This window comes from Drosophila ananassae, chromosome 3L (assembly GCF_017639315.1).
Source record: "Drosophila ananassae strain 14024-0371.13 chromosome 3L, ASM1763931v2, whole genome shotgun sequence".
Classification (NCBI taxonomy): domain Eukaryota; kingdom Metazoa; phylum Arthropoda; class Insecta; order Diptera; family Drosophilidae; genus Drosophila; species Drosophila ananassae.
The window spans coordinates 8955-263269 of NC_057929.1; the positions used below are offsets into that span (position 1 = coordinate 8955).

At 45.6% G+C, this 254315-nt stretch overlaps 28 protein-coding genes and 3 long non-coding RNA genes across 45 annotated transcripts in view; 15 read left to right on the forward strand and 16 right to left on the reverse strand.

The window, feature by feature from the left end:
• LOC26514394 overlaps nt 1–6142 on the reverse strand; it is a 14975-nt gene extending 8833 nt beyond the window's left edge. The window contains exons 1-16 of the mRNA XM_044715799.1: nt 6062–6142; nt 5880–6004; nt 5583–5765; nt 5455–5521; nt 5253–5380; nt 5092–5188; nt 3352–3432; nt 3170–3294; nt 2886–3056; nt 2758–2824; nt 2555–2682; nt 2394–2490; nt 656–736; nt 474–598; nt 178–360; nt 50–116 (exon numbers count right to left, since the gene is read on the reverse strand). Of these exons, the coding sequence (XP_044571734.1) occupies nt 50–116; nt 178–360; nt 474–598; nt 656–736; nt 2394–2490; nt 2555–2682; nt 2758–2824; nt 2886–3056; nt 3170–3294; nt 3352–3432; nt 5092–5188; nt 5253–5380; nt 5455–5521; nt 5583–5765; nt 5880–5988 (1709 nt within the window). The 5' untranslated portion in view covers nt 5989–6004; nt 6062–6142. The remainder of the gene's footprint in view (nt 1–49; nt 117–177; nt 361–473; nt 599–655; nt 737–2393; nt 2491–2554; nt 2683–2757; nt 2825–2885; nt 3057–3169; nt 3295–3351; nt 3433–5091; nt 5189–5252; nt 5381–5454; nt 5522–5582; nt 5766–5879; nt 6005–6061) is intronic.
• A 223-nt stretch (nt 6143–6365) lies between these two features.
• On the reverse strand, nt 6366–8698 carry LOC116654742. The gene is made up of 10 exons (XR_006507307.1): nt 8449–8698; nt 8295–8390; nt 8160–8225; nt 8006–8073; nt 7769–7855; nt 7567–7705; nt 7131–7506; nt 6842–6987; nt 6562–6791; nt 6366–6497 (listed from the first exon to the last, which is right to left on the reverse strand). It is a non-coding gene; the product is annotated as an uncharacterized LOC116654742 (long non-coding RNA).
• A 4064-nt stretch (nt 8699–12762) lies between these two features.
• On the forward strand, nt 12763–22133 carry LOC123257282 (uncharacterized protein DDB_G0283357-like). Its single transcript, XM_044715803.1, has 2 exons — nt 12763–17847; nt 18308–22133. Exon 2 carries the CDS (start codon nt 18501–18503, stop codon nt 19926–19928), a length of 1428 nt encoding a protein of 475 aa, XP_044571738.1. The 5' UTR covers nt 12763–17847; nt 18308–18500; the 3' UTR covers nt 19929–22133.
• A 6338-nt stretch (nt 22134–28471) lies between these two features.
• On the forward strand, nt 28472–29941 carry LOC123257202 (putative uncharacterized protein DDB_G0291608). Its single transcript, XM_044715280.1, has 3 exons — nt 28472–28755; nt 29074–29640; nt 29917–29941. The coding sequence occupies exons 1-3, from the start codon at nt 28472–28474 to the stop codon at nt 29939–29941; spliced, it is 876 nt and encodes a 291-aa protein (XP_044571215.1).
• A 3034-nt stretch (nt 29942–32975) lies between these two features.
• Nucleotides 32976–73570, forward strand: LOC123257281 (transcription factor stalky-like). 2 transcript variants are annotated; one of them, XM_044715802.1, is made up of 5 exons: nt 32976–42414; nt 51497–51704; nt 61036–61243; nt 70687–70887; nt 71451–73570. In XM_044715802.1, exon 1 carries the CDS (start codon nt 37379–37381, stop codon nt 39464–39466), a length of 2088 nt encoding a protein of 695 aa, XP_044571737.1. In that variant the 5' UTR covers nt 32976–37378; the 3' UTR covers nt 39467–42414; nt 51497–51704; nt 61036–61243; nt 70687–70887; nt 71451–73570. The 2 variants fall into 2 exon arrangements, with proteins under 2 accessions (XP_044571737.1, XP_044571736.1); XM_044715801.1 differs by lacking the exon at nt 32976–42414 and having other exon boundaries at nt 45995–51704.
• On the forward strand, nt 56901–74139 carry LOC123257203 (putative uncharacterized protein DDB_G0291608). The gene is made up of 5 exons (XM_044715281.1): nt 56901–57184; nt 57503–58069; nt 66200–66514; nt 66833–67399; nt 73872–74139. Exons 1-5 carry the CDS (start codon nt 56901–56903, stop codon nt 74137–74139), a joined length of 2001 nt encoding a protein of 666 aa, XP_044571216.1.
• A 3225-nt stretch (nt 74140–77364) lies between these two features.
• LOC123257204 (putative uncharacterized protein DDB_G0291608) lies at nt 77365–106891 on the forward strand. The gene is made up of 9 exons (XM_044715282.1): nt 77365–77648; nt 77967–78533; nt 86674–86988; nt 87307–87873; nt 96050–96364; nt 96683–97249; nt 105391–105705; nt 106024–106590; nt 106867–106891. Exons 1-9 carry the CDS (start codon nt 77365–77367, stop codon nt 106889–106891), a joined length of 3522 nt encoding a protein of 1173 aa, XP_044571217.1.
• Nucleotides 106892–119940: 13049 nt separating this feature from the next.
• On the forward strand, nt 119941–133339 carry LOC123257280. The gene is made up of 3 exons (XM_044715800.1): nt 119941–122175; nt 122786–123153; nt 132137–133339. The coding sequence occupies exons 1-3, from the start codon at nt 120394–120396 to the stop codon at nt 133317–133319; spliced, it is 3333 nt and encodes a 1110-aa protein (XP_044571735.1). The 5' UTR covers nt 119941–120393; the 3' UTR covers nt 133320–133339.
• Nucleotides 133340–166278: 32939 nt separating this feature from the next.
• On the reverse strand, nt 166279–167207 carry LOC26513993. Its single transcript, XR_001408142.2, has 4 exons — nt 167117–167207; nt 166840–167060; nt 166480–166745; nt 166279–166417 (listed from the first exon to the last, which is right to left on the reverse strand). It is a non-coding gene; the product is annotated as an uncharacterized LOC26513993 (long non-coding RNA).
• Nucleotides 167208–173492: 6285 nt separating this feature from the next.
• Nucleotides 173493–175750, forward strand: LOC6495339 (retinol-binding protein pinta). 3 transcript variants are annotated; one of them, XM_014907779.3, is made up of 4 exons: nt 173493–173681; nt 174560–174901; nt 174966–175338; nt 175402–175750. In XM_014907779.3, exons 2-4 carry the CDS (start codon nt 174594–174596, stop codon nt 175654–175656), a joined length of 936 nt encoding a protein of 311 aa, XP_014763265.1. In that variant the 5' UTR covers nt 173493–173681; nt 174560–174593; the 3' UTR covers nt 175657–175750. The 3 variants fall into 3 exon arrangements, with proteins under 3 accessions (XP_014763265.1, XP_032306761.1, XP_001958609.1); XM_032450870.2 differs by lacking the exon at nt 173493–173681 and adding an exon at nt 173683–173811; XM_001958573.4 differs by lacking the exon at nt 173493–173681 and adding an exon at nt 173694–173841.
• On the reverse strand, nt 175661–176641 carry LOC6495336 (glutathione S-transferase theta-1). Its single transcript, XM_001958574.4, has 4 exons — nt 176488–176641; nt 176331–176433; nt 175956–176272; nt 175661–175894 (listed from the first exon to the last, which is right to left on the reverse strand). The coding sequence occupies exons 1-4, from the start codon at nt 176603–176605 to the stop codon at nt 175752–175754; spliced, it is 681 nt and encodes a 226-aa protein (XP_001958610.1). The 5' UTR covers nt 176606–176641; the 3' UTR covers nt 175661–175751.
• Nucleotides 176642–176742: 101 nt separating this feature from the next.
• Nucleotides 176743–178906, reverse strand: LOC6495335 (glutathione S-transferase theta-3). The gene is made up of 4 exons (XM_001958575.4): nt 178718–178906; nt 178557–178659; nt 178188–178504; nt 176743–176965 (listed from the first exon to the last, which is right to left on the reverse strand). Exons 1-4 carry the CDS (start codon nt 178833–178835, stop codon nt 176817–176819), a joined length of 687 nt encoding a protein of 228 aa, XP_001958611.1. The 5' UTR covers nt 178836–178906; the 3' UTR covers nt 176743–176816.
• Nucleotides 178907–179058: 152 nt separating this feature from the next.
• LOC6495334 (glutathione S-transferase theta-1) lies at nt 179059–180157 on the reverse strand. The gene is made up of 4 exons (XM_001958576.4): nt 179956–180157; nt 179787–179889; nt 179408–179724; nt 179059–179343 (listed from the first exon to the last, which is right to left on the reverse strand). Exons 1-4 carry the CDS (start codon nt 180071–180073, stop codon nt 179195–179197), a joined length of 687 nt encoding a protein of 228 aa, XP_001958612.1. The 5' UTR covers nt 180074–180157; the 3' UTR covers nt 179059–179194.
• A 710-nt stretch (nt 180158–180867) lies between these two features.
• LOC6495333 lies at nt 180868–192174 on the reverse strand. The gene is made up of 4 exons (XM_014907778.3): nt 192035–192174; nt 181927–182238; nt 181500–181866; nt 180868–181438 (listed from the first exon to the last, which is right to left on the reverse strand). The coding sequence occupies exons 2-4, from the start codon at nt 182223–182225 to the stop codon at nt 181166–181168; spliced, it is 939 nt and encodes a 312-aa protein (XP_014763264.1). The 5' UTR covers nt 182226–182238; nt 192035–192174; the 3' UTR covers nt 180868–181165.
• On the forward strand, nt 183156–184676 carry LOC6495340 (alpha-tocopherol transfer protein-like). The gene is made up of 3 exons (XM_001958578.4): nt 183156–183538; nt 183600–183972; nt 184349–184676. Exons 1-3 carry the CDS (start codon nt 183240–183242, stop codon nt 184601–184603), a joined length of 927 nt encoding a protein of 308 aa, XP_001958614.1. The 5' UTR covers nt 183156–183239; the 3' UTR covers nt 184604–184676.
• Nucleotides 184813–186299, forward strand: LOC6495341 (neuropeptide FF receptor 2). The gene is made up of 3 exons (XM_032450868.2): nt 184813–184890; nt 184949–185578; nt 185635–186299. The coding sequence occupies exons 1-3, from the start codon at nt 184864–184866 to the stop codon at nt 186187–186189; spliced, it is 1212 nt and encodes a 403-aa protein (XP_032306759.1). The 5' UTR covers nt 184813–184863; the 3' UTR covers nt 186190–186299.
• Nucleotides 186333–200300, forward strand: LOC6495342. The gene is made up of 13 exons (XM_001958581.4): nt 186333–186596; nt 187676–188544; nt 188598–188772; nt 188823–188989; nt 189043–189108; nt 189161–189895; nt 189952–191041; nt 191116–191498; nt 191562–191770; nt 192592–193343; nt 193398–193574; nt 199446–199866; nt 199920–200300. Exons 1-13 carry the CDS (start codon nt 186434–186436, stop codon nt 200236–200238), a joined length of 5526 nt encoding a protein of 1841 aa, XP_001958617.2. The 5' UTR covers nt 186333–186433; the 3' UTR covers nt 200239–200300.
• Nucleotides 186602–192302, reverse strand: LOC6495332 (RWD domain-containing protein 2A). 2 transcript variants are annotated; one of them, XM_014907777.2, is made up of 2 exons: nt 192260–192302; nt 186602–187560 (listed from the first exon to the last, which is right to left on the reverse strand). In XM_014907777.2, the coding sequence occupies exon 2, from the start codon at nt 187556–187558 to the stop codon at nt 186692–186694; it is 867 nt and encodes a 288-aa protein (XP_014763263.1). In that variant the 5' UTR covers nt 187559–187560; nt 192260–192302; the 3' UTR covers nt 186602–186691. The 2 variants fall into 2 exon arrangements, with proteins under 2 accessions (XP_014763263.1, XP_001958616.1); XM_001958580.4 differs by lacking the exon at nt 192260–192302 and adding an exon at nt 192035–192174.
• Nucleotides 193570–195327, reverse strand: LOC6495331. Its single transcript, XM_001958582.4, has 2 exons — nt 195056–195327; nt 193570–195001 (listed from the first exon to the last, which is right to left on the reverse strand). The coding sequence occupies exons 1-2, from the start codon at nt 195325–195327 to the stop codon at nt 193927–193929; spliced, it is 1347 nt and encodes a 448-aa protein (XP_001958618.1). The 3' UTR covers nt 193570–193926.
• Nucleotides 195245–196895, reverse strand: LOC6495330 (putative N(4)-(beta-N-acetylglucosaminyl)-L-asparaginase GD10667). The gene is given in 2 exon segments (XM_032450869.2): nt 195245–196569; nt 196572–196895. Coding segments are annotated over 2 exon segments (1035 nt in total). The 5' UTR covers nt 196891–196895; the 3' UTR covers nt 195245–195853.
• On the reverse strand, nt 197669–199154 carry LOC6495328 (putative N(4)-(beta-N-acetylglucosaminyl)-L-asparaginase GD10667). The gene is made up of 2 exons (XM_001958585.4): nt 198939–199154; nt 197669–198878 (listed from the first exon to the last, which is right to left on the reverse strand). Exons 1-2 carry the CDS (start codon nt 199046–199048, stop codon nt 197783–197785), a joined length of 1206 nt encoding a protein of 401 aa, XP_001958621.2. The 5' UTR covers nt 199049–199154; the 3' UTR covers nt 197669–197782.
• Nucleotides 200265–201077, reverse strand: LOC6495327 (60S ribosomal protein L31). 2 transcript variants are annotated; one of them, XM_001958587.4, is made up of 3 exons: nt 200981–201077; nt 200548–200807; nt 200265–200479 (listed from the first exon to the last, which is right to left on the reverse strand). In XM_001958587.4, exons 2-3 carry the CDS (start codon nt 200769–200771, stop codon nt 200329–200331), a joined length of 375 nt encoding a protein of 124 aa, XP_001958623.1. In that variant the 5' UTR covers nt 200772–200807; nt 200981–201077; the 3' UTR covers nt 200265–200328. The 2 variants fall into 2 exon arrangements, with proteins under 2 accessions (XP_001958623.1, XP_044571740.1); XM_044715805.1 differs by lacking the exon at nt 200981–201077 and having other exon boundaries at nt 200548–200811.
• A 181-nt stretch (nt 201078–201258) lies between these two features.
• On the forward strand, nt 201259–201913 carry LOC6495344 (transmembrane protein 234 homolog). Its single transcript, XM_001958588.4, has 3 exons — nt 201259–201375; nt 201426–201731; nt 201790–201913. The coding sequence occupies exons 1-3, from the start codon at nt 201363–201365 to the stop codon at nt 201894–201896; spliced, it is 426 nt and encodes a 141-aa protein (XP_001958624.1). The 5' UTR covers nt 201259–201362; the 3' UTR covers nt 201897–201913.
• LOC6495326 (uroporphyrinogen decarboxylase) lies at nt 201894–203428 on the reverse strand. 2 transcript variants are annotated; one of them, XM_044715804.1, is made up of 3 exons: nt 203253–203428; nt 202358–203191; nt 201894–202291 (listed from the first exon to the last, which is right to left on the reverse strand). In XM_044715804.1, exons 1-3 carry the CDS (start codon nt 203265–203267, stop codon nt 201980–201982), a joined length of 1161 nt encoding a protein of 386 aa, XP_044571739.1. In that variant the 5' UTR covers nt 203268–203428; the 3' UTR covers nt 201894–201979. The 2 variants fall into 2 exon arrangements, with proteins under 2 accessions (XP_044571739.1, XP_001958625.1); XM_001958589.4 differs by having other exon boundaries at nt 202358–203101; nt 203253–203427.
• A 136-nt stretch (nt 203429–203564) lies between these two features.
• LOC6495345 (protein telomere ends associated) lies at nt 203565–210057 on the forward strand. Of its 6 annotated transcripts, none has more exons than XM_032450867.2 (14): nt 203565–203720; nt 203774–204367; nt 204430–204696; nt 204757–205773; nt 205831–205869; nt 205928–206893; nt 206952–207225; nt 207289–207814; nt 207876–207998; nt 208059–208145; nt 208211–208276; nt 208332–208421; nt 208481–209232; nt 209926–210057. In XM_032450867.2, exons 1-14 carry the CDS (start codon nt 203680–203682, stop codon nt 209947–209949), a joined length of 4866 nt encoding a protein of 1621 aa, XP_032306758.1. In that variant the 5' UTR covers nt 203565–203679; the 3' UTR covers nt 209950–210057. The 6 variants fall into 6 exon arrangements, with proteins under 6 accessions (XP_032306758.1, XP_044571732.1, XP_044571733.1 ...); XM_044715797.1 differs by having other exon boundaries at nt 208484–209232; XM_044715798.1 differs by having other exon boundaries at nt 208062–208145; nt 208484–209232.
• Nucleotides 210033–213407, forward strand: LOC6495346 (SET and MYND domain-containing protein 4). Its single transcript, XM_001958591.4, has 4 exons — nt 210033–210753; nt 210816–211836; nt 211896–212211; nt 212266–213407. Exons 1-4 carry the CDS (start codon nt 210104–210106, stop codon nt 212532–212534), a joined length of 2256 nt encoding a protein of 751 aa, XP_001958627.1. The 5' UTR covers nt 210033–210103; the 3' UTR covers nt 212535–213407.
• Nucleotides 212867–224741, forward strand: LOC6495348 (CCR4-NOT transcription complex subunit 1). Of its 3 annotated transcripts, none has more exons than XM_014907783.3 (9): nt 212867–213790; nt 215034–215243; nt 215302–215844; nt 215903–216401; nt 216467–218464; nt 218527–221102; nt 221189–222360; nt 222424–222783; nt 223206–224741. In XM_014907783.3, the coding sequence occupies exons 1-9, from the start codon at nt 213686–213688 to the stop codon at nt 223315–223317; spliced, it is 7575 nt and encodes a 2524-aa protein (XP_014763269.1). In that variant the 5' UTR covers nt 212867–213685; the 3' UTR covers nt 223318–224741. The 3 variants fall into 3 exon arrangements, with proteins under 3 accessions (XP_014763269.1, XP_014763267.1, XP_001958629.2); XM_014907781.3 differs by lacking the exon at nt 223206–224741 and adding an exon at nt 222921–223183; XM_001958593.4 differs by having other exon boundaries at nt 212868–213790; nt 218527–221096.
• A 3321-nt stretch (nt 224742–228062) lies between these two features.
• On the reverse strand, nt 228063–231074 carry LOC6495325 (membrane-bound alkaline phosphatase). The gene is made up of 3 exons (XM_001958594.4): nt 230919–231074; nt 228514–229673; nt 228063–228455 (listed from the first exon to the last, which is right to left on the reverse strand). Exons 1-3 carry the CDS (start codon nt 230986–230988, stop codon nt 228135–228137), a joined length of 1551 nt encoding a protein of 516 aa, XP_001958630.1. The 5' UTR covers nt 230989–231074; the 3' UTR covers nt 228063–228134.
• A 113-nt stretch (nt 231075–231187) lies between these two features.
• On the reverse strand, nt 231188–235224 carry LOC6495324 (odorant receptor 45b). The gene is made up of 6 exons (XM_001958595.3): nt 232628–235224; nt 232388–232575; nt 232165–232340; nt 232018–232116; nt 231805–231957; nt 231188–231746 (listed from the first exon to the last, which is right to left on the reverse strand). Exons 1-6 carry the CDS (start codon nt 233149–233151, stop codon nt 231696–231698), a joined length of 1191 nt encoding a protein of 396 aa, XP_001958631.1. The 5' UTR covers nt 233152–235224; the 3' UTR covers nt 231188–231695.
• An 828-nt stretch (nt 235225–236052) lies between these two features.
• Nucleotides 236053–243627, reverse strand: LOC123257283. Of its 2 annotated transcripts, XR_006507309.1 has the most exons (3): nt 243115–243622; nt 236956–241957; nt 236053–236782 (listed from the first exon to the last, which is right to left on the reverse strand). It is a non-coding gene; the product is annotated as an uncharacterized LOC123257283 (long non-coding RNA). The 2 variants fall into 2 exon arrangements; XR_006507308.1 differs by having other exon boundaries at nt 236956–243627.
• Nucleotides 243628–245350: 1723 nt separating this feature from the next.
• On the forward strand, nt 245351–247814 carry LOC6495349. Its single transcript, XM_001958596.4, has 2 exons — nt 245351–245922; nt 246700–247814. Exons 1-2 carry the CDS (start codon nt 245706–245708, stop codon nt 247590–247592), a joined length of 1110 nt encoding a protein of 369 aa, XP_001958632.1. The 5' UTR covers nt 245351–245705; the 3' UTR covers nt 247593–247814.
• Nucleotides 247815–254315: the final 6501 nt, after the last annotated feature.

The window sequence follows — 254315 nt, forward strand, 5'->3', positions numbered from 1 at the left end:
ACCTGTGATATTTTTGACGAACGCACTGCATGATGCAATCTAGACTTACCCGCAATGACGATGATTCCTCTCCTGACCTCCCCCCTTATGGGACACAACATGATAATGGAGATGACCTGAAAACACAAGCGACACTGTGATACACATTCTGACGACGAGCTTCCAAATTGCTCTTACCTGACGCCACTCCAGCCAAGATGTGCAGCACGCCGTCGCTGGAATTCGTAGTAATCCATGGCGCGCCACTGCCTACGTGCGCCGACAATGCCTGCATACACCTCCAGACGGCGCTGCTGCCGACGCTGCTGCCGACGCCGACGCCGATGTCGCAGCCGATGCCATGCCGAATTTCACCAGAAGCTGAAATTAAAAAATGACCATTAATGATGAAATTCGACGAAATTTATTGACCCCTCCTCTTCTTAATAAGCAGCGAGAAGAAGAGCAGCCACTTGACCAGGAAAAAAACTCACCTGCAGATCCACGACGCCAAGCTCCAGTTCCAACGATGACGCCGGCCTCTTCCTCCAATGACGCCTCCACGAAGGGTGATGACGCCGCCTCCAGATGGCCAGTATGCATGGCTGACGTCCTTTTCCTGCAATGAAATGTTAATCATTAATGTATTTTTCATGTTTTTTAATTGTTAACTTACCATTTTCCTTTGTTAAAAGTCCAATTGTTGCTCCCACGCCGCTTCACGTGCGTTGCTATGTAGTAGAGATGGTAATCGTATCTAGAGATGGGAGACTCGAGTTATCGATCGTGCAATATTGTTTTTAGTATTTTTTCTTTGTTAGTATTTTTTCTGTTAATTGTAATGTGGCCGTGCTGCCAACCAGCTATGAGCGGGAAAAGTGTGGCAAAAAAGTTGCCTTTAGGGTAATACGCCACACTTCTCCCCTTCCCGCACAGAAAAAAGCGCGCGCCTCCTCCTCCTTTTTTAAAAAGACAATACAATGTTAAAATAGTTATTTATTAATTTACACAACACATACACTGTTAAAACAGACAATGTAAAGCCACATAACACAAACATGCAATGTTAAATAAAACACATAAATAAAAAAGGTTAAAAAACTGTGCGCATCTTTTACAAATTTTGGCGGCACCCACGCAATATTTTGACCTGACAATAGAGACACCTGTAAGGCAACGTGGAGAGGAGATATGGAGATTGAAAAGCCACTGACGTCTACTGCTGCCCCATCCTGCTTCATCAAGGGCAATTTCACCACCATGAAAGGTGAGTGCAATGTTCCCAAAACACCCTTCTATGAGAGCCTTGCCGAGCTCAACCAGTCTATCCATCCCCCCTCACCTACGGGACGTAGAATTAATGCGGAGGAGTTTAACTTCTCATGCTACCTGGATGACAGGAACAGGGAGAGAATGAAGGCCAGTAAACGTCCCCTTTCGCCGCCTAACGTATCTCATAGTGAGGCTGCTAAACGCACTAATAAAAATAAATCTCCAATACATATACAATCAGTTGAGATTTTGGCGCCAATTGTGGAAAATGGGAGAAAGTCTGTCGCTAGCTCTCTAGATGAAGGCCCTATCACAGTGCAAACAAAGGCACAAATACATAATCCCCCCCTGAATGGCTTAAGAGAGACTTTTCTAGCGACAGATGTATGGCAGGGAACTATGGGGAGCTATGATGAAAACTTTCCCCCTCTCCCCTCCCTTTCACCATCCCTGAAAACTCCTGCTTTCAAAAGCGCAGTCGCAATGAAGTGCCTTGACTCCAGACGCATCTCAATAGAGACAGAGAAGAGCGCTGCTATGCCCCAAGATCCCAAGAAAAAACCTACAGGCAAGGAGGGGGATACAAAAGGGATGGCTTTCCCCAACGGACAAAGCTGGACGCGGATGCTGCTCCAGTGCTACAGATGCCAGCAGTTTGGTCACACCAAGGACTGGTGTAGGAGGGGGCCAAACTGCATGAAGTGTGCAGGGAAGCATCCAACTTATTCATGCACGAAGACACGGGACAGCCCTGCTCGTTGTTGCAACTGCAACGGGGGGCACATCAGTGCTTATAAAGGATGCCCCGCCTACCAAGAGGCGAAACGAAGGTGGGCGGATATGAGAGAAGCGCAGTGCGAGGGGCCGGCGCGGTGGCCAATGAATAAATGGAGGCATCCTAGTCTCAGCCATGGTCAGCGTCGTCCTCCTCCATCTCATCCTCGCCTGGATAGGCATATGTTCCATGAAAGGTCCCATGGTCAGCGTCGTCCTCCTGCATCTCATCCTCGCCTGGATAGGCATATGTCCCATGAAAGGTCCCGCCCCCTGAAAAGGCCCTACTTTCCCCGCGCCCCCCCTGGCCAGCAGCAGCGGCCCGATATTGTATTTCAAATGAATAACAAAAATTCTAAAGAAATTACAAAAACAAAAGAAGCAGCTCCAGAAATTCTCCCTCGTGAACCGGGGCGACGGGAGGAGGGGGGAATCCAGACCATGTTGATGGACAAATTGATCCAACTTGAAAAAGAAATTGGACAAATTAAAGAAATGCTCGGAAAACTGACGAAATCCTTAGACTTACCCGGAAATACAATAGACAGCGACGATCCTGACGACCTGAATCCTGACGAGGGGTCCTTTATGGGCTCGGACTCCCTAATGGATCTCCTGATGGCTGGGGATTTGATCCGAGCATAGTTCCTCCATGAGCTGAAACAAAAACAATGTGATAAAGAACCTGTGATATTTTTGACGAACGCACTGCATGATGCAATCTAGACTTACCCGCAATGACGATGATTCCTCTCCTGACCTCCCCCCTTATGGGACACAACATGATAATGGAGTTGACCTGAAAACACAAGCGACACTGTGATACACATTCTGACGACGAGCTTCTAAATTACTCTTACCTGACGCCACTCCAGCCAAGATGTGCAGCACGCCGTCGCTGGAATTCGTAGTAATCCATGGCGCGCCACTGCCTACGTGCGCCGACAATGCCTGCATATACTTCCAGACGACGCTGCCGCCGACGCCGACGCCGATGTCGCAGCCGATGCCATGCCGAATTTCACCAGAAGCTGAAATTAAAAAATGACCATTAATGATGAAATTCGACGAAATTTATTGACCCCTCCTCTTCTTAATAAGCAGCGAGAAGAAGAGCAGCCACTTGACCAGGAAAAAAACTCACCTGCAGATCCACGACGCCAAGCTCCAGTTCCAACGATGACGCCGGCCTCTTCCTCCAATGACGCCTCCACGAAGGGTGATGACGCCGCCTCCAGATGGCCAGTATGCATGGCTGACGTCCTTTTCCTGCAATGAAATGTTAATCATTAATGTATTTTTCATGTTTTTTAATTGTTAACTTACCATTTTCCTTTGTTAAAAGTCCAATTGTTGCTCCCACGCCGCTTCACGTGCGTTGCTATGTAGTAGAGATGGTAATCGTATCTAGAGATGGGAGACTCGAGTTATCGATCGTGCAATATTGTTTTTAGTATTTTTTTTCTTTGTTAGTATTTTTTCTGTTAATTGTAAGGTGGCCGTGCTGCCAACCAGCTATGAGCGGGAAAAGTGTGGCAAAAAAGTTGCCTTTAGGGTAATACGCCACACTCTTCCCCTTCCCGCACAGAAAACAGCGCGCGCCTCCTCCTCCTTTTTTAAAAAGACAATACAATGTTAAAATAGTTATTTATTAATTTACACAACACATACACTGTTAAAACAGACAATGTAAAGCCACATAACACAAACATGCAATGTTAAATAAAACACATAAATAAAAAAGGTTAAAAAACTGTGCGCATCTTTTACAAATTTTGGCGGCACCCACGCAATATTTTGACCTGACAATAGAGACACCTGTAAGGCAACGTGGAGAGGAGATATGGAGATTGAAAAGCCACTGACGTCTACTGCTGCCCCATCCTGCTTCATCAAGGGCAATTTCACCACCATGAAAGGTGAGTGCAATGTTCCCAAAACACCCTTCTATGAGAGCCTTGCCGAGCTCAACCAGTCTATCCATCCCCCCTCACCTACGGGACGTAGAATTAATGCGGAGGAGTTTAACTTCTCATGCTACCTGGATGACAGGAACAGGGAGAGAATGAAGGCCAGTAAACGTCCCCTTTCGCCGCCTAACGTATCTCATAGTGAGGCTGCTAAACGCACTAATAAAAATAAATCTCCAATACATATACAATCAGTTGAGATTTTGGCGCCAATTGTGGAAAATGGGAGAAAGTCTGTCGCTAGCTCTCTAGATGAAGGCCCTATCACAGTGCAAACAAAGGCACAAATACATAATCCCCCCCTGAATGGCTTAAGAGAGACTTTTCTAGCGACAGATGTATGGCAGGGAACTATGGGGAGCTATGATGAAAACTTTCCCCCTCTCCCCTCCCTTTCACCATCCCTGAAAACTCCTGCTTTCAAAAGCGCAGTCGCAATGAAGTGCCTTGACTCCAGACGCATCTCAATAGAGACAGAGAAGAGCGCTGCTATGCCCCAAGATCCCAAGAAAAAACCTACAGGCAAGGAGGGGGATACAAAAGGGATGGCATTCCCCAACGGACAAAGCTGGACGCGGATGTTGCTCCAGTGCTACAGATGCCAGCAGTTTGGTCACACCAAGGACTGGTGTAGGAGGGGGCCAAACTGCATGAAGTGTGCAGGGAAGCATCCAACTTATTCATGCACGAAGACACGGGACAGCCCTGCTCGTTGTTGCAACTGCAACGGGGGGCACATCAGTGCTTATAAAGGATGCCCCGCCTACCAAGAGGCGAAACGAAGGTGGGCGGCAATGAGAGAAGCGCAGTGCGAGGGGCCGGCGCGGTGGCCAATGAATAAATGGAGGCATCCTAGTCTCAGCCATGGTCAGCGTCGTCCTCCTGCAGCTCATCCTCGCCTGGATAGGCATATGTTCCATGAAAGGTCCCATGGTCAGCGTCGTCCTCCTGCATCTCATCCTCGCCTGGATAGGCATATGTTCCATGAAAGGTCCCGCCCCCTGAAAAGGCCCTACTTTCCCCGCGCCCCCCCTGGCCAGCAGCAGCGGCCCGATATTGTATTTCAAATGAATAACAAAAATTCTAAAGAAATTACAAAAACAAAAGAAGCAGCTCCAGAAATTCTCCCTCGTGAACCGGGGCGACGGGAGGAGGGGGGAATCCAGACCATGTTGATGGACAAATTGATCCAACTTGAAAAAGAAATTGGACAAATTAAAGAAATGCTCGGAAAACTGACGAAATCCTTAGACTTACCCGGAAATACAATAGACAGCGACGATCCTGACGACCTGAATCCTGACGAGGGGTCCTTTATGGGCTCGGACTCCCTAATGGATCTCCTGATGGCTGGGGATTTGATCCGAGCATAGTTCCTCCATGAGCTGAAACAAAAACAATGTGATAAAGAACCTGTGATATTTTGACGAACGCACTGCATGATGCAATCTAGACTTACCCGCAATGACGATGATTCCTCTCCTGACCTCCCCCCTTATGGGACACAACATGATAATGGAGATGACCTGAAAACACAAGCGACACTGTGATACACATTCTGACGACGAGCTTCTAAATTACTCTTACCTGACGCCACTCCAGCCAAGATGTGCAGCACGCCGTCGCTGGAATTCGTAGTAATCCATGGCGCGCCACTGCCTACGTGCGCCGACAATGCCTGCATATACTTCCAGACGGCGCTGCTGCCGACGCTGCTGCCGACGCCGACGCCGATGTCGCAGCCGATGCCATGCCGAATTTCACCAGAAGCTGAAATTAAAAAATGACCATTAATGATGAAATTCGACGAAATTTATTGACCCCTCCTCTTCTTAATAAGCAGCGAGAAGAAGAGCAGCCACTTGACCAGGAAAAAAAACTCACCTGCAGATCCACGACGCCAAGCTCCAGTTCCAACGATGACGCCGGCCTCTTCCTCCAATGACGCCTCCACGAAGGGTGATGACGCCGCCTCCAGATGGCCAGTATGCATGGCTGACGTCCTTTTCCTGCAATGAAATGTTAATTATTAATGTATTTTTCATGTTTTTAAATTGTTAACTTACCATTTTCCTTTGTTAAAAGTCCAATTGTTGCTCCCACGCCGCTTCACGTGCGTTGCTATGTAGTAGAGATGGTAATCGTACCTAGAGATGGGAGACTCGAGTTATCGATCGTGCAATATTGTTTTTTAGTATTTTTTCTTTGTTAGTATTTTTTCTGTTAATTGTAATGTGGCCGTGCTGCCAACCAGCTATGAGCGGGAAAAGTGTGGCAAAAAAGTTGCCTTTAGGGTAATACGCCACACTTCTCCCCTTCCCGCACAGAAAACAGCGCGCGCCTCCTCCTCCTTTTTTAAAAAAGACAATACAATGTTAAAATAGTTATTTATTAATTTACACAACACAGACACTGTTAAAACAGACAATGTAAAGCCACATAATACAAACATGCAATGTTAAAAAATACACATAAATAAAAAAGGTTAAAAAAAAAAAAAACCTGGAAAATTTTACAAAACTAATATTAGGAAAACTCAATAAAATCATTATCTGCTTGGACTTACCTCTAGAAGAATCGGTTGACAAGGAAAAGGGTGCCTCTTCTCTTGGCAGTAGCGTATCCCTAATGGACATGCTAATGGCCGGCGACCTGATCCAAATTTAGTCCATCCTAGGGGCGAATAAATTGGACATCCCCTGACTGCGCTGCAACCCACGCTACATTTCTACTCATCCAGACACTCAGACAAAAAAATTCTTTCCTTGATGACGCTCACTTATATCGGAAAAAAACCTGAAAATCGAAAATTTTAAACACTGACCCTGCTGAGCTATGAAACTCACCTGTTGACTCTACATGAACACGTTACTAGCCCGACGAACCCCTCTACGAACGTGCTGAACCCGTAAGGAGAAAGGGCAAATAAACTCAGGACCATGGAACAACACCCAGCCGTCAAACGCCTTCCCCTGCCACTGACACTGAGGACCTGAAATTAAAAAAAAAGGAAAATTGAAATCATAATTTTCTAAAATATCTCCATAAAGAGAAAGATGCCAGTAGAAGCTTGCTGCACCTCCAACGATGGCACCCGCTCCAAGACCTCCAGTCTTACTTTTTGTTTTCACTCACCTGCTCAATGCTGTTTTTTAATATGTCTAAAATCCCGTCTAGAAATCTTCTTTGTTTATATGTCTTCCTTTATACATGCACTCCATGCAATTGAACCTAAAACTGACTGATCTAATTATCTGTGATATTCACCTGGGACAAATTTTACCCAACCTGACGACATCCACTGGACTCACATGTATCCGTACCTGACTAGACCAAATTAGATAAATTCCTGCATGTTTACCCTCTCCATAATGAATGCTGCAAACCGCCTCCTCCACGACACAAGGAGGAACCGCGCTCCCAGCAAAAGATGCCAATAGGAAAGCCCACGCTCCTACACCATGCATACGGACATCTCTGGCACGATCTCTGGGCTCTCTCCTACAAGTACCTGAAAACAAATTGGATAAATAACACGACGACGCTATGGCGAAATCACCACTCTACTCACCTGACGACTTTCTTCCTGACTCACAGATGGACACGGAAAATACGTAAATCCTTACTCACATGATCCACTGCTCTCCATGCGAAAATAAAGATGACGCGACCTGCTCCCACTCGAAAATATAACTCTCTGCACTTCGTACCTGAAATAGAAGGGATATTTCATATTCAATTTTGACACCGTTAATAAAGTTTAACTAACTCACACACCACTCGACGAACTTCTTCTCGAACGCGCAGACCATGTAAGGACACATGCGAAAAGGCCATCCATCGCCATCAACACCTGGGACCTGAAATGAAAAAAGGAAAATTGAAATTATAAATCTCTTAAAATCTCCACAATGAGAACGATGCCAGTTGTAGCTTACTGCACTACCAATGATGGCACCTGCTCCAAGACCTCCAGTCCTCTCTTTTCTTTCTCTTTTTGTCTCACTCACCTGTTCAATCTGTGATATGCTCCTAAATCCTGTCCAGAAATCTTCTTTGTTTACATGTCTTCTTCTTCCTGCATCTCATGCAATTGAATATATAAATAATATCTTCCCACGACAAAGCCGACTACCGACTGATCTAACCAACTGTGATACTCACCTGTGATATATTTTACCCATCCTGACGACATCCTTTGGACTCACCTGCACCTGTACCTGATTAGACCTAAATATAAAATAAAAACTACATTGACAACCGGAAGAAGAAGAAGAAACCAAAACAAAATATACTCACACGAAGACGCCACACTATGCCCACCCACACGACGATGCTTCTCACTTGCCTCACGCCAAATCCACTGCCCTCCAATGTTGTCCTCAAGTCGACGTCCTAAATGTTTTAAATATGCATAAAATCTTATAATTTGTCAAATTTATTGCATGTTTACCTTTTTTCCCAACGAGTGCTGCCACCCGCCTCCAACCCGACACAAGGAGTTGCCACCTGATGGGAAATAATACCAACTCACCCGCCAAGACGACCATGGGACAAATCGGCCATCCAAAGACGAATTAAAAGAGAAAGTTTCTCTCACCAGGAGCCCGCCACTTTCGGATTTCGAATGGGAGAGTCCCTCAGAGGAAAAGTTGCCTTCGGGGTAATATTCTGAGGGTCTCCCCCCCCATCTTCATCTCCATTACAATTCTTGGACCTGGTGGGAGCGGACCTGCCGCCAAATTAATTTATAAAAAGTGTAAAGCAATTATTGTTAAAAAAAATAAGAAAGAATTTTATTAAAAAAAAAAGCTAATAAAATTAAAAACAAAGAACTCTATTTAATAAAAAACAATTACAAATCTAAAATACAACACACACACACCTGCGCGCGCCCTTTACATATTCTTTGGCGAAATCAACTATTCACAGGAAAGGAGGTAATTTAGTATCGACACACATACACGCAAATCATGGAAACTCCAACCAAATCTCCTGCAAATAGCTGCATCATTCCTGACATGGCTACTCGCAAGCCTTGTGGCCTACAACAACCTGTTAAAAATGTGTCTCTCCATGAAGAAGATATGCTAAATAAATCGATCTTTCCTCCCTCCCCTGCACCTTTTAAACCAATAACCGAATTCAGTCTCTCACAATATCTAATGGACAGGGAGAAGAAGAAGAGCTCGCATAAACGTCAACTGTCCCCAACCAGCACTACTCCTCCAATAATGACCAAACGCCGTAACCACCAAAGCTCCCCTATTGAAATCCAAAGCGTTGAAATTCTGCCGAATATCCTCCTCCAACCTAACAACAGCTCTGCTGACGAAGGCCCTTCAACCCTGCAAACAATAGCACAGGTGCACGCCCCTCCGAGTTGTGCTAATGAGAGTCCCAAGCTTTCTTGTTTCACGCGGGAAAATATATTGGGGGGTATAGATAAGGCGAGCCATTTAAACAGCACAGTAAAACCACGAACCTTAACAGCAGCCAAAGCGCTGGTTCTGCCACCCACTTCGCCCAACACTCAGCCCACTTTCGCTGACAAATTGAGGGAGAACCTTGGCAATTACGGTGCAAATTTTTCTGCACTCCCCAGCCCATCATTAAAGACGCCCGCTTTTAAGAGCGATTTTGCCAAGGGTTACGCATTAGACAGGCACCTCAACAAAGAAACAAAAAGAAAAACCCCCTCGATTAAACCTTCTTCCCCCATAACGCATGATAAGTCACAAAAATCACGTAGGCCAGCAGCATATCCAACTCCTGCTAGTCGACGCTTTTTTATCCAGTGCTACTGTTGCCAGCACTTCGGCCATGGGAAGAATGAGTGTAGACGCGGTCCTCGTTGCCTCAAATGCGCTGAAAACCACCTAACATCGGCTTGCTCCAAGCCTCGGAATAGCCCTGCCAAATGCTGCAACTGCGGTGGCGCACACATCAGCGCTTATAAAGGCTGTCCAGCCTACCAAAAGGCAAAAAAGGTTTGGTCTGCACAATGGGCTCCCCAACGATGGGGACAACCACACTCACGCCATCAATATCAGCGCTTCCAACAGCACCCACGCCAACACACTGAGCGTTCCTTTCCGGTGTCTGGGCATCGGACCCGTTCTATCCATGGTCGTTTAAACCCCTACCTGCCTCGACACCCAAAGAATACCCTCGAGCCCCAAAACCAATCAGTTGGTCAACAATGGCCCACAATGGCCTCTTATTCTGATAACAATTTGCACAAAGTCATGCAGAATATTACTAATATCTCTGAAAACATAAAGTTGCAGCAACAGCAAGTAGGCGAACGTCTAAAACAGGATACAAGTTTCCAAGCGAAGTTGTGGGAGAAGTTGGGTAACCTGGAAAATTTTACAAAACTAATATTAGGAAAACTCAATAAAATCATTATCTGCTTGGACTTACCTCTAGAAGAATCGGTTGACAAGGAAAAGGGTGCCTCTTCTCTTGGCAGTAGCGTATCCCTAATGGACATGCTAATGGCCGGCGACCTGATCCAAATTTAGTCCATCCTAGGGGCGAATAAATTGGACATCCCCTGACTGCGCTGCAACCCACGCTACATTTCTACTCATCCAGACACTCAGACAAAAAAATTCTTTCCTTGATGACGCTCACTTATATCGGAAAAAAACCTGAAAATCGAAAATTTTAAACACTGACCCTGCTGAGCTATGAAACTCACCTGTTGACTCTACATGAACACGTTACTAGCCCGACGAACCCCTCTACGAACGTGCTGAACCCGTAAGGAGAAAGGGCAAATAAACTCAGGACCATGGAACAACACCCAGCCGTCAAACGCCTTCCCCTGCCACTGACACTGAGGACCTGAAATTAAAAAAAAAGGAAAATTGAAATCATAATTTTCTAAAATATCTCCATAAAGAGAAAGATGCCAGTAGAAGCTTGCTGCACCTCCAACGATGGCACCCGCTCCAAGACCTCCAGTCTTACTTTTTGTTTTCACTCACCTGCTCAATGCTGTTTTTTAATATGTCTAAAATCCCGTCTAGAAATCTTCTTTGTTTATATGTCTTCCTTTATACATGCACTCCATGCAATTGAACCTAAAACTGACTGATCTAATTATCTGTGATATTCACCTGGGACAAATTTTACCCAACCTGACGACATCCACTGGACTCACATGTATCCGTACCTGACTAGACCAAATTAGATAAATTCCTGCATGTTTACCCTCTCCATAATGAATGCTGCAAACCGCCTCCTCCACGACACAAGGAGGAACCGCGCTCCCAGCAAAAGATGCCAATAGGAAAGCCCACGCTCCTACACCATGCATACGGACATCTCTGGCACGATCTCTGGGCTCTCTCCTACAAGTACCTGAAAACAAATTGGATAAATAACACGACGACGCTATGGCGAAATCACCACTCTACTCACCTGACGACTTTCTTCCTGACTCACAGATGGACACGGAAAATACGTAAATCCTTACTCACATGATCCACTGCTCTCCATGCGAAAATAAAGATGACGCGACCTGCTCCCACTCGAAAATATAACTCTCTGCACTTCGTACCTGAAATAGAAGGGATATTTCATATTCAATTTTGACACCGTTAATAAAGTTTAACTAACTCACACACCACTCGACGAACTTCTTCTCGAACGCGCAGACCATGTAAGGACACATGCGAAAAGGCCATCCATCGCCATCAACACCTGGGACCTGAAATGAAAAAAGGAAAATTGAAATTATAAATCTCTTAAAATCTCCACAATGAGAACGATGCCAGTTGTAGCTTACTGCACTACCAATGATGGCACCTGCTCCAAGACCTCCAGTCCTCTCTTTTCTTTCTCTTTTTGTCTCACTCACCTGTTCAATCTGTGATATGCTCCTAAATCCTGTCCAGAAATCTTCTTTGTTTACATGTCTTCTTCTTCCTGCATCTCATGCAATTGAATATATAAATAATATCTTCCCACGACAAAGCCGACTACCGACTGATCTAACCAACTGTGATACTCACCTGTGATATATTTTACCCATCCTGACGACATCCTTTGGACTCACCTGCACCTGTACCTGATTAGACCTAAATATAAAATAAAAACTACATTGACAACCGGAAGAAGAAGAAGAAACCAAAACAAAATATACTCACACGAAGACGCCACACTATGCCCACCCACACGACGATGCTTCTCACTTGCCTCACGCCAAATCCACTGCCCTCCAATGTTGTCCTCAAGTCGACGTCCTAAATGTTTTAAATATGCATAAAATCTTATAATTTGTCAAATTTATTGCATGTTTACCTTTTTTCCCAACGAGTGCTGCCACCCGCCTCCAACCCGACACAAGGAGTTGCCACCTGATGGGAAATAATACCAACTCACCCGCCAAGACGACCATGGGACAAATCGGCCATCCAAAGACGAATTAAAAGAGAAAGTTTCTCTCACCAGGAGCCCGCCACTTTCGGATTTCGAATGGGAGAGTCCCTCAGAGGAAAAGTTGCCTTCGGGGTAATATTCTGAGGGTCTCCCCCCCCATCTTCATCTCCATTACAATTCTTGGACCTGGTGGGAGCGGACCTGCCGCCAAATTAATTTATAAAAAGTGTAAAGCAATTATTGTTAAAAAAAATAAGAAAGAATTTTATTAAAAAAAAAAAGCTAATAAAATTAAAAACAAAGAACTCTATTTAATAAAAAACAATTACAAATCTAAAATACAAAAAAAATAAAAAAAAAAAAATAAAAAAAAAAAAAAAAAAAAAAAAACACTCTGGATGCCCCCTATTGGGGCAATTTTATATGATAATTTATTTCCTGACGACATCTCCAGCCATGGTGGATGCCCCCTAGTGGGTCATTATAATTATAATATTAATTTAGGGAAAATTATTCCCCCACCAGATGTTATATCTGTCGCCAGATCCTGGCGGCACTATCGTCCTGATTTTTGTCAACCTTGTCAGATCTAGCCAATGTCTTTCCGTTAATTCAAAGGACTCATAATCACACACATAAGCAACTTCACACAATGAGCCTGAAATTATCCATGTCCAAGGAACCAGTAAATCTCAAGTCAGGGAGATTTCTCAAATATTTTCTTTATTTAAATAATTGCCAATCGCCTAATAAATATCGTTACATTTAAAATGCAAATATTCATATATATATTGAGCCATAAAAATTTTCCAAAATCTAATAAGTATGATAATAAAACCCTCTGAGTCAGGGAAATACTCCATTCATGTTAATAATTTGCCAATTGCCAAGTAAACAAATTCTCATTTGATTTATTTTAAATAATTGGAAAAAGTTGCTATATATGTACATATGCACGTTCTGATTCCATCGTTCCCATGCAAGTAAATGTTCGTACTTTATTTTATTCTGCCATGTATGATCAGTCTCCGTGTGTTGATGCGAGCGAACGCAACCATTTTTTCCACGTGCTTTCTATGTGTTAAATTAATGCCGATTTAAGGCCAAAATCGTTAAAATTTAATATGAAATATTGGCCAACAGCCAAGGGCTGATAAACTAAAAGAAAAATTGAATATTTGTGCAATTTCCCCATTTACAAACATACATCTAAAGTGCAATATTTCCGTTTTCTTTTCTAGGGGAAAGAGAAGAAACCATAAAACATCGGCTGTGCAATTTTATTATTTTAATCTATTTTATTTTATTTTATTTTGTGTCATAGTGCAATTTTCGGGATTTAATTTTGCCAATTAAATCCCGCAATACATTTATGTCACACATACATATGCATGCTATTTATTTCCCCAACTTAAAACGTGATGGCCAGCTTAAGAGAGGATATAAAGATTGGTGAGTTTAAGAACAAAACCTTTTTTACTCACACATATTGATTTAACGCATCGCATCAATGGGTTTTAAGGGAGGGAATTTGAAACTCTGGGAAATACATACACATAGATCTACCCAAGTCACAAACCATAAAGTATTCACATACTTGGGATTTTGTTGCTAGCATACACATGTTGCTGCCAAAGTTATGCACATATATGTTGCTGCAACAAAACTATTTCCCCTTCCCCCCCCTGCCCTAATTGCACACACTAAATATTATAAATTGCACACTATTTTACTAATTGCACGCCATTACCTAATATTGCACAATTATTAACACGCACTAAACGAATCATTTGAGTCTAATATTTTATGATAACAAATGGGAAATTAATTCAACATTAAAACACCTATTAATTATTAACATGCCCCGAAGCGATTTTTATTCTTTATTTTCCTCATTTTGTTATCATTTACTAATTAATAAAATATCTGACACATTTTTTATGAATTTATGACCCGACTCTTTTTTATTTTATGAACTAATGAATGAACTCTTGAAACAACTTTTCCCAGCTCTCGTCTTGGCAAACCCAAGCTGGTGAACTTGACCAATATTATTTAGCCTTGGCCTGGCAAGCCTTGGCAATTGAATTTTGATCCTGCAGATTTTGAATATTATTGAAGAATCCTAAATATTTTCTTGAATTCCAGATGTCCCTGCTCTCGGCCTGGCAAGCCGAAGCAAACAATTTTATTTTGATCCTTTTTTGTGGTTTTTCTAGATTTTTCTTGTTTAGTAGTCTCTCTGCCTCTTGGTCTGGCAAACCAAAGCAGATGAGCTGATCTTGTGAATGATAATGGATGAATTTGGCCAACGCTTGTGCTTGGCCAAAATCTGAATCTCAATATTTTTGCCTCGGTCTGGCAAACCATAGCAAATTTATTTCTTTATCCTTAAGATTTTTCTAGAATAACCCAGTGCAATAATTTTCTGTTTACGGCCTGGCAAACCTAAACAGCTGATAGGATCCTGCAAAGTACAACTTTTGAATCTGGCCAATATTTATTGGTCAAATTTGGAATTCTGAATTTATTTTTGTTTTTCTCCGGTCTGGCAAACCGAAATAATTTATTTTATTGTGTGATGATTTTCCTGCTTTCTGGTCTGGCAAACCAAAAGCAGTTGTGCGAATTCTGCAGTAGTGATATTTACACTAATTCCGATCAACGAAATGTCAAGTTTGAGTTCCAAGAAAATCTGCCAACCCCTTTATTCAGATTGCAGTATGAAACGAATCCTGGATATCCTTGCCTATGGACTGGCACTCCTAGGCAACAAGCCAGATGCTGCATTCTGTTATTTCACGCATTTGGCCAACTAGCTTGGCCAAATTAGAATTTTTGCCGCCGCCTGTCCCTGCCCTAGATGGCCCATTCTGGGCAAAACAAGATGAAAGAAGGAAGTCCTGTTGACAGTCAATCCTGCTGTCGCCCGCCAACGAGCCAGTCCCAGCCGCAAGTAGCGGCCAAGTCTGGCCAAAAATCATGGCCCAATACAAATGAAGGATGTCCTCCTGGCAGTCAATCCTGCTGTCGCCCGTCAACGAGCCAGTCCCAGCCGCAAGTAGCGGCCAAGTCTGGCCAATAATTATGGCCCAATGCAAATGAAGGATGTCCTGCTGACAGTCAATCCTGGCCGTCATCCGTCAATGAGCCAGTCCCAGCCGCAAATATGCGGCCAAGTCTGGCCAAAAATCTTGGCCCAATGCAAATGAAGGATGTCCTCTTGGCAGTCAATCCTGGCTGTCTCCCGTCAACGAGCCAGTCTTAGCTGCAAGTAGCGGCTAACTCTGGCCATAAATCATGGCCCAATGCAAATGAAGGACGTCCTATTGGCAGTCAATCCTGGCTGTCTCCCGCAAGCAGCGGCCAAGTCCGGGCCATAATTTGGGCCCAATGCAAATGAAGGATGTCCTGAGGGCGACCAATCCTGGCCGCCCATTACCAATGAGCCCGACTCAGCCCCCAATTGTGGCCATGTCGGGCCATCCAGGCGTCCTCCATCCTCTGATGTCTTGGCCTGGAGGGCATCCACCGATCAGGATGCTGAAGATGTTTTGCACTCGCCCTGGATTGGAGATGACCCCCCCCCTGCCTGGATGAGGATGGCCTATTTGAAGGGCCCAACGCTGGACATCCTTCTCAATGGACTTTAGATAATTATTCTCATCTTGTTTGTCTCGCTAAAAGTCCTCCTCCAAATTCTTATCTTGACCAATCTTTGTTTAATATTTGTGTTCTCATCTCGTAAGAATCACACTGTTTTGTGATTCTTTTAATGTTAGACTTGACTCAAATTTTTCTGTTTTTTATTATTTTTGTTAATTTATGTTGTTTTTAGTTTCTTGTTTTTCATTATAAGATTCATGTAAATCAACTTGACAATAATAATTAACGTAGTTCTTGTTAGGCTAATGTCCTTGTCGGCCTGCTACAGCGGCAGCCACGGTGCAAAAATGTTGCTCAACAGAGTAATGGGACACCGTGGTCTGCCGCGCCAGCTGGCCGCCTTGGACCCAATTTGGAGGAGGTAGGGCAATAGGGACAACTAAATATTAGGCTAATGAAGGGCACTTCTCTGCTGTCCTGCCATTGCGGAACGTACGCTAAGGAGTGTGCAGCTAATTGTGTTGTGACGTTTCGCAATGGCAGGACCACTAGTTTAATGAATTTGCTAGAAATGTATTGCCCCGCTTTTAACGTCTTCTTAGTGTTGTGACTCTATTTTTTTTTTGCCCATGTTAAATTTTTTTTTTATAGAGCACAAAATGGACAAGCGGTGGCGCCAATTTACGAAGTGGAGAAGTGTCCTGTCTAGATGCATTAGTTAAGTTATGATAAGTATGCACTTGACAAATCCATGTTTCCATGTTTCCGTACCCTCAGGCCCGGTTGCTGCGTAGATATATACGGGCTGGTTAACCCATCTGTGAGTGAGTGTTCCTGGCAGTTGCTCAAAAAAGACGACCTTAGGGATAATGTTTATATTTAAATTGTTGAGTTTCTTGATTTTCCACTTTTTATTTTGTCCAAATTGTCCGTTTCACATTCTTGACAAGGAAAATCCATCCCCATTCATAACTATTCATCCCTCTGACCAACCCCAATTTTGCTCAGTGTAGCGCTTTTCTGACCAATCTTGGTCCTCTTTACTCTCCCTCTTCAAGAGAGAGTCTCACCAACACAGTCGTGTTGTGTAGTTGGTCGAGTGCGGACGTGCCTTGCGCCCCACTCTCAGTCACAGTCTCAGTCAGATCGTCGTGTTGTGTAGTTGGTCGAGTGCGGACGTGCCTTGCGCCCCACTCTCAGTCTCAGTCAGGCAGTCAGATCGTCGTGTTGATCAGTTGGTCGAGTGCGGACGTGCCTGCGCCCACTCTCAGTGTCAGCCCCAGTGTCAGTGTCAGTTTCAGTCCCAGTGTCAGTTGGCCGGTCGAGGGCTAACGTGCCCACGCCCCCGCCCAGTCCCGGCCGGAGCAGCCGCCAGGAGCGCAAGATCACTAGCCTCCAGAGCCTGATTTTCCGCCCGTGCTAGAGCCGCACACGCGCGCAGCAGCCGCGCCGAGGAGCCAGCCAGTAGGCCAGCAGGCCAGCGAGCCGTAAGCTAGCAAGTACCGCCACAGCCAATTGTACAAGCAGCCGTAAGAACAATCACATACACATACATATATATTTGGCGCCAATTATTGCGCACCTGTGTGTGTGCCTCATAACCGTTTATTCTGCAGCAACGGCATCATCACCAATTTTGGCGGCCAAGTACAGCCACGGCAAAGCATATTGCACAAAATTAGTCAATTTTTGGCAATTTTGGCGCAATTGGAAGCGTCGCACAAAAGGAGGAGCAGGAGAACCGCTATTCTATTGGGCATTTAAACGGCAGCCTATCTGGAGAGAGGACCCATCCCAGAGCAAAGAAAGGCGGAGCGAAGAAAACGAAAGATGGCAAAGAGAGGCTTAAATAAGGGTGAGTCTGACATTGCTACTCCCTTCAGCACTCTTTCTCCCTTTAGCACTCTCTTACTTAATATGCATAACGAAGACTCTCTTACTAAAGAGTCCTATCCTAAAGAGAATCCCATTAAAGAGAAAATTGCCAAAGAGAACGATATGCCTCTCTTAGACTCCCTTTCCTCTTGCTCTCCTCATCCCCACACACCAGCCAAAGATCCCGGTGCTCTCACTAATACTAAGAGCCAGAGCGCCAAGCGACAGCTCTCCACATCAACTTCGATCACTACCAGCGCATCCAAGCGGGCTCATGCTGATAACTCCTCCATTAAAATGCAAACAGTTATGGTGCTGCGCGATTTTTATACCAAATTAAAAGCTGCCTCTAATTCTAATGCTAATTTAAATAAAAATGCCTTTGCTGCGAAACGATCCCTACTTAATGACTTGTCTGCTAATGAAACTAATTGTGCTAGTTTGAACTCCAACAACAACAACAACAATAGCATCAACCTAGATGACATTTCTCCAACTGTTAGTGCTAGTTTGGATAGCCAGGATGCTCCTCATTTGGAGCCAGCCAGTATTGAGTGGGCGCGTATTCAGGCTCTGGTCCATTCTCCACCTTGGGTCACCATCAACAACAACAGCAACAGGAAGCCGAGCGCGATGAAGAAGAAGAAGGACTCACTTGGCAATCCTAAGCCATTTGTCCTTCTTAAGGATGGCGACTTTCCTCCGCTTCCCCCCCCAATGAAGACTCCGCTATTTAAAAGTAATTTTGCGCAGCAACTTTGTAGGGAAAAGGTGATGAACAGCAATAGCAACCAAAACAATAATAGTATTGGCAACAGTAACGGCAACAACAACAACCATGCCAATGGTAGCAGCGCTACGAGGAATAATAACAATTCAGCAAAGTTAGGTGCCGGTACTCCTAGGGTTAGATGGAAAGAGGCTCCGTCTAACAGTAACTCCAAATCGACGCCATCTTTCAGAGCCAAAACTACACCCATGCCAATTCCTAGGAGAACTTTCTCTAGGTCCTCTTCCACTTCTGCCAGTGTCTCTAGCCAGTTGACTCAGTGTCATCGGTGTCAAGCTTTCGGCCACTTCAAGAATGACTGCAGACGCAAATTCGTCTGCATGAAGTGTGCTGGCCTCCATCCTACAGTTGCCTGTCGAAAGCACAGGAATACGCCCCCTAAATGCTGTAACTGTGGCGGTCAGCATATCAGTGCGTATAAAGGTTGCCCCTTTTATTCCAATTTGAAACGCAAAGCGCTAGGGTATTCCAATGATAGGCAGTTGAAGGCCAGTCACCAACAATCTAGAAGACACTCTGACAGAAACAATCTTGCCAATTTGCAGCTGAAAAGTCGCCAATACCCAGTTCATCAGCAGAGTCACAACCAACAACAGAGACAGAATGCCAATTATTGGCAGCTATTGCAAGACAACACCCCATCAATTAGCAATAGAAGATCGTGGAATACTGAATCTAGGCCAAGGAAGAATCTTAACTACCGACAGAATTACAGACAGGACCGAAGGATCACCAATAGGAGAACCACTAGGCAACAGTCCGCCCCTAGTTATCCCATTTCCAGGTCAGCCAATAAGAATCCTGCTGAGGCTCACTTGGCTCGATTCCAGGCAAAACTCCTTGCAGAGCGCGCTAGGGAATCAGGTGAACCTAATGCTAGTGATAAACCTCTACACCTAGCTCTACAACCTGTTAATGAGGCCAATGCAACAAGTGCTATGAACATCAATACTAGGGGGCCTCAACACAAAGCTTCTTCTATCGCCAACAGTAATTGCTGCCACTTACAGCACCTAACGCAGTCCCTTGACGAGCTTAAGGCGCAACAGGACAAGACTCATGAAAGGCTGGACAAATTTGAGCGTCTTTTTAACAAACTCTTTAAATCACTTAAGAAAATTTCGGCCACGCTAGATTTAACAGGATTGTCCCTCAATTTGCACCTGGAAAGCGACCAAAGCGATCATTCCCTGCCTGGTGATCTCTTCGATACCACCGTTGGAGAATCTTACATGGAGATCAGCCTGGCCAATGACTCCAGGAGCGCCTGAGCCAGGATAATATGCGCCAGCCCCACCCGACTAGGCAGCAGACCATCATGGGTCTTTGGATTGGGCTCGGATTGCCGGTGGTGTTTTTGCTTTGCAGCTGATTGTTACTATAGTCCCAGGAAACACCGATTTCAAATTAACTACTGCCTTGCCACTCAGCTGCCGTCATGATTCTGTCCTCCAGTGGGGCCACTTTTCCTTCACCTGCAGGAAGTTGCCCAGTAGTAGGAATTGCCAATTGCAGAATTTTAGCTACGCCCTCCTAGCGCCACCTATGGGCGTACGTTTCGACCTCTTGTGAAAAAACCTCACCTGAGGGTCGAAATTTTTAAGGAGCACTGCCATTAAGTCTGGATGTCATCCAACACCAGCAGGATGATGCTGTGGACCAGAAAATGCCAATTGTTGAATTCTTGCCACGCCCCCTTAGCGCCACCATGGGCGTATGTATTGGGCACATATGAAAAATCTCATGTGTTGCCCACTACTTCTTGGGTATGGCAAAAATTTTATGGAACGCTGTTTTCCACCTCGGATGCTATTCAACACCTTCAGGAGGACCTTAAGGACTAGCCAACACCAATTATGGAATTTTTGCCACGCCCCCTTAGCGCCACCATGGGCGTATGTATTGGGCACATATGAAAAATCTCATGTGTCGCCCACTACTTCTTGGGTATGGCAAAAATTTTATGGAGCGCTGTTTTCCACCTCGGATGCTATTCAACACCTTCAGGAGGTCCCTTAGGACCAGGATACACCAACTCCGGAATTTTTGCCACGCCCCCTGAACGCCACCATGGGCGTATGTTTTGACCTCTTGTGAAAAAATTTCACCTGAGGGTCGAAATTTTGAAGGAGCACTGCCATTCAATTTAGATGTCATCCAATACCAGCAGGATGATGCTTAGGACTGGATTGGATCATTTGCAGAATTTTAGCCACGCCCTCCTAGCGCCACCATGGGCGCTTGTATTGGTCACATATGAAAAATCTCATGTGTTGCCCACTACTTCTTGGGTATGGCAAAAATTTTATGGAACGCTGTTTTCCACCTCGGATGCTATTCAACACCTTCAGGAGGTCCCTAAGGACCAGGATACACCCACTGCTGAATTTTTGCCACGCCCCCTTAGCGCCACCATGGGCGTATGTTTTGACCTCTTGTGAAAAAATTTCACCTGAGGGTCGAAATTTTGAAGGAGCACTGCCATTCAATTTAGATGTCATCCAATACCAGCAGGATGATGCTTAGGACTGGATTGGATCATTTGCAGAATTTTAGCCACGCCCTCCTAGCGCCACCATGGGCGCTTGTATTGGTCACATATGAAAAATCTCATATGTTGACCACTACTTCTTGGGTATGGTTAAAATTTTATGGCGCGCTGTTTTCCACCTCGGATGCTATTCAACACCTTCAGGAGGTCCCTAAGGACCAGGATACACCCACTGCTGAATTTTTGCCACGCCCCCTTAGCGCCACCATGGGCGTATGTTTTGACCTCTTGTGAAAAAATTTCACCTGAGGGTCGAAATTTTGAAGGAGCACTGCCATTCAATTTAGATGTCATCCAATACCAGCAGGATGATGCTTAGGACTGGATTGGATCATTTGCAGAATTTTAGCCACGCCCTCCTAGCGCCACCATGGGCGCTTGTATTGGTCACATATGAAAAATCTCATGTGTTGACCACTACTTCTTGGGTATGGTTAAAATTTTATGGCGCGCTGTTTTCCACCTCGGATGCTATTCAACACCTTCAGGAGGTCCCTAAGGACCAGGATACACCCACTGCTGAATTTTTGCCACGCCCCCTTAGCGCCATCATGGGCGCATGTTTTGACCTCTTGTGAAAAAAGTTCACCTGAGGGTCGAAATTTTGAAGGAGCACTGCCACTCAATTTAGATGTCATCCAATACCAGCATGATGATGCTTAGGACTGGATTGGACCATTTACAGAATTTTAGCCACGCCCTCCTAGTGCCACCACGGGCGTTTGTAATGGCCACACGTGAAAATTCACACTTGATGGTCATTTCCACTGGGTATGGCTGGAATGTTACGGGGCTCTATCATGCGTCCAGGATGACTACCATCGCCTGCAGGATGAAGCTAAGGACTGGTAAACATCAACTCCTGAATTTTAGCCACGCCCCCTTAGCGCCACCATGGGCGTATGTTTCGACCTCTTGTGAAAAATCTCACCCGATGGTCGAAATCTTGAAGGAGTACTGCTATTCACCCTGGATGACATCCAATACCAGCAGGATGATGCTTTGGACTGGATTGGACCAATTGCCGAATTTTGCCACGCCCCCTGACTGCCACTATGGGCGGCTACACTTGGCCATTTAAGGAATTTTTCCATTTTATAGCCACTTCTGTGGGGCTCTTCTGAAATTCTTTCCAGTCTCCCTCTGCTGACCTAATGCCACCCGACTCTCCTGTGATGATGCCATGGTCCTTTTAAGGACTCACAAAAATTCTTTTGCCGGCCACTATACAGCCCATTTTGGGCTGCTCACTGAATAAACTGTGATATTGTGTATACGTACATCCTTGACGACACCTAACATGGACGACAAGGCTAACTAACTCTAAGGACCTAAGGACTGACGAAGGTATTTACACTCTGGATGCCCCCTATTGGGGCAATTTTATATGATAATCTGTATCTTGACGACATCTCCTGCCATGGTGGATGCCCCCTAGTGGGTCATTATAATTATAATATTAATTTTAGGGAAAATTATTTCCCCCACCAAATGTCACATTTGTCGCCAGATCCTGGCGGCATTATCGTCTCGATTTTTGTCAACCTTGTCAGATCTAGCCAATGTCTTTCCGTTAATTCAAAGGACTCATAATCACACACATAAGCAATTTCACACAATGAGCCTGAAATTATCCATGTCCAAGGAACCAGTAAATCTCAAGTCAGGGAGATTTCTCAAATATTTTCTTTATTTAAATAACTGCCAATTGCCTAATAAATATCGTTACATTTAAAATGCAAATATTCACATATATATTGAGCCATAAAAATTCTCCAAATCTAATAAGTATGATAATAAAACCCTCTGAGTCAGGGAAAAACTCCATTCATGTTAATAATTTGCCAATTGCCAAGTGAACAAATTCTCATTTGAATTTATTCTAAATAATTGAAAAAGTTGCTATATATTTACATATGCACGTTCCGATTCCATTGTTCCCATAGCAAGTGAATGTTCGTACTTTATTTTACTCTGCCAGTCTCCGTGTGTTGATGCGAGTGAACGCAACTATTTTTTCACGTGCTTTATATGTGCTATAATTAATACCGATCCCATTGGCCAAAATCGTTAAAATTTAATATGAAATATTGGCCAACAGCCAAGGGCTGAAAACTAAAAGAAAAATTGAATATTTGTGCAATTTCCCCATCTACAAATTTATTTAAAGTGCAATATTTCCGTTTCTTTTAGGGGAAAGAGAAGAAACCATAAACATCGGCCGTGCAATTTTATTATTTATTTTTATTTTATTTTTATTTTATGTTATAGTGCAATTTTGGGATTTAATTTTGCCAATTAAATCCCGCAATATATGTATGTCACACATACATATGCATGCCATTTATTTCCCCAACTTAAAACGTGATGGCCAGCTTAAGAGAGGATTTAAAGATCGGTGAGTTTAAGAACAAAACCTTTTTTACTCACACATATTGATTTAACGCATTGCATCAATGGGTTTTAAGGGAGAGAAATTGTAACACTGGGAAATACATACACACAGATTTACCCAAGTCACAAACCATAAAGTATTCACATACTTGGGACTTTTGTTGCTAGCATTCACATGTTGCTGCCAAAGTTATGCACATATATGTTGCTGCAACAAAACTATTTCCCCTTCCCCCCCTGCCCTCAACTGCACACTCTGAATATTATAAATTGCACACTATTTTACTAATTGCACGCCATTACCTAATATTGCACAATTATTAACACACACTAAACGAATCAATCGAGTCTAATATTTAATGATAACAAAGGGGAAATTAACTCAACATTGAAACACCTACTAATTATTAACATGCCCCGAAGCGATTTTTTATTCACTATTTTCCTCATTTTGTTATCATTTACTAATTAATAAAATATCTGACACTTTTTTTATGAATTTATGACCCGACTCTTTTTATTTTATGAACTAATGAATGAACTCTTGAAACAACTCTTCCCAGCTCTCGTCTTGGCAAACCCAAGCTGGTGAACTTGACCAATACTATCCCGCCTTGGCCTGGCAAGCCTTGGCAATTGAATTTTCATCCTGCAGTTTTTGAATATTATTGAAGAATACTAAATATTTTCTTGAATTCCAGATGTCCCTGCTCTCGGCCTGGCAAGCCGAAGCAAACAATTTATTTTGATCCTTTGGTGGTGGTTTTCTAGATTTATCTTGTTTAATAGTCTCTCTGCCTCTTGGTCTGGCAAACCAAAGCAGATGAGCTGATCTTGTGAATGATAATGGATGAATTTGGCCAACGCTTGTGCCTGGCCAAAATCTGAATCTCAATATTTTTGCCTAGGTCTGGCAAACCATAGCAAATTTATTTCTTTATCCTTAAGATTTTTCTAGAATAACCCAGTGCAATATTTTTCTGTTTACGGCCTGGCAAACCTAAACAGTTGATAGGATCCTGCAAAGTACAACTATTGAATTTGGCCAATATTTATTGGTCAAATTTGGAATTCTGAATTTATTTTTGTTTTTCTCCGGTCTGGCAAACCGAAATAATTTATTTATCGTGTGATGATTTCCCTGCTTTTTGGTCTGGCAAACCAAAAGCAGCTGTGCTAATTCTGCAGTTGCGATATTTACACCAATTCCGATCAATGAAATGTCAAGTTTGAGTTCCAAGAAAATCTGCCACCTCCTTTATCCAGATTGCAGTATGAAACGAATCCTGGATATCCTTGCCTATGGACTGGCACTCCTAGGCAACAAGCCAGATGCTGCACTCTGTTATTTCACGCATTTGGCCAACTAGTTTGGCCAAATTAGAATTTTTCCGCCGCCTGTTCCTGCCCGAGATGGCCCATTCTGGGCAAAACAAGATGAAAGAAGGAAGTCCTGTTGACAGTCAATCTGGCTGTCATCCGTCAATGAGCCAGTCCCAGCCGCAAGTATGCGACCAAGTCTGGCCTTAATCATTTGGCCCAAAGCAAATGAAGGATGTCCTGTTGACAGTCAATCCTGGCTGTCTCCCGCCAACGAGCCAGTCCCAGCCGCAAGTAGCGGCCAAGTCTGGCTAGAAATCATGGCCCAATGCAAATGAAGGATGTCCTATTGGCAGTCAATTCCGGCTGTCACCCGTCAATGAGCCAGTCTTAGCCGCAAGTAGCGGCTAACTCTGGCCATAAATCATGGCCCAATGCAAATGAAGGACGTCCTATTGGCAGTCAATCCTGGCTGTCTCCCGCAAGCAGCCGCCAAGTCCGGGCCATAATTTGGGCCCAATGCAAATGAAGGATGTCCTGTGGGCGACCAATCCTGGCCGCCCACCACCAATGAGCCCGACTCAGCCCCCAATTGTGGCCATGTCGGGCCATCCAGGCGTCCTCCATCCTCTGATGTCTCGGCCTGGAGGGCATCCACCGATCAGGATGCTGAAGATGTTTTGCACTCGCCCTGGATTGGAGATGACCCCCCCCCTGCCTGGATGAGGATGGCCTGTTTTTGAGGGCCCAACGCTGGACATCCTTCTCAATGGACTTTAGATAATTATTCTCATCTTGTTTGTCTCGCTAAAAGTCCTCCTCCAAATTCTTATCTTGACCAATCTTTGTTTAATATTTGTGTTCTCATCTCGTAAGAATCACACTGTTTTGTGATTCTTTTAATGTTAGACTTGACTCAAATTTTTCTGTTCTTATTATTTTTGTTAATCTATGTTGTTTTTAGTTTCTTGTTTTTCATTATAAGATTCATGTAAATCAACTTGACAATAATAATTAACGTAGTTCTTGTTAGGCTAATTGTCCTTGTCGGCCTGCTACAGCGGCAGCCACGGTGCAAAAATGTTGCTCAACAGAGTAATGGGACACCGTGGTCTGCCGCGCCAGCTGGCCGCCTTGGACCCAATTTGGAGGAGGTAGGGCTATAGGGACAACTAAATGTTAGGCTAATGAAGGGCATTTCTCTGCTGTCCTGTCATTGCGGAACGTACGCTAAGGAGTGTGCAGCTAATTGTGTTGTGACGTTCCGCAATGACAGGACCACTAGTTTAAAAGAATTTGCTAGAAATGTATTACCCCGCTTTTTAACGTCTTCTTAGTGTTGTGACTCTATTTTTTTTTTGCCCATGTAAAATTTTTTTTTTATAGAGCACAAAATGGACGAGCGGAGGCGCCAAATTACGAAGCGGAGAAGTGTCCTGTCTAGATGCATTAGTTAAGTTATCATAAGTATGCACTTGACAAATCCATGTTTCCATGTTTCCGTATCCTCAGGCCCGGTTGCTGCGTAGATATATACGGGCTGGTTAACCCATCTGTGAGTGAGTGTTCCTGGCAACTGCTTAAAAAAGACGACCTTAGGGATAATGTTTATATTTAAATTGTTGAGTTTTTTTTGATTTTCCACTCTTATTTTGTCCAAATTGTCTGTTTACATTCTTGACAAGGAAAATCCATTCACATTTATCCCTCTGACCAACCCCAATTTTGCTCAGTGTAGCGTTTTCTGACCAATCTTGGTCCTCTTTACTCTCTCTCTTCAAGAGAGAGTCACACTAACACAGTCGTGTTGTGTAGTTGGTCGAGTGCGGACGTGCCTTGCGCCCCACTCCTAGTCACAGTCTCAGTCAGATCGTCGTGTTGATCAGTTGGTCGAGTGCGGACGTGCCTGCGCCCACTCCCAGTGTCAGCCCCAGTGCCAGTGTCAGTCTCAGTGTCAGATTTCGGTCGTGTCAGTTGGCCGGTCGAGGGCCAACTTCCCCACGCCCCCGCCCAGTCCCGGCCGGAGCAGCCGCCAGGAGCGCAAGATCACTAGCCTCCAGAGCCTGATTTTCCGCCCGTGCTAGAGCCGCACACGCGCGCAGCAGCCGCGCCGAGGAGCCAGCCAGTAGGCCAGCAGGCCAGCGAGCCGTAAGCTAGCAAGTACCGCCACAGCCAATTGTACACAGCAGCCATAAGAACATTGTACGAAACAGCCAATTACGTAAAGGAAACAAATAATAATTAGAACAAACAACTACAAAAAAAAAGAAAAAAGAGGTGTTTCTATTGACCTGAAATTGACCAAAAAATTGACCTAAATTGACCAAATATATACATGTAAAACCTACGAAACACGACATAAAAAAAAGCGAGACTCCTGACGACATATATATACACATAAAACGACACAAAAAAAAGGCACATTAAAAGACATATAAAAAGGCATATTTCACGACATATAAAAGGCAGATTAAATTACATATTAAACGACATATAAAAGGACATATAAAACGACATATAAAACGACACATATATATTTATATATATATTATTTAATTCCCGCCCAGCACATACACATACATATATATTTGGCGCCAATTATTGCGCACCTGTGTGTGTGCCTCATAACCGTTTATTCTGCAGCAACGGCATCATCACCAATTTTGGCGGCCAAGTACAGTCACGGCAAAGCATATTGCACAAAATTAGTCAATTTTTGGCAATTTTGGCGCAATTGGAAGCGTCGCACAAAAGGAGGAGCAGGAGAACCGCTATTCTATTGGGCATTTAAACGGCAGCCTATCTGGAGAGAGGTCCATTCCTGAGCTAAGAAAGGCGGAGCGAAGAAAACGGAAGATGGCAAAGAGAGGCTTAAATAAGGGTGAGTCTAAGATCATATCATTATGTAGTACTCCCCTCACAACTTCTCTCAGCTCTCTTAATAATGATGCTCTTACTAAAGAGAAAATTGCCAAAGAGAGCAACACTAAAGAGAGCTCTAATAGAAAGAGCACTACTAAAGAGAAGAGTAGGCTCCGCCTCTGTTCTTCCTCCTCCCCTTCTTCCGTCTCTCCCAATTCTAACGGATCTGATGCGCCCCCAACTCGTACTCTCAGAAGCTCTCTTAACAATCCTAAACGCAAGCATAGAAACACTTATGATTCGGTCACTATTAACGACACCAATTCTAATGCTACCTCGCGGCCGTCCTCTAGTAGTGACTCGGCACTCTCTCCCTATTCTAAAATGAAAAAGGTAGAGAAACGGAGAAAGAAAATCCTCATGGCCCTAATTAGATCGCGGGTTGAAAGGGCTAATGCAAAGAGATTACTCTCTGCCTCTGCTGCCCGTTTGATGAGCGACCCCAAGCGTCCCGTCCCTAATGATCCAGGACCAGCCAAGTCTCCTCTTCAACCCGGACCTTCTACTGCTGCTCCTTCTATTTCTACTGAAGGGGTCCCCCCTCCCCCCTCTGCTAATATTCAAGCGCCTGTCTTCAAGTGCAATTTCGCACAAAGCTACAACAGGGATAGAAAGTTTAATCTGGAAATGCAGCAGCTACAGCAACTTCAACAACAGCAACAACACCAGCAACCGCAGCTACAACAACAAACACCTAGTGTAGCCAATAATACCATTGTTGACGACCCGATGACTGGTGTTGATGGCCCCGTTGGCAATATAGATGGCGCCAATGTCAATCCCATCTCTGTGCCAACTCTCAACGCCACTCCTACTGTACCGTCACCCTCCTCTGCTGTAGCCCGTCCTGTTGCCCCCGCCGTTTCCTTGGCCATGGTTCCTTCCTCTACTTCGACCAATTCTACCAGCCAGTTAGCCCAATGCTACAAATGCCAAGGCTTTGGGCATTTCAAGTGGCAATGCAAGAACAACTTTTCTTGTATGAAATGCGCCGGCCCACATCCAACTCATGTTTGTAGAGGAAAGAGAATAGTCCCCGCCAAGTGCATCAACTGCAATGGGCCTCACATTAGCAGCTATAGAGGATGCCCCAAATACATGGAAATTAGGCAGCAGCTATTTGGGAGTCAGCCTTCCCATTCAGATGGCTCTTCTAGGCGCTTTCAGGGCAGATCTCAGAGGATTAGCAGTTCTCAGGCTTCTAATGCTAACTCAAGATCCACTCCTAGGACTAATGTTAGGCAGCAACGTAATCAGCACCAGCGCCAGCAACGTCATCAATGGCAACACCAGCACCAGCATCATCAGCGTCAGTACAGACGTCAGCCAGGGCGACATCAGCCCCCACAGAGGACAGGTAGCCTCAACTATTGGCAGCCGTTGCAGACTTATGACAGGAACTCTAATGGCCAGGCCAACTCTAGAAGTAGTCAGAACCCCAGCCAGCAGCAACAGGAACAGCCTCAAAATAGGATTGTCAGGAATCCCTTTAGAAGAAGTCAACCCAACAACTCCAATGCCTATGGCTCAGCTAGCCGAGCTAAAAACCCTGCTGAGGCTCACTTGACTCGATTCCAGGCTAAACTTAGGGCTGAGCGAACTGGAAACTTGGCTTACGTTCGTCAGCAGCGCTCTTCTACTCAGGTCACTCCTAATGCTAATCGTGGCCAGAGTCAGAGCCTTAGCCAGCAGAAGGGCAACTATGTGGAAGTCCAAAATAGCCAGGTGAACCAAATTCAGCAGAATTATGCCCAACTCCTGAAGCTGCACATTAGGACTCAGGCCAGACTAGATAAGTTAGAGAACTTATTTAATAAACTCTTTAATAAGCTGCTAACCTCTGCGGGCATTGCTTCGGCTAGGGAAGCTTCGCCTGACGTCCCCCTCGGGAATCGCGTCAAGAGGACTCGCTCTCATGCTAAGGATCATAGCGACTCTATGATTGCAGCAGGATTCTTCTCTGGCTCCATTAATGACTCAATAACGGAGGCGCTATTTGCTGATGGCCCACTTTATGTTTAATTTGCAGCTTGCCCAAATTTCTATCCCCTCACTTAAGGCTGTTTTTGAAGGGGCTCTGGATACGCTTCACCCTAGTTGGCAGCCAGCTGCATTTTATCCTTTTTCTTATTGGGCCGTATTTACTCCAAATATTACTAATCCTCCCGAAGTCCAACTCCTCTATTGTCCTCATTAATAACAGATTTGCTTCCTTCCGAGCGACTTTTGGACGAATTTGGTGATCCCGATTTTCACTTGGTATGGTTGAAAACGTATGGGACACTATTTTCCACTGTGGACGTCCTCCAACACCTTTAGGATGATGCTGTGGACCAGAAAATGCCAATTGTTGAATTCTTGCCACGCCCCCTTAGCGCCACCATGGGCGTTTGTATTGGTCACATATGAAAAATCTCATGTGTTGACCACTACTTCTTGGGTATGGCAAAAATTTTATGGAGCGCTGTTTTCCACCTCGGATGCTATTCAACACCGTCAGGAGGACCTTAAGGACTAGCCAACACCAATTATTGAATTTTTGCCACGCCCCCATAGCGCCACCATGGGCGTATGTATTGGGCACATATGAAAAATCTCATGTGTTGCCCACTACTTCTTGGGTATGGCAAAAATTTTATGGAGCGCTGTTTTCCACCTCGGATGCTATTCAACACCGTCAGGAGGACCTTAAGGACTAGCCAACACCAATTATTGAATTTTTGCCACGCCCCCTTAGCGCCACCATGGGCGTATGTATTGGGCACATATGAAAAATCTCATGTGTTGCCCACTACTTCTTGGGTATGGCAAAAATTTTATGGAGCGCTGTTTTCCACCTCGGATGCTATTCAACACCTTTAGGAGGTCCCTAAGGACCAGGATTCATCAACTCCTGAATTTTAGCCACGCCCCCTGAGCGCCACCATGGGCGTATGTTTCGACCTCTTGTGAAAGATTTCACCTGATGGTCGAAATTTTGAAGGAGCACTGACATTCAATCTGGATGTCATCCAATACCAGCAGGATGATGCTTAGGACTGGATTGGACCATTTGCAGAATTTTAGCCACGCCCTCCTAGCGCCACCATGGGCGCATGTAATGGCCACACGTGAAATTTCACATGTGATGGTCATTTCCATTGGGTATGGCTGGATTGTTACGGGGCTCTATCCTGCGCCCAGGATGTCTACCATCGCTTTCAGGATGAAGCTAAGGACTGGGAAACACCAACTCCGGAATTTTAGCCACGCCCCCTGAGCGCCACCATGGGCGTACGTTTTGACCTCTTGTGAAAAATTTCACCTGTTGGTCGAAATTTTTAAGGAGCACTGCTATTCACCCTGGATGACATCCAATACCAGCAGGATGATGCTTAGGACTGGATTGGACCATTTGCAGAATTTTAGCCACGCCCTCCTAGCGCCACCATGGGCGTATGTAATGGCCACACGTGAAAATTCACACTTGATGGTCACTTCCACTGGGTATGGCTGGAATGTTACGGGGCTCTATCATGCGTCCAGGATGACTACCATCGCCTGCAGGATGAAGCTAAGGACCGGGAAACACCAACTCTGGAATTTTAGCCACGCCCCCTTAGCGCCACCATGGGCGCACGTTTCGACCTCTGGAGAAAAATTTCACCTGTTGGTCGAAATTTTTAAGGAGCACTGCCATTCAAACTGGATGCCATCCAACACCACCAGGATGATGTTTAGGACTGGTTTGGACCATTTGCAGAATTTTGCCACGCCCCCTGACTGCCACTATGGGCGATTGCATCAGGCTATTTATGGAATTTTTCCATTTTATAGCCACTTCTGTGGGGCTCTTCTGAAATTTTTTCCAGTCTCCCTCTGCAGACCTAATGCCACTGTCTCTCCTGTGATGATGCCATGGTCCTTTTTAAGGACTCACAAAAATTCTTTTGCCTGCCACTATACAGCCCATTTTGGGCTGCTCATTGAACAAACTGTGATATTGTGTATACGTACATCCTTGACGACACCTAACATGGACGACAAGGCTAACTAACTCTAAGGATCTAAGGACTGACGAAGGTATTTACACCCTGGATGCCCCCTATTGGGGCAATTTTATACGATAATCTGTATCTTGACGACATCTCCTGCCATGGTGGATGCCCCCTAGTGGTTCATTATAATTATAATATTAATTTTAGGGAAAATTATTTCCCCCACCAAATGTCACATTTGTCGCCAGATCCTGGCGGCATTATCGTCTCGATTTTTGTCAACCTTGTCAGATCTAGCCAATGTCTTTCCGTTAATTCAAAGGACTCATAATCACACACATAAGCAATTCCACACAATGAGCCTGAAATTATCCATGTCCAAGGAACCAGTAAATCTCAAGTCAGGGAGATTTCTCAAATATTTTCTTTATTTAAATAATTGCCAATCGCCTAATAAATATCGTTACATTTAAAATGCAAATATTCATATATATATTGAGCCATAAAAATTTCCCAAAATCTAATAAGTATCACAATAAAACCCTCTGAGCCAGGGAAATACTCCATTCATGTTAATAATTTGCCAATTGCCAAGTAAACAAATTCTCATTTGAATTTATTCTAAATAATTGAAAAAGTTGCTATATATTTACATATGCACGTTCCGATTCCATTGTTCCCATAGCAAGTGAATGTTCGTACTTTATTTTACTCTGCCAGTCTCCGTGTGTTGATGCGAGCGAACGCAACTATTTTTTCACGTGCTTTATATGTGCTATAATTAATACCGATCCCATTGGCCAAAATCGTTAAAATTTAATATGAAATATTGGCCAACAGCCAAGGGCTGAAAACTAAAAGAAAAATTGAATATTTGTGCAATTTCCCCATCTACAAGTTTATTTAAAGTGCAATATTTCCGTTTCTTTTAGGGGAAAGAGAAGAAACCATAAACATCGGCCGTGCAATTTTATTATTTATTTTTATTTTATTTTTATTTTATGTTATAGTGCAATTTTGGGATTTAATTTTGCCAATTAAATCCCGCAATATATTTATGTCACACATACACATGCTGCTATTTATTTCCCCAATTAAAAACGTGATGGCCGGCATAAGAGAGGATTTAAAGATCGGTGAGTTTAAGAACAAACCTTTTTACTCACACATATTGATTTAACGCATTGCATCAATGGGTTTTAAGGGAGGGAAATTGAAACACTGGGAAATACATACACATAAATCTACCCAAGTCACAAACCATAAAGTATTCACATACTTGGGACTTTGTTGCTAGCATACACATGTTGCTGCCAAAGTTATGCACATATATGTTGCTGCAACAAAACTATTTCCCCTTCCCCCCCTGCCCTCAACTGCACACTCTAAATATTATAAATTGCACACTATTTTACTAATTGCACGCCATTACCTAATATTGCACAATTATTAACACACACTAAACGAATCAATTGAGTCTAATATTTAATGATAACAAAAGGGAAATTAATTCAACATTGAAACACCTACTAATTATTAACATGCCCCGAAGCGACTTTTTATTCATTATTTTTCCTCATTTTGTTATCATTTACTAATTGATAAAACATCTGACACATTTATATGAATTTATGACCCGACTCTTTTTTTTTATTTTATAAACCAATGAACGAACTCTTAAAACAACTTTTCCCAGCTCTCGTCTTGGCAAACCCAAGCTGGTGAACTTGACCAATACTATCCCGCCTTGGCCTGGCAAGCCTTGGCAATTGAATTTTTGATCCTGCAGTTTTTGAATATTATTGAAGAATACTAAATATTTTCTTGAATTCCAGATGTCCCTGCTTTCGGCCTGGCAAGCCGAAGCAAACAATTTATTTTGATCCTTTGGTGGTGGTTTTTCTAGATTTATCTTGTTTAATAGTCTCTCTGCCTCTTGGTCTGGCAAACCAAAGCAGATGAGCTGATCTTGTGAATGATAATGGATGAATTTGGCCATCGCTTGTGCTTGGCCAAAATCTAAATCTCAATATTTTTGCCTAGGTCTGGCAAACCATAGCAAATTTATTTCTTTATCCTTAAGATTTTTCTAGAATAACCCAGTGCAATAATTTTCTGTTTACGGCCTGGCAAACCTAAACAGTTGATAGGATCCTGCAAAGTACAACTATTGAATCTGGCCAGTATTTATTGGTCAAATTTGGAATCCTGAATTTATTTTTGTTTTTCTCCGGTCTGGCAAACCGAAATAATTTATTTTATTCTGTGATGATTTTCCTGCTTTCTGGTCTGGCAAACCAAAAGCAGCTGTGCGAATTCTGCAGTAGCGTTATTTACACTAATTCCGATCAATGAAATGTCAAGTTTGAGTTCCATGAAAATCTGCCAACCCCTTTATTCAGACTGCAGTATGAAACGAATCCTGGATATCCTTGCCTATGGACTGGCACTCCTAGGCAACAAGCCAGATGCTGCACTCTGTTATTTCACGCTTTTGGCCAACTAGTTTGGCCAAATCAGAATTCTTGCCGCCGCCTGTTCCTGCCCGAGATGGCCCTTTTTGGGCAAAACAAGATGAAAGAAGGAAGTCCTGTTGACAGTCAATCCTGCTGTCGCCCGTCAACGAGCCAGTCCCAGCCGCAATTAGCGGCCAAGTCTGGCCAATAATTATGGCCCAATGCAAATGAAGGATGTCCTGCTGACAGTCAATCCTGGCCGTCATCCGTCAATGAGCCAGTCCCAGCCGCAAGTATGCGGCCAAGTCTGGCCAAAAACCTTGGCCCAATGCAAATGAAGGATGTCCTCTTGGCAGTCAATCCTGGCTGTCTCCCGTCAACGAGCCAGTCTTAGCTGCAAGTAGTGGCTAATTCCGGCCATAAATCATGGCCCAATGCAAATGAAGGACGTCCTATTGGCAGTCAATCCTGGCTGTCTCCCGCAAGCAGCGGCCAAGTCCGGGCCATAATTTGGGCCCAATGCAAATGAAGGATGTCCTGAGGGCGACCAATCCTGGCCGCCCATTACCAATGAGCCCGACTCAGCCCCCAATTGTGGCCATGTCGGGCCATCCAGGCGTCCTCCATCCTCTGATGTCTTGGCCTGGAGGGCATCCACCGACCAGGATGCTGAAGATGTTTTGCACTCGCCCTGGATTGGAGATGACCCCCCCCCTGCCTGGATGAGGATGGCCTGTTCTTGAGGGCCCAACGCTGGACATCCTTCTCAATGGACTTTAGATAATTATTTTTCATCTTGTTTGTCTCGCTAAAAGTCCTCCTCCAAATTCTTATCTTGACCAATCTTTGTTTTTTTTTATTTGTGTTCTCATCTCGTAAGAATCACACTGTTTTGTGATTCTTTTAATGTTAGACTTGACTCAAATCTTTTTGTTTTTTATTATTTTTGTTAATTTATGTTGTTTTTAGTTTCTTGTTTTTCATTATAAGATTCATGTAAATCAACTTGACAATAATAATTAACGTAGTTCTTGTTAGGCTAATTGTCCTTGTCGGCCTGCTACAGCGGCAGCCACGGTGCAAAAATGTTGCTCAACAGAGTAATGGGACACCGTGGTCTGCCGCGCCAGCTGGCCGCCTTGGACCCAATTTGGAGGAGGTAGGGCAATAGGGACAACTAATTATTAGGCTAATGAAGGGCATTTCTCTGCTGTCCTGTCATTGCGGAACGTACGCTAAGGAGTGTGCAGCTAATTGTGTTGTGACGTTCCGCAATGACAGGACCACTAGTTTAATGAATTTGCTAGAAATGTATTGCCCCGCTTTTAACGTCTTCTTAGTGTTGTGACTCTATTTTTTTTTGCCCATGTTAAATTTTTTTTTTTATAGAGCACAAAATGGACGAGCGGTGGCGCCAATTTACGAAGTGGAGAAGTGTCCTGTCTAGATGCATTAGTTAAGTTATCATAAGTATGCACTTGACAAATCCATGTTTCCATGTTTCCGTATCCTCAGGCCCGGTTGCTGCGTAGATATATACGGGCTGGTTAACCCATCTGTGAGTGAGTGTTCCTGGCAACTGCTTAAAAAAGACGACCTTAGGGATAATGTTTATATTTAAATTAGGGATAATGCTTATATTTAAATTGTTGAGTTTCTTGATTTTCCACTTTTTATTTTGTCCAAATTGTCTGTTTACATTCTTGACAAGGAAAATCCATTCACATTTATCCCTCTGATCAACCCCAATTTTGCTCAGTGTAGCGTTATCTGACCAATCCTGATCCTCTTTACTCTCTCTCTTCAAGAGAGAGTCTCAGTCAGATCGTCGTGTTGTGTAGTTGGTCGAGTGCGGACGTGCTTTGCGCCCCACTCCTAGTCTCAGTCAGTCAGTCAGATCGTCGTGTTGTGTAGTTGGTCGAGTGCGGACGTGCCTTGCGCCCCACTCTCAGTCACAGTCTCAGTCAGATCGTCGTGTTGTGTAGTTGGTCGAGTGCGGACGTGCCTTGCGCCCCACTCTCAGTCTCAGTCAGGCAGTCAGATCGTCGTGTTGTGTAGTTGGTCGAGTGCGGACGTGCCTTGCGCCCCACTCTCAGTCACAGTCTCAGTCAGATCGTCGTGTTGATCAGTTGGTCGAGTGCGGACGTGCCTTCGCCCACTCCCAGTGTCAGCCCCAGTTTCAGTCCCAGTGTCAGTTGGCCGGTCGAGGGCTAACGTGCCCACGCCCCTTGCCCATTCCCGGCCGGAGCAGCCGCCAGGAGCGCAAGATCGCTATCCTCCGGAGCCTGATTTTCCGCCCGTGCTAGAGCCGCACACGCGCGCAGCAGCCGCGCCGAGGAGCCAGCCAGTAGGCCAGCAGGCCAGCGAGCCGTAAGCTAGCAAGTACCGCCACAGTCAATTGTACTCAGCAGCCATAAGAACATTGTACGAAACAGCCAATTACGTAAAGGAAACAAATAATAATTAGAACAAACAACTACAAAAAAAAAAAAAAAAAAAAAAAAAAAAAAAAAAGGTGTTTCTATTGACCTGAAATTGACCAAAAAATTGACCAAAATTGACCAAATATATATATGTAAAACCTACGAAACACGACTTAAAAAAAAGCGAGACTCTTGACGACATATATATACACATAAAACGACACATATAAAGGCACATAAAACGACATTAAAAAAAGGCATATATCACGACATATAAAAAAGGCAGATTAAATTACATATTAAACGACATATAAAAGGACATATAAAACGACATATAAAACGACACATATATATTTATATATATATACATATAATCTAATTCCCGCCCAGCACATACACATACATATATATTTGGCGCCAATTATTGCGCACCTGTGTGTGTGCCTTAACCGTTTATTCTGCAGCAACGGCATCATCACCAATTTTGGCGGCCAAGTACAGCCACGGCAAAGCATTTTGCACAAAATTAGTCAATTTTTGGCAATTTTGGCGCAATTGGAAGCGTCGCACAAAAGGAGAAGCAGGAGAACCGCTATTCTATTGGGCATTTAAACGGCAGCCTATCCGGAGAGAGGTCCCATTCCTGAGCTAAGAAAGGCGGAGCGAGGAAAACGAAAGATGGCAAAGAGAGGCTTAAATAAGGGTGAGTCAAAGATCATATCATTATGTAGTACTCCCCTCACAACTTCTCTCAGCTCTCTTAATAATGATGCTCTTACTAAAGAGAAAATTGCCAAAGAGAGCAACACTAAAGAGAGCTCTAATAGAAAGAGCACTACTAAAGAGAAGAGTAGGCTCCGCCTCTGTTCTTCCTCCTCCCCTTCTTCCGTCTCTCCCAATTCTAACGGATCTGATGCGCCTCCAATGCGTACTCTCAGAAGCTCTCTTAACAATCCTAAACGCAAGCATAGAAACACTTATGATTCGGTCACTATTAACGACACCAATTCTAATGCTACCTCGCGGCCGTCCTCTAGTAGTGACTCGGCACTCTCTCCCTATTCTAAAATGAAAAAGGTAGAGAAACGGAGAAAGAAAATCCTCATGGCTCTAATTAGATCGCGGGTTGAAAGGGCTAATGCAAAGAGATTACTCTCTGCCTCTGCTGCCCGTTTGATGAGCGACCCCAAGCGTCCCGTCCCTAATGATCCGGGACCAGCCAAGTCTCCTCTTCAACCCGGACCTTCTACTACTGCTCCTTTTATTTCTACTGAAGGGGTCCCCCCTCCCCCCTCTGCTAATATTCAAGCGCCTGTCTTCAAGTGCAATTTCGCACAAAGCTACAACAGGGATAGAAAGTTGAATCTGGAAATGCAGCAGCTACAGCAACTTCAACAACAGCATCAACACCAGCAACCGCAGCTACAACAACAAACACCTAGTGTAGCCAATAATACCATTGTTGACGACCCGATGACTGGTGTTGATGGCCCCGTTGGCAATATAGATGGCGCCAATGTCAATCCCATCTCTGTGCCAACTCTCAACGCCACTCCTACTGTACCGTCACCCTCCTCTGCTGTAGCCCGTCCTGTTGCCCCCGCCGTTTCCTTGGCCCTGGTTCCTTCCTCTACTTCGACCAATTCTACCAGCCAGTTAGCCCAATGCTACAAATGCCAAGGCTTTGGGCATTTCAAGTGGCAATGCAAGAACAACTTTTCTTGTATGAAATGCGCCGGCCCACACCCAACTCATGTTTGTAGAGGAAAGAGAATAGTCCCCGCCAAGTGCATCAACTGCAATGGGCCTCACATTAGCAGCTATAGAGGATGCCCCAAATACATGGAAATTAGGCAGCAGCTATTTGGGAGTCAGCCTTCCCACTCAGATGGCTCTTCTAGACGCTATCAGGGCAGATCTCAGAGGATTAGCAGTTCTCAGGCTTCTAATGCTAACTCAAGATCAACTCCTAGGACTAATGTTAGGCAGCAAAGTAAACAGCACCAGCGCCAGCAACGTCATCAATGGCAACACCAGCACCAGCATCATCAGCGTCAGTACAGACGTCAGCCAGGGCGACAGCAGCCCCCACAGAGGACAGGTAGCCTCAACTATTGGCAGCCACTGCAGACTTATGACAGGAACTCTAATGGCCAGGCCAACTCTAGAAGTAGTCAGAATCCCAGCCAGCAGCAACAGGAACAGCCTCAAAATAGGATTGTCAGGAATCCCTTTAGAAGAAATCAACCTAACAACTCCAATGCCTTTGGCTTAGCTAGCCGACCAAAAAACCCCGCTGAGGCTCACTTGTCCCGATTCCAGGCTAAACTTAGGGCCGAGCGAACCGGAAACTTGGCTTACGCTCGTCAGCAGCGCTCTCCTACTCAGGTCACTCCTAATGCTAATCGTGGCCAGAGCCAGAGCCTTAGCCAGCAGAAGGGCAATTATGTGGAAGTCCAAAACAGCCAGGTGAACAAAATTCAGCAGAATTATGCCCAGCTCCTGAAGCTGCACATTAGGACTCAGGCCAGACTAGATAAGTTAGAGAACTTATTTAATAAACTCTTTAATAAGCTGCTAACCTCTGCGGGCATTGCTACGGCTAGGGAAGCTTCGCCTGACGCCCCCCTTGGGAAACGCGTCAAGAGGACTCGCTCTCATGCAAAGGATCATAGCGACTCTATGATTGCAGCAGGATTCTTTTCTGGCTCCATCAATGATTCAATAACGGAGGCGCTATTTGCTGATGGCCCACTTTATGTTTAATCTGCAGCTTGCCCAAATTGCTATCCCCTCACTTAAGGCTGTTTTTGAAGGGGCTCTGGATACGCTACTCCCTAGTTGGCAGCCAGCTGCATTTATCCTTTTTCTTATTGGGCCGTATTTACTCCAAATATTACTAATCCTCCCGAAGTCCAACTCCTCCATTGTCCTCACTAATAACAGATATGCTTCCTTCCGAGCGACTTTTGGACGAATTTGGTGATCCCGATTTTCACTTGGTATGGTTGAAAACGTATGGGACACTATTTTCCACTGTGGACGTCCTCCAACACCTTTAGGATGATGCTGTGGACCAGAAAATGCCAATTGTTGAATTTTTGCCACGCCCCCTTAGCGCCACCATGGGCGTTTGTATTGGTCACATATGAAAAATCTCATGTGTTGGCCACTACTTCTTGGGTATGGCAAAAATTTTATGGAGCGCTGTTTTCCACCTCGGATGCTATTCAACACCTTCAGGAGGACCTTAAGGACTAGCCAACACCAATTATTGAATTTTTGCCACGCCCCCTTAGCGCCACCATGGGCGTATGTATTGGGCACATATGAAAAATCTCATGTGTTGCCCACTACTTCTTGGGTATGGCAAAAATTTTATGGAGCGCTGTTTTCCACCTCGGATACTATTCAACACCTTCAGGAGGACCTTAAGGACTAGCCAACACCAATTATGGAATTTTTGCCACGCCCCCTTAGCGCCACCATGGGCGTATGTATTGGTCACATATGAAAAATCTCATGTGTTGACCACTACTTCTTGGGTATGGCAAAAATTTTATGGAGCGCAGTTTTCCACCTCGGATGCTATTCAACACCTTCAGGAGGACCTTAAGGACTAGCCAACACCAATTATTGAATTTTTGCCACGCCCCCTTAGCGCCACCATGGGCGTACGTATTGGGCACATATGAAAAATCTCATGTGTTGACCACTACTTCTTGGGTATGGCAAAAATTTTATGGAGCGCTGTCTTCCACCTCGGATGCTATTCAACACCTTCAGGAGGTCCCTAAGGACCGGGAAACACCAACTCCGGAATTTTAGCCACGCCCCCTGAACGCCACCATGGGCGCACGCTTCGACCTCTTGTGAAAAATTTCACCTGACGGTCGAAATTTTGAAGGAACGCTGCCATTCAATCTGGAGGTCATTTAATACCAGCAGGATGTCACTTAGGACTGGATTGGACTAATTTCAGAATTTTAGCCACGCCCTCCTAGCGCCACCATGGGCGTATGTAATGGCCACACGTGAAAATTCACACTTGATGGTCATTTCCACTGGGTATGGCTGGAATGTTACGGGGCTCTATCATGCGTCCAGGATGACTACCATCGCCTGCAGGATGAACCTAAGGACCGGGAAACACCAACTCCGGAATTTTAGCCACGCCCCCTGAACGCCACCATGGGCGTTCGTTTTGACCTCTTGTGAAAAAATTTCACCTGTTGGACGAAATTTTTAAGGAGCACTGCTATTCACCCTGGATGACATCCAACACCAGCAGGATGATGCTTAGGACTGGATTGGACCAAATGCCGAATTTTGCCACGCCCCCTGCCTGCCATTATGGGCGATTGCATCAGGCTATTTATGGAATTTTTTTTCCATTTTATAGCCACTTCTGTGGGGCTCATCAGAAATCCTTTCCAGTCCCCCTCTGCTGACCTAATGCCACCCGTATCTCCTGTGATGATGCCATGGTCCTTTTTAAGGACTCACAAAAATTCTTTTGCCTGCCACTATACAGCCCATTTTGGGCTGCTCATTGAACAAACTGTGATATTGTGTATACACACATCCTTGACGACACCTAACATGGACGACAAGGCTAACTAATTCTAAGGATCTAAGGACTGACGAAGGTATTTACACTCTGGATGCCCCCTATTGGGGCAATTTTATATGATAATTTATTTCCTGACGACATCTCCAGCCATGGTGGATGCCCCCTAGTGGGTCATTATAATTATAATATTAATTTAGGGAAAATTATTCCCCCACCAAATGTTACATTTGTCGCCAGATCCTGGCGGCACTATCGTCTCGATTTTTGTCAACCTTGTCAGTTCTAGCCAATGTCTTTCCGTTAATTCAAAGGACTCATAATCACACACATAAGCAATTTCACACAATGAGCCTGAAATTATCCATGTCCAAGGAACCAGTAAATCTCAAGTCAATGAAATTTTTCTAATATTTTCTTTATTTAAATAACTGCCAATTGCCTAAAAATATCATCATATTTAAAATGCAAATATTCACATATATATTGAGCCAAAAAATTGTCCAAAATCTAACAAGCATGATAATTAAACCCTCTGAGTCAGTGAAATATTCCATTCATGTTAATAATTTGCCAATTGCCAAGTAAACAAATTCTCATTTGAATTTATTCTAAATAACTGGTAAAAACTGCTATATATTTATGTACATATGCACGTTCCGATTCCATTGTTCCCATAGCAAGTAAATGTTCGTACTTTATTTTATTCTGCCATGTATGATCAGTCTCTGTTTGTTGATGCGAGCGAACGCAACCATTTTTTCCACGTGCTTTCTATGTGTTAAATTAATGCCGATTGATGGCCAAAATCGTAAAACTTTTAATGTGAAATATTGGCCAACAGCCAAGGGCTGAAAACTAAAAGAAAAAATTGAATATTTGTGCAATTTCCCCAGTTAAAAACATATATCTAAAGTGCAATATTTTCTTTTCTAGGGGAATGAGAAGTAACCATAAACATCGGCTGTGCAATTTTATTATATTTATTTTATTTTATTTTATTCTGTGTCAAAGTGCAATTTTGGGATTTAATTTTGCCAATTAAATCCCACAATATATGTATGTCACACATACATACACATGCTGCTATTTATTTCCCCAATTAAAAACGTGATGGCCGGCTTAAGAGAGGATTTAAAGATCGGTGAGTTTAAGAACAAAACCTTTTTTACTCACACATATTGATTTAACGCATTGCATCAATGGGTTTTAAGGGAGGGAAATTGAAACACTGGGAAATACATACACACATAATTACCCAAGTCACAAACCATTAAGTATTCACATACTTGGGACTTTGTTGCTAGCATACACATGTTGCTGCCAAAGTTACGCACATATATGTTGCTGCAACAAAACTATTTCCCCTTCCCCCCCCCTGCCCTCAATTGCACACACTAAATATTATAAATTGCACACTATTTTACTAATTGCACGCCATTACCTAATATTGCACAATTATTAACACACACTAAACGAATCAACTGAGTCTAATATTTTATGATAACAAAAGGGAAATTAATTCAACATTGAAACACCTACTAATTATTAACATGCCCCGAAGCGATTTTTTATTCATTATTTTCCTCATTTTGTTATCATTCACTAATCAATAAAACATCTGACACATTTTTATGAATTTATGACCCGACTCTTTTTGTTTTATGAACCGATGAACGAACTCTTAAAACAACTTTTCCCAGCTCTCGTCTTGGCAAACCCAAGCTGGTGAACTTGACCAATATTATCCTGCCTTGGCCTGGCAAGCCATGGCAATTGAATTTTGATCCTGCAGTTTTTGAATATTATTGAAGAATACTAAATATTTTCTTGAATTCCAGATGTCCCTGCTTTCGGCCTGGCAAGCCGAAGCAAACAATTTATTTTGATCCTTTGGTGGTGGTTTTCTAGATTTATCCTGTTTAATAGTCTCTCTGCCTCTTGGTCTGGCAAACCAAAGCAGATGAGCTGTTCTTGTGAACGATAATGGATGAATTTGGCCAACGCTTGTGCTTGGCCAAAATCTGAATCTCAATATTTTTTGCTTATTGGGTCTGGCAAACCATAGCAAATTTATTCCTTTATCCTTAAGATTTTTCTAGAATAACCCAGTGCAATAATTTTCTGTTTACGGCCTGGCAAACCTAAACAGTTGATAGGATCCTGCAAAGTACAACTATTGAATTTGGCCAATATTTATTGGTCAAATTTGGAATCCTGAATTTATTTTTGTTTTTCTCCGGTCTGGCAAACCGAAATAATTTATTTATCGTGTGATGATTTTCCTGCTTTCTGGTCTGGCAAACCAAAAGCAGCTGTGCGAATTCTGCAGTAGCGTTATTTACACTAATTCCGATCAATGAAATGTCAAGTTTGAGTTCCAAGAAAATCTGCCAACCCCTTTATTCAGATTGCAGTATGAAACGAATCCTGGATATCCTTGCCTATGGACTGGCACTCCTAGGCAACAAGCCAGATGCTGCATTCTGTTATTTCACGCTTTTGGCCAACTAGTTTGGCCAAATCAGAATTCTTGCCGCCGCCTGTTCCTGCCCGAGATGGCCCTTTTTGGGCAAAACAAGATGAAAGAAGGAAGTCCTGTTGACAGTCAATCCTGGCTGTCTCCCGTCAACGAGCCAGTCCCAGCCGCAAGTATGCGGCCAAGTCTGGCCAAAAAATCATGGCCCAACGCAAATGAAGGATGTCCTGTTGACAGTCAATCCTGGCTGTCTCCCGTCAACGAGCCAGTCCCAGCCGCAAGTAGCGGCCAAGTCTGGCCAAAAAATCACGGCCCAATGCAAATGAAGGATGTCCTCTTGGCAGTCAATCCTGGCTGTCACCCGCCAATGAGCCAGTCTTAGCCGCAAGTAGCGGCTAATTCTGGCCATAAATCATGGCCTAATGCAAATGAAGGATGTCCTATTGGCAGTCAATCCTGGCTGTCACCTGCAAGTAGCGGCCATGTCCGGCCAAAAATCATGGCCCAATGCAAATGAAGGACGTCCTATTGGCAGTCAATCCTGGCTGTCTACCGCAAGCAGCGGCCAAGTCCGGGCCATAATTTGGGCCCAATGCAAATGAAGGATGTCCTGAGGGCGACCAATCCTGGCCGCCCATTACCAATGAGCCCGACTCAGCCCCCAATTGTGGCCATGTCGGGCCATCCAGGCGTCCTCCATCCTCTGATGTCTCGGCCTTGAGGGCATCCACCGATCAGGATGCTGAAGATGTTTTGCACTCGCCCTGGATTGGAGATGACCCCCCCCCTGCATGGATGAGGATGGCCTATTTGAAGGGCCCAACGCTGGACATCCTTCTCAATGGACTTTAAATAATTATTTTCATCTTGTTTGTCTTGCTAAAAGTCCTCCTCCAAATTCTTTTCTTGACCAATCTTTGTTTTTTATTTGTGTTCTCATCTCGTAAGAATCACACTGTTTTGTGATTCTTTTAATGTTAGACTTGACTCAAATCTTTTTGTTTTTTATTATTTTTGTTAATTTATGTTGTTTTTAGTTTCTTGTTTTCATTATAAGATTCATGTAAATCAACTTGACAATAATAATTAACGTAGTTCTTGTTAGGCTAATTGTCCTTGTCGGCCTGCTACAGCGGCAGCCACGGTGCAAAAATGTTGCTCAACAGAGTAATGGGACACCGTGGACTGCCGCGACAGCTGGCCGCCTTGGACCCAATTTGGAGGAGGCAGGGCATTAGGGACAACTAAATGTTAGGCTAACGAAGGGCATTTCTCTGCTGTCCTGTCATTGCGGAACGTACGCTAAGGAGTGTGCAGCTAATTGTGTTGTGACGTTTCGCAATGACAGGACCACTAGTTTAATGAATTTGCTAGAAATGTTTTACCCCGCTTTTTTTTACGTCTTCTTAGTGTTGTGACTCTATTTTTTTTTGCCCATGGTAAATTTTTTTTTTATAGAGCACAAAATGGACGAGCGGTGGTGCCAAATTACGAAGCGGAGAAGTGTCCTGTCTAGATGCATTAGTTAAGTTATGATAAGTATGCACTTGACAAATCCATGTTTCCATGTTTCCGTATCCTCAGGCCCGGTTGCTGCGTAGATATATACGGGCTGGTTAACCCATCTGTGAGTGAGTGTTCCTGGCAACTGCTTAAAAAAGACGACCTTAGGGATAATGTTTATATTTAAATTAGGGATAATATTTATATTTAAGTTGTTGAGCTTCTTGATTTTCCACTTTTCTATTTTGTCCAAATTGTCTGTTTCACATTCTTGACAAGGAAAATCCATTCACATTTATAACTATTCATCCCTCTGACCAACCCTAATTTTGCTCAGTGTAGCGTTTTCTGACCAATCTTGGTCCTCTTTACTCTCTCTCTTCAAGAGAGAGTCTCAGTCAGATCGTCGTGTTGTGTAGTTGGTCGAGTGCGGACGTGCCTTGCGCCCCACTCTCAGTCAGATTGACAGTCTCAGTCAGATCGTCGTGTTGATCAGTTGGTCGAGTGCGGACGTGCCTGCGCCCACTCTCAGTGTCAGCCCCAGTGTCAGTGTCAGTTTCAGTCCCAGTGTCAGTTGGCCGGTCGAGGGCCAGTGCCCACGCCCCTTGCCCATTCCCGGCCGGAGCAGCCGCCAGGAGCGCAAGATCACTAGCCTCCAGAGCCTGATTTTCCGCCCGTGCTAGAGCCGCACACGCGCGCAGCAGCCGCGCCGAGGAGCCAGCCAGTAGGCCAGCAGAAAAAAAAAAAAAAAAAAAAGAGGTGTTTCTATTGACCTGAAACTGACCAAAAAATTGACCTAAATTGACCAAATATATACATGTAAAACCTACGAAACACGACATAAAAAAAAGCGAGACTCCTGACGACATATATATACACATAAAACGACACAAAAAAAAAGGCACATTAAAAGACATATAAAAAGGCATATTTCACGACATATAAAAGGCAGATTAAATTACATATTAAACGACATATAAAAGGACATATAAAACGACATATAAAACGACACATATATATTTATATATATATTATTTAATTCCCGCCCAGCACATACACATACATATATATTTGGCGCCAATTATTGCGCACCTGTGTGTGTGCCTCATAACCGTTTATTCTGCAGCAACGGCATCATCACCAATTTTGGCGGCCAAGTACAGTCACGGCAAAGCATATTGCACAAAATTAGTCAATTTTTGGCAATTTTGGCGCAATTGGAAGCGTCGCACAAAAGGAGGAGCAGGAGAACCGCTATTCTATTGGGCATTTAAACGGCAGCCTATCTGGAGAGAGGACCCATCCCAGAGCAAAGAAAGGCGGAGCGAAGAAAACGAAAGATGGCAAAGAGAGGCTTAAATAAGGGTGAGTCTGACATTGCTACTCCCTTCAGCACTCTTTCTCCCTTTAGCACTCTCTTACTTAATATGCATAACGAAGACTCTCTTACTAAAGAGTCCTATCCTAAAGAGAATCCCATTAAAGAGAAAATTGCCAAAGAGAACGATATGCCTCTCTTAGACTCCCTTTCCTCTTGCTCTCCTCATCCCCACACACCAGCCAAAGATCCCGGTGCTCTCACTAATACTAAGAGCCAGAGCGCCAAGCGACAGCTCTCCACATCAACTTCGATCACTACCAGCGCATCCAAGCGGGCTCATGCTGATAACTCCTCCATTAAAATGCAAACAGTTATGGTGCTGCGCGATTTTTATACCAAATTAAAAGCTGCCTCTAATTCTAATGCTAATTTAAATAAAAATGCCTTTGCTGCGAAACGATCCCTACTTAATGACTTGTCTGCTAATGAAACTAATTGTGCTAGTTTGAACTCCAACAACAACAACAACAATAGCATCAACCTAGATGACATTTCTCCAACTGTTAGTGCTAGTTTGGATAGCCAGGATGCTCCTCATTTGGAGCCAGCCAGTATTGAGTGGGCGCGTATTCAGGCTCTGGTCCATTCTCCACCTTGGGTCACCATCAACAACAACAGCAACAGGAAGCCGAGCGCGATGAAGAAGAAGAAGGACTCACTTGGCAATCCTAAGCCATTTGTCCTTCTTAAGGATGGCGACTTTCCTCCGCTTCCCCCCCCAATGAAGACTCCGCTATTTAAAAGTAATTTTGCGCAGCAACTTTGTAGGGAAAAGGTGATGAACAGCAATAGCAACCAAAACAATAATAGTATTGGCAACAGTAACGGCAACAACAACAACCATGCCAATGGTAGCAGCGCTACGAGGAATAATAACAATTCAGCAAAGTTAGGTGCCGGTACTCCTAGGGTTAGATGGAAAGAGGCTCCGTCTAACAGTAACTCCAAATCGACGCCATCTTTCAGAGCCAAAACTACACCCATGCCAATTCCTAGGAGAACTTTCTCTAGGTCCTCTTCCACTTCTGCCAGTGTCTCTAGCCAGTTGACTCAGTGTCATCGGTGTCAAGCTTTCGGCCACTTCAAGAATGACTGCAGACGCAAATTCGTCTGCATGAAGTGTGCTGGCCTCCATCCTACAGTTGCCTGTCGAAAGCACAGGAATACGCCCCCTAAATGCTGTAACTGTGGCGGTCAGCATATCAGTGCGTATAAAGGTTGCCCCTTTTATTCCAATTTGAAACGCAAAGCGCTAGGGTATTCCAATGATAGGCAGTTGAAGGCCAGTCACCAACAATCTAGAAGACACTCTGACAGAAACAATCTTGCCAATTTGCAGCTGAAAAGTCGCCAATACCCAGTTCATCAGCAGAGTCACAACCAACAACAGAGACAGAATGCCAATTATTGGCAGCTATTGCAAGACAACACCCCATCAATTAGCAATAGAAGATCGTGGAATACTGAATCTAGGCCAAGGAAGAATCTTAACTACCGACAGAATTACAGACAGGACCGAAGGATCACCAATAGGAGAACCACTAGGCAACAGTCCGCCCCTAGTTATCCCATTTCCAGGTCAGCCAATAAGAATCCTGCTGAGGCTCACTTGGCTCGATTCCAGGCAAAACTCCTTGCAGAGCGCGCTAGGGAATCAGGTGAACCTAATGCTAGTGATAAACCTCTACACCTAGCTCTACAACCTGTTAATGAGGCCAATGCAACAAGTGCTATGAACATCAATACTAGGGGGCCTCAACACAAAGCTTCTTCTATCGCCAACAGTAATTGCTGCCACTTACAGCACCTAACGCAGTCCCTTGACGAGCTTAAGGCGCAACAGGACAAGACTCATGAAAGGCTGGACAAATTTGAGCGTCTTTTTAACAAACTCTTTAAATCACTTAAGAAAATTTCGGCCACGCTAGATTTAACAGGATTGTCCCTCAATTTGCACCTGGAAAGCGACCAAAGCGATCATTCCCTGCCTGGTGATCTCTTCGATACCACCGTTGGAGAATCTTACATGGAGATCAGCCTGGCCAATGACTCCAGGAGCGCCTGAGCCAGGATAATATGCGCCAGCCCCACCCGACTAGGCAGCAGACCATCATGGGTCTTTGGATTGGGCTCGGATTGCCGGTGGTGTTTTTGCTTTGCAGCTGATTGTTACTATAGTCCCAGGAAACACCGATTTCAAATTAACTACTGCCTTGCCACTCAGCTGCCGTCATGATTCTGTCCTCCAGTGGGGCCACTTTTCCTTCACCTGCAGGAAGTTGCCCAGTAGTAGGAATTGCCAATTGCAGAATTTTAGCTACGCCCTCCTAGCGCCACCTATGGGCGTACGTTTCGACCTCTTGTGAAAAAACCTCACCTGAGGGTCGAAATTTTTAAGGAGCACTGCCATTAAGTCTGGATGTCATCCAACACCAGCAGGATGATGCTGTGGACCAGAAAATGCCAATTGTTGAATTCTTGCCACGCCCCCTTAGCGCCACCATGGGCGTATGTATTGGGCACATATGAAAAATCTCATGTGTTGCCCACTACTTCTTGGGTATGGCAAAAATTTTATGGAACGCTGTTTTCCACCTCGGATGCTATTCAACACCTTCAGGAGGACCTTAAGGACTAGCCAACACCAATTATGGAATTTTTGCCACGCCCCCTTAGCGCCACCATGGGCGTATGTATTGGGCACATATGAAAAATCTCATGTGTCGCCCACTACTTCTTGGGTATGGCAAAAATTTTATGGAGCGCTGTTTTCCACCTCGGATGCTATTCAACACCTTCAGGAGGTCCCTAAGGACCAGGATTCATCAACTCCTGAATTTTAGCCACGCCCCCTTAGCGCCACCATGGGCGTATGTTTTGACCTCTTGTGAAAAAATTTCACCTGAGGGTCGAAATTTTGAAGGAGCACTGCCATTCAATTTAGATGTCATCCAATACCAGCAGGATGATGCTTAGGACTGGATTGGATCATTTGCAGAATTTTAGCCACGCCCTCCTAGCGCCACCATGGGCGCTTGTATTGGTCACATATGAAAAATCTCATGTGTTGACCACTACTTCTTGGGTATGGTTAAAATTTTATGGCGCGCTGTTTTCCACCTCGGATGCTATTCAACACCTTCAGGAGGTCCCTAAGGACCAGGATACACCCACTGCTGAATTTTTGCCACGCCCCCTTAGCGCCATCATGGGCGCATGTTTTGACCTCTTGTGAAAAAAGTTCACCTGAGGGTCGAAATTTTGAAGGAGCACTGCCACTCAATTTAGATGTCATCCAATACCAGCATGATGATGCTTAGGACTGGATTGGACCATTTACAGAATTTTAGCCACGCCCTCCTAGTGCCACCACGGGCGTTTGTAATGGCCACACGTGAAAATTCACACTTGATGGTCATTTCCACTGGGTATGGCTGGAATGTTACGGGGCTCTATCATGCGTCCAGGATGACTACCATCGCCTGCAGGATGAAGCTAAGGACTGGTAAACATCAACTCCTGAATTTTAGCCACGCCCCCTTAGCGCCACCATGGGCGTATGTTTCGACCTCTTGTGAAAAATCTCACCCGATGGTCGAAATCTTGAAGGAGTACTGCTATTCACCCTGGATGACATCCAATACCAGCAGGATGATGCTTTGGACTGGATTGGACCAATTGCCGAATTTTGCCACGCCCCCTGACTGCCACTATGGGCGGCTACACTTGGCCATTTAAGGAATTTTTCCATTTTATAGCCACTTCTGTGGGGCTCTTCTGAAATTCTTTCCAGTCTCCCTCTGCTGACCTAATGCCACCCGACTCTCCTGTGATGATGCCATGGTCCTTTTAAGGACTCACAAAAATTCTTTTGCCGGCCACTATACAGCCCATTTTGGGCTGCTCACTGAATAAACTGTGATATTGTGTATACGTACATCCTTGACGACACCTAACATGGACGACAAGGCTAACTAACTCTAAGGACCTAAGGACTGACGAAGGTATTTACACTCTGGATGCCCCCTATTGGGGCAATTTTATATGATAATCTGTATCTTGACGACATCTCCTGCCATGGTGGATGCCCCCTAGTGGGTCATTATAATTATAATATTAATTTTAGGGAAAATTATTTCCCCCACCAAATGTCACATTTGTCGCCAGATCCTGGCGGCATTATCGTCTCGATTTTTGTCAACCTTGTCAGATCTAGCCAATGTCTTTCCGTTAATTCAAAGGACTCATAATCACACACATAAGCAATTTCACACAATGAGCCTGAAATTATCCATGTCCAAGGAACCAGTAAATCTCAAGTCAATGAAATTTTTCTAATATTTTCTTTATTTAAATAACTGCCAATTGCCTAAAAATATCATCATATTTAAAATGCAAATATTCACATATATATTGAGCCAAAAAATTGTCCAAAATCTAACAAGCATGATAATTAAACCCTCTGAGTCAGTGAAATATTCCATTCATGTTAATAATTTGCCAATTGCCAAGTAAACAAATTCTCATTTGAATTTATTCTAAATAACTGGTAAAAACTGCTATATATTTATGTACATATGCACGTTCCGATTCCATTGTTCCCATAGCAAGTAAATGTTCGTACTTTATTTTATTCTGCCATGTATGATCAGTCTCTGTTTGTTGATGCGAGCGAACGCAACCATTTTTTCCACGTGCTTTCTATGTGTTAAATTAATGCCGATTGATGGCCAAAATCGTAAAACTTTTAATGTGAAATATTGGCCAACAGCCAAGGGCTGAAAACTAAAAGAAAAAATTGAATATTTGTGCAATTTCCCCAGTTAAAAACATATATCTAAAGTGCAATATTTTCTTTTCTAGGGGAATGAGAAGTAACCATAAACATCGGCTGTGCAATTTTATTATATTTATTTTATTTTATTTTATTCTGTGTCAAAGTGCAATTTTGGGATTTAATTTTGCCAATTAAATCCCACAATATATGTATGTCACACATACATACACATGCTGCTATTTATTTCCCCAATTAAAAACGTGATGGCCGGCTTAAGAGAGGATTTAAAGATCGGTGAGTTTAAGAACAAAACCTTTTTTACTCACACATATTGATTTAACGCATTGCATCAATGGGTTTTAAGGGAGGGAAATTGAAACACTGGGAAATACATACACACATAATTACCCAAGTCACAAACCATTAAGTATTCACATACTTGGGACTTTGTTGCTAGCATACACATGTTGCTGCCAAAGTTACGCACATATATGTTGCTGCAACAAAACTATTTCCCCTTCCCCCCCCCTGCCCTCAATTGCACACACTAAATATTATAAATTGCACACTATTTTACTAATTGCACGCCATTACCTAATATTGCACAATTATTAACACACACTAAACGAATCAACTGAGTCTAATATTTTATGATAACAAAAGGGAAATTAATTCAACATTGAAACACCTACTAATTATTAACATGCCCCGAAGCGATTTTTTATTCATTATTTTCCTCATTTTGTTATCATTCACTAATCAATAAAACATCTGACACATTTTTATGAATTTATGACCCGACTCTTTTTGTTTTATGAACCGATGAACGAACTCTTAAAACAACTTTTCCCAGCTCTCGTCTTGGCAAACCCAAGCTGGTGAACTTGACCAATATTATCCTGCCTTGGCCTGGCAAGCCATGGCAATTGAATTTTGATCCTGCAGTTTTTGAATATTATTGAAGAATACTAAATATTTTCTTGAATTCCAGATGTCCCTGCTTTCGGCCTGGCAAGCCGAAGCAAACAATTTATTTTGATCCTTTGGTGGTGGTTTTCTAGATTTATCCTGTTTAATAGTCTCTCTGCCTCTTGGTCTGGCAAACCAAAGCAGATGAGCTGTTCTTGTGAACGATAATGGATGAATTTGGCCAACGCTTGTGCTTGGCCAAAATCTGAATCTCAATATTTTTTGCTTATTGGGTCTGGCAAACCATAGCAAATTTATTCCTTTATCCTTAAGATTTTTCTAGAATAACCCAGTGCAATAATTTTCTGTTTACGGCCTGGCAAACCTAAACAGTTGATAGGATCCTGCAAAGTACAACTATTGAATTTGGCCAATATTTATTGGTCAAATTTGGAATCCTGAATTTATTTTTGTTTTTCTCCGGTCTGGCAAACCGAAATAATTTATTTATCGTGTGATGATTTTCCTGCTTTCTGGTCTGGCAAACCAAAAGCAGCTGTGCGAATTCTGCAGTAGCGTTATTTACACTAATTCCGATCAATGAAATGTCAAGTTTGAGTTCCAAGAAAATCTGCCAACCCCTTTATTCAGATTGCAGTATGAAACGAATCCTGGATATCCTTGCCTATGGACTGGCACTCCTAGGCAACAAGCCAGATGCTGCATTCTGTTATTTCACGCTTTTGGCCAACTAGTTTGGCCAAATCAGAATTCTTGCCGCCGCCTGTTCCTGCCCGAGATGGCCCTTTTTGGGCAAAACAAGATGAAAGAAGGAAGTCCTGTTGACAGTCAATCCTGGCTGTCTCCCGTCAACGAGCCAGTCCCAGCCGCAAGTATGCGGCCAAGTCTGGCCAAAAAATCATGGCCCAACGCAAATGAAGGATGTCCTGTTGACAGTCAATCCTGGCTGTCTCCCGTCAACGAGCCAGTCCCAGCCGCAAGTAGCGGCCAAGTCTGGCCAAAAAATCACGGCCCAATGCAAATGAAGGATGTCCTCTTGGCAGTCAATCCTGGCTGTCACCCGCCAATGAGCCAGTCTTAGCCGCAAGTAGCGGCTAATTCTGGCCATAAATCATGGCCTAATGCAAATGAAGGATGTCCTATTGGCAGTCAATCCTGGCTGTCACCTGCAAGTAGCGGCCATGTCCGGCCAAAAATCATGGCCCAATGCAAATGAAGGACGTCCTATTGGCAGTCAATCCTGGCTGTCTACCGCAAGCAGCGGCCAAGTCCGGGCCATAATTTGGGCCCAATGCAAATGAAGGATGTCCTGAGGGCGACCAATCCTGGCCGCCCATTACCAATGAGCCCGACTCAGCCCCCAATTGTGGCCATGTCGGGCCATCCAGGCGTCCTCCATCCTCTGATGTCTCGGCCTTGAGGGCATCCACCGATCAGGATGCTGAAGATGTTTTGCACTCGCCCTGGATTGGAGATGACCCCCCCCCTGCATGGATGAGGATGGCCTATTTGAAGGGCCCAACGCTGGACATCCTTCTCAATGGACTTTAAATAATTATTTTCATCTTGTTTGTCTTGCTAAAAGTCCTCCTCCAAATTCTTTTCTTGACCAATCTTTGTTTTTTATTTGTGTTCTCATCTCGTAAGAATCACACTGTTTTGTGATTCTTTTAATGTTAGACTTGACTCAAATCTTTTTGTTTTTTATTATTTTTGTTAATTTATGTTGTTTTTAGTTTCTTGTTTTCATTATAAGATTCATGTAAATCAACTTGACAATAATAATTAACGTAGTTCTTGTTAGGCTAATTGTCCTTGTCGGCCTGCTACAGCGGCAGCCACGGTGCAAAAATGTTGCTCAACAGAGTAATGGGACACCGTGGACTGCCGCGACAGCTGGCCGCCTTGGACCCAATTTGGAGGAGGCAGGGCATTAGGGACAACTAAATGTTAGGCTAACGAAGGGCATTTCTCTGCTGTCCTGTCATTGCGGAACGTACGCTAAGGAGTGTGCAGCTAATTGTGTTGTGACGTTTCGCAATGACAGGACCACTAGTTTAATGAATTTGCTAGAAATGTTTTACCCCGCTTTTTTTTACGTCTTCTTAGTGTTGTGACTCTATTTTTTTTTGCCCATGGTAAATTTTTTTTTATAGAGCACAAAATGGACGAGCGGTGGTGCCAAATTACGAAGCGGAGAAGTGTCCTGTCTAGATGCATTAGTTAAGTTATGATAAGTATGCACTTGACAAATCCATGTTTCCATGTTTCCGTATCCTCAGGCCCGGTTGCTGCGTAGATATATACGGGCTGGTTAACCCATCTGTGAGTGAGTGTTCCTGGCAACTGCTTAAAAAAGACGACCTTAGGGATAATGTTTATATTTAAATTAGGGATAATGCTTATATTTAAATTGTTGAGTTTCTTGATTTTCCACTTTTTATTTTGTCCAAATTGTCTGTTTACATTCTTGACAAGGAAAATCCATTCACATTTATCCCTCTGATCAACCCCAATTTTGCTCAGTGTAGCGTTATCTGACCAATCCTGATCCTCTTTACTCTCTCTCTTCAAGAGAGAGTCTCAGTCAGATCGTCGTGTTGTGTAGTTGGTCGAGTGCGGACGTGCTTTGCGCCCCACTCCTAGTCTCAGTCAGTCAGTCAGATCGTCGTGTTGTGTAGTTGGTCGAGTGCGGACGTGCCTTGCGCCCCACTCTCAGTCACAGTCTCAGTCAGATCGTCGTGTTGTGTAGTTGGTCGAGTGCGGACGTGCCTTGCGCCCCACTCTCAGTCTCAGTCAGGCAGTCAGATCGTCGTGTTGTGTAGTTGGTCGAGTGCGGACGTGCCTTGCGCCCCACTCTCAGTCACAGTCTCAGTCAGATCGTCGTGTTGATCAGTTGGTCGAGTGCGGACGTGCCTTCGCCCACTCCCAGTGTCAGCCCCAGTTTCAGTCCCAGTGTCAGTTGGCCGGTCGAGGGCTAACGTGCCCACGCCCCTTGCCCATTCCCGGCCGGAGCAGCCGCCAGGAGCGCAAGATCGCTATCCTCCGGAGCCTGATTTTCCGCCCGTGCTAGAGCCGCACACGCGCGCAGCAGCCGCGCCGAGGAGCCAGCCAGTAGGCCAGCAGGCCAGCGAGCCGTAAGCTAGCAAGTACCGCCACAGTCAATTGTACTCAGCAGCCATAAGAACATTGTACGAAACAGCCAATTACGTAAAGGAAACAAATAATAATTAGAACAAACAACTACAAAAAAAAAAAAAAAAAAAAAAAAAAAAAAAAAGGTGTTTCTATTGACCTGAAATTGACCAAAAAATTGACCAAAATTGACCAAATATATATATGTAAAACCTACGAAACACGACTTAAAAAAAAGCGAGACTCTTGACGACATATATATACACATAAAACGACACATATAAAGGCACATAAAACGACATTAAAAAAAGGCATATATCACGACATATAAAAAAGGCAGATTAAATTACATATTAAACGACATATAAAAGGACATATAAAACGACATATAAAACGACACATATATATTTATATATATATACATATAATCTAATTCCCGCCCAGCACATACACATACATATATATTTGGCGCCAATTATTGCGCACCTGTGTGTGTGCCTTAACCGTTTATTCTGCAGCAACGGCATCATCACCAATTTTGGCGGCCAAGTACAGCCACGGCAAAGCATTTTGCACAAAATTAGTCAATTTTTGGCAATTTTGGCGCAATTGGAAGCGTCGCACAAAAGGAGAAGCAGGAGAACCGCTATTCTATTGGGCATTTAAACGGCAGCCTATCCGGAGAGAGGTCCCATTCCTGAGCTAAGAAAGGCGGAGCGAGGAAAACGAAAGATGGCAAAGAGAGGCTTAAATAAGGGTGAGTCAAAGATCATATCATTATGTAGTACTCCCCTCACAACTTCTCTCAGCTCTCTTAATAATGATGCTCTTACTAAAGAGAAAATTGCCAAAGAGAGCAACACTAAAGAGAGCTCTAATAGAAAGAGCACTACTAAAGAGAAGAGTAGGCTCCGCCTCTGTTCTTCCTCCTCCCCTTCTTCCGTCTCTCCCAATTCTAACGGATCTGATGCGCCTCCAATGCGTACTCTCAGAAGCTCTCTTAACAATCCTAAACGCAAGCATAGAAACACTTATGATTCGGTCACTATTAACGACACCAATTCTAATGCTACCTCGCGGCCGTCCTCTAGTAGTGACTCGGCACTCTCTCCCTATTCTAAAATGAAAAAGGTAGAGAAACGGAGAAAGAAAATCCTCATGGCTCTAATTAGATCGCGGGTTGAAAGGGCTAATGCAAAGAGATTACTCTCTGCCTCTGCTGCCCGTTTGATGAGCGACCCCAAGCGTCCCGTCCCTAATGATCCGGGACCAGCCAAGTCTCCTCTTCAACCCGGACCTTCTACTACTGCTCCTTTTATTTCTACTGAAGGGGTCCCCCCTCCCCCCTCTGCTAATATTCAAGCGCCTGTCTTCAAGTGCAATTTCGCACAAAGCTACAACAGGGATAGAAAGTTGAATCTGGAAATGCAGCAGCTACAGCAACTTCAACAACAGCATCAACACCAGCAACCGCAGCTACAACAACAAACACCTAGTGTAGCCAATAATACCATTGTTGACGACCCGATGACTGGTGTTGATGGCCCCGTTGGCAATATAGATGGCGCCAATGTCAATCCCATCTCTGTGCCAACTCTCAACGCCACTCCTACTGTACCGTCACCCTCCTCTGCTGTAGCCCGTCCTGTTGCCCCCGCCGTTTCCTTGGCCCTGGTTCCTTCCTCTACTTCGACCAATTCTACCAGCCAGTTAGCCCAATGCTACAAATGCCAAGGCTTTGGGCATTTCAAGTGGCAATGCAAGAACAACTTTTCTTGTATGAAATGCGCCGGCCCACACCCAACTCATGTTTGTAGAGGAAAGAGAATAGTCCCCGCCAAGTGCATCAACTGCAATGGGCCTCACATTAGCAGCTATAGAGGATGCCCCAAATACATGGAAATTAGGCAGCAGCTATTTGGGAGTCAGCCTTCCCACTCAGATGGCTCTTCTAGACGCTATCAGGGCAGATCTCAGAGGATTAGCAGTTCTCAGGCTTCTAATGCTAACTCAAGATCAACTCCTAGGACTAATGTTAGGCAGCAAAGTAAACAGCACCAGCGCCAGCAACGTCATCAATGGCAACACCAGCACCAGCATCATCAGCGTCAGTACAGACGTCAGCCAGGGCGACAGCAGCCCCCACAGAGGACAGGTAGCCTCAACTATTGGCAGCCACTGCAGACTTATGACAGGAACTCTAATGGCCAGGCCAACTCTAGAAGTAGTCAGAATCCCAGCCAGCAGCAACAGGAACAGCCTCAAAATAGGATTGTCAGGAATCCCTTTAGAAGAAATCAACCTAACAACTCCAATGCCTTTGGCTTAGCTAGCCGACCAAAAAACCCCGCTGAGGCTCACTTGTCCCGATTCCAGGCTAAACTTAGGGCCGAGCGAACCGGAAACTTGGCTTACGCTCGTCAGCAGCGCTCTCCTACTCAGGTCACTCCTAATGCTAATCGTGGCCAGAGCCAGAGCCTTAGCCAGCAGAAGGGCAATTATGTGGAAGTCCAAAACAGCCAGGTGAACAAAATTCAGCAGAATTATGCCCAGCTCCTGAAGCTGCACATTAGGACTCAGGCCAGACTAGATAAGTTAGAGAACTTATTTAATAAACTCTTTAATAAGCTGCTAACCTCTGCGGGCATTGCTACGGCTAGGGAAGCTTCGCCTGACGCCCCCCTTGGGAAACGCGTCAAGAGGACTCGCTCTCATGCAAAGGATCATAGCGACTCTATGATTGCAGCAGGATTCTTTTCTGGCTCCATCAATGATTCAATAACGGAGGCGCTATTTGCTGATGGCCCACTTTATGTTTAATCTGCAGCTTGCCCAAATTGCTATCCCCTCACTTAAGGCTGTTTTTGAAGGGGCTCTGGATACGCTACTCCCTAGTTGGCAGCCAGCTGCATTTATCCTTTTTCTTATTGGGCCGTATTTACTCCAAATATTACTAATCCTCCCGAAGTCCAACTCCTCCATTGTCCTCACTAATAACAGATATGCTTCCTTCCGAGCGACTTTTGGACGAATTTGGTGATCCCGATTTTCACTTGGTATGGTTGAAAACGTATGGGACACTATTTTCCACTGTGGACGTCCTCCAACACCTTTAGGATGATGCTGTGGACCAGAAAATGCCAATTGTTGAATTTTTGCCACGCCCCCTTAGCGCCACCATGGGCGTTTGTATTGGTCACATATGAAAAATCTCATGTGTTGGCCACTACTTCTTGGGTATGGCAAAAATTTTATGGAGCGCTGTTTTCCACCTCGGATGCTATTCAACACCTTCAGGAGGACCTTAAGGACTAGCCAACACCAATTATTGAATTTTTGCCACGCCCCCTTAGCGCCACCATGGGCGTATGTATTGGGCACATATGAAAAATCTCATGTGTTGCCCACTACTTCTTGGGTATGGCAAAAATTTTATGGAGCGCTGTTTTCCACCTCGGATACTATTCAACACCTTCAGGAGGACCTTAAGGACTAGCCAACACCAATTATGGAATTTTTGCCACGCCCCCTTAGCGCCACCATGGGCGTATGTATTGGTCACATATGAAAAATCTCATGTGTTGACCACTACTTCTTGGGTATGGCAAAAATTTTATGGAGCGCAGTTTTCCACCTCGGATGCTATTCAACACCTTCAGGAGGACCTTAAGGACTAGCCAACACCAATTATTGAATTTTTGCCACGCCCCCTTAGCGCCACCATGGGCGTACGTATTGGGCACATATGAAAAATCTCATGTGTTGACCACTACTTCTTGGGTATGGCAAAAATTTTATGGAGCGCTGTCTTCCACCTCGGATGCTATTCAACACCTTCAGGAGGTCCCTAAGGACCGGGAAACACCAACTCCGGAATTTTAGCCACGCCCCCTGAACGCCACCATGGGCGCACGCTTCGACCTCTTGTGAAAAATTTCACCTGACGGTCGAAATTTTGAAGGAACGCTGCCATTCAATCTGGAGGTCATTTAATACCAGCAGGATGTCACTTAGGACTGGATTGGACTAATTTCAGAATTTTAGCCACGCCCTCCTAGCGCCACCATGGGCGTATGTAATGGCCACACGTGAAAATTCACACTTGATGGTCATTTCCACTGGGTATGGCTGGAATGTTACGGGGCTCTATCATGCGTCCAGGATGACTACCATCGCCTGCAGGATGAACCTAAGGACCGGGAAACACCAACTCCGGAATTTTAGCCACGCCCCCTGAACGCCACCATGGGCGTTCGTTTTGACCTCTTGTGAAAAAATTTCACCTGTTGGACGAAATTTTTAAGGAGCACTGCTATTCACCCTGGATGACATCCAACACCAGCAGGATGATGCTTAGGACTGGATTGGACCAAATGCCGAATTTTGCCACGCCCCCTGCCTGCCATTATGGGCGATTGCATCAGGCTATTTATGGAATTTTTTTTCCATTTTATAGCCACTTCTGTGGGGCTCATCAGAAATCCTTTCCAGTCCCCCTCTGCTGACCTAATGCCACCCGTATCTCCTGTGATGATGCCATGGTCCTTTTTAAGGACTCACAAAAATTCTTTTGCCTGCCACTATACAGCCCATTTTGGGCTGCTCATTGAACAAACTGTGATATTGTGTATACACACATCCTTGACGACACCTAACATGGACGACAAGGCTAACTAATTCTAAGGATCTAAGGACTGACGAAGGTATTTACACTCTGGATGCCCCCTATTGGGGCAATTTTATATGATAATTTATTTCCTGACGACATCTCCAGCCATGGTGGATGCCCCCTAGTGGGTCATTATAATTATAATATTAATTTAGGGAAAATTATTCCCCCACCAAATGTTACATTTGTCGCCAGATCCTGGCGGCACTATCGTCTCGATTTTTGTCAACCTTGTCAGTTCTAGCCAATGTCTTTCCGTTAATTCAAAGGACTCATAATCACACACATAAGCAATTTCACACAATGAGCCTGAAATTATCCATGTCCAAGGAACCAGTAAATCTCAAGTCAATGAAATTTTTCTAATATTTTCTTTATTTAAATAACTGCCAATTGCCTAAAAATATCATCATATTTAAAATGCAAATATTCACATATATATTGAGCCAAAAAATTGTCCAAAATCTAACAAGCATGATAATTAAACCCTCTGAGTCAGTGAAATATTCCATTCATGTTAATAATTTGCCAATTGCCAAGTAAACAAATTCTCATTTGAATTTATTCTAAATAACTGGTAAAAACTGCTATATATTTATGTACATATGCACGTTCCGATTCCATTGTTCCCATAGCAAGTAAATGTTCGTACTTTATTTTATTCTGCCATGTATGATCAGTCTCTGTTTGTTGATGCGAGCGAACGCAACCATTTTTTCCACGTGCTTTCTATGTGTTAAATTAATGCCGATTGATGGCCAAAATCGTAAAACTTTTAATGTGAAATATTGGCCAACAGCCAAGGGCTGAAAACTAAAAGAAAAAATTGAATATTTGTGCAATTTCCCCAGTTAAAAACATATATCTAAAGTGCAATATTTTCTTTTCTAGGGGAATGAGAAGTAACCATAAACATCGGCTGTGCAATTTTATTATATTTATTTTATTTTATTTTATTCTGTGTCAAAGTGCAATTTTGGGATTTAATTTTGCCAATTAAATCCCACAATATATGTATGTCACACATACATACACATGCTGCTATTTATTTCCCCAATTAAAAACGTGATGGCCGGCTTAAGAGAGGATTTAAAGATCGGTGAGTTTAAGAACAAAACCTTTTTTACTCACACATATTGATTTAACGCATTGCATCAATGGGTTTTAAGGGAGGGAAATTGAAACACTGGGAAATACATACACACATAATTACCCAAGTCACAAACCATTAAGTATTCACATACTTGGGACTTTGTTGCTAGCATACACATGTTGCTGCCAAAGTTACGCACATATATGTTGCTGCAACAAAACTATTTCCCCTTCCCCCCCCCCTGCCCTCAATTGCACACACTAAATATTATAAATTGCACACTATTTTACTAATTGCACGCCATTACCTAATATTGCACAATTATTAACACACACTAAACGAATCAACTGAGTCTAATATTTTATGATAACAAAAGGGAAATTAATTCAACATTGAAACACCTACTAATTATTAACATGCCCCGAAGCGATTTTTTATTCATTATTTTCCTCATTTTGTTATCATTCACTAATCAATAAAACATCTGACACATTTTTATGAATTTATGACCCGACTCTTTTTGTTTTATGAACCGATGAACGAACTCTTAAAACAACTTTTCCCAGCTCTCGTCTTGGCAAACCCAAGCTGGTGAACTTGACCAATATTATCCTGCCTTGGCCTGGCAAGCCATGGCAATTGAATTTTGATCCTGCAGTTTTTGAATATTATTGAAGAATACTAAATATTTTCTTGAATTCCAGATGTCCCTGCTTTCGGCCTGGCAAGCCGAAGCAAACAATTTATTTTGATCCTTTGGTGGTGGTTTTCTAGATTTATCCTGTTTAATAGTCTCTCTGCCTCTTGGTCTGGCAAACCAAAGCAGATGAGCTGTTCTTGTGAACGATAATGGATGAATTTGGCCAACGCTTGTGCTTGGCCAAAATCTGAATCTCAATATTTTTTGCTTATTGGGTCTGGCAAACCATAGCAAATTTATTCCTTTATCCTTAAGATTTTTCTAGAATAACCCAGTGCAATAATTTTCTGTTTACGGCCTGGCAAACCTAAACAGTTGATAGGATCCTGCAAAGTACAACTATTGAATTTGGCCAATATTTATTGGTCAAATTTGGAATCCTGAATTTATTTTTGTTTTTCTCCGGTCTGGCAAACCGAAATAATTTATTTATCGTGTGATGATTTTCCTGCTTTCTGGTCTGGCAAACCAAAAGCAGCTGTGCGAATTCTGCAGTAGCGTTATTTACACTAATTCCGATCAATGAAATGTCAAGTTTGAGTTCCAAGAAAATCTGCCAACCCCTTTATTCAGATTGCAGTATGAAACGAATCCTGGATATCCTTGCCTATGGACTGGCACTCCTAGGCAACAAGCCAGATGCTGCATTCTGTTATTTCACGCTTTTGGCCAACTAGTTTGGCCAAATCAGAATTCTTGCCGCCGCCTGTTCCTGCCCGAGATGGCCCTTTTTGGGCAAAACAAGATGAAAGAAGGAAGTCCTGTTGACAGTCAATCCTGGCTGTCTCCCGTCAACGAGCCAGTCCCAGCCGCAAGTATGCGGCCAAGTCTGGCCAAAAAATCATGGCCCAACGCAAATGAAGGATGTCCTGTTGACAGTCAATCCTGGCTGTCTCCCGTCAACGAGCCAGTCCCAGCCGCAAGTAGCGGCCAAGTCTGGCCAAAAAATCACGGCCCAATGCAAATGAAGGATGTCCTCTTGGCAGTCAATCCTGGCTGTCACCCGCCAATGAGCCAGTCTTAGCCGCAAGTAGCGGCTAATTCTGGCCATAAATCATGGCCTAATGCAAATGAAGGATGTCCTATTGGCAGTCAATCCTGGCTGTCACCTGCAAGTAGCGGCCATGTCCGGCCAAAAATCATGGCCCAATGCAAATGAAGGACGTCCTATTGGCAGTCAATCCTGGCTGTCTACCGCAAGCAGCGGCCAAGTCCGGGCCATAATTTGGGCCCAATGCAAATGAAGGATGTCCTGAGGGCGACCAATCCTGGCCGCCCATTACCAATGAGCCCGACTCAGCCCCCAATTGTGGCCATGTCGGGCCATCCAGGCGTCCTCCATCCTCTGATGTCTCGGCCTTGAGGGCATCCACCGATCAGGATGCTGAAGATGTTTTGCACTCGCCCTGGATTGGAGATGACCCCCCCCCTGCATGGATGAGGATGGCCTATTTGAAGGGCCCAACGCTGGACATCCTTCTCAATGGACTTTAAATAATTATTTTCATCTTGTTTGTCTTGCTAAAAGTCCTCCTCCAAATTCTTTTCTTGACCAATCTTTGTTTTTTATTTGTGTTCTCATCTCGTAAGAATCACACTGTTTTGTGATTCTTTTAATGTTAGACTTGACTCAAATCTTTTTTTTTTTTATTATTTTTGTTAATTTATGTTGTTTTTAGTTTCTTGTTTTCATTATAAGATTCATGTAAATCAACTTGACAATAATAATTAACGTAGTTCTTGTTAGGCTAATTGTCCTTGTCGGCCTGCTACAGCGGCAGCCACGGTGCAAAAATGTTGCTCAACAGAGTAATGGGACACCGTGGACTGCCGCGACAGCTGGCCGCCTTGGACCCAATTTGGAGGAGGCAGGGCATTAGGGACAACTAAATGTTAGGCTAACGAAGGGCATTTCTCTGCTGTCCTGTCATTGCGGAACGTACGCTAAGGAGTGTGCAGCTAATTGTGTTGTGACGTTTCGCAATGACAGGACCACTAGTTTAATGAATTTGCTAGAAATGTTTTACCCCGCTTTTTTTTACGTCTTCTTAGTGTTGTGACTCTATTTTTTTTTGCCCATGGTAAATTTTTTTTTTATAGAGCACAAAATGGACGAGCGGTGGTGCCAAATTACGAAGCGGAGAAGTGTCCTGTCTAGATGCATTAGTTAAGTTATGATAAGTATGCACTTGACAAATCCATGTTTCCATGTTTCCGTATCCTCAGGCCCGGTTGCTGCGTAGATATATACGGGCTGGTTAACCCATCTGTGAGTGAGTGTTCCTGGCAACTGCTTAAAAAAGACGACCTTAGGGATAATGTTTATATTTAAATTAGGGATAATATTTATATTTAAGTTGTTGAGCTTCTTGATTTTCCACTTTTCTATTTTGTCCAAATTGTCTGTTTCACATTCTTGACAAGGAAAATCCATTCACATTTATAACTATTCATCCCTCTGACCAACCCTAATTTTGCTCAGTGTAGCGTTTTCTGACCAATCTTGGTCCTCTTTACTCTCTCTCTTCAAGAGAGAGTCTCAGTCAGATCGTCGTGTTGTGTAGTTGGTCGAGTGCGGACGTGCCTTGCGCCCCACTCTCAGTCAGATTGACAGTCTCAGTCAGATCGTCGTGTTGATCAGTTGGTCGAGTGCGGACGTGCCTGCGCCCACTCTCAGTGTCAGCCCCAGTGTCAGTGTCAGTTTCAGTCCCAGTGTCAGTTGGCCGGTCGAGGGCCAGTGCCCACGCCCCTTGCCCATTCCCGGCCGGAGCAGCCGCCAGGAGCGCAAGATCACTAGCCTCCAGAGCCTGATTTTCCGCCCGTGCTAGAGCCGCACACGCGCGCAGCAGCCGCGCCGAGGAGCCAGCCAGTAGGCCAGCAGGCCAGCGAGCCGTAAGCTAGCAAGTACCGCCACAGCCAATTGTACACAGCAGCCATAAGAACATTGTACGAAACAGCCAATTACGTAAAGGAAACAAATAATAATTAAAACAATCAACAACAAAATAAAAAAAAAAAGAGGTGTTTCTATTGACCTGAAATTGACCAAAAAACTGACCTAAATTGACCAAATATATACATGTAAAACCTACGAAACACGACATAAAAAAAAGCGAGACTCCTGACGACATATATATACACATAAAACGACACAAAAAAAAGGCACATTAAAAGACATATAAAAAGGCATATTTCACGACATATAAAAGGCAGATTAAATTACATATTAAACGACATATAAAAGGACATATAAAACGACATATAAAACGACACATATATATTTATATATATATTATTTAATTCCCGCCCAGCACATACACATACATATATATTTGGCGCCAATTATTGCGCACCTGTGTGTGTGCCTCATAACCGTTTATTCTGCAGCAACGGCATCATCACCAATTTTGGCGGCCAAGTACAGTCACGGCAAAGCATATTGCACAAAATTAGTCAATTTTTGGCAATTTTGGCGCAATTGGAAGCGTCGCACAAAAGGAGGAGCAGGAGAACCGCTATTCTATTGGGCATTTAAACGGCAGCCTATCTGGAGAGAGGTCCATTCCTGAGCTAAGAAAGGCGGAGCGAAGAAAACGGAAGATGGCAAAGAGAGGCTTAAATAAGGGTGAGTCTAAGATCATATCATTATGTAGTACTCCCCTCACAACTTCTCTCAGCTCTCTTAATAATGATGCTCTTACTAAAGAGAAAATTGCCAAAGAGAGCAACACTAAAGAGAGCTCTAATAGAAAGAGCACTACTAAAGAGAAGAGTAGGCTCCGCCTCTGTTCTTCCTCCTCCCCTTCTTCCGTCTCTCCCAATTCTAACGGATCTGATGCGCCTCCAACTCGTACTCTCAGAAGCTCTCTTAACAATCCTAAACGCAAGCATAGAAACACTTATGATTCGGTCACTATTAACGACACCAATTCTAATGTTACCTCGCGGCCGTCCTCTGGTAGTGACTCGGCACTCTCTCCCTATTCTAAAATGAAAAAGATAGAGAAACGGAGAAAGAAAATCCTCATGGCCCTAATTAGATCGCGGGTTGAAAGGGCTAATGCAAAGAGATTACTCTCTGCCTCTGCTGCCCGTTTGATGAGCGACCCCAAGCGTCCCGTCCCTAATGATCCAGGACCAGCCAAGTCTCCTCTTCTACCCGGACCTTCTACTGCTGCTCCTTTTATTTCTACTGAAGGGGTCCCCCCTCCCCCCTCTGCTAATATTCAAGCGCCTGTCTTCAAGTGCAATTTCGCACAAAGCTACAACAGGGATAGAAAGTTGAATCTGGAAATGCAGCAGCTACAGCAACTTCAACAACAGCATCAACACCAGCAACCGCAGCTACAACAACAAACACCTAGTGTAGCCAATAATACCATTGTTGACGACCCGATGACTGGTGTTGATGGCCCCGTTGGCAATATAGATGGCGCCAATGTCAATCCCATCTCTGTGCCAACTCTCAACGCCACTCCTACTGTACCGTCACCCTCCTCTGCTGTAGCCCGTCCTGTTGCCCCCGCCGTTTCCTTGGCCATGGTTCCTTCCTCTACTTCGACCAATTCTACCAGCCAGTTAGCCCAATGCTACAAATGCCAAGGCTTTGGGCATTTCAAGTGGCAATGCAAGAACAACTTTTCTTGTATGAAATGCGCCGGCCCACATCCAACTCATGTTTGTAGAGGAAAGAGAATAGTCCCCGCCAAGTGCATCAACTGCAATGGGCCTCACATTAGCAGCTATAGAGGATGCCCCAAATACATGGAAATTAGGCAGCAGCTATTTGGGAGTCAGCCTTCCCATTCAGATGGCTCTTCTAGGCGCTTTCAGGGCAGATCTCAGAGGATTAGCAGTTCTCAGGCTTCTAATGCTAACTCAAGATCCACTCCTAGGACTAATGTTAGGCAGCAAAGTAAACAGCACCAGCGCCAGCAACGTCATCAATGGCAACACCAGCACCAGCAACATCAGCGTCAGCACAGACGTCAGCCAGGGCGACAACAGCCCCCACAGAGGACAGGCAGCCTCAACTATTGGCAGCCGCTGCAGACTTATGACAGGAACTCTAATGGCCAGGCCAACTCTAGAAGTAGTCAGAATCCCAGCCAGCAGCAACAGGAACAGCCTCAAAATAGGATTGTCAGGAATCCCTTTAGAAGAAGTCAACCTAACAACTCCAATGCCTATGGCTTAGCTAGCCGAGCAAAAAACCCTGCTGAGGCTCACTTGTCCCGATTCCAGGCTAAACTTAGGGCTGAGCGAACTGGAAACTTGGCTTACGTTCGTCAGCAGCGCTCTTCTACTCAGGTCACTCCTAATGCTAATCGTGGCCAGAGTCAGAGCCTCAGCCAGCAGAAGGGCAACTATGTGGAAGTCCAAAATAGCCAGGTGAACAAAATTCAGCAGAATTATGCGCAGCTCCTGAAGCTGCACATTAGGACTCAGGCCAGACTAGATAAGTTAGAAAACTTATTTAATAAACTCTTTAATAAGCTGCTAACCTCTGCGGGCATTGCTACGGCAAGGGAAGCTTCGCCTGACGTCCCCCTCGGGAATCGCGTCAAGAGGACTCGCTCTCATGCTAAGGATCATAGCGACTCTATGATTGCAGCAGGATTCTTCTCTGGCTCCATTAATGACTCAATAACGGAGGCGCTATTTGCTGATGGCCCACTTTATGTTTAATTTGCAGCTTGCCCAAATTTCTATCCCCTCACTTAAGGCTGTTTTTGAAGGGGCTCTGGATACGCTTCACCCTAGTTGGCAGCCAGCTGCATTTTATCCTTTTTCTTATTGGGCCGTATTTACTCCAAATATTACTAATCCTCCCGAAGTCCAACTCCTCTATTGTCCTCATTAATAACAGATTTGCTTCCTTCCGAGCGACTTTTGGACGAATTTGGTGATCCCGATTTTCACTTGGTATGGTTGAAAACGTATGGGACACTATTTTCCACTGTGGACGTCTTCCAACACCTTTAGGATGATGCTGTGGACCAGAAAATGCCAATTGTTGAATTTTTGCCACGCCCCCTTAGCGCCACCATGGGCGTATGTATTGGTCACATATGAAAAATCTCATGTGTTGACCACTACTTCTTGGGTATGGCAAAACTTTTATGGAGCGCTGTTTTCCACCTCGGATGCTATTCAACACCTTCAGGAGGACCTTAAGGACTAGCCAACACCAATTATGGAATTTTTGCCACGCCCCCTTAGCGCCACCATGGGCGTATGTATTGGTCACATATGAAAAATCTCATGTGTTGACCACCACTTCTTGGGTATGGAAAAAATTTTATGGAGCGCTGTTTTCCACCTCGGATGCTATTCAACACCATCAGGAGGTCCCTAAGGACCAGGATTCATCAACTCCTGAATTTTAGCCACGCCCCCTGAGCGCCACCATGGGCGTGTGTTTCGACCTCTTGTGAAAAATTTCACCTGATGGTCGAAATTTTGAAGGAGCACTGCCATTCAATTTAGATGTCATCCAATACCAGCAGGATGATGCTTAGGACTGGATTGGATCATTTGCAGAATTTTAGCCACGCCCTCCTAGCGCCACCATGGGCGTTTTTAATGGCCACACGTGAAAATTCACATGTGACGGTCATTTCCATTGGGTATGGCTGGATTGTTACGGGGCTCTATCCTGCGCCCAGGATGTCTACCATCGCTTTCAGGATGAAGCTAAGGACCTGGATACACCAACTCCGGAATTTTAGCCACGCCCCCTGAACGCCACCATGGGCGTATGTTTTGACCTCTTGTGAAAAAATTTCACCTGAGGGTCGAAATTTTGAAGGAGCACTGACATTCAATCTGGATGTCATCCAATACCAGCAGGATGATGCTTAGGACTGGATTGGACCATTTGCAGAATTTTAGCCACGCCCTCCTAGCGCCACCATGGGCGCATGTAATGGCCACACGTGAAATTTCACATGTGATGGTCATTTCCATTGGGTATGGCTGGATTGTTACGGGGCTCTATCCTGCGCCCAGGATGTCTACCATCGCTTTCAGGATGAAGCTAAGGACTGGGAAACACCAACTCCGGAATTTTAGCCACGCCCCCTGAGCGCCACCATGGGCGTACGTTTTGACCTCTTGTGAAAAATTTCACCTGTTGGTCGAAATTTTTAAGGAGCACTGCTATTCACCCTGGATGACATCCAATACCAGCAGGATGATGCTTAGGACTGGATTGGACCATTTGCAGAATTTTAGCCACGCCCTCCTAGCGCCACCATGGGCGTATGTAATGGCCACACGTGAAAATTCACACTTGATGGTCACTTCCACTGGGTATGGCTGGAATGTTACGGGGCTCTATCATGCGTCCAGGATGACTATCATCGCCTTCAGGATGAAGCTAAGGACCGGGAAACACCAACTCCGGAATTTTAGCCACGCCCCCTTAGCGCCACCATGGGCGTACGTTTTGACCTCTTGTGAAAAATTTCACCTGTTGGTCGAAATTTTTAAGGAGCACTGCTATTCACCCTGGATGACATCCAATACCAGCAGGATGATGCCTGGGACTGGATTGGACCTATTGCAGAATTTTGCCACGCCCCCTGCCTGCCACTATGGGCGGCTACACTTGGCTATTTATGGAATTTTTCCATTTTATAGCCACTTCTGTGGGGCTCATCTGAAATTCTTTCCAGTCTCCCTCTGCTGACCTGATGCCACCCGACTCTCCTGTGATGATGCCATGGTCCTTTTAAGGACTCACAAAAATTCTTTTGCCTGCCACTATACAGCCCATTTTGGGCTGCTCATTGAACAAACTGTGATATTGTGTATACATACATCCTTGACGACACCTAACATGGACGACAAGGCTAACTAACTCTAAGGATCTAAGGACTGACGAAGGTATTTACACTCTGGATGCCCCCTATTGGGGCAATTTTATACGATAATTTATTTCCTGACGACATCTCCTGCCATGGTGGATGCCCCCTAGTGGGTCATTATAATTATAATATTAATTTAGGGAAAATTATTCCCCCACCAAATGTTACATTTGTCGCCAGATCCTGGCGGCATTATCGTCTCGATTTTTTGTCAACCTTGTCAGATCCAGCCAATGTCTTTCCGTTAATTCAAAGGACTCATTATCACACACATAAGCAATCTCACACAATGAGCCTGAAATTATCCATGTCCAAGGAACCAGTAAATCTCAAGTCAGGGAGATTTCTCAAATATTCTCTTTATTTTAATAATTGCCAATTGCCTAATAAATATCGTTACATTTAAAATGCAAATATTCATATATATATTGAGCCATAAAAATTTTCCAAAATCTAATAAGTATGATAATAAAACCCTCTGAGTCAGGGAAATACTCCATTCATGTTAATAATTTGCCAATTGCCAAGTAAACAAATTCTTATTTGATTTATTTTAAATAATTGGAAAAAGTTGCTATATATGTACATATGCACGTTCTGATTCCATCGTTCCCATGCAAGTAAATGTTCGTACTTTATTTTATTCTGCCATGTATGATCAGTCTCCGTGTGTTGATGCGAGCGAACGCAACCATTTTTTCCACGTGCTTTCTATGTGTTAAATTAATGCCGATTTAAGGCCAAAATCGTTAAAATTTAATATGAAATATTGGCCAACAGCCAAGGGCTGATAAACTAAAAGAAAAATTGAATATTTGTGCAATTTCCCCATTTACAAACATACATCTAAAGTGCAATATTTCCGTTTTCTTTTCTAGGGGAAAGAGAAGAAACCATAAAACATCGGCTGTGCAATTTTATTATTTTAATCTATTTTATTTTGTGTCATAGTGCAATTTTCGGGATTTAATTTTGCCAATTAAATCCCGCAATACATTTATGTCACACATACATATGCATGCTATTTATTTCCCCAACTTAAAACGTGATGGCCAGCTTAAGAGAGGATTTAAAGATCGGTGAGTTTAAGAACAAACCTTTTTTACTCACACATATTGATTTAACGCATTGCATCAATGGGTTTTAAGGGAGAGAAATTGAAACACTGGGAAATACATACACACAGATTTACCCAAGTCACAAACCATAAAGTATTCACATACTTGGGACTTTTGTTGCTAGCATTCACATGTTGCTGCCAAAGTTATGCACATATATGTTGCTGCAACAAAACTATTTCCCCTTCCCCCCCTGCCCACAATTGCACACTCTAAATATTATAAATTGCACACTATTTTACTAATTGCACGCCATTACCTAATATTGCACAATTATTAACACACACTAAACGAATCAATTGAGTCTAATATTTAATGATAACAAAAGGGAAATTATTCAACATTGAAACACCTACTAATTATTAACATGCCCCGAAGCGATTTTTTTTTTTTTATTCATTATTTTCCTCATTTTGTTATCATTTACTAATCATAAAACATCTGACACATTTTTATGAATTTATGACCCGACTCTTTTTTATTTTATGAATTGATGAACGAACTCTTAAAACAACTTTACCCAGCTCTCGTCTTGGCAAACCCAAGCTGGTGAACTTGACCAATATTATTTAGCCTTGGCCTGGCAAGCCTTGGCAATTGAATTTTGATCCTGCAGATTTTGAATATTATTGAAGAATCCTAAATATTTTCTTGAATTCCAGATGTCCCTGCTCTCGGCCTGGCAAGCCGAAGCAAACAATTTTATTTTGATCCTTTTTTGTGGCTTTTCTAGATTTTTCTTGTTTAGTAGTCTCTCTGCCTCTTGGTCTGGCAAACCAAAGCAGATGAGCTGATCTTGTGAATGATAATGGATGAATTTGGCCAACGCTTGTGCTTGGCCAAAATCTGAATCTCAATATTTTTGCCTCGGTCTGGCAAACCATAGCAAATTTATTTCTTTATCCTTAAGATTTTTCTAGAATAACCCAGTGCAATAATTTTCTGTTTACGGCCTGGCAAACCTAAACAGCTGATAGGATCCTGCAAAGTACAACTTTTGAATTTGGCCAATATTTATTGGTCAAATTTGGAATTCTGAATTTATTTTTGTTTTTCTCCGGTCTGGCAAACCGAAATAATTTATTTTATTGTGTGATGATTTTCCTGCTTTCTGGTCTGGCAAACCAAAAGCAGTTGTGCAAATTCTGCAGTAGTGATATTTACACTAATTCTGGTCAATGAAATGTCAAGTTTGAGTTCCAAGAAAATCTGCCAACCCCTTTATTCAGATTGCAGTATGAAACGAATCCTGGATATCCTTGCCTATGGACTGGCACTCCTAGGCAACAAGCCAGATGCTGCATTCTGTTATTTCACGCTTTTGGCCAACTAGTTTGGCCAAATCAGAATTTTTGCCGTCGCCTGTTCCTGCCCGAGATGGCCCTTTTTGGGCAAAACAAGATGAAAGAAGGAAGTCCTGTTGACAGTCAATCCTGCTGTCGCCCGTCAACGAGCCAGTCCCAGCCGCAAGTATGCGGCCAAGTCTGGCCAAAAATTATGGCCCGATGCAAATGAAGGATGTCCTCTTGGCAGTCAATCCTGGCTGTCACCCGCAAGTATGCGGCCAAGCCTGGCCTCTTATCATGGCCCAATGCAAATGAAGGACGTCCTATTGGCAGTCAATCCTGGCTGTCTCCCGCAAGCAGCGGCCAAGTCCGGGCCATAATTTGGGCCCAATGCAAATGAAGGATGTCCTGAGGGCGACCAATCCTGGCCGCCCATTACCAATGAGCCCGACTCAGCCCCCAATTGTGGCCATGTCGGGCCATCCAGGCGTCCTCCATCCTCTGATGTCTTGGCCTGGAGGGCATCCACTGATCAGGATGCTGAAGATGTTTTGCACTCGCCCTGGATTGGAGATGACCCCCCCCTGCCTGGATGAGGATGGCCTATTTGAAGGGCCCAACGCTGGACATCCTTCTCAATGGACTTTAGATAATTATTTTCATCTTGTTTGTCTCGCTAAATGTCCTCCTCCAAATTCTTATCTTGACCAATCTTGTTTTTATTTGTGTTCTCATCTCGTAAGAATCACACTGTTTTGTGATTCTTTTAATGTTAGACTTGACTCAAATCTTTTTGTTTTTTATTATTTTTGTTAATTTATGTTGTTTTTTAGTTTCTTGTTTTTCATTATAAGATTCATGTAAATCAACTTGACAATAATAATTAACGTAGTTCTTGTTAGGCTAATTGTCCTTGTCGGCCTGCTACAGCGGCAGCCACGGTGCAAAAATGTTGCTCAACAGAGTAATGGGACACCGTGGTCTGCCGCGCCAGCCGGCCGACTTGGACCCAATTTGGAGGAGGTAGGGCAATAGGGACAACTAAATATTAGGCTAATGAAGGGCACTTCTCTGCTGTCCTGCCATTGCGGAACGTACGCTAAGGAGTGTGCAGCTAATTGTGTTGTGACGTTTCGCAATGGCAGGACCACTAGTTTAATGAATTTGCTAGAAATGTATTGCCCCGCTTTTAACGTCTTCTTAGTGTTGTGACTCTATTTTTTTTTGCCCATGTTAAATTTTTTTTTTATAGAGCACAAAATGGACAAGCGGTGGCGCCAATTTACGAAGTGGAGAAGTGTCCTGTCTAGATGCATTAGTTAAGTTATCATAAGTATGCACTTGACAAATCCATGTTTCCATGTTTCCGTATCCTCAGGCCCGGTTGCTGCGTAGATATATACGGGCTGGTTAACCCATCTGTGAGTGAGTGTTCCTGGCAACTGCTTAAAAAAGACGACCTTAGGGATAATGTTTATATTTAAATTGTTGAGTTTCTTGATTTTCCACTTTTTATTTTGTCCAAATTGTCCGTTTCACATTCTTGACAAGGAAAATCCATCCCCATTCATAACTATTCATCCCTCTGACCAACCCCAATTTTGCTCAGTGTAGCGCTTTTCTGACCAATCTTGGTCCTCTTTACTCTCTCTCTTCAAGAGAGAGTCTCACCAACACAGTCGTGTTGTGTAGTTGGTCGAGTGCGGACGTGCCTTGCGCCCCACTCTCAGTCTCAGTCAGTCAGTCAGATCGTCGTGTTGATCAGTTGGTCGAGTGCGGACGTGCCTGCGCCCACTCTCAGTCTCAGTCAGTCAGTCAGATCGTCGTGTTGATCAGTTGGTCGAGTGCGGACGTGCCTGCGCCCACTCTCAGTGTCAGCCTTAGTGTCAGTTTCAGTCCCAGTGTCAGTTGGCCGGTCGAGGGCTAACGTGCCCACGCACCTTGCCCATTCCCGGCCGGAGCAGCCGCCAGGAGCGCAAGATCACTAGCCTCCAGAGCCTGATTTTCCGCCCGTGCTAGAGCCGCACACGCGCGCAGCAGCCGCGCCGAGGAGCCAGCCAGTAGGCCAGCAGGCCAGCGAGCCGTAAGCTAGCAAGTACCGCCACAGTCAATTGTACACAGCAGCCATAAGAACATTGTACGAAACAGCCAATTACGCAAAGGAAACAAATAATAATTAAAACAAACTACAACAAAAAAAAAAAAAAAAAAAAAAAAAAAAAAAAGGTGTTTCTATTGACCTGAAATTGACCAAAAAATTGACCAAAATTGACCAAATATATATATGTAAAACCTACGAAACACGACTTAAAAAAAAGCGAGACTCTTGACGACATATATATACACATAAAACGACACATATAAAGGCACATAAAACGACATTAAAAAAAGGCATATATCACGACATATAAAAAAGGCAGATTAAATTACATATTAAACGACATATAAAAGGACATATAAAACGACATATAAAACGACACATATATATTTATATATATATACATATAATCTAATTCCCGCCCAGCACATACACATACATACACTGCCGCTCAACTGAATAGGTTTGACTTCTTTTTTAGACTTAGAACATAATATCTTCATAACGAGCACTCGGATTTAAACCAAATAATTTTTTTTAAGTAAAACGATCAATTCTTTATAAAATACAAAAGTTTTTTTTTTTTTGGTTTGGTTTTTATATTTTTTTTATTTTTTTTTCAAAAACATAGCTGAAAACCTACATTATTTTTGGCTCAAGTGAATAGGTTTGACCAACAAAACTATTAAAAAAAATTATTCACAGCAATATTTCATGGTACTTGGTAACTTAAAGAATAAAAGACATTATTTCTGAATTATTTAATATTTGGTATGACCCCCCCTATTCTTAATTATTCCAAACATTCGATTTGATAAGGAATCGTAATATTTTTCAATTTCACTCAGTGAAATAGTTGCCCAGGCTTTTTTAATCGCTTCAACCAGGGTTGCCGAGTCTTGAAATTGTCTTCCCCCTTCATACACTCTCCTGGATAAAAGTCCCCAAATGTTCTCGATAATATTTATGTCTGGGGAGTATGGCGGCCACTCGAGCAAGTTCACATTCTGGTCCTTAATCCACTGTTTTGTAACCCGGGCTGTATGGATGGGGGCGTTGTCTTGTTGGTACGTCCATTGAATAGGTCCAAAAATTTCGGAAAACTGGGGAAAAGCCTTTTGGAGCACAGTCTTGTAGACATTTGCATTCATCTTTGATGAAACAAACTGCAGCTCGCAAGTTCCATAAAACGATATGGCTCCCCAAACCATTACGCCTCCTGTACAGGAGTGATGACGACTCAAAAAGCATTCCTCTTTTCGCATATCGTGAAAATAATAGTTGTAGCCATCCGGTCCGTCGAGATTGAACTTTTTTTCATCGGAGAAGACCACAGCCTTCCACTCCTTGTTCCATGTCATGTGATCCCGCGCAAATCGAAGTCGCGCTTCCTTCCGTGCATCATTGAGAGGAGGTTTTTTTTTTATTTTTAATCTCTTTAAGTGTTTAGCACTCCGAATAACTCGTTTTACCGTTGCCAAACTAGCATTTACACCGCATTCATCCCTGATTTTACTGGCAGACAGGTGGGAATTCGAAGCAGTTCGAAGGATTAATCGCCTCTCTGATGCCGTCGTAGCATATTTTTTTCCTCCTATCATTTTTTTCCCGTAATCGGCTTCATTACGAAGAAAATTGCTTACCACGTTTTGACTTCGACCAATCTTCTTTGCTATTTCATTATGTTTTAGGCCAGATTCAATATAGCCTTTAATTTGACCTTTTTCAAAATCGGTTAAAGATTTTCCGCGACCCATATTAAAAAAAAATTGTAGCAATTACTTTAGATTTAAGTAAACAAAAGAAATTATATGTTTTCAATCACGCAGTCAGTCACAAAGTGAAGTCAAAGTTGTCCAACCTAATCAGATGAGCCAAAAATAGAACACACATTTAGCGAATTTCACGATGAAAGCAAAATTCTGATTTACCGTTGCATACAACCCGTTAAATTTTTGTTTTCATATTATGAGAAAACAAATGAATGTTCAAAACAAAAAAGAAAGAATGCACAAATGCCATAGGAACAAAGAGAGAAATAAAAATAGAAGAAATAATTTTCAAACCTATTCAGTTGAGCGGCACTGTATATATTTGGCGCCAATTATTGCGCACCTGTGTGTGTGCCTTAACCGTTTATTCTGCAGCAACGGCATCATCACCAATTTTGGCGGCCAAGTACAGCCACGGCAAAGCATTTTGCACAAAATTAGTCAATTTTTGGCAATTTTGGCGCAATTGGAAGCGTCGCACAAAAGGAGAAGCAGGAGAACCGCTATTCTATTGGGCATTTAAACGGCAGCCTATCCGGAGAGAGGTCCCATTCCTGAGCTAAGAAAGGCGGAGCGAGGAAAACGAAAGATGGCAAAGAGAGGCTTAAATAAGGGTGAGTCAAAGATCATATCATTATGTAGTACTCCCCTCACAACTTCTCTCAGCTCTCTTAATAATGATGCTCTTACTAAAGAGAAAATTGCCAAAGAGAGCAACACTAAAGAGAGCTCTAATAGAAAGAGCACTACTAAAGAGAAGAGTAGGCTCCGCCTCTGTTCTTCCTCCTCCCCTTCTTCCGTCTCTCCCAATTCTAACGGATCTGATGCGCCTCCAATGCGTACTCTCAGAAGCTCTCTTAACAATCCTAAACGCAAGCATAGAAACACTTATGATTCGGTCACTATTAACGACACCAATTCTAATGCTACCTCGCGGCCGTCCTCTAGTAGTGACTCGGCACTCTCTCCCTATTCTAAAATGAAAAAGGTAGAGAAACGGAGAAAGAAAATCCTCATGGCTCTAATTAGATCGCGGGTTGAAAGGGCTAATGCAAAGAGATTACTCTCTGCCTCTGCTGCCCGTTTGATGAGCGACCCCAAGCGTCCCGTCCCTAATGATCCGGGACCAGCCAAGTCTCCTCTTCAACCCGGACCTTCTACTACTGCTCCTTTTATTTCTACTGAAGGGGTCCCCCCTCCCCCCTCTGCTAATATTCAAGCGCCTGTCTTCAAGTGCAATTTCGCACAAAGCTACAACAGGGATAGAAAGTTGAATCTGGAAATGCAGCAGCTACAGCAACTTCAACAACAGCATCAACACCAGCAACCGCAGCTACAACAACAAACACCTAGTGTAGCCAATAATACCATTGTTGACGACCCGATGACTGGTGTTGATGGCCCCGTTGGCAATATAGATGGCGCCAATGTCAATCCCATCTCTGTGCCAACTCTCAACGCCACTCCTACTGTACCGTCACCCTCCTCTGCTGTAGCCCGTCCTGTTGCCCCCGCCGTTTCCTTGGCCCTGGTTCCTTCCTCTACTTCGACCAATTCTACCAGCCAGTTAGCCCAATGCTACAAATGCCAAGGCTTTGGGCATTTCAAGTGGCAATGCAAGAACAACTTTTCTTGTATGAAATGCGCCGGCCCACACCCAACTCATGTTTGTAGAGGAAAGAGAATAGTCCCCGCCAAGTGCATCAACTGCAATGGGCCTCACATTAGCAGCTATAGAGGATGCCCCAAATACATGGAAATTAGGCAGCAGCTATTTGGGAGTCAGCCTTCCCACTCAGATGGCTCTTCTAGACGCTATCAGGGCAGATCTCAGAGGATTAGCAGTTCTCAGGCTTCTAATGCTAACTCAAGATCAACTCCTAGGACTAATGTTAGGCAGCAAAGTAAACAGCACCAGCGCCAGCAACGTCATCAATGGCAACACCAGCACCAGCATCATCAGCGTCAGTACAGACGTCAGCCAGGGCGACAGCAGCCCCCACAGAGGACAGGTAGCCTCAACTATTGGCAGCCACTGCAGACTTATGACAGGAACTCTAATGGCCAGGCCAACTCTAGAAGTAGTCAGAATCCCAGCCAGCAGCAACAGGAACAGCCTCAAAATAGGATTGTCAGGAATCCCTTTAGAAGAAATCAACCTAACAACTCCAATGCCTTTGGCTTAGCTAGCCGACCAAAAAACCCCGCTGAGGCTCACTTGTCCCGATTCCAGGCTAAACTTAGGGCCGAGCGAACCGGAAACTTGGCTTACGCTCGTCAGCAGCGCTCTCCTACTCAGGTCACTCCTAATGCTAATCGTGGCCAGAGCCAGAGCCTTAGCCAGCAGAAGGGCAATTATGTGGAAGTCCAAAACAGCCAGGTGAACAAAATTCAGCAGAATTATGCCCAGCTCCTGAAGCTGCACATTAGGACTCAGGCCAGACTAGATAAGTTAGAGAACTTATTTAATAAACTCTTTAATAAGCTGCTAACCTCTGCGGGCATTGCTACGGCTAGGGAAGCTTCGCCTGACGCCCCCCTTGGGAAACGCGTCAAGAGGACTCGCTCTCATGCAAAGGATCATAGCGACTCTATGATTGCAGCAGGATTCTTTTCTGGCTCCATCAATGATTCAATAACGGAGGCGCTATTTGCTGATGGCCCACTTTATGTTTAATCTGCAGCTTGCCCAAATTGCTATCCCCTCACTTAAGGCTGTTTTTGAAGGGGCTCTGGATACGCTACTCCCTAGTTGGCAGCCAGCTGCATTTATCCTTTTTCTTATTGGGCCGTATTTACTCCAAATATTACTAATCCTCCCGAAGTCCAACTCCTCCATTGTCCTCACTAATAACAGATATGCTTCCTTCCGAGCGACTTTTGGACGAATTTGGTGATCCCGATTTTCACTTGGTATGGTTGAAAACGTATGGGACACTATTTTCCACTGTGGACGTCCTCCAACACCTTTAGGATGATGCTGTGGACCAGAAAATGCCAATTGTTGAATTTTTGCCACGCCCCCTTAGCGCCACCATGGGCGTTTGTATTGGTCACATATGAAAAATCTCATGTGTTGGCCACTACTTCTTGGGTATGGCAAAAATTTTATGGAGCGCTGTTTTCCACCTCGGATGCTATTCAACACCTTCAGGAGGACCTTAAGGACTAGCCAACACCAATTATTGAATTTTTGCCACGCCCCCTTAGCGCCACCATGGGCGTATGTATTGGGCACATATGAAAAATCTCATGTGTTGCCCACTACTTCTTGGGTATGGCAAAAATTTTATGGAGCGCTGTTTTCCACCTCGGATACTATTCAACACCTTCAGGAGGACCTTAAGGACTAGCCAACACCAATTATGGAATTTTTGCCACGCCCCCTTAGCGCCACCATGGGCGTATGTATTGGTCACATATGAAAAATCTCATGTGTTGACCACTACTTCTTGGGTATGGCAAAAATTTTATGGAGCGCAGTTTTCCACCTCGGATGCTATTCAACACCTTCAGGAGGACCTTAAGGACTAGCCAACACCAATTATTGAATTTTTGCCACGCCCCCTTAGCGCCACCATGGGCGTACGTATTGGGCACATATGAAAAATCTCATGTGTTGACCACTACTTCTTGGGTATGGCAAAAATTTTATGGAGCGCTGTCTTCCACCTCGGATGCTATTCAACACCTTCAGGAGGTCCCTAAGGACCGGGAAACACCAACTCCGGAATTTTAGCCACGCCCCCTGAACGCCACCATGGGCGCACGCTTCGACCTCTTGTGAAAAATTTCACCTGACGGTCGAAATTTTGAAGGAACGCTGCCATTCAATCTGGAGGTCATTTAATACCAGCAGGATGTCACTTAGGACTGGATTGGACTAATTTCAGAATTTTAGCCACGCCCTCCTAGCGCCACCATGGGCGTATGTAATGGCCACACGTGAAAATTCACACTTGATGGTCATTTCCACTGGGTATGGCTGGAATGTTACGGGGCTCTATCATGCGTCCAGGATGACTACCATCGCCTGCAGGATGAACCTAAGGACCGGGAAACACCAACTCCGGAATTTTAGCCACGCCCCCTGAACGCCACCATGGGCGTTCGTTTTGACCTCTTGTGAAAAAATTTCACCTGTTGGACGAAATTTTTAAGGAGCACTGCTATTCACCCTGGATGACATCCAACACCAGCAGGATGATGCTTAGGACTGGATTGGACCAAATGCCGAATTTTGCCACGCCCCCTGCCTGCCATTATGGGCGATTGCATCAGGCTATTTATGGAATTTTTTTTCCATTTTATAGCCACTTCTGTGGGGCTCATCAGAAATCCTTTCCAGTCCCCCTCTGCTGACCTAATGCCACCCGTATCTCCTGTGATGATGCCATGGTCCTTTTTAAGGACTCACAAAAATTCTTTTGCCTGCCACTATACAGCCCATTTTGGGCTGCTCATTGAACAAACTGTGATATTGTGTATACACACATCCTTGACGACACCTAACATGGACGACAAGGCTAACTAATTCTAAGGATCTAAGGACTGACGAAGGTATTTACACTCTGGATGCCCCCTATTGGGGCAATTTTATATGATAATTTATTTCCTGACGACATCTCCAGCCATGGTGGATGCCCCCTAGTGGGTCATTATAATTATAATATTAATTTAGGGAAAATTATTCCCCCACCAAATGTTACATTTGTCGCCAGATCCTGGCGGCACTATCGTCTCGATTTTTGTCAACCTTGTCAGTTCTAGCCAATGTCTTTCCGTTAATTCAAAGGACTCATAATCACACACATAAGCAATTTCACACAATGAGCCTGAAATTATCCATGTCCAAGGAACCAGTAAATCTCAAGTCAATGAAATTTTTCTAATATTTTCTTTATTTAAATAACTGCCAATTGCCTAAAAATATCATCATATTTAAAATGCAAATATTCACATATATATTGAGCCAAAAAATTGTCCAAAATCTAACAAGCATGATAATTAAACCCTCTGAGTCAGTGAAATATTCCATTCATGTTAATAATTTGCCAATTGCCAAGTAAACAAATTCTCATTTGAATTTATTCTAAATAACTGGTAAAAACTGCTATATATTTATGTACATATGCACGTTCCGATTCCATTGTTCCCATAGCAAGTAAATGTTCGTACTTTATTTTATTCTGCCATGTATGATCAGTCTCTGTTTGTTGATGCGAGCGAACGCAACCATTTTTTCCACGTGCTTTCTATGTGTTAAATTAATGCCGATTGATGGCCAAAATCGTAAAACTTTTAATGTGAAATATTGGCCAACAGCCAAGGGCTGAAAACTAAAAGAAAAAATTGAATATTTGTGCAATTTCCCCAGTTAAAAACATATATCTAAAGTGCAATATTTTCTTTTCTAGGGGAATGAGAAGTAACCATAAACATCGGCTGTGCAATTTTATTATATTTATTTTATTTTATTTTATTCTGTGTCAAAGTGCAATTTTGGGATTTAATTTTGCCAATTAAATCCCACAATATATGTATGTCACACATACATACACATGCTGCTATTTATTTCCCCAATTAAAAACGTGATGGCCGGCTTAAGAGAGGATTTAAAGATCGGTGAGTTTAAGAACAAAACCTTTTTTACTCACACATATTGATTTAACGCATTGCATCAATGGGTTTTAAGGGAGGGAAATTGAAACACTGGGAAATACATACACACATAATTACCCAAGTCACAAACCATTAAGTATTCACATACTTGGGACTTTGTTGCTAGCATACACATGTTGCTGCCAAAGTTACGCACATATATGTTGCTGCAACAAAACTATTTCCCCTTCCCCCCCCCTGCCCTCAATTGCACACACTAAATATTATAAATTGCACACTATTTTACTAATTGCACGCCATTACCTAATATTGCACAATTATTAACACACACTAAACGAATCAACTGAGTCTAATATTTTATGATAACAAAAGGGAAATTAATTCAACATTGAAACACCTACTAATTATTAACATGCCCCGAAGCGATTTTTTATTCATTATTTTCCTCATTTTGTTATCATTCACTAATCAATAAAACATCTGACACATTTTTATGAATTTATGACCCGACTCTTTTTGTTTTATGAACCGATGAACGAACTCTTAAAACAACTTTTCCCAGCTCTCGTCTTGGCAAACCCAAGCTGGTGAACTTGACCAATATTATCCTGCCTTGGCCTGGCAAGCCATGGCAATTGAATTTTGATCCTGCAGTTTTTGAATATTATTGAAGAATACTAAATATTTTCTTGAATTCCAGATGTCCCTGCTTTCGGCCTGGCAAGCCGAAGCAAACAATTTATTTTGATCCTTTGGTGGTGGTTTTCTAGATTTATCCTGTTTAATAGTCTCTCTGCCTCTTGGTCTGGCAAACCAAAGCAGATGAGCTGTTCTTGTGAACGATAATGGATGAATTTGGCCAACGCTTGTGCTTGGCCAAAATCTGAATCTCAATATTTTTTGCTTATTGGGTCTGGCAAACCATAGCAAATTTATTCCTTTATCCTTAAGATTTTTCTAGAATAACCCAGTGCAATAATTTTCTGTTTACGGCCTGGCAAACCTAAACAGTTGATAGGATCCTGCAAAGTACAACTATTGAATTTGGCCAATATTTATTGGTCAAATTTGGAATCCTGAATTTATTTTTGTTTTTCTCCGGTCTGGCAAACCGAAATAATTTATTTATCGTGTGATGATTTTCCTGCTTTCTGGTCTGGCAAACCAAAAGCAGCTGTGCGAATTCTGCAGTAGCGTTATTTACACTAATTCCGATCAATGAAATGTCAAGTTTGAGTTCCAAGAAAATCTGCCAACCCCTTTATTCAGATTGCAGTATGAAACGAATCCTGGATATCCTTGCCTATGGACTGGCACTCCTAGGCAACAAGCCAGATGCTGCATTCTGTTATTTCACGCTTTTGGCCAACTAGTTTGGCCAAATCAGAATTCTTGCCGCCGCCTGTTCCTGCCCGAGATGGCCCTTTTTGGGCAAAACAAGATGAAAGAAGGAAGTCCTGTTGACAGTCAATCCTGGCTGTCTCCCGTCAACGAGCCAGTCCCAGCCGCAAGTATGCGGCCAAGTCTGGCCAAAAAATCATGGCCCAACGCAAATGAAGGATGTCCTGTTGACAGTCAATCCTGGCTGTCTCCCGTCAACGAGCCAGTCCCAGCCGCAAGTAGCGGCCAAGTCTGGCCAAAAAATCACGGCCCAATGCAAATGAAGGATGTCCTCTTGGCAGTCAATCCTGGCTGTCACCCGCCAATGAGCCAGTCTTAGCCGCAAGTAGCGGCTAATTCTGGCCATAAATCATGGCCTAATGCAAATGAAGGATGTCCTATTGGCAGTCAATCCTGGCTGTCACCTGCAAGTAGCGGCCATGTCCGGCCAAAAATCATGGCCCAATGCAAATGAAGGACGTCCTATTGGCAGTCAATCCTGGCTGTCTACCGCAAGCAGCGGCCAAGTCCGGGCCATAATTTGGGCCCAATGCAAATGAAGGATGTCCTGAGGGCGACCAATCCTGGCCGCCCATTACCAATGAGCCCGACTCAGCCCCCAATTGTGGCCATGTCGGGCCATCCAGGCGTCCTCCATCCTCTGATGTCTCGGCCTTGAGGGCATCCACCGATCAGGATGCTGAAGATGTTTTGCACTCGCCCTGGATTGGAGATGACCCCCCCCCTGCATGGATGAGGATGGCCTATTTGAAGGGCCCAACGCTGGACATCCTTCTCAATGGACTTTAAATAATTATTTTCATCTTGTTTGTCTTGCTAAAAGTCCTCCTCCAAATTCTTTTCTTGACCAATCTTTGTTTTTTATTTGTGTTCTCATCTCGTAAGAATCACACTGTTTTGTGATTCTTTTAATGTTAGACTTGACTCAAATCTTTTTGTTTTTTATTATTTTTGTTAATTTATGTTGTTTTTAGTTTCTTGTTTTCATTATAAGATTCATGTAAATCAACTTGACAATAATAATTAACGTAGTTCTTGTTAGGCTAATTGTCCTTGTCGGCCTGCTACAGCGGCAGCCACGGTGCAAAAATGTTGCTCAACAGAGTAATGGGACACCGTGGACTGCCGCGACAGCTGGCCGCCTTGGACCCAATTTGGAGGAGGCAGGGCATTAGGGACAACTAAATGTTAGGCTAACGAAGGGCATTTCTCTGCTGTCCTGTCATTGCGGAACGTACGCTAAGGAGTGTGCAGCTAATTGTGTTGTGACGTTTCGCAATGACAGGACCACTAGTTTAATGAATTTGCTAGAAATGTTTTACCCCGCTTTTTTTTACGTCTTCTTAGTGTTGTGACTCTATTTTTTTTTGCCCATGGTAAATTTTTTTTTTATAGAGCACAAAATGGACGAGCGGTGGTGCCAAATTACGAAGCGGAGAAGTGTCCTGTCTAGATGCATTAGTTAAGTTATGATAAGTATGCACTTGACAAATCCATGTTTCCATGTTTCCGTATCCTCAGGCCCGGTTGCTGCGTAGATATATACGGGCTGGTTAACCCATCTGTGAGTGAGTGTTCCTGGCAACTGCTTAAAAAAGACGACCTTAGGGATAATGTTTATATTTAAATTAGGGATAATATTTATATTTAAGTTGTTGAGCTTCTTGATTTTCCACTTTTCTATTTTGTCCAAATTGTCTGTTTCACATTCTTGACAAGGAAAATCCATTCACATTTATAACTATTCATCCCTCTGACCAACCCTAATTTTGCTCAGTGTAGCGTTTTCTGACCAATCTTGGTCCTCTTTACTCTCTCTCTTCAAGAGAGAGTCTCAGTCAGATCGTCGTGTTGTGTAGTTGGTCGAGTGCGGACGTGCCTTGCGCCCCACTCTCAGTCAGATTGACAGTCTCAGTCAGATCGTCGTGTTGATCAGTTGGTCGAGTGCGGACGTGCCTGCGCCCACTCCCAGTGTCAGCCCCAGTGCCAGTGTCAGTCTCAGTGTCAGATTTCGGTCGTGTCAGTTGGCCGGTCGAGGGCCAACTTCCCCACGCCCCCGCCCAGTCCCGGCCGGAGCAGCCGCCAGGAGCGCAAGATCACTAGCCTCCAGAGCCTGATTTTCCGCCCGTGCTAGAGCCGCACACGCGCGCAGCAGCCGCGCCGAGGAGCCAGCCAGTAGGCCAGCAGGCCAGCGAGCCGTAAGCTAGCAAGTACCGCCACAGCCAATTGTACACAGCAGCCATAAGAACATTGTACGAAACAGCCAATTACGTAAAGGAAACAAATAATAATTAGAACAAACAACTACAAAAAAAAAGAAAAAAGAGGTGTTTCTATTGACCTGAAATTGACCAAAAAATTGACCTAAATTGACCAAATATATACATGTAAAACCTACGAAACACGACATAAAAAAAAGCGAGACTCCTGACGACATATATATACACATAAAACGACACAAAAAAAAGGCACATTAAAAGACATATAAAAAGGCATATTTCACGACATATAAAAGGCAGATTAAATTACATATTAAACGACATATAAAAGGACATATAAAACGACATATAAAACGACACATATATATTTATATATATATTATTTAATTCCCGCCCAGCACATACACATACATATATATTTGGCGCCAATTATTGCGCACCTGTGTGTGTGCCTCATAACCGTTTATTCTGCAGCAACGGCATCATCACCAATTTTGGCGGCCAAGTACAGTCACGGCAAAGCATATTGCACAAAATTAGTCAATTTTTGGCAATTTTGGCGCAATTGGAAGCGTCGCACAAAAGGAGGAGCAGGAGAACCGCTATTCTATTGGGCATTTAAACGGCAGCCTATCTGGAGAGAGGTCCATTCCTGAGCTAAGAAAGGCGGAGCGAAGAAAACGGAAGATGGCAAAGAGAGGCTTAAATAAGGGTGAGTCTAAGATCATATCATTATGTAGTACTCCCCTCACAACTTCTCTCAGCTCTCTTAATAATGATGCTCTTACTAAAGAGAAAATTGCCAAAGAGAGCAACACTAAAGAGAGCTCTAATAGAAAGAGCACTACTAAAGAGAAGAGTAGGCTCCGCCTCTGTTCTTCCTCCTCCCCTTCTTCCGTCTCTCCCAATTCTAACGGATCTGATGCGCCCCCAACTCGTACTCTCAGAAGCTCTCTTAACAATCCTAAACGCAAGCATAGAAACACTTATGATTCGGTCACTATTAACGACACCAATTCTAATGCTACCTCGCGGCCGTCCTCTAGTAGTGACTCGGCACTCTCTCCCTATTCTAAAATGAAAAAGGTAGAGAAACGGAGAAAGAAAATCCTCATGGCCCTAATTAGATCGCGGGTTGAAAGGGCTAATGCAAAGAGATTACTCTCTGCCTCTGCTGCCCGTTTGATGAGCGACCCCAAGCGTCCCGTCCCTAATGATCCAGGACCAGCCAAGTCTCCTCTTCAACCCGGACCTTCTACTGCTGCTCCTTCTATTTCTACTGAAGGGGTCCCCCCTCCCCCCTCTGCTAATATTCAAGCGCCTGTCTTCAAGTGCAATTTCGCACAAAGCTACAACAGGGATAGAAAGTTTAATCTGGAAATGCAGCAGCTACAGCAACTTCAACAACAGCAACAACACCAGCAACCGCAGCTACAACAACAAACACCTAGTGTAGCCAATAATACCATTGTTGACGACCCGATGACTGGTGTTGATGGCCCCGTTGGCAATATAGATGGCGCCAATGTCAATCCCATCTCTGTGCCAACTCTCAACGCCACTCCTACTGTACCGTCACCCTCCTCTGCTGTAGCCCGTCCTGTTGCCCCCGCCGTTTCCTTGGCCATGGTTCCTTCCTCTACTTCGACCAATTCTACCAGCCAGTTAGCCCAATGCTACAAATGCCAAGGCTTTGGGCATTTCAAGTGGCAATGCAAGAACAACTTTTCTTGTATGAAATGCGCCGGCCCACATCCAACTCATGTTTGTAGAGGAAAGAGAATAGTCCCCGCCAAGTGCATCAACTGCAATGGGCCTCACATTAGCAGCTATAGAGGATGCCCCAAATACATGGAAATTAGGCAGCAGCTATTTGGGAGTCAGCCTTCCCATTCAGATGGCTCTTCTAGGCGCTTTCAGGGCAGATCTCAGAGGATTAGCAGTTCTCAGGCTTCTAATGCTAACTCAAGATCCACTCCTAGGACTAATGTTAGGCAGCAACGTAATCAGCACCAGCGCCAGCAACGTCATCAATGGCAACACCAGCACCAGCATCATCAGCGTCAGTACAGACGTCAGCCAGGGCGACATCAGCCCCCACAGAGGACAGGTAGCCTCAACTATTGGCAGCCGTTGCAGACTTATGACAGGAACTCTAATGGCCAGGCCAACTCTAGAAGTAGTCAGAACCCCAGCCAGCAGCAACAGGAACAGCCTCAAAATAGGATTGTCAGGAATCCCTTTAGAAGAAGTCAACCCAACAACTCCAATGCCTATGGCTCAGCTAGCCGAGCTAAAAACCCTGCTGAGGCTCACTTGACTCGATTCCAGGCTAAACTTAGGGCTGAGCGAACTGGAAACTTGGCTTACGTTCGTCAGCAGCGCTCTTCTACTCAGGTCACTCCTAATGCTAATCGTGGCCAGAGTCAGAGCCTTAGCCAGCAGAAGGGCAACTATGTGGAAGTCCAAAATAGCCAGGTGAACCAAATTCAGCAGAATTATGCCCAACTCCTGAAGCTGCACATTAGGACTCAGGCCAGACTAGATAAGTTAGAGAACTTATTTAATAAACTCTTTAATAAGCTGCTAACCTCTGCGGGCATTGCTTCGGCTAGGGAAGCTTCGCCTGACGTCCCCCTCGGGAATCGCGTCAAGAGGACTCGCTCTCATGCTAAGGATCATAGCGACTCTATGATTGCAGCAGGATTCTTCTCTGGCTCCATTAATGACTCAATAACGGAGGCGCTATTTGCTGATGGCCCACTTTATGTTTAATTTGCAGCTTGCCCAAATTTCTATCCCCTCACTTAAGGCTGTTTTTGAAGGGGCTCTGGATACGCTTCACCCTAGTTGGCAGCCAGCTGCATTTTATCCTTTTTCTTATTGGGCCGTATTTACTCCAAATATTACTAATCCTCCCGAAGTCCAACTCCTCTATTGTCCTCATTAATAACAGATTTGCTTCCTTCCGAGCGACTTTTGGACGAATTTGGTGATCCCGATTTTCACTTGGTATGGTTGAAAACGTATGGGACACTATTTTCCACTGTGGACGTCCTCCAACACCTTTAGGATGATGCTGTGGACCAGAAAATGCCAATTGTTGAATTCTTGCCACGCCCCCTTAGCGCCACCATGGGCGTTTGTATTGGTCACATATGAAAAATCTCATGTGTTGACCACTACTTCTTGGGTATGGCAAAAATTTTATGGAGCGCTGTTTTCCACCTCGGATGCTATTCAACACCGTCAGGAGGACCTTAAGGACTAGCCAACACCAATTATTGAATTTTTGCCACGCCCCCATAGCGCCACCATGGGCGTATGTATTGGGCACATATGAAAAATCTCATGTGTTGCCCACTACTTCTTGGGTATGGCAAAAATTTTATGGAGCGCTGTTTTCCACCTCGGATGCTATTCAACACCGTCAGGAGGACCTTAAGGACTAGCCAACACCAATTATTGAATTTTTGCCACGCCCCCTTAGCGCCACCATGGGCGTATGTATTGGGCACATATGAAAAATCTCATGTGTTGCCCACTACTTCTTGGGTATGGCAAAAATTTTATGGAGCGCTGTTTTCCACCTCGGATGCTATTCAACACCTTTAGGAGGTCCCTAAGGACCAGGATTCATCAACTCCTGAATTTTAGCCACGCCCCCTGAGCGCCACCATGGGCGTATGTTTCGACCTCTTGTGAAAGATTTCACCTGATGGTCGAAATTTTGAAGGAGCACTGACATTCAATCTGGATGTCATCCAATACCAGCAGGATGATGCTTAGGACTGGATTGGACCATTTGCAGAATTTTAGCCACGCCCTCCTAGCGCCACCATGGGCGCATGTAATGGCCACACGTGAAATTTCACATGTGATGGTCATTTCCATTGGGTATGGCTGGATTGTTACGGGGCTCTATCCTGCGCCCAGGATGTCTACCATCGCTTTCAGGATGAAGCTAAGGACTGGGAAACACCAACTCCGGAATTTTAGCCACGCCCCCTGAGCGCCACCATGGGCGTACGTTTTGACCTCTTGTGAAAAATTTCACCTGTTGGTCGAAATTTTTAAGGAGCACTGCTATTCACCCTGGATGACATCCAATACCAGCAGGATGATGCTTAGGACTGGATTGGACCATTTGCAGAATTTTAGCCACGCCCTCCTAGCGCCACCATGGGCGTATGTAATGGCCACACGTGAAAATTCACACTTGATGGTCACTTCCACTGGGTATGGCTGGAATGTTACGGGGCTCTATCATGCGTCCAGGATGACTACCATCGCCTGCAGGATGAAGCTAAGGACCGGGAAACACCAACTCTGGAATTTTAGCCACGCCCCCTTAGCGCCACCATGGGCGCACGTTTCGACCTCTGGAGAAAAATTTCACCTGTTGGTCGAAATTTTTAAGGAGCACTGCCATTCAAACTGGATGCCATCCAACACCACCAGGATGATGTTTAGGACTGGTTTGGACCATTTGCAGAATTTTGCCACGCCCCCTGACTGCCACTATGGGCGATTGCATCAGGCTATTTATGGAATTTTTCCATTTTATAGCCACTTCTGTGGGGCTCTTCTGAAATTTTTTCCAGTCTCCCTCTGCAGACCTAATGCCACTGTCTCTCCTGTGATGATGCCATGGTCCTTTTTAAGGACTCACAAAAATTCTTTTGCCTGCCACTATACAGCCCATTTTGGGCTGCTCATTGAACAAACTGTGATATTGTGTATACGTACATCCTTGACGACACCTAACATGGACGACAAGGCTAACTAACTCTAAGGATCTAAGGACTGACGAAGGTATTTACACCCTGGATGCCCCCTATTGGGGCAATTTTATACGATAATCTGTATCTTGACGACATCTCCTGCCATGGTGGATGCCCCCTAGTGGTTCATTATAATTATAATATTAATTTTAGGGAAAATTATTTCCCCCACCAAATGTCACATTTGTCGCCAGATCCTGGCGGCATTATCGTCTCGATTTTTGTCAACCTTGTCAGATCTAGCCAATGTCTTTCCGTTAATTCAAAGGACTCATAATCACACACATAAGCAATTCCACACAATGAGCCTGAAATTATCCATGTCCAAGGAACCAGTAAATCTCAAGTCAGGGAGATTTCTCAAATATTTTCTTTATTTAAATAATTGCCAATCGCCTAATAAATATCGTTACATTTAAAATGCAAATATTCATATATATATTGAGCCATAAAAATTTCCCAAAATCTAATAAGTATCACAATAAAACCCTCTGAGTCAGGGAAATACTCCATTCATGTTAATAATTTGCCAATTGCCAAGTAAACAAATTCTCATTTGAATTTATTCTAAATAATTGAAAAAGTTGCTATATATTTACATATGCACGTTCCGATTCCATTGTTCCCATAGCAAGTGAATGTTCGTACTTTATTTTACTCTGCCAGTCTCCGTGTGTTGATGCGAGCGAACGCAACTATTTTTTCACGTGCTTTATATGTGCTATAATTAATACCGATCCCATTGGCCAAAATCGTTAAAATTTAATATGAAATATTGGCCAACAGCCAAGGGCTGAAAACTAAAAGAAAAATTGAATATTTGTGCAATTTCCCCATCTACAAGTTTATTTAAAGTGCAATATTTCCGTTTCTTTTAGGGGAAAGAGAAGAAACCATAAACATCGGCCGTGCAATTTTATTATTTATTTTTATTTTATTTTTATTTTATGTTATAGTGCAATTTTGGGATTTAATTTTGCCAATTAAATCCCGCAATATATTTATGTCACACATACACATGCTGCTATTTATTTCCCCAATTAAAAACGTGATGGCCGGCTTAAGAGAGGATTTAAAGATCGGTGAGTTTAAGAACAAACCTTTTTACTCACACATATTGATTTAACGCATTGCATCAATGGGTTTTAAGGGAGGGAAATTGAAACACTGGGAAATACATACACATAAATCTACCCAAGTCACAAACCATAAAGTATTCACATACTTGGGACTTTGTTGCTAGCATACACATGTTGCTGCCAAAGTTATGCACATATATGTTGCTGCAACAAAACTATTTCCCCTTCCCCCCCTGCCCTCAACTGCACACTCTAAATATTATAAATTGCACACTATTTTACTAATTGCACGCCATTACCTAATATTGCACAATTATTAACACACACTAAACGAATCAATTGAGTCTAATATTTAATGATAACAAAAGGGAAATTAATTCAACATTGAAACACCTACTAATTATTAACATGCCCCGAAGCGACTTTTTATTCATTATTTTTCCTCATTTTGTTATCATTTACTAATTGATAAAACATCTGACACATTTATATGAATTTATGACCCGACTCTTTTTTTTATTTTATAAACCAATGAACGAACTCTTAAAACAACTTTTCCCAGCTCTCGTCTTGGCAAACCCAAGCTGGTGAACTTGACCAATACTATCCCGCCTTGGCCTGGCAAGCCTTGGCAATTGAATTTTTGATCCTGCAGTTTTTGAATATTATTGAAGAATACTAAATATTTTCTTGAATTCCAGATGTCCCTGCTTTCGGCCTGGCAAGCCGAAGCAAACAATTTATTTTGATCCTTTGGTGGTGGTTTTTCTAGATTTATCTTGTTTAATAGTCTCTCTGCCTCTTGGTCTGGCAAACCAAAGCAGATGAGCTGATCTTGTGAATGATAATGGATGAATTTGGCCATCGCTTGTGCTTGGCCAAAATCTAAATCTCAATATTTTTGCCTAGGTCTGGCAAACCATAGCAAATTTATTTCTTTATCCTTAAGATTTTTCTAGAATAACCCAGTGCAATAATTTTCTGTTTACGGCCTGGCAAACCTAAACAGTTGATAGGATCCTGCAAAGTACAACTATTGAATCTGGCCAGTATTTATTGGTCAAATTTGGAATCCTGAATTTATTTTTGTTTTTCTCCGGTCTGGCAAACCGAAATAATTTATTTTATTCTGTGATGATTTTCCTGCTTTCTGGTCTGGCAAACCAAAAGCAGCTGTGCGAATTCTGCAGTAGCGTTATTTACACTAATTCCGATCAATGAAATGTCAAGTTTGAGTTCCATGAAAATCTGCCAACCCCTTTATTCAGACTGCAGTATGAAACGAATCCTGGATATCCTTGCCTATGGACTGGCACTCCTAGGCAACAAGCCAGATGCTGCACTCTGTTATTTCACGCTTTTGGCCAACTAGTTTGGCCAAATCAGAATTCTTGCCGCCGCCTGTTCCTGCCCGAGATGGCCCTTTTTGGGCAAAACAAGATGAAAGAAGGAAGTCCTGTTGACAGTCAATCCTGCTGTCGCCCGTCAACGAGCCAGTCCCAGCCGCAATTAGCGGCCAAGTCTGGCCAATAATTATGGCCCAATGCAAATGAAGGATGTCCTGCTGACAGTCAATCCTGGCCGTCATCCGTCAATGAGCCAGTCCCAGCCGCAAGTATGCGGCCAAGTCTGGCCAAAAACCTTGGCCCAATGCAAATGAAGGATGTCCTCTTGGCAGTCAATCCTGGCTGTCTCCCGTCAACGAGCCAGTCTTAGCTGCAAGTAGTGGCTAATTCCGGCCATAAATCATGGCCCAATGCAAATGAAGGACGTCCTATTGGCAGTCAATCCTGGCTGTCTCCCGCAAGCAGCGGCCAAGTCCGGGCCATAATTTGGGCCCAATGCAAATGAAGGATGTCCTGAGGGCGACCAATCCTGGCCGCCCATTACCAATGAGCCCGACTCAGCCCCCAATTGTGGCCATGTCGGGCCATCCAGGCGTCCTCCATCCTCTGATGTCTTGGCCTGGAGGGCATCCACCGACCAGGATGCTGAAGATGTTTTGCACTCGCCCTGGATTGGAGATGACCCCCCCCCTGCCTGGATGAGGATGGCCTGTTCTTGAGGGCCCAACGCTGGACATCCTTCTCAATGGACTTTAGATAATTATTTTTCATCTTGTTTGTCTCGCTAAAAGTCCTCCTCCAAATTCTTATCTTGACCAATCTTTGTTTTTTTTTATTTGTGTTCTCATCTCGTAAGAATCACACTGTTTTGTGATTCTTTTAATGTTAGACTTGACTCAAATCTTTTTGTTTTTTATTATTTTTGTTAATTTATGTTGTTTTTAGTTTCTTGTTTTTCATTATAAGATTCATGTAAATCAACTTGACAATAATAATTAACGTAGTTCTTGTTAGGCTAATTGTCCTTGTCGGCCTGCTACAGCGGCAGCCACGGTGCAAAAATGTTGCTCAACAGAGTAATGGGACACCGTGGTCTGCCGCGCCAGCTGGCCGCCTTGGACCCAATTTGGAGGAGGTAGGGCAATAGGGACAACTAATTATTAGGCTAATGAAGGGCATTTCTCTGCTGTCCTGTCATTGCGGAACGTACGCTAAGGAGTGTGCAGCTAATTGTGTTGTGACGTTCCGCAATGACAGGACCACTAGTTTAATGAATTTGCTAGAAATGTATTGCCCCGCTTTTAACGTCTTCTTAGTGTTGTGACTCTATTTTTTTTTGCCCATGTTAAATTTTTTTTTTATAGAGCACAAAATGGACGAGCGGTGGCGCCAATTTACGAAGTGGAGAAGTGTCCTGTCTAGATGCATTAGTTAAGTTATCATAAGTATGCACTTGACAAATCCATGTTTCCATGTTTCCGTATCCTCAGGCCCGGTTGCTGCGTAGATATATACGGGCTGGTTAACCCATCTGTGAGTGAGTGTTCCTGGCAACTGCTTAAAAAAGACGACCTTAGGGATAATGTTTATATTTAAATTAGGGATAATGCTTATATTTAAATTGTTGAGTTTCTTGATTTTCCACTTTTTATTTTGTCCAAATTGTCTGTTTACATTCTTGACAAGGAAAATCCATTCACATTTATCCCTCTGATCAACCCCAATTTTGCTCAGTGTAGCGTTATCTGACCAATCCTGATCCTCTTTACTCTCTCTCTTCAAGAGAGAGTCTCAGTCAGATCGTCGTGTTGTGTAGTTGGTCGAGTGCGGACGTGCTTTGCGCCCCACTCCTAGTCTCAGTCAGTCAGTCAGATCGTCGTGTTGATCAGTTGGTCGAGTGCGGACGTGCCTGCGCCCACTCTCAGTGTCAGCCTTAGTGTCAGTTTCAGTCCCAGTGTCAGTTGGCCGGTCGAGGGCTAACGTGCCCACGCACCTTGCCCATTCCCGGCCGGAGCAGCCGCCAGGAGCGCAAGATCACTAGCCTCCAGAGCCTGATTTTCCGCCCGTGCTAGAGCCGCACACGCGCGCAGCAGCCGCGCCGAGGAGCCAGCCAGTAGGCCAGCAGGCCAGCGAGCCGTAAGCTAGCAAGTACCGCCACAGTCAATTGTACACAGCAGCCATAAGAACATTGTACGAAACAGCCAATTACGCAAAGGAAACAAATAATAATTAAAACAAACTACAACAAAAAAAAAAAAAAAAAAAGAGGTGTTTCTATTGACCTGAAACTGACCAAAAAACTGACCTAAATTGACCAAATATATACATGTAAAACCTACGAAACACGACATAAAAAAAAGCGAGACTCTTGACGACATATATATACACATAAAACGACACATATAAAGGCACATAAAACGACATTAAAAAAAGGCATATATCACGACATATAAAAAAGGCAGATTAAATTACATATTAAACGACATATAAAAGGACATATAAAACGACATATAAAACGACACATATATATTTATATATATATACATATAATCTAATTCCCGCCCAGCACATACACATACATATATATTTGGCGCCAATTATTGCGCACCTGTGTGTGTGCCTTAACCGTTTATTCTGCAGCAACGGCATCATCACCAATTTTGGCGGCCAAGTACAGCCACGGCAAAGCATTTTGCACAAAATTAGTCAATTTTTGGCAATTTTGGCGCAATTGGAAGCGTCGCACAAAAGGAGAAGCAGGAGAACCGCTATTCTATTGGGCATTTAAACGGCAGCCTATCCGGAGAGAGGTCCCATTCCTGAGCTAAGAAAGGCGGAGCGAGGAAAACGAAAGATGGCAAAGAGAGGCTTAAATAAGGGTGAGTCAAAGATCATATCATTATGTAGTACTCCCCTCACAACTTCTCTCAGCTCTCTTAATAATGATGCTCTTACTAAAGAGAAAATTGCCAAAGAGAGCAACACTAAAGAGAGCTCTAATAGAAAGAGCACTACTAAAGAGAAGAGTAGGCTCCGCCTCTGTTCTTCCTCCTCCCCTTCTTCCGTCTCTCCCAATTCTAACGGATCTGATGCGCCTCCAATGCGTACTCTCAGAAGCTCTCTTAACAATCCTAAACGCAAGCATAGAAACACTTATGATTCGGTCACTATTAACGACACCAATTCTAATGCTACCTCGCGGCCGTCCTCTAGTAGTGACTCGGCACTCTCTCCCTATTCTAAAATGAAAAAGGTAGAGAAACGGAGAAAGAAAATCCTCATGGCTCTAATTAGATCGCGGGTTGAAAGGGCTAATGCAAAGAGATTACTCTCTGCCTCTGCTGCCCGTTTGATGAGCGACCCCAAGCGTCCCGTCCCTAATGATCCGGGACCAGCCAAGTCTCCTCTTCAACCCGGACCTTCTACTACTGCTCCTTTTATTTCTACTGAAGGGGTCCCCCCTCCCCCCTCTGCTAATATTCAAGCGCCTGTCTTCAAGTGCAATTTCGCACAAAGCTACAACAGGGATAGAAAGTTGAATCTGGAAATGCAGCAGCTACAGCAACTTCAACAACAGCATCAACACCAGCAACCGCAGCTACAACAACAAACACCTAGTGTAGCCAATAATACCATTGTTGACGACCCGATGACTGGTGTTGATGGCCCCGTTGGCAATATAGATGGCGCCAATGTCAATCCCATCTCTGTGCCAACTCTCAACGCCACTCCTACTGTACCGTCACCCTCCTCTGCTGTAGCCCGTCCTGTTGCCCCCGCCGTTTCCTTGGCCCTGGTTCCTTCCTCTACTTCGACCAATTCTACCAGCCAGTTAGCCCAATGCTACAAATGCCAAGGCTTTGGGCATTTCAAGTGGCAATGCAAGAACAACTTTTCTTGTATGAAATGCGCCGGCCCACACCCAACTCATGTTTGTAGAGGAAAGAGAATAGTCCCCGCCAAGTGCATCAACTGCAATGGGCCTCACATTAGCAGCTATAGAGGATGCCCCAAATACATGGAAATTAGGCAGCAGCTATTTGGGAGTCAGCCTTCCCACTCAGATGGCTCTTCTAGACGCTATCAGGGCAGATCTCAGAGGATTAGCAGTTCTCAGGCTTCTAATGCTAACTCAAGATCAACTCCTAGGACTAATGTTAGGCAGCAAAGTAAACAGCACCAGCGCCAGCAACGTCATCAATGGCAACACCAGCACCAGCATCATCAGCGTCAGTACAGACGTCAGCCAGGGCGACAGCAGCCCCCACAGAGGACAGGTAGCCTCAACTATTGGCAGCCACTGCAGACTTATGACAGGAACTCTAATGGCCAGGCCAACTCTAGAAGTAGTCAGAATCCCAGCCAGCAGCAACAGGAACAGCCTCAAAATAGGATTGTCAGGAATCCCTTTAGAAGAAATCAACCTAACAACTCCAATGCCTTTGGCTTAGCTAGCCGACCAAAAAACCCCGCTGAGGCTCACTTGTCCCGATTCCACGCTAAACTTAGGGCCGAGCGAACCGGAAACTTGGCTTACGCTCGTCAGCAGCGCTCTCCTACTCAGGTCACTCCTAATGCTAATCGTGGCCAGAGCCAGAGCCTTAGCCAGCAGAAGGGCAATTATGTGGAAGTCCAAAACAGCCAGGTGAACAAAATTCAGCAGAATTATGCCCAGCTCCTGAAGCTGCACATTAGGACTCAGGCCAGACTAGATAAGTTAGAGAACTTATTTAATAAACTCTTTAATAAGCTGCTAACCTCTGCGGGCATTGCTACGGCTAGGGAAGCTTCGCCTGACGCCCCCCTTGGGAAACGCGTCAAGAGGACTCGCTCTCATGCAAAGGATCATAGCGACTCTATGATTGCAGCAGGATTCTTTTCTGGCTCCATCAATGATTCAATAACGGAGGCGCTATTTGCTGATGGCCCACTTTATGTTTAATCTGCAGCTTGCCCAAATTGCTATCCCCTCACTTAAGGCTGTTTTTGAAGGGGCTCTGGATACGCTACTCCCTAGTTGGCAGCCAGCTGCATTTATCCTTTTTCTTATTGGGCCGTATTTACTCCAAATATTACTAATCCTCCCGAAGTCCAACTCCTCCATTGTCCTCACTAATAACAGATATGCTTCCTTCCGAGCGACTTTTGGACGAATTTGGTGATCCCGATTTTCACTTGGTATGGTTGAAAACGTATGGGACACTATTTTCCACTGTGGACGTCCTCCAACACCTTTAGGATGATGCTGTGGACCAGAAAATGCCAATTGTTGAATTTTTGCCACGCCCCCTTAGCGCCACCATGGGCGTTTGTATTGGTCACATATGAAAAATCTCATGTGTTGGCCACTACTTCTTGGGTATGGCAAAAATTTTATGGAGCGCTGTTTTCCACCTCGGATGCTATTCAACACCTTCAGGAGGACCTTAAGGACTAGCCAACACCAATTATTGAATTTTTGCCACGCCCCCTTAGCGCCACCATGGGCGTATGTATTGGGCACATATGAAAAATCTCATGTGTTGCCCACTACTTCTTGGGTATGGCAAAAATTTTATGGAGCGCTGTTTTCCACCTCGGATACTATTCAACACCTTCAGGAGGACCTTAAGGACTAGCCAACACCAATTATGGAATTTTTGCCACGCCCCCTTAGCGCCACCATGGGCGTATGTATTGGTCACATATGAAAAATCTCATGTGTTGACCACTACTTCTTGGGTATGGCAAAAATTTTATGGAGCGCAGTTTTCCACCTCGGATGCTATTCAACACCTTCAGGAGGACCTTAAGGACTAGCCAACACCAATTATTGAATTTTTGCCACGCCCCCTTAGCGCCACCATGGGCGTACGTATTGGGCACATATGAAAAATCTCATGTGTTGACCACTACTTCTTGGGTATGGCAAAAATTTTATGGAGCGCTGTCTTCCACCTCGGATGCTATTCAACACCTTCAGGAGGTCCCTAAGGACCGGGAAACACCAACTCCGGAATTTTAGCCACGCCCCCTGAACGCCACCATGGGCGCACGCTTCGACCTCTTGTGAAAAATTTCACCTGACGGTCGAAATTTTGAAGGAACGCTGCCATTCAATCTGGAGGTCATTTAATACCAGCAGGATGTCACTTAGGACTGGATTGGACTAATTTCAGAATTTTAGCCACGCCCTCCTAGCGCCACCATGGGCGTATGTAATGGCCACACGTGAAAATTCACACTTGATGGTCATTTCCACTGGGTATGGCTGGAATGTTACGGGGCTCTATCATGCGTCCAGGATGACTACCATCGCCTGCAGGATGAACCTAAGGACCGGGAAACACCAACTCCGGAATTTTAGCCACGCCCCCTGAACGCCACCATGGGCGTTCGTTTTGACCTCTTGTGAAAAAATTTCACCTGTTGGACGAAATTTTTAAGGAGCACTGCTATTCACCCTGGATGACATCCAACACCAGCAGGATGATGCTTAGGACTGGATTGGACCAAATGCCGAATTTTGCCACGCCCCCTGCCTGCCATTATGGGCGATTGCATCAGGCTATTTATGGAATTTTTTTTCCATTTTATAGCCACTTCTGTGGGGCTCATCAGAAATCCTTTCCAGTCCCCCTCTGCTGACCTAATGCCACCCGTATCTCCTGTGATGATGCCATGGTCCTTTTTAAGGACTCACAAAAATTCTTTTGCCTGCCACTATACAGCCCATTTTGGGCTGCTCATTGAACAAACTGTGATATTGTGTATACACACATCCTTGACGACACCTAACATGGACGACAAGGCTAACTAATTCTAAGGATCTAAGGACTGACGAAGGTATTTACACTCTGGATGCCCCCTATTGGGGCAATTTTATATGATAATTTATTTCCTGACGACATCTCCAGCCATGGTGGATGCCCCCTAGTGGGTCATTATAATTATAATATTAATTTAGGGAAAATTATTCCCCCACCAAATGTTACATTTGTCGCCAGATCCTGGCGGCACTATCGTCTCGATTTTTGTCAACCTTGTCAGTTCTAGCCAATGTCTTTCCGTTAATTCAAAGGACTCATAATCACACACATAAGCAATTTCACACAATGAGCCTGAAATTATCCATGTCCAAGGAACCAGTAAATCTCAAGTCAATGAAATTTTTCTAATATTTTCTTTATTTAAATAACTGCCAATTGCCTAAAAATATCATCATATTTAAAATGCAAATATTCACATATATATTGAGCCAAAAAATTGTCCAAAATCTAACAAGCATGATAATTAAACCCTCTGAGTCAGTGAAATATTCCATTCATGTTAATAATTTGCCAATTGCCAAGTAAACAAATTCTCATTTGAATTTATTCTAAATAACTGGTAAAAACTGCTATATATTTATGTACATATGCACGTTCCGATTCCATTGTTCCCATAGCAAGTAAATGTTCGTACTTTATTTTATTCTGCCATGTATGATCAGTCTCTGTTTGTTGATGCGAGCGAACGCAACCATTTTTTCCACGTGCTTTCTATGTGTTAAATTAATGCCGATTGATGGCCAAAATCGTAAAACTTTTAATGTGAAATATTGGCCAACAGCCAAGGGCTGAAAACTAAAAGAAAAAATTGAATATTTGTGCAATTTCCCCAGTTAAAAACATATATCTAAAGTGCAATATTTTCTTTTCTAGGGGAATGAGAAGTAACCATAAACATCGGCTGTGCAATTTTATTATATTTATTTTATTTTATTTTATTCTGTGTCAAAGTGCAATTTTGGGATTTAATTTTGCCAATTAAATCCCACAATATATGTATGTCACACATACATACACATGCTGCTATTTATTTCCCCAATTAAAAACGTGATGGCCGGCTTAAGAGAGGATTTAAAGATCGGTGAGTTTAAGAACAAAACCTTTTTTACTCACACATATTGATTTAACGCATTGCATCAATGGGTTTTAAGGGAGGGAAATTGAAACACTGGGAAATACATACACACATAATTACCCAAGTCACAAACCATTAAGTATTCACATACTTGGGACTTTGTTGCTAGCATACACATGTTGCTGCCAAAGTTACGCACATATATGTTGCTGCAACAAAACTATTTCCCCTTCCCCCCCCCTGCCCTCAATTGCACACACTAAATATTATAAATTGCACACTATTTTACTAATTGCACGCCATTACCTAATATTGCACAATTATTAACACACACTAAACGAATCAACTGAGTCTAATATTTTATGATAACAAAAGGGAAATTAATTCAACATTGAAACACCTACTAATTATTAACATGCCCCGAAGCGATTTTTTATTCATTATTTTCCTCATTTTGTTATCATTCACTAATCAATAAAACATCTGACACATTTTTATGAATTTATGACCCGACTCTTTTTGTTTTATGAACCGATGAACGAACTCTTAAAACAACTTTTCCCAGCTCTCGTCTTGGCAAACCCAAGCTGGTGAACTTGACCAATATTATCCTGCCTTGGCCTGGCAAGCCATGGCAATTGAATTTTGATCCTGCAGTTTTTGAATATTATTGAAGAATACTAAATATTTTCTTGAATTCCAGATGTCCCTGCTTTCGGCCTGGCAAGCCGAAGCAAACAATTTATTTTGATCCTTTGGTGGTGGTTTTCTAGATTTATCCTGTTTAATAGTCTCTCTGCCTCTTGGTCTGGCAAACCAAAGCAGATGAGCTGTTCTTGTGAACGATAATGGATGAATTTGGCCAACGCTTGTGCTTGGCCAAAATCTGAATCTCAATATTTTTTGCTTATTGGGTCTGGCAAACCATAGCAAATTTATTCCTTTATCCTTAAGATTTTTCTAGAATAACCCAGTGCAATAATTTTCTGTTTACGGCCTGGCAAACCTAAACAGTTGATAGGATCCTGCAAAGTACAACTATTGAATTTGGCCAATATTTATTGGTCAAATTTGGAATCCTGAATTTATTTTTGTTTTTCTCCGGTCTGGCAAACCGAAATAATTTATTTATCGTGTGATGATTTTCCTGCTTTCTGGTCTGGCAAACCAAAAGCAGCTGTGCGAATTCTGCAGTAGCGTTATTTACACTAATTCCGATCAATGAAATGTCAAGTTTGAGTTCCAAGAAAATCTGCCAACCCCTTTATTCAGATTGCAGTATGAAACGAATCCTGGATATCCTTGCCTATGGACTGGCACTCCTAGGCAACAAGCCAGATGCTGCATTCTGTTATTTCACGCTTTTGGCCAACTAGTTTGGCCAAATCAGAATTCTTGCCGCCGCCTGTTCCTGCCCGAGATGGCCCTTTTTGGGCAAAACAAGATGAAAGAAGGAAGTCCTGTTGACAGTCAATCCTGGCTGTCTCCCGTCAACGAGCCAGTCCCAGCCGCAAGTATGCGGCCAAGTCTGGCCAAAAAATCATGGCCCAACGCAAATGAAGGATGTCCTGTTGACAGTCAATCCTGGCTGTCTCCCGTCAACGAGCCAGTCCCAGCCGCAAGTAGCGGCCAAGTCTGGCCAAAAAATCACGGCCCAATGCAAATGAAGGATGTCCTCTTGGCAGTCAATCCTGGCTGTCACCCGCCAATGAGCCAGTCTTAGCCGCAAGTAGCGGCTAATTCTGGCCATAAATCATGGCCTAATGCAAATGAAGGATGTCCTATTGGCAGTCAATCCTGGCTGTCACCTGCAAGTAGCGGCCATGTCCGGCCAAAAATCATGGCCCAATGCAAATGAAGGACGTCCTATTGGCAGTCAATCCTGGCTGTCTACCGCAAGCAGCGGCCAAGTCCGGGCCATAATTTGGGCCCAATGCAAATGAAGGATGTCCTGAGGGCGACCAATCCTGGCCGCCCATTACCAATGAGCCCGACTCAGCCCCCAATTGTGGCCATGTCGGGCCATCCAGGCGTCCTCCATCCTCTGATGTCTCGGCCTTGAGGGCATCCACCGATCAGGATGCTGAAGATGTTTTGCACTCGCCCTGGATTGGAGATGACCCCCCCCCTGCATGGATGAGGATGGCCTATTTGAAGGGCCCAACGCTGGACATCCTTCTCAATGGACTTTAAATAATTATTTTCATCTTGTTTGTCTTGCTAAAAGTCCTCCTCCAAATTCTTTTCTTGACCAATCTTTGTTTTTTATTTGTGTTCTCATCTCGTAAGAATCACACTGTTTTGTGATTCTTTTAATGTTAGACTTGACTCAAATCTTTTTGTTTTTTATTATTTTTGTTAATTTATGTTGTTTTTAGTTTCTTGTTTTCATTATAAGATTCATGTAAATCAACTTGACAATAATAATTAACGTAGTTCTTGTTAGGCTAATTGTCCTTGTCGGCCTGCTACAGCGGCAGCCACGGTGCAAAAATGTTGCTCAACAGAGTAATGGGACACCGTGGACTGCCGCGACAGCTGGCCGCCTTGGACCCAATTTGGAGGAGGCAGGGCATTAGGGACAACTAAATGTTAGGCTAACGAAGGGCATTTCTCTGCTGTCCTGTCATTGCGGAACGTACGCTAAGGAGTGTGCAGCTAATTGTGTTGTGACGTTTCGCAATGACAGGACCACTAGTTTAATGAATTTGCTAGAAATGTTTTACCCCGCTTTTTTTTACGTCTTCTTAGTGTTGTGACTCTATTTTTTTTTGCCCATGGTAAATTTTTTTTTATAGAGCACAAAATGGACGAGCGGTGGTGCCAAATTACGAAGCGGAGAAGTGTCCTGTCTAGATGCATTAGTTAAGTTATGATAAGTATGCACTTGACAAATCCATGTTTCCATGTTTCCGTATCCTCAGGCCCGGTTGCTGCGTAGATATATACGGGCTGGTTAACCCATCTGTGAGTGAGTGTTCCTGGCAACTGCTTAAAAAAGACGACCTTAGGGATAATGTTTATATTTAAATTAGGGATAATATTTATATTTAAGTTGTTGAGCTTCTTGATTTTCCACTTTTCTATTTTGTCCAAATTGTCTGTTTCACATTCTTGACAAGGAAAATCCATTCACATTTATAACTATTCATCCCTCTGACCAACCCTAATTTTGCTCAGTGTAGCGTTTTCTGACCAATCTTGGTCCTCTTTACTCTCTCTCTTCAAGAGAGAGTCTCAGTCAGATCGTCGTGTTGTGTAGTTGGTCGAGTGCGGACGTGCCTTGCGCCCCACTCTCAGTCAGATTGACAGTCTCAGTCAGATCGTCGTGTTGATCAGTTGGTCGAGTGCGGACGTGCCTTCGCCCACTCCCAGTGTCAGCCCCAGTTTCAGTCCCAGTGTCAGTTGGCCGGTCGAGGGCTAACGTGCCCACGCCCCTTGCCCATTCCCGGCCGGAGCAGCCGCCAGGAGCGCAAGATCGCTATCCTCCGGAGCCTGATTTTCCGCCCGTGCTAGAGCCGCACACGCGCGCAGCAGCCGCGCCGAGGAGCCAGCCAGTAGGCCAGCAGGCCAGCGAGCCGTAAGCTAGCAAGTACCGCCACAGTCAATTGTACTCAGCAGCCATAAGAACATTGTACGAAACAGCCAATTACGTAAAGGAAACAAATAATAATTAGAACAAACAACTACAAAAAAAAAAAAAAAAAAAAAAAAAAAAAAAAAAGGTGTTTCTATTGACCTGAAATTGACCAAAAAATTGACCAAAATTGACCAAATATATATATGTAAAACCTACGAAACACGACTTAAAAAAAAGCGAGACTCTTGACGACATATATATACACATAAAACGACACATATAAAGGCACATAAAACGACATTAAAAAAAGGCATATATCACGACATATAAAAAAGGCAGATTAAATTACATATTAAACGACATATAAAAGGACATATAAAACGACATATAAAACGACACATATATATTTATATATATATACATATAATCTAATTCCCGCCCAGCACATACACATACATATATATTTGGCGCCAATTATTGCGCACCTGTGTGTGTGCCTTAACCGTTTATTCTGCAGCAACGGCATCATCACCAATTTTGGCGGCCAAGTACAGCCACGGCAAAGCATTTTGCACAAAATTAGTCAATTTTTGGCAATTTTGGCGCAATTGGAAGCGTCGCACAAAAGGAGAAGCAGGAGAACCGCTATTCTATTGGGCATTTAAACGGCAGCCTATCCGGAGAGAGGTCCCATTCCTGAGCTAAGAAAGGCGGAGCGAGGAAAACGAAAGATGGCAAAGAGAGGCTTAAATAAGGGTGAGTCAAAGATCATATCATTATGTAGTACTCCCCTCACAACTTCTCTCAGCTCTCTTAATAATGATGCTCTTACTAAAGAGAAAATTGCCAAAGAGAGCAACACTAAAGAGAGCTCTAATAGAAAGAGCACTACTAAAGAGAAGAGTAGGCTCCGCCTCTGTTCTTCCTCCTCCCCTTCTTCCGTCTCTCCCAATTCTAACGGATCTGATGCGCCTCCAATGCGTACTCTCAGAAGCTCTCTTAACAATCCTAAACGCAAGCATAGAAACACTTATGATTCGGTCACTATTAACGACACCAATTCTAATGCTACCTCGCGGCCGTCCTCTAGTAGTGACTCGGCACTCTCTCCCTATTCTAAAATGAAAAAGGTAGAGAAACGGAGAAAGAAAATCCTCATGGCTCTAATTAGATCGCGGGTTGAAAGGGCTAATGCAAAGAGATTACTCTCTGCCTCTGCTGCCCGTTTGATGAGCGACCCCAAGCGTCCCGTCCCTAATGATCCGGGACCAGCCAAGTCTCCTCTTCAACCCGGACCTTCTACTACTGCTCCTTTTATTTCTACTGAAGGGGTCCCCCCTCCCCCCTCTGCTAATATTCAAGCGCCTGTCTTCAAGTGCAATTTCGCACAAAGCTACAACAGGGATAGAAAGTTGAATCTGGAAATGCAGCAGCTACAGCAACTTCAACAACAGCATCAACACCAGCAACCGCAGCTACAACAACAAACACCTAGTGTAGCCAATAATACCATTGTTGACGACCCGATGACTGGTGTTGATGGCCCCGTTGGCAATATAGATGGCGCCAATGTCAATCCCATCTCTGTGCCAACTCTCAACGCCACTCCTACTGTACCGTCACCCTCCTCTGCTGTAGCCCGTCCTGTTGCCCCCGCCGTTTCCTTGGCCCTGGTTCCTTCCTCTACTTCGACCAATTCTACCAGCCAGTTAGCCCAATGCTACAAATGCCAAGGCTTTGGGCATTTCAAGTGGCAATGCAAGAACAACTTTTCTTGTATGAAATGCGCCGGCCCACACCCAACTCATGTTTGTAGAGGAAAGAGAATAGTCCCCGCCAAGTGCATCAACTGCAATGGGCCTCACATTAGCAGCTATAGAGGATGCCCCAAATACATGGAAATTAGGCAGCAGCTATTTGGGAGTCAGCCTTCCCACTCAGATGGCTCTTCTAGACGCTATCAGGGCAGATCTCAGAGGATTAGCAGTTCTCAGGCTTCTAATGCTAACTCAAGATCAACTCCTAGGACTAATGTTAGGCAGCAAAGTAAACAGCACCAGCGCCAGCAACGTCATCAATGGCAACACCAGCACCAGCATCATCAGCGTCAGTACAGACGTCAGCCAGGGCGACAGCAGCCCCCACAGAGGACAGGTAGCCTCAACTATTGGCAGCCACTGCAGACTTATGACAGGAACTCTAATGGCCAGGCCAACTCTAGAAGTAGTCAGAATCCCAGCCAGCAGCAACAGGAACAGCCTCAAAATAGGATTGTCAGGAATCCCTTTAGAAGAAATCAACCTAACAACTCCAATGCCTTTGGCTTAGCTAGCCGACCAAAAAACCCCGCTGAGGCTCACTTGTCCCGATTCCAGGCTAAACTTAGGGCCGAGCGAACCGGAAACTTGGCTTACGCTCGTCAGCAGCGCTCTCCTACTCAGGTCACTCCTAATGCTAATCGTGGCCAGAGCCAGAGCCTTAGCCAGCAGAAGGGCAATTATGTGGAAGTCCAAAACAGCCAGGTGAACAAAATTCAGCAGAATTATGCCCAGCTCCTGAAGCTGCACATTAGGACTCAGGCCAGACTAGATAAGTTAGAGAACTTATTTAATAAACTCTTTAATAAGCTGCTAACCTCTGCGGGCATTGCTACGGCTAGGGAAGCTTCGCCTGACGCCCCCCTTGGGAAACGCGTCAAGAGGACTCGCTCTCATGCAAAGGATCATAGCGACTCTATGATTGCAGCAGGATTCTTTTCTGGCTCCATCAATGATTCAATAACGGAGGCGCTATTTGCTGATGGCCCACTTTATGTTTAATCTGCAGCTTGCCCAAATTGCTATCCCCTCACTTAAGGCTGTTTTTGAAGGGGCTCTGGATACGCTACTCCCTAGTTGGCAGCCAGCTGCATTTATCCTTTTTCTTATTGGGCCGTATTTACTCCAAATATTACTAATCCTCCCGAAGTCCAACTCCTCCATTGTCCTCACTAATAACAGATATGCTTCCTTCCGAGCGACTTTTGGACGAATTTGGTGATCCCGATTTTCACTTGGTATGGTTGAAAACGTATGGGACACTATTTTCCACTGTGGACGTCCTCCAACACCTTTAGGATGATGCTGTGGACCAGAAAATGCCAATTGTTGAATTTTTGCCACGCCCCCTTAGCGCCACCATGGGCGTTTGTATTGGTCACATATGAAAAATCTCATGTGTTGGCCACTACTTCTTGGGTATGGCAAAAATTTTATGGAGCGCTGTTTTCCACCTCGGATGCTATTCAACACCTTCAGGAGGACCTTAAGGACTAGCCAACACCAATTATTGAATTTTTGCCACGCCCCCTTAGCGCCACCATGGGCGTATGTATTGGGCACATATGAAAAATCTCATGTGTTGCCCACTACTTCTTGGGTATGGCAAAAATTTTATGGAGCGCTGTTTTCCACCTCGGATACTATTCAACACCTTCAGGAGGACCTTAAGGACTAGCCAACACCAATTATGGAATTTTTGCCACGCCCCCTTAGCGCCACCATGGGCGTATGTATTGGTCACATATGAAAAATCTCATGTGTTGACCACTACTTCTTGGGTATGGCAAAAATTTTATGGAGCGCAGTTTTCCACCTCGGATGCTATTCAACACCTTCAGGAGGACCTTAAGGACTAGCCAACACCAATTATTGAATTTTTGCCACGCCCCCTTAGCGCCACCATGGGCGTACGTATTGGGCACATATGAAAAATCTCATGTGTTGACCACTACTTCTTGGGTATGGCAAAAATTTTATGGAGCGCTGTCTTCCACCTCGGATGCTATTCAACACCTTCAGGAGGTCCCTAAGGACCGGGAAACACCAACTCCGGAATTTTAGCCACGCCCCCTGAACGCCACCATGGGCGCACGCTTCGACCTCTTGTGAAAAATTTCACCTGACGGTCGAAATTTTGAAGGAACGCTGCCATTCAATCTGGAGGTCATTTAATACCAGCAGGATGTCACTTAGGACTGGATTGGACTAATTTCAGAATTTTAGCCACGCCCTCCTAGCGCCACCATGGGCGTATGTAATGGCCACACGTGAAAATTCACACTTGATGGTCATTTCCACTGGGTATGGCTGGAATGTTACGGGGCTCTATCATGCGTCCAGGATGACTACCATCGCCTGCAGGATGAACCTAAGGACCGGGAAACACCAACTCCGGAATTTTAGCCACGCCCCCTGAACGCCACCATGGGCGTTCGTTTTGACCTCTTGTGAAAAAATTTCACCTGTTGGACGAAATTTTTAAGGAGCACTGCTATTCACCCTGGATGACATCCAACACCAGCAGGATGATGCTTAGGACTGGATTGGACCAAATGCCGAATTTTGCCACGCCCCCTGCCTGCCATTATGGGCGATTGCATCAGGCTATTTATGGAATTTTTTTTCCATTTTATAGCCACTTCTGTGGGGCTCATCAGAAATCCTTTCCAGTCCCCCTCTGCTGACCTAATGCCACCCGTATCTCCTGTGATGATGCCATGGTCCTTTTTAAGGACTCACAAAAATTCTTTTGCCTGCCACTATACAGCCCATTTTGGGCTGCTCATTGAACAAACTGTGATATTGTGTATACACACATCCTTGACGACACCTAACATGGACGACAAGGCTAACTAATTCTAAGGATCTAAGGACTGACGAAGGTATTTACACTCTGGATGCCCCCTATTGGGGCAATTTTATATGATAATTTATTTCCTGACGACATCTCCAGCCATGGTGGATGCCCCCTAGTGGGTCATTATAATTATAATATTAATTTAGGGAAAATTATTCCCCCACCAAATGTTACATTTGTCGCCAGATCCTGGCGGCACTATCGTCTCGATTTTTGTCAACCTTGTCAGTTCTAGCCAATGTCTTTCCGTTAATTCAAAGGACTCATAATCACACACATAAGCAATTTCACACAATGAGCCTGAAATTATCCATGTCCAAGGAACCAGTAAATCTCAAGTCAATGAAATTTTTCTAATATTTTCTTTATTTAAATAACTGCCAATTGCCTAAAAATATCATCATATTTAAAATGCAAATATTCACATATATATTGAGCCAAAAAATTGTCCAAAATCTAACAAGCATGATAATTAAACCCTCTGAGTCAGTGAAATATTCCATTCATGTTAATAATTTGCCAATTGCCAAGTAAACAAATTCTCATTTGAATTTATTCTAAATAACTGGTAAAAACTGCTATATATTTATGTACATATGCACGTTCCGATTCCATTGTTCCCATAGCAAGTAAATGTTCGTACTTTATTTTATTCTGCCATGTATGATCAGTCTCTGTTTGTTGATGCGAGCGAACGCAACCATTTTTTCCACGTGCTTTCTATGTGTTAAATTAATGCCGATTGATGGCCAAAATCGTAAAACTTTTAATGTGAAATATTGGCCAACAGCCAAGGGCTGAAAACTAAAAGAAAAAATTGAATATTTGTGCAATTTCCCCAGTTAAAAACATATATCTAAAGTGCAATATTTTCTTTTCTAGGGGAATGAGAAGTAACCATAAACATCGGCTGTGCAATTTTATTATATTTATTTTATTTTATTTTATTCTGTGTCAAAGTGCAATTTTGGGATTTAATTTTGCCAATTAAATCCCACAATATATGTATGTCACACATACATACACATGCTGCTATTTATTTCCCCAATTAAAAACGTGATGGCCGGCTTAAGAGAGGATTTAAAGATCGGTGAGTTTAAGAACAAAACCTTTTTTACTCACACATATTGATTTAACGCATTGCATCAATGGGTTTTAAGGGAGGGAAATTGAAACACTGGGAAATACATACACACATAATTACCCAAGTCACAAACCATTAAGTATTCACATACTTGGGACTTTGTTGCTAGCATACACATGTTGCTGCCAAAGTTACGCACATATATGTTGCTGCAACAAAACTATTTCCCCTTCCCCCCCCCTGCCCTCAATTGCACACACTAAATATTATAAATTGCACACTATTTTACTAATTGCACGCCATCACCTAATATTGCACAATTATTAACACACACTAAACGAATCAACTGAGTCTAATATTTTATGATAACAAAAGGGAAATTAATTCAACATTGAAACACCTACTAATTATTAACATGCCCCGAAGCGATTTTTTATTCATTATTTTCCTCATTTTGTTATCATTCACTAATCAATAAAACATCTGACACATTTTTATGAATTTATGACCCGACTCTTTTTGTTTTATGAACCGATGAACGAACTCTTAAAACAACTTTTCCCAGCTCTCGTCTTGGCAAACCCAAGCTGGTGAACTTGACCAATATTATCCTGCCTTGGCCTGGCAAGCCATGGCAATTGAATTTTGATCCTGCAGTTTTTGAATATTATTGAAGAATACTAAATATTTTCTTGAATTCCAGATGTCCCTGCTTTCGGCCTGGCAAGCCGAAGCAAACAATTTATTTTGATCCTTTGGTGGTGGTTTTCTAGATTTATCCTGTTTAATAGTCTCTCTGCCTCTTGGTCTGGCAAACCAAAGCAGATGAGCTGTTCTTGTGAACGATAATGGATGAATTTGGCCAACGCTTGTGCTTGGCCAAAATCTGAATCTCAATATTTTTTGCTTATTGGGTCTGGCAAACCATAGCAAATTTATTCCTTTATCCTTAAGATTTTTCTAGAATAACCCAGTGCAATAATTTTCTGTTTACGGCCTGGCAAACCTAAACAGTTGATAGGATCCTGCAAAGTACAACTATTGAATTTGGCCAATATTTATTGGTCAAATTTGGAATCCTGAATTTATTTTTGTTTTTCTCCGGTCTGGCAAACCGAAATAATTTATTTATCGTGTGATGATTTTCCTGCTTTCTGGTCTGGCAAACCAAAAGCAGCTGTGCGAATTCTGCAGTAGCGTTATTTACACTAATTCCGATCAATGAAATGTCAAGTTTGAGTTCCAAGAAAATCTGCCAACCCCTTTATTCAGATTGCAGTATGAAACGAATCCTGGATATCCTTGCCTATGGACTGGCACTCCTAGGCAACAAGCCAGATGCTGCATTCTGTTATTTCACGCTTTTGGCCAACTAGTTTGGCCAAATCAGAATTCTTGCCGCCGCCTGTTCCTGCCCGAGATGGCCCTTTTTGGGCAAAACAAGATGAAAGAAGGAAGTCCTGTTGACAGTCAATCCTGGCTGTCTCCCGTCAACGAGCCAGTCCCAGCCGCAAGTATGCGGCCAAGTCTGGCCAAAAAATCATGGCCCAACGCAAATGAAGGATGTCCTGTTGACAGTCAATCCTGGCTGTCTCCCGTCAACGAGCCAGTCCCAGCCGCAAGTAGCGGCCAAGTCTGGCCAAAAAATCACGGCCCAATGCAAATGAAGGATGTCCTCTTGGCAGTCAATCCTGGCTGTCACCCGCCAATGAGCCAGTCTTAGCCGCAAGTAGCGGCTAATTCTGGCCATAAATCATGGCCTAATGCAAATGAAGGATGTCCTATTGGCAGTCAATCCTGGCTGTCACCTGCAAGTAGCGGCCATGTCCGGCCAAAAATCATGGCCCAATGCAAATGAAGGACGTCCTATTGGCAGTCAATCCTGGCTGTCTACCGCAAGCAGCGGCCAAGTCCGGGCCATAATTTGGGCCCAATGCAAATGAAGGATGTCCTGAGGGCGACCAATCCTGGCCGCCCATTACCAATGAGCCCGACTCAGCCCCCAATTGTGGCCATGTCGGGCCATCCAGGCGTCCTCCATCCTCTGATGTCTCGGCCTTGAGGGCATCCACCGATCAGGATGCTGAAGATGTTTTGCACTCGCCCTGGATTGGAGATGACCCCCCCCCTGCATGGATGAGGATGGCCTATTTGAAGGGCCCAACGCTGGACATCCTTCTCAATGGACTTTAAATAATTATTTTCATCTTGTTTGTCTTGCTAAAAGTCCTCCTCCAAATTCTTTTCTTGACCAATCTTTGTTTTTTATTTGTGTTCTCATCTCGTAAGAATCACACTGTTTTGTGATTCTTTTAATGTTAGACTTGACTCAAATCTTTTTGTTTTTTATTATTTTTGTTAATTTATGTTGTTTTTAGTTTCTTGTTTTCATTATAAGATTCATGTAAATCAACTTGACAATAATAATTAACGTAGTTCTTGTTAGGCTAATTGTCCTTGTCGGCCTGCTACAGCGGCAGCCACGGTGCAAAAATGTTGCTCAACAGAGTAATGGGACACCGTGGACTGCCGCGACAGCTGGCCGCCTTGGACCCAATTTGGAGGAGGCAGGGCATTAGGGACAACTAAATGTTAGGCTAACGAAGGGCATTTCTCTGCTGTCCTGTCATTGCGGAACGTACGCTAAGGAGTGTGCAGCTAATTGTGTTGTGACGTTTCGCAATGACAGGACCACTAGTTTAATGAATTTGCTAGAAATGTTTTACCCCGCTTTTTTTTACGTCTTCTTAGTGTTGTGACTCTATTTTTTTTTGCCCATGGTAAATTTTTTTTTTATAGAGCACAAAATGGACGAGCGGTGGTGCCAAATTACGAAGCGGAGAAGTGTCCTGTCTAGATGCATTAGTTAAGTTATGATAAGTATGCACTTGACAAATCCATGTTTCCATGTTTCCGTATCCTCAGGCCCGGTTGCTGCGTAGATATATACGGGCTGGTTAACCCATCTGTGAGTGAGTGTTCCTGGCAACTGCTTAAAAAAGACGACCTTAGGGATAAAAAAAGCAAGATATAGACGATGCAATAGAAATCTTCAACCGAAACATATACCACGCTGCCAAAATTGCCACCCGCCACATTAAAACGTCAAACCGAAACCCCACCGGGCAATTCCTGTTAGACCGAAAACTTCTAAACCTACAGGCTATTAAAAAATACACGAAACAAATAAAAATGGCCAGACAAACCCCTGAAGCGGCAAAAAATTACAAAGCTGCTAACGAGCGTTTCCTTAGAGCCATCAAAGAAGCTAAAACAAAGAGGACAAACAACATACTAAATAAAATAGACCCCCTCGACCGCTACAGAATGCAAAAACTCTGGAAAATCACGAACCACTTTAAACGGCAGCCGGAACCAAACTGGCCCCTAAAACTCTACACAGGGGATGGCACTAGCGCCAAGGACTGGTACTCATGGACCAAAAGCAGCGAAGAAAAAACAGAGGCCTTTACCAGACACTTGGAAGAGCGTTTCTCTCCCAAACTTACTAATTCTGAATCTTTTAGGGCGCACGTCATCTCCAAGAAGGAAGAAATCTGCACACAAAAATTATTGATGACCACACCGTGCTGGATGCATCGCGAGAATTACGGCCACAACTCTGATAAGACAAACCTCCCCTTCCTACCCATAACACCAAACGAAGTACTAGCGGAAGTTAAACTACTGCAAAACAAAAAGGCCCCAGGACCGGACCAAATAGATAACAAACTAATCAAGTTACTCCCACACAAAGCAACGCTGCATCTTACTCACATCTATAACTGCATGCTTCGCTACAGCTACTTCCCCAAACAATGGAAAAGAGCCGCCATCACAATGATCAAAAAACCGGGAAAAACCCCCCACGAGGTATCGTCCTACCGCCCAATTAGCCTCCTACCGGGCTTCTCAAAAATATTCGAAACGCTACTCATGCATAGAATGTTTAAAATTCAGGACTTTGAACGCGCTATTCCCTCACACCAATTTGGGTTCAGAAAGCAACACAGCACAGAACAGCAACTACTCCGAGTCACCCAACACATCCTTTCCGCCTACGAACAAAAAATGTACTGCTCTGCCGTATTTATCGACGTGAGTGAAGCATTCGACAGAGTTTGGCACGATGGCCTACTCCTCAAACTTGCCAAACTTCTCCCCCACTCGCTGTACAAAATCCTACAGAGCTACCTAACTGACAGATCCTTCACCATGAACAGCACAAACGGAATTCCATCTAGAACTGGGAAAATCAGCGCAGGTGTCCCCCAGGGAAGCGTCCTGGGACCCATCTTATATACTGTCTTCACCTCAGATATGCCTTTGCCTGAAGTCATAAGCAGCCAGCACACCTACAACCCCAGCTACTTCGAAAACATGATGCTCTCGACCTACGCGGACGATACCATAATACTATGTACCAAAAGAGAACCACAACTGGCAATACAAACTACTGAGAGCTTCCTAAAATACATCACTGACTGGGCAACTAGCTGGTGCATAACACTAAACCCCAACAAAACAATACATGTACTATTCACAAAACGCTCTGTTGCTAACCTGACCGGAAATAAATCTCCAAAAATGAAGGGCATTCTAATAAAAAACGAACCTAAACATCGATATCTCGGACTAATCCTGGACAGAAAGCTCCTACTACACCACCACATAAACCAGCTCCAAAACCGGATCCGCAACGTGGCTGCTGGGCTAAACTGGATCATTGGAACCAAGAGTAAACTCTCCCCACAAAGCAAAATACTGCTCTATAAACAAATTATTGCACCGATTTGGCAATATGCCCTACCCCTATGGGGAGCACTTACCTCAAACACCCAGTTCCAAAGAATTGAAGCCGCTCAAAGCAAACTCATTCGGAAAATCCTAAAAGCCGGCAGATACACCAGAAACCAAGTCCTACGCGACGCATACAATATCAAAAGTATTAACGAAATCTACTCCGAAGCCAGCAACAGACTTGCAACTTCCCTAGCCTCCCACCCAAACACGGAAGCGAGGAAAATCCTCATGGACCCAGTCACTCCAAACAGACTAGAAATGCCAAGATACTTGGACCAACTAAATCGTTTCTTTCTACCACTGCGCCAACAACTACAGCAGCAAAACCAGCTAAACACACATCAACCTGCGCTCCCAACATTAATCAGCTATGAACAGCAACTACTATCACAACAAGCCAGCATCAAAGCCAGGCAACAGGACGAAGAACGGGAACAAAATAAAAGGTTAAAAATAGAACAAGACCCACACTACAGACCCTCAATAGGCTGGGTCAACGCCATGTCATACAAACTCCGGCATGGAATCACCACGCGCTGGGAGATGGCAGACAAAATTAAGTACGAACCGGAGTATATACAGAGACTTATTATGTCTCCCCTCCTACCAAGCGAAATACCACCACCTACTCCAGACCAAGAATTAGATGCCAGACTGAGCACCCTAAAAACGCAAATTATCAACGACCTGGATCTAAACCTAAACTACGAAACAAACTTGGCAGAAGGAGACAGCAGAACAAGGTTTCTTCCAAACTCATCCTCACCTATTCTACAGGCTCCTCAAATCCCATGCATAAACTTAGTAGAGGACCACCCCCTCGGAAACCCAGCCATCGCGGATATCTGGAAATCCACCCCAGAAATTTGATACCACACCTGACCTAGTCTCCATTACTACCTCACAGATGGCCATAACTACAGAACCCGACGCCATGACACAGCAACGCCCCGCCAATAGCCGTGCAGCAACAGCCCACTAATACGACGCACAGACGCCCGATCCAGCCGCCACTGCTCCGATTACAAAAACAAGCGACTGCGTCCAGGCAGAAACCCCGCTACGCAGCAACGGCACATCAACACGACGCTCAGCCACCCGGACCAGCCGTCACCACTCTGGCCACCAGACCAAACCCCCGACGACGCCCAGCAGAAACTCCGCCGCGCAGCATCGCCTCATCAGTATGACGCACAACCACCTGCATCAGCCGTCACTACTCTGGCCTCCAGACCAAGCTACAGCAACCAGGCAGCAAACCCGCCACGCAGCAACGGCTTGCCAACACGCACACATGATCCTGGAACAGCCGCTGCCGATTTGGCCTCCAAAACCAACAACGGCGTCCAGGCAGCTACATCGCAGCGCTGCAGCAACGGCCAGCCAACACGTCGCACAAGAACCTAGAAAAGCAGCCACCATTCTGACCACCAGAACCAACAATGGCATCCAGGCAACCACCCCGCACAAAGCACAGGCCCACCAACCACTGAAGAAAACACCTGAAAGCGCCGCCAATGGATTGACCACCAAACTCCCGACGACGCCCAGCAGTAACCCCGCCGCGCAGCAACGGCTCACCAATACGACACACTGATACCTGGACCAACCGCCACTGCCCTGGCCAACAGACCAAACGACGGCATCCAGGCAGCAACTCCGCCACGCAGCAAAGGCTTGTCAAAGGCAGCTACAACGCATGAAAACACCGGCAAACCAGCCCCAGACAAAGACACCTGAATACGCCGATACCGAACTGGCCACAAAAACTCCTGGTGACGCAAAGGCAGCTACTCCACAATTCAGCAGTGGCTCACCAACACGACGCATATTCACCTGGATCAGCCACCACAGCCCCGGCCAGACCGCGACATCTAGGCAGCTACTCCGCACCGCAACAACTGCTGGCATTGCGTCACATAGACACCTGCATCAGTCATCACGCCCAGGCAGCAACTCCGCCGCGCAGAAACAACCCATTAACACGAAGCAGAACCACCTGGATGAGCCGCTGCTGCTCTGGTCATTAGACCAAGCGATGGCGTCCAGACAGCAACCCCGCCACACAGCAAAGGCTTGCCAACTCGCATACAAGATCCTGGAACAGCCGCCGCTGACTTGGCCTACAGAACAAACAACGGCGTCCAGGCAGCTACATAGCCGCATCACAGCAACGGCTCACCAACACAACGCACAGCCACCTGGAATAGCCACTGCCGTTTTGGCCACCGGAACCAACAGTGGCGACCAGGCAACTACATCGCCGCACGGCAGCAACGGCCAGCCAACACGCCGCGCAAGAACCTGGATCAGCCACCACCGCTCTGCCACAAGAACCATCAACGGCACCCAGGCAGCTACGCCGCGCAAAGCACTGGCCCTCCAACCCAGAAGAAAACACCAAAAAGCGCCGCCAATGGATTGGCCACCAAACCTCCGGCGACGCCCAGGCAGCAACATCGCAGCGCAGCAACAACCCATTAATACGACGCAGAACTACCTGGATCAGCCGCCACTGCTCTGGCCATCAGACCAAGGGACGGCGTCCAGGCAGCAACCCCGCCACACAGCAAAGGCTTGCCAACTCGCACACATGTTCCTGGAACAGCCGCTGCTGACTTGGCCTACAGAAAACAACGGCGTCCAGGCAGCTACATTGCCGCACTACAGCAACGGCTCACCAACACAACGCACAGCCACCTGGAATAGCCACTGCCGACTTGGCCACCGGAACCAACAGTGGCGACCAGGCAACCACATCGCCGCACGGCAGCAACAACCTGCAAACACGATGCACAAGAATCTGGACCAACCGCCACCGCTATGCCACAAGAACCATCAACGGCACCCAGGCAGCTACGCCGCATAAAGCTCCGGCCCACCAACCCAGAAGAAGACACCTGGATGCGCTGAAAACGAATTGGCCACCAAACCTCCGACGACGCCCAGGCAGCGACTCCGCCGCGCAGCAACGACCCGCTAATACGACGCAGAACCACCTGGACCCGCCGCCACTACTCTGGTCATTAGACCAAGCGACGGCGACCAGGCAGCAACCCCGCCACACAGCAAAGGCTTGCCAACTCGCATACATGATCCTGGAACAGCCGCTACTGACTTGGCCTACAGAACAAACAACGGCGTCCAGGCAGCTACATTACCGCACTACAGCAACGGCTCACCAACACAACGCACAGCTACCTGGAATAGCCACTGCCGTCTTGGCCACCGGAACCAACAGTGGCGACCAGGCAGCCACATCGCCGCGCAGCAGCAACAACCCGCAAACACGTCGCATAAAAACCTGGACCAGCCGCCACCGCTCTGCCACAAGAACCATCAACGGCATCCAAGCAGCTACGCCGCATAAAGCTCCGGCCCACCAACCCAGAAGAAGACACCTGGATGCGCTGAAAACGAATTGGCCACCAAACCTCCGACGACGCCCAGGCAGCGACTCCGCCGCGCAGCAACGACCCGCTAATACGACGCAGAACCACCTGGATCCGCCGCCACTGCTCTGGTCATTAGACCAAACGACGGCATCCAGGCAGCAACCCCGCCACGCAGCAAAGGCTTGCCAACTCGCACACATGATCCTGGAACAGCCGCTGCTGACTTGGCCTACAGAACAAACAACGGCATCCAGGCAGCTACATTGCCGCATTACAGCAAAGGCTTGCCAACTCGCATACATGATCCTGGAGCAGCTGCTGCTGACTTGGCCTCCAGAACAAACAACGGCGTCCAGGCAGCTACATTGCCGCATTACAGCAACGGCTCACCAACACAACGCACAGCCACCTGGAATAGCCACTGCCGTCTTGGCCACCGGAACCAACAGTGGCGACCAGGCAGCCACATCGCCACGCAGCAGCAACAACCCGCTAACACGTCGCATAAAAACCTGGACCAGCCGCCACCGCTATGCCACAAGAACCATCAACGGCATCCAGGCAGCTACGCCGCAAAAAGCTCCGGCCCACCAACCCAGAAGAAGACTCCTGGATGCGCTGAAAACGAATTGGCCACCAAACCTCCGACGACGCCCAGGCAGCGACTCCGCCGCGCAGCAACAACACATTAACACGAAGCAGAACCACCTGGATGAGCCGCCGCTGCTCTGGTCATTAGACCAAGCGATGGCGTCCAGACAGCAACCCCGCCACACAGCAAAGGCTTGCCAACTCGCACACATGACCCTGGAACAGCCGCTACTGACTTGGCCTACAGAACAAACAACGGCGTCCAGGCAGCTACATTGCCGCACTACAGCAACGGCTCACCAACACAACGCACAGCTACCTGGAATAGCCACTGCCGTCTTGGCCACCGGAACCAACAGTGGCGACCAGGCAGCCACATCGCCGCGCAGCAGCAACAACCCGCTAACACGTCGCATAAAAACCTGGACCAGCCGCCACCGCTATGCCACAAGAACCATCAACGGCATCCAGGCAGCTACGCCGCATAAAGCTCCGGCCCACCAACCCAGAAGAAGACTCCTGGATGCGCTGAAAACGAATTGGCCACCAAACCTCCGACGACGCCCAGGCAGCGACTCCGCCGCGCAGCAACGACCCGCTAATACGACGCAGAACCACCTGGATCCGCCGCCACTGCTCTGGTCATTAGACCAAGCGATGGCGTCCAGACAGCAACCCCGCCACACAGCAAAGGCTTGCCAACTCGCACACATGACCCTGGAACAGCCGCTGCTGACTTGGCCTACAGAACAAACAACGGCGTCCAGGCAGCTACATTGCCGCACTACAGCAACGGCTCACCAACACAACGCACAGCTACCTGGAATAGCCACTGCCGTCTTGGCCACCGGAACCAACAGTGGCGACCAGGCAGCCACATCGCCGCGCAGCAGCAACAACCCGCTAACACGATGCACAAAACCAGTAAACCTAAAGTTAAGCTAAAACACAAACCTAACATTCCTACTCCTAAACCTAACGTTAAAAACAACCAGCTGTCTGGCCCCTGCCGCAAGGCTCACTAGATATATTCGTATAAGACTCGGCAAACTGTAACTGTAAAGAATCAAACGAATAAAGAAAGCTGCTCTAGCAGTCTTAGTTATGCGACCACCGCTGGCGCAACAAAGAAAAAAAAAAGCTAATACTCTGAAAAGGAAAACTAAGACGTTAAACCAAGCAATTACCAACCAATTAAAAATAAAATAAAAACTATCCTATCCGCTAAACCAAAACATCAAATAAACTACCAGCAAGAAACTTAAAACGTGCGCAATACACTCAAACTGGCCCTACGTGCGTGTGAAGGCGCACGCATAGAAAAAAAAAACACCCCCAGTGTGACAGAAACATTAATATTTGGAATTTTGAGCCACCACCCACAAATTAAACCCAAAAATTCTACGCTAAATCCAAAATAAAAACTACAACTAAATAACCTAAAACCCATAAAACCCACGACGCGCGCATCTTAGTGCAAATAACTGTTATGTGTATGTGAGTGTACTCGGCAAGCAGGCCAACATATTAAGTACAGTAACGACGCAGACGCGCCACTTTTTAGCCTGCTACCCACAAAATATATGTAACATCAAACGCCGTGCCCAAAATTTTTAACCAAAAAAATTTTTGCAAACACGAGATTTTCTGACGCGCGCATACCAGCGCAACTGTTTGTTATGTGTATGTAAGTGCTTACACATAGGCAAGCACTCACTGTGCGGTAAACACACACAAGCAACACACGGGACCGCTACCTACGTACATACACAGAAATTAGCTTCCACATCTCAGCAAGTCACTGAACCCAACTTAACGAAACCAGTCCCTCTTTGTGCGTGTGAACATGGCAGCTACTCCCAGAAAAAACAGCCCAGAAAGCAAAATGGCTCCGGAAGAAAACACATCTAACCACAATACCAACGGCCCACCCATCTCCATCGGAAGCTCGATAGCCTCTCTGAACAACAACATCACCACCTCCCCGAGAGTCTCCTGGTTCTCCTCCGACTCGAACCCGGATACACCCCCCGGCCCATTCGAATTGAAGCACATCCCTGCAAATCCGGAAAACCACGACGACGTTGAAAGCGACAGCCCAGGGGAACGCGGTACGGACCCGCTATCTACTTCCACCCCGAAAGCCGCCCGTAAACCACCAACACTCGGGAGTAAACCTGGCCCAAGGTGCTCCAAAAGGAGGAAAACTTTTCCCCTATCCCTAAGCCGGCAAAAACGCGCCAAACCCACTAAAATGGCGAGCAATGACAACCCCATCAAGATGATACCAGAAAGCCAATCCATCCTAAGTGCCCCCACTCCTACAGCAAAAAACGATCACAACACTGATGCACCAACCACAAGCAAAAACGCGCAAAATCATGGCAGCCAGCCCACTCCCCCAAATGCGAGCGAAAAAATCCCAGCTATTTTCCTCCACAACGTGACCTCAATCCAGCCAATACTGGAGACAATAAATACCATCCCAGGAGTGTCAAACACCTACACCACTACTTCACTAAGCGGAAACCGCGTTAAATTGACCAGCAACAACTTCTTTACCTACCAACATATCCTAGAAAAACTCGAAACTGACAAACTGCAAACCCACACCCACCAACCTAAATCAGAACGGGGCTACAGGATTATTATCCGACAACTACACCACTCCACCCCTTGCGAAGACATACGCAGGCTACTCAGCGATCTGGGATACGCACCACGCTATATCAATAACATCAAACATCGCCGGAGCCGAAAGCCAATGGACCTCTTCGAAGCCGAGCTAGCTCCCGCCCAAAAAGACTACAACGAGAAGATCCTAGCCATCACCAAACTCGGGAACCAACGCGTCACCATAGAGCGACAACTCCGACGCCTAGAACCTCCCATGTGCCACCGCTGCCAACGATACGGCCATACAAAAAACTTCTGCCGCCGAGATTTCGTTTGCCTCAAGTGTGCAGGCAATCATCCCTCCACTGCTTGTGCGCAAACTAAGCTGACCAATCCCAAATGTGCCAACTGTGGCCTAGGCCATGTTGCCAGCTATAAGGGCTGCGCGGCTTTTAAACAAGCCCAAACCCGACTTACTGCTTACCGTGCCCACAAGGCCCTGGGCACCCATAGGGCTCAGCAACAACCACGGAAAGGTCCAACTACTCGCCCAAATTATTACGGACACGCACCGCACCCAAACTTACCTCACTTGAACCAGGAACTGGACATGAGCAGTTGGCAATCACCCAGCAATCACAGCCCAGAAAATTTGCCCACTAGCCAGACGACCACAGAAAGACGAAACCCCTTCCGCCAAAAACCCAAACCCGCGACTAAGCTGTTGTATAGCCAGGCTGTAAATAAATATTGTCAAAATACACCTGTGCGAAACCCAGCTGAAACACATCTCAGGAAGATAAAAAAGAAAATCCTACAAGAGCAGCGCACAAATTCCAACCATCTAAACCCAAATACACTAACCTCTACTCCCTCCAACAGAAACTACAACAAGGAAAATAACCTGCACCACGAGCAACCACCTCCGTTAGGAGAAGAGCAGAGGCCGCACATACAACCCCCTCAGGAAAACGCTGAGCTGAAGTGCATCGTGCAACAAAGCTTAACCTGTGTAAGTGAAATGGGAAAAAAGATGGACGCACTCATGGGGTTACTGCAATCATTCATCGCTGGCTCAATGCCACGCCCTAACACCAACGTGAACACCCATACAAATGCTAACTCACCATAAAATAACATCGATCAAATAACCTACACAAACTAACACGCAGTTGATCTGCGTACAAAAGATAGTTTCATTCGTAGGATCACTGCACACTTTCATTGCCGGCTCAATGCCACATTCTAACAAAAACACAAGGGACCACGCAAATGCTAACCCATCACAAATAAACCACCGCTCGCAACAACAAATGTAAACTCACACGCAGTCGACCTGCACACGCATATCACGCGATTTCGCTACTGCAACCCATAAGCCCTCCTATCGCAGAGACCAAAGGCAAACATTACACACCATAACCAAGCTACTAAAACTCTAGTTTGCCAAAGAAGAAGGAACAAAATAAAGCAGCAGACACTCAAGCCTAACACGTTTCATACACTGCTAACTCTACTATCGAAACTACTCAAACCAAGCGATAGATCCAAAACTCGCCTACTATAAGACTACTAAAACCCAAAACTCGAAATGAAATACATCCGAAATTACTATTTCACAGATAGTCACAACCGCAGACCTCAACGACTATGGCTTCAATCAACACCCACAACCAATCCGACAAAGGTACTGGCTTACCGTCACGCTACCTATCCTCAGAGATACCCCGCCATCAATGCGACGACCACCAAAACACTCCTGGCTTCCAGGAAACTACCATATAACGAGCAACGATCCAATAGCCCGCCGCTCAAACCCCAGACAACGCCCAAACTGGCAACGGAACCGCCATCACTGCCCTGGCCATCAAACCAAACGACGACGTTCAGCCAGCAACTTCGCAACGCAGCAACGGCTCATCAACATGTCACACAGGCACTGGGACAAACCACCAATGACTTCGCCGCTAGCACCAAAAACGGCACTCAGGCAGCTACAACGCATGAAAACACCGGCAAACCAGCCCCAGACAAAGACACCTAAATACGCTGATACCGAACTGTCCACAAAAATTCCTGGCGACGCAAAGGCAGCTACTCCACAATTCAGCAGTGGCTCACCAACACGACGCATATTCACCTGGATCAGCCACCACAGCCCCGGCCAAACCGCGACATCTAGGCAACTACTCCGCATCGCAACAACTGCTGGCATTGCGTCACATAGACACCTGCATCAGTCATCACGCCCAGGCAGCAACTCCGCCGCGCCGCAACAACCCATTAACACGAAGCAGAACCACCTGGATGAGCCGCCGCTGCTCTGGTCATTAGACCAAGCGATGGCGTCCAGACAGCAACCCCGCCACACAGCAAAGGCTCGCCAACTCGCATACATGATCCTGGAGCAGCTGCTGCTGACTTGGCCTTCAGAACAAACAACGGCGTCCAGGCAGCTACATTGCCGCATTACAGCAACGGCTCACCAACACAACGCACAGCCACCTGGAATAGCCACTGCCGTCCTGGCCACCGGAACCAACAGTGGCGACCAGGCAGCTACATCGCCGCGCAGCAGCAACGACCCGCCAACACGTCGCATAAAAACCTGGACCAGCCGCCACCGCTCTGCCACAAGAACCATCAACGGCATCCAGGCAGCTACGCCGCATAAAGCTCCGGCCCACCAACCCAGAAGAAGACACCTGGATGCGCTGAAAACGAATAGGCCACCAAACCTCCGACGACGCCCAGGCAGCGACTCCGCCACGCAGCAACGACCCGCTAATACAACGCAGAACCACCTGGATCCGCCGCCACTGCTCTGGTCACTAGACCAAGCGACGGCGCCCAGGCAGCAACCCCGCCACGCAGCAAAGGCTTGCCAACTCGCACACATGATCCTGGAACAGCCGCTGCTGACTTGGCCTACAGAACAAACAACGGCATCCAGGCAGCTACATTGCCGCATTACAGCAAAGGCTTGCCAACTCGCATACATGATCCTGGAGCAGCTGCTGCTGACTTGGCCTCCAGAACAAACAACGGCGTCCAGGCAGCTACATTGCCGCATTACAGCAACGGCTCACCAACACAACGCACAGCCACCTGGAATAGCCACTGCCGTCCTGGCCACCGGAACCAACAGTGGCGACCAGGCAGCTACATCGCCGCGCAGCAGCAACAACCCGCTAACACAATGCACAAAAATCTGGACCAGCCGCCACCGCTCTGCCACCAGAACCATCAACGGCACCCAGGCAGCCACACCGCATAAAGCTCTGGCCCACCAACCCAGAGGAAGACACCTGGATGCGCTGCCAATGGATTGGCCACCAAACCTCCGGCGACGCCCAGGCAGCAACTCCGCCGCGCAGCAACAACCCATTAACACGAAGCAGAACCACCTGGATGAGCCGCCGCTGCTCTGGTCATTAGACCAAGCGATGGCGTCCAGACAGCAACCCCGCCACACAGCAAAGGCTCGCCAACTCGCATACATGATCCTGGAGCAGCTGCTGCTGACTTGGCCTCCAGAACAAACAACGGCGTCCAGGCAGCTACATTGCCGCATTACAGCAACGGCTCACCAATACAACGCACAGACACCTGGAATAGCCACTGCCGTCCTGGCCACCGGAACCAACAGTGGCGACCAGGCAGCTACATCGCCGCGCAGCAGCAACAACCCGCTAACACAATGCACAAAAATCTGGACCAGCCGCCACCACTCTGCCACCAGAACCATCAACGGCACCCAGGCAGCCACAACGCATAAAGCTCTGGCCCACCAACCCAGAGGAAGACACCTGGATGCGCTGCCAATGGATTGGCCACCAAACCTCCGGCGACGCCCAGGCAGCAACTCCGCCGCGCAGCAACAACCCATTAACACGAAGCAGAACCACCTGGATGAGCCGCCGCTGCTCTGGTCATTAGACCAAGCGATGGCGTCCAGTCAGCAACCCCGCCACACAGCAAAGGCTCGCCAACTCGCATACATGATCCTGGAGCAGCTGCTGCTGACTTGGCCTCCAGAACAAACAACGGCGTCCAGGCAGCTACATTGCCGCATTACAGCAACGGCTCACCAATACAACGCACAGCCACCTGGAATAGCCACTGCCGTCCTGGCCACCGGAACCAACAGTGGCGACCAGGCAGCTACATCGCCGCGCAGCAGCAACAACCCGCAAACACAATGCACAAAAATCTGGACCAGCCGCCACCACTCTGCCACCAGAACCATCAACGGCACCCAGGCAGCCACAACGCATAAAGCTCTGGCCCACCAACCCAGAGGAAGACACCTGGAAGCGCTGCCAATGGATTGGCCACCAAACCTCCGGCGACGCCCAGGCAGCAACTCCGCCGCGCAGCAACAACCCATTAACACGAAGCAGAACCACCTGGATGAGCCGCCGCTGCTCCGGTCATTAGACCAAGCGATGGCGTCCAGACAGCAACCCCGCCACACAGCAAAGGCTTGCCAACTCGCACACATGACCCTGGAACAGCCGCTGCTGACTTGGCCTACGGAACAAACAACGGCGTCCAGGCAGCTACATTGCCGCACTACAGCAACGGCTCACCAACACAACGCACAGCTACCTGGAATAGCCACTGCCGTCTTGGCCACCGGAACCAACAGTGGCGACCAGGCAGCCACATCGCCGCGCAGCAGCAACAACCCGCTAACACGTCGCATAAAAACCTGGACCAGCCGCCACCGCTATGCCACAAGAACCATCAACGGCATCCAGGCAGCTACGCCGCATAAAGCTCCGGCCCACCAACCCAGAAGAAGACTCCTGGATGCGCTGAAAACGAATTGGCCACCAAACCTCCGACGACGCCCAGGCAGCGACTCCGCCACGCAGCAACGACCCGCTAATACAACGCAGAACCACCTGGATCCGCCGCCACTGCTCTGGCCATTAGACCAAGCGACGGCGTCCAGACAGCAACCCCGCCACACAGCAAAGGCTTGCCAACTCACACACATGATCCTGGAACAGCCGCTGCTGACTTGGCCTACAGAACAAACAACGGCGTCCAGGCAGCTACATTGCCGCACTACAGCAACGGCTCACCAACACAACGCACAGCTACCTGGAATAGCCACTGCCGTCTTGGCCACCGGAACCAACAGTGGCGACCAGGCAGCCACATCGCCGCGCAGCAGCAACAACCCGCTAACACGATGCACAAAAATCTGGACTAGCCGCCACCGCTCTGCCACCAGAACCATCAACGGCATCCAGGCAGCCACATCCTACAAATCACTGGCCCACCAACCACCGAAGACGACACCTGGATGCGCCGCCAATGGACTGGCCACCAAACCCTTCGGCGACGCCCAGGCTGAAACTACGCCGCACAGCAACGGCCCACCAATACGATGCATAAAATTAAGATTAAACAATAAAATAATAATAAAACCAGTAAACCTAAAGTTAAGCTAAAACACAAACCTAACATTCCTACTCCTAAACCTAACGATAAAAACAACCAGCTGTCTGGCCCCTGCCGCAAGGCTCACTAGATATATTCGTATAAGACTCGGCAAACTGTAACTGTAAAGAATCAAACGAATAAAGAAAGCTGCTCTAGCAGTCTTAGTTATGCGACCACCGCTGGCGCAACAAAGAAATTAGTTATGCGACCACCGCTGGCGCAACAAAGAAAAAAAAAGTTATGCGACCACCGCTGGCGCAACAAAGAAAAAAAAAAAAGCAACAAAGAAAAAAGCTAATACTCTGAAAAGGAAAACTAAGACGTTAAACCAAGCAATTACCAACCAATTAAAAATAAAATAAAAACTATCCTATCCGCTAAACCAAAACATCAAATAAACTACCAGCAAGAAACTTAAAACGTGCGCAATACACTCAAATTGGCCCTACATGCGTGTGCAGACGCACGCATAGAAAAAACACCCCCAGTGCGACAAAAACGCTAATATTTGGAATTTTGAGCCACTACCCACAAATTAAACCCAAAATTCTACGCTAAATCCAAAATAAAAACTACAACTAAATAACCTAAAACCCATAACACCCACGACGCGCGCATTTTAGTGCAAATAACTGTTATATGTATGTGAGTGTACCCGGCAAGCAGGCCAACATATTAAGTACAGAAACGACGCAGACGCGCCACTTTTTAGCCTGCTACCCACAAAATATATGTAACATCAAACGCCGTGCCCAAAATTTTTAACCAAAAAATTTTGCTAACACGTGATCTTCTGACGCGCGCATACCAGCGCAACTGTTTGTTATGTGTATGTAAGTGCTTACACATAGGCAAGCATTCACCGTGTTGTAAACACACACAAATAACACACGGGACCGCTACCTACGTACACACACAGAACTTAGCTTCCACATCTCAGCAAGCCACTGAACCCAACCTAACGTGAACCAAACTTAACGAAACCAGTCCCACTATGAGTGTGTGCACACGGCAGCCATCAACCATGAAATCACCAGACTAATGAGCAAAATGGCTATGAGCGACAACCCACCTAACCACATCCACCCCCATCAGAGATCCGAAAACTGGACCTACAAGCCTATTCATCGGCCAAAATGCCCCGCTAACAAATCCGGCACGAAATAAACAAAATGCCGAACGCTACACAAAGAAACCCTCGCAGGCCTGCAAATGCGCACAGAAACAACACCCTCAAAATGGCTTACTGGAATGCCTGCGGACTTCAAAATAAAACTACCGAACTCGAATTCTTCATGAAACAGCATGAAATCGACATCATGATGGTCACAGAAAGCCGATCACCAAGAAACTCAAACCCCCCTGCTACCACGACAAGCTCCCACAGTATTGAAGGATACGTAGCATACTCTGCCAATCATCCCTCAAACAGGAAAAAAGGAGGAGTTACCACTTTCGTTAAGGGAAACCTGCAGCACATCGGCCTTCAGCCCATCGAGGAAGATTTCCTCCAATCCTCACCAATCTTAATCAATACTAGTAAAACTGAGGAAATCGTTATTACTCCCATCTACTGCCCCCCAACCCTCTCTTGGTCTACGGAGCACTTCACAAAACTATTTAAACACTACAAGAAACTTTCGAAGCACTCTAAATTCATAATATGCGGAGACTGGAATGCAAAACACCCCTGGTGGGGAAATACTAGATCCTGCCCCAGAGGCAGATCTCTCCTAGAAGCAGTCCACTCCAGCCAGCTCCTCAATATCCTGGCCACAGGAGGGGCCACCCACTACCCTTTTGATAAAAGGAAACTCCCATCGGCAATTGACTTCGCCATCTACTCCGGCATCTGCGGCGATAGACTCCACACCTACTCCGAAACCGACCTACACTCAGACCATCTTCCGGTCCTTATAGAACTGTCAATATGTGGCCGCACAGAACACAAGCCCCACTCCCGCAAGCTACTCCCCCCGGGAGCAAACATCAAGAAATTCCAAGAAGTCCTAGCTGAAGCAACTTTACTCAACACTGAGATAAACAACCAGCAAGATATAGACGATGCAATAGAAATCTTCAACCGAAACATATACCACGCTGCCAAAATTGCCACCCGCCACATTAAAACGTCAAACCGAAACCCCACCGGGCAATTCCTGTTAGACCGAAAACTTCTAAACCTACAGGCTATTAAAAAATACACGAAACAAATAAAAATGGCCAGACAAACCCCTGAAGCGGCAAAAAATTACAAAGCTGCTAACGAGCGTTTCCTTAGAGCCATCAAAGAAGCTAAAACAAAGAGGACAAACAACATACTAAATAAAATAGACCCCCTCGACCGCTACAGAATGCAAAAACTCTGGAAAATCACGAACCACTTTAAACGGCAGCCGGAACCAAACTGGCCCCTAAAACTCTACACAGGGGATGGCACTAGCGCCAAGGACTGGTACTCATGGACCAAAAGCAGCGAAGAAAAAACAGAGGCCTTTACCAGACACTTGGAAGAGCGTTTCTCTCCCAAACTTACTAATTCTGAATCTTTTAGGGCGCACGTCATCTCCAAGAAGGAAGAAATCTGCACACAAAAATTATTGATGACCACACCGTGCTGGATGCATCGCGAGAATTACGGCCACAACTCTGATAAGACAAACCTCCCCTTCCTACCCATAACACCAAACGAAGTACTAGCGGAAGTTAAACTACTGCAAAACAAAAAGGCCCCAGGACCGGACCAAATAGATAACAAACTAATCAAGTTACTCCCACACAAAGCAACGCTGCATCTTACTCACATCTATAACTGCATGCTTCGCTACAGCTACTTCCCCAAACAATGGAAAAGAGCCGCCATCACAATGATCAAAAAACCGGGAAAAACCCCCCACGAGGTATCGTCCTACCGCCCAATTAGCCTCCTACCGGGCTTCTCAAAAATATTCGAAACGCTACTCATGCATAGAATGTTTAAAATTCAGGACTTTGAACGCGCTATTCCCTCACACCAATTTGGGTTCAGAAAGCAACACAGCACAGAACAGCAACTACTCCGAGTCACCCAACACATCCTTTCCGCCTACGAACAAAAAATGTACTGCTCTGCCGTATTTATCGACGTGAGTGAAGCATTCGACAGAGTTTGGCACGATGGCCTACTCCTCAAACTTGCCAAACTTCTCCCCCACTCGCTGTACAAAATCCTACAGAGCTACCTAACTGACAGATCCTTCACCATGAACAGCACAAACGGAATTCCATCTAGAACTGGGAAAATCAGCGCAGGTGTCCCCCAGGGAAGCGTCCTGGGACCCATCTTATATACTGTCTTCACCTCAGATATGCCTTTGCCTGAAGTCATAAGCAGCCAGCACACCTACAACCCCAGCTACTTCGAAAACATGATGCTCTCGACCTACGCGGACGATACCATAATACTATGTACCAAAAGAGAACCACAACTGGCAATACAAACTACTGAGAGCTTCCTAAAATACATCACTGACTGGGCAACTAGCTGGTGCATAACACTAAACCCCAACAAAACAATACATGTACTATTCACAAAACGCTCTGTTGCTAACCTGACCGGAAATAAATCTCCAAAAATGAAGGGCATTCTAATAAAAAACGAACCTAAACATCGATATCTCGGACTAATCCTGGACAGAAAGCTCCTACTACACCACCACATAAACCAGCTCCAAAACCGGATCCGCAACGTGGCTGCTGGGCTAAACTGGATCATTGGAACCAAGAGTAAACTCTCCCCACAAAGCAAAATACTGCTCTATAAACAAATTATTGCACCGATTTGGCAATATGCCCTACCCCTATGGGGAGCACTTACCTCAAACACCCAGTTCCAAAGAATTGAAGCCGCTCAAAGCAAACTCATTCGGAAAATCCTAAAAGCCGGCAGATACACCAGAAACCAAGTCCTACGCGACGCATACAATATCAAAAGTATTAACGAAATCTACTCCGAAGCCAGCAACAGACTTGCAACTTCCCTAGCCTCCCACCCAAACACGGAAGCGAGGAAAATCCTCATGGACCCAGTCACTCCAAACAGACTAGAAATGCCAAGATACTTGGACCAACTAAATCGTTTCTTTCTACCACTGCGCCAACAACTACAGCAGCAAAACCAGCTAAACACACATCAACCTGCGCTCCCAACATTAATCAGCTATGAACAGCAACTACTATCACAACAAGCCAGCATCAAAGCCAGGCAACAGGACGAAGAACGGGAACAAAATAAAAGGTTAAAAATAGAACAAGACCCACACTACAGACCCTCAATAGGCTGGGTCAACGCCATGTCATACAAACTCCGGCATGGAATCACCACGCGCTGGGAGATGGCAGACAAAATTAAGTACGAACCGGAGTATATACAGAGACTTATTATGTCTCCCCTCCTACCAAGCGAAATACCACCACCTACTCCAGACCAAGAATTAGATGCCAGACTGAGCACCCTAAAAACGCAAATTATCAACGACCTGGATCTAAACCTAAACTACGAAACAAACTTGGCAGAAGGAGACAGCAGAACAAGGTTTCTTCCAAACTCATCCTCACCTATTCTACAGGCTCCTCAAATCCCATGCATAAACTTAGTAGAGGACCACCCCCTCGGAAACCCAGCCATCGCGGATATCTGGAAATCCACCCCAGAAATTTGATACCACACCTGACCTAGTCTCCATTACTACCTCACAGATGGCCATAACTACAGAACCCGACGCCATGACACAGCAACGCCCCGCCAATAGCCGTGCAGCAACAGCCCACTAATACGACGCACAGACGCCCGATCCAGCCGCCACTGCTCCGATTACAAAAACAAGCGACTGCGTCCAGGCAGAAACCCCGCTACGCAGCAACGGCACATCAACACGACGCTCAGCCACCCGGACCAGCCGTCACCACTCTGGCCACCAGACCAAACCCCCGACGACGCCCAGCAGAAACTCCGCCGCGCAGCATCGCCTCATCAGTATGACGCACAACCACCTGCATCAGCCGTCACTACTCTGGCCTCCAGACCAAGCTACAGCAACCAGGCAGCAAACCCGCCACGCAGCAACGGCTTGCCAACACGCACACATGATCCTGGAACAGCCGCTGCCGACTTGGCCTCCAAAACCAACAACGGCGTCCAGGCAGCTACATCGCAGCGCTGCAGCAACGGCCAGCCAACACGTCGCACAAGAACCTAGAAAAGCAGCCACCATTCTGACCACCAGAACCAACAATGGCATCCAGGCAACCACCCCGCACAAAGCACAGGCCCACCAACCACTGAAGAAAACACCTGAAAGCGCCGCCAATGGATTGACCACCAAACTCCCGACGACGCCCAGCAGTAACCCCGCCGCGCAGCAACGGCTCACCAATACGACACACTGATACCTGGACCAACCGCCACTGCCCTGGCCAACAGACCAAACGACGGCATCCAGGCAGCAACTCCGCCACGCAGCAAAGGCTTGTCAAAGGCAGCTACAACGCATGAAAACACCGGCAAACCAGCCCCAGACAAAGACACCTGAATACGCCGATACCGAACTGGCCACAAAAACTCCTGGTGACGCAAAGGCAGCTACTCCACAATTCAGCAGTGGCTCACCAACACGACGCATATTCACCTGGATCAGCCACCACAGCCCCGGCCAGACCGCGACATCTAGGCAGCTACTCCGCATCGCAACAACTGCTGGCATTGCGTCACATAGACACCTGCATCAGTCATCACGCCCAGGCAGCAACTCCGCCGCGCAGAAACAACCCATTAACACGAAGCAGAACCACCTGGATGAGCCGCTGCTGCTCTGGTCATTAGACCAAGCGATGGCGTCCAGACAGCAACCCCGCCACACAGCAAAGGCTTGCCAACTCGCATACAAGATCCTGGAACAGCCGCCGCTGACTTGGCCTACAGAACAAACAACGGCGTCCAGGCAGCTACATAGCCGCATCACAGCAACGGCTCACCAACACAACGCACAGCCACCTGGAATAGCCACTGCCGTTTTGGCCACCGGAACCAACAGTGGCGACCAGGCAACTACATCGCCGCACGGCAGCAACGGCCAGCCAACACGCCGCGCAAGAACCTGGATCAGCCACCACCGCTCTGCCACAAGAACCATCAACAGCACCCAGGCAGCTACGCCGCGCAAAGCACTGGCCCTCCAACCCAGAAGAAAACACCAAAAAGCGCCGCCAATGGATTGGCCACCAAACCTCCGGCGACGCCCAGGCAGCAACATCGCAGCGCAGCAACAACCCATTAATACGACGCAGAACTACCTGGATCAGCCGCCACTGCTCTGGCCATCAGACCAAGGGACGGCGTCCAGGCAGCAACCCCGCCACACAGCAAAGGCTTGCCAACTCGCACACATGTTCCTGGAACAGCCGCTGCTGACTTGGCCTACAGAAAACAACGGCGTCCAGGCAGCTACATTGCCGCACTACAGCAACGGCTCACCAACACAACGCACAGCCACCTGGAATAGCCACTGCCGACTTGGCCACCGGAACCAACAGTGGCGACCAGGCAACCACATCGCCGCACGGCAGCAACAACCTGCAAACACGATGCACAAGAATCTGGACCAACCGCCACCGCTATGCCACAAGAACCATCAACGGCACCCAGGCAGCTACGCCGCATAAAGCTCCGGCCCACCAACCCAGAAGAAGACACCTGGATGCGCTGAAAACGAATTGGCCACCAAACCTCCGACGACGCCCAGGCAGCGACTCCGCCGCGCAGCAACGACCCGCTAATACGACGCAGAACCACCTGGACCCGCCGCCACTACTCTGGTCATTAGACCAAGCGACGGCGACCAGGCAGCAACCCCGCCACACAGCAAAGGCTTGCCAACTCGCATACATGATCCTGGAACAGCCGCTACTGACTTGGCCTACAGAACAAACAACGGCGTCCAGGCAGCTACATTACCGCACTACAGCAACGGCTCACCAACACAACGCACAGCTACCTGGAATAGCCACTGCCGTCTTGGCCACCGGAACCAACAGTGGCGACCAGGCAGCCACATCGCCGCGCAGCAGCAACAACCCGCAAACACGTCGCATAAAAACCTGGACCAGCCGCCACCGCTCTGCCACAAGAACCATCAACGGCATCCAAGCAGCTACGCCGCATAAAGCTCCGGCCCACCAACCCAGAAGAAGACACCTGGATGCGCTGAAAACGAATTGGCCACCAAACCTCCGACGACGCCCAGGCAGCGACTCCGCCGCGCAGCAACGACCCGCTAATACGACGCAGAACCACCTGGATCCGCCGCCACTGCTCTGGTCATTAGACCAAACGACGGCATCCAGGCAGCAACCCCGCCACGCAGCAAAGGCTTGCCAACTCGCACACATGATCCTGGAACAGCCGCTGCTGACTTGGCCTACAGAACAAACAACGGCATCCAGGCAGCTACATTGCCGCATTACAGCAAAGGCTTGCCAACTCGCATACATGATCCTGGAGCAGCTGCTGCTGACTTGGCCTCCAGAACAAACAACGGCGTCCAGGCAGCTACATTGCCGCATTACAGCAACGGCTCACCAACACAACGCACAGCCACCTGGAATAGCCACTGCCGTCTTGGCCACCGGAACCAACAGTGGCGACCAGGCAGCCACATCGCCACGCAGCAGCAACAACCCGCTAACACGTCGCATAAAAACCTGGACCAGCCGCCACCGCTATGCCACAAGAACCATCAACGGCATCCAGGCAGCTACGCCGCAAAAAGCTCCGGCCCACCAACCCAGAAGAAGACTCCTGGATGCGCTGAAAACGAATTGGCCACCAAACCTCCGACGACGCCCAGGCAGCGACTCCGCCGCGCAGCAACAACACATTAACACGAAGCAGAACCACCTGGATGAGCCGCCGCTGCTCTGGTCATTAGACCAAGCGATGGCGTCCAGACAGCAACCCCGCCACACAGCAAAGGCTTGCCAACTCGCACACATGACCCTGGAACAGCCGCTACTGACTTGGCCTACAGAACAAACAACGGCGTCCAGGCAGCTACATTGCCGCACTACAGCAACGGCTCACCAACACAACGCACAGCTACCTGGAATAGCCACTGCCGTCTTGGCCACCGGAACCAACAGTGGCGACCAGGCAGCCACATCGCCGCGCAGCAGCAACAACCCGCTAACACGTCGCATAAAAACCTGGACCAGCCGCCACCGCTATGCCACAAGAACCATCAACGGCATCCAGGCAGCTACGCCGCATAAAGCTCCGGCCCACCAACCCAGAAGAAGACTCCTGGATGCGCTGAAAACGAATTGGCCACCAAACCTCCGACGACGCCCAGGCAGCGACTCCGCCGCGCAGCAACGACCCGCTAATACGACGCAGAACCACCTGGATCCGCCGCCACTGCTCTGGTCATTAGACCAAGCGATGGCGTCCAGACAGCAACCCCGCCACACAGCAAAGGCTTGCCAACTCGCACACATGACCCTGGAACAGCCGCTGCTGACTTGGCCTACAGAACAAACAACGGCGTCCAGGCAGCTACATTGCCGCACTACAGCAACGGCTCACCAACACAACGCACAGCTACCTGGAATAGCCACTGCCGTCTTGGCCACCGGAACCAACAGTGGCGACCAGGCAGCCACATCGCCGCGCAGCAGCAACAACCCGCTAACACGATGCACAAAACCAGTAAACCTAAAGTTAAGCTAAAACACAAACCTAACATTCCTACTCCTAAACCTAACGTTAAAAACAACCAGCTGTCTGGCCCCTGCCGCAAGGCTCACTAGATATATTCGTATAAGACTCGGCAAACTGTAACTGTAAAGAATCAAACGAATAAAGAAAGCTGCTCTAGCAGTCTTAGTTATGCGACCACCGCTGGCGCAACAAAGAAAAAGAAAAAAAAAAAAAAAAAAGCTAATACTCTGAAAAGGAAAACTAAGACGTTAAACCAAGCAATTACCAACCAATTAAAAATAAAATAAAAACTATCCTATCCGCTAAACCAAAACATCAAATAAACTACCAGCAAGAAACTTAAAACGTGCGCAATACACTCAAACTGGCCCTACGTGCGTGTGAAGGCGCACGCATAGAAAAAACACCCCCAGTGTGACAGAAACATTAATATTTGGAATTTTGAGCCACCACCCACAAATTAAACCCAAAAATTCTACGCTAAATCCAAATAAAAGCTACAACTAAATAACCTAAAACCCATAAAACCCACGACGCGCGCATTTTAGTGCAAATAACTGTTATGTGTATGTGAGTGTATTCGGCAAGCAGGCCAACATATTAAGTACAGTAACGACGCAGACGCGCCACTTTTTAGCCTGCTACCCACAAAATATATGTAACGTCAAACGCCGTGCCCAAAATTTTTAACCAAAAAATTTTGCTAACACGAGATTTTCTGACGCGCGCATACCAGCGCAACTGTTTGTTATGTGTATGTAAGTGCTTACACATAGGCAAGCACTCACTGTGCGGTAAACACACACAAGCAACACACGGGACCGCTACCTACGTACATACACAGAAATTAGCTTCCACATCTCAGCAAGTCACTGAACCCAACTTAACGAAACCAGTCCCTCTTTGTGCGTGTGAACATGGCAGCTACTCCCAGAAAAAACAGCCCAGAAAGCAAAATGGCTCCGGAAGAAAACACATCTAACCACAATACCAACGGCCCACCCATCTCCATCGGAAGCTCGATAGCCTCTCTGAACAACAACATCACCACCTCCCCGAGAGTCTCCTGGTTCTCCTCCGACTCGAACCCGGATACACCCCCCGGCCCATTCGAATTGAAGCACATCCCTGCAAATCCGGAAAACCATGACGACGTTGAAAGCGACAGCCCAGGGGAACGCGGTACGGACCCGCTATCTACTTCCACCCCGAAAGCCGCCCGTAAACCACCAACACTCGGGAGTAAACCTGGCCCAAAGTGCGCCAAAAGGAGGAAAACTTTTCCCCTATCCCTAAGCCGGCAAAAACGCGCCAAACCCAATAAAATGGCGAGCAAGGTCAACCCCATCAAGATGATACCAGAAAGCCAATCCATCCTAAGTGCCCCCACTCCTACAACAAAAAACGATCACAACACTGATGCACCAACCACAAGCAAAAACGCGCAAAATCATGGCAGCCAGCCCACTCCCCCAAATGCGAGTGAAAAAATCCCAGCTATTTTCCTCCACAACGTGACCTCAATCCAGCCAATATTGGAGGCAATAAATACCATCCCAGGAGTGTCAAACACCTACACCACTACTGCACTAAGCGGAAACCGCGTTAAATTGACCAGCAACAACTTCTTTACCTACCAACATATCCTAGATAAACTCGAAACTGACAGACTGCAAACCCACACCCACCAACCTAAATCAGAACGGGGTTTCAGGATTATTATCCGACAACTACACCACTCCACCCCTTGCGAAGACATACGCAGGCTACTCAGCGATCTGGGATACGCACCACGCTACATCAATAACATCAAACATCACCGGAGCCGAAAGCCAATGGATCTCTTCGAAGCCGAGCTAGCTCCCGCCCAAAAAGACTACAACGAGAAGATCCTAGCCATCACCAAACTCGGGAACCAACGCGTCACCATAGAACGACAACTTCGACGCCTAGAACCTCCCATGTGCCACCGCTGCCAACGATACGGCCATACAAAAAACTTCTGCCGCCGGGACTTCGTTTGCCTCAAGTGTGCAGGCAATCATCCCTCCACCGCTTGTGCGCAAACTAGGCTGACCAATCCCAAATGTGCCAACTGTGGCCTAGGCCATGTTGCCAGCTACAAGGGCTGCGCGGTTTTTAAACAAGCCCAAACCCGACTTACTGCTTATCGTGCCCACATGGCCCTGGGCACCCATAGGGCTCAGCAACAACCACGGAAAGGCCCAACTACTCGCCCAAATTATTACGGATATGGACCGCATCCAAACTTACCTCGCTTGAACCAGGAACTGGACATGAGCAGTTGGCAATCACCCAGCAATCACAGCCCAGAAAATTTGCCCACTAGCCAGACGACCACAGAAAGACGAAACCCCTTCCGCCAAAAACCCAAACCCGCGACTAAGCTGTTGTATAGCCAGGCTGTAAATAAATTTTGTCAAAATACACCTGTGCGAAACCCAGCTGAAACACATCTCAGGAAGATAAAAAAGAAAATCCTACAAGAGCAGCGCACAAATTCCAACCATCTAAACCCAAATACACTAACCTCTACTCCCTCCAACAGAAACTACAACAAGGAAAATAACCTGCACCACGAGCAACCACCTCCGTTAGGAGAAGAGCAGAGGCCGCACATACAACCCCCTCAGGAAAACGCTGAGCTGAAGTGCATCGTGCAACAAAGCTTAACCTGTGTAAGTGAAATGGGAAAAAAGATGGACGCACTCATGGGGTTACTGCAATCATTCATCGCTGGCTCAATGCCACGCCCTAACACCAACGTGAACACCCATACAAATGCTAACTCATCATAAAATAACATCGATCAAATAACCTACACAAACTAACACGCAGTTGATCTGCGTACAAAAGATAGTTTCATTCGTAGGATCACTGCACACTTTCATTGCCGGCTCAATGCCACATTCTAACAAAAACACAAGGGACCACGCAAATGCTAACCCATCACAAATAAACCACCGCTCGCAACAACAAATGTAAACTCACACGCAGTTGACCTGCACACGCATATCACGCGATTTCGCTACTGCAACCCATAAGCCCTCCTATCGCAGAGACCAAAGGCAAACATTACACACCATAACCAAGCTACTAAAACTCTAGTTTGCCAAAGAAGAAGGAACAAAATAAAGCAGCAGACACTCAAGCCTAACACGTTTCATACACTGCTAACTCTACTATCGAAACTACTCAAACCAAGCGATAGATCCAAAACTCGCCTACTATAAGACTACTAAAACCCAAAACTCGAAATGAAATACATCCGAAATTACTATTTCACAGATAGTCACAACCGCAGACCTCAACGACTATGGCTTCAATCAACACCCACAACCAATCCGACAAAGGTACTGGCTTACCGTCACGCTACCTATCCTCAGAGATACCCCGCCATCAATGCGACGACCACCAAAACACTCCTGGCTTCCAGGAAACTACCATATAACGAGCAACGATCCAATAGCCCGCCGCTCAAACCCCAGACAACGCCCAAACTGGCAACGGAACCGCCATCACTGCCCTGGCCATCAAACCAAACGACGACGTTCAGCCAGCAACTTCGCAACGCAGCAACGGCTCATCAACATGTCACACAGGCACTGGGACAAACCACCAATGACTTCGCCGCTAGCACCAAAAACGGCACTCAGGCAGCTACAACGCATGAAAACACCGGCAAACCAGCCCCAGACAAAGACACCTAAATACGCTGATACCGAACTGTCCACAAAAATTCCTGGCGACGCAAAGGCAGCTACTCCACAATTCAGCAGTGGCTCACCAACACGACGCATATTCACCTGGATCAGCCACCACAGCCCCGGCCAAACCGCGACATCTAGGCAACTACTCCGCATCGCAACAACTGCTGGCATTGCGTCACATAGACACCTGCATCAGTCATCACGCCCAGGCAGCAACTCCGCCGCGCCGCAACAACCCATTAACACGAAGCAGAACCACCTGGATGAGCCGCCGCTGCTCTGGTCATTAGACCAAGCGATGGCGTCCAGACAGCAACCCCGCCACACAGCAAAGGCTCGCCAACTCGCATACATGATCCTGGAGCAGCTGCTGCTGACTTGGCCTTCAGAACAAACAACGGCGTCCAGGCAGCTACATTGCCGCATTACAGCAACGGCTCACCAACACAACGCACAGCCACCTGGAATAGCCACTGCCGTCCTGGCCACCGGAACCAACAGTGGCGACCAGGCAGCTACATCGCCGCGCAGCAGCAACGACCCGCCAACACGTCGCATAAAAACCTGGACCAGCCGCCACCGCTCTGCCACAAGAACCATCAACGGCATCCAGGCAGCTACGCCGCATAAAGCTCCGGCCCACCAACCCAGAAGAAGACACCTGGATGCGCTGAAAACGAATAGGCCACCAAACCTCCGACGACGCCCAGGCAGCGACTCCGCCACGCAGCAACGACCCGCTAATACAACGCAGAACCACCTGGATCCGCCGCCACTGCTCTGGTCATTAGACCAAGCGACGGCGCCCAGGCAGCAACCCCGCCACGCAGCAAAGGCTTGCCAACTCGCACACATGATCCTGGAACAGCCGCTGCTGACTTGGCCTACAGAACAAACAACGGCATCCAGGCAGCTACATTGCCGCATTACAGCAAAGGCTTGCCAACTCGCATACATGATCCTGGAGCAGCTGCTGCTGACTTGGCCTCCAGAACAAACAACGGCGTCCAGGCAGCTACATTGCCGCATTACAGCAACGGCTCACCAACACAACGCACAGCCACCTGGAATAGCCACTGCCGTCCTGGCCACCGGAACCAACAGTGGCGACCAGGCAGCTACATCGCCGCGCAGCAGCAACAACCCGCTAACACAATGCACAAAAATCTGGACCAGCCGCCACCGCTCTGCCACCAGAACCATCAACGGCACCCAGGCAGCCACACCGCATAAAGCTCTGGCCCACCAACCCAGAGGAAGACACCTGGATGCGCTGCCAATGGATTGGCCACCAAACCTCCGGCGACGCCCAGGCAGCAACTCCGCCGCGCAGCAACAACCCATTAACACGAAGCAGAACCACCTGGATGAGCCGCCGCTGCTCTGGTCATTAGACCAAGCGATGGCGTCCAGACAGCAACCCCGCCACACAGCAAAGGCTCGCCAACTCGCATACATGATCCTGGAGCAGCTGCTGCTGACTTGGCCTCCAGAACAAACAACGGCGTCCAGGCAGCTACATTGCCGCATTACAGCAACGGCTCACCAATACAACGCACAGACACCTGGAATAGCCACTGCCGTCCTGGCCACCGGAACCAACAGTGGCGACCAGGCAGCTACATCGCCGCGCAGCAGCAACAACCCGCTAACACAATGCACAAAAATCTGGACCAGCCGCCACCACTCTGCCACCAGAACCATCAACGGCACCCAGGCAGCCACAACGCATAAAGCTCTGGCCCACCAACCCAGAGGAAGACACCTGGATGCGCTGCCAATGGATTGGCCACCAAACCTCCGGCGACGCCCAGGCAGCAACTCCGCCGCGCAGCAACAACCCATTAACACGAAGCAGAACCACCTGGATGAGCCGCCGCTGCTCTGGTCATTAGACCAAGCGATGGCGTCCAGTCAGCAACCCCGCCACACAGCAAAGGCTCGCCAACTCGCATACATGATCCTGGAGCAGCTGCTGCTGACTTGGCCTCCAGAACAAACAACGGCGTCCAGGCAGCTACATTGCCGCATTACAGCAACGGCTCACCAATACAACGCACAGCCACCTGGAATAGCCACTGCCGTCCTGGCCACCGGAACCAACAGTGGCGACCAGGCAGCTACATCGCCGCGCAGCAGCAACAACCCGCAAACACAATGCACAAAAATCTGGACCAGCCGCCACCACTCTGCCACCAGAACCATCAACGGCACCCAGGCAGCCACAACGCATAAAGCTCTGGCCCACCAACCCAGAGGAAGACACCTGGAAGCGCTGCCAATGGATTGGCCACCAAACCTCCGGCGACGCCCAGGCAGCAACTCCGCCGCGCAGCAACAACCCATTAACACGAAGCAGAACCACCTGGATGAGCCGCCGCTGCTCTGGCCATTAGACCAAGCGACGGCGTCCAGACAGCAACCCCGCCACACAGCAAAGGCTTGCCAACTCACACACATGATCCTGGAACAGCCGCTGCTGACTTGGCCTACAGAACAAACAACGGCGTCCAGGCAGCTACATTGCCGCACTACAGCAACGGCTCACCAACACAACGCACAGCTACCTGGAATAGCCACTGCCGTCTTGGCCACCGGAACCAACAGTGGCGACCAGGCAGCCACATCGCCGCGCAGCAGCAACAACCCGCTAACACGATGCACAAAAATCTGGACTAGCCGCCACCGCTCTGCCACCAGAATCATCAACGGCATCCAGGCAGCCACATCCTACAAATCACTGGCCCACCAACCACCGAAGACGACACCTGGATGCGCCACCAATGGACTGGCCACCAAACCCTTCGGCGACGCCCAGGCTGAAACTACGCCGCACAGCAACGGCCCACCAATACGATGCATAAAATTAAGATTAAACAATAAAATAATAATAAAACCAGTAAACCTAAAGTTAAGCTAAAACACAAACCTAACATTCCTACTCCTAAACCTAACGATAAAAACAACCAGCTGTCTGGCCCCTGCCGCAAGGCTCACTAGATATATTCGTATAAGACTCGGCAAACTGTAACTGTAAAGAATCAAACGAATAAAGAAAGCTGCTCTAGCAGTCTTAGTTATGCGACCACCGCTGGCGCAACAAAGAAAAAAAGAAAAAAAAAAAAGAAAAGCTAATACTCTGAAAAGGAAAACTAAGACGTTAAACCAAGCAATTACCAACCAATTAAAAATAAAATAAAAACTATCCTATCCGCTAAACCAAAAACATCAAACAAACTATCAACAAGAAACTTAAAACGTGCGCAATACACTCAAATTGGCCCTACATGCGTGTGCAGACGCACGCATAAAAAAAACACCCCCAGTGCGACAGAAACGCTAATATTTGGAATTTTGAGCCACTACCCACAAATTAAACCCAAAATTCTACGCTAAATCCAAAATAAAAACTACAACTAAATAACCTAAAACCCATAAAACCCACGACGCGCGCATTTTAGTGCAAATAACTGTTATATGTATGTGAGTGTACCCGGCAAGCAGGCCAACATATTAAGTACAATAACGACGCAGACGCGCCACTTTTTAGCCTGCTACCCACAAAATATATGTAACATCAATCGCCGTGCCCAAAATTTTTAACCAAAAAATTTTGCTAACACGTGATTTTCTGACGCGCGCATACCAGCGCAACTGTTTGTTATGTGTATGTAAGTGCTTACACATAGGCAAGCACTCACTGTGCTGTAAACACACACAAACAACACACGGGACCGCTACCTAAGTACATACACAGAAGTTAGCTTCCACATCTCAGCAAGTTACTGAACCCAACTAAACGAAACCAGTCCCTCTTTGTGTGTGTGAACATGGCAGCTACTCCCAGAAAAAACAGCCCAGAAAGCAAAATGGCTCCGGAAGAAAACACATCTAACCACAATACCAACGGCCCACCCATCTCCATCGGAAGCTCGACAGCCTCTCTGAACAACAACATCACCACCTCCCCGAGAGTCTCCTGGTTCTCCTCCGACTCGAACCCGGATACACACCCCGGCCCATTCGAATTGAAGCACATCCCTGCAAATCCGGAAAACCACGACGACGTTGAAAGCGACAGCCCAGGGGAACGCGGTACGGACCCGCTATCTACTTCCACCCCGAAAGCCGCCCGTAAACCACCAACACTCGGGAGTAAACCTGGCCCAAAGTGCGCCAAAAGGAGGAAAACTTTTCCCCTATCCCTAAGCCGGCAAAAACGCGCCAAACCCAATAAAATGGCGAGCAAGGGCAACCCCATCAAGATGATACCAGAAAGCCAATCCATCCTAAGTGCCCCCACTCCTACAACAAAAAACGATCACAACACTGATGCACCAACCACAAGCAAAAACGCGCAAAATCATGGCAGCCAGCCCACTCCCCCAAATGCGAGTGAAAAAATCCCAGCTATTTTCCTCCACAACGTGACCTCAATCCAGCCAATATTGGAGGCAATAAATACCATCCCAGGAGTGTCAAACACCTACACCACTACTGCACTAAGCGGAAACCGCGTTAAATTGACCAGCAACAACTTCTTTACCTACCAACATATCCTAGATAAACTCGAAACTGACAGACTGCAAACCCACACCCACCAACCTAAATCAGAACGGGGTTTCAGGATTATTATCCGACAACTACACCACTCCACCCCTTGCGAAGACATACGCAGGCTACTCAGCGATCTGGGATACGCACCACGCTACATCAATAACATCAAACATCACCGGAGCCGAAAGCCAATGGATCTCTTCGAAGCCGAGCTAGCTCCCGCCCAAAAAGACTACAACGAGAAGATCCTAGCCATCACCAAACTCGGGAACCAACGCGTCACCATAGAACGACAACTTCGACGCCTAGAACCTCCCATGTGCCACCGCTGCCAACGATACGGCCATACAAAAAACTTCTGCCGCCGGGACTTCGTTTGCCTCAAGTGTGCAGGCAATCATCCCTCCACCGCTTGTGCGCAAACTAGGCTGACCAATCCCAAATGTGCCAACTGTGGCCTAGGCCATGTTGCCAGCTACAAGGGCTGCGCGGTTTTTAAACAAGCCCAAACCCGACTTACTGCTTATCGTGCCCACATGGCCCTGGGCACCCATAGGGCTCAGCAACAACCACGGAAAGGCCCAACTACTCGCCCAAATTATTACGGATATGGACCGCATCCAAACTTACCTCGCTTGAACCAGGAACTGGACATGAGCAGTTGGCAATCACCCAGCAATCACAGCCCAGAAAATTTGCCCACTAGCCAGACGACCACAGAAAGACGAAACCCCTTCCGCCAAAAACCCAAACCCGCGACTAAGCTGTTGTATAGCCAGGCTGTAAATAAATTTTGTCAAAATACACCTGTGCGAAACCCAGCTGAAACACATCTCAGGAAGATAAAAAAGAAAATCCTACAAGAGCAGCGCACAAATTCCAACCATCTAAACCCAAATACACTAACCTCTACTCCCTCCAACAGAAACTACAACAAGGAAAATAACCTGCACCACGAGCAACCACCTCCGTTAGGAGAAGAGCAGAGGCCGCACATACAACCCCCTCAGGAAAACGCTGAGCTGAAGTGCATCGTGCAACAAAGCTTAATCTGTGTAAGTGAAATGGGAAAAAAGATGGACGCACTCATGGGGTTACTGCAATCATTCATCGCTGGCTCAATGCCACGCCCTAACACCAACGTGAACACCCATACAAATGCTAACTCATCATAAAATAACATCGATCAAATAACCTACACAAACTAACACGCAGTTGATCTGCGTGCAAAAGATAGTTTCATTCGTAGGATCACTGCACACTTTCATTGCCGGCTCAATGCCACATTCTAACAAAAACACAAGGGACCACGCAAATGCTAACCCATCACAAATAAACCACCGCTCGCAACAACAAATGTAAACTCACACGCAGTTGACCTGCACACGCATATCACGCGATTTCGCTACTGCAACCCATAAGCCCTCCTATCGCAGAGACCAAAGGCAAACATTACACACCATAACCAAGCTACTAAAACTCTAGTTTGCCAAAGAAGAAGGAACAAAATAAAGCAGCAGACACTCAAGCCTAACACGTTTCATACACTGCTAACTCTACTATCGAAACTACTCAAACCAAGCGATAGATCCAAAACTCGCCTACTATAAGACTACTAAAACCCAAAACTCGAAATGAAATACATCCGAAATTACTATTTCACAGATAGTCACAACCGCAGACCTCAACGACTATGGCTTCAATCAACACCCACAACCAATCCGACAAAGGTACTGGCTTACCGTCACGCTACCTATCCTCAGAGATACCCCGCCATCAATGCGACGACCACCAAAACACTCCTGGCTTCCAGGAAACTACCATATAACGAGCAACGATCCAATAGCCCGCCGCTCAAACCCCAGACAACGCCCAAACTGGCAACGGAACCGCCATCACTGCCCTGGCCATCAAACCAAACGACGACGTTCAGCCAGCAACTTCGCAACGCAGCAACGGCTCATCAACATGTCACACAGGCACTGGGACAAACCACCAATGACTTCGCCGCTAGCACCAAAAACGGCACTCAGGCAGCTACAACGCATGAAAACACCGGCAAACCAGCCCCAGACAAAGACACCTAAATACGCTGATACCGAACTGTCCACAAAAATTCCTGGCGACGCAAAGGCAGCTACTCCACAATTCAGCAGTGGCTCACCAACACGACGCATATTCACCTGGATCAGCCACCACAGCCCCGGCCAGACCGCGACATCTAGGCAGCTACTCCGCATCGCAAAAACTGCTGGCATTGCGTCACATAGACACCTGCATCAGTCATCACGCCCAGGCAGCAACTCCGCCGCACAGAAACAACCCATTAACACGAAGCAGAACCACCTGGATGAGCCGCTGCTGCTCTGGTCATTAGACCAAGCGATGGCGTCCAGACAGCAACCCCGCCACACAGCAAAGGCTTGCCAACTCGCATACAAGATCCTGGAACAGCCGCTGCTGACTTGGCCTACAGAACAAACAACGGCGTCCAGGCAGCTACATTGCCGCACTACAGCAACGGCTCACCAACACAACGCACAGCTACCTGGAATAGCCACTGCCGTCTTGGCCACCGGAACCAACAGTGGCGACCAGGCAGCCACATCGCCGCGCAGCAGCAACAACCCGCCAACACGTCGCATAAAAACCTGGACCAGCCGCCACCGCTCTGCCACAAGAACCATCAACGGCATCCAAGCAGCTACGCCGCATAAAGCTCCGGCCCACCAACCCAGAAGAAGACACCTGGATGCGCTGAAAACGAATTGGCCACCAAACCTCCGACGACGCCCAGGCAGCGACTCCGCCGCGCAGCAACGACCCGCTAATACGACGCAGAACCACCTGGATCCGCCGCCACTGCTCTGGTCATTAGACCAAACGACGGCATCCAGGCAGCAACCCCGCCACGCAGCAAAGGCTTGCCAACTCGCACACATGATCCTGGAACAGCCGCTGCTGACTTGGCCTACAGAACAAACAACGGCATCCAGGCAGCTACATTACCGCATTACAGCAAAGGCTTGCCAACTCGCATACACGATCCTGGAGCAGCTGCTGCTGACTTGGCCTCCAGAACAAACAACGGCGTCCAGGCAGCTACATTGCCGCATTACAGCAACGGCTCACCAACACAACGCACAGCCACCTGGAATAGCCACTGCCGTCTTGGCCACCGGAACCAACAGTGGCGACCAGGCAGCCACATCGCCGCGCAGCAGCAACAACCCGCCAACACGTCGCATAAAAACCTGGACCAGCCGCCACCGCTCTGCCACAAGAACCATCAACGGCATCCAAGCAGCTACGCCGCATAAAGCTCCGGCCCACCAACCCAGAAGAAGACACCTGGATGCGCTGAAAACGAATTGGCCACCAAACCTCCGACGACGCCCAGGCAGCGACTCCGCCGCGCAGCAACGACCCGCTAATACGACGCAGAACCACCTGGATCCGCCGCCACTGCTCCGGTCATTAGACCAAACGACGGCATCCAGGCAGCAACCCCGCCACGCAGCAAAGGCTTGCCAACTCGCACACATGATCCTGGAACAGCCGCTGCTGACTTGGCCTACAGAACAAACAACGGCATCCAGGCAGCTACATTACCGCATTACAGCAAAGGCTTGCCAACTCGCATACATGATCCTGGAGCAGCTGCTGCTGACTTGGCCTCCAGAACAAACAACGGCGTCCAGGCAGCTACATTGCCGCATTACAGCAACGGCTCACCAACACAACGCACAGCCACCTGGAATAGCCACTGCCGTCTTGGCCACCGGAACCAACAGTGGCGACCAGGCAGCCACATCGCCGCGCAGCAGCAACAACCCGCCAACACGTCGCATAAAAACCTGGACCAGCCGCCACCGCTCTGCCACAAGAACCATCAACGGCATCCAGGCAGCTACGCCGCATAAAGCTCCGGCCCACCAACCCAGAAGAAGACACCTGGATGCGCTGAAAACGAATTGGCCACCAAACCTCCGACGACGCCCAGGCAGCGACTCCGCCGCGCAGCAACGACCCGCTAATACGACGCAGAACCACCTGGATCAGCCGCCGCTGCTCTGGTCATTAGACCAAACGACGGCATCCAGGCAGCAACCCCGCCACGCAGCAAAGGCTTGCCAACTCGCACACATGATCCTGGAACAGCCGCTGCTGACTTGGCCTACAGAACAAACAACGGCATCCAGGCAGCTACATTGCCGCACTACAGCAAAGGCTTGCCAACTCGCATACATGATCCTGGAGCAGCTGCTGCTGACTTGGCCTCCAGAACAAACAACGGCGTCCAGGCAGCTACATTGCCGCATTACAGCAACGGCTCACCAACACAACGCACAGCCACCTGGAATAGCCACTGCCGTCTTGGCCACCGGAACCAACAGTGGCGACCAGGCAGCCACATCGCCACGCAGCAGCAACAACCCGCTAACACGTCGCATAAAAACCTGGACCAGCCGCCACCGCTATGCCACAAGAACCATCAACGGCATCCAGGCAGCTACGCCGCATAAAGCTCCGGCCCACCAACCCAGAAGAAGACTCCTGGATGCGCTGAAAACGAATTGGCCACCAAACCTCCGACGACGCCCAGGCAGCGACTCCGCCGCGCAGCAACAACACATTAACACGAAGCAGAACCACCTGGATGAGCCGCCGCTGCTCTGGTCATTAGACCAAGCGATGGCGTCCAGACAGCAACCCCGCCACACAGCAAAGGCTTGCCAACTCGCACACATGACCCTGGAACAGCCGCTGCTGACTTGGCCTACAGAACAAACAACGGCGTCCAGGCAGCTACATTGCCGCACTACAGCAACGGCTCACCAACACAACGCACAGCCACCTGGAATAGCCACTGCCGTCTTGGCCACCGGAACCAACAGTGGCGACCAGGCAGCCACATCGCCACGCAGCAGCAACAACCCGCTAACACGTCGCATAAAAACCTGGACCAGCCGCCACCGCTACGCCACAAGAACCATCAACGGCATCCAGGCAGCTACGCCGCATAAAGCTCCGGCCCACCAACCCAGAAGAAGACTCCTGGATGCGCTGAAAACGAATTGGCCACCAAACCTCCGACGACGCCCAGGCAGCGACTCCGCCGCGCAGCAACAACACATTAACACGAAGCAGAACCACCTGGATGAGCCGCCGCTGCTCTGGTCATTAGACCAAGCGATGGCGTCCAGACAGCAACCCCGCCACACAGCAAAGGCTTGCCAACTCGCACACATGACCCTGGAACAGCCGCTGCTGACTTGGCCTACAGAACAAACAACGGCGTCCAGGCAGCTACATTGCCGCACTACAGCAACGGCTCACCAACACAACGCACAGCTACCTGGAATAGCCACTGCCGTCTTGGCCACCGGAACCAACAGTGGCGACCAGGCAGCCACATCGCCGCGCAGCAGCAACAACCCGCTAACACGATGCACAAAAATCTGGACTAGCCGCCACCGCTCTGCCACCAGAATCATCAACGGCATCCAGGCAGCCACATCCTACAAATCACTGGCCCACCAACCACCGAAGAAGACACCTGGATGCGCCGCCAATGGACTGGCCACCAAACCCTTCGGCGACGCCCAGGCTGAAACTACGCCGCACAGCAACGGCCCACCATTACGATGCATAAAATTAAGATTAAACAATAAAATAATAATAAAACCAGTAAACTTAAAGTTAAGCTAAAACACAAACCTAACATTCCTACTCCTAAACTTAACATTAAAAACAACCAGCTGTCTGGCCCCTGCCGCAAGGCTCACTAGATATATTCGTATAAGACTCGGCAAACTGTAACTGTAAAGAATCAAACGAATAAAGAAAGCTGCTCTAGCAGTCTTAGTTATGCGACCACCGCTGGCGCAACAAAGAAAAAAAAAAAAAAAAAAAAAAAAAGCTAATACTCTGAAAAGGAAAACTAAGACGTTAAACCAAGCAATTACCAACCAATTAAAAATAAAATAAAAACTATCCTATCCGCTAAACCAAAAACATCAAACAAACTATCAACAAGAAACTTAAAACGTGCGCAATACACTCAAATTGGCCCTACATGCGTGTGCAGACGCACGCATAGAAAAAACACCCCCAGTGCGACAGAAACGCTAATATTTGGAATTTTGAGCCACTACCCACAAATTAAACCCAAAATTCTACGCTAAATCCAAAATAAAAACTACAACTAAATAACCTAAAACCCATAAAACCCACGACGCGCGCATTTTAGTGCAAATAACTGTTATATGTATGTGAGTGTACCCGGCAAGCAGGCCAACATATAAAGTACAGAAACGACGCAGACGCGCCACTTTTTAGCCTGCTACCCACAAAATATATGTAACATCAAACGCCGTGCCCAAAATTTTTAACCAAAAAATTTTGCTAACACGTGATCTTCTGACGCGCGCATACCAGCGCAACTGTTTGTTATGTGTATGTAAGTGCTTACACATAGGCAAGCATTCACCGTGTTGTAAACACACACAAATAACACACGGGACCGCTACCTACGTACACACACAGAACTTAGCTTCCACATCTCAGCAAGCCACTGAACCCAACCTAACGTGAACCAAACTTAACGAAACCAGTCCCACCATGAGTGTGTGCACACGGCAGCCATCAACCATGAAATCACCAGACTAATGAGCAAAATGGCTATGAGCGACAACCCACCTAACCACATCCACCCCCATCAGAGATCCGAAAACTGGACCTACAAGCCTATTCATCGGCCAAAATGCCCCGCTAACAAATCCGGCACGAAATAAACAAAATGCCGAACGCTACACAAAGAAACCCTCGCAGGCCTGCAAATGCGCACAGAAACAACACCCTCAAAATGGCTTACTGGAATGCCTGCGGACTTCAAAATAAAACTACCGAACTCGAATTCTTCATGAAACAGCATGAAATCGACATCATGATGGTCACAGAAAGCCGATCACCAAGAAACTCAAACCCCCCTGCTACCACGACAAGCTCCCACAGTATTGAAGGATACGTAGCATACTCTGCCAATCATCCCTCAAACAGGAAAAAAGGAGGAGTTACCACTTTCGTTAAGGGAAACCTGCAGCACATCGGCCTTCAGCCCATCGAGGAAGATTTCCTCCAATCCTCACCAATCTTAATCAATACTAGTAAAACTGAGGAAATCGTTATTACTCCCATCTACTGCCCCCCAACCCTCTCTTGGTCTACGGAGCACTTCACAAAACTATTTAAACACTACAAGAAACTCTCGAAGCACTCTAAATTCATAATATGCGGAGACTGGAATGCAAAACACCCCTGGTGGGGAAATACTAGATCCTGCCCCAGAGGCAGATCTCTCCTAGAAGCAGTCCACTCCAGCCAGCTCCTCAATATCCTGGCCACAGGAGGGGCCACCCACTACCCTTTTGATAAAAGGAAACTCCCATCGGCAATTGACTTCGCCATCTACTCCGGCATCTGCGGCGATAGACTCCACACCTACTCCGAAACCGACCTACACTCAGACCATCTTCCGGTCCTTATAGAACTGTCAATATGTGGCCGCACAGAACACAAGCCCCACTCCCGCAAGCTACTCCCCCCGGGAGCAAACATCAAGAAATTCCAAGAAGTCCTAGCTGAAGCAACTTTACTCAACACTGAGATAAACAACCAGCAAGATATAGACGATGCAATAGAAATCTTCAACCGAAACATATACCACGCTGCCAAAATTGCCACCCGCCACATTAAAACGTCAAACCGAAACCCCACCGGGCAATTCCTGTTAGACCGAAAACTTCTAAACCTACAGGCTATTAAAAAATACACGAAACAAATAAAAATGGCCAGACAAACCCCTGAAGCGGCAAAAAATTACAAAGCTGCTAACGAGCGTTTCCTTAGAGCCATCAAAGAAGCTAAAACAAAGAGGACAAACAACATACTAAATAAAATAGACCCCCTCGACCGTTACAGAATGCAAAAACTCTGGAAAATCACGAACCACTTTAAACGGCAGCCGGAACCAAACTGGCCCCTAAAACTCTACACAGGGGATGGCACTAGCGCCAAGGACTGGTACTCATGGACCAAAAGCAGCGAAGAAAAAACAGAGGCCTTTACCAGACACTTGGAAGAGCGTTTCTCTCCCAAACTTACTAATTCTGAATCTTTTAGGGCGCACGTCATCTCCAAGAAGGAAGAAATCTGCACACAAAAATTATTGATGACCACACCGTGCTGGATGCATCGCGAGAATTACGGCCACAACTCTGATAAGACAAACCTCCCCTTCCTACCCATAACACCAAACGAAGTACTAGCGGAAGTTAAACTACTGCAAAACAAAAAGGCCCCAGGACCGGACCAAATAGATAACAAACTAATCAAGTTACTCCCACACAAAGCAACGCTGCATCTTACTCACATCTATAACTGCATGCTTCGCTACAGCTACTTCCCCAAACAATGGAAAAGAGCCGCCATCACAATGATCAAAAAACCGGGAAAAACCCCCCACGAGGTATCGTCCTACCGCCCAATTAGCCTCCTACCGGGCTTCTCAAAAATATTCGAAACGCTACTCATGCATAGAATGTTTAAAATTCAGGACTTTGAACGCGCTATTCCCTCACACCAATTTGGGTTCAGAAAGCAACACAGCACAGAACAGCAACTACTCCGAGTCACCCAACACATCCTTTCCGCCTACGAACAAAAAATGTACTGCTCTGCCGTATTTATCGACGTGAGTGAAGCATTCGACAGAGTTTGGCACGATGGCCTACTCCTCAAACTTGCCAAACTTCTCCCCCACTCGCTGTACAAAATCCTACAGAGCTACCTAACTGACAGATCCTTCACCATGAACAGCACAAACGGAATTCCATCTAGAACTGGGAAAATCAGCGCAGGTGTCCCCCAGGGAAGCGTCCTGGGACCCATCTTATATACTGTCTTCACCTCAGATATGCCTTTGCCTGAAGTCATAAGCAGCCAGCACACCTACAACCCCAGCTACTTCGAAAACATGATGCTCTCGACCTACGCGGACGATACCATAATACTATGTACCAAAAGAGAACCACAACTGGCAATACAAACTACTGAGAGCTTCCTAAAATACATCACTGACTGGGCAACTAGCTGGTGCATAACACTAAACCCCAACAAAACAATACATGTACTATTCACAAAACGCTCTGTTGCTAACCTGACCGGAAATAAATCTCCAAAAATGAAGGGCATTCTAATAAAAAACGAACCTAAACATCGATATCTCGGACTAATCCTGGACAGAAAGCTCCTACTACACCACCACATAAACCAGCTCCAAAACCGGATCCGCAACGTGGCTGCTGGGCTAAACTGGATCATTGGAACCAAGAGTAAACTCTCCCCACAAAGCAAAATACTGCTCTATAAACAAATTATTGCACCGATTTGGCAATATGCCCTACCCCTATGGGGAGCACTTACCTCAAACACCCAGTTCCAAAGAATTGAAGCCGCTCAAAGCAAACTCATCCGGAAAATCCTAAAAGCCGGCAGATACACCAGAAACCAAGTCCTACGCGACGCATACAATATCAAAAGTATTAACGAAATCTACTCCGAAGCCAGCAACAGACTTGCAACTTCCCTAGCCTCCCACCCAAACACGGAAGCGAGGAAAATCCTCATGGACCCAGTCACTCCAAACAGACTAGAAATGCCAAGATACTTGGACCAACTAAATCGCTTCTTTCTACCACTGCGCCAACAACTACAGCAGCAAAACCAGCTAAACACACATCAACCTGCGCTCCCAACATTAATCAGCTATGAACAGCAACTACTATCACAACAAGCCAGCATCAAAGCCAGGCAACAGGACGAAGAACGGGAACAAAATAAAAGGTTAAAAATAGAACAAGACCCACACTACAGACCCTCAATAGGCTGGGTCAACGCCATGTCATACAAACTCCGGCATGGAATCACCACGCGCTGGGAGATGGCAGACAAAATTAAGTACGAACCGGAGTATATACAGAGACTTATTATGTCTCCCCTCCTACCAAGCGAAATACCACCACCTACTCCAGACCAAGAATTAGATGCCAGACTGAGCACCCTAAAAACGCAAATTATCAACGACCTGGATCTAAACCTAAACCACGAAACAAACTTGGCAGAAGGAGACAGCAGAACAAGGTTTCTTCCAAACTCATCCTCACCTATTCTACAGGCTCCTCAAATCCCATGCATAAACTTAGTAGAGGACCACCCCCTCGGAAACCCAGCCATCGCGGATATCTGGAAATCCACCCCAGAAATTTGATACCACACCTGACCTAGTCTCCATTACTACCTCACAGATGGCCATAACTACAGAACCTGACGCCATGACACAGCAACGCCCCGCCAATAGCCGTGCAGCAACAGCCCACTAATACGACGCACAGACGCCCGATCCAGCCGCCACTGCTCCGATTACAAAAACAAGCGACTGCGTCCAGGCAGAAACCCCGCTACGCAGCAACGGCACATCAACACGACGCTCAGCCACCCGGACCAGCCGTCACCACTCTGGCCACCAGACCAAACCCCCGACGACGCCCAGCAGAAACTCCGCCGCGCAGCATCGCCTCATCAGTATGACGCACAACCACCTGCATCAGCCGTCACTACTCTGGCCTCCAGACCAAGCTACAGCAACCAGGCAGCAAACCCGCCACGCAGCAACGGCTTGCCAACACGCACACATGATCCTGGAACAGCCGCTGCCGACTTGGCCTCCAAAACCAACAACGGCGTCCAGGCAGCTACATCGCAGCGCTGCAGCAACGGCCAGCCAACACGTCGCACAAGAACCTAGAAAAGCAGCCACCATTCTGACCACCAGAACCAACAATGGCATCCAGGCAACCACCCCGCACAAAGCACAGGCCCACCAACCACTGAAGAAAACACCTGAAAGCGCCGCCAATGGATTGACCACCAAACTCCCGACGACGCCCAGCAGAAACCCCGCCGCGCAGCAACGGCTCACCAATACGACACACTGATACCTGGACCAACCGCCACTGCCCTGGCCAACAGACCAAACGACGGCATCCAGGCAGCAACTCCGCCACGCAGCAAAGGCTTGTCAACACGTACACACGATCCTGGAACAGCCACTGCTGACTTGGCCTCCAGAACCAAAAACGGCGTACAGGCAGCTACACCACCACACCGCAGCAGCGGCCCGCAAACACGTCGCACAAGAACTTGGATCAGCCGCCACCGCTCTGGCCACCAGAACCAACAACGGCGTCCGGGCAGCTACACCGCACAAAGCTCTGGCCCACCAACCCAGAAGAAGACACCCGGATGTGCCGAAAACGAACTGGCCACCAAAACCCCGGCCACGCCCAGGCAGAAACTCCGCCGCGCAGCAACGACACATTAATACAACGCAGAACCACCTGGATTAGCCGCCACTGCTCCGGCCACCAGACCAAACGACGGCGTCCAGGCAGCAACCCCGCCACACAGCAAAGGCTTGCCAACTCGCACACATGATCCTGGAGCAGCCACTGCGAACTTGGCCTCCAGAACAAACAACGGCGTCCAGGCAGCTACATTGCCGCACTACAGCAACGGCTTACCAACATAACGCACAGCTACCTGGAATAGCCACTTCCGTCTTGGCCACCGGAACCAACAGTGGCGACCAGGCAGCTACATCGCCGCACAGCAGCAACAACCCGCCAACACGATGCACAAGAATCTGGGCCAACGGCTCACCAACACAACACACAGCTACCTGGAACAGCCACTGCCGTCTTGGCCACCGGAACCAACAGTGGCGGCCAGGCAGCTACATCGCCACGCTACAGCAACAACCCGCTAACACAATACACAAAATCTGGACCAGCCGCCACCGCTCTGCCTCCAGAACCATCAACGGCATCCAGGCAGCCACACCGCATAAAGCTCTGGCCCACCAACCCAGAGGAAGACACCTGGATGCGCCGCCAATAGATTGGCCACCAAACCTCCGGCGACGCCCAGGCAGAAACTCCGCCGTGCAGCAACAACCCATTAACACGAAGCAGAACCACCTGGACCAGCCGCCACTGCTCTGGCCATCAGACCAAGCGATTGCGTCCAGGCAGCAACCCCGCCACACAGCAAAGGCTTGCCAACTCGCACACATGACCCTGGAGCAGCCGCTGCTGACTTGGCCTCCAGAACAAACAACGGCGTCCAGGCAGCTACATTGCCGCACCACAGCAACGGCTCACCAACACAACGCACAGCTACCTGAAAAAGCCACTGCCGTCTTGGCCACCGGAACCAACAGTGGCGACCAGGCAGCTACATCGCCGCGCAGCAGCAACAACCCGCTAACACGACGCACAAGAATCTGGACCAGCCGCCACCGCTCTGCCACCAGAACCATCAACGGCATCCAGGCAGCCACACCGATAAAGCTCTGGCCCACCAACCCAGAAGACACCTGGAGGCGTCACCAATGGACTGGCCACCAAACCTCCGGCGACGCCCAGGCAGCAACTCTGCCGTGCAGCAACAACCCATTAACATGAAGCAGAACCACCTGGATCAGCCACCACTGCTCTGGCCATCAGACCAAGCGACGGCGTCCAGGCAGCAACCCCGCCACACAGCAAAGGCTTGCCAACTCGCATACAAGATCCTGGAACAGCCGCTGCTGACTTGGCCTACAGAACAAACAACGGCGTCCAGGCAGCTACATAGCCGCATCACAGCAACGGCTCACCAACACAACGCACAGCCACCTGGAATAGCCACTGCCGATTTGGCCACCGGAACCAACAGTGGCGACCAGGCAACTACATCGCCGCACGGCAGCAACGGCCAGCCAACACACCGCGCAAGAACCTGGATCAGCCACCACCGTTCTGCCACAAGAACCACCAACGGCACCCAGACAGCTACGCCGCACAAAGCACTGGCCCTCCAACCCAGAAGAAAACACCAAAAAGCGCCGCCAATGGATTGGCCACCAAACCTCCGGCGACGCCCAGGCAGCAACATCGCAGCGCAGCAACAACCCACTAATACGACGCAGAACCACCTGGATCATGCCGCCACTGCTCTGGCCATCAGACCAAGGGACGGCGTCCAGGCAGCAACCCCGCCACACAGCAAAGGCTTGCCAACTCGCACACATGTTCCTGGAACAGCCGCTGCTGACTTGGCCTACAGAACAAACAACGGCGTCCAGGCAGCTACATTGCCGCACTACAGCAACGGCTCACCAATACAACGCACAGCCACCTGGAATAGCCACTGCCGACTTGGCCACCGGAACCAGCAGTGGCGACCAGGCAACCACATCGCCGCACGGCAGCAACAACCCGCAAACACGATGCACAAGAATCTGGACCAGCCGCCACCGCTCTGCCACCAGAACCATCAACGGTATCCAAGCAGACACGCCGCATAAAGCTCCGGCCCACCAACCCAGAAGAAGACACCTGGAGGCGCCGCCAATGGATTGGCCACCAAACTTCCGGCGACGCCCAGGCAGCAACATCGCAGCGCAGCAACAACCCATCAATACGACGCAGAACCACCTGGATCAGCCGCCACTGCTCTGGCCATCAGACCAAGGGACGGCGTCCAGGCAGCAACCCCGCCACACAGCAAAGGCTTGCCAACCCGCACACATGTTCCTGGAACAGCCGCTGCTGACTTGGCCTACAGAACAAACAACGGCGTCCAGGCAGCTACATTGCCGCACTACAGCGACGGCTCACCAACACAACGCACAGCCACCTGGAATAGCCATTGCCGATTTGGCCACCGGAACCAACAGTGGCGACCAGGCAACTACATCGCCGCACGGCAGCAACGGCCAGCCAACACGCCGCGCAAGAACCTGGATCAGCCACCACCGCTCTGCCACAAGAACCATCAACGGCACCCAAGCAGCTACGCCGCACAAAGCACTGGCCCACCAACCCAGAAGAAGACTCCTGGATGCGCCGGAAAACAAATTGGCCACCAAACCTCCGACGACGCCCAGGAAGCAACTCCGCTGCGCAGCAACGACCCGCTAATACGACGCAGAACCACCTGGATCCGCCGCCACTGCTCTGGTCATAGACTAAGCGACGGCGTCCAGACAGCAACCCCGCCACACAACAAAGGCTTGCCAACTCACACACATGATCCTGGAACAGCCGCTGCTGACTTGGCCTACAGAACAAACAACGGCGTCCAGGCAGCTACATTGCCGCACTACAGCAACGGCTCACCAACACAACGCACAGCTACCTGGAATAGCCACTGCCGTCTTGGCCACCGGAACCAACAGTGGCGACCAGGCAGCCACATCGCCGCGCAGCAGCAACAACCCGCTAACACGATGCACAAAACCAGTAAACCTAAAGTTAAGCAAAAACACAAACCTAACATTCCTACTCCTAAACCTAACGTTAAAAACAACCAGCTGTCTGGCCCCTGCCGCAAGGCTCACTAGATATATTCGTATAAGACTCGGCAAACTGTAACTGTAAAGAATCAAACGAATAAAGAAAGCTGCTCTAGCAGTCTTAGTTATGCGACCACCGCTGGCGCAACAAAGAAAATTGGCCTACGGAACAAACAACGGCGTCCAGGCAGCTACATTGCCGCACTACAGCAACGGCTCACCAACACAACGCACAGCTACCTGGAATAGCCACTGCCGTCTTGGCCACCGGAACCAACAGTGGCGACCAGGCAGCCACATCGCCGCGCAGCAGCAACAACCCGCTAACACGTCGCATAAAAACCTGGACCAGCCGCCACCGCTATGCCACAAGAACCATCAACGGCATCCAGGCAGCTACGCCGCATAAAGCTCCGGCCCACCAACCCAGAAGAAGACTCCTGGATGCGCTGAAAACGAATTGGCCACCAAACCTCCGACGACGCCCAGGCAGCGACTCCGCCACGCAGCAACGACCCGCTAAAACAACGCAGAACCACCTGGATCCGCCGCCACTGCTCTGGCCATTAGACCAAGCGACGGCGTCCAGACAGCAACCCCGCCACACAGCAAAGGCTTGCCAACTCACACACATGATCCTGGAACAGCCGCTGCTGACTTGGCCTACAGAACAAACAACGGCGTCCAGGCAGCTACATTGCCGCACTACAGCAACGGCTCACCAACACAACGCACAGCTACCTGGAATAGCCACTGCCGTCTTGGCCACCGGAACCAACAGTGGCGACCAGGCAGCCACATCGCCGCGCAGCAGCAACAACCCGCTAACACGATGCACAAAAATCTGGACTAGCCGCCACCGCTCTGCCACCATAATCATCAACGGCATCCAGGCAGCCACATCCTACAAATCACTGGCCCACCAACCACCGAAGACGACACCTGGATGCGCCGCCAATGGACTGGCCACCAAACCCTTCGGCGACGCCCAGGCTGAAACTACGCCGCACAGCAACGGCCCACCAATACGATGCATAAAATTAAGATTAAACAATAAAATAATAATAAAACCAGTAAACCTAAAGTTAAGCTAAAACACAAACCTAACATTCCTACTCCTAAACCTAACGATAAAAACAACCAGCTGTCTGGCCCCTGCCGCAAGGCTCACTAGATATATTCGTATAAGACTCGGCAAACTGTAACTGTAAAGAATCAAACGAATAAAGAAAGCTGCTCTAGCAGTCTTAGTTATGCGACCACCGCTGGCGCAACAAAGAAATGTCTGTCTCTGTCTGTCTCTGTCTGTCTCTGTCTGTCTCTGTCTGTCTCTGTCTGTCTCTGTCTGTCTTTGTCTGTCTCTGTTTGTCTCTGTCTGTCTCTGTCTGTCTCTGTCTGTCTCTGTTTGTCTCTGTCTGTCTCTGTCTGTCTCTGTCTGTCTCTGTCTGTCTCTGTCTGTCTCTGTCTGTCTCTGTCTGTCTCTGTCTGTCTCTGTCTGTCTCTGTCTGTCTCTGTCTGTCTCTCTCTGTCTCTCTCTGTCTGTCTCTGTCTGTCTCTGTCTGTCTCTGTCTGTCTCTGTCTGTCTCTGTTTGTCCCTGTCTGTCTCTGTCTGTCTCTGTCTGTCTCTGTCTGTCTCTGTCTGTCCCTGTCTGTCTCTGTCTGTCTCTGTCTGTCTCTGTCTGTCTCTGTCTGTCCCTGTCTGTCTCTGTCTGTCTCTGTCTGTCTCTGTCTGTCTCTGTCTGTCCCTGTCTGTCTCTGTCTGTCTCTGTCTGTCCCTGTCTGTCTCTGTCTGTCTCTGTCTGTCTCTGTCTGTCTCTGTCTGTCCCTGTCTGTCCCTGTCTGTCTCTGTCTGTCCCTGTCTGTCTCTGTCTGTCTCTGTCTGTCTCTGTCTGTCTCTGTCTGTCTCTGTCTGTCTCTGTCTGTCTCTGTCTGTCTCTGTCTGTCTCTGTCTGTCTCTGTTTGTCCCTGTCTGTCTCTATCTGTCTCTGTCTGTCTCTATCTGTCTCTGTCTGTCTCTATCTGTCTCTGTCTGTCTCTGTCTGTCTCTGTCTGTCCCTGTCTGTCCCTGTCTGTCTCTGTCTGTCCCTGTCTGTCTCTGTCTGTCTCTGTCTGTCTCTGTCTGTCTCTGTCTGTCTCTGTCTGTCTCTGTCTGTCTCTGTCTGTCTCTGTCTGTCTCTGTCTGTCTCTGTTTGTCCCTGTCTGTCTCTATCTGTCTCTGTCTGTCTCTATCTGTCTCTGTCTGTCTCTATCTGTCTCTGTCTGTCTCTGTCTGTCTCTGTCTGTCTCTGTCTGTCTCTGTCTGTCTCTGTCTGTCTCTGTCTGTCTCTGTCTGTCTCTGTCTGTCTCTGTCTGTCTCTGTCTGTCTCTGTTTGTCCCTGTCTGTCTCTGTCTGTCTCTGTCTGTCTCTGTCTGTCTCTGTCTGTCCCTGTCTGTCTCTGTCTGTCTCTGTCTGTCTCTGTCTGTCTCTGTCTGTCTCTGTCTGTCTCTGTCTGTCTCTGTCTGTCTCTGTCTGTCTCTGTCTGTCTCTGTCTGTCTCTGTCTGTCTCTGTCTGTCTCTGTCTGTCTCTGTCTGTCTCTGTCTGTCTCTGTCTGTCTCTGTCTGTCTCTGTTTGTCCCTGTCTGTCTCTATCTGTCTCTGTCTGTCTCTATCTGTCTCTGTCTGTCTCTATCTGTCTCTGTCTGTCCCTGTCTGTCTCTGTCTGTCTCTGTCTGTCTCTGTCTGTCTCTGTCTGTCTCTGTCTGTCTCTGTCTGTCTCTGTCTGTCTCTGTCTGTCTCTGTCTGTCTCTGTTTGTCCCTGTCTGTCTCTATCTGTCTCTGTCTGTCTCTATCTGTCTCTGTCTGTCTCTATCTGTCTCTGTCTGTCCCTGTCTGTCTCTGTCTGTCTCTGTCTGTCTCTGTCTGTCTCTGTCTGTCTCTGTCTGTCTCTGTCTGTCTCTGTCTGTCTCTGTTTGTCTCTGTCTGTCTCTGTCTGTCCCTGTCTGTCTCTGTCTGTCTCTGTCTGTCTCTGTCTGTCTCTGTCTGTCCCTGTCTGTCTCTGTCTGTCTCTGTCTGTCTCTGTCTGTCTCTGTCTGTCTCTGTCTGTCTCTGTCTGTCTCTGTCTGTCTCTGTCTGTCTCTGTCTGTCTCTGTCTGTCTCTGTTTGTCTCTGTCTGTCTCTGTCTGTCTCTGTTTGTCTCTGTCTGTCTCTGTCTGTCTCTGTCTGTCTCTGTCTGTCTCTGTCTGTCTCTGTCTGTCTCTGTCTGTCTCTGTCTGTCTCTGTCTGTCTCTGTCTGTCTCTGTCTGTCTCTGTCGGTCTCTGTCGGTCTCTGTCTGTCTCTGTCTGTCTCTGTTTGTCTCTGTCTGTCTCTGTCTGTCTCTGTCTGTCTCTGTCTGTCTCTGTCTGTCTCTGTCTGTCTCTGTTTGTCTCTGTCTGTCTCTGTCTGTCTCTGTTTGTCTCTGTCTGTCTCTGTCTGTCTCTGTCTGTCTCTGTTTGTCTCTGTCTGTCTCTGTCTGTCCCTGTCTGTCTCTGTCTGTCTCTGTCTGTCTCTGTCTGTCTCTGTCTGTCCCTGTCTGTCTCTGTCTGTCTCTGTCTGTCTCTGTCTGTCTCTGTCTGTCTCTGTCTGTCTCTGTCTGTCTCTGTCTGTCTCTGTCTGTCTCTGTCTGTCTCTGTCTGTCTCTGTCTGTCTCTGTCTGTCCCTGTCTGTCTCTGTCTGTCTCTGTCTGTCTCTGTCTGTCCCTGTCTGTCTCTGTCTGTCTCTGTCTGTCTCTGTCTGTCTCTGTCTGTCTCTGTCTGTCCCTGTCTGTCCCTGTCTGTCTCTGTCTGTCCCTGTCTGTCTCTGTCTGTCTCTGTTTGTCCCTGTCTGTCTCTGTCTGTCTCTGTCTGTCCCTGTCTGTCTCTGTCTGTCTCTGTCTGTCTCTGTCTGTCCCTGTCTGTCTCTGTCTGTCTCTGTCTGTCTCTGTCTGTCTCTGTCTGTCTCTGTCTGTCCCTGTCTGTCCCTGTCTGTCTCTGTCTGTCCCTGTCTGTCTCTGTCTGTCTCTGTCTGTCTCTGTCTGTCCCTGTCTGTCTCTGTCTGTCTCTGTCTGTCTCTGTCTGTCTCTGTCTGTCTCTGTCTGTCTCTGTCTGTCTCTGTCTGTCTCTGTCTGTCTCTGTCTGTCTCTGTCTGTCTCTGTCTGTCTCTGTCTGTCTCTGTCTGTCTCTGTCTGTCTCTGTTTGTCCCTGTCTGTCTCTATCTGTCTCTGTCTGTCTCTGTCTGTCTCTGTCTGTCTCTGTCTGTCTCTGTCTGTCTCTGTCTGTCTCTGTTTGTCCCTGTCTGTCTCTATCTGTCTCTGTCTGTCTCTATCTGTCTCTGTCTGTCTCTATCTGTCTCTGTCTGTCTCTGTCTGTCTCTGTCTGTCTCTATCTGTCTCTGTCTGTCTCTATCTGTCTCTGTCTGTCCCTGTCTGTCTCTGTCTGTCTCTGTCTGTCTCTGTCTGTCTCTGTCTGTCTCTGTCTGTCTCTGTCTGTCTCTGTCTGTCTCTGTTTGTCTCTGTCTGTCTCTGTCTGTCCCTGTCTGTCTCTGTCTGTCTCTGTTTGTCCCTGTCTGTCTCTGTCTGTCTCTGTCTGTCCCTGTCTGTCTCTGTCTGTCTCTGTCTGTCTCTGTCTGTCCCTGTCTGTCTCTGTCTGTCTCTGTCTGTCTCTGTCTGTCTCTGTCTGTCTCTGTCTGTCCCTGTCTGTCCCTGTCTGTCTCTGTCTGTCCCTGTCTGTCTCTATCTGTCTCTGTCTGTCCCTGTCTGTCTCTGTCTGTCTCTGTCTGTCTCTGTCTGTCTCTGTCTGTCTCTGTCTGTCTCTGTCTGTCTCTGTCTGTCTCTGTCTGTCTCTGTCTGTCTCTGTTTGTCCCTGTCTGTCTCTATCTGTCTCTGTCTGTCTCTATCTGTCTCTGTCTGTCTCTGTCTGTCTCTGTCTGTCTCTGTCTGTCTCTGTCTGTCTCTGTCTGTCTCTGTCTGTCTCTGTTTGTCTCTGTCTGTCTCTGTCTGTCCCTGTCTGTCTCTGTCTGTCTCTGTCTGTCTCTGTCTGTCTCTGTCTGTCCCTGTCTGTCTCTGTCTGTCTCTGTCTGTCTCTGTCTGTCTCTGTCTGTCTCTGTCTGTCTCTGTCTGTCTCTGTCTGTCTCTGTCTGTCTCTGTCTGTCTCTGTCTGTCTCTGTTTGTCTCTGTCTGTCTCTGTCTGTCTCTGTTTGTCTCTGTCTGTCTCTGTCTGTCTCTGTCTGTCTCTGTCTGTCTCTGTCTGTCTCTGTCTGTCTCTGTCTGTCTCTGTCTGTCTCTGTCTGTCTCTGTCTGTCTCTGTCTGTCTCTGTCGGTCTCTGTCGGTCTCTGTCTGTCTCTGTCTGTCTCTGTTTGTCTCTGTCTGTCTCTGTCTGTCCCTGTCTGTCTCTGTCTGTCTCTGTCTGTCTCTGTCTGTCTCTGTCTGTCTCTGTCTGTCTCTGTCTGTCTCTGTTTGTCTCTGTCTGTCTCTGTCTGTCCCTGTCTGTCTCTGTCTGTCTCTGTCTGTCTCTGTCTGTCTCTGTCTGTCCCTGTCTGTCTCTGTCTGTCTCTGTCTGTCTCTGTCTGTCCCTGTCTGTCTCTGTCTGTCTCTGTCTGTCTCTGTCTGTCTCTGTCTGTCTCTGTCTGTCTCTGTCTGTCTCTGTCTGTCTCTGTCTGTCTCTGTCTGTCTCTGTCTGTCTCTGTCTGTCTCTGTCTGTCTCTGTCTGTCTCTGTCTGTCTCTGTCTGTCTCTGTCTGTCTCTGTCTGTCTCTGTTTGTCCCTGTCTGTCTCTATCTGTCTCTGTCTGTCTCTGTTTGTCTCTGTCTGTCTCTGTCTGTCTCTGTCTGTCTCTGTCTGTCTCTGTCTGTCTCTGTCTGTCTCTGTTTGTCTCTGTCTGTCTCTGTCTGTCTCTGTTTGTCTCTGTCTGTCTCTGTCTGTCTCTGTCTGTCTCTGTTTGTCTCTGTCTGTCTCTGTCTGTCTCTGTCTGTCTCTGTCTGTCTCTGTCTGTCCCTGTCTGTCTCTGTCTGTCTCTGTCTGTCTCTGTCTGTCTCTGTCTGTCTCTGTCTGTCCCTGTCTGTCCCTGTCTGTCTCTGTCTGTCCCTGTCTGTCTCTGTCTGTCTCTGTCTGTCTCTGTTTGTCCCTGTCTGTCTCTATCTGTCTCTGTCTGTCTCTATCTGTCTCTGTCTGTCTCTATCTGTCTCTGTCTGTCCCTGTCTGTCTCTGTCTGTCTCTGTCTGTCTCTGTCTGTCTCTGTCTGTCTCTGTCTGTCTCTGTCTGTCTCTGTCTGTCTCTGTCTGTCTCTGTTTGTCTCTGTCTGTCTCTGTCTGTCCCTGTCTGTCTCTGTCTGTCTCTGTCTGTCTCTGTCTGTCTCTGTCTGTCCCTGTCTGTCTCTGTCTGTCTCTGTCTGTCTCTGTCTGTCTCTGTCTGTCTCTGTCTGTCTCTGTCTGTCTCTGTCTGTCTCTGTCTGTCTCTGTCTGTCTCTGTCTGTCTCTGTTTGTCTCTGTCTGTCTCTGTCTGTCTCTGTTTGTCTCTGTCTGTCTCTGTCTGTCTCTGTCTGTCTCTGTCTGTCTCTGTCTGTCTCTGTCTGTCTCTGTCTGTCTCTGTCTGTCTCTGTCTGTCTCTGTCTGTCTCTGTCTGTCTCTGTCGGTCTCTGTCGGTCTCTGTCTGTCTCTGTCTGTCTCTGTTTGTCTCTGTCTGTCTCTGTCTGTCTCTGTCTGTCTCTGTCTGTCTCTGTCTGTCTCTGTCTGTCTCTGTTTGTCTCTGTCTGTCTCTGTCTGTCTCTGTTTGTCTCTGTCTGTCTCTGTCTGTCTCTGTCTGTCTCTGTTTGTCTCTGTCTGTCTCTGTCTGTCCCTGTCTGTCTCTGTCTGTCTCTGTCTGTCTCTGTCTGTCTCTGTCTGTCCCTGTCTGTCTCTGTCTGTCTCTGTCTGTCTCTGTCTGTCTCTGTCTGTCTCTGTCTGTCTCTGTCTGTCTCTGTCTGTCTCTGTCTGTCTCTGTCTGTCTCTGTCTGTCTCTGTCTGTCTCTGTCTGTCCCTGTCTGTCTCTGTCTGTCTCTGTCTGTCTCTGTCTGTCCCTGTCTGTCTCTGTCTGTCTCTGTCTGTCTCTGTCTGTCTCTGTCTGTCTCTGTCTGTCCCTGTCTGTCCCTGTCTGTCTCTGTCTGTCCCTGTCTGTCTCTGTCTGTCTCTGTTTGTCCCTGTCTGTCTCTATCTGTCTCTGTCTGTCTCTATCTGTCTCTGTCTGTCTCTATCTGTCTCTGTCTGTCTCTGTCTGTCTCTGTCTGTCTCTGTCTGTCTCTGTCTGTCTCTGTCTGTCTCTGTCTGTCTCTGTCTGTCTCTGTCTGTCTCTGTTTGTCCCTGTCTGTCTCTATCTGTCTCTGTTTGTCTCTGTTTGTCTCTGTCTGTCTCTGTTTGTCTCTGTCTGTCTCTGTCTGTCCCTGTCTGTCTCTGTCTGTCTCTGTCTGTCTCTGTCTGTCTCTGTCTGTCCCTGTCTGTCTCTGTCTGTCTCTGTCTGTCTCTGTCTGTCTCTGTCTGTCTCTGTCTGTCTCTGTCTGTCTCTGTCTGTCTCTGTCTGTCTCTGTCTGTCTCTGTCTGTCTCTGTTTGTCTCTGTCTGTCTCTGTCTGTCTCTGTCTGTCTCTGTCTGTCTCTGTCTGTCTCTGTCTGTCTCTGTCTGTCTCTGTCTGTCTCTGTCTGTCTCTGTCTGTCTCTGTCTGTCTCTCTCTGTCTCTCTCTGTCTGTCTCTGTCTGTCTCTGTCTGTCTCTGTCTGTCTCTGTCTGTCTCTGTTTGTCCCTGTCTGTCTCTGTCTGTCTCTGTCTGTCTCTGTCTGTCTCTGTCTGTCCCTGTCTGTCTCTGTCTGTCTCTGTCTGTCTCTGTCTGTCCCTGTCTGTCTCTGTCTGTCTCTGTCTGTCTCTGTCTGTCTCTGTCTGTCTCTGTCTGTCCCTGTCTGTCCCTGTCTGTCTCTGTCTGTCCCTGTCTGTCTCTGTCTGTCTCTGTCTGTCTCTGTCTGTCTCTGTCTGTCTCTGTCTGTCTCTGTCTGTCTCTGTCTGTCTCTGTCTGTCTCTGTCTGTCTCTGTTTGTCCCTGTCTGTCTCTATCTGTCTCTGTCTGTCTCTATCTGTCTCTGTCTGTCTCTATCTGTCTCTGTCTGTCTCTGTCTGTCTCTGTCTGTCTCTGTCTGTCTCTGTTTGTCTCTGTCTGTCTCTGTTTGTCTCTGTCTGTCTCTGTCTGTCTCTGTCTCTGTACACTGCAATTTTTGACTCACCTGTTATGACTACGATCTGTTCCTGACAACCTTCCTTTTTGGGACACGCACCCTGACCACGGCGATGACCTGCAAAAGTAACACGCTGTGATAATTGTTTTGACGACAAGCACAATTTAAATTGTTCTTACCTCATGCCTACTTAGCCGCGGTTACAGATTTCCTCTAAATCTGCTCGCATGTATGTGGCGAACATGTTTTCTTTCCCTCGACGCTAGCTGGAACTGACGATTCCCGAAAACATGTAGCTCATATTGCGGGCCATGTCTCCGCCGACGCTGTTCCATAGCAACGCTTCTTGGAAACGGCGCGGCCTACGTGAGACGCCGACACCGACGCCCGTCTGAGGCGATGCTGCTGCCGACGTCGACGCCAATGTGCCGCCGGCGGCATTTTCCTAAAAAAATGGATGAACATGAATAATTCACACATATGACCCTTTTTCTTCCAATTGGATATAAGAAAAGTAGCCACCTGCTTAAAAGACTCACCTGTTGGACGCCGATGTTGCTGCCACAGCCACTGCATGCAATTTAAATGCTGCGTGCCAAATATGTGACGCCGCAATATGTATGGGCGTCGGGCCGAGGCGTCCCCTTCTGAGAACTTACTGATGGCGCTTCCGAGAATTCCGGGGACGCCGGCCAAATGCTGCCAGTAAATCCTCTTGATGACCTCCAGGGAGTACGTCTTTATGCTTCTTTGTCGGTTCCTGTAGATATTTTAAATTTATTTTCCTATTTTATATTTTTATTAATGTTAACTCACCATTTCACGCGTCTTTGCCGGCTTCACCCACGCTACTTTATAGTAGAGATGGTATGCGTAAGTAGTGATGGGACTTCCTCGCCTATCGATTAATTTAATCTTAAATTTTATTTGTCTGGTATTTTTTCGTTTCTGGTATTTTTTGTCTAAATGTTAATGTGGCCGTCTACTAAACCAGAAATGGCGGGAAGCGTCAAAGCACAAAAGTTGCCCTAGGGTAACACGCTAAGATCCTCCCCGCCCCTTACCAGCATCGGTAGCACGGCTTTGCCGCTTCCCTCTTTTTTGTAAATTATATTGTTTAAATTTGCCCCCTCCTTTTTCTTGTTGTAAACCAATGACTAATGAACTTGTTGTGCCAATATTATAATGTGCCAATATAAATTGTAAACGTGAAACATTAACAAGCACTGACATACAACAAATAAAAGCATATATAAACATATATACAAATTAAAAAAAAAAACATTAGAATCTCCTCACTGGACGCGCTTTCCTCGGATCACCTTCTCCTTCTGATTGAGGTAGCAAGTGGGCGTACTCCGCTGAGTCCTCCAGCAGCAATTCCCTCCTCCAGTCCGAGTTGGCCCCTCTATCCTCCCCGTAGCAACCAGGGAATCAGGGAGTTCCAAGTTACACTTGAAAGGAGCTTAAATTTAAACATGGAGCTTAATTCAAAGGAAGACATTGATGATGGTATAAAATTGCTTACCCGTAAAATTGGTGAAGCACTTGGAAAGCATGCCACTCCCTCCACCGGTGCACATAATAATAAGGGACACAATTCCAAGCCAAAACTCAAACTTGATCTCCGCACTAAAATCCTCATAGCGCAATATGAGTCCTGCAAAAAGAAATTGAAGAGAAATAAGACTGACGACAACAAAAGAAAAGCCTCCAGGCTCAAAAACAAACTGACAAAGGCTATCAAAAGAGCAAGAGAAAACTGCGTTGGTGGGCAACTTGCTCGTCTGAACCCTGACGACCGATACATAATGACGAGAATCTGGAGGATAACAAGGAAACTCAAGCGTCAGCCTCCCTCAAATTATCCCCTTAAGACCTCAACAGGCGCTCCCATGACGACCACCAGCAGAAGGACGACCGGCACCTCTTGGACGAAGACGGCACAGGAGAAAGCTGAGGTTTTTGCCGCACACCTTGAAGACCGCTTCTCCAATAACTTTGACGACTGCAACCTGGATCAGGATAAAAAAAATATTATTGACGAATTAAATACCCTGCTGCAAAACCCACCTGGACGTACTGACAATGCGCGCTACTTCTTTCGGTTGGAGGAGTTGAAAACTATTGTTACTGGGCTTCCCACATCGAAGAGTCCTGGGGGAGACAAAATAACAAATAAGTTAATAAAAATACTGCCAAAAAAGGCCCTCCTTTTCCTCCTACATATCTTTAATTGTGCTCTGCGACTTGGCTATTTCCCGACGGAGTGGAAACGGGCAGAAGTGACTATGATCCCAAAGCCTGGGAAATCTGTATCTGACCCCTCCTCCTACCGTCCCATAAGTCTCCTTCCTGGCTTCTCCAAAATCTTCGAGAGACTTATCCTCAAGAAGATGCTGGAAAATAAAAAATTTGCCAAAGCCATACCGAATCATCAATTTGGATTTAGGGAGGAGCATAGCGGGGAGCAGCAGGTTTATAGGGTATGCCAGCATATCCTCAAAGCATTCGAGGATATGGAGTACTGCACAGCGGTCTTCATTGATTTTACCCAGGCCTTTGACAGGGTATGGCACGATGGGCTCCTGTATAAACTTAAAAAACTCCTTCCCGCCCAGCTGTTTAATCTCATTCACAGCTACCTGAGTGGAAGGACTTTCTACGTCAAAGGAGGAAATGGAGTTAGATCTACCACCAGGACAGTCAAGGCTGGTGTCCCTCAGGGAAGTGTCTTGGGGCCTATACTCTACTCAATTTTCACATCCGACATGCCCCTCCCGGAAAAGGTCCTTAACAACTCCCACAGAAGCGACCCCAGTAAATTCCTCTTGGCCACCTATGCAGATGACACAGCTCTTCTCTATAGGTGTGCCTCTCAACAAGAAGCCTCCAGAGGCATGAAGGCATATCTCGACGCCTTCACGGCATGGGCAAGGAAGTGGGGGCTGAAAATCAATCCTACCAAATGCGCAAAGGTGGGCTTTACCTTAAATAGACTGTCGGCCAATGGACAGTGTGAGCTGTTCATTGATAATGAAAAAATTGCAGAGAAGAAGACATACAAATACCTAGGAGTATCCCTTGACGAAAAACTGACGCTTAAGCTCCACACCACCCAGCTCTGCATTAAAATACGTGCCAGAGCCAGAAAGCTGAACTGGCTCATTGGCCCAGACAGTACACTCAGGAGGAACACAAAGGCTATAATCCTAAAACAGCTTGTTATGCCATTATGGCAGTATGCGCTGCCAGTTTGGGCCTCGCTAGCCTCAGATACGTCGGTACGTAAGGTTCAGTCTGCTGCCAATAGGGTAATAAGGGGGGCACTTGGCTATGACATATACACTAAGAATGAAGTAATCAAGAAAAACCACAACCTTAAAACCCTGGACGATACCTATAAGGAACAAAGCTGTCGATTCTTCGCCACGGCTACGTCCCACACAAACCCGGCTATTAAGCAGCTAGCCCATAGCCCCGTGCAGCTAACTAGGATTCACAAATCCAGGCCCAGGTATTCTAAACTTATTCGCGATCACCTGCCAAACATTAAAACTAAAAAAATACCCAGGAAAATTTGGTCCGATATCTCCCCGTCCCCCAATATGCTGCAGAGAAATGGGCCACACAGGCAAAATAGACTGATCGCCACCTCAAAGCCTTCTACACAAATCGTAAACTATAAACCACCTACTCCCTTTCGATTCTGTGGGCACATGATAAACCACTACAGAAGGAACTATGAAAAAGGCATCATTACCCGTGCCCAGGCAATTGAATATGTTAGGACACAGACACCTGAAATAAGACAACTTGTCATCCCTGACTATGGCCCTGGGGACTGCCAGGATAGCAATACCTCTACGACCCTAAAACAAGTACCTGTAATAGAAATTGACTAACTGGCATAAGCATGTTCACAGACGACCTTCTCCTTAATCAAAACCCTGACAACGGCCCCGTCCTGAACATAAACACTGTGATATACAACTGTGATATATACCTAATAAGGAGACAGTCAACCCTGTGATACCCAACTGTGATATCCTTGACCAACAGGGGACAGCAACAAGCATAACCGGCATTGAAACATATAAACCTCCTTGACGATGTCTCCTTCTTCCGCAGCATCGGCAACCTGAAATAAGAATAGAGGAAACAAATACCTTACAATGGGCTCTATATCATTATGCCATGGAACTTATCTAATTTTCTCATCCCAACTGTCTTTTGACCCTGTTTCATTGCTTTAAATTAATCCTTGCTGGAAGCGCCTCTCCTATTCTCACCTTGTACCTGAAATAAAAGAGATTAAAATATTCACTTTGATGCTGCTAAAAAGCCCAACCTACTCACCTACTACCTGACGAACCTCTCCACGAAGGCGCAAAATCTATAAAGGCTAAATATAATTTAATATAGAACAATGGATAAACAAAACACATGAAAGAACCCACCGGGAAGATGCCATCCCACGTCACAAACACCGAAGACCCGAAATGACAAAAGAAAGCTGTGATTAACATGCTCCAAATATCTCTACGCTGCATTCCACTAGAGGGGGTGGGGTGTGTGTGTGTGATTGCGTGCTCCAACGCTGCATCACAACAGGGGGAAGGCAACCTGAAACGAGAAAGAACAAACAAAAATCTCACAGGGGGTTCTACACCAAAAATGCTATTGGAACTCATCTTATGATATCTCCCCCATCAAAGCTCCTGTCCAACGACGACCTTGCTCCTGATACGCTTGTATCTACCTGGAAATTCCTATTCCCACGCCGACGCCACCAAGGAACTGAAATGATAATGGAAAATTTAAATTAATTATGCTCCAAATACCCCCCTGAAGGGATTCGATGCCAGAGAAGCGATAGCACTTCCAAAGGATGGCACCTGCTCCAGGAACATCTACGCAGCCTGCCTGCTTAGTGTCGTCCTTAATTACTGTTTTCAATCTTGTCTTAAAACCCTTATTGTCTCACATGTTTCCAATACTTACATAATTTTCCATGCAATTAATCTAAAAATCCCTTATTAACGACGCTGACGGCCGACTAACCAACCAACTGTGATAACCATAAATGACGACTCCCACTGGAACCACCTGCAAATGTACCTGATTAGATTAAGACAAAATTACTGACAAATGGAAGACTAATAAGAAGAAGAAACCAAAACAAAAACTTACCATCCAAGATGAAACGACCCGATGCTCCCGAAAGATGTACGCCCTCGAACACGCCAACTGGCAAAATCCACTGTCCCACAATGCCGTCCCTCAATGTGCTGTCCTAAATGTCTCCCTGCAATACAAAAACTCACAAATTTTAAATTTTCTTACAATATTTACCCATTTCGGAGATGAGTGCTGCCAACCTGCCCGGCCTGGTGGTCGGAGTTGCCACCTGGGACAAAGTACCACAAGCGAGAGCTGCCAACGGGTCCCGCCTGGCATATGGAGCTGCCACCCAGCGCCAAGACGACCATGGGACGAATGCGACCCGACGACCCCAGAAACAACAACAGGAGAAAGTGCTCTCTCCAGGAGCCCGCCAACGATGTGGAGAGTCTCCCGGAACAAAAGTTGCCCTTCGGGTAATACTCCGGGAGACTCTCCGACCACAACTGATTGGGACCTGGAGTTGCGAGGTCAAAAACATTGTCAAATTAAAATTGTTAAAAAAATTGTCAAATTAAAATTTTAAAAAAATTGTCAAATTAAAAATTTAAAAAAATTGTCAAATTAAAAATTTAAAAAAAAAGAAATAAAAAATAATAAAAAATATTAAAATAAGAAACAAGTGACTTTTCAATTAAAACAAGGAACAAAAAGAGGATGGATAACGCTACTTCAATGGACTCTCTAGAGATGGAAATGATGTGCAGGCCCTTCAGTGGTGAGTCCACAGAAGATATAGGAAATACAGAAATTTCTTCCCCCTATACGGGACGTAATCCCGGATCATCCCTTGAATCATCTGACGACTCATGTGTAATTGTGTGCGATCCAAATTTTAACAAACGGAGGCCTTTCCCCGCAGACTCTTCTGAAAAAAAGTTGAGCCCGCCAAAAAACAATACAAATATATTGACTAATGTCGCAATTAGCACATACCCCCACACGCACACACACATAGAACCACATAAGCATACAGATCCACTTTCTCCGTCTGACTCCTCCTCAAAAAAGAAGAGCCCGCCAAATGTTGGAGGAAACATAATACTAATTACCGTTCCGAATAGCATTTACCCACATACACATACACAAATAGAAACAGCATCACACACAGACACAGATCCGCTTTCACTATCCAATCACTCCTTGAAAGCGAAAAGCCCGCCAAATGCGGGAGAGAATAATTCTAAGATTAACTTTCCTAGTAGCATACCCCCCCAAACTCCTATACAAACACCGCCACACACACACACTGCTCCACTCTCTCCTGCCTTGCCCTTAGTTCCTGAAATTGGCGCGAACATGGATATCCACACAGACACTCATATAACTAAGACAACGGATCCTGCTCCTCCCGCACAAGCAGTGGACGCCGCTATAAAGCATAGCAAATACTTCAACTCACCAACACCAATAAAACCACAACCTTTACCACGAAAGCGCTCACTGCAGTCCGTTTCTGGCTCTTCCGATGATTTGGGTAATTTTGGGGGGTCCATACAGCCTCATAATTCCTTGAAACATGCCAATATGATAACAACACCCTCAGCTGATCATATAGTATATATTGGGCATGTCCATTCGAAATGACAACTTCCTGTCGGCTCGGCTCATCTTTTGGCCAAAGCCATTATCTAAAGCCCCCAAGCCCCCGGCAATTCCTTGTTGATCGTAATGGTATTGTAATGAGATTACGGATCCGTAAATGGCCTCCGTGGACACTATCTTATCATATAGCATTTAGCTGCCGTTTGACACAAGGTGTTATTGTATTTTTATACATATTATTTTTTTTCATATTTTTTTTGTAAAAGTCACCAACTGCTCCAGTAATAGGTATAGTGTGAAATATCTCACTGTGCCCCCCTTTCCCCACAACCATACCAGTTATATGGGGGTCTGTCATTAGGTTATGCGTCACCGTCTGCCGTGACGTCCACATCCACACCGTTCTCCGGTGCCCCAAGTTCTACGATCCGATTCTACAATTCCAGACCAGACCAGACCCAAAATCGGCGTTTCCACTCCGAGCCGGTGACAGTCGCGCGCCCACAGTCAGAGTCAGCGGTTGATCACACACTCGATTTTCGATTCGCAAGAAGGAGGCGTACCCAAATACATAGCATATCTATATATAATATAACAACTTATATGCATATCTGTATATATACCTCTGTATAATATTAAATTAAAAACAATTGTGAGTAGAGGTCGCTAAAGTAAACCCAACTAGACCGCCTACCCGGCGACAAGTTGAAAACCGAAATATCTTGGGTGCGGGTGTACTTGAGTGAGCCGGTGGTGATCCCTCCTGATAAGTGATATCTTCGGTACAGTGTGTTCTTGATGCCCGATATTCTGTGAGCTTTCATGCTAATAAACCTCAAAATTTATAAGCCTGTGACTAACTTGTCAGCTTATCTTAGTGAAACCCCTGGCAAACTCAGTGTTTTCATTCAGCTTAGAATTTGTATCATCATGACAGATAAAAAGAACTTTACGACAGGTATTCGGTTGAGTGTACACACTTAATCTAATCAAAAACGTTTGACAAGAAGTCATTAGCTATATATTATAGAAGAGTTTAAATTTCTTTAGAAAAGATGAATGGACAAATAACTAGAGCAAGATGTATTTTATGACTTTTTACTGTGACTGACAGTCGTTTAAGCTTCTTTTGCATTTCAATTAAAATGCAAAATAAATTTATCAATCAAGAGCTTGTTAGATCTCGTAGAAAAAATGCAAAATGCGAGTGATTTCAGTAGACCTACTAAGGATCTAATCAAAATAATAAAACTCATAATTATTTCTTCTTTTTTTATGATTGTGACTAACCCGGAATCCAATACGGATTTAAATCTTAGGGGCCACCTGTTTTAATCTAATCAAAAATACTACCATAATGTTTATAAGACTTGGCAGCATAACCATATGGTGAGGGTACTATCTTATCGAACTACCAGAGACACCAGTTACTGTCACAACTAGGCGGAAACGGGGGCGAAAGCCACCGCGGTTGACTAATCGCACCTGCAAAAATTTCAATAAATCAAACCTATGCTTTGCATCGTACAGGTGTTGATAAGGATAAGGGGAACAGACCGTTACCATGTCGGACGATAATTCCATACGCCGCCTGAGTCCTGAGCTGGCCAAAAAGGCGCAGGACGAGCTGGGCGAGGTGCCAGATAGAATCAATGAGGATATCGACACGTTGCGCACTTGGATCTCGAAGCAGCCACACCTGAAGGCTCGCCAGGATGCCCAGTTCCTGGTGGCCTTCCTGCGTGGCTGTAAATACAGTCTGGAGAAGACGAAACTGAAGCTGGACAACTTCTATGCTATGAGAGGAGCCGTGCCAGAGCTCTACAAGAATCGTTTTGTGGGCGAAAAGCAGTTGGCCATTCTGGACACAGGGTGAGCTTTTCAAATCATTTATTTCCTTAAAAATAAATCACTTATTTATGTTTTCTCATCATAGTTGCTTGCTGAGATTGCCAAAACCCTTGAAAACAGACGGTCCACGTATCCACATCTCCCGCTACGGCCAATACGATTCCAAAAAGTACACCATTGGCGAGGTTGTCCAGATCAGCACCATGTTGGGTGAGATTCAGATACGGGAGGATGACAATGCGATGGTGTCTGGCTTCGTAGAGATCATAGACATGAAGGGCGTTGGCATGGGACACATACTCCAATTCGATGTGGTGCTGGTGAAGAAACTGGCTGTCCTGGGAGACAAAGCTTTGCCCTACAGGCCCAAAGGATTCCACTTTGTAAATGCCCCGCCCAGTGCCGAGAAGTTAATGTCCATTGCCAAAAGTTTGATGAGCGACAAAATTAAGAAAAGGGTAAGTTACACTTTAAATATTTAATCAAAAAGTAAACTAAAGCATACACTCCCTCTTGTACAGTTCCACATTCACTCGAATCTGGAAAGTCTCTATGAATATGTGCCCAAGGATTGCCTGCCCGCCGAGTATGGCGGCAGCAATGGCACCATCCAGGATGTGGTCAGCACGTGGAAGACGAAACTGACATCCTACAAGGCTTTCTTCGAGGAGGAAGTGTCCTATGGCACCAATGAAAAGCTAAGACGAGGACAACCGGTTAATGCTGAGGCTCTATTCGGAATCGAAGGCTCCTTCCGAAAACTCGAAATCGACTAGTTAGTTTTTAGTTTTTTAGTCAATTTTTTAATCTTTATCGTTGCAAAAAATGAACACAAACTGGTACTAAAACACTAAAACTTCCATGGAATAACTTATTTGTTAAAGGTTTGCTTCGATTTTTTTTCAACAAAAACCAGCGACTCATCATGGTAAGGATTGGCGGCTTCTCTAACATTTTCCAGCCACTTGGCAACCTTTGGAAACTTCTTCTCATCCAAACTGTACTGACAGAGTTCTGAAAAGGTTAAGAATATGAATCAGTTCCCAAAAAATATGTAGAATTTATGGAAACTCACTCAATTGATTAATTTCCGATGCCCCAAAAAGATCAGCAACTGTGAGATTTTGTCCCACTAGAAAATCCTTTTCCAGCCAAAGGGTCTCTAGGAGTTTCATGTTGTCTTCCACACCCTTGATCAGCCTTTGAATCCGCTCAGGTTTCGGTTTAGGAGCCACACCATTTGCGGGGAATAACCAGACGTCGCGGAAAAAAAGGGAACAGCCCAAACGAACATTAAGGTGCTGCCATTCCAAGTACTCATCCACTCGGGCCCGCTCTTCTGCAGATTTGGGGTAGAGCTTCTCACAGAACTGACCTTTGTCCGCCAGATAGCTATCACAAAAGCACCTCTTATATTAATAAATTTTTAATGAAAATGAAACCAATATACCGTATAATGGCAATGGTTTCCGCCAAATGGAAGTCACCATCTACTATTGCCGGCACCTTCTGAAATCGATTGATATTTCTGTATTCTTCGGTCAATTGCTCGCCTGCAAAAAAAGAGTCCAAATTATTATTAATTCAATTTATGGTTTATTTATTACGTTTTCGGAGGGCAACGGGGCAATCTTCGAACGGAGTCTTGCTCAGTTTCAATCCAATCCATAGGGCACGACTTGGCTGCGACAGCAAATCATAATAGAACTTAATTGCCTTTGACATTCCGACCAATCGTTAGAAACAAACAAATAAATGCTCAAATAAGCTTTTTAGAGAAAGCTTTCTGATCGTCGCTTTTCAAAACTAGTAACCAAAATCAATATAGTGATCTCTTTCTAGGCGCGATAACTTAAAAAACATTTTGAAAAACAGATTTTTATTTCACAGTCTTTAAAAAAATAGAAATTACACATTATAAACAACAAATTTAATTTCACAATTTAGCTAGTGAATTCAGCTTGGCCTTGTGATTAACAAAAGCCAGGGACTCATCATGGTAGGGATTGGTTTCCTGACGAACACGATCCAGCCACTTGAAAACTTTTGGGAACATTTTCTCATCGACGTTATAGTGGCAAATCTCTGAAAAACAAATATATTTGATAAGTTTTTACATATTTTTATACCCAGATTCTTAAAGAAAGCTACTTTTTGTCGTATTTTCTTATTTTCGTCAACTTTTCTGGCAGTCCCCTTCAAAATCCCCAAACTCGCATGGAGGTACAATATGGCCCCCAGCGATGGCTGTAACTTTGCCAATAATCATCTGATTCTTGAGCGGGATACCTTAATCGATTTGTGGATCGATTCTCTTTAAATCTGCATCAAACCCCTAGAACAAAATATTTTTCAGATTTTTTCTAAAATTTTCTGGGTAGTCCCCTTTAAAATCCCCAAACTCGCATGGAGGCACAATATGACCCCCAGCGATGGCTGTAACTTTGCCAATAGTAATCTTATTCTTGAGCGGAATACCTTAATCGATTTGTGGATCGATTCTCTTTAAATCTGCATCAAAACCCTAGAACAAAATATTTTTCAGATTTTTTCTTAAATTTCCTGGTAGTCCCCTTCAAAATCCCCAAACTCGCATGGAGGCACAATATGACCCACAGCGATGGCTGTAACTTTGCCAATAATCATCTGATTCTTGAGCGGGATACCTTAATCGATTTGTGGATCGATTCTCTTTAAATCTGCATCAAAACCCTAGAACAAAATATTTTTTAAATTTTTTCTTAAATTTTCTGGGTAGTCCCCTTCAAAGTCCCCAAACTTGCATGGAGGCACAATATGGCCCCCAGCGATGGCTGTAACTTTACCAATAATCATCTGATTCTTAAGCGGGATACCTTAATCGATTTGTGGATCGATTCTCTTTAAATCTGCATCAAAACCTAAGAACAAAATATTTATTCGATTTTTTCTTAAATTTTCTGGATAGTCCCCTTCAAAATCCCCAAACTCGCATGGAGGCCCAATATGGCCCCCAGCGATGGCTATAACTTTACCAATAATCATCTGATTCTTAAGCGGGATACCTTAATCGATTTGTGGATCGATTCTCTTTAAATCTGCATCAAAACCTAAGAACAAAATATTTATTAGATTTTTTCTTAAATTTTCTGGGTAGTCCCCTTCAAAATCCCCAAACTCGCATGGAGGCACAATATGACCGCCAGCGATGGCTGTAACTTTGCCAATTTGGATCCAATTTCCAAAACCTACCTACAAAATGTTCTAGAGATTATCCCCTTTTAAGTGGGAAATGCTTATTATATGTTTATGCTTTTGAAAGACTTACTCAGTTGATTTATTTCGGAAGCACATAGAAGATCTGCCACGGTTAGTGTGTTGCCAACCAGGAAGTCCTCATTCAGCCAGAAGATCTCCAAAAGGACCAGATTCTCCTCCACAGTTCTAATCAGCTCTTGTAATTTTTCAGATGTTGGTTTGGGTGCCAGACCATTAATGGGGAGAAGCCAAGCATCCCGGAAAAACAAAGAACAGGCCAGTCGAATATTGAGATGTTGCCACTCAAGGAATTCATCCACCCGAGCTCGGGCCTCTATGGACTTCGGGTAAAGCTGTTCACTAAAGTGACCTTTGTCGGCGAGATAACTTTTTGGGGAGTAATGTTTAAGTTCCAAGAGATGGAAGGAGAAATACGAACCGAATAATGGCGATTGTTTCAGCCAAGTGGAAGTCGCCAACTACTATGGCAGGCACCTTTTGGAAACGATTGATCTTCTTGTACTCCTCGGTCAACTGTTCCACTATAAGAATACCTTATGTAGACTGGAGAATCATGAATTCTTTATAGAGGACTCTTACATTTCCGGAGGGCAATGGGACAAAATTCTATTGGGTTTTGACACAACTTTAAAGCTAGCCACAGTCCCCGTGAAGGAGGTGACAATAAATCGAAGTAGAATCTAATGGGTGAGGACATAATACTGAAGAATTTGGACCTGCTGTTGATATGTTGATAAACTTTACACAAAATAAGCTTTCCAGCTGATCAATAACCGAAGAGATAAAGATTGAAATCGGCAATTTGCAGCACTGGTTGTGAGCTTAAATTATAGAGTTGTCGCGCTCTACAGAAGAATTTAAAATTCAGGAAATCCTGTTCTATAACTCAATAGCAAACCAGTTTAAAAGAAGAAATTAAATTACAATTGATATGCCAACGTATATTTGAAACACAAAATAATCAGAACAAGGCACAAACATGTTGCAGTGATGTCTTACAAGCGTAATAAATGCAAACATAATCAGACATTTTTTTACAATTTTAAAATAAAGAAACTAAATTTTGGCACTGGCTTTCTGCTTGGAGGCTTTATAGACGAATGCATGGGCTTCATCATGGTAAGGATTGGTGGCGTCCCGGACACGTTCAAGCCATTTGGCCACCTTAGGGAATTTCTTCTCGCTCACATTATATTGGCAGAGTTCTGTAAAAAAAATATATATAATTGGGTATATGTCCTTCGAAAAAACAAGAAAAGTTCTCCTTACTCATTTGGTTGATTTCGGAAGCTCCAAAGATATCAGCCACAGTCAGTTTATCGCCAATTAGGAAGTCTTTCTCCAGCCAGATTCGCTCCACTAGACCCAAATTGGCTTCCACGTCCTTGATTAGCTTTTGAACCACCTCAGGCTTTGGTGGTGGAGCCAATCCCTTGGCAGGTAAGAGCCAGGCACTTCGGAAGAGCAAGGAGCATACCAGGCGGACATTGAGGTGCTGCCACTCCAGAAACTCATCCACACGGGCGCGGCCTTCTACGGATTTTGGGTACAGCTGTTCGCTGAAGAGACCTTTGTCTGACAGATAACTATACATAGTATAATGGATGAAAAATATGTCTTCCATCTTAAATAGCCAAATTGAGCTTACCGCACAATGGAAACACTCTCGCCAAGCTGGAAATTGCCATCCACAATGGCTGGCACTTTCTGGAAGCGATTTATTGTCTTGTACTCGTCGGTAAGTTGCTCCTCTATAATAAAAGCCCCAATTTGGATAATTTGGCTTTAGCCGGCAATTGAGATCCCCCCGAACTTACGTTTTCTTAGGGCCACGGGACAATCCTCGAAAGGAGTCTTGCTCAATTTCATTCCAATCCACAGCGCACGGGATGGCTGGGATAGAAAATCGTAGTAGTACTTAATGCTCTTGGACATCTTAAGTTTAAGAAACTTTATTAACTTATGAAATGGTAAACACAAAATTCAATCATATGTTTTATGTCAAACTTTGTCGGTGCAAAGTTCAATTATGACGTTTTCAAACACTGGTCCCTAAAAACACCAGATTTGTCTGGTGTGTGTCTTTGATAAGAGGCGGGGAAAATAATATATTTAAACATCTCTTGTATTATATATAATAAAAGCTACAATACGTATCTTAAAAGAATCTAAAGCATATGTTCAAAAATACAGGTGTACATGACAACCTAGTTAACCTTTATCATGTACCGATAAAGCTTATCGTCCCACAAAGATAAATGAACACCCAGGTAATAGATCATTTTTACTCATACCGACATTTAAACAAATTCGTTTTAATTTATTAACGCACTCAACATTGGGACTCTACAATACACTGTCATTGTTTTAACTGTAGGTATTTTAACTACATATGTTTGTATTTATCTATAAATATAGATGTATGTTGTATATGTGTAAACTAGTATCAAAAATTAGTAGAAACGACACTTAACTAACGAAAAAATTATCGAAAAAATATATATATGCGTATATGTATCATGTACCGTTTAAATAAAAGCCAACAACAACTTAGCACGCAAATAGAAGACGTCGAGGTTTCGCTATGAAAATTCTTTATGTATTAAATGTATTAAATGGAGAAGGATAAATCGGGGAGGGCTCTTTCCAAGTGGGCACCACCACGATCGGACGTTAGAATGTGTAGTATGTGCGTTGATAACAACAATAAATTATAATCGACAATAATGTGAGGTTTTTGTAGCCATTTGATGGCATTTCATTTTCTTGGTTTTTTTTTTTCATATTTAGTGTGCACTTTTTATAATATTGTTCAAGTTGCTTTTAGTTTCGATGTTGCTTTTTTTTATGGTTCCGTTTTATAAAATATCAGGTTCTGCTATGACCAAAGATCCCTATAGCGATTTAGTTTCTATACATTTAGTTTATGTATATGTACCGGACCGTTTTGTGTTTTTTTTTTGTGTGTGTATATAAGGTGTATGCATCGGAATATACATCTAAATCCCCGGGCCGCAATTTCACGTCTCAATCAAAGTTCAGCCTGCGAAAAGAACCCTCGTTGCCCGCTCCTCCTACCAGTGGTGGTAGCTTCTCCTGCTCCTTTACGCTAGCTGCCCGCAGCTTCTCATCGACCACATATTTCTCATCCTCTCTGAAGTATGCCGAGAAGCTGTTCAACTGCTCCTCGTACCAAGACGGTCCATTCGCCAGGGAACCATTCTCGCCGCCCATCTCCGCGGGCAGGTACTCCTTGCCAATAGCCTTTTGCAGTGACTCTAAGTTTGGATGGATGTGTAGCTGAAAAAATAAGATATTTATTTTAAAAGATAAATTTGTAAAAGTTTGAATATTAACTCACCAATTCCTTCTGTTTCATCACACCCTTGACCAGTCCCAAAACAAACTGCGTTTCCCTGGAGGCATGCACAATATGTGTGGCCACTAAATTCGCGGGAATGCCGTGCTCCAGGAAGGCGTTCATTCTCTTAAACATCCCAGCATCGAACTGCAACAGCAGGGAATAGGGAATCTTGGTGAAATCGATGATCTCCACCACACCGGCTATGTTCCAGTTGTCGTCCGTGTTTATCTCGATTTCGGCGCGGAAGGCATGGAATCGGAATATGTCGCTGACACTGTGCTTGGAGGGCTCTATGTGGCCCATGCGAGTGAAGTGGATGCGAGGGCCGCCAGGGCCAATAGGATTGGGCAATGAGGTGAATATTCTATAAAGAAATTCAAAAGATTAATGACATGAAAGTAAGGGGGATCCCCAGAAAACTTACCCAGATCGGGCCAGCTCGAAAAGCTTGTCGTCCACAAAACGACTCTTGAGCAGCTCACGCTCTTTGGTCTTGTATGTATAGTAGAAGAGTATCCGCTTTTTGGCCTCCTCGAGATCCCAGTGACAAAATCGCAAAAAGGCCGCCAAGAATTGATCGTCGGTCCGCGCCTGAATGTACTCCTCCTCGTTTAACCAGGTGCGCATCGCCTCAATTTTGCAAACCACATCATTGTCCACCTCATTGAGCTGCTCTCTGGCCACAAGGGCCAGTTCGGGTGCCAGCGGTCGGATGTTAGCCATGGTCACAGGAGAACTGGAAAACGGGTGAAACGTTTAATTTTGGGGGGAAGACGATGCCGAAAGGTGTAGGTGCTATGTGTTTTGTGTCTTTGAAGCCAGGGCTGTGTGTTCTCTGGCCAGGTGCGAACACGACTAATCGAAATATCGTCGCTTGCCTGGACCGAACTCCCCCCAATACCAATGCCAATGCCGAATCGAATCGGAAAGCGCCTCGTCCATATGAAATATGGGGTACACTGGTTCGCGGTAACCCGAAAAACTCAACCGATGGCAAACTCACTATGATCAAACAAATTGTGGCGTCAGATTAGACGCCATATCAGTGACCGATAGGGACAAACACAAATAGAAATGTTTCGCAGATATGATAAATCAATCAATAAGTTCACTTGTATTTCACCAATTGGTTTACTTTCTATTTTAATGGAAGTCAGAGGGTTATTTATTTAATTCCTTAAGCCACTTAATTTCAGTTTAACTTTGATGGTTGAGGTTCTGATTCCGACTTGGAGAAGGGTGGACTTTTGATTTTCAATGTTATCTTTTTATAGATCCCCGATTACCGATTGCAACTACATCCTCTTGACTCGAAATAAATGGCATTTACTTTAAGACCGATTAGCGGGTAATTCCGGCCAACTGTGCAACCCAATTCCCCGATAAGATAAAGTCTATGGCGTGGTCCGATGCCCAGACGCCGTCCAAACAGCTCCCCTAGCAGCTGCACCACAGTATTCGAATATATCTATATGTTTGCCACTGATGCAGCCGAGTCGCAATCTTATCTCGCGGGAGAGACTTCGACCGCCGGGTTCGGATTGGTATCTGGGATGAGGTATCTGGCCAAAATGGAGAGGGAGAGAGAGCCACGTTAGCTATCAGTTAGAATGAGTGGCCATAAAAACCGTAGATTAGCATTTGACGGTTATTTTTTTTCGGCTACGGATTGGCAGAGTGATTTGAGAAAAGTTTTAGTAGCCATCCAGCTGTCAGAAAGCTAACGCCTTTGTCGCCATGGCCGAGCTACGTCCCCTGAGTCCCGAACTGAGGCGCATCGCCGAAACGGAACTTAACGAAGTGGAGGAGCGAGTGCCCGCCGATCTGGTGGCTCTCAGGGATTGGCTGTCCAAGCAACCGCATCTGAAGGCCCGTCAGGATGACCAGTTCCTCGTGGGATTCCTGCGCGGCTGTAAGTTCAGTCTGGAGAAGACCAAATCCAAGCTGGATAACTTCTACACGATCAAGACCCTGATGCCGGAGCTATTCGGCAACAGAACAATGGATGCAAAGAACATAGCTCTGTGTAGAACGGGGTGAGTGGAGTGTCTCTAATTCCAAAATGGAAAACTAACCACCATCCTTAACCACCTTTAGGACCTACGTACGATTGCCCAAACCCTGGGGTCCTGGTGGCCCCCGGTTACAGCTCACCACCTACGAGAAGTTCGATCCCAAGTCGTTCAAGATGTTGGACCTATTCCGGTTCCAGACCATGATTTCGGAGCAGGCCATCAGTCAGGATGACAGCAGCAATATAAGCGGTTACATCGAGATCATAGACATGGGAAAACTGAGTCTCAGCTTCCTGGCCCAGCTGGACTTTACTCTAATCAAGAAAATGGGAGTGTTTGCCGAAAAGGCTCAGCCCACCCGCCTGAAGGGCGTCCACTTGATCAACTGTCCCAAGGAGGGAGTGGCGCTCCTCAATCTGGCCAAGAGCCTCATGCCCAGCAAGCTACAGCAACGGGTGAGTGTCCAAAAATAGCTGACTAGTTGTGGGGGAATTTTAGCTAATTTAGACTCTTATCGGAGGCACTCGACGAGGATTATCAGCCAGCCAGGCCACTGGGAACTGATAAGGGCGTCAAGAGGTCTCCCGTTCGCTCACCCTTGAACTAGTATATTAATTATTATTTCGCAAATCACTGCAAATTAAGTTCCCTGGCAAGGTTCATACATGGTCAAGTGCAACGTAAGGAACACATTGCCTAAGGTCAGTTGCCTACGCCGGCCGGATTCTTATCAGGGCGGGCCAATTGCAGAAAGTATTTTTCAACCAAAGCCTCAACAAACGACACTTTATCTTCCGACTGACTCACCAAGCAACTCTTTACTCTCCACAGTTTCACGTTTATAAAAATCTGGATCAACTGGCCGAGGTGATACCGCGGGAATATCTGCCGGAGGAGTTTGGTGGCTCCAACGGACGTATAGCTGACATTGCGGCGGAGATGGAGAAGGGATTGCTCGCCTACCAGAACTACTTCCTCGAGGAGACCAAGTACGGTGTCAATGAGCAGCTACGGCCCGGAAAACGAGTGACTGCCGACACCCTCTTTGGGGTGGAAGGCTCCTTCCGCAAACTCGACATCGATTAGATTCGGAAAAGTATTAAAATTAATTGTAAAAGGACGGAGGAGTGTGGTCTCCATTAAAGGCTTAACTTGAAAACGGGAGAACCGCCGAGACAGGTGCCGACAGATGGCCGAATCGCAGAGCCATTTGCTTTTAGCGAAAGCACTATCTGTGACACCTGTTAATGGCTTTGTCAATCAGTTAACCAAATTATGGGGGATCAGTGGTTGGTCATGTTAATTTGCACCTCGCCAGGGGCAGTTCCTCTGCGGAAGTCAACGGAATGACTACGTTCTCCACCGGCGAAGAAGTCAGTACCATGGACATCCATTTACACCACTTTTAAGTTTCGAATTCCCATTTCACAGTTTGACTTTAGCAAGTGGGACTTCCCAGCGGAGCGCATCTGGCTACACAAGCCCGATGCCGAGATCACCTGGAAAATCTGCACCTTCGTGCCCCTGATAGCCTTCGGTTTGTATGGGAACATTATAATGGTCTATCTGATAGTCGCCAATCGCTCCCTGAGGACGCCCACGAACATGATCATAGCCAACATGGCAGTGGCCGATCTTCTCACGCTGGCCATCTGCCCGGCCATGTTCATGTTGAACGACTTCTATCAGAACTACCAGCTGGGCTGCGTGGGCTGCAAGCTGGAGGGCTTCCTGGTGGTGGTCTTCCTCATTACGGCGGTGCTCAATCTCTCAGCTGTTAGCTACGACCGCTTGACAGCCATCGTCCTGCCCAGGGAGACCCGTCTGACAATGAGGGGTGCCCAAATAGTGGTTGTATCCACCTGGATATCGGGCATCCTGCTGGCCTCGCCCTTGGCCTTCTATCGCTCCTACAAGGTGCGCATTTGGAAGAACTTCACCGAACGCTACTGCAAGGAGAACACGGCGGTTTTGCCAAAGTACTGGTACGTGTTGATCACCATTTTGGTGTGGCTTCCCCTGGGCATCATGCTCATCTGCTACATAGCAATTTTCTACAAGGTAAGTGGGTTATTCTTTCCTGGGAACTCTGGAACTAAAAGAGATCTTACAACCAGCTGGATCGCTATGAAAAGCGCCTCAGGAGCCGCGAAAATCCCCTGACAGTCAGCTACAAACGTAGTGTGGCCAAGACGCTCTTCATCGTGGTGGTGGTCTTTGCGGCACTCCGGCTTCCCTTCACCATTTTGGTGGTGCTGCGGGAGAAGTACTATGACGAGGATATATCCGTGGGCAGTGGCATGCAGCTCTTCTGGTACATCTCTCAGTACTTGATGTTCCTCAATGCCGCCGTCAATCCGCTCATCTACGGCTTCAACAACGAGAACTTCCGCAGGGCCTACAACCAGATCTCTTGGGTCCGTCGATGCCGAGAAACCACCAAACTAAGAAAGGAGTCGGATCCATCAGATCACTGTTGCTATTGTGCGTTTATGAAGAAGGGAAAAGCGGCCGTTAAAAATGCAGAGGAACCTAAACAACCCAAGACTGCAGAAGTGGAGAGTACAGAGTTGTCCACAGAAAGTTATCCGACAACCAAGACCACAGAGAGGATTCGGGATGAGCCGGGGGATTCCCTAGTGCCAGATATCGAAGCTGATGGATTTATTTAATTCATAGCTCTTCAAGGTACTCCAGAAAAAGAGTAAAAACTATTATAACCAACACTTCCTATAGCTAATATACCCCACAAGTGAGGTGATCCATCAGCTGGCTCCAGATCTCTGAACTAAGAGCTTTATTAACCGTTTCTATAGAACCAGCTTGGTAGTATTCTCTACCACTGCACGTGGTACAGTTCTCAGTGTTTCGTTTTGTATAGTTTTTACAAAAATCCAAGAAATATATGTGAATCAAATGTGTAAACTACTGTTTTTGTTAATCTTTGTGGGCACTGTGCCCTGGGGAAGTGGATTCCAAGTGCTTTTCGAGGAGACATTCCCCACCCACTTTCTCAGCTCGGATCAGGAATCCATGCAGCACAAGCGGGCTGCCGATGTACCGCAGTTCTTCGACCAAGGTCTCTTAAATAATTCAATTAACAACTTTATTTACAATTAAAATTTGAAAAAGCGATCTCTAGAGACTAGACTCTAGAGTCTAGAGCCCCGCAGCTCAGGCTAAACCAAACAATTCAGACTTCATGTAAGCAAAGCCATGGGCCTCCAGGAATCGGATGAACTGACCCATGCCCATGACACCATCCTCCTCGTTGAAGAGCTGTTCGCTAAAGTCTTCGAATCCGCGCTTCCTTTGTCGCGGTTCCGTTCGCACCACGCTGATCTTTTGCCATCGCAGGGCCTTGATGCAGCGCCAGAACTCCTGGACGTTGTCGGCGTCTCCTTCCACGCAAATGATGCCGGGCTTGCCGGGACGACTGAAGCCGGTCAAGTCCAACTGACGAGCTTGACGTATCAGCTCCTGCCGCTTGGCAGAGGACTTGATGTGGTGCGAGTAGATCCACAGGCGTTCCAGGTGGCTAGTGACTGGCTGAGGCGGAGCTGGAGGCAACTTGGGTTCTGAGAACTCGCTATCCGGTCGCTTAAGCAGCTCCTCGATCTTTTCCAGCAGCCAACTGAGTAGCTGAAAGACGTAGGGCTCCGCAGCATCCTCAGCTGGCAGTTCGTTTTGGTAATTTTCAACATCAGTCTTGAGGCACTGTTCCCGGGATTTGCCAAGGAGTGGACTGTGCACACTAACCCGCGCCCGTTCCAAGAGCGGATACAGATGTGGCAGTTCCACCCTGACCTCCACGCTATGGCTGTTGCTCAGATTTAATTTTATGATGTACTCCAGGTGCGACGGCAGATCGGTGAATGATTTTCCTTTATCTTCCGCTAGGAACTCATTGAAATCAGCCACCACGCCGGCATCGAGCATCTGCAGCTCCCCGGGGCCACAATAAATTGAGTTCAGCAACTCCAGCTCCTCCAGCTGTTGGCCAATGCAGCGGCGATAGGTTTCCATCTCATCCTCGGCCATGGCTATCAGAGAATGTGAGAGAATTGTTTGGTTTAGTCAGCGGGCGACGACGGTCTAAGCTTACGGCCTATGAATCCTAGACAAGCAAGGCTAACACATCAGTGTATCCTATTCCAGCTAGCTTCAGTTTCGATGGCTTGACGAGAGTGGCCTCGGTACCGGTGCCCTTCCCATTGGACATCTGCATCCTTCAGCTGCCCACTGTCAAGTATGCCACGGCCCTGCACAAGGATCCTTCGGGATTGCGTCATTTCGCCGTCTATGCCTGGCACCAGGACGAGCTGGAGTACAAGCTCCTGCTTCAGCTGCCCGCTCCCAAGGCGGTGGCCCTGGACTGCCTGGCCTTTGCCGGTCGTGGTTATATAGCCTTGAGCTACAACCTCACCGAGCCCGTAAAGCTAGCACGCGAAGGATCGCCCATCTACGAGTTGTCTCCCGACACCGGAATACGAGCTGTTCAATATTTCTCGGGCATCCAAATGCGGGGAATGTATCTGAGGATAAGCAGCCAGGAGCTGACCCTTCTGCAGGCCTTCGATTCGGGATCGAGCGTCAAGCAGCGGCAGTGTCCCTACTTCAAGTGGATGGGAAGAAGCTTCCAGCGCCTGGGAGCAATTCCCTGCTCCAATGCCCGTCGCCTGGAAGCCTTTGGAATCGATTACACCGACTATGTGGCGGTGGCCAACTATGCGGATGCCGAGGGACGCACAGCCATCCACTCGGAGGTCTACAGATACGATCCCAAAACTCGAAAGTTTCAACTGTTCCAGCGACTTCGAAGCAATGGAGCCGTGGATGTCAAGTACTTTAGTTTGCCGGTGAACGAAGTTAGTCGGAGGCACTTCCTCATCCTGGGCAACACAATTGGTGGCTCAAGTTCAGGCCATGGCGAGGCCGACACCGTCATCTATGTTTTCGAAAAGGGCCAGTTCGTCCCATATCAGAAATTAAGCTTCTACGCCCTGGAGCGCTTTCTGCCCGTCCAGGTAGGTGATATTTCAGAGCATTTTGGACTGATTTTGGAGCAAAATTCTTTCAGCACTCTGTATCCGAGAAATTCTTACTTTTGGTGGCTTGCAACAAGCAGGATGTCAAGATCTACAATCTAAATGACTGGCGGTTCGAAGAGTCGAAGGTGCAGTTTACAGAAGGAGCTTTCAGCCGGGGTGTGGCCAGGATGAGGAGCTATGAGGAGGCTCAGCAGAGCTACTTGGGTAGGTGATCTTTCTCCACCATCCAAACTCCAAATCTCAACCTTTAAAAGTAATTTCCAATGAGAACATGGCCGCCAACGAGACGAACATCTTCCAGCCGCTCTTCAAACAGGACGAACATGCCAATATGCTCCGCCAGCAAATAATAGATTGGGCGCGGGAGCAGAGAAAGCGTTTGGAGCAGGTCGATATGGATAGAATCATAAAAATCCTAGAGGTAGGGCTAGATGATCCATTAATTCTTTTAAAATCTCTCTTATTTTTAAACAGGAAAAATTAAAACAAAGGGAAGAGAAACTACAAACAGCGCACATCAAAAAAGTAACAGCTAAGCTGGTAAGTTAGAGTATCTTTCAGTGTACACTAACCTACTAACTATCCTCTAAAGTTTGAGGATCCTCACATGAAACTGACTCCCAGCTACTGGAAGGCTCTGCAATATGCCGACCAGGCTTTGGATGTCATCGAGAAGAATGCAGTAGCCGCCTTTGGGAGGCAACCCAGCAAAAGGTCTGCCCAGGAACAGATGGTGGAATACAAGTTCGAGGAGATGAAAGTGGATACCCTGGTGGTGCTAGGCACTGTGCAGGCTGAACGTATCAATGGAGTTGATACAAAGAATCCCATTTACGAATCTATCCATGCCGGAAAGGTGTACGTAAGTGAGGAATACAAAGAACAGCCAAGAACCCAAAAAAAACCACTGCTGGAGAATCTAACAGTCCAAGAGCTGGAATTGGAGGGAAAACTTAACCAAGTTAACTGGACAAAGCTGCAGGACCAGACTCTCAAGCGCACGGGTCGCGATGTGCAGTTCATTAAGGCTGCCGTTGAGCTGGAACATCTGGATTCCGAAGCAGTCCAAGTGAACGGCAATGAGGTGAACAATCGCCTACTGGGTCACCTGATTCCAGTGGATGGTGGCGACTTCATTGTCCAGCAGGATGTGCAGTTCGCCCAACCGGTGCAGGTGAATCGATTGCTCATCAACCAGCGACTGAACCACATCCACATCGATCGCCAGCAGTTCGATTTGCTGCTCCGGGAAGCCAATCACACGCAGGTCATTGAGGGATCCAAACGATTCGAGAACGTGAGAGTCATGGAACCAATTACCATTGCAGTAAGTAGAAAAATGACTTTCTTGGACACATATTTAGCAGATCTCCTATTTTTTAGGGTCAACTGAGTGGCGCCGAGCTGAGAGCCATGACTCCCTTCAAGGTAACCCACCAGTCTCTACGCCTCCAAGGCGACTATGTTATAGATGGCGATGTGACCATTGGTAGGCTGCTGCAAGTGGGCGATTTACTGGATGAATCCGCACAGAAGTCAGCAGCTGAGACTTTGAGACGAGGTCTTAACTTAGTTCAACCTCTCCAGGACGTGAATGTCAAGTTTCTGCAGCCTGTTACGGCAAACAACTCGGAAGTAAGCTTTCTCAACGCGCAGGATTTGCAGAATCTAGTCAAGCTTAACGTAGAGGAAGTTCAGGTCGTGCAGGGCAGTAAGCTGATTCCCCAGAGCGTGGAAATAAATGGGGGATTTGGTGAAGTTAAGTGGATGAATGGCATCGATGTGGAAAATCTGACCGACATGCTGCTCACTAAAAGCGGAAATCAAACGGTGGAGATTCCGATGCAATTGCAAAGTCTGGTGGTAGACCAAGTGAACTCCACTCTGGTGGCCCTTAATGGCAGACCATTGGAAGATTACCTCCAGCTGGGTGGGCATCAGGAGTCAAATGCTACAGTTTTTGTCAACTCCTTGAACACCGAGAGCTTAACCCTTGGTGATCTGAACCTCAATGGTCTCATTTTTAAGCAGCCACTGTCTTCGGTCTACGGGCACGGCAGCCAATCTCTGCACAGTTGGCACTTGCCCAGGGACTTTAATGGTTCCATATACGCCCAGAATCTGTGGCTGAATGGAAACATCAACCAGCTGGCCATAGGCCACTTGGAGCAGCAACTGCAGCAGCTGGCAGGCAACATTAAGTACGTGGGTGACTTTAGCTTTGGACATTCGGTAAACATCAGTTCCCTGAGCTTCGGCAACTCGTTGAATGGAATTGAAGCCGATCGTTTCGGTCGCTGCTGGCTGGAAACCGAAGGCGATCAGGCTTTCACGGTGCCGCAGCAGCTGGCCTCGTTGGAAAGTCGCCAAGGCATCTGGCTCAAGGGACAACTGAACAACCACACCCTGGGGACTTTGGTGACTCGCAGCTATAGACTCAACGCCTCGGAGCATCTGCCAGCAGTTCAGTTTGGTGCGTCAATGATCATTTCTAAAATAAAAAACATTACAGGGAGACATATTTGATGCATGCTTGTTACCTTCCAGAAAACCCCATAGTATGCCAATCAGAGATCCAGGTGGGTCGACTAAACGGCCTCCTTGTCCCCGAGAATATGGTTTATCAGAACAATCCCGGATATCTTACTGCACCGGTTAGCATTGCTGGTAATCTGACGGCCACGGGATTGTGCAACTTTAGCAGCCTCAATGGTTACCCCTTGGAACCACTGGCCAGGTATTTAGGTGGCCAGCTGCCGGATACATTCCATGCGGAGGATGTAGAGCTTACACGGCCGCCCACTAGTCACAAGTTGAACCGACATCACCTTGGCGAGCTCTTGGATCAGGTGTGGCTGGACAACGAGCAGATTGAACTAACGGGAGTGGAACTGAATAGTTCCAACTTTGAAGGTCTGCTGGAGATGAAGGTAAACACCTGCCCAGCACAATGCGTAGGAAGTAAACAAATCCCAATACGATTTTTATGACAGGGCCCTGTTAACGGACGGCAGGTGGAGGACATCAGGCGAAACTACTTCAGCCGGACACGCGGAGGCCAGCGAGTGAAGACTCCAATGAGTTTGGCGTCGCATGACGTCACGTTCACCCAGACTCCAGCAGCCAAAACGGTGGAACTACGTGGCATAGAAAGCAGCAGCAGTAGCAATGGCAGTGATGTGGAGAGAAGTGGCAGCGGAGGGTAAGTGTTGTCAAAGTACAGAGTGTTGAAATGGCGGGGCAAAGGGTAATTGGGGCATTTGTATTATTAGGTATCACGTTTCACTTTTGGAATTGTTTACGAGCCGACAGTTTGAGAGGCACTGCAGTGCCCATCAGCTGTGAGCCTTAGCAGGTGCAATTTCTGTACACGTTTGCAAAAGGCGCAAAATACGGGGGAATAACGCGTACAACGAACTGGGTGTTTTAACCAGTAACTCTAGTCGTATCACAGGTGGTTAATTACCTTTTGTGCAGGTTGCTATTTAGATTGTTTTCAAAATTTAAATGCACTCTTTACGGTTGGGCAGTTTTTGGCTTGTATCCAATCGACCACCTGAACATATCACACCGGGTGACTGGTGTCCTAGCAGCACTCGAGTAGTCCACTCAAACGAAACGCGCTTCGAACTCTACCTCGAAAAAGGCATTTCCTAATATTTTATTGAGTTAAAAAATCAAAATGGCCTACCTGCTGAGGCTAGTGGACAGTGTTGCCATCTTGGCAATTTTCCTGTATTATTTTGGCTTTTTTTTAATGATCAATAACAATGACAACTTTTACTATATGAAGTTGGACAATGGAAGAACGAAAGACTCTTTTAAGGAGTGAATAGAGCTTACAAATTCTATTTTTTTTAGTTTTCTTAGCTATTATTTTAGTAATTTACTTTCCCCCATGAAATTCTGGCAACACTAACAGTGCTGCCAGACATTCTTTACATGAACTAGTTCTTCGCGCCCTTTGTTTATTTGAAATATGATACTGTTTATTTAATATATAAACTTATATTTAATTTATAGAAACTTGTCCTTGGATTTTAATGACTTTGTGGCTAATACCTTAAAAACTGGTGGCATCCACACCGTCAGTGGGCAGTGGAATCTTTCGAAAGCCCATGTTTCCGGAAATTTATCTAATGTACTTGTGAATCACTTAAACCCAGCAACCGATGTCCTATTAATAAATAAGAATAATATTGGATCTCCTACGGCTATTAATGCATCGAAAATTGTCAAAGAAGCCACAATAAATAGGCTATATGCCACTGATAGCAGCCAGGTGGCAGATGTCCCTATAGCCAAGTGGATCAACGAAGCAGCTTACATTTATGGGAACCACAGTATTTCCGGTGCTACTCGACTGGAAAGTGTTAGCCTCTATAATGATCTTCGTGTTAATGGGTCCGTAAACGGAATCCTCTGGCAGCCAGAAAACCTCCTTCTCCGGGACACTGACCAGTCATCCGAAGGTTCTCTATTGGTGGCCAACAATTTTCCGGAACAGCAGCGGATCTACAGCAACAATGTGGAGAATCTCTGGGTGGATGACATAAACGGACTACCAGTTAATGAATTATTGCTGAACAAGGCTCAAAATCGACCCAATCTTCACGTAGAAAGCCAATTGATCTTCACTCAACCGCTTTCAGTGGGAGAGTATGATGTGGGAGCCAATGACTTGTTGGATGGAGGCTACAAATGGAAGCGAGGCATAGACTCCAATGACATCGAACTGCGGGAAAATGTAGCTGCCATTAAGGATAGATTTTCTAGTAAGTATAGAAGAAACACTATACTATACCATACTACACCATTCCACCCAACAGATCCTCCAAAAGTGCTGAAAAACATGATCCTCCTGCAAAAGTTGCCTCATAAAGCCAGTCACTTGGAAATCATTAAGGCGGGAAACCAAGATGTTCTGGCTATTTGGGACGAAAACTCAACGGAGGTCATCTATTACACTTGGCAATTGGATAAACAGCATTTTGAGCTTAGTTCAAGTGAGTTATGTAGCTTTATTCGCAAATGAAGTGACACATTAGAACTTATGCTAGGGAATCTTACTTAAAATTAATAAATGGAACTTAGTTGAGACATGCACAGAGTCAGTTAGACAGTTTCCCCAACTCTTTATGACCAATCATAAGGAAAGTAACCTTGACGAAATACTTTGTACACTTACTCAACATGGACATTCTAAAAAGGATTTATAAATAATACGGAAAAAGGTATAATCATGGCTACACAACTACCTTTTAGTTGTTCTCTAATAATTAAGTTGAGTTAATCTGTGTTGCCTTAGTCCATTGAAGTCAAATGAAGATGCCTTTTCTTTTTTTTTTGTAAATGGGTCTAATGCTCGAGCTCATCGCTTTGCACGTCGACAATGGCGCGTAAGATGCCCAGCTCCAGTTTAGCTGAGGCACGCGGCGAGAGCCGGTTCATCACATTGGCTACATACAATCCCAGGGCCTCGTGGCGCGACGAATTGCAAAGATTCTTGAAGAACGTGGGCGGCAGCGAGTTGTCAAAGTTTCCCAGGTTAATAATTTCGGGTGTGTTCGAGGAGGCGGCGTTCAGCTTTGAGTCAAATATTATGTCATTTTTGAAGTCTAGTTCTTCGATGTGCGGCGAGAAGCCGTTCGTCGATGCAACTGATGTGGATGCCACGGTAGCAGCCGTTGAGGATGTTGGTCCACCACCACCACCACCGCCGTTCATTTGCTGGGCCGACGGTACGGTTATTATGTTGATGCCTGGCGGAGGCGAACCATTGTCATCCCGCTCCTTCTTCACCTGCATCAGCTGGGCGGTGGTGGTGTGCACCACATTACTAGTCTGCGTGGGCTCTGGAACGCTAGCACTGTTGCTGGAAACTGTTGAATTAGTAGCTCCGCCTGTGCCTTGTTTGGAGCTATTGGACTTTGCCATTTTCCGGCCACCTCCTCCTGAAGCAGCCGAATACTCCTCAGATAGTTTGCGTTTTATTGCCTCGGGCAGCTGGATAGTGGTTCGGGTTCTCTGACTTGGACCAGACGACGCCTGGGTCGGTGTCGATTTCTGGACAGCTGCTGTCACCGAACTGGGTGCCTTCTTCACGGTGATACCCTTCTTTTGTAGAACTGCTGCTGCAGCGACAGAAACCGAGTTGTTTGACGAGGCACGAGGTGTATTGTTGGCCATCGTGTTCAACAGTTTCTTCTCTTCGAAAGTCGGACGTGGAGTGTCCACATTCGGTTTTGAATACACCCGCTCCTCCTTGTCCGGTGAGCCGGTACTGTGCGACTTTGTGGGACTCTCGCCGTCCGAAGAAGCTGATCCAGTTGAATTCGCTGGCTGGCCAAAATTTTGGCCCTCTTCTTCCTCTTCCGGCTCCTGTACTTCCAGCATCTCATACTCTTCTACCTCATCCATGGGTGTTTGTTCGCTAAAATATTTCAAAGATTAGATGGATACTTTTTCATTAACTTTGAATATTTACTTCTCCTCCTTGATGACCGTTTTGGGCTCCTGGTGGATTTGGTGCATCAGGCCAAAGAGCTTCCATGCCGAGTTGCCCTTGAGCTTCTCCTGCTCGTACTTCTTTTGGAGTACGATAAAGATGGAGCGGGTCTCGTGAACGGATAGCTTGTTTAGCCGCCCGATCCTGGCCCAGGCTTCCTCCTGTTCCTGCTTGCTCGATCCGCCATTGTTGGGATGCAAGGCCTTCTCCTTGGCAATGTCCGCCAGAATTTTATCCAGTTGAATTGCCATTTTGGTCAGCGTCTTGCGGCCCGTTGGTTGCGTGTTGGAATTAATTTTGAAGGCTTTTTTTCTTAGCCCCACAAGCGAAAAATATATAAATTGTTTGCAGCCGCCTTTTTTGCTTGGTTTTGCACTCTCTGTTTTCGGCCGTCTCCTCTCTTCTTCCTTCTCTTTTCCTCTTCTGTATAACCGACGCCGATTTGGCGGAAAATGTGACCGTAATAACGAAAAATACCAAAACACGTACAGTTTTCCCTCGTTTAAACAAATTTCATAATATATTCATGTTTTTTTTTTATTATTCAGGGCACGAAAAATATAAATGTTTTTGTTTGTTTCTATATATTGCACTTATTTAATAAATATGTATTTATATATGTAGATTGAACCGGCACACCGATGAACCGGTAATAAAACCTCCCATTTTCCAACACTGAAATAGAGCGTTAGCAATGTAACATTTAAATTTCTTGCTTATTTTTTTAGTTTTTGTTTTGAAACAATACTTGAGTTAAGAGTTTTGGAAAAGTATACTTCAATTTGGTTTTAACCCTGAACTTGGTTGTAATGGTACAACGTTCCCTTTCTCTTGAGGCGCAATGCACTTCACTTTCTCGAGCCGAGTGGGCTGATCTACACTTGCGGGACTGCTGACCATAAATGGGAATTCCTGCATTCCGTAACACGAAGCAGCATAATTTCCTAGCCGATCCACCGCTATTACCGCACCCCTGAAGTCCTTGTGGTGCTTTATAATACGACGTATGCCCACCTCGCAAGCTTCAGCAGGCGTCTTTCCCGCTCGCATAGCCTCCACAGCCAGAAAGCTGGGCAGGAAACGCATCAAGACATCACCGTTGCCAGTTTCCACAGCGGCACCCACCTCGTTGTCCGCATACGCGCCGGCCCCAGGAATCGGCGAGTCTCCTACACGTCCCGATATTTTGTGGGTCCTTCCGTTGGTGGAAGTGCCCGCATGAATGTTGCCCTCCACATCGATGGCAATCATTCCGATGGTATCGTGATCCTTAAGCCCGATTTCGGAATCGTGTCGGTCCCGATCCTCCGTCAAGCGGGTCAGGGGAGTAGGCTTGGGCTTATAAGGACCGCATGATATCTGAGGATCTGGATAAACGTTCCTCCAGAAGTTCGGCTGGCAATTCTTAGCTGTCCACTGCTGCCACATCCTCTCGGTTTCGGGCGTGACCAGAGATTCAGACTCGAACCCCATGGCTACAGCGAAGGCCGAGCAGCATCTCCCACCAACAAGATGTGGTGTGTGTGCTCCAGGACAAATCGTGCCACCCTGATAGCATCCTTGATGCGCCGCAAGCCCCCTACAGCTCCCACATCCATGTTCGAGCCATCCATCACCATTGCATCCAGAGTGGTCTCGCCGAGCTCGTCGGGGGTTCCTCCGTAGCCGACATACAGTTCGCATTGCTGTTTCTCGCACTCTGTGCAGCCCTCCACCACGGCGTTGCGCGTTTGTCCAATTCCTCCCGGACTCTGCTTAAGGATTCTCCAGGCCTCAACGTTGGCAACCGGATAGTTCCAGGTATTGATCACCATGGGCAGGAGTCCACCATTTGTTCTGGTCCTATTTAGACCACTTAGACTAGGAGTTGTCTCTTCACTGTCAGGGAGTTTGCTATTTTTGAAGTTTAGTTAATTTTGTGATGGTCTTGGAGGAGTTTGGAGGTGACCGGCGGGTGGTTCAAGTCCGCAGAAGCCGCGAAAGCCAACCACAGCAGACAAACGCATCCTAGGATTTGTCCCTCCATTGCTTAGAATTTGAGTTTTTCAATTTTAGCTTTTCTCTGTGCGGTTACGCCTCCGATTGTGGAACTGTAAGTCCAAAAACCGAGACCTGCTTATAAATACTCAGCCGCATCACCTCACTTTCCAGTCTTTTGGTCTTATCGGTAGGTTTTGAATTAAAACCACAAAAGCACTACATTCAGACAATATTGACAGAATCAGTGACAAAGAAGCAAAACCAACTAACCTCATTATTGGATTACGATGCTCTAATCATAATTTGTACAAGACTACCTTCTCCAACCCTCAATCCCCAAGAGAAATGTGGTAAACAAAATAATCTTGGAAAACTTAGGCACATGTTAAGCCAACCAAAATGCTTTTGCGATGAAAGGGATACAACAAATAGCAACATCCCCGAATAATTAATAAAGTTTTCAGCGCCAGGCATATATATATTTATTACATTATATTCATCTTATATTTTATACTTCATAAAATGTTTCTAGATTATCTATTCATATAGATTTAAAAAAAAATGAACCGGTAATAAAACCCCCACTTCCCAACACTGAAAAAGACCGCTAACAATGAATCAATTGTATTTATTCAAATTTCTTGCACAATTTTTAGTTTTTGTTTAAAAAAATTACTGGTCTTTTTATATTTATATTTTATTTCTTGTTTTTAACCCTGAACTTGTTTATAATAATACCACATTCACTTGCTCTTGAGACGAAATGCACTGTACTTTTTTGTGCCGAGGGCGATCTTTTGCGGTACGATTTTTTGCGGGACTGCTGACCACAAATGGAAATTCCTGCATCCCGTAGCACGCAGCGCCATAATTTCCCAGTCGATCCACTGCTATTACCGCACCCACAAAGTCCTTGTGGTGCTTTAGGATGCGACGTATGCCCACCTCAGCGGCTTCAGCTGGCGGCTTTCCTCCTCGCATAGCCTCCACAGCCAGAAGGCTGGGCAGGAAACGCATCATAACATCCCCATCGCCAGTGGCCACAGCGGCACCCACCTCATTGTCGGCATAGGCACCGGCCCCTGGTATCGGGGAGTCTCCCACACGACCCGCTATTTTGTGAAGCGCTCCGTTGGTGGAAGTGCCCGCGTGAATGTTGCTCTCTGCATCGATGGCAATCATTCCAATGGTATCGTGATTCTTGTGGCCCATTTCGTACTCATGTCGAGCCCGATCCTCTTTCCAGCGAGTGAGGGGCGTTGGCTTGGGGTTATAAGGACCGCAGGATATCTGAGGATCTGGATAAACGTTCTTCCAGAAGTTCGGCTGGCAATTCCTAGCCGTCCACTGCTGCCACATCTCTTTGGACTCTGGCGTGACCAGAGATTCGGACTCGAATCCCATAGCTTCAGCGAAGTCCGTAGCAGCGTCTCCCACCAACATAGTGTGGTGTGTGTGCTCCAGGACACATCGGGCCACCCTGATAGCATCCTTGATGCGCCGCAAGCCCGCCACAGCTCCCACATCCATGGTCGAGCCATCCATCACCATTGCGTCCAGAGTGGTCTCGCCGTTCTCGTCGGGGGATCCTCCGAAGCCAACAGTCCGGTCGCACTGCAGTTTCTCGCACTTGGTGCAGCCCTCCACGACGGCGTTGCGCGTTTGTCGAAGGCCTCCCTGGCTCTGCTTAAGGATTCGCCAGGCCAGAACGTTGGCAGCCGTAAAGTTCCAGGTGTTGATCACCATGGGCAGGAGGAGTTCCCCTGTCCTGGTCTTGTTTATCTTTGTCTGTGCTTCTACACTTGGTGCAGGAGTCTTATCACTGTTAGGAGAAGAGCTGTTTTTAAAAATGACTAACTTTTTACGGCCCTTCAACTCTCACCTCTTAGAAAACGGAGTGGATTTGGGCGAGACCGGGGGCTTGTTCAAGTCGGCAGATGCCGCAGAAGCCAACCAAAGCAGACAAACGCATCCTGGAACATATACTCTCATTGTTTAGAATTAAAGTTTGGCAATTTTATCCTTTTGATTTGCTTTTTACGCCTCCGATTGCGATACTGCAAGTCCAATAACAGAGAGCTGCTTTTAAATACTCAGCCGCCTAACCTCACTTTGGTCTTATCGGTTGTTTTCAAAATACTCTTTAAAAAGGAGTCCTAAGTTCTATGAGTTGGGTTGATTATTTAAAAATAAATCGAAAAGCTTCCCAAGGAATCATTAGAGTATCTTCTACTTGAAAGACTAACCCATAATAGTACCTACCTTTAGCTTACATTCTTTTCAAAATTTAAACAAAAAATCTGTCTTACTTCAAATCACCCAAACCATCTAGAAAAGTGTATCCAGTAGTCTATATTATTTTAGTTAACCAGTGCCATTGTTTTTTCAGGCTTCTCCCAGCTGATGCAGCTCCGCAAACAGCTATCAGAGCAAGTTCCTAAAGAATGGCCAACATTTAATGATTTGCAGTTCGGCCTGCTCGGGTTTCAGTGTCTGGGTTTGAACGAAGACGATAAGATATTGGTGAAGTGCATCGACAAACAAAATAATAGCCGGGAGGCTAGCTTCCCCAGGCGAGATGCAAAACAGTTGCTACTTGCGACAGATACAGATGACATGCCCCTTCTGCTGAGGACCTCCCGAGCTGTGGAGCTTTGGAAGTGGATCAATGGTAGCTATACGTTAGCCCAAAACCTGTTTCACGGGCAGCAAGTCGAGCAACTGGAGCTTATTCCGCAACACCTGGACATGGAGAAGGGTCTACTGGCGGTCCTAACTTCTGCGCCAGCACCAGAAATCACAATTTACAGGCAGGTCCTCGAGAAAATTATAAAAACCATGTCTAAAAACCACTCTTCCACAGCTTTAGGAATGGCGACCTAACCGACCTGCATCTGGTCCAAATCCTAGAACTACAAGACTCCAAACAACAGCGCGTAATTCGGTTCATGCATCTGCCAGAGTCCAAGGATCTTCTACTGTTCGTGTCGAACCTCCTCCCCGAGCAATCGCTCACGATATTCCAGTACCGCGGTGCAGCTGGTTTCCAGAAGATCTTAGGGGAGAGCAGTCTGCCACACGCCAACGATCTGAGAGTGATTGAGATGCCCGGCACGAAGCTGCTGTCCTTGGCAACGGACGAAACCATCTACATACTGCGACCGCAGTTTACCACACTTTAAGAGCACTCGATTTTGCACAACACTTGTTTTGGTTTTCTAAATAAAAATTTACTTTTTATTAACCGTTTTCAAGGGTCTCTAATTCTTCGCTTAGTCGTCGCTGGACTCGACATTCTCGGTCTGCAAGTTCTTGAAGGTGGACACTGGCACGTAGGTCACGTAGGTGTACAGTTTGTTGGGAGAGTCCTCATCGTCGTTGCGGCGACGGGCCAGACGCACGCGTACGCGGAATGGAGTAGACCTGCAAGGCAAAAAAATAATAATGATTAGATTGGTATAATTTTTGAGGGGTATGTTTTAAGGACGCACCTGATACCCTTGGACCAGATGTGCTTGTTCAGACGAGTGTCAATCCTCACGTCAGTGGTGCCCATCTCCTTCTCGGCGAACTTGCGGATCTCCTTGATGGCGCGGGGGGCACGCTTCTTGAAGCCGATGTTGTGGACGCGCTTGGCCAAGTGGATGGTGCACTCGCGGGTCACAACCTCGTTGATCGCCGACTTGTTGATCTTCTCTCCCTTAGTCTTGGTCATTGTGCTGTTTAATCCGGAACGGTGCAACTCACTGTCCTGTAATGTAGAATGCCGTTTAGCAAAGTTGAACGATTCTCACTAAAATCGCACATGGCGGATATTCCCACAACCGAAATAACGCAAACCAATTCGCCAGGCACAATATATTTATGTCATTTTGGGGAATTTCGCTTGCAAATTACGGAAAAAGCCACGTGGGGCGTACATACCAATTCGAATCAGAGGTTAAAAAGAAAGAGGAAGATATGGATGACATGTATGTATTTAGATCGGATATCGATAGTTTTGCAAAACTTCACCCGGGTGGCAGGGTTGGGGCCCATAGCGTTGCCAGATAATATAAATTAAAACATAATTTTAAATTTTACTCCTTAAATGAAACGTTTAAACATTTATATTAATAGTTACAATTTTGGAAGGCCTTTATATATGTTTATTTTATGCTAAGATTATTCTTAGTGTTCTTTCACTAATTAAAAACAATTATTTCGATAGTATGTTTATCTATCGCCTGCACACCTTTCACTTTACAACACTGAACTTTAACAGAGTGCTTTTAAAAATATTCTGTTTAAACAGCCGGCTGTAAATATGGAAAACGCAGGTAAAAAAATAAAAACAATATTAATTGGTAGTAGCTAATCCGTCGTAAAGCCCAACTCCTTGCAGTCGGCCTACTTTGGGGTGTGACCAACCCATTTATGCGCTTAGGCAGCCAGGGCATTGAATCAGTGAAAGACACCGGCTCCAAGTGGAGGAATCTCCTGCAGGAAGCTCGTCTTATCGGCACTCGTTGGCGCTACTGGGTGCCCTTTGGTCTTAACCAGTGCGGCAGTGCCTTGTACGTGTGGACTCTACAGAATTCCAGTATTACTGTGGCCGTTCCAGTGGCCAATTCCCTTAGTTTCGCATTTACGGCAATCACAGGTTACATCTTGGGCGAAAAACTTCCCGGAAAGAGTAAGTTTTTCCAAATGATTGGTCATTGATTACTTTTACATGCTTCTTTCCCCTTTAGAAGTCATCCTTGGCACTTTGCTAATTGGCTGTGGCAGTACGCTCCTGCTTTATGACAAAATACTCCAGGAACAGGCCGAGAATCAATTAAATATAACATTCCAGTGATCTTACCCAAAACCAAAGGCCAAATTGTCTTTATTGCATTCGATAAAAGCATCAATGATTGGATCATTAAATGGTGTTCGCTTCTACAGGGCTTTATGGACCGCCTCCACCAGTACCTCCATACTGGCAAGTGGCGTTTGCGGCGTAATCCCATGACCCAGATTGGCGATGTAACGCGATTTGCCGAACTTGTGTACCATCTCGGTGGTCAGGTTGCGCAGCTCATCGGGATTGCGGTACATGTCCTGGGGATCCAAATTTCCCTGTAACGTGATGTTGGGACCCACAAGGTTACGTGCTTCGATGGGATCTACAGTCCAGTCCAATCCAATCACGTCGTAGCCGAGTTCGCTCTGTTCCTTTAACGAGTGCCCAGCACCTTTTGCAAACAACGTCTGCAAACAGAAACCAAAATATATGCTTTATAATAAAAAAGATTACCACTTGGAAGCTAAACTTACAATGGGTACCACAGGAATAACTTTTTTGTTCAGGCGGTCAACAAGTTCATCCCGAATTCGACGCAAGTAGGGTACGGACCACTCCAGAAAGTCCTCCTTGCTCAAGTGCTCAGCAGAGGACTCAAAAACTTGCAACATCTGTGCGCCGGCCTTCACCTGCATCTCCAAGTAGTCCACAATAGCATCCGTCAGTAGGTTGAGGAATAGCTTTGAGTCTTCTGGATAGTCCTTCAGCCACGCTTTGGTCTTGGACATTGTCTTGCTGCCACCGCCTTCAATCATGTAGCCCATGAGGGTCCAGGGAGCACCGCTGAAGCCAATGAGCGGTACACGCCCATCCAGCTTGTGCCGCATCATGGTGATGGCATCACCCACATAACTGAGCCGCGACAGGGCCCCGTCTGGAGTCAGCCGTTTTAGGTCATCGGGTACTTTGATCGGTTGGGGGAGAACGGGGCCAACGCCAGCATGCATCTCCACAGTGAGCCCAAGGGCCTGTGGAATCACCAGGATGTCTGAGAAGATAATGGAGGCATCTAGATCGAAGCGGCGCAATGGCTGCATGGTAACCTCGCACGCCAGTTCCGGGGTGCGGCAGACTGTGAAGAAGTCGTGCTGCTTACGGAGTTCTTGAAACTCTGGCAGATAGCGCCCGGCCTGACGCATCACCCACACAGGAACACGGTCGACCACCTCGCCGCGTGCAGCACGCAGCAGGTTGTCGTTCTTGAGCACGGGGAAGGGCTGCAAGGGGGAATCGGTCTTGAAGTGATCGCTGCACACGTTTGTCGGCCACAGTAGCCACCACAACCACACCAGTCGAAGTCCAAGCAACTGCCGGGACACCGGACATGATGTAACTGCGCTAACCTTTTCCATCCGTCGGATAACTCACCTTGGCGTCTTTCATTCTGATAGGTTGATAGCCGGACAGGTTTTTCACAGTTTTAAAGGACTTCTGGCCTAGCAATGTCGATCTCGTTTGACGAAATTTATAACGGAATTTTGCAATCCTGCATGAGTGTGCGTTCTACCTTTGTTTATGTTATCGGCTAGAGATGGCATATTTAACAATATCCAGTTAATCGATAAGTTCATTGGAGCTAATTTTAAAAGAAAAATGGACATGATTGTTTTTCTTGAATCTTTTCCTTGTATCTTATTTATTTTTCAATTTATATGCATTTTTTTAATCGCATTCCACTAAAATACCTATCCCAACTGAAGGTGAAGAAATCGTCTATCGTTTATCGAAACTATCTACGACGCGTTATTGTCAAGAAATCTTTTCCCATGGAAAAAACAATTCATGTAATAAAACAATGTCCACCTCAGATGGGAAACGAGGAACCAAGCGCAAAGTGTATGGAACGAAATCTGTTAATTTCAGTAACTCTAATATATTCCTTTTTTCAGGGAATCAATGTATCCGGTCTCGTTTGCAGAGTTCAAAAATATGGTGACCAATCTGCCGGATATCTGCTTTGAACTGCAAAGCGAAAAAGGCGCCATAACGCTGGACGATTGCGCTATGTTTTTCTATAAACAATTTTACGAGAATCCCAGCATTCGGGAGAAATATCCCGTTTATATTAAGCCTTGCCCACGGCATAAAAAAATGAAGTTCTTCAGCATACCAACAGTACCTGAATCAGGAGCCCCGCCGTCCAAAGTAAAGGCTCGGGAAACCTCCAACGCATCTACAAGAACCGTTTGTGAGGAAGCTCCACCTTGGATGGTGTCTTTACCAGCTCCGGAAACCTCCAGCGCAACTACAGAAACCGTTTGTGAAAGATCCCCGCCCTTGATAGAGGCCTTACCAGCTCCGGCCTCCAGATCAGCTAAAAGCATGGCCTTGCCTGAGATGGTGGCCTTGCCAGGCTGCGCAGGTGCCGTATCGGAAACCACTGATGGTCCAGCTTCCAAGAATGCCACGAGAACAAGGTCCCCATCTATGGAGTCCATAAATTTTGATGAGTTTGCTGAAGACGTCCTAGTCAATATTAGAAAGTAAGTGGCATCATATACTCTTTGGCAATTAATTATAAAAAACTCTCTTTTTTTATTAACAGCGCGGGAAAATTCATATTTCCGATGCCTCGAAATCTATTTATGAAGTACTTGAACAAGGAAACTGTTTTGAATGCATGCATTCCTAACAAAGTAAAAGAAACTATGCCAGTAGCCGAGCAGCTCTTAACAGTGTACAACGAATTCTACATATTTCCTTTTAAACGAAAAGAAGTTGAATATTTTGTTGGACTTCCGAAAGATTTAAAGAAGCATATCTTTAGATATGGCAAGCCAAGAGACCTTAACGCAGAAACTACAGTACAAACGTAAGTGTTTCAACTTGTACTCTATTCGTTACATATTCTATTAAGTTAATATTTCTTTAGATCGTGCCCCATCGTTCCATTTACAGTCTTTGAGGATCACATTTTCAACTTAAATGACATTGTGGCAAGAATACAATCTGAAGATAGGTCTGGCAAAAGCTGGAAGTGGGCAGAGTACTCCCAAGCCTACTACTTTGCCTTTTACCTAAACGTTAAGATAAGGGAAAAGTACAACTTCGAAATTAAAGACTGTCCTAAGCGGATGAAGGATCGTCTTCTACGAATACCTAACAAAGCGACTGCCGAGTTTTTAAGGAAACGCATGCCTCAGAATCTCCCTCAAATTAATCCTAATGTTTCCACAACTCCCTTGCCGGAGCACTTACAGGAACCAGCAAAAAAAGATATCGCGGATAAACAAATTACATTTGGGCTTTTTAAGCGTTTCATAAAAAACCTGGACGAAGTTGTTCTGCAAATGCAGGCGTGTGAAAAATACAAAAATAAATCGGAAAAGGAATGCGCTAAAATAATGTATAAGGAATTGTATTCAAACCCAGAGTTTCACAAAACTTTCGAATGCAAATGGAAGCCATGCCCGGCTAGAATAAGCAAAATTCTTCTGAGCTTTTCAAAAAGTATACCTCGCCAGTCAGAGAAAGAAATGGATGCAGCTCCTGTTAAAAATGGCATACAAATTTTGGAGGAATTGGAATTAGATCCAATACCTGGAAATGTTCTTGAAAAATGGGTCAATAATTGTGAGCTAACGAAAGGCAAAGCTCCTGCAAAGGAAAATGAAAGTTGGGCGAAACTAAAAATACCTAAAACAATAACATTTAGCTTGTTCGCTCGATTAATTCAAAACCTGGATAGTATAATCTTACAAATGAAGCAATCTGCAAGATACAAGAACACATCGGATGTGGAGTGCGCCAAAAAGTTTTACAAAAGCTATTTTTCATGTCCCAAATTTCGAAAACTATTCGTTTGCAAATGGAAACCGTGTCCTGGGAAGATACGCGAGTTGCTAAGTCGGTATGAGGAGGAGGGAAAAGAGAACCGCCCAGAAACAAAGTGAGTGGCTAGCTTTTGATAGAAAGTTCCTTATGAACAATTTCTACTTCCTTTCAGTAATAATAATTTGGACTATGATGTCGTGGAGGACTTAGGGTAAGAAGGGAAACCCTTCTGAGATCTGTCAGCTCTTATAATATGTCTTTTATTTTAGATTTGGTTTGTTTAAAATGCCTGTTTCGTTTGATAAATTCTGCCACTGCATTAACATCGATGATATCGTGGCGAAATTGATGAAAACCAGTGATAAAAAAGTGATACGTGCAGACTTAAATAAGTACACTTCGCACTGCACCGATATATATACCCAATTCTTCCTGTTTCCCCATTATCGACAAAAAATTTCCTATCAAGTTAAGACAACAGATGCCCAGTTTCGAAAACAATTGGAGAAGTATGCTGTTCCCATGGATGAGAAAGCCAAGAGTTCCATGGCCAAACATTCCCTAAAATCCCACTTGGTTAACCTAAAGGGTGTCGTCTACAAGTTTCCCGTACCATTGGAAACATTTATCCAATATGTCAGTAACGACTTGTTAGTGTCGCTCATAAAAGACGCTGCGCCAACTGCGAGCTCCAAGAGAGTGGCTGAAATTCAAGGCGACCAGCGAAGATGCAATCGCTTGCTGCGTGGATTCTACCACAGTTTCTACACATCTCGCGAAGAGAGGGATAGGTTCCTCTGGTCCTTCAATGATGCTCCACCGGAAGTCCTAGAAAAGATGCACGAGTACGCTGTGCCCATATTCTGCCAGGCTGAGGATGTTCCAATCGAAAGGGTAGTGGAACAAATAAATCATTCGGACTTACAGCGCAACCCACCCATATCATATCAAATATTTGAATTTTTCGTCGACTTGGAGGTTGTGATTAAAAAAATGGAGGAGGACCCGGCTTACGCTCATGAGACCGATGATAAGTGCAAAAAGATATTCTACAGAGAATTTTACAACAATCCAAGAGTACGATTGAAATATCCATATCAGATAAAGCCCTGCCCGATAGATCTAATAAAAAAAATATTAATGATTCCTGAACCGAATAAGATCTCTTCATCGCAAGCCAGGAATTCGTCAGATTTAAAGGCACTTTATGCTGCCAGAAGGATGGAATTGTATTCGTAAGTAATTGATTATATTTTTAACTTCAATTATTATAATTAAATTTTGTATTTTTAGGAAAACTTTGGAGAATGTTCGTTATAACCTGAGTGCACATGTACTACATGGAAATTATCATATCCCCGATAAACCCAGTTCGGTTTCAAATGAAGCAGATGAACCTTTCCCAGAAGATAATGGCCTGTCAGAACCTCCAGCGAGCCCAACGAACTCTGGTCAGGATCCTTCTGCCAGGGAAGAAATAGAAATGGAAGTTTCACCAAAAATTGATCCTGTCGGAGAAGCTCTGTTGAAGGAAGCTAAAGAAACATTCTTCGCCGAGAGTAACCTGGTTAGAAATTAATATTCCATTTGTTATTATTCGCTATAACTTAGAGTAATGTCTTTTAAACAGGAGCACAACCTGCGGTACTTGATCTGCACGACCATTGGACTTAAGAGACACATGTGGCGCTTACTCTATCAGTTAACTCTGGAGGAATTTCGCAGCTACACAAACATCCATGGTGGAGAGCTCTTGTATACTAGCGAAATGGACTTGAAACAATGCTATGAGCATGTTGTAATCATGGGAAACTGGCCACTTAATCTTTATGTCAGTCTTTCCAAGTTGAGGCACTTGCTGCACAGCAAAGGAGTGGCGATGGAGACATTGGACCTCAGCCAGATATCCCCAAAGATAATGCACTGGAACGAGTTGGTTCAGCACACAGATTTCGATCAAATCGTTGAGCTACAATACACCGACCGGACGGGCAAGAAGTTTTCGGATCAGAAAACGCTGTGGCAGGAGCGTAAGCAGTTCTATGCAGACTGCTGGCGACATGATGAATGGATCTACCAAGTCCCCAAGATATCGGACGGGCGACTCAACGAGATGCCTTTGGGAGACATCCCTCCTTCAGTTGATTTTGTTTGGAGTGAGTTTAGTTTCTTGTACATCAATTATTACTCTATTAACTGTCAACTTTCTTGTCACAGGACCTGTTTTTGGCTGCGAAAATGCCGCCACTTCTGCTTCAGACACAAGGGAGGGTGATAAGGTGACTAGCCCTGGAAATAAGGAAACACTCATTGCTCCTCTCAATCAAATAGCACTCTCTGGTATGGTTTTTTAACCAAATTAGTAACCGAAGTCCAAGCTAAACACTAGTTTTGTTTCAGAAGACCATACGTATAGCAAACAAAATGCTTCAAACTCTGGGGAAATGGACAATGAATGTGCTTCCACACAGATAGACAATAACTCGGGTGAGTTCTTCTTATTTATTTTGTTTTGTTTCATCCCAGTAACTGCTTATTTTTTGAAAAATAAGGTGCCGATACGGAAAGTGAACCCTATTCACTTTATAGTGTTTGTAGTTCTGAAACTACGGTAGTTGGTGAGTTTATTTTCTCTAAAACTAAACAATTAAAACAAGTTTTTGCCACTTTCAGAACAATATCCTCCAGTTACAACTCCCTCTGAGACTAATACACCTCAATTGGACCCAGTGGTTGAACCACCAATGATTGAAATTCCAGCTGGTAAGGATTAGAATCCGATTTCCTTATAAATAGTTAAATTAATTAAAACATTCTCTCAGAAGTTCTAGTAGTACCAGAACCAGAAAGAACAGAAGCCCAAGAAACAGAACCTACGGCCAGTGCTTTAAATGAATCAAACTTTGTGGATGTCAACAGTGTATGCCCAGCCACCCAAATGGATCCAGAGTTCATCGATCCACTGATCAAGCAAGAGCCCATACACTTTCTTAACAATCTACGAGCCGCATTTAGCGACAATTCCGTCAGTGAATGTCAATGGGAATCGATTTCCTCTGAGCAAATAATCTGCTTGGACAGCGACGAAGAAGTGGACCTAGCTTGTTTTGCAATCCCGACAAGCGCCAATACTCCAAATCCTTCTTCTGTTGATCCAACAGAGGGAAGGAAAAATGAAGAAGTATTAGCCCAAAAAGATGCTTTTGTGACTCGCAGGAAAAGAGTTCCGAAGAATAATCAACAGCCTGCCAAGCGTCCGCGACTCGCCAAAGATAATGTGCCGCAACTTAGGCATGGCTTTAGACCGCTACCACTTTCCACAACAGATCGCACGGAAACTGTAGCCTCAGGAGACCCAGAGGCAGTAAATAGCACTCCCTTAGAGCAAGCTCCTCCACCACTACCACTGCAGATAGCGCTTGTCCCAGAGGATCAGCGGACGCCGGCTTCACAGGAAGGAAATGTGACTCAGACGGCACCGCGTATTACCGCCTCGCAGGACTTTGCCATGGGCAACTCTTTCTTTGAATCATCGCAGATGCAAAGGCTTATGAATAACATCACCGTTCGCAAGGTAATTGCAGAAAATAGTAACACTGATACTGTTGTTAGTGGCCCACAGCCTGTTGACGCTACGAGTCTATGGAGTCATGTGGTTTTCCGGCAGCTAGAGCTCTACCGATTCTTTGAATCGCTCACACTCGAAGATATTATAAACAAACAGATAGAGGGCTACATGGTGGGTGCCACCTACCAGGAAGCACTCTTCAAGTTTGACAAGCGGGTGAGCCATGCACGCGGTCCCATTCTGGAGACACTCTTTCCCCAACTGTCGACGATGTTGCAGGGCGATGTGCGACATGTCCTGCGGGATATGAAACATTTTGAGTACAACTCCCGGTATCCTGGGTTCAAAAATCCAAACTTAGATCTCCGGGAACGTGTATTGTCCCTTTTGATGGACGTGGCTCCCAGTTTCGGAATGTTTCACTTCCAGTTCGATAATGCCAGCCGGGTGTGGGCGACATGCAGCAAGGATGGTCGGGGGGATGTAGATCCTGTTAAGCGAAGAAGCGAGTTTAGTGTCACAGATATTATTTCTCCAGATGTCCTGGAAGGAATGAGAGAGCTCAACGATCCGGATTTCATTTTATAATATCATTTTTTGTTTAATATTAAAAAGAGTATTTATATTTATATACATTTTTATTTTTAATAAATATTTATTTTGTAAAAAAAACTAATCAATGTGTTTCTTTCTTTTCAGATACCATATCCAAGTGGGAAATAAAATATAAAATAATAATATAAAATAAAAAACTGTAAATAAATGAAATTTTTTTGAATTTTGAATATTTATCGATAAATCTTATTGCGCGCCGATAAACTCTGCAAAGTACCAACGCGTTTTTTATTTTTTGTAAACAATTTCTGAATCAGGTGGAATGGATCGTTTAGCAAAAGTTTTCTCGCAGCAGGACGAACTAATTGCTCTGGAAGGACTCTACAAAGATGAATACTTCACTTTCGAGTCGTTGAAGGGATTACCGGCGGAAAAGGGCCAGAGATTCCATCAGCTGACGCTCCAACTCCTAGAGGACTTGCCTCAGCCAGTGGATCCCTTAAAATGCACGGAAAGATCACGCCAGCTGCGGGAAGAAGGCAACTTGGTTTTCAGAAGTGCAACTAAGGACCCGGAACGGGTCCTAAAAGCATGCAAACTTTATACGGGAGCAGTTTTTGAGGCGGAGGCTGCGAATGAGGAACTAGCATTGGCCTTCGCCAACAGGGGTATCGCCCTGCAGGAATACGGATTCTTTCGTGAAGCCTACGACGACTGCGCTAATGCCCTGGACTGCGGTTATCCGGAGAAGATGCGCCACAAGCTCGTCATGCGACAGGCACATTGCGCCTGGAAGCTAGAGGACCTGGATGTCCTGGAAAAGCATCTCTCCAGCTTGGAGCAGATGCAATTAAATGAATCTTTTCTTCAGCAATTGGAAAACTTAAAGAACGAATTGGAGATACTGAAACGGAAGGAAGCGGATGCCACCGCATCGCAACAAAAACAAGATATTAAAAGCTTAGAAAAAATGTATGTGGATTTTAAATGTTTTTCATCTTATAGTTCCTTCTGTAATCAACATTCTATTTTAGCTCTGAAGATCCTGGTGAGCGCGGTCGCTATATGGTGGCCACCGAAGCGATACCCCAAGGGACAGCTATTTTTTCCGAGCGTGCATCCTGCTTTGTTCCTCTGGAGCAACGACTTATTTGTCAGCAATGTGCCAGCAGTCTCATGAGCGCTCCAATTCCCTGTCCACAGTGCCACCAAAAGGTAGTCTATTGCTCGCGAAAGTGCCGCGAGGGACACGCAAACATCCACAGATACGAGTGCGCTGGCTACCGAATGGATCTGTTCAAGCTGCTGGGCGTATCACACTTGGCACTACGCATGGTCCTGGTGTACGTGCCCCTGATATTACCCGATCTGCGGGATTGTAAGAGCTCCAAGGAGATTTGGGAGAGCCTTATGAAGCTGGTCAATGAACCAGAACAAGGGAAGATGGTTCCTGAGTATATGCAAAGTCTACGGATGGTGAGCCATTTGGATCAGGCTCCACGCCCTGAATTGGTCTACCACATGCTCTGTGCGAATCTGCTTCAGACCTACCTGGAAAAGCACACAGATTACTTTGATCTGTTCAAAGTAACAGCTGCCGGTTCGGAAGATTGGAAAGTTATAGTTTCAGCCCTTATTCTCCGTTCGGCGGGACAACTGCTAGTTAATGGCCACGTCGGTGATGCACTGGTACCAGTGGCCTTGGAGGCGAATGAGTTTGCTTTACTCCAGCCGGACATGTGGCAAAAACCGTATCATTTAAGATTGGGACAATTGCACAACCTTTCCCACACGGAGCTCGTCACGGCCGTCAACCTTCCCTACTTGAGCCTGTGTAATCATGCCTGTGTCCCCTCGATTCGGACAAAGTTCGATGGATGCTCGGTGGTTAACTATGCCAGAAGCAACATCGCTGCTGGGGAGGAAATCTTTAACTGCTACACGAGGGACTATAGGAATAGCTTGAAGAGCCAGCGCATTAAGCCTCTAAAGGAGGTCTACAAATTCCAGTGCTCTTGCGTGGCTTGCGTCCAAGCCGAACCAGATAAGGACTATGTAAGGACTATATTCAATTCAAAGATGCACCTTTTTAATCTCTTTACTTCCCTCTACAGCTTGCGTTCCATCAATACCTTTGTGAAAAGAAGAATTGCAGAAAGAAGTTCATACCTGATGTTCAACAGAATGATCTCACTTGGTGGATGCAATCAAATGCAGATAATCCTATTGTTTGCACTTTGTGCAAGGAACGGCAGAGTTTTGCTTGGTACAACGAGTTCCTAGACCTCATAGAGTCCTGTGGGGATTCTTCAAAGAGGCGGGAACTGTACCGAGCTTTCGATAAGCTAGACAACTGGTTAGTGGACCATCATAGTCTAAAGGGGACCATGGCGGGAGAACTAGTAACAGCCTGCTTTGCTGAAATGGATGGTAAGGACATAAATTGGACATTAATAGATTTTTTCTAATCAAATCTTCCAACAGACGGATGTTTTCTAACCGACTTTGACTACGAGAATCTAGCTAGAATCATTCGAAAGAATCTGGAAAGTACAGCAGCCCAGTGTGGGGATACTTCCATGGAATATATTAGCCAGATGACCTATCTGTGGGATATTGTTGCATTAAAGAAATGTAAAATGGACAAAAAGGAACTAGGATGCTTCACAGATAAGCTTAAATATTTGGCCCAGGAGCACAAAGAAGTTTTTATGAACTATTACAACGATTTTATTAAGGAACAATGTAAATAAGGATATTATTTTTGTAAAATCTCTAATAACCAGTGACTCCTAAATGCGAGATATTCCAAAACAGCTTGAATTTGTTTTGTTTTCAAATGGGGGCGGCATGGGGGCTAACTATAAAGTGTGACCAAAGGTTAGGAATCTCTTTTATCCCTAATATGAAGGATTGCCCTTGAAATAATATTCTTTTAAGCATACTTAAATGTTAATTATATTTCGATAGGGATTCAAAAAGTAGAAACAATCGAAATATTTAATATAAACAATCGTATAAATTTCGAAAAAAGACAAGAATTTAGTTATTCGTGTGACCGTATTTTATGATTTTTGACGGATTCTTTCGGGATTTTGTGTGCCCGTATTCTCGACCAATAAACCACTTTTGTAGCACAATTTGGGAGTAAAAAACATTTTCGGCAATCATTTACAAAATCAACGAGTGCAAGAAAATCTCCAGTGATTTCTTTAACAAAAAGAACCAATTCCGAACCAACAAAAATCCAACATCGTAATCATCAAGAAGAGGAGTACAACGAGGGGCCAGGAAATACATATAAACGTACATATTTATGTGCATGTGTGTGCGTGCGGGCGTGTAGTAGTATTTTTCTTTTCTGTTTTCGCTGTACGTGACGTGCGGATTGATTCATATTATTCATTACGTGAGCCTACTGCAATTGCACCAACGAAACTTGACCCGTTAGCCCCCAGAAGGCCGACTATGAATTTGGCCGTATTTTTGTTGCATGTTCGAGTGGGCAAATAGATGCCGCTTGCAATGTAGAGCTGCTGATGGCCCCTTCAAAACGGGGGCCGCGGCCAATGCGATGCAATAAGAGCGAATTCAACAGATCAGACAAAAAAAGAAACAGGGAACGCGAACGAACGAAAAAAAGGAGAAAAAAACAACAAAAACTAAAGTCAGTGGACTTACAATTACGCCGCAATTGAAAGGAAAAGCTTAAAAGAAGAAGCAACATATACGTCAAATACTAATACCATTGCACATCGGTCATCATCATCGCCTGACTGTGTGTGTGTTGTTGTGTGTGTTTGCTCGAAATTCTGGTGGACAACAACAACAAACAAGAAAACTAATACCGAGAAGAACAACACCTTCCAATCTGATCAAGAATCGACAATTGATACGTAGAATTATGAATGTAGAGAGCCAACTGAAGACACCGCTAACGCACATACGCAATCTGGTCAAACACGTGAACAAGCGAAATTTTAATGAAACCTGCGAGCATATAAAGCAGGTAAGTCTCCTATATACATATACATATATGTGTCCCCCAAAGTTCTCGAATAATTTTTTGTTTTTCTTAACGAAAACAACAACAAAGTGTCCTAGACGAAGAGGGGGGGATGGGGAGGGCATGAGGAAGTTGTGGCTGTGATAAAGGGTTGCCAAACTGGCACACATATATCGCACCTGGCCGCCAGGGTTGCCAATTGGCTGCGCTCACGACCCGTCACTATTGCCATTTCACTCGCTCGTGCATTTTTGCCGACGCCATTACAGTTTTGAGAAAAAATTTCTCTGCACGGCGTTGCGCGAATTGTTCCAGTTTTGTTTAAGCTAAAAGTGGTTAAGAATGTATCATATTTGGCTAATTGGGTGTCCTGAACCCAGCACGTGACTTAGGCGTGCGGTGTAGTGTGAAATTCGCGGTGAAATTGAACCAAAACTAGCTGCAAATTCCAGGCAGCTAGAAGTGGAAACCCAAGCTTCAGCAAGGGTTTCTCCCAATATCAACTTTTCCTTTTTTTTTTCTTTTCACCACATCACACGCATACTGTTGATCTTGTAAGTTTATGATTGGATACCAGGGCTAATTAATTGCGGGCAGCTTTCTTTTCGCACATTTTGCAATTTGCTCTCGAAACTCCTTTTTTGTGACCCCCTTCCTTTCTCGCATCGTCATCTTTTTGGCTCTCGCTCGCTCTCTCTCTCTCTGTTGCTCCTCTCCTCTCCCATGTAAAGTTCGCAAAAAAAAAGAGGCAGTGCTAGGGAGAGGGAGTGAGAGGGCTGGCTGGCCTCCACTTTGTGTGTAATTTGTTGTGTAGCAGCTGCGATGGCAGGGTCACAGCTGTTGTCTCGCTTCTGCGTACATACACCTCCAACTTGGGAGCTCCTTGGTTCCGGAGAATACGGACTCCGGAGTCCGGACGAAGGTGTATTGGATCAGAAAAACAAAGTTCCCAGTGGGGCAGGCGGGCAGTCAAGGGCTTGGGGGGGTGGGGGACTGTCAAGGTTTGACTTGTGCACCCAGTAGGTCGGTCAAAATTTCCAAGTTTGTGATGAAAATGATATAAAAAAAACATAGGGCGCCGCATATTCCGAAGAATCAATAAAAAGAGTGCCTTAATCCTAATGACATGTGTCCCAGATCGCGGGCTGCCGTTGCCAGGGCGCGTATGCTACTGGCCATTAGAAATAATAGACCAATGCACCTCTCCTCACCCACCAATACTACTACTACTTCCATCATTTTGCAGTTCGTTAAAGAGCACGGCCTGGAAGCGGATCGCAGCAGTCTGCGTCACCTGTTTTCCGTGATCAACTTCAGCGACGCCTCACCGCCAACGGTTACCGTTCAGCTGCAGGCCAAGCTATTGGGAGCCCAGTTGCAGCGTCAGTTGCAGAGCTCATCGTTTGTCTCCAACATCTGCTTCGCTTTCGATCAGTACTTTGTTATTAATCAGAAGGTAAGTCTGTGTACCTTATATCCTTAACAGAAGAGTTAAGAGTCGTTCTATATTGCAGTCTTTGAAGCCGGCAGCTGTTGCGGATCTCGTTAGCCACGTGTCGCGTCTGACCGGCATCAACAAGCTCTGTGAGTGCATCTTTGCGTTGGCTGTGACCCATTCTTCGCATCCGGAGCTTAGGAAGTCCGCGAAAAACAACTTGGAAGTCTCCCTTCCCGAGCTAATCAACTCCTATTTGGGAAACAACAATAGCAGTGCAGCGACCAGTGGCCTTCAAGAGATCTCGTTCGATTTACTGCAGTATCTGCTGTGCTGTCTCAGCGATTACGTGAAACCGCAACTGGAACAAGAGTTTCTGGTTAAGTTACGCGAGGAATTTCCGCGCCAAGCGGTGCCACTCGTTCTTGCTCCGTTCCTTTACGGCACGACGACGGCGACGGCGGCGACGGTTGCGGGAGCAGGTGCCAGTGAAACGGATGCGGAGGCCGAAACGACGACGGCCAGCAACAGCAACAGCTCCAGTTCCGAGGCGGATGCTCTAAACGAGGTGGGAATTGAGGATATCTATGACCATTTAAGCGAGATAATATTTACAAACCAGGTATGATTGCATTTTATTTAAAATTAATACAATCTAATGAAGAAAATTGTAATTCCAGGGGAAAAATAATATTATGGACACATCCTGGATTAATTTAATCCATGAAATCGGTTACGAATTTACATCGAGCGTTGAAGAGTGCAAGAATCATTTGTGTTCCCGCGAACGAGAACGCGCTGAAGTTCAGGCCAAAGATGTCGCCAAGATTGTGGGTCTTATGTGTCGGCGGCACTCATCGCTGCTCGATTGTAATGTAAACCTACCAACGCCAGCTAATTTCTGGCCAGGCCAGGCTCAAGGACAGAGTCAGGGTGGACAGGGAGCTGCCAGTAATAGTAGCGGATCCTCGACCCAGACCCAGAGCTCTACTCAACAACAACAGCAACAGCAGGGCACCGGCAACAGTAACAACAACGATGGCGCCGAAGGCAATACGTCAAGTGATAAAAAGGACAAAAAGGAGACGACGGAAGCAACACAAACATGGAAGCCGGATGTCTTTGTGCAGGCCCTCAAGGAGGTGGTGCCGCAGATCAACTGGAAGGACGTGTGTCTGGGTAATAAGAGAGATTCATGTTGAATCTTATTATTTGATCGAATTTTCTTAATTTCTTGTTTCTAGAACTCGACCATCCAGAGTTTGTGCTGAAAGATCGCATTGGTTTGGATCTCCTTCTGACTATCCTGAGGTTGGCTACTGGTTCCAGTTTGTTCCCACATCCAGAATGCATTTACCGCCACTGGGCGAACACGGAGGGGCAGCTGTCGCTGATAACAACCATGCTCAAGAATCCGGATCTCTTCTCTTTCTCCGACTTTGTGTTCAGCCAGCCAGCTCTGGACGTCCTCAAGACTGCCCCGGATGCGGAAAACAAGGAGATATCCGCGTGGAAGTCCCTGCATCTCGTAGAGGTGTTGCTGTCGATTGCGGACAAGGGATACTACACCCAAGTGCATGAGATTTTTAAGTTTCCCGCTCAGAACTGTCCGGATGTGCTGTTTCTGGCCTTGCTGCACATTAACCCTCCGCTATCGCCGTTGCGACTGGATCTGTTTAACCAGCTGATACCCACGTTTCTGGGCAATCATCCGAACTCGAACGTCATACTGGCCAGCGCGTGGAGCTCCACCAACTTCCAGCTCCGGCCGAACATCATGAACGCCATGTCCGAGTGGTACCTGAGGGGCAACGACTTCGACCAGGTGAAGCTGTCGCGGATCCTAGACCTGGCCCAGGACTTGAAGGCGTTATCCTCTTTGCTTAACGCTCGATCCTTCCTGTTCATCATCGACCTGGCATGCCTTGCCTCCCGGCGGGAGTACCTGAAGCTGGAGAAATGGCTAACCGACAAGATTAGAGACCACGGCGAGCCGTTTATGCAGGCCATGATCAAGGTGCTGCTCCGGCGCTGTCCGCAGGTGGCCAACGCCAAAGTACCCGAGGACCAGCTGCCCCCTAAACAGGCTCAGCTCTTGCCCGAGACGGTCACCACGATGATCAACTGCCTGCAGACGTGCATCAACAACTGCATGCAGCCGGAGATGGTCGAAATGATTATGCAGATGACGGCGAACGTCGCCATAATGGCCAATAAGGCTCGTGCCCAGCAGCAACCGGGACTAGTTCCACCGCCCCCGCCGAATATGTTGCGTGGCCATCGTGGCATGGATTTGTCAGGCGGTATTGTGCCCCCGCCGCCGCAACAGCCTTTCTCCGGGAACCTTAACGCCCAGATGTTCGCTCCTGGCATGGATCCGCTCACGAACATGTCCAACAACCTGGCCGGGCTTAATCTGAGTGGCCCGAACGGGGGATTTAACTTCGGCAACATGCTAACTTCGCCATCACGATTGATGAATCCGGGAGCCAGTCCTTATCCGCTGAATCCCATGCAGATGCCGCAGGCTCCGCCGCCACCCAATGTCGGCAATTTGGGCAGGATGCTGCCAGGTGGCCCCCAACAACCGACTCCCACGCCCACGCCAACGGCCCCGAATCCCACCAACCCGGTCATGGCCGATCTTCAGATACCTGTGTCCAAGGAGGTGGAGGATGAGGTGAACTCGTACTTCCAACGCATTTACAACCACCAGCCGAATCCCACGCTCTCCATCGACGAGGTCCTGGACATTCTGCAGCGGTTCAAGGAGTCGAGCAACCGCCGTGAACAGGAGGTATTCCTGTGCATGCTGCGTAATCTGTTCGAGGAGTACCGCTTCTTCTGTCAGTATCCTGAGAAGGAGCTGCAGATAACGGCACAGCTCTTTGGCGGCATCATCGACCGGAATCTGGTGCCCACTTTCGTAGCCCTTGGCCTGTCCCTGCGCTGTGTTTTGGATGCACTTCGGAAACCGGAGGGCAATAAGCTCTTCTACTTTGGCATCACGGCGCTGGACCGTTTCAGGACTCGACTCCATACCTACAACAAGTACTGTGAGCATATCCGTTCGATTCCCCACTTCTCGGACTTCCCGCCACATCTCATCCAGTATGTGGAGTACGGAATGCACGGTCAGGAGCCGCCGGCGCAGAAGCTGATTGGACTGAGCAACACGATCCCATCCGCAATTTCATCAGGACCGCCCACGGAGGCACTTTTCCGAGCTAATTCAATGGCAGGTACGGTCTTTAGTCTATTATTTCTGGGGACACCTTATAATACTTTCAATTCTATTTTAAAGGTAACGTGCCTGGTGGCACTCTCGGATCGGGCTCCAAATCAGCCGTTGCTGTGTCGCATGCCACGCGGATGAAGTCTATCGCCAATGCCACCAACATCGACACTCTGCTAGTGGCCAACCAGGAGGAGAAGGTCACAGTGCCGCCAGAGCCAGTTCAGGACAAAACAGCCTTCATCTTCAACAATCTGAGCCAGCTGAACATCCCGCAGAAGTGCGAGGAGATCAAGGAGATAATGACCAAGGAGTACTGGCCATGGCTGGCCCAGTACTTGGTCCTCAAGCGTGCCTCCATGGAGTTTAACTTCCACACCCTGTACTACAATTTCCTGGACGCTCTCAAGAACGGCGAGATCAACCGATTCGTGACCAAAGAGACGCTGCGCAACATCAAGGTCCTTCTGCGCTCCGACAAGGGAGTCATCAACTTCTCCGATCGCAGTCTGCTGAAGAATCTGGGCCACTGGCTGGGCATGATGACCCTGGGACGGAATCGCCCAATCCTCCAGCTGGATCTCGATCTAAAGTCCCTTTTGGCGGAGGCCTATCATAAAGGACAGCAGGAGCTGTTGTTCGTGGTACCGTTCGTGGCGAAGATCCTCGAGTCGTCCGCCAAGTCGCGCATTTTCCGCTCGCCCAATCCCTGGACCATGGGTATCATGTACGTATTGGGCGAACTCCACCAGGAGCCGGAGCTCAAGCTGAATCTGAAGTTCGAGATCGAGGTACTGTGCAAGACGCTCAACCTGGAGCTGGCCAAGCTGCGGCCGGTTATCTACCTGAAGGATCCAACGCGCGCCCTGCTCATCGATCAGCAAATGTCGCAGCCAAAACCCAAGCAGCCGGAGCCCATTGCAGCTGCTCCGGCTCTGCCGAGTCAACAGCCATCGCCGGCACAAGCGCCACAGCAACCGCCACCGCCGCAGCAGCAGCAGGCTCCTCCGCCGCCACCGCCGGCCGAGGTGGACCCGCAGGCAGCAGCCGCCGCCATGATGGTGGGAAGTGGAGGCAGTGGAGCAAACAGCACGCCTGGATCGGTGGCTTCGCCAAATTTGCCAACAGATCCCAGCCAAGTGGTTCTCCCGCCGCCCGAGCCGCGCTACTCCTACGTGGACGTCAATGTGAGCAACTTCCAGCTGATTGCCCAGCACCTGATTCTGCCACCCAACATCCCGTTCCTGCACGCCAATCCGGGAATCAAACACATTGTGATCAATGCCGTGGAGCGCACCATCACCGACTGGCTGCAGCCCGTTGTGGATCGGAGTATTCGGATCGCCTGCGCCACCACCGAGCAGATCATCCGCAAGGACTTTGCCCTGGACGCGGATGAGAACAGAATGCGCACGGCCGCCCACCAGATGGTCCGTAACCTGGCCGCCGGCATGGCCATGATCACGGGAAAGGATGAGATCGCGCGGGCCATCAGCCAGAACCTGCACAAGGCATTCGTGTCGTCGCTGTCCGGCATGCCCAGCCTGACCGAAATCCAGGCCGCTGCCATGCAGCTGGCCAACGAGAATGTGGAGCTGGTGTGTGCCTTCATTCAGAAGACTTCCGCCGAGAAGGCTGCCGCCGAGATCGATCGGCGATTGAGCACTGACTTTGAGACCAGGAAGATTGCTCGCGAGGAGGGTAACCGGTTTGTGGATGCCCAGATCCTCAGCTACCAGCAGGAGCGACTCCCGGAGGCGGTGCGCATCAAGGTGGGCCCTGCCCCAGCGACTTTGTACGCCGTTTACTCGGAATTTGCCAGGAGCATTCCCGGTTTCCAGCAGATGAGCGATCGGGACATTGCTCTCTTCGTACCGAAGCCCCAGGATCTGCCGCCACCGAATGTGTTTGCCAATGACGAGAGCAGCATGGTGTATGCCGAGGTGGCCAGCAAGATGGAGGCCTTCATGAACACGGCCATCGGTGTGCCGTCCCTGCAGGTGCAGGCCAGCAAGATGCACATGCTCCTCAACGCTCTGATGTCCACCCGTCGGCAGCGCGACCAAGAGTCGGCCTTCAATCTCCTGACTCGTGCAGTGGAGGGTCTAACCGAGGGTCTGGTCAACGTGCCGGAGCACATCGAACAGATGAAACTCTATCAGAATATTCACCTGCGCATCCTCAGTCTCCTGCAGAACAGCTTCGGTGCTCCGAATACGGAGCGGGCTGTCACCAAGTGCTTCTTCGACATCCGTGAGGAGGTTCGCTACAACGTGGAGGCGGCACGATCCCTGATCACATCGCACTTCGTCAATCTGAACCAGTTCGATGGCATGCTGCGCGACTGCATGGACAATGGCAACAACTACGTGGCCATCTCGTTCGGCATCGCCCTGCTGGAGCGCCTCATCATGGAGGACCGAGCCATTAACATCGTTCAGGACAACGAGTTCATGGCCACCGTGGAACTGCTGGGTCGACTCACCCAGCACAGGCATCGCTATCCGGAATGCATTGTCAACGCCATCGAGACGTTGTGGAGCGGTAACTTCAACTCGAGCAGTGACTTCAGTCCGTTTAACGCCAGTGAGCGCTACTTGGCGGGAGCCTCGCACTACATCCACTCCGGCATGCATCATGTGAGGGTAAAACACACTTCGATCAAAAGAAAACCAAACCAAACACCTCCTTTTTAGCGAGTTCCTTTAACTAATCGGTTTCATTTTTGTAGTCATGCGACACGGACGACCCGCCGGGACTGCAAGAGAAGACAGAGTTCCTGCTCAAGGACTGGGTGGCGCTGTATACCCAGCAGAACCAGCAATCCACCCGTGATGCCCGCAACTTTGGCGCCTTTGTCCAAAAGATGAACACCTACGGCATCCTGAAAACGGACGATCTGATCACGCGCTTCTTCCGCCAAGCCACGCACATCTGCACGGATGTTGTCTATCGGATGTTCGCGGAGCCCAATCTCCAACTTAACCAGGCCAAGAACAAGATATTCCAATGGATCGATGCGTTCGTCCACCTCATCGCCATGCTTGTCCGGCATTCGGGCGAGGCGGGTAATCCGACCACCAAGATCAACCTGCTGAACAAAGTGCTGGGCATCGTACTGGGCACACTGCTGAAGGATCAAGAGATGCGCGGCACCAGCTTCCAGCAGGTGGGCTACCACCGGTTCTTCATGATGCTCTTCATGGAACTCTGCTCTGCGGACATGATCCTCGAGTCGCTGATGCACAGCATTGTGTCGGCCTTCGCCTACACCTATCATCTCTTAAATCCGAGCGTGGCGCCCGGCTTCTGTTTTGCGTGGCTGGAGCTTATCTCCCATCGGGTGTTTTTGGGACGCATACTAGTTCAGATTCCCGGCCAGAAGGGATGGCCACTCTACGCCCAGTTGCTGCAGGATCTCTTCAAATATCTGGCACCATTCCTGCGCAACACAGAGCTCGGAAAACCGGTTCAACTCCTGTACAAGGGAACACTGCGTGTACTGCTAGTGCTGCTGCATGATTTCCCCGAGTTCCTGTGCGATTATCATTTTGGATTCTGTGACACCATACCGCCAAACTGTGTCCAAATGCGTAACATTATACTGTCGGCGTTTCCGCGTAACATGCGACTGCCGGATCCGTTTACGCCCAACCTAAAGGTGGACATGCTATCGGACAGCAGCAACGCACCCAAGGTGTCTAGCAGCTATATCATGAACATACAGCCGCCGAACTTTAAGAAGGATCTCGACTCTTACCTGAAGGCTCGGGCACCGGTAACCTTCCTTTCGGAATTGCGCGGACACTTGCAGGTGACCAGCGAGCCAGGTACACGCTACAACATGACGCTCATGAATGCCCTCGTTATGTATGTGGGTACACAAGCAATTGCGTTAATCAGGTGGGTGATAATTTCTTATAATTTAACTATCTGGATTAAATGAATCATTGTTCTTTCTTGTAGAAACAAAAACTTTGTGCCCAACACCTCAAACATTGCACACAGCGCTCACATGGACATTTTCCAGAACTTGGCCGTAGACTTGGATACTGAAGGTCGCTATCTCTTCCTGAATGCAATTGCCAATCAGTTGCGCTATCCCAACAGCCATACGCACTATTTTAGCTGTGCGGTATTGCATCTGTTCGCCGAGGCCAACTCGGAGGCGATTCAGGAGCAGATTACGCGTGTCCTGCTCGAACGTTTGATCGTGAACCGGCCCCATCCGTGGGGTCTGCTCATCACGTTCATCGAGCTGATTAAGAATCCCATTTACAAGTTCTGGGACCATGATTTTGTGCACTGCGCGCCAGAGATAACCAAGTAAGTAGAGATTATGGTATTATTAGTTTAAGGAAACATATCTATTAGATATATATATATTTTTTTTATTCAGACTTGCTACTCACTTTCTCCCCCCTTTTATTTTTTAAGTTTTACAATGAACCTTTTGCTTTCAGATATTTTGGTGAATGTCTGATTGTAGTTAAGCGGTTTGAGCATTTAATTGGCATTCAGTGTTCAACGTAGCCAAAAAATAAGCCAGGGTTTCAAGGTTCAAGGTTCAAAAGCCAACCAGCTTACCTGTCCTGTCCATACCGCTCATTTTGCATGTTAACCTTTCTTTATATTCGTTTGTAACTCCTCTTTTATACAATTTAGCATGAATTTATGAAAATATAACTAAAATTAATTTTAAAAATTAAATAAAAAAGTTAATATTAAATATTGTGTTTTTTCTATAGGCTTTTCGAGTCGGTTGCCCGATCCTGTCTGGCCAAATCGAATCCCCCGCAGCAACTGAACATGGCGCCCGTTGTCGATGGCGAGGGCCAGGAGGTAGCCAACATCAACTGAGAAAACGCCACCGTCCGACGCTTCTGCCTGGAGGTCTGTGCCCGACCCAGACGCAGGCAGCAGTAGCCTGGCCACCCCGCCACCCGCCACATCGCGCAACACACCACAACACAACATACCCTACCCCCCTTCTTCGATAAGCTCTACTATCCAATTACCGTGCTTAGTTTTTAGAAAAAAAAAAATCATTTTTTTTAAGAAGACAGTGAAAAAAATCATCAGATACATCAAAGAGACACGAAACATTATAGAATATATAACAACAGCAGGCTAGGCCAACACTGCTGTGGTAAAAAACAAAAAAAAAACCTAAATTCGACTTGTATTTAAACGAACACGAAACGATAACATTTTAAATGCCCTCCCACGTGATTGTGGAATGTTACAAATTTTTAAATGCGTTGTATTATAAATGGTAGATTGAAAAAAAACACAAAAAACTTAAAAAAAAAACAAACAAAAAAACTGTTGATGACAGCTACTGTGTAAAGAGAAATCAAAGAGAAAAAAAATGATAAAAAACAATCCAAAAACGAAAAATTTATGAAAAAAATGAAAATTAAAAAAAAAAAGAGAAAAAGTTATTTTCTAACAAAAAAAATGGAAAAATGTATATTGAAAAATGCGAAAAAACTAACAAAATACAAATGCGATGTAAATATGTAGATTGTTGTTGCTACAAAATATCTAAGGGCTTATAGAAGGATGGAAAGGAAGGAAGGAAGGAAGGATGAAGGAGGAAGTAGCATCAACAACAGCCACATATATAAAAAATAAATAAAAATGTGTTTAAAAAATTTACGAAAGAGTCCAGCACGAAGGAAGATGAGATAGGAGTGGAGAGGAGAGTGTATAGACGATGAAGAAATATGAAGCGTTTTGAAGTCCTCAAAAGTCAATAAATAATTCAAGTTGTCAAAGTAGCTTACCTCCCTAATTAAAATACGATGTATAATTTGCAAATTCTTTATCTCTAAGAGTCCCCCAATCCCCCAACAGTCTTCTCGTATACGTTAATTTTTAAAATGTTTCCGCACAACAACAACAACAACTGTAAGAGTTAGTAACAACAACCAACCAACTAAACTAAACTTAACTAAACCACTGTTTGATCTTATATGCAAATGTATGCGCCACTTTTTTGTTTATTTTTACTTAAATATTTTTACGAACTGATTGATTATTAACATGAACATGAATTTTTGCATTAAAACAAAAACATAAAAACATCCTTTAGCTTGTTAAACGTATAATTGATCCTCCAAATGTAAAGATAAAGATAAAGATAAAGATAAAGATAAAGATAAAGATAAAAAAGCTGTTAGAATCAGAAAGAGTTCAAGTCGCGGCAGTTATCTATATAGATCTATATATAATTATATAAAATTATATTTCTAAATATAAATACGTAATGTATAAATCGATCTGATTGCAAAAACACAGGGAGTGGAATTGGTCTGAAATAATGACAAGTTTATGAATTCATTATTATTCCTATTTTTTTAGGCAATTTGCAATGTATGTATGTACGTACCACTCCCGCACACTCACTAGACACCACCACCCACTGCAGCAACTGAACATTGCCCTACTTTTTATTAGTTTTTAATCTAAAAAAACACAAAACAACACACTCACAGATCCAATCAAACGAACATTCATTGTATTTATGCACTTCAAAAATGTATTTTTGAATTAAACTTTTGAATTAAAACCTAAAAGCCTATATAAGATGTCTGGCCGATCTGTAGAAAGCTAATAGTTTGGCGAGGAGAAGACCCTAGACTCATTATAGCATAATTCCGTTTGCAATGGCCAAGACGTGATGATATATAGTTATGATGTATATGATGTATGTACAGACATGCGTTCACCGATCAACCGAGACACAATATATACATTTATTAACTAAAGCTGCGACACAAGAAAACACAACAAATCTACATATATAAATAATAATCCATTACAATCGAAATAAGTAACGATACGCATTAAGAAGAACAATATATATATATATATATATAACAAATTAATATGTATACAAAAAACAAATATTAAATGTATAAATGGCAAAATTTTAAATCAAGTTTTTTTTTATTTTTCTTTTAAGAATAATATTTTATTAAAAATATGTTTATAATTAATCGTTTAGAACTTATCGTGTCGTGAGTCACTTGAGCATCTCTAATATTGCTCCCCTTTTTCGCCCCCTCTATAGCGTTATCCGTTATGTGTATATCTCTATGTATGAGTGGGGCAACACTTAAAAAAGCTCATTTTATTGGAGCAAAGGCCCCATATACATGTACGTGTGTAGATATGTAGCCCATTTCCGCACCCTGACTTACATAACCCAACGCCCCACCACCCACCACCCACTACCCCATCACCCCAGCCGCCCCAGGCTGGTTAGTGGTGGGGCGCATTTGGGTTAAGTAAACATGGACCCTCGGCGAAATGTCGATAAATGCCAGCAGCAGAGAGAGAGAGAGTGTGGGAGAGAGAGAGTGTGGTTACAGCTTGGAAAACTGAACACTACTCTGAAATGTGTGATGTCTGTTTCTCTATATCTATTTTGTGACACGAATTCAGCATTAATTGAAATGCTGCAGTCATCGTTGTGTCGTTCCTGTCAGCCCCCCATTCCCCATCCCCTATTCCCCCCTTTTTGTTTTCGATGCCAATTCACATGAATTTGTCATAAGGCTGATAAACGACACGAAGCCAAGTAAAATACAACAACAGCAACAGCCAACTACAAAAAAAATGAGAGAACAAATGCCCCAACGAGTTGGTTGTGGGGCTTTTGGGTGTATGGGTGCGTATCTGTGTGAGCGCTTGGAAACAGAATGTGGCACACTTAGAGCTCTGCCGACGTCGCTGCGCAAAAAAAAAAAATTCCCCAACGTACATACATAATGTGTGTACCCCCGCAGTGCCCTGGAGCACCCCGCCATCCTCAAAAACCGTCGTCACCCGCCCCGCCATTTTTGCCATCCCTGGCGAGTATCCGAAAGATACAAAAACGCGTCGCTGCTGCAGCTTTGTTGCTTAACGTTCGTCGAGTGGGGTCGGGTGGGGGTGGGAGGAGAGCCATTTGAATGAGCTTAGAAGTGCGCGCGCGCGCTGCTGTGCGAGGGAGATGGATTGCGTCGAGTTTCGTTAAAAAGCTTCCAGCCACGGCCGCCCTAACACAGTCACGTGTTCGCCGCGTATCTGTATCTGTAGCTGTTAGCCTGTATCTGTATCTGTATCGGTGTGAGCAAGCTTCTTGGCTGCTTTTTGCGGCTGAGTCAGCGACAGCGCCATTAGTTGGAGCACATTTTGTGTATGCTTCTGTCAGGCCATTAGTTTTTTCTTGTTTTTTTGCCTCTCCAAAATTTCGAGGTTTTTTGTGTATAGCCCTACCAGATACTCAGATACTTAGATACAAAAGCTGTACATAATGAGTTCTCCTACAAAGATAGAAAAAAAAAATAGAAAAGAAAAACCCTCACTTTTCCTCACTGGCTGTTTTGAAAGGTTTAGAGAGCCAAGAACCAGACCGCAGCTGCATTTCTTTTCCCACAAAACTGCACTGCACTTGTCCGCCCCCCCTCCGGCCCCATCCGCTTTTGACCCAGTTTCTTCTAGGCCTGCACCGACTATAGTCAGTCAGACATTGGGCTTTCTCGCACACTACCACCAACAGAGATGTGTATATAGTTGGCCGAGTTGTACGGGCCATAACCAAAAACCAAAACCCTATGATTAAGCCCAGTCCAGTCGAAACTAGACCAACTAGACCAAGTTGAAACTGAATCTCTCTCTGTCCCTCCATGAACACCAAATTGCATCGGAAATTGCTGGCAAAAAAATGCTTAAGAGAAATCGGAAATTTGAATCCACCCCAGAGCACTGATAGTCCCCAAAAAATTCCATTTGGCCATTTTATCCTTAAATTGATTGCAGGTGGAACCGTCAATCAGCAGATGTCGACAGTTAATGGGAAAACATAATTCAATCATTCAGACATGGGGGCTATGGGGTTTATGCGGCGGGAGTTCATGAAATTGCAATAATCATGATCTGAAAATCTGAAACTATATCGGAGCTATACCTCTCTCTATATACCTCTTACATATCTTATTCTATGATTATCTTAAATAATAAACCCCCATAAACCCCCATAAACCACATAGAGCTTAAAAGGATGTTTGGAAATTGAATCCTGAAGGATTTTACACACCGCTTTGCTGACGAATGTCCTTATGACATGGTGATCCCCTCATGAATGCACTGGGATGCATCCTGACAACTGGAGCGCATCTGGAGCCCAGTATCCTTGCATATTCATGCCACAAGCCACTGGTTGCGGCTCTTCCTGATTTTCCCCAATTCAAAATTCCATATGCTGATTCTACATCGGACTTGGGATGATGAAACAATGCTGGAACAGATGGCCAGAAACCACCGGACCACCGACCATCTGAGAGAGCAGATTGATGGAATGATTGCGACTACTGAGTGACTGATTGAGGCTGCCTGCAGGTTGTTAACTGCCAGTTGCCTGATTTTCTAGCGACCGTTAATTGAATTCGCCTCCAGGTGTGGCTCCATCACCAGCTCCACTACCAGCTCCACCACCAGCTCCACCACCAGCTCCACCTCCATCTCCAGTTTCCAGCAGGAAATTGCACAGCGTGCTGTTCAATTAGAAGTCAATATTCAAATTTCCCCCCAACCACCTCCCATTGGAAAACTCATTTAATCTGTATTGAATTTTAATTGGAATCACCCCAAGAGTAAGGACACAGAAAGGATATACGATCCAGATCCTAGGCATAGGGTCCGATGCCAGCAGCCCGGGCCATCAGAGCCGGAATGTTGCTCTGTTCGTAGGTGCCGCTGAAGTACTGGGCATATGGACCCGAAGCATAAACAGCCACATCATCCCCGCCATGGGTTTCAGCGTCCAGGGGCACCAGAGTCGGGTACTGGTAATCGGCGTCATCCAGGAGCTTGGCCTTCAGCTTGGCACGTCCCTCCACACGGTTGAAGCCATTGTAGTAGCCGGGTCCGTTGGCATACGATAGGGTGGTGTAGGGCAGGCCATCGTCCGCGTTCTGGGCCAGACCAGTAATGTCCTGGGTGCGGTCCTGCATGGAGAAAGAGAGATTACTATTTAATGGACAATCCCAATTAAGAAAGCCTTACCGGATATCCATTAATGGACATGACGTGGGCATGATCGGCGGTGACAACGATGAGAGTATCCTCGTCGGAGGTCAATTCGCGAGCCGTCTTCACGGCATTGGCAAACTCGGCCGTGTCCTCCAGGGAGCGCCGGGCGTAGGTGTCATGGTGGGCCATATCGATGCGAGCGCCCTCGACAAACAGGAAGAATCCTTCGGAGTTCTTGCTCAGCACCCGGATGGCGGCTTCAGTGAGCTCGCTGAGAGAGGGATCCGCCAGCTGGCTGCGCTTCCTGATCCGATCGCCATTGTAGGGCAGATGCGAGCTGGCAAACAGGCCGAGAAGGTAGTCCGTCTTCTCCGGATCCACCAGACTGAGACCCTTGCGACTCCACACATAGTTGGCCGAGACATTGGCCTCCTTCTTCTGCTCCAGCCAGTCGTTGATCAAGTGGCGTCCATCGTTGCGCAGACCGGGTAGTCCCTCCTCGTCATTGAAGGTGGCGTTGATGAACATCTGGCGACCGCCGCCCAGGATCACCTTGAGTCCCTTACCCACCGGCTGCTCCACCAGCTGCCGGGCAATGTCGATGGTTTTCTCGGGATCACAGAACCTATTGGCAACCTCCCAGTCGTTCTCCCAGTTACGATCGGCGATATGGGCGTAGACTCCGGCCGGGGAGGCGTGTGTCACTCGGGCTGTGGTCACCAGACCAGCATCCTTGCCGGCAGCCTGGGCCCACTGAGCGATGCTGAGGACCTGATCCTCCTCGTTTTGGGCGCCATCGCAACTGTACCGAGTAACATTGGCATTGACGCCGATGGTTCCGTAGTTGGCCTTAACGCCGCCCAGGTAGGCGGTGGAAGTGCAGGCGGAGTCGGCCACCTGGCGATTGACGCAGTACGTCTTGGACAGGCCGGTGAAGGGGAATCCCTCGAAGTACACCTGCGATGCACTGTCGCCCAGCAGGTTCCTAGTGGCCGTGACCGTGTGCACGGACATGCCATCGCCCAGGAACAGGATCACGTTCTTGGCCTTGTTGGTGTTTGTGGACTGAGCCTCAGCCAGCTTGGAGAGGATTTTGGCCTGAGCCTTGTCCACCCAGTACTGGGTCTGCTGCTCTTCCAGATACTTAATGGCATGGGTTTGTCCATCGAGGGAACGTCCGGGAACAGGATGGTCTAAGAGATGGAAATTAATTTAAAAATTTTAAGGTTATAACGGTCTATAAACCAACGAAAAAGTGTTTAAGTTACCCAACACTAGTTGGTGTTGAGTAATTCCATAATATCGAAGCAGTGTTGTAATTAATGGAATCTTTTTAACAAGTAGGCTTTGAGTTTCAATAAAAGTTACCCAGTCGGATGAGGCTGTGGATTTATTTCAGTTGGCATTGGGTCTTCAATGCCTTCTCACCTCCCTTATTTTCTGCTTTTTATTATTTTAATTTTTTTATTTGGAAACTTTTTTCCTATATTATTTTAAAACTTTAACTTTGCCAAGTTTTTCACGTTGAGCTTCATATTGCTGTTTGATTCTGGAGTCTCTTCTTTTTGCTGAGATACTCTCGTCTTCTTGCGAATTACCGCTACGCGAATTGCTTCTTTTCTGATATTATTTTTTATTAATTATTTTATTTTATTTCGTAATCTTCGGCCCTACTCGTATCAGCACATTGTATGAGTCTTATCTATAGACATAGGCCGGTGGTTTTCCTGGGGAGTACCATAACTACGGTAATCTGAAGAGGAAAACCTTAATCCTTCTGATATAGTTTCTTATTATTATTATTTTTTTTTTTTGAAAAAGCTTGGACCTATCAGTTCCCATTTCCGATAAGCCTACGTTAGGGGCTCTTATATTTTTCCTTTACTTTCCTTAAATTTCCTTTAACTTTACTTCTTTACTTCTATTTCTTTATTTTTGAATATTTTAAAACTTTTTTCTTACTTTTCTAAAAGAAAAATCATGGACCTATCAGTTCCCATTTCCGATAAGCCTACGTTAGGGCCTCTTATATTTTTCCTCAACTTTAATTCTTTACTTCTATTTTTTTATCTTTTAATATTTTCAAACTTTTTCTTGCTTTTCAAAAAGAAAAATCATGGACCTATCAGTTCCCATTTCCGATAAGCCTACGTTAGGGGCTCTTATATTCACTTCTTTACTTATATTTTTTTTATTTAATCATTTTCTTTTTACTTTTTAAAAAGGGAAAACTTGGATCTATCGCTTCCCTTCTCACTGGTGTCGGTCCTTATAACTACACTCTTTTTTATTTATTTTATAATATTATAAAACTTATTTTAACTTTTGACACAAAAAGCTTGGAACTTGGAATTACTTCTCTCCTTTATTTAAAAGGAAAGTCCTCTAATTCTAAAAATGTTGTATTTATTTTGTTTTTATTTAGTTTGAATCCTTACCTCTGTCTCCCAAGACACTCGCGTTGAGGCAAGCGGCTATGATGAGGAAGAGGATCACTTGCCTGGCCATTGTTTCCTTCGTAGCCAAAGCCGATCTATAGACTTGTGTGAAGGACGGACCTTGGCAGAAGACTGAAAGCTGACCAGGGCCTGTATAATGGCCAGTAATCAGTATCGGACTAAATCTAATCAGTGCTGGACGAAGAGAACTAATCTAGACGGCTCAATCGAATTATCATTTATGGCCTGGCCGAGAACCAGTTAACTGAAATCATAGAGCCAAGGAATCAATACCAAAGATTGTTACCAAATCTTGCTCACGTGCCATGTCCACAAAGTTGATTTATTTTATTATTTTTTTTTTATAAATCTTAACCCATCGCAGGTTACCATCCAGAATCCATTTAATTGCTCAGAGTTTGGAAAAGCATTTTATTTTCATTTTGAAAGTTTCGGGTTTTCCCAAGTGTTCCTAACTTTTATTGACGTCAATGGGTTTTGGTGCAAAAACATTTCACTTAAGAATTTTATGGTTACTCAAGTAATTGCAGCACTTGGGATAAAGTTGGCCAAAAGCCCCCCTCAAGGCTAACTTTGGTGGCTAACTGTAGCTACTTTTGTCCAATTGTAGTCCCTGACCCTTGAAATAATTGGCTTTTCGCTTCTCACACCTTACAAGTGGCCATAAAACTTAAAAAATACCTTTTTTTAAACAATTCTTAAGGTGAAATTGCATACTTTCGGGCTAGTCATAGCCAAGAAAAGATATAATAATGTTTATAATATGGTTTTAGCCAAGGCCACAATAGAACCAGTAAACTTTAAGACCTAAAAAATGCATAAATTTATTATATTTAAGTAGTATTATTAAATATTTAATACAAACCGAAGTAAAAACTGGCAGAGATGGCGCAAAAAAGGGCACTCTTACTGTGATGGGTCGCTGGGCTCTGAGGATAATGAGGAAGACCCTTCTTCTGGTCTCTCGATCCCATTTATACCAGGCACTACAATAGGCAGCCTCCCCCAGAGAAAGGCTCTAAAATTTATGAATAATTTGAGAGTCAAATAGCTTAAAAAAGAAAGAAAGTAAACCCACTTCAGTAGCCATTTCTGTTCCACCATAACAGTAGAGAAAAATGGCTGAAGAAACCGTGAAGGTATACACCACATACCGGATGATATTATAGCCAGAATACTAAGGAGAGGCTTTAAATTAGTTATAAGTAAACTATTAAATCCTCACCAGAAGAATATCAATCACACTGGTGGCTATAACCACACTGGCGGATACAAAGTGCACGAAAGTAGGAGCCGCCATGATGCCAGAAAATCGCTCCACAATCTTTTCGATTTCATTATGGCGATCCACTATATCCGCCAACTGCTGACAGCATAGCTTTGACTCTTTAACTGAAGGATCTTAAAACCAGGGATTACTAAAAACCTTTCCAAAGGAATCCACATACCTTGAACCGATCTCAGGGCATCCAAGACATCCCATTTGAGAGCTTGGAGCAAGAAAGCCACGTAGAGAGTGAACCCGAAGAAGAAGCCATCGGTGCCAGCGAAGGCATAGACTGTGACCTGGCCGCTCCAGATGGAGTACAAGTAGAAAACGGGAAACCAGGGCATTCGATGAGCAAAGTCAGGAAATCTGGAAGGAATCCTTAATAAAGCTAGAACTAAATCAGGACCAAAATACCCACAGCATTCGAAATGGCATATCGAATTTGAATTCCTGTCGTCTTCGAGCATACATCTCCCAAAGGGATCGAAGGACAAAGGCTCCGGTGTTTATGCTGCCCAATGTTAACACCAGCATTCCACTCCTGGTGGCCATAACGTAGGTGCTCCTCTGAGCATTATCCCTTCGGGAGTCCTTCCTTCCCTCCTGTTCCTCGGTGAGCTGGCGGATGTGGTTTATCAGATCGGCCACCTCCTGGCGGCGCCACCACATCCAGCCCAGCTTGAAGAGGGTAGTGGCACTACAGGCCAGTGGACAAAAGGCGTCCATGGCATCCACGGGACTGGTGCGGAGATGGCTCCAACCAAAGTCAAACTCCGCCTGACAGCAGTGGGCCAGGTTGACAAAGTTGAACACCAACCAGGCCAACTGGAACCAGGACATTTTTTGGCCAAAACTAAGTCCCAGCAGGCCAAAGGAGTATCTGGTAACAAAGAACAGATGCTTCTTCAGCGGATAGTTGCGGTCCAGGAATCGCGGGTACATGACTTTGAGTTTCTTCTTTGATTCTAACCAGACATCCTTTTTATATAAGACCCCCAAGGATTAAAAACCAACCTGAAGTCACGCTATTGGTTTTATTTAATGACAGGATCATGGAAAGTCCTTAATTAAGTGGGCGACAGGATTCACACGCCTCTTATGACAACAAACCTGCTTGTTTTCTTGTTTTCCACCTCAATAATTAAAGGACATTTCATTGCTTAAATGGTTTAATTATAGAAAGGACATAACATGTAATTATATAATTGTACAGGCCAGCTAGCTGTATTGAGATTTTTGGAATAAAATTTTAAAGAAATTCTCCGACTTGTTCGAACCAAACATCATCCATAAATATGAGCTTCGCTGCCTTTTGTTCTGCGACTTGAGCATAAATTTGTGTTTGCTCTTTTGTTTATTTTGTTGTTTTTTTTTTGGATTTTTGCGAGGAAGTTTGTTGAACTCCTGATGAACTCCTCGCGCCAAAAAATTCGAATTTCAAATCAGTTGGGAGATGTGGGTCAGGCGAGAAGAAACATTCACAGATTTGCATGGGATTCGCCGCACAAACAGATTTATGTTGATGCATGCAACACGATGATGTCTTTGTTGCCTTCTTGTTTTTTTTGGGGTGAATCACTTTTAATTAAGTTCTTTGTGCGGATCACGTTGCGTATGAGCAATGTCCCTCCGCAGTCTTCCAATATTGATTTCCAGTCGAAGGGGGGGCACCTTTGATTATGATTATGTGGCAGGTTGGGGGTGGGTTCGGTTTCAGTTCTCTTTAGGTTTCCAACCCCCCAAAAAGGCTGATATCATCGGGCCACCCCCACCACCTAGGCCACCCAGGCCACCCACACAAACCCAACCCACAAAGAAAACCCAAAGCTCCTCGTTTTATGATGGCCCTGCAGATGGGGCACCAACCAACCAACCCCCAAAAATGGCAACAAAGGTGACCCCGACACACCCTGTTGAGCCGAGCCATCCACCCCTGGAAAATTTTTTGGCCTGGAAGGCTCCCTCTTTCCCTCTTCAACGCCACAAAAGGCATTACATTTTATTTTCCGGGGAGCCCAGCCAGAGATCCTTTCCTCTTGCAGGAAAATCAGATAAGTTTGTGGAAGAAAATGTGGGAGTGGGAGTGGGAATGGGAATAGCAAAGCAAAGTGGAGGCTAAACAAGCTCGGCAAGTGGAATAGCTAGCTAGGAGTGCCAGCTGGAACGGAAGAAAAGGAGGCCAGCGTGTCAGCGAGTCGCCAAAAAAAAAAAAAAACAGTTGCAGAACCCGAATGAAAAACCCGTTTTCCCACTCGCGCACACAAAGACACACACACACACACACACACACTGTTGGCCCACATTCGCACAATTGCTGTGGAAAATGGAAGCAAGTTTTCCCAGTTTCGCTGCAGCAATTTGGTGGCACGGTACGAAGGGAAATGGTAGGGGGGGTTATAGTCACCGAAACAGGTTGATTTTCCTTCTGACGCTGTTGGCCATTAGCCAAATGGGATTTCACACGCTTCCTTTAAACTTCGCTCTGATGCGTTCGCCTCACGTCATGGCCCAGTTGGAGTTGCCTGTCGTTTCCACCAAGCCAAGCCACTCTACTCCACTCCCATGGAGCTATAGTCATCGCCATAGCCATTGCCATAACCATGCCCCTTCTCTACTCAACTGCCATCAACATCATCTTGCAGCTCCAGGCGGGATCAATTATTAAGGCGCCGCTCGGGACGATTGTGCGACAACCTGATTGACAGGCAACCTGCTCTCAGGTGCTTTCAGCACATCATCCGAAAGCCATAAAACTCATTCGCAGTTGACAACCAGGTCGAGTTGGAGGAGCACTAATATCTCCCGTTGCATATGCAATGGGAGATTACTAAAATATGATTTGGCAGAAGCTACAAATTGGATTTCACGGGGGTTTTATAAGGTTTTTCTTAAGGGACAACAAATAGGGGTTTCTTAAACTTATAACAAGAGGAGAAGGAGGAGTTTTGGAATCCTTTAAGAACTTTGCTATAAATGGATATAACAAGAATCTATCATAGGATCTTAATTCTTATACAGAACATAGACATCTCTTAAGACAAATTTGAAAAAAACTTTGAAAACCAATAACTACTGGAGCTATCCTACAAGTTTCAGTACCTTTAAAAGGCTGATAATTAATAGATATCCCTAAAATCTATCATAGATAATAGAAATATATCTTAGAATCATTTATTTCATATGAATAATAGAACAAAATCATAGAAATAGAGATCCCTAGATCCCTAAAATCTATTTTATGAGTCTATAACCTAATAGAGGACATAGAGTTTCCTCAAGACAAATATCCCTAACAACTTTGAAAACTCATAACTAGTAGTAACTCTAAGTAATTTCAAAACTTTAAAGGAAATAGCCTTAAATAGATATCCCCAGAATCTATAAATGAGTTTAAAACCTCATAGAGAAGATAGAGATCCTTCAAGGCACAGATCCAACACAACTTTAAAGGCTGATAATTATCAGTTATAACTAGTAGTAGTTCTTCAGTAAAAAAGAACCTTGGCCTTAAGGAGATATACTTAGAACCTATCGTAGGATCTAGTATCATAATCCTTATTGAGATCATAGAGATCCTTTTGGACAAAGATCCCTAACAACTTCAGTAATAAAAGTTCTAAGTAGACTTCTAAACTTCTTAGTAGAAGTTTCAGAACCTTTTAGAGACTTGTCCTTAAATATATATCTGTATGTACCATCATATAATCCATATCTTTCATACAATCATAGAATCTATCATAGAAATCATAATCTCTCAAGAAAAAGGTCCAAAAACAACTACATCCCTCCCGAATTCCAATGGATGATTCGTTTTTTTCTGGTTAATTTACAAAGCGGCGTTAATTATAATTAAAACAGGCAAACTAAATGAACTAATTTATATATAGCATGTACATGACTATATACCAGAGTGGTACATATCGGTATGAATGAGTAAAAGTACACACTTTGAAGAGTATATACGAGATATCCGATATATAGTAGATGATATATAGTAAGTGTGTGGCTTATATCCCCGTCGGTTCACATGGCCACAGATCGAGCGTGACACAATACAATTTGTGGCGCTTTGTTCTAAGCGTTGGAAACTCTTCTAGCACCGCCCCCGCCCCCCAGGCCACCCCCCCTCCCACCCTCTTGGCGGAGAACAGACGTGACATAAGCTAAATTGTTTTAAATTTTGTTGAATCGCTTTTCCAATGACTGGCAAGCATTCTCTGGCAAGTACTGCCGCTGGCGATAAATTGGAACCGCTTCGCATGTCATGTGGTTCACTGTCGTGGGATGGTATAGCTGGCGGGGTGTATAGTGGGTCGGGTGGTTGCGGTATCTGGCTTGCGGCTAACTTAGTCAGGGAGATCTTCAAGTGCGGTGCTGGTCGGTCAAGAGTGCAGCCTGATAATTGCTGGCTGAACCGGAGAGATGTATGAGATGAGATGTCAGATGGAAGGCCTCTGATTAATGGCAATTAGCGTGGATCGATGTTGGATCGGTGGCACTTACAACACGAAACATGTGCCACATGTGTCCTCTAATTTGGGGCGACATGTCCAGAGCATAATGAGGCTGGTGCCTGTAATGGTTCAAATTAATTAATTTTCAATTTAAACGACGAGTGTAATTTATGACCAGACTAGTCATCTGTTTAATATCATATTTCCAAAACGTCAAAAAATGATTAATTTCCAGAACTTTTTTCAAACAATAACTGACTTTTAAAGCCATCTCTTTGGACTTTAATCTCACCTGGATTAAGGCAACCTTGTTGCAACAACCATGGCTTCAAAGACCCAAAAATCTGAAAGCTCCAATCGTCGAAAGACTGAAAGCTAAGCCACAAACTCATTTCTCGCACACACTCGTAGTGTGTGTGTGTGTGAGTTCTGAAGCCACACACAAATTTGAAACTCGCCGCTTCAAGGCCAACTTCTTATTAAATGCCAAGATGTGAGCAGTAGAACAGAAAATAAAGCGTTGCAACGGGCCTGAAGGACAGGAATATAATTACAGAACCGGGGGCCAGAGATCAAGTGCTAAGCTCGATTCTCCCCCATCTCTAAACTATCGGTTGGATCTAACACTAGCTTTCAAAGATCATCAAATGCATGATGGCGTCATCTGAGCTCGACTATCCAAATTTTTACGAGGGGAAAAAGGGGTTGGGAGGGACTAGACCTGAAGGACACGAGTATAATTACAGAACCAGGGCCAAAGATCAAGTGCTAAGCTCAATTTTCCCCCATCTCTAAACTATCGGTTGGTTCTAATGCAAGATGGCGTCATCTGAGCTCGACAATCCGGATTACTACGAGCGGAGAAAGGGGTTGGGAGGGACCCGACTAGACCCCGACCCGCTAATGAGTAACCACTACAACCCACATTGAAACAATAGTTTATTATTTTTTGTATTTTTATTAACTATCGACTTATTACGATGATTTCAAAGGTTAAAAGGGAAAAAACATGTAAAAAGCCCACACCCAGAATAGAATTTATTATCTTCTCTTACTGGGAATTGTTGTTTCTTCGAAAATATTGACTGAAGAAATATTCACATGAAGATAATTTCTAATCTTTTTGTAAATAATGATATTTATTGCCTTCCCTCTCAGTTTTTTTTTAATAACCTGGGAAGTAATATCTCTCTAGTTTAAAAACAGAGGCTTAGAGAAGCTTCAATGTCTTATATATATATATGTAAATTGGACTGTACATAGTGTAGGTACATATAGTATGTACATAAAGATCTGTTTGCGAGTTAGCGCCTTTGTCTCGGCTCCAAGGTCAGCTGCTGCTGGTGCTGCTGCTGCTGCAGTTGTTAGATAGAAAAGCCCTGTGAGAGCGAGGGAGATGGAATGTGCGATACAAAAGTTCGACTCCGAACCGCAAATTCAAAGTTACAAAATGCAAAAAAAAAAAAAAAAAAGAATACAAATAAAAATAAATTATACATGGGGTATAGTTATTGTGTGGATTTCCAAGGTCCACTCAGAAAATTGTTCTGCGAACGCAATTACTTCGGACATTGTTTAAAAAATATAATATCTCTAATCGAGAGAGATATTTTTTTGTTAAACATGCAATTGTATGTATTTTAGGTATATGTTTTTTTCCCTCTCGGAACACCCTCCCTTCCGTAGCACTATGCAAATATATATACAATTTCCAACTGAATGCCTCAGGTAATGAGCACACCTGAACAACCTAACAGTCGAGCCGTCCAACCCCTCTAGCCCCTAGCAGAAAAGCCAATTTATATAATATTTTGAAAATAATTTCAGTGCTCGCATTGCACCACCAGCGCAATTGCAATAAATTGCAGCTTTTCTCTAGAAAAGATATATATTTTTTTTTTTGGGTTTTTGAGTCTCTTAGTCATGTCGGTTGACGGATGCCAGCGACAAAAAGAAAAAAATAACAAAAAAAAACCCATGACAAATAGTGGAGATTGTTTATGTTCAAGTTGGGTCTCTCTGTGCGCTGTATTTGAAAGTCTACGAGTGTCTCGTTCTTCGAAATATGATTCATACCCCCACCCGTCCATTCCGGCGATAGAAACTTGATTTTCTACTTCTCCTTTTTTTTTTCGAAAAACTAGAAACATAATTCACACGCACACACACTAGCACAGTCGATCGGTTGGTCGGTCGTGCGTGTTTACGTAAGTTTCGCTTTTGTTGTATTTCTACCCACTGTACTGTGCTTATTGTACAGTTTCATTCTTGTCCATAAAACAGAACACATCATTCAGCGACGTCGACAGCGACAGCGACAGCGACTACAACGTCGACTCTTGGCAACAGACAGAAAAGTCCACCAACAACCACGCGCTGTCGTAACGGTTCTCCCCTTTTATAACCACCCCAACTACCTCCCTCCCTCCCACTCGCACTCCCACACTACCCCCACTAACTTTGCGTGCGAGAACAACAAAAACCCATCGAGGGGGAGCCTTGGGTCAAAGTGTATGTGTGCGATAGAGACAGAAGAACAGCGGCAGCGGCAGTGGCAGCACCAGTGATGCGTGTGGAATGATAAAACGTGTAATAAAGTCATGAGAGAACTGGAAAAAAAGAAAAGAAAGGCCATGAGCCAGGGCGCAACGAACGGTTTCAGTTGAATGGCTGCTGATGGGAAGAGAGATGGAGAAGAATTTATTTATTTCAATTTTTCATATCAATTTCATTTTTTTTTTTTCTCCTGGCGATTACATACTATAATATATATATATATATTAGATATGGCAGCTTAAGAATAGGCACATGAACTATTATTAACGTTGTCGACATGTTGATACGCCCGCAATTTGTATAGGAGAGAGAAAAAGACTGACTATTTAATAAGCACAGTGAGTCCCCGTCTCGCTCCCACATAGGTTGCAGTACGTTAATGAAAACTAGTCCACTAATCACACGATTCGCATTCGCGCGGCCAGTCAGCTAGCCAGCTAGGCCAGCAATTGCACAAGCAGGCGAAAAAATTCCATTAGATTTTGCGCGAAAGAGAGAGAGAGAGCGGCTAAACGGACGGGCAAACCAAGCCACGACGAAAACACGCGAGACGCGAGCGGGAAAAAAACGCGGCCAACATTTATTTTTTTTTATTTGTTCGTTTGGTAATCTTCCACCATCCTCCCGGTCCGTACAGACCTTCCCGGTTCATGGTGGAAATCGAATGAACGAAGCCAGCCACATCGAAACCAAGGAAACGCAAACTTGACGACGAAAGCGACTAACTGTATGTGTGTGTGTGCGTGCGCGCGCGCGTCTGTGTGTTCCATAAAAAATATGACGTCGGCCGAGCTTTTGGCTCTCTCTCGCTCTCGCTCTCCCACTCTCTTGGTCTTCTCTCGAATTTGGTTGAAAAAATATGTATTTGTGGGATTTTTTTTTTAATATTTTTTTTCTCTCCAACTTGCCGTCTGTCGTTCCGATAATGAAAAGCACAAGCCCAGAGGGCCTTAGAAACACGGAACAGCGGGGCAGCAGGGCAGAGGAGCTATTTGCAAGTTGCGTAATTGATTCGGAAAAAAGAAATGTGTCATCCAGCGGCGCGTCCGCGTGCCAAGTTCCTGATGCTGTCTCCCTCTTTTCGCGTGGTTCTCCTTGAAATTCCTGCTCTTTTACGTAATCCGCGTGTAGTTTATTTTTTTTTTTTTTTCGTTAAGATTCTATGTTTCAGAAGTCCGGTTGGGTATTTCTATTCCAAAATGATTTATTGTTACAGGAAAAGTTCACTGCCGAAAAAACCACCACCAAAATCGACCGTCGCGCCACTGTTCAACGACTATTTTCGACGTTAGCAACAGCGTTCTCTCTCTTATAGTGTTTGCTCTCCTTTGGATTTCCCGTTTTTGTGTTTCAATTTCAAAAATGAGTTTTTGTGTTTTCAGTTTATAGTTTTTTTTTTTCTCTTTTTCAGTTTTCACCAAGTTGTGCCAAGCGCTAAACTAGAGCTGGGTCGGCCACTCACGATAGTATCGATATATCGAATATTTGGGTTTGCGAACCACTATCGATGTTTGAGTGCCGATAGTAAACGATAGTGGCAAGCTTGCACATCTTTACTTTTGGCGAACAACTGCGGAGATCTACACGTGAAAGTTAATATTGGTGTTGGCGGAGAAAATGGACAAATTTTTGCAAGGCGAATACGATAAAGGTAGGTATCTAAACTAGTGCATATCTGAGCATGTTTTGGACTCTTTCTCAATAACTAATTTCTGATATATAACTTTTTACAGGCATAAGTGCAAAGAGCAAGTCGGAGGAGGACGAAAACCAGGTGAAACGAATAGGGAAGTCCAAAGTGTGGAACCACTTTAAAAAGTCCCAAGATGGCAAGACGGCAAGTTGCATGCACTGTAATAAAGTTTACAAAACGAGCGGAAACTATTACAGTGCATGCAACTTGCCGTCTATTCATAAGAATCTTCATAAGAAACTTTATTACAGTGCATGCAACTTGCCGTCTTGCAAACAAAACAAAACCTTATGAAACAAAACCTATTCATAAGAATCTTTTGTGAATTATTTCATTTCTTCCTTTGTTATAAGCGACTTCATATGATTATGAGATTTTGTTATGTTTTGTTATTCGAATAAAGAATGGCCTTTAAGAAGTTTTTTTATTATTTACTCTAAATGCAACTTAAACTTGATTTATAATTTTTTTAGTTCGATACTATCGATACTATCGAATATTTGTATGAAAAACCTCGAAAACCTCGAATATGCCAACTATCGATGTTTTCCCAGCTCTACGCTAAACGAACCACACTCTCCGCCAGTCGAGCGGCGAATGAAACGCAGAACGGAAAAATCGGGCCCAAGTGCTTCCACCGAACTCCGGCGCCCCTGGCCGAGTCGTCGACTGCGGAGGTTCGCGCGCGCGAGCGACAGGGTACGCGCTATACGAACGCGACGAGTGCGAGCGACGAACGCGATACGAAGCTTTTTGTAGCTTTGCCGCCGCTGCTGCTGCTTGCTGCTGCTGCCTTGTCGCTGACACACATTCAAGTGCTGGTCACTTTTTCTTGTTCGTTTTCCATTGAAGCTTGTCGCTTTGTCGCCATGTAGCGGGCTTTTGGGTTGAAATTTTCCGCCTCTCGATGTTTTTCCATTGAAACGCAATGGTTTTGCAGCGCAGGCACGTAACCATGTAAAGTCGCCAACTTTATGCCCCAGCCCAGATAAATTACAAGAGATAAACTCGACTCGAATCTAATTAGAAATCTGCATGCTGGCTACTACAATATAGTATAGAAAGTGGGTTAGTTTGATTAGTTATTGCGCTGTAATGTTTATTTCCTCTGCTAACATGTGTGAAGAAGTGTGTCATCACTAACTATTTACCAACTACATACATACACATACATACATAAGAAAAAAACATGAACATACATGCACATTATTTGTAGCTTTTTTTACTTCTTCTTCTTCTTTTTTATTGCACAAACTCACGAACATAGTGGCAACGCTTTGTGTGCAAGTACAAACTAGAAACAGAAAACTAGGTTATTGGCGCGCGAATCTTCCTCTTTCTTTTTTTTTTTTTTCTACTGCAGTTGCCAAGCAACGGGAACAGCGGCGTCGCTGGCCAGGAGGAGGGGGGTAGATGGAGGGGGCCCGAAAGGTGGGCGGAAATTGCATCAATTTTTTGGGCCTTCGCGATGATGACGACATCAAAAGAGACCAAAAAAAAAAACCAGTTCGAAAGCGAACAAATTTTCGGCGATGACGCCACAATGTTTGTTTCTTTTTTTTATTGCGTTTTATGTTTTATGTTCAGAAAAAAAAAGCCACAAATCCCCCCATGAAGCAAATAAAAACAGAAAAGAAAGCTACCTCTTCTTTGCTTTGATCTCTGGCCATCTCGCTCTGGCCCACCTGAGACGTGTGTTGCATGTGATTTCGTTTAATTTTCGACTCTCTTTTTTGTAGAAAATCTGTTTTTGTAGAGTTTTTTTGTAGATTTTTTTTTTTTGGGTTAAAAGTTAATGCGCTCCAGGCACGAATCTTTAAGTTCTTCCCCCAAACTCTTTCGAAACAATCTTTCAATTATAAGATATAAAGGCAAATGGAAGGAGGAGCTTCCAGGAGATCTCCCAGAGATCTCCCAATACCCCTTGGAAGCTAAGCTTTTGAACTTAAAAATTCTAATCCATCAGCTGGGAAGATGAGGTGGGTAGGGGGTCTGGGAACAGAAACCCGTAGACCTTGAGCTGCTCCCCACATAGTATTAGTGACTAATTAGAGAGTCAGCTAAGAGTCTATAGGTTTCTGTAATTTTATGCAATTATATAGCCAATAGCTATTACCATTTAATGGGATCTGGTTACCCCCGAGAGACATCTGGGCATCTGTCACCCCAGCTATGGAATTTCGACTTTAAATCGTTACTTACGTGGTCCAGATTGAGATTCTCCAGGAACTGGTTTATCAGCACAACTGATAAGAAAAAAACGCGGGCACACACACACACTCACACACACACACATGCCATGCACACTCCTCTTTCCCCCACCAACCACAATCAGCACATTCCTATACACTCGTAGAAGTAACACCATCTCGGTGGCACAACAGAACGCGTCTAATGCCAACGGATCAAGATTGGCGAATGCCAGTCCATCAGACTCCAACTCGCTTTCTGCTCGGCCCCAAAATCGTTTCTATACGCGTATCATGGGGCCATAAAAAAGTGTATGTACATAAAGTAAAGTTCTGTATAAGCTTTTTCATATACTATGTAAGTATGTGAGTGTGTGTGTGTGTGTGTGTGTGTGTTTAGAGGGGGTGCTGTAGGTCACCGAGGCACTGGCGTCAGTGGCGTCACTGGGGCACAAGCGCTTCTCTCGGAGCCAGCCCCCAAGATGTCTGCGACACAAAATGTAGAGAACTCAAGAATCTTGAATGGAAGATCTGACATTTTTTTTCGGGAAATTGCGCATAAAAGTCGGGAAGCGGGAAAAGCGGAAAAACCTTGGCCAGCTGCTGCGCAGTTGATAAGAAAACAAGGAGCTAAGAGGGAGGGGAGGGAGGGTTAGTCACTTCCAGACGATAGAAGTTTCCGTCTTGGAAGTGATTGGAAGACCCGCTTATCAAGAATGTAGCTCAAAAGTCTCCTTTTTTTTGTGTTTTTTTTACATCAAATAAATGCCGATGCTGGAAAAAAGGAGAAGAGAAAAGAAAATAAAAGTAAAAGGAAAAAAACAAAGCCACCCCTGGGCTTTTTTCCCGCCTCACCAACCTCCTCCCCACTTCTCAACCACAAAACCCTCCCTGGAAAGTCGAACGAACGGTACTGCGCATGTTTCCACATTCTTTTGCCGATTCGCCTTTTGTGAAACAATTCGCCCTGCACACATAACGGTATAAGTGTGTAGGGGAAAGAAAATTGTTACTTATCTCATTGTTTCTTATTTTCTTACCTGGGCAGTACAGGAATTTTTCATTAGAATGATAACTTGGCAGGAAAATTGCGACTTATCAGAGGGGGATTTTCGAGGTTTTCAGGCAATTGCAGGGCCAGAGGGGATGCTAAAGGATAAAGGATATCATAAAGAATAGAGTCCATAGATGATACCTAGAGAAACTGAACTTGAACCTAATAATCTTCAAGGCTCGAGATACTTTTCAATCCGAAAGATACTCTGAGATCTAAGGGATAAAAAAAAACAATATCTTTCTAATTGGTAACCGGAGAGAAATAACTGTAATTAGAAGGGTATTTTTTGGGAATTTTTTTTGGGAAAAAGGGCATATCAGTTATGCCATTGATTTGAAGGGATGGAGATTGGAGGAGGAAAGAAAATGTTCTCAGGTCAGGTAGAGGTTGCGAAAAATGTAAACTGAATCCCGGAGGGGGGGGGATTATTGCGGGGGGAGATGAGAAGGTCGTTTGCCGGGCATTTCCACTCTCCGTGACATGGATTTTCCATTTAGCTCCCCACTTTCCAACCAACAGAGGGCCTTAATGAAGGCATTTGAGCTAAACAAGTTGCAGTTCCCCCCGACCAGCTCTCCCCCCAACCCCGTTCTTTTGAGGAAACCCGAAAAAGACAGCTCCAAAGAAACTCCAAAAAAAAAAAAGGAGAAAGAAACAAGAAGCGAGGAGGAAAGAGAAGCGACAATGCAGCTAAGTAAACAAAAAAAAAAATAAGAGGGAACCAGCCGCTCCTAAAGAAGTCCGAAGGGGTGGGGAGGGGACTTCGTCGTACAACGGAGAAAGAGGGACAGCGACCGAAGAAAGGAAAACATTTACAAAAGAAAGTTCATTGAACCGGTAGAGCACAGAAGAGAAGAGAAGCGGAGAGCAGGGAAGGTTGAAGTCTTGCGGTTGAATTTCAAAACTCTACAAACCCAAAAACCGAAAAATGTCAACGTCAGTTAGTCCCCTCACCCCAGCACCCCCTTTTCAGAATTTTCACAATTTCAGAAAAGGAAAAATTGAAAAAGAAGATCAGAAAGTTAGAAGAAGACTAATCTAATCTTATCTTTAAGCTACAAGTATCTTATAGATACTCTACAAAGCTTTCAACATTGATGTACATAAGTTTGTAATATCTTTTAAGTAACTATGAAAATAATAAGAATAAGAGAGAATATGAAAAATAAATAAAACAAAAATAAAATAAAAAAATATATATTTTTATTTAAAAAATAAAAAAAAAATAAACCTCTTCTCTTTACATCTCTTTCTTATTGAATAAATTTTGAATTGAGTTTTTCATACATACATGTACAAAGTATGTACATGTATGTACCATATACACCTTTAATGTACATATGGTTTCGTTCGTTTTTCGTTCAGTTGCCGACGACGACTACGAATCAACGAAACAGAGACACACCGAAGAGGGATGGGAGGGAGGGATTGGGAGGGGGAGGGGGGTTGAGAAGAGCGTTGCGAAAATAGCTACATCGCCGCGAAGCAACGATTCATTCGTTGATTCTCTTTCGTGAAGAAAGGATGTACGGGCCGGTTGTAGCCGAATGAATCCGTGTACATCACCGCTACTAACACCCACGCACAACAACAATTCACGTGGTGCCGGCGCACTTCCACCTTCACCTCCACCCCACGGTAAACTGGCACTGGAATCGCACGGCCTTCAGCTCTTGGAAATGGGCACCAAGGAGCAGGACTATGACGAGCTGCGCGACTTGCTTCAGTCGTGGGACGTTGCCGATCTGCTTCCCCACCTACAAGGTAAGCTATCGAACGAACCGGTAATGAAAACATTAACGAAAGTAGAATCTTCTACTCTCCGAAGAAGAAGCTTCGTTAAGCTTCGTTCGATAAAGTTAACGTTACCTGACAAGGGGTTTTGTCATTTTCTTGACAACTTTGCCGCCTTGAAACGAATCACTTTTTTACTTTTTTTTGTTTATTTTTCTTATGTATGTATGTATGTAAATATGTATTTATGTATGTACGTCTTGAGATCCGTTGGTCCCTATTCCATTTCTACATCTGTTCTTCGCACTCTCCCTCTCCCTCTCTCTCTCTTTCTTTCTTTCCGAAGCTGAGATTCTTTCATGGCGGAACGCTGGGAAATGGAACATGATTTGGTGTTCTTTTTAAGATATTTTCTTTAGTTTTGGGTTTTAAATTAATGTTATTATGTGTTTAAAAGTATTTTTTATGTTTATTTTTAAAAGATAAACTCCAAAATATATAGTTAATCATTTTATTTGATTTTTATCTTATAAAAAATAGCAAAAATCTGATTTTAAGACGACTAACTCATAGATACCCTATACTTTCTTATTGTATCTTGTCTTGAATAGTATCTTAAAGTGTGTTTAGACTTCGTCTAGTGAATCAGTTTAAGTTTCCCAGACACTGCCTTTGTTTGCTTTCTTTTCAGTTAAAAAAATAAGTTGTTTATACCCTATAAGGGGGTATTCTAGTTTTAAGAACTAAGAGAAGATACATCCTAAAAAGATCACATTCTAAATATTGTATCTTTAAACCTACTCCCAGATGAAGCCATCAACGTGGACGAACTGCAGATGATCAAGAGGCACCACCTATCGGAGCTGTTGAGAAACTTTCGCTTCGGCACTCGGATTCGCTTCGAGCATCACCTGGAGCGGTGGCGCCGCTGGCTGAACGTGCCCCTGCAGGGCATGCAGGGTCAAGGGGGCGGCAGCCACTGCAGCGGCTGTCGGTGTGGGGAGGTTCTCATACAGAACCAGCCCGTAGCCTGCCAGCCGGCCCAGATGGCCGTGGCCGAGTTGGACACAAAGACCGAGGACCTGACCCCAACGGACGGTCCAGCCGAGTCTCTGGTGGCCCTCAGCGAGCCACCCCCTGACATATCCCCAGCTTACCAGCCACGACCACAGGCGGTGCAGAGTGATCCGCCTGAGATGCCGATGGGAACGCCAACGGTGGCCAGTGAAGTGGTTGCCACTGACGGAGGGTCTCCGGAGGACCGGGGTGTCTCCGTGCTGGGCATTCTGCAATCGTCGGGCATGAAGGCCCAGTCCCTCCTGGCCTGCCTGGGACAGAACGAGGCACTGGATGCTGTGCAGCGCCTCCTGCTGATTCAACTGATCTGCGGCTACTACGAGGACAACCAGCTGCACTTGACGCTCCAAAGGAGTCACCTGCTAGAGCGCGAGATCCTGGAGCTATATCCGCGGGAACAGCTGCAGTTCTATCGCACCGAGAGGCGTGGCAAGATCTATGTGAGATTCACCAACATGAAGAGGAACAAGAGGTTCAATAGCTCCCGCCAGGACCTGAAGCGGAGGAGGAACGATCTCGCCAAGCCAGAACCGACGACTCAGTCCCGGGCATCCTATTCGAATGTTAAAGAAAGTGGACAGTATGGAACGGAGCAAGTCTTCAGTGCAGATGGTTCGGAATAAGAGTTTTCAAAAAGCATTAATTTTGAATAATTTTTTTTAGTTGCAAATTAATGTTTTTTGAATGAAAAGTTAAAGTGCAAACTGTAAACTGTAAACTAAGATTTGTATTTAGAACAATGTAATATTTTTTCATCCAAAATATTGTTAGTTTGTAGGGTATTTAATGGGTCGACGCGATCCGCCGACTGACGATATTAAATAGCAATTGATTTTTGTTACTCAGCTGCAGTTTTTTATTCGCCTGGCTAAAAAAAAAAAAACAATAAAAAGTGATTACATCAGCAGCTAGAATAGCCAACCGACGACGGCGTGTTAACAATCTACAAACACGGCAAGCCCCAGACCATTCCACTTGCTGACTAACCAAAAAAAGATACAAAAAAAAGATACAAAAAACAAAAAGTATCTGAAAAGAGTAGCTGATAAGCAAGTAGAACTTGGTTGAAGTTTTAAAGAGAAGTATCTCGTTTGGATGGGGAGAAGTTTCACTTGAAAACTAATTAATTAACTTACTCGTTTAGCGCTTTTTTTTTTTTTTTTAGATTTTAGAATTTTAGTCAGAAAATTTTAGTCATTCTCAGCTCACTTTCCCGGCACATGTTCGGTGCTAATTGCCTTTATCAGTGTCGCCGCCGGAGAACAAACAAAACTATCTATCTATCTGCCAGGCCCCACCAGATAGCGAATAAATTGCCTTTCAGAACCAGAGCCCCCCCCCCCCCCCCCCCCTCCACCTTTTTTTTTGTTAGAGTTTTATGCATTTTTCAATTTTGCAGCTAGTGCATTCCAATAGATGTGTTTAATGGGTTAAGAGAATAGAGGATACAGGAGAGGGGAGTGTATAAAGAGGTGTTTTTTTTTTTTCTCTTCTTCACAAGCGATTGTTCTGTGCATGTATCTGATGGATACGCTTTTGCAGCCAAGTGGTAAATAGGTCGCTAGCTACAAAGCAACAAAGCAACAAAGCCACAAACTATTTTATTTGTATCATTGTCGCTTTGTAGCTGAGCTTTCTAGCTGTAAAAAGCTTTAACATTGAGTGTTTATATATTTTATTTTTCGCATCTGCAAGATACTTTTTATATTTCAAAATCTATCTTTCAATTTTCCACAATTTTCCAAACTGTTTAAAAGCTAGTATAGTTCTGGGATATATATTTTCTATTCTATATCAGTTGAAGTAGTGTACTGTACCTTCTGTCTACTATCTTATCTAAGTTTTGTGCTTCTTCAGCTTTTTTTTTTCTTTTCTGCCTCTTCCACTCGTATTTCCAGCGCATTTGAAATAGCTGGACAAGCAACTCACACAGATACTCGAAGCACACACACACACAGATACACAGATACTCATACATCTGCTGGCTTTGCTTTTTCTAGTGGGGAAAGTAGGTCAATTACACGTGTCTTGTATGTATGCCCAGATGTTTGTACATAGATATATGGATGTAAATATGTATGTACATATTTATGTACATATGTATGTACATATGTATGTTTGTATCTTAGCTATATGGAGGTCTTATGCTTGGCCAGCATAATCAAACAAGCTCTTTGTTGCCTTTCTGCTTTTGGTGGCCCGATCAAAAGTTTACTATTTGCCTAGTTCTCTAGTTCTCCAATTCTTCTCCATTCTTCTCCCCTCTTTGTTTTCTCTCTTCTCTTGTTTTCCTTTGTTTCTAGGCCAAAAACGCTGCAATGGGCGTTCTTAATGTTTATCTTTTATGAAGTTTTATGGACGGACCTCGGACTGTAGATAGTTTCTCAAAGTTTTATTTTTAATCTTTTTTAAGCCATTTTAATAAGTAATTTATTATTTAAAGCGAGGAATTTCTTTCAAAAAATAAACCCAAAAGCCTAAGGAAGAATTTTGTAAACTTGGCAACTCTGTTTATGTTTAAAAAACTAACCTAAAAGTTTCAAATTCCAAAAATTTTCAAAGACCTCCTAATATTCCTTTTGCGGAAAGGACGTTGAAAGGACAAGGAATCCATTGGAATGTAAGGGGGTGTAGATACTTAGATATATATATACAAAGTACATAAAACAGCCAGCAGAATGGCGCAATTTTGACGCTTGGTGGGGCGGCGGTGGCGGTGGCGGTGGCGGGGGGAGGCAAGATAAAACCGCCCAACTATGGATGTTTGTATGTACTTTCAAATTGGGTCAATCGATAAAAAGAGGCAGTCGCAGCGCAGTAGCAGAAGTGGCAGGGCAGAGGCAGTGACAGCGAGTGGGGCACATGCGCCAAAAGTGGGTTTTTTTTTTTGGGGATGGATGTGGTGCCAAAGGAGCTTTTTTTCCCTCCTACCTAGCAGAGCCTGTTTTGTTGGTAATCCAATTGTAGGTGGGCCAGAGGCATTCTAAATATATAACTTGTAATGTATTTTCATGTATGCTATGCGGTATATATACAATATGCCCTCTTTTATATAAAAGTTACATGGCTCCAGCAATATGGATTACATCACACGAGGTTCTGCAGAACGACTTTGGATGTGTGTATGTGGGACTTTTAATATTTTATAGGGCAGCTGTCACTGCTCCACTTGCCACAAACTGAACACAAAAAAAAAAGAGCATCGCGCCCACAAACTGTTGGGTCGTAAAAAAAAGAAGTTTGGGGAACGGGCATACGGATAAAATAAATAAGAGTGCCAAGTAATAAATGTTTTTCTTCTAAGGCGGATTAAATTTTTCCCGGACATTGTAAATATTTTATGAAAAAAGGTTTTCTTGCCACAAGTATATAATCTGGCAATTGATTAGTTTATCTGAAAGGGAAATACAATGTAGTTTCTATAGTTATAGAGAAATAGAGTAACAGATTTATAAAAATAGTAGTACTAATAAGTCTAAGACCTAAACATTATGAAATAATAAGCTTAAATTAGTTTTGTATTATTTTAAAACGAAATGGCGCTTTAGACCGTTGTTAAAATAGTTAAACAGTCTGGCAGCCCAAAATTAGCCTATACACGAACCACTGTTTACGTTTTATGCCACGAGAGGGCGCCACTAAAAGGCCGCCAAAATGGCAGCCGGAAGGTCTTAAATTTAAATTTGCAAAAACAAATAAATCTAAGCATATATATTAATTATCCAATTAAATAAAACACTTGTTGATATTATTTGAAATATATTTTATTGGTAGGCAGTTTTGAAGAACATTTGTAATGACATTTATATATAATGAACATGTTTCAAATAATCATTTTCATCTTGTTTTCATTTTTTGCTTTGCTTTTTTCTCCCATTTTGTAATATTCTTCTATGTATGTATGTATATAATAAATTTATTTACTTTATTATTATGTTTTTGTTTTTTCCCATCTCTCCATCTAATTCACGTTTACATTGTTTAGTTGCTGCGATTGCGTTTTGTTATTTATTTTTTTATGTTGTTCTTTGTGGTTGTTGATTCTTAATTTGTTTTGTTTTTGTTTCATATACCTTGTAAACTTATGTAGTTTCATATATGTATAATTTATATATATATGTATATATATATGTGTGTATATATAATGGCTTACTATAAGTTACTTAAAAAACATTATATAATAAATATTTACTCGTACTTTATGTATGCATCCTTCTTGTTTCCCATCCTTTTTTTTGGTTTTTTTTTTTGCCTACACCTCTCTTGCAGCTTTAAGCCAAGTACTCAGATCGACAAAATTTTCCATAGAAAGCAGGAGAAAAAAAACGAAATTCGAAATGGAAAGCATAGTGTGGCCATCTATTGGTAACTTTTTCTTATCTGGTCTTACTGTTTCTAAAGAAATTTTGAAATTCTTTCAATTCCTGCTGAAAAGCTTGTTGATCTGAGTACTGGGCTCTTCTTCATATATTTGTATAATTTATTTATGTATATATATATGTATATATATATTCTTTTATTTTATTTTAATTTATTTTATATTATTTATCAATAATTATTACCAATATCGTAGATCACCAAACTTGTTTTTAAAAAAATGTTTTACACGAAATTGTGGTTCTATTGTTTTTTTCTTTTGGAGTTTTGACTTTTGCTGAGGAATTTGAAATCGGTTTATGGGATTTTCTTTTTGGATATCTATGGGCCTTCTATTTCTCTTATTTTCTGTACCGCCTCTTCCTCTCTATCCAAGTTTTGCTTCGACTACGATCTTCGGCTCTGATGGATGATGCTAGTAGTTGTATCTATATAATTTGCGCTCGCTTTTCATATCTGCTATTTATATGTTCTTGTATCCGTATATTCCTATATTCATCTATCGTATGCTTTGCTCTAGTCATAAATATCTCTATATATTATTTAAATATATATAGGTCTATGTACAGAGAAGTACACAATGGGGCTAATTTCATCGCTTGCATTATAAATAGGTAATTATCGATATATTATCGATTCATTATCGATTTTCCTTCCCATATAAATTCATTTAGTGGCCTTGCTCGGGATCTTGACTTGACTTTTTTTTCTTTTCGCCTGATATTATTTCGGATCTGTGTGTGCTAAATTTTCTAAATAATTACATTATTCGAGACTTTTGTTTTTTCAATTATTTGTATTATTATTATTATTATTGTTATTTTGTTTATATTCGCTAGATTTTGTTGTATAGAAAAAGTTATCGAAGCTTTCCGTTGCTATCCGTTTAGTTTCGTATTTTTTTGTAAGTAGGGTACACGACGGCGGGGATAATATGATTAAAGTGTTTTTTATTTTTTTGGTTTTTTTTTACGGCATAATACTATATATAAGTAGATAGTACCGTTAGTTCAAGTTCTTATTCTCAGTTTTTCTATTTACTGTATTGCTGCTGCTGTTGTTGTTGTTGTTGTAATTGAGACTATCTAGGCTAACAATACAATATGTGGTAAGTTAAGTTAAGATTAGTTAAGTTAAGTAGTTAAAGGCAAACGTTTCATCCTCTATAACTGGAAAGTGAAAGTGAAAGTGAATCGGGGCGGATTTGGGATTTTGGCGATTGAATGACCAAGAAATCAATTTGCAGCGTTAGGAAATTGCTCAGATACATAGATACTCAGATGCTATCTTGTGGATATGTTGTGGTTTTTTCGTCTTTCTTCCAAAGAGTGGGTGTATGTTTTTTGTGGTGGTTGGGGTGGTTGTATTGTCAACATGGTGTGTGGTATCCTTTGTGTTTGATTTGTCGATAGTTCGTGGTCTGCATTTGAATGATTGGTTTATATGGCTGATGATTATATTATATCGTATATATATAGTAAACTTTCATATATTATACAGTTTCTGTTATGCTTACATAACTAGACACTTATGTACACGTCGTTCTTCTATCTATCGAGAAGGACTTTCGAAGAATTCTCTAATTATTACTTGACTTGCAAACTCGTTTTTATATTTTTTTTGCTGGCCTTCAGCTCTTGACCTTGAACGCCCGAGGTTCCTGGTAGTAGGAACTTTATGGGTGGGGACTTGAGGCCGAAAAAATGGGGATTAGGACTCTGGAGGGGGACTCTAAATTATGTACATAAATGGAACGATCATGGAAACTGAGGTGAAAGCAACTCTATTGTATATTACTTGGTCGTTAAATCGATTATCAAGAAAGTGCACTATCTATAGAATAATCGATCCCATTCCTACGATTCCTTCTATGTCTTATGTGAGTGTGGAGTGTGTGTGTGTGTTGGAAGGATCTGAGGATCTGAGTTAAAGCGCTAAATGGATTCCCTAGCATCCCTAGGGTTCTACAATCCTCTCGGATTTGGGTTATGATATAGGCTCGTATGATATGATTGTGTTGTGTCTTTTGCTTCCGTCTTTTTTTGCTGAATGTCATCGTGTTTCTCGGGTATGACTTTTAATTTTTGTGAATTGCCAAAAATTAAAGCATACCCCTCCATCCGTTCCATCAATATTCTTGCTTACACTGGCAGTGATAACTCCATATCTCGCATCGTTTTGCAACTTCCTTCAAAAATTAAATCATGATCAACAGAAATGCCCACTAATTTCCGGCTATTCGAATATGATACTCTATAATTTTTACAATCCTTCTTTGCAACTATTTTTTTTTTGCTCTCATAGCTATGTAAATATATATATATATATATGTTTATAGGTAATAGGTGTCTTTAATGTACGATAACAGTAACACTTTCCGATCTTTCCGCACTTCTTCTTCCGATCTAAACAAAAAGCAAAGTTTTTCGTGGAAATTTTTGGACTAGAGTGGAAACTGGAACTACCGATCTACTATATAAGTAATAGTACTCATTCTAATGCGCATTCACAGCTGACAAATAGGTAAAGCTTCCGTACTGGACTCGATCTATGTATGAATGTTATGGTATTATGTATTTTTGGGCTTAAGGAACGTGGGGGATATTTGTGTAAATTTTAACTAATTAAAATATATATAGCGATTGCATTTCTTGGTAGTTCTGTGGTTGGATTTAATTATACTTTTTTTAATTGATAATATCCATATATTAGCTGATACGAATGAACGGTAGTGTTCTTAATCTTCGGGTCTATATATATTTTAATATATAGATAGTTCTTTGGTACACGGCTAAAGGCTATGCAATAGAATTTATTTTTAATTTCAATGCATGTAACTACAATTTACATGTATATATATATATAGTTTATTTTTTATCATATCTGTATTATCTGTGGTTTATCATTTATTGCTCTATATCCGTATCTGTATCTAGACTTGTGATTTTTCTATTTTCGAATCTGATAAC

Excerpts from the sequence above, each read along its gene's own strand:
- LOC123257282 (XM_044715803.1), top strand. The coding sequence starts at position 18,501 with ATGAAGAAGAAGAAGGACTCACTTGGCAATCCTAAGCCATTTGTCCTT.
- LOC123257202 (XM_044715280.1), top strand. The coding sequence starts at position 28,472 with ATGCAGCAGCTACAGCAACTTCAACAACAGCAACAACACCAGCAACCG. Across the intron at positions 28,756-29,073 it reads TCGACCAATTCTACCAGCCA|GACTAATGTTAGGCAGCAAC; the intron begins GTTAGCCCAATG and ends ATCCACTCCTAG. Across the intron at positions 29,641-29,916 it reads ACTCAGGCCAGACTAGATAA|GGGCTCTGGATACGCTTCAC; the intron begins GTTAGAGAACTT and ends CTGTTTTTGAAG.
- LOC123257281 (XM_044715801.1), top strand. The coding sequence starts at position 46,593 with ATGGCAAAGAGAGGCTTAAATAAGGGTGAGTCTGACATTGCTACTCCC.
- LOC123257203 (XM_044715281.1), top strand. The coding sequence starts at position 56,901 with ATGCAGCAGCTACAGCAACTTCAACAACAGCATCAACACCAGCAACCG. Across the intron at positions 57,185-57,502 it reads TCGACCAATTCTACCAGCCA|GACTAATGTTAGGCAGCAAA; the intron begins GTTAGCCCAATG and ends ATCAACTCCTAG. Across the intron at positions 67,400-73,871 it reads ACTCAGGCCAGACTAGATAA|AGAGAGTCTCACCAACACAG; the intron begins GTTAGAAAACTT and ends TCTCTCTTCAAG.
- LOC123257204 (XM_044715282.1), top strand. The coding sequence starts at position 77,365 with ATGCAGCAGCTACAGCAACTTCAACAACAGCATCAACACCAGCAACCG. Across the intron at positions 105,706-106,023 it reads TCGACCAATTCTACCAGCCA|GACTAATGTTAGGCAGCAAA; the intron begins GTTAGCCCAATG and ends ATCAACTCCTAG. Across the intron at positions 106,591-106,866 it reads ACTCAGGCCAGACTAGATAA|GGGCTCTGGATACGCTACTC; the intron begins GTTAGAGAACTT and ends CTGTTTTTGAAG.
- LOC123257280 (XM_044715800.1), top strand. The coding sequence starts at position 120,394 with ATGGCAGCTACTCCCAGAAAAAACAGCCCAGAAAGCAAAATGGCTCCG. Across the intron at positions 122,176-122,785 it reads TGCAACAAAGCTTAACCTGT|ATAGTCACAACCGCAGACCT; the intron begins GTAAGTGAAATG and ends ACTATTTCACAG. Across the intron at positions 123,154-132,136 it reads GCACCAAAAACGGCACTCAG|GCAGCTACAACGCATGAAAA; the intron begins GCAGCTACAACG and ends GGCTTGTCAAAG.
- LOC6495339 (XM_014907779.3), top strand. The coding sequence starts at position 174,594 with ATGTCGGACGATAATTCCATACGCCGCCTGAGTCCTGAGCTGGCCAAA. Across the intron at positions 174,902-174,965 it reads TTGGCCATTCTGGACACAGG|TTGCTTGCTGAGATTGCCAA; the intron begins GTGAGCTTTTCA and ends TTCTCATCATAG. Across the intron at positions 175,339-175,401 it reads GCGACAAAATTAAGAAAAGG|TTCCACATTCACTCGAATCT; the intron begins GTAAGTTACACT and ends CCTCTTGTACAG.
- LOC6495336 (XM_001958574.4), bottom strand. The coding sequence starts at position 176,605 with ATGTCAAAGGCAATTAAGTTCTATTATGATTTGCTGTCGCAGCCAAGT. Across the intron at positions 176,273-176,330 it reads GAAACCATTGCCATTATACG|CTATCTGGCGGACAAAGGTC; the intron begins GTATATTGGTTT and ends CTTTTGTGATAG. Across the intron at positions 175,895-175,955 it reads ATCGGAAATTAATCAATTGA|AACTCTGTCAGTACAGTTTG; the intron begins GTGAGTTTCCAT and ends TAACCTTTTCAG.
- LOC6495335 (XM_001958575.4), bottom strand. The coding sequence starts at position 178,835 with ATGTCCTCACCCATTAGATTCTACTTCGATTTATTGTCACCTCCTTCA. Across the intron at positions 178,505-178,556 it reads GAAACAATCGCCATTATTCG|TTATCTCGCCGACAAAGGTC; the intron begins GTTCGTATTTCT and ends CTCCCCAAAAAG. Across the intron at positions 176,966-178,187 it reads TTCCGAAATAAATCAACTGA|AGATTTGCCACTATAACGTC; the intron begins GTAAGTCTTTCA and ends TTTGTTTTTCAG.
- LOC6495334 (XM_001958576.4), bottom strand. The coding sequence starts at position 180,073 with ATGTCCAAGAGCATTAAGTACTACTACGATTTTCTATCCCAGCCATCC. Across the intron at positions 179,890-179,955 it reads TCCCGTGGCCCTAAGAAAAC|AGGAGCAACTTACCGACGAG; the intron begins GTAAGTTCGGGG and ends CTTTTATTATAG. Across the intron at positions 179,725-179,786 it reads GAGAGTGTTTCCATTGTGCG|TTATCTGTCAGACAAAGGTC; the intron begins GTAAGCTCAATT and ends TACTATGTATAG.
- LOC6495333 (XM_014907778.3), bottom strand. The coding sequence starts at position 182,225 with ATGGCTAACATCCGACCGCTGGCACCCGAACTGGCCCTTGTGGCCAGA. Across the intron at positions 181,867-181,926 it reads TTCGAGCTGGCCCGATCTGG|AATATTCACCTCATTGCCCA; the intron begins GTAAGTTTTCTG and ends ATTTCTTTATAG. Across the intron at positions 181,439-181,499 it reads TGATGAAACAGAAGGAATTG|CTACACATCCATCCAAACTT; the intron begins GTGAGTTAATAT and ends TTATTTTTTCAG.
- LOC6495340 (XM_001958578.4), top strand. The coding sequence starts at position 183,240 with ATGGCCGAGCTACGTCCCCTGAGTCCCGAACTGAGGCGCATCGCCGAA. Across the intron at positions 183,539-183,599 it reads ATAGCTCTGTGTAGAACGGG|GACCTACGTACGATTGCCCA; the intron begins GTGAGTGGAGTG and ends AACCACCTTTAG. Across the intron at positions 183,973-184,348 it reads CCAGCAAGCTACAGCAACGG|TTTCACGTTTATAAAAATCT; the intron begins GTGAGTGTCCAA and ends TACTCTCCACAG.
- LOC6495341 (XM_032450868.2), top strand. The coding sequence starts at position 184,864 with ATGACTACGTTCTCCACCGGCGAAGAA. Across the intron at positions 184,891-184,948 it reads CGTTCTCCACCGGCGAAGAA|TTTGACTTTAGCAAGTGGGA; the intron begins GTCAGTACCATG and ends CCCATTTCACAG. Across the intron at positions 185,579-185,634 it reads ACATAGCAATTTTCTACAAG|CTGGATCGCTATGAAAAGCG; the intron begins GTAAGTGGGTTA and ends TCTTACAACCAG.
- LOC6495342 (XM_001958581.4), top strand. The coding sequence starts at position 186,434 with ATGTGTAAACTACTGTTTTTGTTAATCTTTGTGGGCACTGTGCCCTGG. Across the intron at positions 189,896-189,951 it reads TGGAACCAATTACCATTGCA|GGTCAACTGAGTGGCGCCGA; the intron begins GTAAGTAGAAAA and ends CCTATTTTTTAG. Across the intron at positions 191,499-191,561 it reads AAGGTCTGCTGGAGATGAAG|GGCCCTGTTAACGGACGGCA; the intron begins GTAAACACCTGC and ends TTTTTATGACAG.
- LOC6495332 (XM_014907777.2), bottom strand. The coding sequence starts at position 187,558 with ATGGCCGAGGATGAGATGGAAACCTATCGCCGCTGCATTGGCCAACAG.
- LOC6495331 (XM_001958582.4), bottom strand. The coding sequence starts at position 195,327 with ATGGCAATTCAACTGGATAAAATTCTGGCGGACATTGCCAAGGAGAAG. Across the intron at positions 195,002-195,055 it reads ACGGTCATCAAGGAGGAGAA|CGAACAAACACCCATGGATG; the intron begins GTAAATATTCAA and ends GAAATATTTTAG.
- LOC6495328 (XM_001958585.4), bottom strand. The coding sequence starts at position 199,048 with ATGAGAGTATATGTTCCAGGATGCGTTTGTCTGCTTTGGTTGGCTTCT. Across the intron at positions 198,879-198,938 it reads TCCACTCCGTTTTCTAAGAG|TGATAAGACTCCTGCACCAA; the intron begins GTGAGAGTTGAA and ends TTCTCCTAACAG.
- LOC6495327 (XM_001958587.4), bottom strand. The coding sequence starts at position 200,771 with ATGACCAAGACTAAGGGAGAGAAGATCAACAAGTCGGCGATCAACGAG. Across the intron at positions 200,480-200,547 it reads ATCTGGTCCAAGGGTATCAG|GTCTACTCCATTCCGCGTAC; the intron begins GTGCGTCCTTAA and ends TTTGCCTTGCAG.
- LOC6495344 (XM_001958588.4), top strand. Across the intron at positions 201,732-201,789 it reads CGAAAAACTTCCCGGAAAGA|AAGTCATCCTTGGCACTTTG; the intron begins GTAAGTTTTTCC and ends TTTCCCCTTTAG.
- LOC6495326 (XM_044715804.1), bottom strand. Across the intron at positions 202,292-202,357 it reads TTATTCCTGTGGTACCCATT|ACGTTGTTTGCAAAAGGTGC; the intron begins GTAAGTTTAGCT and ends TTCTGTTTGCAG.
- LOC6495345 (XM_014907780.3), top strand. The coding sequence starts at position 203,680 with ATGTCCACCTCAGATGGGAAACGAGGAACCAAGCGCAAAGT. Across the intron at positions 204,368-204,429 it reads GTCCTAGTCAATATTAGAAA|CGCGGGAAAATTCATATTTC; the intron begins GTAAGTGGCATC and ends TTTTATTAACAG. Across the intron at positions 204,697-204,756 it reads GCAGAAACTACAGTACAAAC|ATCGTGCCCCATCGTTCCAT; the intron begins GTAAGTGTTTCA and ends ATATTTCTTTAG.
- LOC6495346 (XM_001958591.4), top strand. The coding sequence starts at position 210,104 with ATGGATCGTTTAGCAAAAGTTTTCTCGCAGCAGGACGAACTAATTGCT. Across the intron at positions 210,754-210,815 it reads ATTAAAAGCTTAGAAAAAAT|CTCTGAAGATCCTGGTGAGC; the intron begins GTATGTGGATTT and ends ATTCTATTTTAG. Across the intron at positions 211,837-211,895 it reads CCGAACCAGATAAGGACTAT|CTTGCGTTCCATCAATACCT; the intron begins GTAAGGACTATA and ends TTCCCTCTACAG.
- LOC6495348 (XM_014907783.3), top strand. The coding sequence starts at position 213,686 with ATGAATGTAGAGAGCCAACTGAAGACACCGCTAACGCACATACGCAAT. Across the intron at positions 215,244-215,301 it reads ACTTTGTTATTAATCAGAAG|TCTTTGAAGCCGGCAGCTGT; the intron begins GTAAGTCTGTGT and ends TCTATATTGCAG. Across the intron at positions 215,845-215,902 it reads AGATAATATTTACAAACCAG|GGGAAAAATAATATTATGGA; the intron begins GTATGATTGCAT and ends TTGTAATTCCAG.
- LOC6495325 (XM_001958594.4), bottom strand. The coding sequence starts at position 230,988 with ATGGCCAGGCAAGTGATCCTCTTCCTCATCATAGCCGCTTGCCTCAAC. Across the intron at positions 229,674-230,918 it reads GAGTGTCTTGGGAGACAGAG|ACCATCCTGTTCCCGGACGT; the intron begins GTAAGGATTCAA and ends TCCATCTCTTAG. Across the intron at positions 228,456-228,513 it reads TGTCCATTAATGGATATCCG|GACCGCACCCAGGACATTAC; the intron begins GTAAGGCTTTCT and ends TTCTCCATGCAG.
- LOC6495324 (XM_001958595.3), bottom strand. The coding sequence starts at position 233,151 with ATGTACCCGCGATTCCTGGACCGCAACTATCCGCTGAAGAAGCATCTG. Across the intron at positions 232,576-232,627 it reads GATATGCCATTTCGAATGCT|ATTTCCTGACTTTGCTCATC; the intron begins GTGGGTATTTTG and ends GATTCCTTCCAG. Across the intron at positions 231,958-232,017 it reads GAACAGAAATGGCTACTGAA|AGCCTTTCTCTGGGGGAGGC; the intron begins GTGGGTTTACTT and ends CATAAATTTTAG.
- LOC6495349 (XM_001958596.4), top strand. The coding sequence starts at position 245,706 with ATGAATCCGTGTACATCACCGCTACTAACACCCACGCACAACAACAAT. Across the intron at positions 245,923-246,699 it reads TCTGCTTCCCCACCTACAAG|ATGAAGCCATCAACGTGGAC; the intron begins GTAAGCTATCGA and ends ACCTACTCCCAG.